The 257,506-nt window shown below is 47.1% G+C and overlaps 3 protein-coding genes and 1 pseudogene across 9 annotated transcripts; all 4 read right to left on the reverse strand.

The window, feature by feature from the left end:
* Positions 1-17,337: 17,337 nt before the first annotated feature.
* On the reverse strand, positions 17,338-157,295 carry Pacsin2 (protein kinase C and casein kinase substrate in neurons 2). Of its 5 annotated transcripts, none has more exons than XM_045152498.1 (12): positions 157,277-157,295; positions 53,278-53,411; positions 41,077-41,233; positions 39,387-39,622; positions 37,799-37,954; positions 32,783-32,958; positions 30,621-30,741; positions 29,326-29,331; positions 26,934-27,055; positions 24,614-24,736; positions 23,863-24,059; positions 17,338-18,994 (listed from the first exon to the last, which is right to left on the reverse strand). In XM_045152498.1, the coding sequence occupies exons 2-12, from the start codon at positions 53,335-53,337 to the stop codon at positions 18,882-18,884; spliced, it is 1,467 nt and encodes a 488-aa protein (XP_045008433.1). In that variant the 5' UTR covers positions 53,338-53,411; positions 157,277-157,295; the 3' UTR covers positions 17,338-18,881. The 5 variants fall into 5 exon arrangements, with proteins under 5 accessions (XP_045008433.1, XP_045008432.1, XP_004650425.1 ...); XM_045152497.1 differs by lacking the exon at positions 157,277-157,295 and adding an exon at positions 100,245-100,263; XM_004650368.2 differs by lacking the exons at positions 29,326-29,331; positions 157,277-157,295.
* On the reverse strand, positions 58,723-59,321 carry LOC101614444 (annotated as a pseudogene).
* Positions 157,296-188,493: 31,198 nt separating the features above from the next.
* On the reverse strand, positions 188,494-217,389 carry Ttll1 (tubulin tyrosine ligase like 1). 3 transcript variants are annotated; one of them, XM_045153055.1, is made up of 11 exons: positions 217,267-217,389; positions 209,931-210,007; positions 208,932-209,048; positions 206,132-206,340; positions 205,331-205,511; positions 204,376-204,510; positions 203,671-203,779; positions 200,515-200,658; positions 196,786-196,872; positions 192,804-192,967; positions 188,494-190,329 (listed from the first exon to the last, which is right to left on the reverse strand). In XM_045153055.1, exons 3-11 carry the CDS (start codon positions 209,042-209,044, stop codon positions 190,197-190,199), a joined length of 1,275 nt encoding a protein of 424 aa, XP_045008990.1. In that variant the 5' UTR covers positions 209,045-209,048; positions 209,931-210,007; positions 217,267-217,389; the 3' UTR covers positions 188,494-190,196. The 3 variants fall into 3 exon arrangements, with proteins under 3 accessions (XP_045008990.1, XP_045008991.1, XP_004650427.2); XM_045153056.1 differs by lacking the exon at positions 217,267-217,389 and adding an exon at positions 216,948-216,966; XM_004650370.2 differs by lacking the exons at positions 209,931-210,007; positions 217,267-217,389 and adding an exon at positions 209,167-209,641.
* A 4,343-nt stretch (positions 217,390-221,732) lies between these two features.
* LOC123461719 (GTP:AMP phosphotransferase AK3, mitochondrial-like) lies at positions 221,733-222,678 on the reverse strand. The gene has a single exon (XM_045153640.1). It carries the CDS (start codon positions 222,676-222,678, stop codon positions 221,995-221,997), a length of 684 nt encoding a protein of 227 aa, XP_045009575.1. The 3' UTR covers positions 221,733-221,994.
* Between the last annotated feature and the right edge of the window lie 34,828 nt (positions 222,679-257,506).

The raw sequence follows: 257,506 nt of genomic DNA on the forward strand, positions 1-257,506 counted from the left end.
GCTGGGGGCGCATGCGCAGGGGCTCGCAGGCGCGCCTGGCTTTCCTCGCCCCGGGCGTCGCCGTGGCGCGTAGATGCCGGGCCTTGCGCGACGCTTCCTCGCATATATATACACATATACACGCGGCCCAGCAGCGTTCCCTCTGCCCGGCTGGTCCCTTCCCCTGCGGTGGGCAGAGCCCTCCAGTCTCCCGGGCACCTCAGCCTTGAGAGGAAGCATCAAAGAAAGGGAGAGAGAGAGAATGGGCCGCCAGGGCCTCCAGCCACTGCAGACGAATTCCAGATGTGTGCGCCCCCTTCTGCATCTGGCTAACGTGGGTCCTGGAGAATCGAACCTGGGTCCTTTGGCTTTGCAGGCAAACGCCTTAGCCGCTAAGCCATCCCTCCAGCCCGCTACTTGTTTTTATTCTAGCCCTCAGCCAAAGCCAAGCCCTGAAATGAAACCTGTGCTAGAAAATCGTGCGTTCCCTCTGTCCCTTGAAGCCCAGGTTACCCTAGAAATCAGCGTTTCGCCCGGCTGCCTTGACCTGGCCATCCTCCTGCCTCGGCTTCCCGACTGCGGGGACGATGGGACTATGCACACCTGCATGCTTATCTTGTAATTATCAGTTGCTTGTCCCATCAGTGGGGCGGGTGCCATCCGTGAGGAAACAGCTTCAAGCTCAGAAGTGAGAAGTCTAGGAAAAAAAAAAAAAAAAGAGGCTTGGGCTCCACCCCGACCTTGGATAACAATAGCTGGAAGGCTGAACTTGGGAGCAGGTGCCTCTTTCACAAGGAGGGCGTGGCGCAGCTGGCAAACGTGGCCTCAGGTAGGGCGCTGTGCTAGAAGGAAAACAGGTTTTGGTGTCAGGTGCCTGGCCTCAGCTGCTGCCTCGGTTCAGCCGGCCGCCTCCCAGCATTGCCCCTTCTTTGGTCGATGGCTTCACTTCTCTGTCAGTTACTCATCTGTATATGGACTTGGGAGACAACTCCAAGAAAGGCCTTCAACCTGGGTGGATAGATACCCTCAGAGGAAGTTGGGACTTTTCAAAGAATATACAAACATACCCCAAGGACTGGATCTTTTCCAAGGCTAGGCAATACCTTCCAGAATAGCATGTTACTTCTGCAAACAGCTCTGACCGTTTGAAAGAGATCCCTTATCTTGAGTCAAAGTTTCCGTCTGTGTGATTTATAGAACGTAGATAGGAAGTATACAAGGAAAATAGCCTTCCAGGTGGGGTGGCAGGTGCCTGTAATTCCAGCACTTAGGAGGTGAAAGCAATAAAACCAGGGGTTCAAGGACATCCCTCGCTACAGAGTGAAGCTGACTGAGACCAGTGTGGATTGCATGAGATGCTCTCAAAATTAGAGAATTGTGGCTGTGTCTCTCAGGTGGCCTGATGTCTTCCTGATGCCCCTTTGTAGTTAAATATCCTTAAAGCTGCAGATAGATTCTTTTCCCTCCATCATAAACTATGGCACCAGAGAACTTTTGCAACCCTCCCATCCCAACACAGAGAAACAGACAGACAAACAGACACACACACGAAGGGTCTGCATCCTCAAAAACACACAGACTTCATTACGATATTTAAATTATAGCTTTGACACCTCCCATTTATGGGCTTTTCAAGTTTCATGGGAAGGAATATCGTAAAAGAGAGATCAGGTTCATCATGATTTGGGAGGGAAAAGGGATAGCTTGCCTCATGAATATGTCCCTACCTCAAATACTCATAAAAGCTTCTTAAAAGTCCCTAGTGCACCACCCCAGCATGATGGCTCACACCTCTAATCCAGCACTTGAGAGGCTGAGGTAGGAGAAGCTCTGTGAGATCAAGGCCAGCCTAGGCTAGAGTGAGACCCTGGCCCCCCAAAAAAATCCCCAATGCAGAACCCATTGTGTTATCTCCTCTCCAATCTCTCTGATGTGTATGTATACTTTGCTTTGCTAAATAAACTTCTACTTAAATTCTGTAGGTCTCTCAGCTGAGTTCTTTCTTCCAAGAAATGAGGAGAAATCTTCACTCAACAGTTTAGCCCAACACAGAACACCTGGCATGTTTACCAGGCGTACCCATATTGCAATAATGGTCTCATTTATTCTTTGGAGTTGAATTCTTACTACGCTATACCAGGTTAAGGCAGAATATTGTCTGGTCCATACTCCACTTACAGGGATGCTCGAGAAGAATTGTAAAAGGGTGACCAAGTGGAGGGGGCACCTACACTCATGAGGGGGATGGCAAGTTCCACCTAAGTACTCTTCATGTCTGCTCTCTCATATGCTTGTTCTGCCTGACAGCGTGTTACTTCCTGGGGTCAGGTAGGTCTGCTTCCCCAACCCCACATCTAGAACGATGCTCACCCACAGTGTGCATGCAGTGAATACATGTGGAACGGGCCCAGCACGTAAAAAGCCATAGAGAACACTACTGCCAACACAATAATGAGAAAATGCTTGTAGTCTCCATTTCTCTTGAGCCCATTAGAGAACAGCCAGGACAAGAACTTTCCATCTCTGACAGAGCACAGGAGGAGGTGGCTGCCACAGGAGTTGGCAAGAGGAGATGAGTTAAAACTTTAATGACTTCTTAAAGGCCAAGCATGGGCTAGCATGCCAGTTTGGTTATTTCCATAAAAGTCCCAAGATAATTCAACATAGTGTAGTGCTTGCCTCAAGGCAGCACAAACAGCTGGATAAGTAAAAATGAACTTCAGGGCTGGAGAGGTGGCTTAGTCATTAAAGCACTTGCCTTTTAAGACTAAGGACCCCGGTTCGATTCCCCAGGGCCCACATAAGCCAGATGCACAAGGTAGTGCATGTGTCTGGAGTTCGTTCACAGTGGCTGGAGGCCCTGGCATGCCCATTCTCTCTCTCTTTCATCCTCTCAAATATATATATATATATATATTGGTTTTCAAGGTAGGGTTTCACTCTAGCTCAGGCTGACCTGGAATTCAATATGGAGTCTCAGGGTGTCCTCAAACTCATGGTAATCCTCCTACTTCTGCTTCCTGAGTGCTGGGACTAAAGGCGTGTGCTACCACACCCTGCTAAATAAGTATTTTTAAAAATTAACTTCAACTCACCATGAGTATGGTATCATGCATCTATACCTCCAACTCCCTGGGAGTCTGAGGCAGGAGGATCAGGAACTGGAGACAAGCATGGATGGCACAAGAAAGCCCTGAGTTCACTGATGAAAGAAACACACACAAAACATACTTCAACCTAAGAGGATCTAGGTATGGAAACTAACTTCTAGGAGAAAATATAGGTTTTCTGTTCTCCATGGGACATTGTTTAAAAATAATAGAAAAAGGGCTGGAGAGATGGCTTAGCAGTTAAGGTGCTTGCCTGCAAAGCCTAACAACCTGGGTTCGATTCCCCAGGACCCATGTAAAGCTAGACACACAAAGAATGTATCTGGGGTTCGTTTGTGGTGGCCGGAGGCCCTGACGTGCTCGCTTGCTCTCGCTCTCTCTCCCTCTCTCTCTGCCTGCAAATAAATTTTTTAAAAAATTAAAGAAAAAGAAAGAGGCAGGTGTTTGGGCACACACCTATAATCCCAGCACTAGGAAGATAAAGGTAGGAGGATGTGCAAAGTGGGACATGCATCTGGAGCTGGTTGGCAGAGGGAAGAAGCCCTGGCACATCCATACTCCCTCTCCCTTTCTTATAAGTAAATAAAAATATTTGAAAACTAAAGAAAGATCAGTGAGTAGGAGCATGGGCCAAGCGGGCATGGGGGTCAGAGACCACCTGACTTTGATTCTCCAGCACTGAGTAACTAGCTGGGCTTCCCCACGCAGTCTGTTACTCCAGTCCTGTGGAGAGCAGAGTTAGGAGAATCACTGGGGCTCACTAACTTCCTCCCACCCCACACCCCAAAATGTACAAAGCAGCAGCCCTGGGTTGAGTGAGAGACTTTATCTCGAAGAAATAGGTAGACACCTGATGTTCTCCTTTGGCCTGTACATGTGTGCACACACACGCCACATCACACACAGTCTGCACACAAGAGTTTCAAGTTCAAGATATTTTGAAGGCTGTAAAACTTTCAGGAGATAGAGCCTGGCTGGACAGAGGGTCCTGAGGCAGGCCTTTGAAGGGTCTACCCGCTCCTGGTTCCAGCCTGCTCTCTGCTCATTGGTCCACCACCAGAAGCAAGGCCGCTGTACACTTGACAAATGAAGACCAAAGTGGCCCAAGGAAAGCCCAGGATGGGGGACACCACGGGAGTTGGGATCTAAAACCGCAGGGTCCTGCCCAGCTTCATCATGGACTATCTGGTGACTAGGGAAAGTCATGTTATGTCTACAAGCCCTGGATCCTCAGCCGGCCTTCACCAGGCTTCATTGAACATTGAAGACCCAGACCCCAGGGGGCAGCTGAGGGAAAGGCCTCCCTCCATGGAGGATTCAGTGGACACTAGAGGCCCAAGACCACAGCGTGCAACCCAGTGAAGGGCCTCCCTCCATGGTGGACTCAGTGGACACTGGTGGCCCCCAACCCCAGGGTGTAGCCCACGACAGGGCCTCTGTGGTGGTTTGATTCAGGTGTCCTTCATACACTTAGGTGTTCCGAATGGTAGATCCACAGCTGGCGGTGATTTGGGGATTGAAGCCTCCTGGAGGCAGTGTATTGTTGGGGGCAGGCTGACGGGTGTTATAGCCAGCTTCCTCTTGCCAGTGTTTGGCACACTCTCCTGCTGCTATTGTTCACCTGATGTTGGCCAGAGGGTGATGTCCACCCTCTGCTTATGCAATCATTTGCCCCAACATTATGGAGCTTCCTCCAAGTCTGTAAGCCAAAATACCCCCCACCCCCATTTTTTACAAGCTGCTCTTGGTTGGGTGTTTTCTGCCAGCAATGCAAACCTGACTGCAACAGCCTCCCTCTATGGAGGATTCAGTGAACACTGGAGCCCCAGGACCCCAGGGTGAGCCCAGGGCAGGGGACCCCTCCATGAAGCATTGTCCTTCGCAGCACCAGGTGTCCTCAGGACTTCCTGCAGCTCCACGTGTGTGGTGGTTTGATTCAAGTGTCCCCCTTAAACTTACGTGTTCTGAATGCTAGGTCCCCAGCTGATGGCAAGTTGGGAACTGAAGCCTCCTGGAGGCAGTGTATTGGTGGGGCAGGCTTATTGGTGTTACAGCCAGCTTCCTCTCGCCCGTGTTTGGCTGAAACTTAGGTCACAGGACTTCTGCAAAAGGCTATAGGAGTGCTGAATGACTGTTGAGTGGCAGCTCTGACCAGTACGGGGCAGCAATTGAAACATTCCTTCCTGGGGACAGGAGAGAGGCTTAGGGGACCCAGGAGGTCAAGGCTGAGGAACAAGTTGCAAGACCAACGGCTTCAGGAGAGACTCTGCAAATTGTGCAGTGTGCTCCAACAGTGCAGCATCCATGCGTCCTCACCTAAGCTGGGCTTTTCGGTGACGTAGTCACCTCTGCTCTGTAAGTAACACCAGCAAACTCATTCGTTCAGCAAACTGGTCTTGGTAAAATTTCACTTTGGTCCTGTCACCTGTGCCCTTATCTGGACTGACTGATGTGTGTTCAAGTCTCCCCAGGGAAAAGTTTCCTGTGACACCACTAGACGTTTTTATAAAAACATTACAGTGCTGGAGGGATGGCTTAGTGGCTAAGGTGTTTGCCTGCAAAGCTAAAGTACCCAGGTTCAATTCCCCAGGACCCACATCAGCCAGCTGCACAAGGGGGCGCACGCGTCTGGAGTTCGTTTGCAGTGGCTGGAGGCCCTGGCGCGCCCATTCATTCATTCTCCCCGCTCCTTCCTCTGTCAAATAAATAAATAAAAATAAAATATTAAAAACCATTAGACGCCCTCATGGGATAAGTCCCCTTAGTCCTAGCTGGCTTCACCGTGTGTGCAAGCTTCCTCCTTCACAGGCCTCTCCCAGATGCTCTAAAGCTGGAGTAATCTGAGTGTGCCTTTGTATTTGTTCACTGCGGAATAACACTCTATTCATGGACAAACATACCATCCAAAACAGTCTCTTTTCTTTATCACCTTTCCATCACAAATAGAGCCCCACAACTCTTATCTACTTACCATTTAATTTTTCCCCCTCCCCTCCAGCCCCTGCCATGCTGTGAATCAAACTCGGGGGCCCTGCATATGCCAGGCAAGTGCTCTGCCACTGAGCTACATCCATCCACACGTTTACAGAATTTCAAAATTTACACTGCTTAACTTCTTCTGTATTCTCTATATACAGGGCTACACATGATAATTAGACTTCCAGATAATGGGGAAGCCACTTATCAACTTATATATAGTCTTTTGCATATTTAAAAAAATATTTTTAGATTGGCATGGTGGCGCATGCCTTTAATCTCAGCACTCGGGAGGCAGAGGTAGGAGGATCGCTGTGAGTTCAAGGGCAGCCTGAGACTAGATAGTGAATTCCAGGTCAGCCTGGGTCAGAGTGAGACCCTACCTCGTAAAAGAAAGAAAAAAGAAAAAAAAAATTATTTATTTATTTGAAAAAGAGAGAGAGAGAGAGAGAGAGAAAGAGGCAGACAGACAGGGAGAGAATGGGCACACCAAGACCTCCAGCCACTGCAAGCCTTGTGCATCTGGTTAACGTGGTTCCTGGGAAGTCGAACCTGGGTCCTCAGGCTTTGCAGGAAAGTGCCTTAACCGCTAAGCTCTCTGTCCAGCCCCTCTTTTTGCACATTTTTAGAAATTTCCTAGGAGGACTTGAACCTACATTTAACATTTTATGTCAGCATTTTAATTTTTTTAATTTTTTTTTTTTTCTTTTTCAAGGTAGGGTCTCACTCTAGCCCAGGCTGACCTGGAATTCACTATGGAGACTCAGGGTGGCCTCGAACTCACGGCGATCCTCCTACCTCTGCCTCCCGAGTGCTGGGATTAAAGGCGTGCGCCACCACGCCCGGCTTATGTCAGCATTTTATTTAGAAGTGTCTTGGATGCTTTCTCTTACTTGTATTTATTATTGCTATCCAGTTTCTTCATGTTATTGTCTGAGCTACTCATGAAAATTCTGAGGCATTAAACTAAGGTAGCCAAACTGTCACCTAAGAATTTTTTCACATGTGGATGTTACAAGTTTTATGTGAACAAGAACTCTAGAATTTTTTAAAATATATTTTTTAATTTTTTTTTATTTATTTGAGAGAAACAGACACAGAGAGAAAGACAGATAGAGGGAGAGAGAGAGAATGGGCACACCAGGGCTTCCAGCCTCTGTGAACGAAGTCCAGACGCGTGCGCCCCCTTGTGCATCTGGCTAACGTGGGACCTGGGGAACCAAGCCTCGAACTGGGTCCTTAGGCTTCACAGGCAAGCGCTTAACTGCTAAGCCATCTCTCCAGCCCAGAACTCTAGAATTTTAAATACATTTAAATACATTTGGTCAATCGGAAGACACATCTGCCAATAATAGGCAAGTCTCATTCCCTGCGAGCTTTCATCCTGCAAACCTTGCAAAGCCTCTGACATCGTGTTCCTTTGGTAAATGGGCACTCACTTATTTTGGGGTCAGCTTGGCACCATGTACACAATATACAAACATGAGGTGCATGCAGACATACCACATACACTTGTACATAAATATATTAAAAAACAGAAAGGATTTATTCCCCGGACGTGTTAGACAGCACCCACTGACTTGACAAAATAAACTCGGGGAGTAAAGATGTCTTGTGGCTCGTGGAATGACGTAAGTAGTCCGCAGGCAGACATGCAAGCACTTCTGAGTGCGGGAAAGTCCACAGAGGCTGCTGCGCGGAACAAGCAGTCTGTAGTCCAGACGGCTGAGCCCGCTCTCCTGTAACTTAGATCACAGCCAGTGAGCAATGCCTCGGAACACAGGGCAGAGACAGGCAGGGGAGGGCACCTTGTTTAGCTGGGCAGGGATGCATGTGGGGGATCATCAGGGCAGAGCCTACTGGACGTGGCTGACACTGAAGCAGACGTTCCGGCGGCCACTTGTCGTCCTGAGGCGGAGCGGCGCCACCCACCACCATCACCGTCTCCTTCTTCAGCCCCACAAGACTCCCTTTGCCGCTGCCAAAAACATTAGCGATTGGCCGAGGGCTCCTTTGCTCAATTCCTACAGGACTCGAAAAGACAAAGTGCATTTTCTTTGCTGTCAGCAGCTCAGGACTGAGTCGGAGCAGAGGAAAAAGTGCGAGATGACACGCTGAGCCCTGTTAGGAAAGGGAACTCGGCGGGGAGACGGCTCACAGGAGAGCGAGCCCTCCATGTAAGCACGGAGACCTGAGTTGGGATCCCCAGTTCCTATGGAAAATGCTGGGTCTAGGCTGGAGAGATGACTCAGCGGTTCAAGACTTGCTTGCAAAGACTGATGGCCCTGGTTTGATTCCCCAGGACACACATAAAGCCAGATGCACAAAGTGGCACATGTGACTGGAGTTTGTTTGCAGTGGCAAGAAGCCCTGGCATGCCCATACTCATTTTTGCTCTCTCTGCCTGCCTCTTTCTCTCTGTCTCAAATAAATAACTAAAAATATTTAAAATAAAATTAAAAAAGGGATAGAGAGATGGCTTTGATGTTTGTCTACAAAGCCAAAGGACCTAGTTTCAATTTCCCAGGACCCACGTAAGACAGACGCAGTGGCACATGTGTCTGGAATTTGTTTGCAGCAGCTAAAGGCCCTGGTATACCCATTTTCTCTCTCTCTTCCTCTCTCCCTCCCTCCCTTCCTCCCTCCCTGCCCCATACACTCAGATAAATAAAAAATAAAATAAAATGTGTTTAAGGGTTGGGAAAATGGCTTCATGGTTAAAGACTTCTTTTTTTTTTCAAAGCCTGGTGGCCTTCAATTCCCCAGTACCCACATAAAGCCAGATGCACAAACTGGGTGCATCCAGAGTTCGTTTACAGTGGCAGGAAGCCCTGGCATGCCAATTCCCTCTCTTTCTCTCCTTGCAAACAAACGTATAAAAATGTGTTTAAGCTGGGCGCAGTGGCATATGCCTTTAATTTCAGCACTTGAGAGGCAGAGGTAGGAGGATTGCTGTGAGCTTGAGGCCAGCCTGGGATACAGAGTGAGTTCCTGGCTAGAGTGAGATCCTATCTCGAAAAAACAAACAAACAAAATGTGTTTGGGCTGGAGGAATAGCTTAGTGGTTAAGGCACCTACGAAGCCAAAGGACCCATGTCATCCAGATGCACAAGGGGGCGCATGCATCTGGAGTTCATTTGCAGTGGCTGGAGGCCCTAGTGCACTCATTCTCTCTCTCTGTGTCAAAAAAATAAATATTTTTAAAAATGTGTTTAAATTTTCCTAAAAGGCATGGTCTAAAGTCTGTGTATAATATAGACAAATAGGAAACCATGCAGTCCCTAAAGCTATAAAATCTAAGGGAGGAAAAAAAAGAGCAAGGGAACACCTTCACTACATTGTGTTTGGCAATGATTTCTTGCATACGGCCAAAAGCATAAGCAACAATAGAAAAGTGGGGGCGTAGGTTCCAGTTGACGGTGGACAGCCTGTCTGGCACACACGGGCCTTGAGTTTGATTCCAAGCATGGAAGGGAGAGGGAATGAGTAATTGGACTTCAAGGAAACTAAAAAGTTTTGGACTTCCCAGTAAGATGGCTGCATAGTAGCCACACCAAAGCAGCCTAGGGAGGGAAATAGGCAGAAAAGCAGCAAAATACACTCTTCTACTGAAAAGCGAAGGTGTATAAGTTATTATCAAACATAACAGAGAAGCAACAGAGACTCAGGTCTCCTAGAAAGGAGACCAGCCGGAATCCTGCTGAGGACCTGCTGCTCCAGCCACGCGCCCCGCTCACCCCGCTGGCACACGGAGCAGACACCATTCACATCAGCCTCCTCACGAAGTCAGGAAACCTGCAGGGGAAGACAGCAGGGACCAGCTGAGCAGCTGCTGAAGGAGAACACAAACTGGACGAGCTGAGCAGCTCCAGGATGACCCCAGGCTTCCCACACAGCCTCCCGCCCCTCAACTGCCAGTGCCTCAAGCCACAGGGGAACTCATTCACCCCCGACCACACGGTATCCAGCACAGATGATCAGAACACTGGATCCGCAGTGCAAGAGAGAGCGATCGAGGTGGGCACTCAGCACTGGTGAGATCAGAAGCCATCCCAGAAGGTAACAGGGCCTATTGACACAAAGCCAGGTACACAGGCCTGCAACGCAAGTGCTCATCTCTTTCCAGTTCAGGGCAGGGTATGGGTGACATATTCCTGGCTGGCTTTAGCATTCTCGAATGATCTGTATTTGGAGGTTGATTATTTTTGCCTTTGATACTGCCTGATTTATAGGGCCTTTGTCTTTTTCTTTTGTCATTATAGGGGGCAAGGTCTGATTCGGACCCAAGCTGACCTAGAACCCATTTTAGACCAGAAACCTCAACTTCCTGGTTGTCAGGATTAAGAGTGTGGGGCAACACACACCCTTAGGGACTTTGGCTTTAATAGATTAGCTGTTTGTTTTAATCCCCACTCTTGCATAAATACTCTGTGCTGGTCTGGATTGAACCAGTTGAATTTTAGAATTTGCCAGTAATTTGCTCTACCTAGCCTACTGGAATACTTGAGTAGCAGGCAGACTCAACACCTAGGGTCACTGCTGCTGTAACTCTGGGAGTATAAGAGCTTAAATTCCTACCCTGAAGATATATAAAGTCAGATTTACATGGCTAAGAACACTGCAGACAATTAGAAAACCCAAGCTTCAAATTAACTCAAGATGCAAAAATTTCTCAGTTATAACACAAGAAACACACAAAATCAAGACAATACAATCTCATCAAAAATTATAAACCCATCAGATGACATGCCTGACCAAGATTTCAGAGAAATCAAAGACGAAAACAATCTCCTAAAGGAGAACACAGGAAACCAACTTAATGAAATAGGGAGGTCAATACAAGACATGAGTAAGGAAATAGAAATAATGAAACAACACCAATAAGAAATACTAGAAATGAAAAACACAGTAATTCAAATAGAAAACTCCATAGAAAAATCTCACCAGTAGAATGGATGAAGGAGAGGACAGAATATGTAAACTAGAAGACCAGGTGGCAGCTCTGATACAGTCCAACAGAGAGAAAGACACTTGCCCAGCTTGGATTTTAGGTACCACAGTTAAACAACACCTGAAAGAAAATGTGAGATGGACCTGGTAATTCATTTTTATCAGGAGGCGAGTCACAATACATGACTGCAACAGTCATCCTTTAAATTTTGGTTATCATAGAATGTCACCTAAAAGAATAAAGTAAAATAAATGTTACCTAAGTTTTCAATCCTGAGGCAGCAGAGCTGGGTCAATGGTGGCCTCCTCCTTGCTCTTTACTATTCTGTCCCCTGTGCCACCAGAGGACATCACTGCCGCCATCTCCAAGATGACTGTGTCCTGAAGGGGGTGGTTAAACTGCTGCTGCAGGCGCAACATGCCAGACAGGTGACTGTGGCTGACAAGCAGTCCAAAAGCAAGCACCCAGAACTGCACTGCAGTGTCCCCAGAGAGCAGGGTGTGCTGTCCTTCTGACCCGACAACCTGGTGAGCGTCACCTACCACTCTGCCATGGAAGCTTTCCACTTCAAGTACAGTGCAGGGAAGTCTTCCTGGGCTGGGGACAAGCACCTCCACTTCTCGAGGTGTTCTGCCAGGAACCTGGCTTCTGGCGTGCTCTGCTTCACCTACTGGCTGGATTTTGCCAGAATGCAACTGGCAGCCAGCAGAGGAAAATTAGGCACAGACCATGTCAGTTCAAAGGCCTGGGAGCCGGATGAAGATCACCGAGTCAGAGGGGACCCGTTGCCTTTACTGGGGCTTTGACACCTCCATTCAGGGCATGGCAATCTACTACATAGCATTCTCTAGAGTATGTAAGAGAACTGAGAGCGTGCTCCCCTGGCCAAAGAATGTACACACTATGACCAGCTGATCACACAAATGGACATGGCCAGTGTCACGGCCTTCCTCGCTGACCTGATGCCATGGATGATGGGGCGGCCTGGGCACAAAGAAGCCACCATCATGGACACAGTCACCTGCTGGGGCAAAAAAACTATATAAGTTTGTTTGTTTTGAGATAGAATCTCATTCTGTAGCTTTAGGCTGGCCTTGAACTCACAGTAATCCTCCCACATCAGTCTCTAGAGTGCTGCGATTAAAGGTGTGCATCACCACGCCTGGCTGAGAAAAAAAATTATAAATGTATATACATATGTGTGTGTATATTTTGAGACAGGGTCTCACTCTGTAGCCCCGACTGGCCTACAATTCATTTTGTAACCCAAGCTGGCCTTGAACCTGTAGTTATCCCCCTGCCTCAGCTTCCCACATGCTGGCATTACAGGTGTGAGCCACTACAGAGTTTGTAGGAAGATTTTCTAAGCTGAGGCTTTCCAAGGGGTGTGCTCCCATGTCCCTTTGTGCTCTATAATGAACCGAAAAGCCAGACTGGGGAGACAGTTCGGCAGTAAAGTGCTTGCCTTGCAAGTATGAGGACCTGAGTTCAACCCTCATCATCTTTGAGCTGGGTGGCAGTCATGCAGATCCCTGGGGGCTCACTGGCTTAGTCTCTTTACCTGCCTGACACATTCCAAGCCAACGAGAGACCAGCTGTGAGACGGCGATGGCACTGGGGAATGAGCATGCCTATAGACAGCTCCGAAGGCTCTAGCAAGGGGACTCGCTGTAATCAAGTCCTACAATTGGCACCCAACTCCACTTGTCCATTATTGGGGGGGCGTATTTATGATATCATGGCAGGTCCTGGAGGTGCAGCAGCTCCATCAGGCAGACCTAGAGTCCAGACCCCCGAAGAATCTGCCTTGTGTTTAAATATTTAATTTTTAAAAACTTTATGGGAGAGGAAGAGATTAGGCACATCAGGGCCTCCAGCCACCGCACTGAACTCCAGATGCGGGCGTCACCTCGAGCGCATGTATGTGACCTTTCGCCCTTGTGTCACCTTGTGTGTCTGGCTTACATGGGGTCTGCAGAGTTGAACCTGGGTTCTTAAGCATTGCAGCCTGTGTTTAAGTACTTGAAACAAAAGAATCATGCCTTCCTTCTGAACTTGAGCACCAACTAGTTCCTCTTTTATACAGCTGGATATGTGCAATTTGTCCTCTGTCAAACACTAAAACAACATAGAAAAGGTTATTTGTAAGTATACCAGTTATTTTTTTTATTATTATTATTATTATTATTATTATTATTATTATTTGGTGTTTCAAGGTAGGGTCTCATGTCTCACTCTAGCACAGGCTGACCTGGAATTGTAGGTGACAGCAGAAACCAGACAACTGTCCCAAGAAGGCAGGGGGAAGGTCCCATGGTGACACAACATCCCTTGCATAATCCAGGTTACTCTTCTCTGACAGCCTCATCAAGATGACACCTAGCTGGATGAGAAAAGTTGTCTGGGCACATAGTGGTGTACATCCAGAATTCTAGCACTCCAGAGGCTCAGGCAGGAGGATAACCGTGAGTTCTAGTCTAGCCTGGGACACACAGCCAGACCCAGTTTAAAAACAAAACAAAACAAATGTGTAAAAGTTACATAGGGGAAAGAGAAGAGGAGGAGGAAGAGAGGAGAGAAAACAATCAAGGGAGAGGAAGGGGAGGGGGAGGAAAAGGAGGATGGGAGGGGGAGGGGGAAGGCCTAGGAAAGTGCTCAGTGAGTAAAGTGGTCACAACTCAAGCCTAGGATTCAAGTTCCATTCCTAGTGGAGTCTGTAATACCAGCACATGGAAGAAGGTGAGATCATAAAATAATTGTTTTTTTTTTAAATTTTTCTTTATTTATTTGAGAGAGAAAGGGTGAATGGGCACATCAAGGCCTCCAGACTGCAAATGAACTCCAGACACATGTGCCCCCTTGTGGATCTGGCTTATGTGGGTCCTGGGGAACTCAACTGTGGTTTTTTAGGCTAAGGCAAATGTCTTAACTGCTAAGCCATTTCCCCAGCTCCATAAAATAATTGTTTAAAAACAAGACCAGCTGAGGTAGGATGATTGCCATGAGTTAGGGGCCATCTTGGGGTACAAGGAGACCCAGATCAGCTTGGACTAAAGTAAAACCCTGTCTTAAAAAAAAAAAAAAAGTGGTGTGTGACTGCAATCCCAGCAACATGGGACGCAGAGGTAGAATTGCCTTGAGGTTGGAGGCCACCCTAAGGCTACATAGTGAATTCCAAGTCAACCTGAGCTACAGTGGGACCCTACATTGAAAAACAAAAACAAAAAGAGAAAGAGAGAAGAGGAATCAGGAGGGAGGCAGGGAGGAAAAGACAGACCACAGACGCATGGGCATATGGGCGGGAGGGCTGGCAGACAAGATTCGTAACTTCCAGAGGGTCACAGGGTCTGTGGTGGACTTCCAGCTTCCCTGGACTGGGAAACTGAAGCTGACACCAAACGACAAGGGAGCCAGTCAGCTCCAGCAGGTCCCTCACCCTGAAGGGCAGTAGACAAAGTCCATGATGGGACCAGGGCTGCCCCAGTAAGCTTCCGGCTGAACCCCGGTGTCCTGTCCACCCCCAAATCACAGGGGCCCCGCTCCCAGGCCCTCGGGGACTGTGGACCACGTGACAGTGTGGCCAGGTGTCAGGGGGCCCGGTGCTCTGGCCGTTAGCTCGTTAGGGCACTGGGCGGAAGCACTTGAAGATGGTGTGGGTCCCCCAAGGTCAAGGAAACCAGTAGCCCCGCAAATTCAGAATTTTCCCCGGAGAAGCGGCTGCGGGACTGGAGCCACTAACCTGTGCAGCGCGTGCGCCCTGCAGGCCCCGCCCACAGCGCGAGCCCCGACCCCGCGCTCAGGCCCTCGAGCGCCCTCTGCCGACAGCCACCCGCCCTCCTTTTTATTTTTATTTGACAGAGATGAGAGAGAAAAAATGGGTGCACCAGGGCCTCTAGCCACTGCATGCGCCACCTTGAGCATCTGGCTTTACATGGGTCCTGGGAAATTGAACCTGGGTCCTTTTTCTTTTTAAATTATTTATTTATTTATTTGAGAGCGACAAGACACAGAAAGAAAGACAGAGGGAGAGAGAGAATGGGCGCGCCAGGGCTTCCAGCCTCTGCAAACGAACTCCAGATGCGTGCACCCCCTTGTGCATCTGGCTAACGTGAGACCTGGGGAACCAAGCCTCGAACCGGGGTCCTTAGGCTTCACAGGCAAGCGCTTAACCGCTATACCATCTCTCCAACCCAACCTGGGTCCTTTGACTTTGCAGGCAAGCACCTTAACCACTAAGCCATTTTTCAGCCCCCCCCCCCTTTTATTGAGGTACTGTCAAGCTCTAGCTCAGGCTGGCCTCGAACTCGCAGGGATCCTCCTACCTCTCCCTCCGGAGGGTTGGGACTAAAGGCGTGCCCCATTACGCTAACGCTTTGGCTGGCTGTTCCTATGGTCACCATCTCACATCTGTGAAGGCAACAGAGGCAACCATTTGCGTCAGCACTAGTTTTCAGCAGGTGAGGGAGCGGCCGGCCGCCCCCACTGACAGGACTCAGCCCTCACGCCCGACTCCTGCAGTCGCCTTCTGTAGTATCAGCTAATGCCAAGACCCCAGTGAAAATCTATAGTGGAAGACATATCTTAGTATCAGGGCTGGGAAAATGGCTGAGTGGTTTGCAAGAGCTTGCTGGCCCAGGTTCAACTCCCCAGCACCTGCTTAAAGCACGATGTGGCGCATGTGTGTGGGGTTCATTTGCAGCTGCAAGAGACCCTGGCACACCAATATTCTATCATTCTCTCCTGTCTCAAATAAATAACACATGTTTTAAAAATATATCAGTTTGTCCCATTGATGGAGAAACAGTGCGTTCCTCAAGGCAAAAAGTTCTGGATCAGAGCTGAGAGAAGTACAAGGCCAGAAGTTTGACTCTCGATCAGGCCTTGGAGCTCCATCCTAACCTTGAATGACATTAGCAGCCAGATGGTTTGAGCTCAGCGGGTGCCTCTTTCATGAGGAGGGTGTGGCGCAGCTGGCAAACGTGGCCTCAGGTAGGGCGCTGTGCTAGAAGGAAAACAGGTTGGGGTCAGCGCAGGGCCTCCGCTGCTGTCTGGCTGAGCGGCTGCCTCCCAGCCCTGCTGCTGCGTCAGTGACTGCGCTTCTCTACAAGTGCGCTTGCGCATCTGCGCTGTCGAGTGCGCCTTTCCAGGGGACACACTAAGGTCTCTTCACCCAGGTCGAGCAGCACTAACAAAGCAGAGTAACGACACACCAAAGAAACAGGTCCTCCCAAGTGTAGCTCTGTGAGCCGAGGAGTTCGATCAATTCTTAAAGGAACGTGGGTGAGAGGAATGGGCGGGCAGCTGTATGTAACACAGGAGAAAAGTCTCCACTCTTAGCAATTAACTGCTTACATATCCTGGGGAGGGTGGGGCCTCGTGCTGGGCCTCTACTGTAGATTTGAGGAAACCTAACACATCCTTGAACCTCGTATGAGAGGGACGACAGAAAGTGTCTCTTCATCTTCCAGATTAGATAATAGCGGGGTCAGGGAGAAAGGGGTCTTTCCAGAGGACACACAGCTCAGTGACACAGGGTGCCACTATTTTCACAGCTCTGGAGGGGGTTAAGTCACTGAGCCTGTTTCCAGGTCTGTTTACTTTTCAGAACATGAGCCCCGGGGTCCTGTAGCTGCAGGGCAGAGGGGCTCAAGGTACCACAGGTGAATGACAGCTGTTCAGAAGCCTGCATCTTTTTTGTCCCTTCCACCTTGTCTCCCAGCCGGCTGAAGCAGATAGAGGAGGAAGCTGGTATCCACCCTGGGCAACAGGCAACCTGTTGATGGACCCACACCCATCTGACAGAGGACAAGGATTCCTCCTCTGCTTCTGCAAGTGACACTGTAGGGGCAGTGCCCACCTTGGCCAGCCAGAGCCTGTGGGAGGGCCCCGAGGGGACATTTTCTGGGCAGATTTACCAGGGCTTGAGAAGTGGGCAGCAGCTTCCCCACCCCCAGACTGGCCAGGACTGCCAAGCCTGGCTCCTCAGTTCATTCCCAGGAAGAGGCAGTGTCCTTGGAGGTTTTTGTAACCTAGGACCATGTAGGATTTACCCTGGCCACACAGGGACACTTGAATACCACCTATTTGCAGATAATACAAGTAAGAAGTCAAGCAGAAAGTCAGATACACGAAATGCTCATGAAAACATGTCTGAGAACTACGGGGAAGAGTGGCTGCTGGTTTCACTATCAGGACCCCAAAAAAGAGAGGGAAGCACCAGCCAGATGCCCACCCTAGGGAGTCCAGAACGCACAGTGGGTGTTGGGGAGAAGAACTCACGTACTCAATGACACAAGCATGAGGGCAGATGCACAGCGAAGGGCTTTTTTATATGCACAAGATCAATGATTTATTGATTTTTGTTCTAAAATACTATACATTTAAAGGAATTCCTAAACTTAAAAGACAACAGTTTTTGGTCAACCTGTGGCATAGGAACAAGGATTTCTGCTGAGAAGTTGTCATGATACATACAGACACAACCATTTCCCAAGCAGGTCACTCACTGCCAACACCGAGGAGACACATGAGTGCCACGGCACCGCCATCTGAGCTCACAACATAAAGGCCCTCCTGGTGCCTGTCCCATGGGACTTCAGAACACTTCCACTGCATCCTGGTGACCACGGGCACTCAGAGGGACTTGTGCCGGCTTGCACTTGCTCATCAGTAACACGAGTGACTGAGAGGCATGTGACCACTGCCAATCCTGGGCACTTTCACGGTGTTATGCCGTGAAACTGGGACTAGGACGAATCAGGAGGTGGAGCCCAGGCAGACCAGTGAGGATGAGTCTTCTCCCAGCCACTGCCACTCTGAGGCCGGAGCTATGCCTGAGCTGGGAAGAAGCCCAGTTAGCACGCAGTGTGCCTCAACACCATAGGCTTCGAGAGGGTTACAAACGAAACCCACTGTCAGAAGTCATTAAAGCTCATGTAGATTCTCTGAATATCAAATAATATATACAGATATACATCAAGACTGACAGTCTAATATAAAGCATCTTAATCTACAGATGCATCTGCTTGAAGTTAGTTCTAACTTTATGACTTTCCAAATCACTAATTAAATCATTAATTTGCGAAAGAGTGCAGTTTTAAAGCAAGAACAGAGTGAAAAAAAATTTTCAAATGTGGCGACATTGGGGTGTACTGTATGAGGTTATCTGTGCAGCTTGCATTCACCATGGAACCCCCACTGCAGCAGCCCCCACCTTTCAGCTGGGTCTCTCACTGGGTCACTGCCCTCTGGACATCTCTGAGCAGAGCTGCAAGCCTGGCATCTGGCCCAGCAGGTGGGGCTGATGAGCAGCACGATGTGTTGATGAAGAAAGCGTGTCCTGGACAAGAGCACAGATCAATCTGGGCCATGATTTACATACAAGTGAATGGAAGAGCATATAAAAAAATATCACTGTACACTGCCTTTAAATTAAAAACCTCAAACTCTTTAGTCAGAAGATGGCATGTAAGCTTGTTCATTGAACTTGCAGGTATGGGACTTAGATGAGAAAATAATCACTGTGACCCACTGTGACTCGGAAGAGACAAGGTCAAGCTAGAGATCCATGATACACAGAGCTAGTGGGGACTGGGAGGGGCCGGCTCTTGCTGGTGGACCACATCTTCCTGAGCCTACACCTGCCCAGATGCACTTGGAAAAGGGCCAAGTCCCCAGCAAAATGACCAGCTCATTTGCTTTCAAAGGACACCAGGAAGCCAAGAGCAATGGAACCATCATCTTTTGCAGGTGGAGTGGAAGCCTAAATGGCTGCTGGGGTGCTAGAGGTGTCTCTGCCTGGGCAGAGGCTAACGGAGCTCCTGAAGTGGCCACTTCCATCTCTCCGCCAGCTCACCCGTGGCCTGTCACTGGATAGCCTCGACGTAGTTGGCTGGGTACAGGCCAACCTGCCCGCTGTCCAAGCGCCCCTTACACCAGCCTTGCTCATCCTCGTCCTCTATCTTGGTCAGCTCATCTCCTGCAAGACAAAGAGAGGACAGCCTTAGTGAGAAGGTGGGCAACAATGACCACAGGGCCAGGGAGGCATCTGCATATCTGAGCCCATGTGCTCTGGAACCATGGTGGAGGGACAAGCATTTCCCTTTGAACTGCATTCAAAGCTGCTTTGTCACAAAGGCCTCCGAGCTCTAAAGCTGACGGCTCTCACACAGTGGCCCTGAAGAAAGCAGCTCTTGAGGTTGCTGGAATGGGTGTCTGCAGAGTGGCCTTGGGTCTTCCTGTTGTCTCCAGCCAGGTCAGAAGACTCCTGTCTCAGGTTGCCTTGCTTAACAACATTCCTGACTTTTTTCATTTTGTGTGGCGGGTCAAGATGTCTGTGGGGCCAATTATGAGGTCTCCAGGGCTCCCAGGACTATTTGGGGCTTCATTTTCCAGAGCCTCCACTGGTGGGAGGTGTGGGCAAAGTGCTTCTGCTTCCTGGGCACTCTTGTCACTGCAAACTAAGATGCTGTTGAGGACTGAGTGAAGTGCAATGAGCCTGGCCGTGGGTGCGATCACCACTCCCTCACTACAGGGCTTCTCCTGCTGCCTTGCCACTGTGTGCCACAGGTCCCTGCCAATCTGACTGAGAAGCATCTGGAGCAAATTCTGGACCATAAGGTGCATGCCAGCTTCTAGAACCACTTCTGGCCCAACCCTCACTGTCAGCTGTGCTCCCAAGGTTGGCCGCAGGCTGGTGTTGGAGCTTCCCCTGCCCCCAGCCACAAGCACACATCCTGTCATCACTGGAAATGATGCTACTGTGGGGTGGAGTGGGAAAGTCCACGGAGTGAGGGCTCCATGACCTCCAGGACCAGAGAGAGAGCCCTACCTGCTGGAAGTGCCTTTTATTCACTCCTATGTGCGTCTGTCCCGTTTGGCTATCCTTGATCTGCACTGGAATGGAGTTCCACCAGCTTTCCAACATGAACTGAAAACCAGCAGCTTTCCAGGCCTCCGCCCCAGGCTGGGACTGCTGAGTCATCCAGCCACGTGGACCGACAGCTATAGTGACTACGCTCAAGGTGGTTGGGCTGAGGTGCGCTAATCTAATTAAACCCACCCTCCTTTTCCTTTTCCTTTCCTTTCCTTTCCTTTTTTTTTGGCGGGGGGCAGGATCTCACTCTAGCCCAGGCTGAACTAGAACTCACTATGTAGCCCAGGATGGCCTCAAACTCACAGTGATCTTCCTACCTCAGCCTCCCCATTGCTAGGATTAAAGGCATATGCCACCACACCTGGCTAAATCCCCCACTTTTTTTTGAGGTAGAGTCTCACTCTGGCCCAGGCTGACCTGGAATTCACTATGAAGTCTCACAGTGGCCTCAAACTCAGGGCAAATCTCCTTCTGCCTCCTGAGTTCTGGGACTGAAGGCATGTGTCACCACACCTGGCTCAATCCCCCCTTTTTTAGAGAGAGTGAGCAAGAAAGAGAAAGAGAAAATTGGGTCTTTAGGCTTCATAGGCAAGTGCATTAACTGCTAAGCCATCTCTCCAGCCCATATACTTCCCCCTTTTATTACCAATTCAGTCTATCAGTTTTGTTCCTCTAGAAAACCCTAATGCTGCCGAGGAGGAAAGACGAGCAGCAGCACTGGCTGGGGAGACAGCTCAGTGGGTGTTCAATCCCCAGCAACTAAAAATAAATATCACTTTAACAAAAACCTGGTGCTGGAGAGATGGCTTAGCAGTTAAGGCAGTTGCCTGCAAAGCCAAAGGACCCATGTTCGATTCCCCAGGAGCTACATAAACCAGATGCACAAGGTGGTGCATGCCTTTAATCCCAACACTCTGGAGGCAAAGGTAGGGACTGCTGCAAGTTCTGCAGCCTGAGACTACAGAGTGAATACCAGGTTAGGCTCTCGGCTAGAGCGAGACCCTATCTCAGAAAAACAAAAACAAAAAAAGAAAAAACAAATCTGGAACGACAGCCTGAGACTATAGAATGAGTTCTAGGTCAACTGGGCTAAAGTGAGACTCTACGTTGGAAAAAAGAAATTTGGAACTGACCCAAGGAGAGATAGCTCACAGGACCCAATTCTCTCTAGGGTATCTGGCAAGGAGTTAAACATTGTAAAACACTGTTAAAAATGTCAATTTCCAAGCTGGGCATGGTGGTGCACACCTTCGAATCCCAGCACTTGGGAGGCAGAGGTAGGAGAATCACTGTGAGTTCAAGGCCAACCTGAGACTACATAGTGAATTCCAGGTCAGCCTGAGCTAGAGTGAGACCTTACCTTGAAAAATAAAAAAAATTTAAAAAAAGGCAATTTCCTAGGCCTTTATTCCAAGTAACCTTTACTTCCACCCCCACCCCCCACCCCACAAATTAACAAAACAGTCAGGAGGAGGCAGTTTGGCTCCCTGAACGACAACTGACAGGCTCTTCCTTTATTATGTCCAGTGCCTTGAGTGGAAAGCTTTCGATTAAGTAGGCCTATTTTTGGTGACAGACTAGATTGTCACCATGGCATCCTAGCTATTAGGAGCACTTCACAAGGGCTGGAGAGATGGCTTAGTGGTTAAGGCCTGTGAAGCTTAAGGACCCATGTTTGACACTCCAGATCACACATTAGCCAGACACACAAAGATGAGGCAATCACAAGGTTGCACATGCCCACTAGGTGGCGCAAGGTGTCTGGAGTTCAATTTCAGTGGCTGAGGCCCTGGCACACCAATTCTCTCTGCCGCTCTAAAAGAAAAGTTTTTAAAACATGAACACTTCATAAACGCCTTGAAGAAGCTACACTCCGCGTAAGGAACCCTGCAGCCACAGCAATGGTGCCACCACAACTTCTGTTTTAGGAAGCCTTCCCTGTTGTGACTGCTTCAGGCAGGAAGCACCAGCTCTGGAAGACTATTTGGGCAGTCATCCCCTCCACATATTCTAGATGTCTCTAAATGACTATTCACGCTGCAGCTACCCAGCCCCCAACCGCCCCAGGGCAGGCAGGGGAGCAGGGTAAAGTAGTAAATGGGCCTCAGGGAAGGCTTGTGGTTGGTGGAACTGCAGCCATACATATGCACAACTGCGATGGGCAGAATTACCGTCCAAGCACAAGCATGCCATACCCTGTTATGGTTTACACAAGTGAGCTATTTGTCACTCTTACATCCCTGCCCAACACACTCCAGTTCTGTGCCATCTATAGGCCCAGTAGAGCATTCTCCTACATGCTCTCTTTCCCTACCACCTGTGGGCTTCCTCACAGATAGAGCAGGCTGCTTCTGGTTGTACAAAGAGCAGACAAGACCCTGGGGTTTCCAGCTCTGGATGAAGAGGAGAGGAGGCAACCATGAGTTCAGGGCACAGAAGGTTAAACTGGATGCTGGCCACTGGCTGCTGGCACTCTAAGCCCAGACATATGCCTCAGGCTCTGAAGGCTGGAAGTCATTAACCTCTGATTCTCAAGGCCTAGCGCTCTAAACCTTTGGTTTGGAAGCCCAGCTTGAGTCTGGAACTCAGGACCCTTACCACTGAGGAGCTGCTGTTCCTTGCTGTCCATGTTTTCTATCCAGACAGACCAAAAGAACACAGACATTGTGAGAGGAACTGGAGGACCAACTCTGGGGACAGGTGTTGGGGGCAGCTGGTTGGCTCTGCTGATAGCCAAGGACAGGGCAGGAACCAGGTCTTCATGCCCTGTCCCCACAAGTGAGGCAAAGGGAGGAAGGGAGACCACCTGCCTCTCCTAGAAAGATGGCACCCAGGGCCACACACTTCAGTCCATGCTATCTTTTGTACTGAAATGAAGTATTAAGTAGGTAAATTATATTTTTCATTATTATATATTCATGGTGCTTTTCATCAGGACATTCCCATGCAAGTGTGGAATGCACTTTGAGTGTATTCCTCCCATGTCCCCTATCCTCCTCTCTTTTCCTGTTAATCCTCTTTGTTCCCTGGATAGTTTGTTTCTACTTTCATGTCACATATACATATGATTTCATGTATCTATATAAAATCTAGGCAGCCTGTGTTCTTGAGCTCCCCTGTTGTCTTTTGGTTTTTGCTCCCCACCCTTTTTATTTTCTTCTTTTGGAGATGGGGTCTCGTGTTATCCTGAATGGTCTTGAATTCCTTATCTTTTTGCATCTGTCTCCAGAGTGCTGGGATTCCAGGTTTGTATTACCATCCTCAGCTACCCTTCTCGAGTTCTGACCCAGCCTCTCTCCTGGTTCTAGGGCAGTTTTCAGAGGAAGCAAGGGAGAAGGTATGTGCCCTTAGTGGCTTCTTAGTCCTTCTATCCTCCCTAGGCCGTAAGATAGAGGTTTCCAATGTGATGGCTGCAGCCCACTTGGTAAACTACGGAAAGCATCAGCAAAGAGAGAGACAGAGCGCAGATCTCCAGACAGGGCACATAGCGTCCAGACTGCTCTGGAAAAGCAGGCTTCAGGAGCTTGTACCACAGGTGTACAGGTAGGTATGGACTCAATGCAGCTACAAAAGGAATGTCTGGTCAGTACTGTCAGAGACAAGCCCATATCTAGCATGTGTTTTCACTTTGGTCTAGCCAAAGTCATGGCCCTCCTGAGTCTCCTCGGATGGCTGGGAGGCTGGGGGAAGATATTCCTCCGCAACCCACAGGGCTTCGTGCTCTCGGATACACTGATGAGCATGGGCATCTTGCTCAGGAGTCCCCATCAATGTGACTAGCCAGTGCCCTACTGAGCCCAGCAGGCCGAGGCCCAGGGCCCTGCCCAGTTCTCAGCGTTCTGGCGCAAGGTGCTGCTATGAGGACCCACATATGAAACTAGGTGAGTTTTAAAGACTACAACAAGGAACACACGTCTTCTCAGCAGGTTCAAAGTCCTCCCTCCCAGGAGGTATCTGGGGAGGTCACCTACCAGCCTTGAAGCTGAGCTCATCATGCTCCTGGCCCTCATAGTCATAGAGGGCCCGGACTCGCACTTCTGTTCCTGAGGTAGTGTCCTCGTCGAAGGGGTTAGAGTCCCCGTTGGCATCCGTGGAGGAGAAGGGGTTGTTAGACTCATCGTCAGACCACTCGGTGGGATAGCTCTGGTTCTTCTCACTGCTGCTCACACTGCAACAGGAGGGTGACATGGGGCTCTTACCATGGCACTGGCATAAGACATGAGGTCCCCACCCCAAGAACAACAGTTCTGGGGCTCTGTGCCATGGGCTCTTTCCCAAAGGACACAGTTCCCTCTAGCATAACAGTTAGGTGGAACCAGGCCCCTGTGAGTTATTGTGCCATCCACACTCATCCTGAGTCCTCAACAGAGGCCTGGGGGCTGGGACCCCCCGCAGCAGTGGCCGTAGGCAGACCTTGACCCAGTTCAGCAGGTCCCCCAGCAAAGACCACCCGTCTTCCTGGGGTGGTGCTGCCAAGGCCTTAAAGGGTTAATGCAGGACAGAAAAAGAGCAACCAAAGAGTGTTAGCGGTGCCCTCCCCAAGAGGAAGAGAGGCTAGAGACCGTCCCTGGAGGCCTGGTGTGCAGAGCGGCAGGTGCCCACCTCCTGCAGGACCCATGCATTGCTGGAGTGCTGAGGGTTGAGACCCCAAGACAGACCCCTGGATAGAGAGAAGATAGAGCGAGCGAGGCAGAAGCCAGAGGGAAGTGTGTGTTCACCAACTTTTTGGGCTTAATGTCCTCCTTCTCGCTGACGGTACTGCCTGTGTCGTCCTCGTCCTCAAAGGGGTTGTAGTTAGACTGTGACTGCGTGGACTGGGCGGGGTTGCTCTGGACACTAAGGTTGCTATGGGGAGAAAGAGAGCTTTCAGGGACTGCAGCCTGAGGCCCACTGAGGACCCTGGTGACTCCCAGCTGCAGAATGACACTGTCAGCCGTCCGGCATCAGGCAGCTCCTTGCTTGATGGGAGGAAGAGTACGTTGGGTGAACAGAGGTGACTTTGGCAGGACATATGGCTATACTCTGAAGCAGCAACACATTCTGAGCATGTACGGGGAACGAGACAGCCGTCTGAATCCTTGTGGCTGCAGGCACCAAGTAGAACAGGCCCCACGTGACAAGGTGTGTAAGCTACTTCTGGGGTTTTTCCATAGCCCTCCTCAACCCTTTCTTGTTCCCATGGATGGCTTAGTCAGTGGGGAAGAGATGGTGGAGCTGCTCAGAGAAGCAACAGCTCTGGGACTACATCAAGAAAGGACGAGGGGGCTGGAGAGATGGCTTAGCAGTTAAGCGCTTGCCTGTGAAGCCTAAGGACCCCAGTTTGAGGCTCGGTTCCCCAGGTCCCACGTTAGCCAGATGCACAAGGGGGCGCACGCGTCTGGAGTTCGTTTGCAGAGGCTGGAAGCCCTGGCACGCCCATTCCCTCTCTCTCCCTCTGTCTTTCTCTCTGTGTCTGTCGCTCTCAAATAAGAAAATAAATAAAGAAAGAAAGAAAGGACGAGGCTTCCAGCTTTCCAGACCCAGGGCATAGTGTCCCCTCCCATTACTAAAGGCTTGGTGGCCAGCTCCCCATCCGTCTGAACTGAAGCTTCCGAGAGTATGACCAAAGCTCACCACACACAACCTATCCCAGGGAGAAGGAGGGTCCTTTAGAACTCCAGCATCGATCCATGCTTGTACCTCTGCCAGCTGCCTCCAGGCCCAGTGGGAAGCAGAGACAGCCTGAGAGCTGTGAGAGGAAGAGGCTGCAGGGCATAAAGCCCCTGCACGAGTCAACAGAAAGACTGACACTGCTATGGACACTGTGCCTCCTTCAGCCACAACAGCCTACATGTCCAGGGCCTCAGGCAACAGCCAACCCAGAGCCAGGGAGGGAAAGGACGGAAACTCCTCAAATATCACTGGGTGACCTGAGAGGCGCTGGCTGTGTACAGGCCGTACATCTGACTCTACCAGGCCCTTGCTTTCCTGGGACCCTTCTTGAGTTGATTTCCCTGAGGAACGTGGTGCTAGTGCAGCTAAACTGGGAAGTCCCCAGAATTCCCTCTGAGGGTCTATTCCCTCATTCCCGCCCCAACCACAAGCACACAGGGGCTGACTTGGTCCAAAGGCCAGGCACTCACTGCTGAGTCTCCTGTCCAGCCAGGCACATGTGACTGGGAAACTTTAGAAGAACGTAGTGCCTGGGCCACAGGCAGGTCATTGGAATCTGGACCAACAGTGACCATTACTAAGTATGGCGCCGGGGTCGGGGTCTCTAGGCAAGTCCTGCAATAAGGCCTCCTGAAGCATGTATTTTCTATAAGGTTCTAATAACCATGGGTGTCATCCTTTTTGGTCAGAAATTCTAGTGAGTTGTATTTTTGGGGGGATCATTTGCTGTGATGGGTATTGAACCCACTTACTAGACATTTGCTCTATCACTGAGCAACACCCCCAGCCTTAAGTCAGAAGCAAAGAGATGAGTTAAAGGGGGTATCTCACAGGGACTGAGGCCTTCATGACCCAACAGTGAGTACCATGAGTACCACTGAGGAGGCCCCCAGGATAATGGGAGTCAGGATGAGGGGGTAAGAGTATAACGTGTTATAATATATATTTTAAAATTTTAAATAATTAAAAAAGAAAAGGGGATATTGGACAGTCCTTCCCTGTCCTGCACAGAGTAGGAAAACGAGTGCCAGTCCCTCAGGTACTGAGCCACTAGGAGCCCGTCCCCCAGCACACACGCACCTGCCGTGACCGCACCCGGCACACCGTGGGGAAGCCCAACACCACACCACCCTCACCACGGCAGAAGCACACCTGTGACAAAGACCCCCCCTTTGGATCTTTCAGGAGCTCAAGCACCAGGAAAAAAGTGATCTTGAAAGAGTGCCTAATTACATGCAGAGCTCTGGGAGCTCCGGAAGGCACGTCCTGAGGAAGCACCCAAATACCTAGGCTGCTGCCATCCCAGGACCATGCAAATGATCCAGTGGTGCTCCAGTGCCATCCCCCACAAGTTGGCCTCTAGTGCATGGCAGCTGTGCCTGGAGCTCACCTGCCAGGCTTGTTCTGCGCAGACTGGTCGCCTGTCTGGTTGATGCCAGTCAGCGTGACCCCATCAGTTGTCTTCTTCTTCTCTCTCCGGCTGAGAGTCCGGTTCAGGTCTGCAGACCACTCCTGCGGTCAGGCCAAGGGAAGAGGAATGAAACTGGAGTGACTTGTTAGAGGCCGTGCTGGTCTCAACACACCCAGCCAGCAGTCATCTCCCCCACGGCAGTTAGTGACACTTAACCCGGTGCCCTCTGTGCTACCTTCTTTTCCAGCAGACCTCAGGCTCCCATGCCCACCTGTGGGCCCAAAGGACTTGAACTCCCTCCTCACTATTTTGTTTTTGTTTTTCAAGGTAGGGTCTCACTCTAGTTCAGGCTGACCTGGAATTCACTACATAGTCTCAGGGTGGCCTTGAACTCACGGCAATCCTCCTACTTTTGCCTCCCCAGTGCTGGGATTAAAGGCATGTGCCACCGCCTGGCTTCCTCCTCACTATTTAAAAAGGAGACTTCCCAGAGGACAGAGGTTAGCACCTTTACAACCACAAGGGCCTCACATGTAGTGCCACCTGCTGTCTGAGATACAGATTTCCTAGGACAGGGGACAATAAAACCAGGTCTGAGACGACAGCTCAGTGGTAGAGGCCTGCCCAGCATACACAAGGCCCTGGTTTTATTCCCTGCAACCACTGCCCGGCCCCAGCCCTGCCACCACCATGGCTTATGGTTGCTATCTTCTACTCCAACCCAGGAGGTGCCTCCCAGTCCTACTCCATCTACAGGTCCTTGAGCTTCCCACATAGAAAGCAGCTGGGGGCTGGGGAGAGGGCTTAGTGGTTAAGGCGCTTGTCTACAAAGTCAAAGGACCCAGGTTCAACTCCCCAGGACCCATGGAAGCCAGATGCACAAGGAGGGGCACACAACTAGAGTTCGTTTGCAGGGGCTGGAGACCCTGGCATCCCATTCTGTCTCTCTCTACCTGCCTATTTCTTTATCTCTCTCTCAAATAAATAAAAATAAAAATAATTAAAAAAAAAAGCAGCTGGCTTTCTGGGGAGCCTTGCTGGGGCACACAACTTAGTCTTTAAGTGATGATGATCCTTGTCATTTATGCTCCAGGCATGTCTAATCTGCAGCCCACAGGCCACATGTGATCAAGTACAGCTATGAATATGGCCCAACACAAAATAATTACTTAAAACACTATTTTGCAACACAAAATAATTACTTAAAACACTATTTTGCAATAATTTTTTGTAACTTAATCGCACAATTTTTGAGTGTGAACCTTGCAGATTACAGCTATGCTGGCATGTCAAAAGGTTGGAAAGGTCTGCTTGAAACTCTGGGTCACGAGGATGGCAGCAGTGTGAGGACCTCAAAAAGCTAGCTAGGAGGGGAAATGAACCCCGGGCTGCAAATAAAACCTGGGGACTGGCTGACTAATGGTATGACAAAAGCACCTGGCAGGTAAGCTCTGACCACTTGTCTCCAAAGGGCTTTGCCTGGCATGTCCACCACCCAAAATTGTTTCCTTTTAGTCAGAGCATTGTGCTAGTGCTAATAAAGCAGTGTAGAGGGTTTACCTCCCACAGCCTTACTACTTCCTCAGCAAAAGGCTTTTATCAACTGTTGAAACACACTGGGAGAAAGATAAGTTACTTTTGGGTTTCCAGAAAAGTCCAAGTGTGTTCATACACTTTTCCTTCCCTCCCATCTTCATTATCAAACAGCTGAAATTAAAACTCAGTGTGGGGCTGAAGAGATGGCTTAGCGGTTAAGACGCTTGCCTGCAAGGCCAAAGGACCCAGGTTCGATTCTCCAGGTCCCATGTAAGCCACATGCACAGGGTGGTGCATGCACTAGGGAGTTCATTTGCAGTGGCTGGAGGCCCTGGCACACCCATTGTCTGTCTGTCTGTCTGTCTCTCTATATATATAACAAATAAAGTAAATAAATTTTTTTAAACCCACAAAAAATAAAAATATTAAAAAAAAACTTAGTGTGGCTTGGCTGACAGCTTTGCTCCACTTAGTTATAAAATATCAGGTTAAAAAAAAGCCTTGGAAAAATTGGGCCCAGCCTTCAATTTGTCAGATGAGGAAACTGAGGCCCAGGGGAAAAAAAAACAAATAGACTTAAGAACTCAGTTGGAACCTCAAGTTCCCCACAGTGACCTCTGAATATAAATGGACCCTGGCTAGGCAGCTTTCAAGGGCTGATGCCATCAACATTCAGAAATCACAGGAGGTGGGGCCAGGTATTAGTCCGTGACTCAAGGCTGCACATGCTAATTTGATAGAGAGCTGGGGGATCACTACAGGTACAGGGCTCAATGGGCTGACTCCACAGCAGGGGCTTGCCAATCCATGGGTTAACCATAAAACAGGAACTTACTTCATCCTTGTGGCATGAAAAATGAAAATAAATAATTTCATTAGAGAAAGTCAAGCATGGTCCCATAACAACAATGAACACGGGGTTGGGGGGGAGCTGGTTCCAGCCTGGGAACCCACAGAGCAGTCACAGACTCTGTCCACTCACAGGCACTTCTGAGGGGACCAGGAGAATATCACACATGGTTCATCAGGCCACTGTAGCCTACACCATCCGCTGCGAGCTGAAGTCCCGCTGTGCCTAGGACTCCACTCAGCATGCTTTGTCCTCACTGCCATCTTTGGGGAGAAAAGGCTGGCTGACTCCTCTAGAGCCGCTTCCCCTCAGAAAGGCCGCAGCCCTCAGTGCTTCCTGGGACCCAGTCTGCTTTGCAGCAGGGGATGCTCAGGACAGGGCCCACCCTGCCACCTGAAGAAACCACGAGAAGCTCCAGAAGACACAGTGTGGGGTGAGGACTCACACAGTGGAGACTGAGAAGGGGTCACCCAATAACAACCTAGACCAGAGTGGGTCCTGTTCCCACAACAGCCTCAAGCTACTGGTCCCACTTTACACCTGGGAAACAAAATCACACAAGGGACAGGTTGCTGATGTCCACAGCTAAGTGGTGAGGCAGATGCAGCCTAGGCTCTGGCTACCACTGAATCCAGTGAAGCCTCCAGGACCACACCTGAGGCACTTGCTGTTCTTGGCTCCTATGTGGGGAACTGATACCACATACTTAGTGCGTTATGAGGAGAGCCCCTCTTCTGGAAGTGACTTCTAGCCACTTCCCTGTTGTCAGGGAGTCAAGAAGGGTCAGATGACTCAGTCCTACCCTCAAGATGCACAGGCTCTTGAATTTTGCAACACAGAGCTATTGGAAGGTTCTGACCCACAAAATGGAAAAAGTGGCAAGCTCATCCTGAGACAAGACTCATCAGATTTCCAGCCTGAGGTATGAGCACGCCCCAAGCAAAAGATGAACGAGCTACCCAATGGCACTGACTCACTTTGCCCCAGGCAACTCCCTCCTGTACATCCTGTATAATGGGGTAAACACAGGTCCTGTGTGCCCAGCAGCTCCAGGGACATCAAGAAGTCCAAGAAATGCCAATAGTTACCAAGTGACAGGTAATAGAATGTCTGGGACTTTAAAAACAAACTCCATTTGTACTGTTGTCATGTATAAAACCTGCCTAATAAGTGACAGATGACAGAGTGAGGAATGACAATTGTGTTCTACAGTCCAACTCTGTGTGCTCAGGGCCCCTCCAAAGATAGCAGAGTCATAGTAGTGTACAGGTCTCTCCTACCTCGAACTGTGGCCAGTTCATGGCCATGCCCGGCCCATGATTGGCTCGGAACCACCTTAGGTCCTCCACCGTATCAGCTGCTTTGATGCTCTGCTCCAGGTCTCGGTAAATGGTTTTGTAGCTAAATCAGAGAAAGATGGCTCTATGAAGGGCAGTGCCAGCCACAACAGGTTTCATGGTCTGACTGCCCAACTAGTCCATTTCCCAGAGAGATCAAGAACACCATGCCCTGGCTGCTCCATGTACAGATGAGGACAATCCCCCCCCCCCGCAATCTGTCTTCCAACAATGAACTTGAGTTTCGTTCTGCATCAGCTCATGTTTGTGTGCTGTGTGGGTCAGGCCAAACTGAAGAAGCCACAGAAGAGTGTTAGAATGCTCTCCACCCCATCCCCTCAGGAAAGCCTGAGGTTTGTCTCCACATATGAAAGGCAGTGTAGACAGATGGGCAGAGCTGCAGGACTCTGGCAGAACACGGCCTGGCTGGACATGACATTTCCATTTCATCTGTATGGCGATCCTTTATCTTCTCTGAACCTCAATTTCCTTCTCTACTGAGGGGCATAATACTCTAAGGATTGAACTGTGACCTTCATAAACAGTATGCTAAAGCTGGGCATGGTAGTGCATGTCTTCAATCCCAGCATTTGAGAGGCATAGGTAGGAGGATCACTATGAGTTCAAGACCACCCTGAAACAACATAGTGAATTCCAGGTCAGACTGGACTACAGCAAAAGCCTACCTCAGAAAGGAGTGCTGGAGAAATGACATAGCAGTTAAGGTGCCTGCCTGCAAAGCCAAAGGACTAAGGTTCGATTCCCTAGGACCCCTGCAAGCCAGATGCACAAGGTGATACATGTGTCTGGAGTTTGTATGCAGCAGCCAGAGGCCTTGGTGTGCTCATTTTTTTCTCTCTATCTCTTAAATAAATAAATAAAAAAGAAAATAATATGCTGAAGTCTTCCAGATGTCACCTTTTTGCGTTAGGGTCTCACTCTAGCCCAGACTGACCTTGAATTCACTATGTAGTCTCAGGGTGGCCTCAAACTCACAGATCCTCTTACCTCTGCCTCCCAAGTGCTGGGATTAATGATGTGTGCCACCACACCCAGCTAAAACAGTCTTTATTATGGTAATCACCTTACAATAGGACAATACAGTCTGGTACTAATCCAACAGAATTGCTGTCCTTATAAAAAGGAGAAATTTGGATCAGACACACATGGAGCACAGAATATGAAGGTAGCCAAGGAAAGACAGCCAGGGACTGGATGGAGGTGGCCACAAGCCAGAGAAGCTAAGGACTATGGCAGACTCCAGGAGCTGGAAGAGGGGAGGAAGGGCCTGCTCTGAAGACTTTAGGGAGGAGCACAGCCTAGTCCACACCTTGACTTCTGACTTCTGTCCTCAAGAATGGTGAAATGACGACCATCTTTTATTTTCTGTCCTGCAAAGTTGTTACCATGTTACAGCAACCCTAGGAAGGAAGTAGGCCATTTACCCCCCGGGTGGCAAGGAAGAGAAGACAAACTGTGCCCATCCTGACCTTTGTTCAAGGCCAGTGACAAACATGACAGAAGTTACTTCAAACACAAAAGAGCAGGACACAGGTGCATGCTGTGCCCTAGCAACTGTACAGCAGCAGGCAGGTCATTGAGCCCCTCCCAGCCTCGGTTTCCATACTACTAAATGGGACAATGTTGCCTCCTTGACAGGATTATTGCAGATGGAAGGCTGGCAGAGCAGTTGGTGGGTGCAATGACTGTCCTGTCTTGTTTTATGAGACAGCGACAAGGGACGCAGCTTCTTACTAACAAGCCTTGACCTGCGCTCTGTGTCTCCGCGGTTCTGCCCCAGATTTCTGACGCTGGCTGTAGCTGATTCTAGCTGTGGTACCAGGACAGCCTTCCCTTCTGCCCAGACCCACTGTACAGAACTAGCAGAAACACTGCTTTGCCTGCCTCACCCAGGCCTTCCATGGCTTCAGGACGCTGCTCTGGGTGCCAGCTCAGCACATGGGCCTCCTGGGCATCAGGAGGAAGTGTGAGGAGACCTCTGGCTGACTCTGCTACCCTGAGACTACTGCACAGCCCCTGAGTTTACTCAACCACAGCTTCCCTCTGACTCCCTCCTAGGTGCCTCTACCTCAGGAGAAACTCACCCAGCCACGTTTGACAGGTCGAGATGCTTCTGAACCTCCAGCAGAACCTCCCGGAAGAAGCGCAGGCGCTTCTCTTCAAACTGCTGGCACTGCTCGAACACCTGCTCCATGTTCTCCATGTACTGCGGAGTGGTCTGGTCGAGCTCCTTCAGAGCCTTCTCATACTTCTCTTTGGTCTACATGGAAATCAGGCCCAAGACAAAGGGTCATTTCCATTCCGCCCTGCTTTACCCCCAGTCCAGGCTCTATCCGGGTCCCTGTGTTTCTCTGTGGGCAGCCCCACTCTTGGCATCTGCTCTGTCTCTCACTGGAGAACAGCCCAAATAGGTAGATGGACGTGAAGGGTAGTCACTGAAGCTCATTGTATGGGGATGCAAGCACATCACATGCCTGTCCCCACTCTGTCTGGGGGAAGGGCTCTTCCAGTCAACCCTTGGCCTACACCTGGCCTTGGCAGCTTTGGCTTGGAGAGTCACCTTGGCCAGATGGACCTGGGCCTCGCTCTTCTGTTTTTCTTTTTTCTTTTTTCTTTTTCTTTTTTTTGGTTTCTCGAGGTAGGTCTCACTCTAGCCCAGGCAGACCTGGAATTCACTATGGAATCTCAGGGTGGCCTTGAACTCACGTGATCCTCCTACCTCTGCCTCCCAAGGGGATTAAAGGCGTGCGCCACCACGCCCAGCTGGCCTGACTTTTCTTAACAGCAAATAAAGACATTTTCTGCTTCATAGTGATTTAGATGTAAATGACAGGCACAAAGCTGCATGAATTAAGCATTGACAAAGCCCTTACCCTATAGCCCACTCTGGCCCTCCCTTCTAGACCTTCCCCAAGAGGAAACTTGAGGAGGAGAGGAACAGTCGAAGCACAGTGGGATCTAGGGAGTGGTCAGTGGGCAAAGCATTTGCCTCGCCTGTGTGAGCACGGAGTAAGCGCCAGCCAGGCAGCGACAAGCTCATAGTCTCAGCACTGGGGAGGCAGAGACAGGCAGATCCTTGGAGTTTGCTAGCCAGTCAGTTTAGTCTCAGCTAGCAAGCTCGGGGGATGAAAGACCCTGTCCCAAAAAGAAGTGGCTGGTTTCCTGAGGAACAACCACCAAGGCCGTCCTTGGCCTCTACATGTATGTGCACTCACATGCCACTCACACACACAAACATGACACAGGCAACCTGTATTTTTGATCGAGGATTAATATCTAGAATACACAAAGAACTCAAAAACCAAACATCAAGAAAACAATTTTAAAAAATGGGCCAGGTGGGTATGGTGGTACACACCTTTAATCCCAGCACTTGGGAGACAGAGATAGGGGGATTAAAGGCATGTACCATCATGCCTGGCAATAAAAATATTAAAATAACAAAAACCTAAACAGAGCTGGGCGTGGTGGTGCACACCTTTAATCCAGCACTCAGGAGGCAGAGGTAAGAGAATAGCTGTGAGTTGGAGGCTACCCTGAGACTACACAGTGAATTCTAGGTCAGCCTGGACTAGAGTGAAACCCTACCTTGAAAAAACAACACAACACAAAACAAAGCAAGCAAAAACAAACAAACAATAAAACTAAACAGAGGGGCTGGAGAGATGGCTAACAGGTAAGGTGCCTCCCTACAAATCATAAGGCCCCAAATTCAACTCCCCAGGACCCACTTAAGCCAGATGGACAAGGTGGCACATGTGTCTAGAGTTTATTTGCAGTAGCTGGAGGCCCTGGCATACCCATTCTTTCTCTTTCTCTCTCTTTAAATAATTAAAGAAAAAAAAATTAACAGAGCCAGGTGTGATGGCACATGTCTGTAATTCCAGCACTGGGGAGACAGAGGTAGGAGGATTGCTATGAGTTCAAGGCCATCCTGAGACTACACAGTGAATTCTTCATCAGCCTGGGCTACAGTAAAACACAATCTCAAAATAATAACAACAAAAGTTCTCAAAAGAAGAAATACAAATGTCCAATCAATATTTTTAAAATGTTCAACATATTTATCCATCAGGGAAATGCAAATTAAAACTATTTTGAGATTCCATCTCACCATTGTCAGAGTGGCTATCAAGAACGTAAATTAGAGCCAGGTGTGGTGGCACACGCCTTTAATCCCAGCACTCAGAAGGCAGAGGTAGGAGGATCACCGTGAGTTCGAGGCCACACTGAGACTCCATAGTGAATTCCAGGTCAGCCTGGGCTAAAGTGAGATCCTACCTCGAAAAACAAACAAACAAAAAAAGAACACAAGTTACATCGGGTGTGTGGTGGTGTACACCCAGCACTTAGGAGGCCAATATAGGAGGTTGCTGTGAGTTCGAGGCCAACCTGAGACTACATAGTGAATTCTAAGTCAGCCAGGGCTACAGTGAAACCCTACCTCACCCCCCCACCCTGCTCAAAAAAAAAAAGCTAAATATAGGGCTGGAGTGATGGTTTAGCAGTTTAGGCACTGGCCTGCAAAGCCTAAGAACTCAGGTTCGATTTCCTACTACCCATGTAAGCCAGATGCACAAGGTGGCGCATGTGTCTGGAGTTTGTTTACAGTGGCTAGAGGCCATGGCACACCCATTCTCTCTCTTTCTCTAGCTACCTGTCTCCCTCTCTCTCAAGCAAGTAAATAAAATATTTTTTAAATGTTAAATAAAGCTAAATACGGCCTGCACATGCCACTCTTGGACATATACCCAAGACTGTCCTGCCAGAGTTCTTGCTCGTCCATGTGTGCAGCAGCTCCATTTACAATAGTCTAGATGCTCATCAGCAGACGAATAATGAAAATGCAGTACATATATACAATGGAATTTTATCCAGCCAATAAAACTGAAATTATGAAAGTTGAAGGAAGATAGATGGAACTGGAAATTATTATATTAAGGTTCAAAAAGATAAACATTGCATACTCTTTACCATATGTAGATCTTGGCTTCTAACTTTTATGTATGTTTATTTATGTGGAAGTGACTGTGTGTAGGTGGCAGGAAATTAGAAAGGGTCCCATGACAGGGAAAAAGAAACTTTCAAGGGATAAGGAGGGTCATAAAACGTATGTGTCACGAAGGTGAAAAGGAGAATACTAGAGGTGGAAGGTGGAGGACAGTGGGGGTGGGGAGTAAGTCAAAACCAAGGGTGCATGAAAATGACACAAAGAAACCTGCTACTGGGCCGGAGGGCGGCTTAACAGTTAAGATGCTATCCTGCAAAGCCAAAGGAGCCAGGTTCAATCCCCAGGATCCACATAAGCCAGACGCATAAGGGGGTGCATGCTTTTGGAGTTCATTTGCAGTGGTGGGAGGCCCTGGCATGACCATTCTCTCTCTCTCTCATTTGCCTCTTTCTCTCTCTCTCAAATAAATAAAATAAATATTTCATAAAAAATAAACCTGCTACTTTCAACAGTAAAATAAAACTGAAAGACAATAAAATATAAACTCTAAAAGCAAGTAAAATAAACTAAAACGGAAAAGTAGCATGGCCTACTAAATGTCCGGGGACAGACGGAAATGAATGACATTTCTAGAAAATGACTAAAGTGAATGCTCACAGTCAGGGATGGAGTCCACACACTTTCAGATTCTCCCCATCATGCTGTGCTATCCTGGTGCTATATTGTGTTTTGATTTAAAATCCAGATTGTGTGCTGACGAGTCTTGTAAAGGTTTCTAGCTAATGGGTTTTGGATTGGTTTGAGGGTTCTAGTTTTGATAAATTCATAGTTGAATGAACCACTAAGTGGCAGGACCTTGAGGAAGTAGGTCACTGGGGACATGCCTTTGAAGGATGCATCTTGTCTCTGGACCCCTCCTTCTGGTCTGTTTCCTGCCTGTCACAGGGTGAGCAGCCTTCTTCTCACATGCTGGATCCGACTCACCACACAAGGCCCTGAAACAACAGAGCCATGTGTCCTAGGACAAACCCTCTGAAACTGTGAGCCAATAAATACATAAATAAATCCTTTCTCCGTTTTTTTTTTTTTTTTTCAGGTGTTTTGCACAGTGAAAAGTGACTTAACACATGTGGCCAGGTGTTTTTGTTTTTTTTTTTTTTTTTGCCAGTGGCAGCTTCCTGGGATGAAGTGAGGGACATCAGGACTAGGCTCCCTATTTGTTACAAGGGTCTACATCAAGAGACCCTGATAAAGTAAGGAAGTTATGATATTTAAACAGGGTCTTCTGAGGAAGGTCCACACCTGCCTCAGGCCACTGTAGCACCAAGTCTTCTCCATCTGCCTTAGGTCTCAGGCCCAGGGACACTTTTCCCGGAGGGAGCCCTCTTCTCCTGAGGGCAGTTCCCACCCACTTCTTGGGGCCCCACTCCTACCCCTGCTGTTGCCCTTTCCTGCCAGGCACCTGTGCTCCCTTGTTCCCTTCTCCAAGCCCAGAGGCTGCGTATTGAGCCCTCTATGAACACAAGAAAGACTGTCTGGAGGGATACCCTCCCTTGCAAGAACAAACTTCCAAGCCACTCCAGTTGTTTGCCACCAGCTTTAGCACTATTCTGTGCCCACAACCCTGGAACTCTGGAGAAGCCCCAGCTCATAGACCCATGATGCATGACAGTGGGCTCAAACACCCAGCACTAGGGCACAGGAGCCTTCTGAACACAGTGGCTCCTTGGAACCTTTGCACATTGAGAGACACAGCTCCTACCTAATCAGGAAGAAACACAAGATGCCCACATGCCACACTGCGTGATGGCTTGTGGAAGAGGGAGAGGAGGCACTGCCCTCTTCTCCGGCACTCTAAGGCTACAAGAGGTTAAAAAACATGAAAGGAAGCCAGGTATGGTGGCACACACCTTTATAATCCCAGCACTTGGAAGGCTGAGGTAGGAAGATTGCTGTGAGTTCTTGAGGCCAGCCTAAGACTAATTCCAGGGCAGCCTGGGCTAGAGCAAGACCCTACCTTGAAGAAAAAAAAAAAAGGCTTCTCTCTCCTTCTGCCTCCCCACACCAACATGGATGTGCTTCATCTTTGTTTTTGTTTTTTTTAAAGACACTTTCCTGGACACTCAATTCCCAAGGATCCTGCATTTACCTTCAGAACATCCTGCTTGCATTTTTCTATCTTGTCTTGCAATTTCTTCAGCTGCTCGGGGTTGAGGGACGGATCTGCTTTGCTGCTGGCTTCCCGGGAGATGGCTGACTTCTCTTCTTTGCACGCTGTGTGGTGGGCTTTCTTCGCTGCTTCCACCTGCAGGCAAAGTCAGTTCTGAGCGCCCGCTGAAGGCCAGGGTCGCCAGAGACCACGCACTGTGGAACTGGGTGCGCTGCCAAGATGGGAGGGAAAGGCAGGCACAAACTATCACCGTAACCAGTCCTAGAAAAAGACCTCACTCTGCAAAGATTTACCAAGTACCTGCTCTGTACCCCACATGGTTCAGGCTCAGGGGACACCACAGAGGACAGAAGAACCCAGGGTTTCACGTGTGTACTCAAGCTGGGTGGACAATTCTAAGAATAATTAAATTAGAAGGTGTTAAGTCCTATGGAGAACAAAGTAGGGGGAGAGTACAGGGACCACCCCTAGGCATACACAACTCTATACAGAGTGTTGGAGAAAACAAGTACCTGGGAGCACAGGGAGCGCCTCCATTCCAACAGCTATTTTACTTACACACGCATATATTCATTCTCACTTATTTTATTTTATTTTATTTTACTTATTTATTAGAGAGAGAGAGAATGGCTGCTCCAGGGCTCTCAGCTGCTGCAAACAAATTCCAGATGCATGAGTCACCATGTGCATTTGGTTTACATGGGTCCTGGGGAATCAAACCTGGGTTCTTAGGCTTTGCAGGCAAGCATATTAACTGCTAAGCCTTCTCTCCAGCCCATCTATCTTTCTTTTACTTCTCCTTCTCTCTTTCTCCCTCTCATCCTCTTCCATGAGATGAGTATGTACTGATATCATAGTAGTGTCATTATAGCTGAGCCAATGCCACAGATCTCATTCTAGAGAAGTTAGTAGTAATGATCTACTGAAAGGGAACATAGTTTCATTATGAAGGGGCTCAAGGGAAAAAAGGAAGAGAATGGAGATGTAGCAAAAGCCATGATGTAGAAAAAAGCAATCAAAAGCTGGAGGACTCTGAGGGAAGCAGTAGAACTCCTGAGAAAAGCTGGGAGGAGGGAGCATGCAGTGAGGAATGGGAGGGAGGCAAACTACAGGCAGGCTGGAATCATGCCAAGGGTTGGGATGGCTGCATGATATCATCCAGTTAGCTAAGGCCTGATAGGCTGCAATGAATTTGGTGTCACTTTAAAAAAAGAAAGAAAGAAAGAGTATCAGCATTATTTGCAAAATTGGGAGAGAAATCCATGTAAGAAAAGGAACAAATTTGAACAAATCCATGACACTAGTCCAAAGGTCTGCGCTTCTGAGCAGGCCACTCCCCAGGCCTGGGTGGGAGCTCGAGTGCTGAGCTTATCTGGGGTCTGTAAAATGGCTTCAAGAATAGGCACACAGCAGAGTCTGAGAGCTAAGTTCAGGTCAGCCATCCCGACTTCAGGCTTGGCTTTTCCTCTGCCAGCTGTGCTCTCCTGTGGCTATGGCAGCAGCGGGAGATCCTGGGAATGTGGGAGGAGAGCCCTGCTAGTGAGGGGAGGAACAGGGAGGGAGGCACCTCTTTAAGCTTCTTAGCCCAGGGCTTCTGGGCTTTCCGGAAGCCATCCTCTGCTTCTTTGGTTTCCTTGAAGCCTCCCATCATCTGCTTGTGAAAGGCTTCCTTCTGCCAGTTCTTGATCTTCTCAAAGTCCTCATTCATCAGGGAGGCCTTCACTTCCAGGTGCAGCTCGCTCACCTGCTCCGCCTCAGACATGAAGGCCAACCAGGCCTTCTCCACGGTCCCATACTGCGGCCCTGGTGTCGGAGAAGAGCTAGGTTACTCAGCCCAGTCAGCAGTGGGGTTTCCTGTCACCCCTCAACTGTTCACACGGAAGCAGCCTAAGACACATGCATCTCATTTTCTTCTTTTTGTGATTTTTTGAGGTGGGGTCTCACTCTAGCCCAGGCTGACTACAAATTAACTGTGTAGTCTCAGGCTGGCCTTGAACTCACGGTGATCCTCCTACCTCTGCCTCCTAAGTGCTGGGATTAAAGGCGTGTGCCACAATGCCCAGCTCCATTAGAGGAGAGGGGACTTGGGGACAGCAGATATGACCACCCCAAATTCCTAATCTTTTGGGATTACAAAATGAGCATGTTCTGTGTCCTACCTTGGTTGTCAGTGCAAGGGTGACAAATGGACCAGAGAAGAGACTCAGCAAGGAGTTGAAAGAGTAACAGCTACTGTCCTCTGAAAGAGCTGGCCTGTCCCTGCAACTCCGCAGTGCAGCCTGCTCCATGGCCTTTGCCCTCACTCTGGGCCCAGTGCACTGAGCCACCCACAGGGCCTGCCCAGAATCCAGGGGAGAGGTCAGGCAGCATATCTACTATGGCTGACCTCTCACCTGGGACCTAGCTCTCCGGGTTGGTACCTCTACGGTCATGGTGAACGATCCAGCCATAAACATCCCAAGAAACCCCATGAAGTTGCTTCTGCCCTGGGAAATCCCGTAAATAATCAAGTCCCCCTAGTCGGGAAGTGAGTCCTACCACACACACTAGCAGCATCTCAATCTCTCTCTTTTTTTTTTTTTTTTTTTTTTTAAGGAAGCAGGGTTTCATTTCAGTCTAAGTTGTCCTGAAACTCACTTTGTAGCCCCAGGCTGACCTTGAACTCATAGCTATCCTCCTACCTCAGCCTCTGGGTGTTGGGACTAAAGACATGTGCCATCATGCCTGGCAAGTGCAGCATATGACACTTACCGTGAAGTCCTCAGAGCCTGTTGGAAGAAGGGGAAGCGAGAACCTCCACCACACAACACCTGTACTCACTTCCTCCAAAAGCCAACCACTTGTCCCCATCCCATCTGATCTGACTCACTACATGGCCAGGCTTGAAGGGAAACAGTGCCTGTCACAAACCAAGGTTCTGAGCAGCAAGGCCAGGGAAATGACAGGAACGTCCTCAAGTTTCAGCCCTCAGCAGCTGTTACTCCACTGCTCTAGATTAAGCTGGCACATGTGTCCTATGGATGGTGAGGAGGCACAGGAGCTGCAATGAAGCAGTCTTTTGACTCCAAGGAAAGATGACAAATGCTCATGTGGCCTGTGTTGATACACAGATAACAGGCACCCTGCTGCTCTCTCCAGTAAGAATGACAGTCCCAACCTGTGTGATGCACTTCTATATCAGCCTTGTGGCCCAGCAGGGTGAACAATTTGTCCAGGGCCTCTGACCTGGCTGACAGCCATGCCCATAGTCATCTTACCCTTGTCCACAAGTTGCCTCCAGCGCCGAGCCCACTCGGTGAGCTGCTGTGCATAAGCCTTCTCGATGCGTGCCCGCTCATGCAAGCAGTTCATAAGGTCACTGCACAGACGGTGGCCATCGTCAATCCGCTTCACAGTTCTCTTATAGTTCCCAACCTAGGAGACAGTGCCAGGTTGTGAGATCAGTACTCAGGGCAGCTTTCCACCTCCCAGACCCTCCCAGGAGTGGCAGCATTCATGCCAACCAGGACCCCCCGTAGTCATCCCAGAGCTCACCCCATCATCTCAGTCCAAAAGACACCCCGTGTGGTTAGACCATAAGTTTCCCTGTTCTTACCACTAACAGGAACAGACAAGTCAGAGAATCGGTGCTTCTCAAGGCACCCCAGGGCAGACAGTAGCAGAAACCCAATGGTGGGTCAGGGAGGGAGGCAGACTAGAGCAGGGCAGGACTAGGGATGCCTGCCAAGGCCTCTCCAGCAGACCAGGAGGACAAGGACAGCTTCCCAGAGAAGGAGCGCTCTCACTACAGCCCTCTGGTGTCATCACGTTAGATTATTGCTACTTCCCAATTAATTCTAGTAAGCATTAGTTTTTTAAAACATTTTATTTATTTGAGAGAGAAAGAGAGAATATGAATGGGTGTGCCTGGGCCTCCAACTACTGAAAACTAACTCCAGACACATGTGCCACTTTATGTATCTGGCCTATGTGGACCCTGGGGAAACCTTGGTCCTTTGGCCCTGCAAGCAAGCTCCTTAATTGCTAAGCCATCTCTCCAGCCCCAGCATTATTTTTTTAATAAGCATTATTTCCCACCATCTGTGTACCAGGCATGGAGGTAGGTGTTTCCTATCTGCAAATATTACCTAATCCCTAAATAGAAATAAATGTCCCCATTCAAGACAGGAGGAATCTGAGGCTCGGGGCAGCTAAGAGTCTGCCAAGACCCCAAAGCTATAGTGGCTGGGCCTGGAGACTAAGGTGATTTTTCAAGCAGCCTCAGGTAGGATAATCTAGCTCTTATCTGCTTTGTCAAGGGCAAGGTGAGTTGTGACTTTCTTTTCTCACTTTCAAAAAGAGGAACTAGGTCATCTAAATTAGAAATAGTAAAAGAATATGTCCCATCCTTTGAGCTGTGGACTTGAAAGGGTACAGGTGCTAATACTGGAGGATCCTCAGGAAACAGGACAGAAAAATGAAAAATTATATTCTCATCCTTTATCTCCCACTGCCTCCAAAACTCCTAGCCACTCTTCTATCCATTTTGCCTTTATTAACTCTGCCTTGCTGGCCTCCCGGCACTTCTCATTCAGTCGGTATGAAACCCCAAAGAAGGGTGGTGTGCACCTCCCCTGCAGAAAGAAGCTGCCTAGAGCACTCCTGCCCACCCTTCCGGAGCTGTGTGATAAGAGCTAGAGAGGACCTGCCATGGCGGGTGTGTGAAACCTTGCAAAGGGCCCAACACATGGTCTTGCATGCAGATGGCAGGGGGAGAGCAGGGGCTGTAGTAGCTTGAGGAAAAACTGCCTCTGAAGGACAGAGCCCTAAGCAGGCTGAGGTGATGACCCCTTCCTGTGGAACCCAGAATCCTGCTGACCCGTGTAGACTCTGGAAGGCAAGTCACCTGCAAAGCCTTTTCCAGAAACCTAGCATGACTTAGGTCAGTTTGCTAAAGGGTGGGAAGCTGTTCTTACACTGTTATTCGTGCCCCTTCAGCCTGGGCATGACCTGGCAGTATCTCCTCAGCAAGGCTAGTGATTCAGCAGTTCACCAAAACATCCAGCTAAAGCTGAGCTCTGACTCAGTACACCTCAGCAATGCTTTTTGAAAAAAAAAAAAAAAAAAGTTACAGCTTACTGGAAGTGACAGCACATGCTTGCTTCCCTTAGAATAAAGCCTCCTAGTCACTTTGGAACTTTATAGGGGGATATACCTGTGTGACTTAACATAGTACTTTTTAAAAAAATTATTTTATTTTTATTTATTAGAGAGAGAGAGAGAGAGAGAGAGAGAGAGAGAGAGAGAGAGAGAGAGAATGGGCATACCAGGGCCTCTAGCCACTGCAAATGAACTCTAGATTCATGTGCTACCATCTGCATGTGGCTTACATAGGACCTGGAGAATTGAACCTGGGTCCTTGGGCTTTGCAGGCATGTGCCTTAACCACTAAGCTATCTCTCCAGCCCCATAGTACTTTTTAACATTTCAAAAGTTTAGCCAAGTATGGTAGCACACACCTTTAATCCCAGCACTCAGGAAGCAGAGGTAGGAGGATCACCATGGAGGCCAGCCTGACACTACATAGTGAATTCCATGTCACCCTGGACTAGAACAAGACCCTACCTCAAAAAGCCAAAAAAAAAAAAAACAAAAAGGTAAAGCTATAGAAATGCACACACATTCATGATCACATCCAAAATTAAAGATTTCGCCAGGTGTGGTGGCACATGCCTTTAATCCCAGCACCCAGGGGGGCAGAGGTAGGAGGATCACCATGAGTTCAAGGCCACCCTGAGACTGTAAGTGAGTTCTAGGTCAGCCTGGGCTAGAGTGAGACCCTACCCTGAAAAACCAAAAAAAAAAAAAAAAAAAAAAAAAAGATTTCTACTCAGAAACAGACATCATGAGCAGCTATAGGCAGACTATAAATACTGTCCCAAATGGCCATTCTAAAATCAACAAGGGACTCAAATTTAGAATCTTCCAGTAATTTCTAGTCACCATCATGAGAAAGACAAGGCTCCATGGGAAAATGGCAAAAGGACATGAAAACACAGTTTCAGAACTCACAGAACTCTATAGCCCAGCAAGGGCATGAGTGAGAAATCCCAGTGTGGGCTCTTCCTGCATGAGCTAGCAGAGACACAGACTAGGTAGGCTTTTTGTTAACCACTAGGTGCTAATTAAGTCATTATGCATAAGCATACATGTGTCCTGGGGCCATCCAGCAATTTTGTTTCAGGCTAATATCCCTTATGCCCCAGACAGGTAGGAGATTACACAAGGAAACATGCAGAACAGCAATGCACTGGTAAGTAGACATGGCAGGCAGAGAAGACACACCACAAACCAGACGACAACGGTAGCAAGTAGAAATCATTTAGGTGCATCACAAAGCAGGGGTAGAAAGACTTCAGAAACAGTAATAAAACTATGATCGGGCGTGGTGGCGCACGCTTTTAATCCCAGCACTCAGGAGGCAGAGGTAGGAGGATCTCTGTGAGTGCAAGGCCATCCTGAGATTACATAGTGAATTCCAGGTCAGCCTGGGCTAGAGGGAGACCCTACCTCAAAAAATAAAAAAAAAAAAAAGCCAGGAGTGGTGGCACACACTTTTAATCCCAGCATTTGGGGGTCAGAGGTAGGAGGACTGCCATAGATTCCAGGCCATCCTGAGACTACAGAGTGAATTTCAGGTCAGCACTGGCTAGAGTAAGACCCTACCTCAAAAACAAAACAAAACAAAACAAAACAACTATGGCCTCTGAAAGGGAGGAAGGGAATAGGTCTGAACAGGAGTCAGGATCTGGAGCAGGGATCTCCATCTCCCAGCCCACCATACCTTCTCCAATAAGTGACTCAGCAAGTCTTCCCCATGGGTGCTTCCAAGACCACATGCACCCTGGCGAGACCACCAAGAGCGAGCACTCACATCGCCTGCATCCCTAGGTGGCTGGAATTGATCCCCTAAGACAGGCTCATTCCAGCTATTCCAGGTAGGGGATACACGTGCCCTGGCAAACAAGCTGCCCATAAGCCATAAGCTTCTCTCAGAGGCATCTCACGGCCCACTTGCTTCTTGGCAACAGGCAGCACACATTCTATAATCACGCCCGCATCACAATATAGCATGTAGATAGTTCCACCCGTGTCACCCCACGCAATGGTATACAATCCCAGCCATCAAGTAACATGCGCGCCCATTTTATAGCAAAGGAAATGGGACTGAATAGGTACGGTCACCCATGCACTTAGAGACCGAGGCCACATGCCATGGTCCCCTAGGCCATTATCGGAGAACAGGGCCAGGCCCCAGTCCTACTGGAAACATTCCATTCCCAGTGATGCCTTTTGCATGTCGTCTTCTCATTGCTGAGACAAAACACCCAACCAAAAGCAACATATGGAAGGAAAGGGTTTATTTGGCTTAGGGTCTTGAGGGGAAGTTTCATCATGGCATGGCAGAGCACAGGCTGGACACCACATCTTACAGAGGTTGGCAGGAAGCAAGAGCGTGGACTAGCTCTGGCAAGGTGGAGCCGGGTTACAACATCCCAAAGCCTGCCCTCAGCAACATACCTCCTCCCCCAAGGCTCTACCTTTCAAAAATGCCAGCAGCTGGGAACTGAATAGGAGGCTTAATCACAAACACATGAGGCAATGGGGGACAGATTACATTTAAACCACCCCAGGAGCCCCAAGCCTGCATGCTGAGACACCTTGCCAACCATAAGCTTGATTTTACACTCAGAGCAATACATATACTTCAGTGTTTAGCCCTGAAGATTCAAAGCCCACACCCCTCCCTCTCCACTCTGGAGAAGGGGGAATGGGGTAAGCTGGCTGGGCCATGATGCTCCAGGCAGTGTCCCTACAGACAAGCCCATGAACTCAAATGTTTGATCCACAGCTGACAAAGGGCACCAACAGGCTCTAGCACCTTCTCTGCTGGTTTGGAAGAATAAATGATAGGCCTTTGAGGGTTGTCCATTACATTCCTGTTCAAGGAGACAAGATGGACTAAATGAACTTCTGACCTTGTATTCAAGCCCCTGGGCTCCACTGGCCCTCCTCTTCAGAGGCCTCTTCCCTCCACATCTCACCAGGGGAATGAAGAGCATATATCTGGCTCTGCTCCAAAATGTGTGACTATGTACAAGTCTCTTCCTTGTGCATTTTAAAAAAATATTTTATTTATTTGACAGAGAGAAGGGGGGAGACAGAGAGAGAGAGACAGAGAATGGACATGGGCACGCCAGGGCCTCTAGCCACTGCAAACGAACTCCAGATGCATGGGACCCCCCTGTGCATCTGGCTTATGTGAGTCCTGGAGAATCGAACCAGGATCCTTTAGCTTTGAGGGAAACGCCTTTACTGCTAAGCCATTTCTCCAGCCCCCTTGTGCATTTTTGTCCCTTCAGTTGTAAGGTGAGTCAAGCTGATCACGCACAAGCCAAATATACCAGAAGCTTACAGTGTAGGTAGGCTTCTTCACCAACTGTATTTTCAGAAGCCCTATGAAGTCATGTGACAAGACCTGGCTTTTCACTGGTCACTGGTCACTTCTTCATCCAGTCTATCCAGGGAGGGAGGAGAGGCTTCAAAGGCCCATCACAGTTCTAGGGTCTCAAACTGAGCTGGATCTGTCACTGCTACCAGCCAGCCAGCTCCAGAGGCATTCCTTCCCTAACTCCTAATGCTCTGGTAACTCCTTCTCCCACTCCCAGATATTTAATAAACATCTGTGGTGTGTCAAGAACTATGCAATATACAATGATGCCATAGCGAAAACACTCACTACTTTAGCCTCATGGAACTTATGGCCACATAAATCTGGACAGGAATACTAACTGCTAACTACTCAGGTAGAACTGCTTGGAGATGTATGAGGTTAAGCATGAAGGAGCTCAGACAAGGCCACTTCCTGAAGGCTTGGGCAGGAGGTCACAACTCACACAGCATGAACTACACGAAGTCTCCCCCACAGCTCATGTAACGCTCATTACCTTTTGCAAGGGCGTCTGCTGCCACATTAAGATATACTAAAGGTTTCAAGATCAAGAGCCATGTCATGATTCTCTAGGCATCCTATAAAGTCCTATCATCCTGGCTGGCAGCTGGGATTCCCGTTCCAAGTGAAGAGGGGTCCTGAAGAGTTGCTGAGAGCTCTTAATCATGGACAGTGAAATAGCTCAGGCTCCTTTACTATATCAGTTTTTTTTATTAGCATTTTCCATGATTATATCAGAGTTCTTAATCCACAAGTCACAGAAGCTCAAAAGAATCACACACCATCAGATGGTAATGCCATGGAGGGCAATGAGTAGCTAAGTCCCTCAGCTTCTGAATTATTGGAAGAGAAACATGAGCACAAGCCAGCAGGAGGGCTTTTCTGATACCTCGCTGCGGCCTATGAAACCTTTGGGGCCATCCAGGATCAGTCTTCGTTTTCACCAAACCCAGTTGTCCTTTTCAGGTTGGGAGGCCTGAAGGACAGAGTTTTCCTCCCAGGACTGTATCTTGCAGTATCCCTCTCTCTAGCACATGTTACATCCTACACACACCTGAAGGGCGAGCCCTGATGACAGTACAGGGCGTCCGGTCTCAAACAACTTCCCACCATCCACTACACCCTTACATTGAATCTTCCTTTGAATTTGGATGAGTCACCTGGTTTCTCCCTAGATCCCATAAATATTTCATCTTTTACACAGAGGGTGACAAGTGATCTCTGAGTTGTGAAATCTGTTACATGTGCTTTTGAAGATACCAAAACATAAGGGAGTAGGTCTGACAGTCTTCAAGTCTATGACTTGCTTTTACTCCCATCCCCATTTCTATAGGAGCTCACTGCTTTTGCCCTAGACTTTCTGCCATTCCAAATGTGTTTTGGCCCAGGAATGGAGGGAGCCTAGGGGCTCTTTGCTGGGGTGCTTTCCTGAGTCACCAACTCAAACAGAACCTCACTGAACTTCCCATCTGCAAAGTGAGATGCTTCTTGTCCTGCAGGGTCCTGGAAGCAGCCAAACTTGTGGCTCATTCCTGGGTCTGCTGCTACTGCTTTACCAACGTGGATGGAGTCGGATCCATGAGCTGCAAGTTTAACTCTGTGCCAACGTGACTGCAGTCCCTGTTCTGGGTGTTCAGTTCCAGCCCCATACATCCATACATGGCCCTGCCCCATCCCCTGTTCCTGAAACTGGTCTTCCTCCAGAGGCAGGGAAGAAAATAAGGCTCCCTACACAGCAAAGGCACCTCTTGATCATCAACTGTTTAAAAGCACAAACTCCAGAGAACAATTTCAAAGGTCAATTGAGTCAATCTTTTTTTCAAAGAGGGAACTTTAAATATTTCAATAATTAGAACAGGTGTGTCAAGGCTTCTTGCTACTGTAAATGAACTCTAAGCACATGCTCCACTTTGTGCATCTGGCTTTATGTGGGTACTGGGGAACTGAACCCAGGCCAGTATAGGCTTTGTAAGCAAGTACCTTTAACCACTGAGCCATATCCCCAGCCCAAGTAAGTCAATCTTTAATTAAGTGTTCAAACTGAAAATCCAGATCCTAATCCCAAAAGCAGAACACATAAAATAACAGAAAGGGGGCGTGTGTCCAGAGGTGTGTGCACGTCACAGAACACATGCAACTTTGGGTGTCTGTTCTGTCTTATTTAAGGAAGAGTCTCCTCAAAGACTCTGTGCCCACAGTAAAATGCAGACAAGCCAGACCTGCCTGGGTTCATCCAGGGTTTTTGAGCACCACAAGACAGCCTGCAGCTGAGTCCAAGTCCAGCTTGGAGGGACTTCTGATGGGATAACATAAGCCTGAATTTCTGAGGTGAGCAGTTTGATCCTACCCTGGTCAGCACACAGCTCTGTCCTTTGGAGACAGATGAGCCATCATGTTGCCACAGCCCACAGGAGGAGGCCAGCTTTCCTAGGAGACACTGGTGACAACTGAAATGCCCAATGGCCTGCAGCCAGGCTCTTGCCACACCAGCCCCAGAGCCAAAGAGAAGATGCAGAAACAGGGTGGGAAGGGCAGGTGCAGCTCGAGGGCCCACAGGCTTGTAGAGTGAGCCAAGCAAAAAAGTCTTGCCTCAAGCAACCAAGCCATTCACACTATATTGGGAAGCACATAGGTGGGAGGGCTATGCCAGGATCTGGCTTGCTGAGGAGCAGGCCTACTTAGCAAAGAGCCTCAAAGTGGCCTAAACTTAACCCCCCTAATTCTACAGGACTTCCAGTCCCACTACATAAGAAGCTATTTGGCTCCACAATGTCAAGTCCTCCATAACACCAAGGCCTAGCCTAATCCTCCCATGGGCCTCCTCTGCTGACTCCAGCAGCCTTTCCTCTCATAATCCCACTGCCACTCAGAGGCTGAACTGGGCTTTATATCCCATGGCTCCACAGCTCTCAAAATGAACATGGGTCACTGTCCTTCCTTCTCTCTGCTTTGCCACAAAAACCTTCACAGGGAATCCTATCTGTCATCCCTCTCTCATCTCCATTTTCTTTCTTTCTTTCTCTCCTTCCTTCCTTCCTTCCTTCCTTCTTTCTTTCTTTCTTTCTTAGTTTTTCAAGGCAGGATCTCACTCTAGCTCAGGCTGACCTGGAATTCACTATATATTCTCAGGGTGGCCTCAAACTCATGGCGATCCTCCTACCTCTGCCTCCTGAGTGCTGGAATTAAAGGCGTGCGCCACCATGCCCAGCAATCTCCTCCATTTTCTAAGTGCTACTCCAGGTCTGGACAACACAGGAAGTTCCCCTTGATATGAGTGAGTCCTGCTTGGGATGCTGTCCTGGTGAACAAGCTCCTGCCCCACGTCAGTCCTCACTGCTCCACCTGGCAAACACCTGAGAGCATTCTCTTTCTGCTTCTCTCTTGGGGATCCCCACTTCTCCCACAATCCCCAGCAAAGCTTAGAGCACTTCAAAGAATGGTCTTTCCCCTCTAAAACCCTGGGCTGCTGGAGGACAGGCTTCCTCTGCAGATGCAAAGCAGAAGGCAGTTTTGGAGCAACCTTCTCTAGTAAGTACCTCATAGGAGGAAGGAATAAACTTAAGCACAAAAGACTTTTCTACATGAGACTTCAAAGCTGCCTCAGGGCCAGCTGCCTTCTGTGGGGAAAAGGAACCTGGAGAGATGCAGCTGGTAGCAGACATCCACAGCACTCACAGCCAAGTATGGCCGGCTCCTTAGTCAATGAATACCATCACAGTAAAGGACTAGGGTACCACTGATGTGCCCAAGCTAAAGAGTCACTTCACAGGCATCACCAATGACAATGGCCCACCTCAGTATTCATTCTTCAGACAAAGGAATATTTCTGTCTACTGACAATATTATTCCCAGCTAAGAATTTAATACGAGCAGGGTTCAAATCCATGCCTGGACTCCTAGAACCACGTGATTTTATGTATGCCAACGTTAACCTATATCTTTTCCTTAACTTTAAAAAAAAGACTTATTTTTATTTATTTATTAGAGACACAAAGCAGGTTAAGGGGAGGAGGGAGAGAAAGAGAGAGAGAGAGAGAATGGGCACGCCAGGGCCTCCAGCCACTGCAAATGAATTCCAGACACGTGCGCACCATGTGCACCTGGCTTACACGGGACCTGGAGAATTGAACCTGGGATCTTAGGCTTCACAGGTGTGTGCCTTAACTGCGAAGCCGTCTCTCCAGCCCTCCTTTTTTTTTTTTTTGGTTTGTTTGAAACTAAATGTGATTCACTTTGTTTTATTAGAGAAAGTACTCAAGCAAGTATTTCCTTAATTTTTTAGCAAGCAGACAAACATTTCTGGAACAGCCTTATATTTAAATGCTAAATTTTTCTAGCAATTTCTGCCTATCAAGTGAGTAATCAAAGCTTCATTGCCAAAAGCACTGCAGAGACAGACTGCAGGTGTGTGTGTGCACTAGATCCTCAGCCAGGCATTCCCTGGCCACTGCTCACACCCTTGAGATGAGACATTACCATCTTAATTTTACAGATTAAGAATTAAACTAAAGCTGGGTGTGGTGACACACGCCTTTAATCACAGCAGAGGGTGGAGGATCACCTAGAGTTCGAGGCCACCCTGACAGTACACAGTGAATTCCAGGTCAGCCTGGGCTAGAGCGAGAGCCTACCTAAAGAAAAAAAAAAAAGAAGAATTTAACTTGGGAACTTGTCCAAAGATAGAGGCATTGAGTGGTGAAGTCACACAGGGAGAGGCTTTGTGAATGTGCTCACCCTGTGCATTAACCATGTTCAAGTAAGAAGCAGATACTGACTCAAAGGGATCTGAAACTCCATAGGGTTCTACCTGAAGTTTGGGGTCAGTGTGAGAAGAGAGATGATCTACAGGTCAGTATCCCAGAAGCACACAAGACAGGGCACAGTCACCACAGACTTCGGCAGCACTCTTGTGGCACTAGTGAGGCCAGTAAGCGAGCCTTCACAGCTGCACCTGCAGGGGGCAGCAGAGGAGAGACCCTGAGCTCCAGTCTCGACCAAATGACTTTTTTCTTTTCTTGGTGGGTCTCACTGTAACCCAGGCTGACCTGGAAGTCACTGTGTAGTCTCAGGGTGGCCTCGAACTCAGGGCGATCCTCCTACCTTTGCCTCCCAAGTGCTAGGATTAAAGACATGTGCCACCACCACGACTGGCTCAAATGACTTCGTACAACTGTAGTTCTAAGGTAACATCCTGCAGGTTTATTCCAACCCTCCCATCACGTAAGAGTGCACTTGCCAGTCCCCTGCTGCTAACTGGCTGACAACATGCCTAATTGTCACTATCTACTACCCTTGTCACCTTAAACGAAGCACTTCCAGGGCAGACATACATCTCATTACTCAGGTTTCAGCCTCAACCTGGACCCCTCCAAGAAAGATGGTGGCTGCTGCCCACCTCTGGGGAGAGGGTACCAGCTCTCTGCACATGCGCTCACTTCTGCACCCACAGAAGCAGTTCCTCAGGCCCAGGGACTTGGTCTCCACATCCCCTGTCACTTCCTTCTAGCAGCTAGCTCAAAGCGGCTGCCCTTTCCCATTTTGTTTTGGGGACACGATCTTGCTGTGCTGTTCAGGCTAGCCTCTAACTTCTGGACTGAAGCAATCGCCTTGCTTCAGCCTCCCCAGGGCTGGGGGCTCCAGGCACACGTGGCTGAGTCTATGTGAGTATGTGAAGGGAGCATCCAGTTAAAAGTCAACCGTGACTGCCTGACTAGGAACACAGGAAAGCAAAGCATTCATACAAGTGTGGCTCTTTGACTTTCTTTTAAAACTTGTGCATTTATGATCACTGGTTCCATCAAACCATAACAGGTGCTTGTTTGCAGATTTTTAAAAAAATTAAAAATTTAAAAGGGCTGGAGAGATGGCTTAGCAGTTAAGGCACTTGCCTACAAAGCCAAAGGACCCAGGTTCAATTCCCCAGGACCCACGTAAGCCACATGCACAAGGTGGCACATGCATCTGGAGTTTGTTTTCAGTAGCTGAGGCCCTGGCACACCCATTGTCTTCCTCCCTCTCCCTCTCCCTCTCTCACTCTCTCAAATAAATCTAAAAAAAAAAAAAAATTGTTAATCACACACGAACTAGCTACCACATGCTAACCCCAGCAAATATCAGGACTTTGTGTTCGCCTTTTCCTCACTGAAGCTCCAGAGTCAGAAAGACACCACACGGCACTGACAGCTACATCCCGTCTTATCTGGCAGCCTCCCTCAGAGGCCACTATTATTTCCCCTTTATAGGTAGTGACACTGAGGCTCAGATAAGTTAAGCAAGTGGTCCAAAATCACACACACAGAGCCTGGCTGGGACCAGAGCTGACACATAGGACAACTGTAAGTGCTGTCCTCACCCAGACCTGTGATGCCCAGAAGCGCATTTGCCTGGCATGAGTGAGGAGGAGGAAGGGACTCATATGCCTTTCCTTTAATCACTGGACAAAGGAAACAGGCTTAGGAAGGATGACTTCCAAAGATTTTTTCAAATGTCATAAAATAATCTAATCAGGAAGGGAGTTCCTCCAGGACACAGACGGCAGGCAGACCCAGCACAAGTAATCACTCTGGCTACTTGCCTGTACCAGGCAGAATGATGTCATATCATGGTCATTCCTGTTTAGATACAAAACTCCCAAGTAAATCTGCTGCTCAGGGTGAGTAAGCCAGGTAATTACTGTGTTGCTTTGAGCCATGGTGGTTAAGAAACATTGGAGGACAGACTGACAACAACTTTGACAGACATCCCTTAGTTCCTAAAGGATCAGAATTGTCAGGAAAGGTAAGCCCCCACCTTCACTAAGAGCTTCAGAGTGCCTGTGCTGGGTAAAAACCAATGCCACACTCTGCTGCCACCAAATCTCACCAAAAACACCTGGCTGGTTTGGGATATGTTCATCTCATCCTCCTATCTCCACCAAAACTACTGGATTCTGTGACCTGGTGACATTCACCAGAAGGGGAGGTATTACCTCCCAGAAGCTGTCGCTGGACACTTCTACTCCCACGGTGTCATCGTAAGTGACAGACATTTCTGCAGAGGGTGAAGGGACAGCAGCAAACAGGCTCAGGGATCCACGTCAGATGCCACAACCAGAAGTCAGACCTATGAGAGAAAAACATAGATGGCTGTTGTTTTCTCATTCTTAGGGCAAAAAGTAAGCTGTCTTGGGCTGGAGAGATAGCTTAGCGGTTAGGGCACTTGCCTGCGAAGCCTAAGCACACAGGGACGCACAAAAGAGGGAGGAGCTGGGGAGACTGCAGCACAGACAAAGCCCAAGGGCATTGCACTGGAGGCCCAGGGCTGATGTGATGCTTGCACAGCACACCACCTCAGAAGCCTCCCATGCAGGCCCTAGGCCCCTCAACGTGGAACTCTCAAGGTCTTTCTCTCAGGCCTTGTCCTGGTGCTCTGCAGTAGGCGCCCTGTCCACTGCCCCTCCCTCAAAAGCGTTCTGCACCAGCCTCAGCACATTAGTCTCCCTCCCCCCACTCACTGGCTGCTCACAGCCCACTCCTGAGTTCTCCTTCCTGGACATCTCCCAGAGCCATCTCAGGAATGCCACTGACTCAGCGTCAGCCATGGACAGGAACACCAGAGCAGCTCCCTGACAGCTGGCCTCTTAGTGAAACAATGACAAACAAGGTCTGCGTGAAGACCAGCAATGAATGTCAAACAAGAGCTACCTGGCACATGTCTGACACTCCAAAAGCTATGCTTCCAGTAAGCTCCCCAAAGGCCATGAAAGATGCTGGAAGCTAGAACTGGGGGTTTTGGGTTGGCCCTTATTGTTGTTCCAGGGATAAGCCCTGTATCTAAGGCCTCCTTTCTCAGTGGCGAGGGTCTGGCCATCTTCAGTTGCCCGTGGAGCTATGTGCTCTACCTGTGTGCACTGCATTTAATCCCAACAGTAACCTTATGAGATAGATTACCACAATTATTATGTGCCTCAGCACTGCAGGGAAACAGGCACAGAAAGGGCAAGAAATTGCCCAAGTGAGGGTGCTGAGATGTGCTTTTAACCACTGACCACAGCCACAGCAGTGCTGAGCTCAAATCTTCTAGAACCTAAAGACTGAAAATTAATGTACTTCAGAAAGCTGTGTCTTCATGAGCTACTGCTCAAGTCCTGCCTTTAGGGCAATCTGTTGACCTCAGCCTTGCAGATGAACTAGGATTTGATAACTCACTGGATTTGATGTGCGCTCACTCTCTCGCGCGCACGCTCTCGCTCTCTCTCTCTCTCTGTCCCTCTCTCTCTCTTGGTTTTTCAAGGTAGGGTCTAGCCCAGGCTGACCTGGAATGCACTAGGTAGTCTCAGGCTGGCCCTAAACAACTCACCTCAATCCTCCTACCTCGGCCTTCTGAGTGTTGGGATTAAAAGTGTGCACCACCACACCTGGCACAGAATGGGCACACCAGGGCCTCCAGCCACTGCAAACGAACTCCAGACACATGTGTTACTTTGTGTGTCTGGCTTTATGTTGGCACTGGGAAATTTAACTTGGGTCATCAGGCTTTACCGGCAAGTTCCTTAACCACTGAGCTTCAGTCCCAGCCCTCTGCTTTGTCTTGATAAAATCTCATGTGAATTACATGTGTGGCTCTGTGCATTATGTTCTGATTTTTTAAAAAAATATTTTTATTGGGGCTGGAGAGATGGTTTAGCAGCTAAGGCCTGTGAAGCCTAAGGACCCAGGTTCAATTCTCCAGGTCCCACATTAGCCAGATGCACATCATGTCACATGCATCTGGAGTTTGTCTGCAGTGGCTAGAGGCCCCTGGTGTGCCCATTCTCTCTCTCTTCCTCTGTATCTAATAAATACATAAATAAAATGATAAAAATATTTTTATTATTTATTTGAGAACGAGAAAGAGGCAGAGAGAGGGAGAGGGAGAATGAGCATACCAGGGCATCCAGCCACTGCAAACAAACTCCAGCTGCATGTGCCAACTTGTGCAGCTGGCTTATGTCGGTCCTGGGGAATCAAACCTGGATCCTTTGGCTTTGATAAGCCATCTCTCCAGCCCTTTTTTGTTGTTGTTATTGTTGTTTGTTTGTTTCCTTGGTTTCTCGAGGTAGGGTCTCACTCTAGCTCAGGCTGACCTGGAATTCACTATGAAGACTCAGGGTGGCCTCGAACTCACGGTGATCCTCCTACCTCTGCCTCCCAAGTACTGGGATTAAAGGCATGCGACACCATGCCTGGCTCTCCAGCCCTTTTTAAAAAAAACTATTTTTATTTAAATGTTCTGGTTTCTTCATACTCATTCACTACACGTATTTCTTAATAACTCTATCAATGTTTCCTACTGTAGTTAGTGCTTTTTATGATATCTGGAAGCCTTTGCCTGTGCTGAGGTCAAAAAGATGTTTATTCACCTTTGCTTCCACTTAAATATGTGGAAGTGTTTGGTGGGGTTTTTCCCCAGTTTCTAGTTTTCCTACCCCAGAAATGGTATCTACAGTGACTATGCTCCCTTGCTCTTCTCAAGTGCCCCTCTGTCTTCTAGTTGCACCTTTGTCAAGAGTTCCTGACATCTAAGAGAGGAAGTCCTCCCTTACTTAACTTACTTCTAACTCAGAAGTCACCATGGTACTGAGAAGAAGTGACAGAGGAGTGCTCAGTACTGAAATACCTCTCCATACTCCCCAAGGCTCAGGGTCCACTGCAGAAAAGGTGGCAGAAAGAATGTGAGAACCAAAGGAAAAGTAGGACTCATTATAATGCAATCTTCCAGACACAAAATGGCCTTGATATTCATAACCTTAGTGCCTGACACTACCTACAGAAGACCTGTATAACCAGAAGAAAAAATGATGACAAAAATAGAAGAGACTAACTGGAAAGAAGGATTCAATAGCAGGTAGAGTTGAGAGGGGAAGAATGGGGTGGTGTGTGGGGGGAGGAATTATCATAGTTTATACTTATGGAAGCTGTCAATAAACCGTGTCCCCCCGCCAAAAAAAAGTTGTGGGCTGGCGTGTTGGTTTAGCAATTAAGGCTCTTGCCTGAGAAACCTAAGAATCCAGCTTCAATTCCCTAGTATTCACGTAAGCCAGATGCACAAGGGGTACATGTGTCTGGAGTTCGTTTGCAGTGGCTGGAGGCCCTGGCATGCCCATTCTCTCTCTCCATTTCTCTGCCTCTTTCTCTCTCTCAAAAATAAATAAATAAAGTAAAAAAGTGATCTTGTTTTGTTTAAAAATAAAAGATTTGCTACAGGATCTTTGGAAATAACACTTTCCAGGTTAAGAATGTTTCCTCCTATTCCCTTCCACTAAGAACCATGATCACAAAATCACAAGTGAATAGTTTCATAAGTCTGGCTTTAATTTTCCTTATGCATTAACTGCAGTTCATTTTCTCTCCCCCCCCACCCCATGTCTCTCCTTCTCCCCTTCTCCCGGCCCTAGCCATAAACATAGGCTGGCCTCAAACTTGAGACTTCCCAGACTCAGATTCCTCAGTTCTGGGATTATAAATCTGTGCTACTATGGCTGGCTATACTTCAGTTCTTTGGCAGATAAAAAGGTCATTTGTGTACTTTGTATATCTTGGTGTGCTGACTTTGGAAAGCTGTATTTTTCAGTTAGTTCAGTTAATTTGTTCCAAATTTATCGGCATAAAATTGTTCATATTATCCTCTTTAAATTTTAAAGATCAAAGAATCCATAACAATGTCCATTCCTGACTCTGGCTTTTCTCACCATCTTCTTTCTTCACCATCTCATTAGAGGTTTGTCCACTGCTGTTCTTTAGAAGGAATCAATCTGTAACATTCATTCATTCATAGTCACTCATTCTAGCTGCCCAGTGAGTACGTATTTTCTGTAAATGAAAGCTCACCTGATTAATTTTCAGGTCCCTCCTTTCCTCATACATGCATACAAACCTATAAATGTCCCTATAAGCACAGTCTCATTCATTTTTCATAATTGTCCCATTAGATACATATTTTTATTTCCTTTCCTCAAAGGATAATATGAAAGTCAAGTTACTTATTTGAAGACACACAGCTAGTAACAGTACGATCAAGACTGACAACCAGGTCCGGGCTGTTTCCAGGACATGAAGTGGTTATGGCACTCATGACCTCACAACACTTGTTGATAATGACACAATATTTTGTCATATATGTTGGGGGAAGGAGGCAGGGAGAGAAGAAGGGAGGGAGAGGGAAAGAGAGGAAGAGAAGACCAGAAAGAGAGGGGGGTAGAGGGAAGAAGGAAATTGAAATGGAAGAGGCACTTGTTGGAAAGAGAAGAGTTCAGTGGAAGGGGATAAAAGGAAGTAGGTGGGAGGGGATTATGATCAAAATACATTATGCGCATGTATGAAAACTGTCAATCAAAGAAGCTTTAAAAAAGGAAAGAAAACCAAGGTCTATCTGGTTCTAAAATCCAAGTTCTTCTTTTTTTTTTCTTCTTTAAAAAAATATTTATTTGAGAGAGAGGGACAGGGAAGCAGATAGAGAATGGGTGAGTGTGCCAGGGCCTCTAGCCACCACAAACTCCTGATGCACATACCACCTTGTGCATCTTGGCTTATGTGGGTACTGGGGAATCAAACCTGGGTCCTTAGGCTTTGCAGGCAAGTACCTTAACCACTGAACCATCTCTCCAGCTCAAGAATAAATTCTTATGAACCAAAATGCCAGTCAAGTGTGGTGGCTCATACTTTTTTTTTAATTTAATTTAATTTTATTTATTTATTTGAGAGCGACAGACACAGAGAGAAAGACAGATAGAGTGAGAGAGAATGGGCGCGCCAGGGCTTCCAGCCTCTGCAAACGAACTCCAGACGCGTGCGCCCCCTTGTGCATCTGGTTAACGTGGGACCTGGGGAACTGAGCCTCGAACCGGGGTCCTTAAGCTTCACAGGCAAGCGCTTAACCGCTAAGCCATCTCTCCAGCCCTGGTGGCTCATACTTTAATCCCAGCACATGGAAGGCTGAGGCGGGAGGATCTCTGAGTGTAAGGCCAACCTGGACTATAAAGTGAGTTCCTTGTCAACCTAGGATAAAGTGAGAACCTGATTCAAACAAAGGAACTGAAAAGCAAATATACTGGCATCATTCCTCAGAAAATAAACAGAACATAGTAAATGGGGCTGGGGAAATGGCTCAGTGGCTAAAGGCACTTGTGCTTACAAGGCCTACTGGCCAAGGTTCGATTTCCCAGTGTCCAGGTAAAGCCAGATGCATGAAGTGGTGCATGCATTTGGAATTTACAGCAGCAAGAGGCCCTGGTGTGCCCATATTCACTCTCTCTGCCCACAAATCAATAAAAACATTTAAACAACACAAGGATATTTACATGTAATAAGTCACAATGTTATGTTAACATTAAATAAATACACTGGTAATGCTAGTGTGAGACCCTACCTCAAAAAAAAAAAAAAAAAAAACCTGGGGTACCCATAACATGCATGTTCCAGTGAAGAGTTTGCCAAGTATCTATCCTGGTCTATTATAGCTACTGAGCAAATGGGTTGGCATGAATGGTTATGTCCTTGATGTGCACATCATTCAGAGGTCGGTATGTCTTCTCATTTACCGGTAACTTCTCCAATTCATCCAAAGTCTCCAGACCATCTATTACCTTTCCAAATACTGTGTATTTCATGTCCAAATGTGGCTGCTTGTCATAGGTGATAAAGAACTGATATCCATTTGTATTTGGGCCATTATTAGCCATAGATACAACACCTGGAACATCTCGCTTCAGATATTCACTGTATTCATCCTCAAACTTCTTGCCCTAGATACTGTTACCTCCTCTTCCAGTGCCTGCTGGATCTCCTGTTTGAACCATGAATCCCTTGATATTTCTATGAAATATACAGCCAGTGTAGTAATTACTGGCACAAAGAGCCAAGAAATTCTCACATGTTTTGGGTGTCCTCTCACAGAAGATTTCTATTTTGATATCTCCCACATCTGTATGCAATGTTACAGACATTTTTATTCTTTACAGTTTCAGGAAGTACTATTTAATTTTTCAAAGGCTTATGGAGCAAAGTTTGAAAACAAGTTTGTGTTCATTACTGCATTTCATGGTGATGTTCCACCAGTTCACATGGTCAGCAGAAGAATGCCGGGAATTAAGACAGCATAAAGGTAGAACGCCGCGAGCATGAAAGAATAAACTCCCCGCCTCGCTACTTACAGGCTCAGGGAGCATGGCCACGGAGATCCAGTGGCAGACTCAGGCGCCAACAGGTTCAAAATTGGCTGCTTCAGAAGTTCTCCTTATTATAGTACATTGCATACTAGCAGTTCACAGAAAAAATGCTATAGAAGTTATCTAGAGAGCAGGAGTCCTTTCCTCCACAAGGTACAACGAAAGATGGAAAGGGGATAGGGAAAGCATCATGCCTACTTTAGGAACTGCACTTGGAACCACTCACCTAAGGCCATGCCCAGCTCCTGGTCATCCTCTTTTACAGGGAAAAGGCCAGCAGGGAAAAATACACCGTCCAGGGAACATCAATTTCCTATACCACCAGCATTGCTCTTCTGTTACAAACATGAACTTCCAAGAGTTTAATCATACATTAAAAATCATAAAATAAGCCTGACGTGGTGGCGCACACCTTTAATCCCAGCACTCGGGAGGCAGAGGTAGGAGGATCGCTGTGAGTTCCAGGCCATGCTGAGACTACATAGTGAATTCCAGGTCAGCCTGGGCTAGAGTGAGACCCTACCCTGAACCCCCCCCCCAAAAAAATCATAAAATATGGGGCTGGAGAGATGGCTGAGTGGCTAAAGGCCCTTGCTTGCAAAGCCTAATGGCCCAGGGTTTGATTCCCCAGTACCCACATGGAGCCAGATGCACAAAGTGGCACATGCATCTGGAGTTCATTTGCAGTGGCAGAAGGCCCTGATGTGCCCATGTATGCACCTCATCTCACACTTGCAAATACATAATAATTATTTTAATTATAAAATAATGTGTCTTATACAGCGGTGAACCAACCCTGCATGCTATGCAACCAACTAGCTAGGCAAATGTGCTCACTGACGCAGCAGTGGCATGACTGTCGTGGAGCTAAGCATCTGATCGGACACGAGGCCTGCTCCACAGACAGGAATTCATACCTGCTACTAAAACCTAATCAAAACCTGTGGCAGCAGAGGTCATAGGCCCTAGAAGGGAAGTTATACTGTTGTTTGGCTAAATGGGCATTATGTGTCCATCAAATCACCCTCTAAATATTTCTATTTATGCCCATAAGTAATTACTCCTCTCACCTTTAGTCAGAGAAGCTTCTTTTTGCAGCTGGGGATGGATGCACAATACTGGGTACATTAACATAGCACTGTGGCCACTGTAAAATGCATGTACTGATGAATAATCCCCATCCCCACATGCAAGCAAACCTGATTAAACTCAGTGAAACAGCCGGGCGTGGTAGCATGCGCCTTTAGTCCCAGCACTCAGGAGGCAGAGGTAGGGGGATCGCCATGAGTTTGAGGCCACCCTGAGACTACAGAATGAATTCCAGGTCAGCCTGGGCTAGAGTGAGACCCTACCTCGAAGAAGGGAAAAAAAAACTCAGCAACAACCACATACACCATCAAAGTAGAAGGACTAATACTGGGAAGAAGGGGTGCAGTGGGAGAGGAAGAGAAGAAAGAGAAGGTAATGGAAGATGATTAGGATCAAAATACTTTCTTTACACGTATAACAATGGACAATGGCTGGGTATGATGGCACACGCCTTTAATCCCAGCACTCAGGAGGCAGAGGTAGGAGGATCACCATGAGTTCGAGACCACCCTAAGACTACATAGTGAATTCCAGGTCAGCCTGGGCCAGAGTGAGACCCTACCTTGAAAAACCAAAAAATAAAAAAATAATAACAATAGTAAAATAAATGCAAGGCATGGTGGTGCACACCTTTAATACCAGCACTGGGGAGGCATAGGTAGGAGGATTGCCATGAGTTTGAGGCCACCCGAGATTATATAGTGCATACCAGGTCAGCCTGAGCTAAAGCAAGACCCTACCTCAGGAAAAAAAAAAAGTTAAAAAGTAATGAGCTGGGTGGGAAGGGCGTGGCTCCGTGGCAAAGTGCTTGCCTAGCATGCACAAGACTCGGGGCTCCATTCCCAGCACTAGAGGGAAAAAAATAGAAAACAATTTTTAGGAAGTCCATTATCAAAATTAATTAAATTTAGTAATACTAATTAAAATTAGTCATATGGCAAAGTGGATAAGATTAATGACAAAGCTGGGCCTGAATGAATAAGCCACAGGAATTTCCTACCACAACCAACCAGAGAGCAAAGACACAGGAAGAGACCAGTTAAGGCAATGGAGGAGCATCCAAGGGTCCTATGGGGGGAAACAGGAGGAGCTCTGCTCTGTGAAATCCACTGTGCTTCTCACGTAACCTCTTAGCTCTGATGCCCCCCTCCACCCCAACAATTATGAAGACAGACCTCAATAGTGGTCTGGGTGAGTGACTAAGTAGATACATGTTGGTGGGAGTGTGGAGTGGCCAGTCACACTGTGTCCATAGTTAGGAAGTAGAGAATAATGCTGGGGCTAAGTTCCCTTTCTCCTTATATTCTTTCTGGAGCCCCAATCCATGGGACAGTGCCACCCGCACCCAGGGTATGTCTTCCCTCCCCAGCTAAACCTCTTTGGAAACATGCTCACAAACATGTCCAGAGGTGTGTCTCCAAGGTGGTTCTAAATCCAGTCAAGTGGGGCCTTTAATCTCAGTACTTGGGAGGCAAAGGGAGAAAGATTGCTATGAGTTCAGGCTACCCTGAGACTACACAGTGAATTCCAGGTCAGCCTGGGCTATAGCAAGAGCTTACCTCAAAAAAATAAAATAAAATAAAGACTATATCCAGTCAAGCTGGCAATGAAGATTATAATCATTACAGGATACAAGCAGCAAACCTTCCACTTGAGAGCAAAAAAGTTCTAGTTGTAAAAAGCCAAGCATGGTAGCTGATGCCTATAATGCCAATACTTGGGAGGCTGAGGCCAAAGGGCCAATGTGAATCTGAGGCTAAACTGGGCTACATTAAAGGGTTCTAGACCTGCCTGAACTGAAGTGTGAGATCCTGTCCCAGAAAGCTAACGAGGGCTGGAGAGATGGCTCAGGGGTGAAGGAGCTTGCCTGAAAAGCCTAGTGATTGGGATGCTATTCCCTAGTACCCATGTAAAGTCAGATGTACAAAATGGTACACATGTCTGGAGTTTTCATTTGCAGTGGCTGGAGGCCCTGGCGCACCCACGTTCACTCTTATTCTCTCTCAGTCACTCACGCTCTCTCTTTGCAAATAATTTAAAAAAAATTAAACTGGGCATGGTGTGACACACCTTTAATCTCAGCACTAGGGAGGCAGAGGTAGGAGGACTGTCATGCGTTCAAAGCCACCCTGAGACTACATAGTGAATTCTAGGTCAGACTGAGCTAGAGAAAGACCCTATAAACATACACAAACACACACATGCACACACACACACAAAATTTTTTAAAAGAAAAAGAAATACACACATGCTTAACATAAGATACACAAATCATTGCCTCTTTTTCGCCCCTACCCTTGTGAAAAATACCCTCTAGTCCAGCACATAGAAAGCCCTCCACAGATGCTTATTGCAAATACATTCTGTTTAAGAGGCATTCTTCAGACACCTGGGAATGATGGTTGGACACAAGGGTCCAGGTCTCCTACTCCAGTGACTTCTGCCACCCCCCCAACAAAATGTCAACACTTGTTTCAGACCCATTCCTCAGCCACTGTGCAGAGCCTCAAAGGTTAACAGAGGAGACTAAGGGTGCCCTTGGTCCCAGCTGGAAGCTGGCAGAATATCCTTCCCTCTTCAGGTCTGATAACAAGTATCAGGTAAACAAAACATGTGTTACTTAAGTGCCTCTAACTCTCCTTTAATTCATTCCAAAAAGAAAAAACAGAAGAGGTCATTCTTAAAGGCCAAGAGGATATTGCATAAAGCAAGACCATTCTAAGTGTAAGTTTCTCGGGACAGTACAGAGAAGGCAGCAGAGGTGCCCTCAGAGCCGTCTGGGCTGTCCTGCAGCCTCACAGTACACACAGGCTTCTTTCCTCCTCGTTACCTGGGAAGGAAAATTCTTCAGTAACTGGAAATCACTGCAACTTCTAAACCACTGTTCAATCAATCAGGCTCAGGCCATTCATTTTACAAGCGTCTACCACTGACAGGCACTCTCCTAAACTGGTGACAGCAACAGCAGTAACCAAGACACAACTATGGTCGCTATTCTCCTCGGGTTGACGTCCCACAATGGTACCCTGATATGCAGCACAATGAAACGGCTGTACTGTGTGGAAAGCCCTGGCCCAGAGAGAAGGAGGTGTTAAGGGGAAGTCTGAGGGAAGGGCTTACTGAGACCAACTATGGCCTCTGAGCACCCAGAGAGATGGGAAATGGGAATGGCTACTTCCCAGCAGAGGTACAAGGGAGAGCAGAGCGTATCAACACTGGGGGCTCCAGTGGAAATGATGGGGCATTATCACAGGTGCACGGTAGCTCCAACTTGAACATTGTGCTCTGGTTTTAAAAAGTGAAACCTCACGTTGGAGAGATGGCTCAGCAGTTAAAGTGCTCACCTGCCAAGTCTAACGACCTGAGTTAGATTCCCCAGTACCCACAGGAAGCCAGATGCACAAAGTGGCACATGCATGTGAAGTTCTGCAGCAGCTGGAGGCTTTGCCATGCCAATTGTCTCTCTCTCTGCTTGCATATACACATGTGTGTGTCTGTAACCTCAACTTATAAGACTATTAAAAACCATGCATGTGTGAGCTTGTATCACTGTTCTTAGACCCATAGTCATCATCACTGCCACCACTGCTTGTCCCCAGGATTTTTACAGTCACTTGTCTCTCAATGGCTCTCCCATTTCAGTCTATTCTCAACACTGTGACCCTCTCAAAATTTATGTTAGCTCAGTAACTCTTCCATGCCCCTCTAGTGGCCTCAGGCAGAATAAAAGCCTGGGTGTCTTGATACTGAGCTTTACACACCACCCAAAAAGCCATCTGGTCCACAAGTTCACGGCCTGCTATCCCTGCTCTTCCCGACACTCTCCAACTCCAGCCAGGCAGCCACTCTGGCATTGCCAACGGCAGCTAATTCACTCGTGCCCTGCCTGAAATGGCCTTCCTCCTGCTGCACAGGCCAGCCACCACCCCGATGAGGTCCTCTTTGACTCCAACAGCCCTGAAAATCCCAGGCTTCTCCCAACTTCCTCTTCTTCTAACAGACAAAGATGACTTTGATGTATTTGTTTTGTCTGTTATATCCTGGCCCCTGCTAGACTGGAAACTCCAGGAGGGCAGGGATGTGTGTCTGTTTTGTTTACTGTTGTGGCTCTAGCATCCAGATTCCCACAGGTAGCATTCACCCTGTGCTTCAGGGATCTTTAGAAACAGCACTTTCCAGATTAAGAAAGGTTAAGCTGAACTAAAAGTCTGAGAAAGCTGATTTATGGAGATGACAGAGCCATAGAAGGAAACCAGTCCAAGCATGTATTTCAAGATGTTTAACCCAAGTAAACTCCAAATGAGTTTGGCCACCCTGGGTGGGGAGGGAGAAGAGGACATGTGGCTCCAGCCCTGGTCTTCTACTGCCAACTGGGACCCTCCAGTATCAGTGTCAGCTTCACTGTCCTGTATGGTCAGTCAGGCCCTGAGAAGAAGGGCCAGGGCCTCCTGTGTCTTTCAGACCTCAAGCCACCTCCCATACTCCGGGTGCTCAGGGACTAAGGCCTGAGCTAATGCACAGCCTTGCAACATTAAAGTAGAAATGTTCATATTAATAACTCAAATATTTAGCAGAACCTATTTTGTTTCCAATGACTTCATCTGTAAAAGTGAACATTCCTCAAAGGAGGAGATAGAGATCAGCAAACAGAGTGACTTATCTCTCTGGAACACTGTGTAGTACACTCAACAATGGTTTCAAACAGTGTGTACGCTGCAAAATGCTGAATTTTAAAGTCCGCCTCTCAAACAGGATGCACTGAGGCCCAGGGCTCAGCCAGTCTGGACCCCTCCAGAGCACCTGCCAGTCTGGGTATACAGGAGGAAGACACTCATTAATCTCTGCTTTGGAGATTAAAAACAGTCAGCAGCTCCCAGCAGACAAGAGCTTGTGGTTGCCCAGGAAACAGTCACCTGAAAACCAAGCTGACTAGAAGCGGATTTCAAACCACTGCTTGGCATTAGCCTACCCACATCAAACTGTCTGCAAGCTGGTAATATGCAGGGATTCTAGGAACTCCGTAAGGACACAAGACTATTTTCCTGGAAACACACTCTTAAAACCAATTTTGAAACAAAGAAAGGGCTGGATAAATGGCTTAGCAGTTAAGACACTTGCCTGCAATGCCTAAGGACTCAGGTTTGATTCCCCAGGACCCATGTAAGCCAGACACACAAGACAACACATAAGCACTAGGTGTCACATGTGTCTGGAGTTTATTTGCAGTGGTTAGAGGCCCTAGTGCACCAATTCTCAGTCTCTCTAATAAGAAATAAGCTGGGTGTGGTGGCTCAAGCCTTTAATCCCAGCACTTGGGAGGCAGAAGTAGGAGGATTGCCATGAGTTCAAGGCCACCCTGAGACTCCATAGTGAATTCCAGGTCAGCCTGGGCTAGAATGAGACCCTACCTCAAAAAATCAAAAAATTAATTAATTAAATAAAATAAAAAATAAATAAAGAGAAGAAAAAAGAATTAGAGGGATGACATTCATCTGTTTAGTTTTATTCAACACAGCAAAGCAGTTCTCTTCTTCTCACAGTAGGGGGAAAAATCACCTAGAAGCCCAGTTTTCTAAACAGACTAATGCAATGAAGGTATTCCACACCATCATACATGGTTAGATATGTCATTTCTAAAGCAAGCAAGTTCCATTCAGCTGTAACAACCAATCATCTTTAGCTTTGCTCTTCAACACACCCATATAACTAGGCTCAAGACAATTTTAAATCCAAATGTTACTCTTGACTAGTGAGGAGCTGTCAAATTGATGAGGGCTCCTCAGGGTCAGGCTCTGTTTCACCAACCTCCAATCTCATGACTCAGCCCTTTCTTCTGCCATTATGTCCTGACTTTACTCCAGTCACAACCAGTAAGTCACCCTGTGGTCTGCTTTTTTCAACTGCATTTTAAGCTTTTCTCCCTATCGTCCATACCACCTTCCTGGGATTTCCAATCATGTTGTGGTCCAAGGTTTCACTTTACCAATTCCTCACCATTTAGGTCATTTCCAGTCAGGAAAGACCAGGGAAGGCCATGAATTGTATATCTTCCCACTTCTGTTCTCTTATTTTTACCAGGCTTTCTGGGTTAAGCAGTCCAAAGGCAGTTGGAAAATTGCTCAGACATGGTTTAAAGGTCAAGTTTTCAATCTAACATCTTGCATTGGCACTTAAAGAGCAGATTATACTCTCATGAGAAAGGAGGGGACTATATCCTAAGATGGTACCCAAAGAAAGCACTTAACAAAAAATGTTCATGTTGGGCTGGAGAGATGGCTTAGTGGTTAAGGCACTTGCCTACAAAGCCTAAGGACCAAGTTCAATTCCCCAGTACCCATGTAATCTAGATGCACATAGTGGCACATGCGTATGAAGTTTGTAATGGCTAGAGGGCTGGCGAGCCCATTTTCTGACCGCCCCCCCCCCCGCCCCGGTCTTGCTCAAAATAAATAACTAGATAAATAAATCAATAATACTCCTGTCTTTGGGAGCCCGGTCTACTGCTCCAGTGACGTGCCATCTGCTCTGCAGTTACTTTCCCATCTGGAACCATGAGAAGACCTGGGAATAGAGTAGGACATACCAATGCGTACAGGAAATCTGAGCATCTAACACGGGCACGTGCCAATAGCCTGAATACCACCTTGCAACCTTATGTTCTCATGTTTCAGCAGAGCCCAACACAAGTCAGAAATCCACTACGACCTCATCCAAGAAGCAGAGGGTACCACCACATTCATACCACACTAAATGAAGGGGAACATTGTTTATTTTTAAATTATTTGTTTATCTGCCAAGTACAGAGACAACGAGAGCATATGAGAGAGAAAGAATGGCTGTGCCAGGGCCTCCTGCCACTGTAAAATAACTTCAGATGCATGCACCACTTTGTGTATTGGGGAATCAAGCCTAGGTAGTCAGGCTTTGTAAACAAATATCTTTATCAATGAGTCTTCTCCCCAGGTCCATGGGGAGCATTAGTGAATAAATGGATTTTCCAAGGAACAGTCTTAATTTAAATTAATTAAAATGTTTCTAAAATGCACCTCAGAGTATGAACACAGGTCACATAGAAATAACAAAGCACATACTGATTAAAAAAAAAAAAAAGTCTTGAATGGCCTTGGTTATCCAAGCTAGTTTTTGGAGATGGAAAAATTAAAAAATTGCAAAATGAAAGTTTATAACCACTTCAGGTTTATCCTTGAAGTATTATCTTTCATTTCTTACTGGTGGTGTTCTTAATCTAAATGGCAGATACTAGTTTGGGTTAGAGATTTTAATTTATTCTAATGCTCATGTATACTTGGTATATATTATACTCTTTGTAAGGCAAATATATTTACATATGCTTCCTGAATTAAAAGAATGAAAATATTAAGCAAATAAAATTAATAATTTTGGAAGCATCCCCTGAGACTGTAACAAAAGCCTACAACATTGAGCTACTATAATAGTTCACCAGGTAGGGAAGGGATGGAGGGGAAGTTGAGGAACGAACCAGGACACCTGGCCATCCTAGGATACCTGTCATCCTTGTGGTTGAGAGAACAGCCACCAGCCAAAAGTGCCAAAGCCGACCACAGCCCCAGGTTCCCCGCCCCGGCCTGGCAGCCTTCTGAGGACCAGCATCCTGCCTGCTCAGCAGCTACCAGATGCACACCAACGTGGGCGAGTCCTCCCTGCATGGACATGCTTTCTGAGCCTTTGTCCTAGCTTCTAAGTGCTTACCCTGTGGAGAGAGACGGAGGATTCAAACCTGGGCTCAGGCCAGGTACGGTGGCACATACCTGACATCCAAGCATCTGTGAGACAGAAGGCTGGCAAGTTCAAAGTCATTCTAACTGGGCTACAATGAGCTCCTGACAGGACTGGGTGCCTTTACGTTCTAGTGGCTCTAGGGGCAGCTACCATCACCCTCACTTACAGAGCAGGAGTGAGACAGTGAGCTCAGCTGACACAGGGAAAAGATGGGCAGGGTGGCAGATACGGAGCCTGAGCCCGCCATGTTCATGCTGTGCTCCAGGGTTGGGCACAGGGCTCGTTGTGCATAGGAAATGACAGGCAAGAGAAGGAAGAAACTATGAGCTCATGCCAGGCCTGATCATACCAGCTACATAACCAAGAGCAGGTGACTTGCCTCTCTAGTCTCAGTTTCCTCCTCCAGAAAACAAGTGACACTGCTTACCTATCCTCCCTTGGGACAGCTGAAAGGATGACACACCTCCAGTGAGACTTCAAGTCACCAGTGCAGCCAGGGCGCAGAGGTAGTGCTTTCCCAGCCAGTGACATCAAGTGGAATCCCAAGCAAGCACAGGAAGCAAGGCAGGTGCACGGACAGGCGGAGGGTGTCCCTGACGGAAGAAACCTGAGGTAGGGAGTGGGCGCAGCGGTAGGCAAACAAAGGCATGGGTGCTAGTGTCATGGGGACTTGCCCTCTGCCGGCCCTGCAACAGGAGCAGCAAGAGGAAAAGAGGAACTGTGTTCTTCTGCCCCAAAATCCCCATGTGGTTTCCACTTGGAAGATTTTCTCATACTCTGTAACCTTCTAGCTGCTGGCAAGCCTGAGAGCTATTTTATTTTATTTTATTTTTTAATTTTTATTTATGAGAGAGAGAATGGGCACACCAGGGCCTCCAGCTGTTGTAAATGAACTCTAGACACATGTGCCACCTTGTGCATCTGGCTTACATGGGTCCTGGGGAATTGAACCTGAGTCCTTTGGCTTCTCAGGCAAACATCTTAACCACTAAGTCATCTCTCCAGCCCCTTGAGAACCATTTTACATACTAGTAGTATTTTTAAAATTCCAAGCCATTACTTTCAGCACTGTACTTCCACAACCTCTCTTCTAAATGAGCCTGGAAAAGCTCACAGAATCTCAGATCAGAAGGGTGTGGGCGGTAGTAATAATTACATTTCAAAGCTAAATGAAAGCAAAAGTTTGTTTCCCTGAGGAATCACAATGTTAGGGAGAATAGAAAAAAAAATGTACCTTCACTTCAGTTTTCAGTCTCCTCAGGCTATCTTGTAAATCCTCAAACCACATCACTTCCTTGCTTATAACCCATGGGATCACTGTTAAACCCCAACGTATTTCCTTTGTTGCAAGTCCCTTCACAATCTGGCCCCAACCTGTCCCATCTTGTCTTCTTCACCAGCTGACCCTGCTTTGCTCTGCACAACGATCTTCCCATTGTTTCTGCAACATACCAAACATGCCCACCCCAAGGACTTTGTACATGTAGTTTCCACTACCTGGAATGCCTTTCCTTTTTTTAATTTTTTATTTATTAATTTTTTTTGTTTTTTTGAGGTAGGGTCTCATTCCAGTTCAGGCTGTTCTGGAATTCACTATGTAGTTTCAGGGTGGCCTTAAACTCATGGCGATCCTCCTACCTCTGCCTCCCAAGTGCTGGGATTAAAGGCATGCGCCACCACGCCCAGCCCTTCTTTTTTAAAATATTTTATTTTTACTTATTTATTTGACAGTGAAAGAGGGAGAGAGAATGGGTGTGCCAGGGCCTCCAGCCACTGCAAACGAACTCCAGGCACATGTGCCCCTTATGCATCTGGCTAACATGGATCCCGGGGAATCAAACCTGGGTCCTTAGGCTTCACACCACTAAGCTCTCTCTCCAGCCTTGGAACGCCTTTCCTTGAGGCGAAATGCATGGTAGGCTACCTCACAGCACTGGGGTCACTTCTTAAAGAAGCCTGCCTGACTATGCCTAGCCATGCTTCTCAGCACCATCACCTCGGCCTGCTGCTTTTCATGCAGACTCTTCAGTCAAAGCCTGCAACAGCGCTTGAGTTTTGTGTCTATGTACAACAATATGCACAGCAATAGCACCCTCTAAATTTTGTTAGAAAACAGGATGCATTACCATTTTGTAGGTAAAGTGGTGACAAAGTGTTAGCTGTAGGAAAAAAATGAGATCTTTGGGGGCTAGAGAGATGGCTCAGCAGTTAAGGCACTTGCTTGAAAAACTTTTTTATTTATTGATTTTACTTATTTGAGACAGTCAGAGAGCAAACAGGCACGCTAGGGCCTTCAGCCGCTGCAAATGAACTCTAGACATATGCGCCACCTTGTGCATCTAGCTTACATGGGTCCTAGGGAATCGAACCTGGGTCCATTGACTTTGCAGGCAAGTGCCTTAACCACTAAACCATCTATCTCTCCGGCCTGCTTGCAAAACTTGACAACCTGGGTTCAATTCCCCAGTGCCCATGCAAAGCCAGACCACAAAGTGATGTATGCATCTGGAGTTCATTTGCAGCAGCTAAAGGCCCTGGAGCCACCCTCATTTTCTCTCTCTGTCTCTCCTTAGAAATAAAGAAATTTAAAAAAATTTTTAAAGGCATGCTGAGACATGCCTTTAATCCCAGCACTTAAGAGGCAGAGGTAGGAGGAACACCGTGAGTTCAAGGCCAGCCCAAAACTACATAGTGAATTCCAGGTCAGCCTGGGCTAGAGACCCTACCTCAAAAAACTAACTAAATAAGTAAGTAAAAATGAGGGCTGGAGAGATGGCTTAGCGGTTAGGTGCTGTCATTATCAATTTCACCCACTAAGGCCATATGCTGACACGTCTTGGGTCACACAAAGGAGAAAAACAGACGTTATTATTGGCCACAAACACTTCTTGAGCTGACAGGGAAAGTGTGTATGTGGACAGGAGGATGGGATTCTTTACAATGGCTACTGGTACAGCCACTGAGCAGAACTTCCCACCACCTGTACAGCAGCCCTGCACCACAGAGGCCACAGTCTTACAGTGCTTTTGTTCTCCAAAAGAGCCCTCTCTGTATAGGAGGAAGCGAGCGTGTGAGGAGAAGTCAAGCACCAGCAACTGTCCTGTTCTCCCGTCAGCACCGGGATGCACGGCAGAACTTGAGAACCACTAGCCACGTCCAGTTCCCCGCAGTAAGACACAAGTATACGATCAGAACCTAGTCTGACGCCGCCTTCAATATCCCCACAGCCCAGTTATCTCTAAAGTGTCTGAGACACAGAGGCTGTGCATAGCTGTACAGTTCCATACACATCTGTGAATTTCTTTAAACCTTGGATAATCTTTTAGGAAAGACATTTCTCAAGGAGCTGGGGAGAGGGCTTGGTGAATAAAATGCTGGCCATGCAAGCCTGAGTACCTGAGTTCAGATCCCCAGAACCCATGTAAAAGCTGGAAGCAGTAGCAGGAGAATTTCCCCACAAGCTTGCAGACCAGCTAGGCTGGCCAACTCGGCGGAGAACAAGCCACGAGAGACTGACCCGACATGAGGTGGAAGGAGAGGACCGACATGCAAAAGCTGTCTCATGCCCTCCACATGTGTGGGCGCCTGTGCTCACACACACAGAGAAGAGAAAGCCGAAGGCAGGAGAGCATCTCTTGGATTGATCCCAAATGTCTGCATCAGAGGACCAGGTAAACGTGGCCAGACCACAGGACCAGCATGGCTGTCTCTATGCCACAGATTCTCCAAACAAAGGACCTCCCCCAAGTAGGAGCCTTGACTGAGTCCAAAAACAATTAAGAGCAAGACAGCTGGGCAGAGTGGCTCACGCTACAATCTCACTACTCGAAAGGCCAAGGCAAGAAGACTACTGTAAATTGGAATCTAGCCTGAACTGTAGAGTAAGTTTCAAGCCAGCCTGGGCTACAGCTGAGGAGACCCTGAGGGAAGGAGGGAGGGGGGAGGAGGGAGAGAGGAAGGGAAGAATCCCAAGAACCAAGAGCCTGTTAGGCCACAATGGCAACATTTACCAAGCAAAGGCAGCACCTGCCTACACTGCAGGTGGCAGTGAAGTGACTCAGGACAGACAGAGCTGCCCACAAATGAGTCCCCACAGCCCACCAGGCAGTACACCGCTGGTCACACAACCCAGCTCTTCCCAACATTTGCTAAGCAGCTAAAAGAACAAACTCTCCACTTGGAGAGAACTGCTATCACACATGGCTGGAGGAGCTTTCCTAGATATTATGAATAGGAGACTGAGCACAAGTTGATGATGAAGTGTGTGAAAGCATGAGCAAGCGGCGTTGAGGAAATATTGTGGGGCCCTAGTAACAGAAACCACGGAAGAAACCCTGGTTGCACCAAATTGTTTAAAAATAAACGGATACTAAAATACCAGCAAAGCTACAGTGACTCACACTGTTCTCTTAAATATGCCGAGGACAGCCAGTTCTTTAATACACTTGTCTTCCAGGCATTTTCCCCTCTGGGCAAACGTGAGACAGAGTAAAAAGGAGCTTTGGGGAGGGGAAAGGGGAGGGGGAAGAAACAGCGGCAGCTTCGACATTTGTGCCTAATTTTACCGCTTGAATAAGATCTTATATGTGAGTGTGGGGAGCACAAATGTACATCCATGCAAAGAGCACACAGGCTTTGAATAAAGCCAAAGGAAATTCTAGAAGCAGAACCAGGGCTGGAAAGATGGCTCAGAAGTTAAGGCACTTGCCTGCAAAGCCTCACAACCTGGATTGCTTCCCCAGTACCCACATAAAACCAGACGCACAAAGTGGTGCACGCATCTGGAGTGCGCTTGCAGTGGCTGGAGGTTCTGGCATTGCCCATTCATATTCCCCCTCCCCTCTCCTTCCTCCCTCTGCTTGCAAATAACTAAAATATTAAAAGCAGAACCAAAGTCCCAGAGCATGCTGATGTGAACTCAAATAGCACACATTCACTAGAGTGGCAGGAGTTTCTCTCGGAACGTGAAGCCTTGAAGGCATTCCCAGTGTCCACTGCCAAGCACGCCATCTCTTGGCTGAGAGCACATCCGCGCCTTGGGCTGTGTGTCCTCTACTACACTGTCGACATGGCAGTCATATACGGGACAGCCTTGAGGGCTTGCCACTCTGGCCAGTGGCCTCGGCTGCCATCAACAACCACATGTTCCTCTACTGCCTTTGCTAGTCAACTCCTACCACCGTACCAAGCCCGCTTTGAATGTTACCTCCTCCTCCACCATCTTGGCAACCCTGCTCTCTTGACTGTGCAGATGCCTCTGCAGTGTGGCCACATTCTTATTTCTTCATTCAACCAGGTGGTCAGTTCCTCAGGGACCACACAGAAATCACCTGGCCACCCAGGTACTTATCTGTGACTCAGAAGCAGCTGATGAGGGAAGAAACAAACCTGGAAACACATTCCTCAGGAAATTCAGAGCATAACAGCTATGAGCCATTATTCCTTATTCATCCAGGACCTGCCTCCTCCCCCTGAGCCTACTCTAACTCACCTAACTCTCCTCTCCTCCCATGGAAACACACACACACACACACACACACACACACACGAGAGAGAGAGAGAGAGAGAGAGAGAGAGAGAGAGAGAGAGAGAGAGAGATTGACTGACTGACTTGTAGGTATTGCCACTCACCCCATGTCCAGAGACCTGCTATGAACGTATTATATATTCTCATTAACACGGGTCAGAACAAGAAACTGAACTGTCAGTGAGCATTACTGCTGATTGGTAAATGGTTGTTGTTTCTCTTTCTCTCTCTCTCCTTCCTTTGGGTCTCAAGAGTTTCAATGAAGTAATTATACTTAGGTAATCTTTAAAAATTGCCATTGTGGGCTGGACAGATGGCTTAGAGGTTAAAGCATTTGCCAGCAAAGCCAAAAGACCCCCAGTTTGATTCCCTAGAACCCATGAAAGCTGGATGATCAAGGAGGAGCACGCATCTGGAGTTTGTTTGCAGTGGCTGGAGGCCCTGGTGTGCCCATTCTCATTCTCTCTCTAATAAATAAATAAAATATACTTTGAAAAAAAAATGCCTTTGTAAGAGCTAATTTTTCAGTCTGTCTGTTTATTTTGTTCTGGGAGTAGGGTCTCACTTACTCTAGCCTAGGCTGACTTGGAATTCACTGCATAATACATAATACACAGTCTCAGGCTGACCTTGAACTTGGGGGCAAATTCTCCTGCCTCTACCTCTTGAATGCTGGGATTAAAGGCATGTGCCACCACGTTGGGCTGTAATATTTCAGTTTTTTAAAGATTAATTATTCATCAAGTCCCATAATCACTGAAATTTCAATTTGCTTTGTCACCAAAATTCCAGGAAAACCACTCAAATATGCACCAGCTCTGAAGAAAGTTGTTTCCTTGGTTACAAAGGTTACTACTTGCCCAAAAGAGACACAGGTGCCTGGCAGGCAGCAATATCAAAGAATGCAAGCCCTGGGGCGCATGCTCCAGACAGACCCATCAGCAGCAGGGCAGGCCCCTGCATCCCTGAAGGCCTCAACAGCACCCCAAGATGCTAGGAACAAACGGCAGCTATCAGGTTTTATTAGGCCAGTAAAATTCCACGCCTTCTATCTCTTGCCAAGTCCTCCAGAATCCACCCATAAAATGGGGGTGACAGTACACAGCTGTGACATCTTACTAAGAATTAGTTCATAATGGAAGCAAGTACTTGCCTCTCATCCTGCAACAGTATGTGCTGGTGCCTTCCCTGGCTCTGACACACATCTGATGAGATAGGGCAGAATGACCTTGGACTTGGTACAAACCACCTTAGGCACTGGGTTTCTTCTTCATAAAGCAAAGGTGAAGCCGGGCATGTTGGCGCACGCCTTTAATCCCAGCACTAGGGAGGCAGAGGTAGGAGGATCACCGAGAGTTCGAGGCCACCCTGAGACTCCATGGCGAATTCCAGGTCAGCCTGAGCCAGAGTGAGACCCTACCTCAAAAAAAAAAAACCAAGAAAAAAAAAAAAAAGCAAAGGTGATCTTTCAGGCTTACTCAGACTCTTAATATTACCTCTCCAGTGCCAGGATTAAAGCGAGCACCACCATGCCCAGCTTCAGACTCTAATATTCTAAGGAGGATGGCTTAGTGGTTGAGGCACTTGCTTGCAAAGTTTGATGGTCCAGGTGCCATTCCCCAGTACCCTCATAAAGCCAGATGCATAAAGCAGCACATGCATCTGGAGTTCATTTGCACTGGCAAGAAGCCCTGGTGCACCCATACTTTCTTTCTCGGTGTCTGCCTCTTCCTATCTCTGTCTCAAGTAAATAAGTAAAAATAAACTTTTAGCTGGGCGTGGTGGTGCACGCCTTTAATCCCAGCACTCGGGAGGCAGAGGTAGGAGAATCGCAGTGAGTTCGAGGCCACCCTGAGGCTCCATAGTGAATTTCATGTCAGCCTGGGCTAGAGTGAGACCCTACCTCGAAAAACCAAAAAATAAATAAATAAACTTTAAAGAACGGAATTTGAACGTATCTATTGTGATGCACTGGTGATCTACCTGCCTACTGCTTGTTTTCCCTTATGCCATGCCATGTGCAGAGTTCATACAGCCACATGACACCGGCTGTTCCGAGTTAAGAGAACCCAGCCTTGCAGGGTTCTACACAGGCAGTAACCCCTGACCCTGTGGGGTTTATGTTCTACTGCTAGTGACAGAGAAAGTAAACCACTCTGTGTATAGTGAGAGGACAGGGAAGGAAGGGATGGTGAAGAGGCAGGGAGGAAATCGTACTTTTAAACAAAGTGGCTAGACAAAGTCTCGTGGGAAAAGGTGACACCTGAGGCAACTTGGGAAGGTGGGAGCCACATGGACGTCTAGAGCAGAGGCAGCTGCAGCGGAAAGATGAGCCCATCTCAGGGCAAGGAGGCCTGCCTGGTGCGCCTGAGAAACAGCAGCACAGCTGCTAAAGCAGCACTCAGATGAAGCGGACATCAGGAGAAACAACGTGTGAGTTTAAAAGAGCAGAGACTGAGGCTGGAGAGATGGTTCGGGGGTTAAAGATGCTGTCTTGCAAAGCCTGACATCCTCGTTCATTCTACAGTACCCATGTAAAGCCAGATAGAGTGACACGTGGGTCTGGAGTTCATCTGCAGTGAGTCCCTGATGCAACCATATTCACTCTCTTTCTGTCTCTGTCAAATAAATAAATAAAATTTAAAAACAAAATAGAAGAATGATTTCATTCTTACAATTTCTGTCCTACCATCAATGTTCACCACTGACCCCTTGAACAGATTTCCTGGCCCATCACTCACAAGCTTATGCTTGATGGCTGTCGTGTGTACAGTGAATGCATGGCGCCTGTCCTCAGCACTGGGTTCAAGATGTCAGTCCACACACCAACACACCCAACGATGCCTACAACTGCACTCCCCCCATCACAATCTCCCCAGACTCCGCTCACCTGTAGCACACTTATCACAGGCTCCGCTATGGATGAAGAACAGGGATGTTTCCCTGAGCCCTTTCCACCCAACCCACACAGTTCCAAGCAACAGGAAGGCCCAGCACCTCTAGTGCCCCACATCTCCGAGAGGACAGGCACACATGTATTGAGCTGGCCTGGCACAAGTGGGCCTGAACTTCTGCATCCAAAAGGCTCCAATCTTCCCAAGATCTTCAGAACGAAACTACACTTACCCAGGAGTTTCCCTACCTGACTAGCTCCCTTCCCCCATCCACACGTGTTCAGACAATACACAAGCTCATGATACTTGCTCATGACACAGGTGACAACCCTAATAATGACATTTAAATTGAGTAGCACTTAAAGTGCCTTTGAAAGAAACCTGGTGGTTATTTGAGGTAATTCCAGGAGTCTTTGGACATCACTTCTGTGTCTGCATTAGAGCACTAGTTTCTAAACTAGTTTCCTGGGCAAGAAGCAGAGGTGTGCTTAGAGGTTGTCAGGCCTGCCGATGAACATGAGATGGCATGGAAGCTTGCAGAGAGGCATGCCAGTTTGTTTTACTCAAAGTTGGTCTGACCAAGTCTTAGCCTGAGGCACAAAACACGCAACAGAGGCACAGCTGTGGAATAGCAGCTGCTGAAAGGCCCGACCTTCGCCTCCCATTCTCTTGCAGGAAAGGACCAGCTCCTCTACGCCCACCAAGCTCACAAGATGTCAGGGAAGCTCCTTCTGCCAGACTGTGCCATGCGCCGAGGCCCACGCTGAATGCAGAATGCACAAACACTAACCTCTTGGCCTGCTTTGCCAGATCCTTCAGGCTCGGCTTGCCATGGTTGGCATGACCCTCTGGACTGCCCCTGATCAGCCTACCTACCTTCTCCACAGCCAGAGCCCCACAGGGAAGCTCTGCCCTGCGTCTACATGGCCCCAAACCAGGTAGTCAGGAAGCAGAACAGAAGACAGAGCACAGGGGAAGCAGTTTGTTAGAAGTCAGTACTTAAACAACTGCAGCTGTATGGACACTTGGTGCAGTACTGTTTGCCCTGATGTCTTTTACATGCTAACAACACAAAGACAACAAGCTCAAGGCCAAGTGTCCGGGTTGGTTTCAGACCTATGACTGCCTCAAGTCACAGAGAAGCAGCTCAAAGGTGAGCGGAAACCTAAAGTCTCAGGCCAGCCGTCAGCTGATCCACAAGTTGTCAAAAGCGAAGGGCTGGAGCTCACAGTATGTAGTCAGACACCCTGCTAAACATATGTGTTTTTCTTATGTAATGGAAGCATATCACATTTTATCTTAGACTGCTCTTACAGCAGTATTTTATAAACCTCTGGCTGGCAAGCACCTTGGGAAATGTACTTAATGGACTTCAGGCAGAAGATTTCCTCAACCCAAATACTGACTCAATGTTCCACAAGTTTAAAATAGCATCATCATTATTATTATTATTATTATTATTATTATTATTATTGAGGCAGGATCTCACTCTAGCCCAAGCTGACCTGGGACTCACTCTGTATCCCAGGTTGGGCTCCAAATCATGGTGATCCTCCTACCTCAGTCTCCTGAGTGCTGGGATTAAAGGTATGTACCACTATGCCCAGCTTTAGAGTCATTTTTTATTATTTATTTTATTAACAACTTCTATGATTATAAACATATCCCATGGTAATGCCCTCCCTTCCCCTTTGAAACTCCATTCTCCATCATATCTCCTCTCCCCCTCAATCAGTCTCTTTTTTTTTTTTTTCAAATTTTTATGTTAACAACTTCCAACATTATAAACAATATCCCATGGTAATATGCTCCCTCCCCACACTTTCCCCTTTGAAACTCCATTCTCCATCACATCCCCTCCCCATCTCAATCAGCCTCTCTTATCTTTATGTCATGATCTTTTCCTCCTACTATGATGGTCCTATGTAGGGAGTGTCAGGCACTGTGAGGTCATAGATATCCAGGCCATTTTGTGTCCTTCCTTTGGTTCTTACATTCTTTCCACCACCTCTTCCACAATGGTAGAGTAACTTTTTTAAAATTAATTAATTTATTTTATTTATTTGAGAGCGAGAGAGAAAGAGAGAGAGAGAGAAATTAGGAAAGCTGGATCCAGTGGTTCACCTCTGGCTTTTACAAGTACCTAAATAAGTGACTTCCATACAAATCACTTCCCCACCAGCTTCAGATTCTTCATTTTCCACTCTGTCCTGCCTGGCTCCCCACGCGAACAAAGGTCACTACCATTGCCTCCCGCAGTCAGTAACTAGGCATTCCCTAGGTCCACTTGAGAGCCTTGGGAACTGCTTTGAGTGGCAGACCTTTAATAAACTGCTCCGGAAACCACTTAGTGCCACAACGATGGCAAGATTTTCTCAGTGAGAGATTTCTGATCATGCAAAGACAACATCATGATGTTACCTAGTACTACCACTACACAGCCAAAGAAAAATATTAAAATTAAACGGAGTACTACGCTACCTTAAAAACAACTTGTTCTAAACTGCTCAGTGATTAGGACAGTCACTTTATTCCAAAAATAGATTCTTCTGTTCCCTGCAAAGGACAGGGATGCACTGGAGATGACGTCGTTCGGTTGTGTGCTGTGTCATCTTCAGTCCTGACTCTCAAGACTGCAGGGCAGGGACTGAGCTGAGGGAAGGCAGAGCGCAGAGCACAGAGCCTGCGGGCAGAACTCACGGACCTCCTCAAAGTCCCTTCTCCTTCTGCCAGTGCTGGAACAGAGCAGGAGAGAAGGCCAGTGCCCAAGGTTAGCAAGCATGCTAGGAAGCCATAGGGCCAGAATGCGCTCCAGGACAAGAACAAGAGCCTTCAGTTCTACAGCGGCCCTCCCCGACCCCCTTCACGCTCCGTCTTGGGGTCACTTTCCTGGAGCTGCAGGCGCTCCCCTGAGCCTCCCCCACTGACCCCGGGCTTTGTTCTGAATCCGGGAAATCACGATTTAGGAGGTTCAAAAACAAATAAAATGCTATGTACATAAATGAAAAAAGTCCTAATCATATCTGTTAAGAGCACAGAGCGGCGATTGCCTAGCAGGTGCAAGGCCCTAGTTCAATCCCCAGTACCACCAAAAAAAAAAAAAATGACCAAGGAAAAAAAGTTACTTAGCAAGAGAGGCTGTGGGAGGGAAGGGAATGTGACTTCAGTTTGCTTAAATGCTTGACAACTACACTACTGCCTAAAGTTCACTGAGAAAGAACTCACACACAACAGTTCATTATAAAATGTGGTGTGTGTGTGTGTTTGTGTGTGTGTGTGTGTGTTCAGAGTTGTGCCACCATGGCCACAGTCAATTTTAGAACATTTTTACCACCCCAAATAAACCCCAGGCCCTTTATCACTCATCCTCACTGGCCCCCAACAGTCACTTTGACTTCAAATCGGTCTGTTTTTGTGGCTGCAGAGATTGCTCAGTAGTTATGGCACTTGTCTGCAAAGCCTAATGACTGGCGTTTGATTTCCCAGTACCCACATAAAGCCAGATGCACAAAGTGACACATGTGTCTGGAGTTCAACTGCTGTGGCTTGAGGTCCTGGTGTACTCATTCTCTCTCTGCCTCTCTCTCAAATAAATAAAAAAAATATAGCTCAGTTTGTTCTTTATGCTTCATATAAATGAAGCCACATGGGACATGGCCTTTGTGACGAAGCATTATGGAAATCTTAGAAGTCCATGCATGTTGTAGCATGTAACAGCACTTCACTCCCTTTTTACTGCTAAGCAAGTCTACTGTGTGGATATGCCACCACTTGTTTATGATTACCAAGTTGCTGGACATATAAGTTGCTTCCATTGGGAGGCTATTATGAAAAATGCTAAAATGAGTGTGTGTATAAGTCTCTGTATAGAATAGATTTAGGTATGTCTTCGTTATTTTTAACATTTTATTTTATTTTTTTATTTGACAGAGAAAAGGGGGGTGAGAGAATGGACACTCCAGGGCTTTCAGCCACTGCAAACAAACTCCAGACGTATGTGCCCCCTTGTGCATCTGGCTAACACGGGTTCTGGGGAATCAAATTTAGGTCCTTTGGCTTTATAGGCAAGTTCCTTAACCACTAAGCTATCCCTCCAGCCCTGTCTTCATTTCTTTTTTTTTTTTTAAATTAATTATTTATTTATTTGAGAGCAACAGACACAGAGAGAAAGACAGATAGAGGGGAGAGAGAGAGAATGGGCGCGCCAGGGCTTCCAGCCTCTGCAAACGAACTCCAGATGCGTGCGCCCCCTTGTGCATCTGGCTAACATGGGAACCTGGGGAACCGAGCCTCAAACCGGGGTCCTTAGACTTCACAGGCAAGCACTTAACCGCTAAGCCATCTCTCCAGCCCTGTCTTCATTTCTTTAGGGTAAAAACCTAGGAAAGGAACTGTTAGGTCATACTGAGAATTTTTTCCCAAAACCAGTGGTTTTCAACATTTTTTCCAAAGCAACTACCCCATGTTACATTACCATTAGCAGTGTATGAAACTTGTATTTTCTCCACACCGTAGCCAACACTTAATACTAGCCTTTTCTTTTCTATCTTGGCAAGTGTGAAGTGATATCTCATTATGGTTTACTTTGCATTACCCTAATGTTCACATTGGCTATCTGCATTTATCTTTGAGGAAATATCTCTGCTCTTTTTTTAAAAAAAATTGGATTACCTATTTTATTTTATTTTTTTTTTTTTTTTGAGGTAGAGTCTCACTCTAGCCCAGGCTGACCTGGAATTCACTCTGTAGTCTCAGGGTAGCCTTGAATTCATGGCGATCCTCCTACCTCTGCCACACTTTCATTGCTATTTTTGAGATAGGGTCTCATGTGGCCCAGGCAGACCTCAAACTTACTCTATAGATAAAGATAACCTTGAATTTCTGACTTTCCTTCCTCCACCTCAAGACTTCTTTATATGCAAACCCTTGGCTCTGGTTATGGAATCAAGGTAGTGCATGCACACACAGGGACACAGCTAAGAGAGCTGCTCTTCCCGGGTACCACACCAGTCCCCAGACTGTCCTGGTGCTCCTCTGTTTGCTCTCATTTTCCTCAGTTTGTCTTTCTGTGGTGCTGGGGGTTTGACCTGGGCCTGGGTGTGCTAAGCAAGCGTCTACCCCTGAGCTGTACTCCCAGCCCTTCTCCTTACGTCCTCATCCTTGGAAGCACAGAACTTCATTCATCTGCTTTCTTTTTGTTATTTATGTTTTGATGTCACATCTAAGAAACCATCACCTAAGCCAGGTGTGGTAGCACACGCCTTTGATCCCAGCACTCGGGAGGCAGAGGCAGGAGGGTCGCTGTGAGTTCCAGGCCACCCTGAGATGACATAGTAAATTCCAGGTCAGCCTGAGCTAGAGTGAAACCCTACCTCGAAAAGAGGAAGGAAAGAAGGAAAGAAGGAAAGAAGGAAGGGAAGGAAGGGAAGGAAGGAAGGGAAGGGAGGAAGGGAGGGAGGGAGGGAAGGAAGGAAGGAAGGAAGGAAGGAAGGAAGGAAGGAAGGAAGGAAGGAAGGAAGGAAGGAAAGAAAGAGGGAAAAAAGAAAAAAGAAAGCATCACCTAATCCAACTGAGAGCACTGTCTCTATTTTCTACCAGACTTCTATAGATTTAGCTCTTATATTTAGGTCTGTGATCCAACTGGGGTTAAGTTTTGTGTCATATGAGGCAGAGATCAAAATTCATCCTTCTGCATATAGACACTGAGTTGCTCCAGGACCACTCATTGAAATATGCCATTAAATTGGCTTAGCATGACTGTCCAAAGTCAGCTGACCATAAATGGAAAGGTTAACTTTGATCTTGACTTGATCCCTTTCAGGAGTTTATGAAATGTTTGAAATTGAGAGGTATGACTCCTCCAACTTTTTTGTTTTTGCACAACTGTTCTGGGGATGGAGAGATGGCTCAGAGGTTTAAGGTGCTCGCAAAGCCTAACAGCCCACATTTGAGTCCCCAGTACCCATGTAAAGCCAGATGCACAAAGTGGCACATGCATCTGCAGTTTATTTACGATGGCAGGTGCCCTGGCATGCCCATACTCTTTCTCTCTCTTGCAAATAAATAAATAATTAATTAAGAGAAGCCATTTGGACTATTCTGGGATACATGATTAACAGAACCAAAGAGGCAGCTGGGACTTTGACAGGCATTACAGTGACTCTCGAGACCAATCCGAGTGCTGCCATCTCAACAAGTCACGTCTTCCAACCCTCGGACATGGGATAGCTTTGCATTTATTATTTCCTCTTTAATTCATTTTGACATTGTTTGTAGTTTTCAGTGTACATACCTTGGACTTTATCCTTTTTTATACTATTATAATGAAATTTTCTTTATTTTTGGAGTAACCTTTGCTAGTTTACAGAAATGTCATTCTTGCATCAGATCAACACCTGTGACCGACTCTGCAGTCTTGGTGAGCTGGCACTAACTAGCTCAATGCAGGTTGAGTATCTCCAATGTGAATATCCAAAGTGCAAAACTTTCTAAGCATGATATTGGGGCTCAAAAGGCTTTGGGTCTCAGGGCAGCTCGTGTTTCATGTTAGAGTTGCTCAATCATTAAAGCCCATGCAGACTCTAAAATCTGAAAGAAAAATTTTCAAGCACGGCTAGCCCCAAAGCATGTTGGATGATGTATGCTCCAACTGCAGACTCAGGACTTCCTAGATGACAGCAAGGCATCTGGGACAGGGGTGTTTGACGCCTTCCCCTCCAATCTGTATGCTTTTTCTTTCTTGTCTAACTACCCTGTCTAGAACCCCAGCTGAAGTGGACATCAGCCAGGCGTGGCTGCACACGCCTCTACTCCCAGCACTTGGGATGCAGAGGTAGGAGGATCACTATGAATTTGAAGCCAGCCTGAGAATACTTAGTGAATTCCAGGTCAGCCTGGGCTAGAATGAGACCCTACCATGGGAAAAAAAAAAAAAAAAAGTGGACATCATCATCTCAACCTTGACCTTCTCTCCCAGCCTTATGACTTCATTAATGGAGTCAAGAAATCCCATCCTGTGCCTTGTTACTGGGGTTTTAACATGAAGAGGTGCTGTGCTATTGTACACAAGGGTTCCTAATGCAGAACAAACAGGACCAAAGTTAGCTTAGACTAAAATGCTCTGTTATGACATACTTGAACCAATCTAAGTGTCTTCAGAGCCCCCACCCCCCAAAAAAATCCATTTTAGGGCTGGAGAGATGGCTTAGCAGTTAAGGTGCTTGCCTGCAAAGTCAAAGGACCTAGGTTCAATTCCCCAGGATCCACATAAGCCAGTGGCACATGCATCTGGAATTCATTTGCAGCGGTTGGATGCCCTGGCATGCCCATTCTCCCTCCCTCTCCCTCTCAAATAAATAAAAACATTAAAAAAGGAAAGAAAATCCATTTTACACACATACCACATTACTAAGCACACATACTGAAATCAATTCATTTTAATCAACTCAAAGAAAACAGTTTATTCGCTGGCTTAGAGAAAAGGATAAACTTGTTGCACTAAAGAAACAAAAAGGGGACTGGAGAGATGGCTTAGTGGTTAAGGCACTTGCCTGCAAAGCCAAAGGACCCAGGTTTGATTCCTCAAGACCCATGTAAGCCAGATGCACAAGGTGGCACATGCATCTGAAGTTCATTTGCAGAGGCTAGAGGCCCTAGTGTGCCCATTCCTATTCTCTCTCTCTTCCCCCTTTTTGCTCTCAAACAAATAAAAATTTGAAAAAAACTAAAGAAAAGATATGAGAGAAATACTTATGTGCTCCAAACGTGCAATTATCTAAATCTCTGTACAAGTACTATGGAAAGCAAAGAAAGGAAAAAAGACACAAGTAGCCTGATGTGGCTGCTCGTGCCGTTAAGCTCAGCATTCGTGAGGGTGGCCACAGTAACTTCAAGGCAGCCTGGACTACAGAATGAGCTCCAGGGCTAGAGTGAGACCCTACCTCAAAACAACAACAAAAAAGACACAATTGAGGAAAATTTTATTATCTAGAATATATTAAGGACTGATTAAGACTAGGGGATCAATTCCACATTGCAAAGGAGGAAAGAAGAAAGACAGCAAAAACAGAAATGCTCATGGAAGCTGCATCTGCTAAGAAAGTATGTTAAGTGGTTCTGGCCACACGAGCAGGAAGTCCATAGAAAGCCCTAACCCTCCCGACCTCAGTGCCCGGCTGCAGAAGAACAGGGTCTTCTCACTCAGTGTGAACTGCACTCCCACTCACCAAAAGGGAATATACAAGGGGAGTATGAAAGGCGGCCATTTTGTGGTTCCATGCCCGAAATTTGGAGTTTGCATGCTACTGCATTATAACCTAGACAAATAAAACAAAATGAATTGTTGGAGGAGGAAACAACTTCCTGACAAAATGGAAATAACCTGTTAAAATATACAAAATGAATATGAAAATGCCAGTTGGAATGGAGCTATAGGAAAATAGGAATATAACATTGCTGAAAGGCTTCATAGAAAATTGTGGAAGTAAGAACAAGACTGGTAACAGTTACCAACCCTCTGACCCCTCAGCCTCACCCTGGGGAATATGCCCCAAGCAAATAAACCCAAAATAGCTTGAACAAAATGTTCATCACAGTACTATCTATAATAGCAACCACTGGAAGCTTGTCAAAAGCTCCAAAGCTAAGAAAACAATGGTGACTCGACAGAGGGACAGACAACATCATGAAGGACAAGCCAGAGAGCTGCTTATATGCGAACTGATTCAAGGCAAGGCAGCACACAGACATTCATTGCATATGAACTTTAAGGGTAAGAGATGTATGTCTTTCATTCTTGTATCTCCAGGGCTTAGACACTCAAATAGTTGCCAAGTGACTGAACATCTGAACTAATAAATAAACAAGTCAACTAGGTCAGTGAGTGACAAAGCTGGAGAAGACTCAGGGGAAGCTGAGGCTCCTTAGTCTAGAAAATGACTTCAGACTACAGCTCAAGATGCATGTGTGTGAATTAGAAAAGAAGAAATCTGGCTGGGCATGGTGGGGGCGTGGGGTCACATGCCTTTAATCTCAGCATTTGGGAGGTGGAGGTAGGAGGATCACTGTGAGTGCAAGGCCACCCTGAGACTAAAATGAATTCCACATCAGCCTGGGCTAGAGTGAGACCCTACCTTGAAAGAAAAGAAAGGAAGGGTAGGGGAAAGGGAAAGGAAAGAAACCTTATTTCCCGTAACAAGGCCAGACTGAGGCTTCAACAGAGTGGGCACACAGAAAGCCCTTATATGTGAGCTCTCAGCACCAGGAAGGACTCCTCAGAAAGTTGGCTCCTTGGGTTCAAGCTAAGCTCTCTCTCCAACCCTTTCCCAGGTTCAGAGACAGGCTGGAAGTCTGCCTGTCAGTACTGGTAGAAAGGAGAAGCAAGGTCGGACTCTGAGAAGGCCTTTGTGAGTACCCTTGTTTTGGAAGGATCAAAGTACCTCACAAAATAGTGGGCACACAGTATTTCACCATTCAGACCTTACAAGCACTTTCTTAAACCTTCCATGTTTGCTTCCAGAGTCTACTACTGACAGCCTCATTCTAGGACTTAAGTGACTTAAGAAAGCAAGTTTTCTTACTTTAAACTAATATAAACATTCAATTTGTTAGGAACAGTTATCAGAAATATATTTTTTTAATGAGCGAGAGAGTGTGTGGAGGGGGAGAACTGGCACGTCCGGGCCTCTAGTCATTGCCATCCAACTACAGACACGTGTGCCACCTAATGCGCATGTGCAACCTTGCACTTGTGTCGCCTCGTGTGTCTGGCCTATGTAGGATCTGGAGAGTCAAACATGGGTCCTTAGGCTTCATAGGCAAGCACCTTAACTGCTACGCCATTTCTCCAACCCCAGAAAAATTTTCAACTATTTTGCCAAGACATTTTTTTTTTTTTCAAGGTAGGGTCTCACCCTAGTCTAGGCTGACCTGGAATTCACTCTGTATTCTCAGGATGGCCTTGAACTCACAGCGATCCTCCTACCTTTGCCTCCCGAGTGCTGGGATTAAAGGCGTGCGCCATTCAACTATTTTGATTTATTTGCAAGGAGAGAGAGGCAAGACGGCCAGCACAACAAGCACGGCGGCACCAGGGCCTCTTAGCACTGAGAGCGAACTCCAGAAAACTGCACCTGCCACTGTGCACCTGGCTTTATATGGGTACTGGGGAGTCACACTGAACCAGCAGCTGTGCAGCCTTTGACCAATGAACAATCTCCAGCCCCAGTCACCAGCAATTTGAAGAGTAATGTCTTTCATCACCGAGACCCTCCTCAGTTCTTGACCTTGTGGCCTTGAACCCTACCCTGCCACATCTTCACCCTCCCAGCCTCAGGGCCCCAAAGAATGAGTACTATTAATTCCTTAATAACCAGCTTCTCCTTCTCACCTGCCTACTGGCAACCTGCCCCTGCCCACCCCAACCCCCCTGCTGGCCTCCTGCCCTGGTTGGAAGCAGCCTTCTGGGCACACAGGAGAACTTGCTCCTCCATGGCCTCCATTCTGCCCGCTTTCAATCAGCAGCTTACCAATCCATGACATCTCTGTAGACCTTCTCACTCACCTCCACCCTCCCTCCTTCCCGCCCCTACCTTCCTTTGCTCTCGTCCTCCTTAACAGAAGACAAATGCCAAACCCTGCCGTCGCCCCACACCCCAGCCTGCACTCTCCATCTCTGGTGTTCCCAGTCCTGCCGCAGGTCATCTCTTACAGCACTCTACCCAAACAAATTCCTCCATTCCCACACATCGAGCCACCTTTATCCTTATGCCCCAATTTGCTCTCTAACCCAAACCCACACCTACTACCGCCTTCTAGAAAACTCCAGTCAGTTCATGCACATCCCTGTAAGCTGTCACCAATCTTCCCCAAGTAAGCTCTCAAGCTTGAGTTTTCTACATCTGGAAGTAGTCCTACCACTCACAGATTGCTCCAGCCAGAAACTCTTCTTCCCGCATCCACCTCAACAATCCCTCCACGTTACAGCAGTTCCTAAGACCTGAAACACTAGCTCCTCATACATCGTGCATCTCCTACTGTGTTCCGTCCCCTCCAGGACAGCTGCCCTTATCAAAGCCACTTTGCCTGCATTCTCCTGGGCTAGATGGCCCCCAGCCACCGGTCTGGTCCTCATTTCCTTCCATTTTCTAGGAAACTACCAAATAATCAGTGTCTTTTGGGAAATTAGGTTATACCCCAACTCCAAAGCTTTCTCAGACTTCTTTCCAAGGCCATCAGGGCCTCCAGGCTCTCCCCACCCTCCAGCCTCACCGCTTAGCACTGGCGCCTGGGCGGACTGCACACGCCTTTAACCACACACCGTCAGCCTGAGGATACGCTCAGTGATGGGCACCTGCCTACCATGTGCAAGCCCTGGGCTCAATTAACAGACTAACAACAGAAAGATAACAGTCAACATCGAAGACATTCCATCCATGTTCCCCTTAGCTTCATTCTTCATGCATGCTACATGAAGAGACGAGGGAAGGGGAGTATGGAATGTGTGGTGAAAAAGGGCTGAGGCACTGGAACCAGCCCCAGGTTTCATCACACAGTGGGAAAGGGGCACTCCCTGCTGCACAAGGTGGGGGTGGGCTAGATAAGGATTTCTTTAGTTCTACTTCTCTGTTGTTTTAAATATGGAGAAGCAGTATAATGCGAGGGCACCAAGAACACGACAAAGTGTCTTAATGAAACACATTTGATTTTGACTTTGACTTCTCCCACTCCACACACGTAAGCATTGTACACTGACTGCCCGGGCAGCCACACTGCACATTCACCCTAGGGCCCGAAGAACAAGTGCTCACTGATGCTCCACTACATGCGCAGAGTGCAAAGCAGCCCGCCGAGGGATGAAGCGGCTGGAATGCGTCTCAGAATCCCTCCACCAAGGCACACCTGCATGCTGGGTGCACGCCTGCTCCCCTCTCGTGCCTGCTGAGGGTCAGGTGTAGACAGTACGCAGGATGCATATTGGCCAGCTCATCTCTGCCATGACTTCCCTCTCTCTTCAGTGTGTCTTTTCATCCTAACCAAGTACTGAACAAGTGACAGCTGACCACAGGTACCAGAGAGGTGTGTTGCAAAGCAGCAGGGACCTGTTCTGTCAGTTGGGGCCCCTGGACTTGTATATGGCTCCAGTCCCCTCTGTGCCAGTCTTTAAGGGGCAGGGTTATGGCCCACTATTAAGTCCCATAAAGTATTTCCTAAACATGCCTTCTCTTAGGGTACCTGCAAGCTAACCTATTTCTTCCTTAAGCTGCAAGTTTCCCCATCAAGAAATGCATTTAAACCCTAAAAAAAAAGTCACAATGGTCAGATGAGAAGGAGTCTTTTGACAAAAGTAGAAGTTTTATATATATCTATAGAATAGGTCAGGAGGCTATCCTCTATTCAGAAGGACAGAAAATGGGGACATTCACCAAAGACAGACATGAGAGGGAAGAGGGAGAAAGACGTTCTGTCCACTGGGAGCAGGGAGCTATGAGAGCAGCCTTCACAGGAGCTGCAGAAGCAAGTTCCCAAGACCAGACCAGACAAAGGGCATTATTAACTACACTCATGGGTCAGGGCAGCCCAGGTCAACCCCTCCACTTTGAGGCAGCTCCTTCTAGAAGCAGGACTTCCGCTCATACTAACAGCCTCTATGGTCCTTTGTCCACAGGGGGAGTGGCCGTTTTCCCTGTGCAGCTAGGTAGCCATTTCAGAGGTTCTTCCCTACGCCAAGGTCTGACAAAGCAGAACCCTCTAGAAGCCACAACTCTTGCCTTCAGGGTTAGAGCAGCTGCATTGGAAATGAGCTGTGGCAGAGAACATTATCACTACACTGACTCAGGTCAGCTGAGCAGATCGACAAGGTGTCTGAAAATTGCTCCTTTGATTCTTCACAAGCCAAGATCGTCCAGTGTGGTTTAATCACCTCAGGCAAAATAGGAAAGAGGCCTGAGGTTGACACTCAGCTTAAAAGTTGGAATCCAGTCTGCAGAGAGGTCTGTGGACTCTTATGGGATCCAGTCTGTAGTGGAGGCCATGTGGACCCCAACAACTTCAACATAGAGAACAACTTCTAACTAGGGAAGAGTTATGCAAAAACACTGTAGTGACACAAGAAAAGGTGGCTCTGGTTGACACTTCGCTGAGAATTCAATGGCTGGAGAAGCAGGGAAAGGCACCCCAGGGAAAAAAAACTGTGTATCAACAAAAACTGAAAAAACACTCTTCAGGGGTAGGCTAGACATGGAGGGCAAGTCCTAGGACACTGGTGTGGCTGGACTGGGGGCAAGGAATTCACAGCAGCAAGGGAAGAGAGTCAGACAACAGACTGACTCACTCCAGCCACCGCAAAAGGGACTTCTAGCCGGGCATGGTGGTGCACGCCTTTAATCCCACCACTCAAGAGGTAGAGGTAGGAGGACCACTGTGGGTTCAAGGCCACCCTGAGACTACATAGTGAATTCCAGGTCAGCCTGGGTTATAGTGAGACCCTACTTGGTGGGGGGGGGGGGGACATCTACCATCAGTAAAACTAACAGTTCTGGGTCAAAGCCCACCACCACAGGGATGCTGGAAGATATCAGGAAACCACTGCTGCCAGGCCAGGCCATGCCCATCCAAAGCTGTAACCAGGAATGAACTGCCCAATACTTTTCAAGCCATACTATGAAATACACCTGTGAAGTTAAGAAGACCATAGAAACAACATGAGGATTTGGTTTTTAAATCGTGTGCAGGCATCTCTGCATTCAACTCCAAGACTGCTTTCTTAAGAAGCCATTCTATTCATCCACAAGTTCCAGCTGGAGCCAAACAGTCTACTCCAGAGAAGAACACATTGTGGACCTGGTATATGATGCTGCAAACTGACTGCCAGCTTGACAGTGATGTTAAACACAAGCCTTCACATAGACTGGAGTGATGGCTTAGTGGTTAAGGAGTTCATCTGCAAAGCCTAAAGACCCAAGTTTGATTCCCCAGTACTCACACAAGCCAGATGTACAAGGTGACACATGCCTCTGTAGTTTGTTTGCAGTGGCTAGAGGCCTTGGTATGTCCATTCTCTATCTGCCTCTTTCTCTCATTCTCTCTCTCCCTTTCTCTCTCCCCTTTCCCTCTCAAGTTATTTTTTTATTTATTTATTTTTGTTGTTGTTGTTGTTTTCCAGCTAGGATCTCACTCTAGCCCAAGCTGACCTGGAATTTACTATGTAGTCTCAGGGTGGCCTTGAACTCATGGGGATCCTCCTACACCTGTCTCCCAAGGGCTGACATTAAATGCACACGCCACCACATTCAGCATCCTACTCAAGTAATTTTTTTTAATTAAAAAAAAACCTTCACACAACCTGAAGAAGTGTCCAGTAATTTGGAAAAACAAACAAGGAACCCATTTGTCAAGCAACAACCCGCAACAAGCCTAATAGGAGTATTAGAATCAACAACAAAATTACCCTTAATGAGGGAATTAGAAGATTGGAAATCCCTGGTACAAAAGTGACAAGTACAAGTTTTAACTTTGAAGCCTCATTCTTCTCACCTGTACAAGAATAAACAAGGCTGACCTACTTCATGGAGAAAATTATGAGGATTTAAATGACACATTAAGTGTGAATGTCTGTATATATATTAGGCACTCAGAAAATGCCAGTCTCAAAACAAAAAAACAACAGGCTAAAGAGATGCCTTAACCATTAGGGTGTTTACCTGTGAAGCCTAAGGACACAGGTTCCATTGCCAGGACCCATGTAAGCCAGATGCACAAGATGGCACATGCATCTGGAGTTTTGTTTGCAATAGCTAGAGGCCCTGATGTGCCCATTCTCTGTCTCCCCCACCCCACCCCGCCTTCTCATAAACAGAATGTTTTTTAAAAAGTATCCAGACCTCTTCTCTAAAAATAAATCCTGATGGGAAAGAAGACTGCATCATGAGAGTTACAGCCTAGGCTGCAGGTTAGTGAAAAGGAAATTTGAATTCTGTATACTGTGATGACCTCTGGCACCCATTTCAAGTTCAGAATACTCTCCTAGATTCTTAAAGTTTCCCCAAACAAAAAAGTATGCTTAATCAACATAAATCAACATAAAGCTTCATGTTGTGATAGCTAACTCTGACTGTCAATGTGACTGGACTGAGAAATGCCTTAAGAGGACTGACGAGGCACACCTTAGTCTGTTTCCAGAAAACATCAGATCATGAGGGCTCAGAACTAATCGATGGATAAATCTTTTCATGGAGTCCAAATGACAGCATTTTGGGGTAGTGGTAAAGGAAAGGGATGAGTCCTAGGTGGAGAAGAATGGTCAGTGGAGGGCATGTCCTTGGGACAGAATCTGACCCTGGCCTCTTCCTGTATTCCCCTTCTCTCTGCTACTTGTCCACCAAGAAGCAAAGAATGGCTGCCACCACACGGTCCCTCTGCCATGATTGGCTCTGCCCAAACATACGGAGCCAAGAACCTGTGGACTGGCTCCTCTGAAACCATCAGCCAAGATACATGATTCCTTCCCATCACACTGTTTCTGTTAGGTATTTAGCCACAGGGACAAGAAAAGTAACCAACACATGTATGTCTTATGATTCCTCTATGACACAAACAGAAAAATTCTGAGAGCTAAAGAAGATGCTGAAGAGAAATGGAGCCCAGCTGACAGCAAGACAAACTTGTGATAAACACATGCACTCGCATTCAGACCAGCCCAGTACAACATGACTATAGTGCCTACGAGAAGAATCTAGGTCTGCGGTAACTCAGTGGTAGAGCCCTTGCCTTGCATGCTTGAGGGCCTGGTTTAATGTCTACAGAAAGGGAAACAATGTACCTCATCTGGTCAACGTTCCAGCATTTGCTCAAATTCCTAGTGATTTCTGAGCCAGCAACGGCTCTGGGATGTTCATCCGTCCACAGCAAAGCCAGCACTACAGAAGCCTCACAGCCTTGTAAGAGAGTCTCTCAGGCACTGGACAACTGGCACTAAAGCAGGCAGAAGCGAGGGATGCACGGGAAGAAAGGAGATCAAGGAACACTTGCTGACTTAAGTAGGAGATGAGATCATCAATTATACTAACAGCGACAGTAAGCCACTTGAAATGTCTACACACAATAGGTACTAAAAACACAGTACGGAGCTAGAGATGTGGCTCAGCAGTTAAGGCACTTGCCTACAAAGCCAAAAGGCCCAGATTCCGGTCCCCAGTACCCACCTAAAGCCAGACATACAAGGTGGCAAATGCATTTGAAGTTCATTTGCAGCAGCTAGAGGCCCTAGCATGCCCATTTTTCTCTCTCGCTCACTCTCTCTTCTTGAAAATAAATTTAAAAAAAATCATTCTGTTTCTGCTTGCAAATAAATAAATAAGAGGCTGCAGAGATGGCTCTGACTCAATTTCCCCAGTATCCATGAAAAGCCACATGCACAAAGTTGTACATGCATCTGGAGTTCTTTTGCAATAGCTACAGGCCCTAGCATATCCATTCTCTCTCTACTTACAAATATATATATATATTTTAATTTAGCTGGGGAGCTGGATGGGGCGCCACACGCCTTTATTCTCAGCACTTGGGAGGCAGAAGTAGGAGGATCACCATGAGTTTGAGGCCATCCTGAGACTGCATAGTGAATTCCAGGTCAGCCTGGGCTAGATGAGACCCTACCTCAAAAAAATTAATTAATTAATTAATTAAATTAAAAATACAGCGGTAAGTCTAAAATGCTAATTGAGAAACAAAGGTAACTAAATGGGGTAGGGGTGGGCTCAGAAGACATTCCTGGAGCTTGCCCCTGGCCGGCCTGCAGCCTCTCTCTCTTTATGCCCAGTGTTGCCATCCAGCTTACAATATGGCAGCAACAGCACCTTCAAGGATCCTAATAACAAATGCATATTAGACTGTCAGGAGGGAGCCGAGCATGGTGGTGCACACCTTTAATCCCAGCACTTGGGAGGTAGAGGTAGGAGGATTGCCATGAGTTCAAGGCCACCCTGAGAACACATAGTGAATTCCAGGTCAGCCTAGGCTACAGTGAAAGCCTACCTTGAAAACCCAATAAATAGATAAATATATTGCTGAAGACTTCACATACTTGGGCTGCAAGGCCACTGAGAAATCCTGCTGGAACTGAGCTGATAACCTCCTCCATGTAGACCAGCTGACAGAAAGCTGGAAGAAGCAATTCTACATGCAGTTCAATGGGAGAAAGAGATACCACCAGTGAAGATACTCAACAGTGGACAATGCAAGCCTTATAATTGGCCAGCCAGGCCAAATGAGCCAATGGGTGCAATAGTGGCACGTCTGTCATGGTGGAAACCAACTACCTTCCAATTGGACTGGAGGCCTGCTCCATGGGGGAAAACACATCCCCGATACTGAAAACTTAAAACAGGGGTAGTCATGAGCCCTAGGGGTGTAACATCTGCTGATGTCTGGATAAGTGTATATACTATGCTTATCAAACTGCCCAGTAAGCACTTCTCTTAATATTTATACCCTTATATTAATACTACTCTCACTTTGGGTAGAGAATCTTCTCTTTTCAGATGGCAGTGACCTTGGGATGACTCAGAAGGTATCATAGTGCTGGAAAGAAGTGGCTGGAGTACTGAGTAACATCTCGATCACACCTTCCAAGGCTCAGGGTCTAATGAGGAAGAGGTGGCGGAAAGAATGTAAGAGCCGAAGGAAAGGTAGGACTCCTTACAATGTGCTCCCTCCAGACATAAAATGGCCTGGATATCCATGACCTCATAGTGGCTGACACTACCTACACAAGACCATCATAAGAGGAGGAAAAGACCATGACATCAAAATAAAAGAGACACTGATTGAGATGGGGAGGGGATATGATGGAGAATGGAATTTCAAAGGGGAAAGTGGGGGGGAGGGTATTACCATGTGATACTTTTTATAATCATGGAAAATGTTAATAAAAATTGAGAAAAAAAGGAAAAAAAAGTAGCAACTATAAAAAAATAGATAAATACATAAAATGTCAGGAGGGAAGACAGCTCTGCTCTGTTGCATAAAACACTACTCTCTTTGTGTTGGTTGGTTTTTGAAGGCAGAGTCTCACTGTAGCCCAGGCATACCTGGAACTCTGTAGCCTAGGCTGGCCTTGAACTCACAGCAATATGAGTGAGTGCTGGGATTACAGGTGTGAGCCACTGCACTCAGCCATTCTTGGGTTTTAAGAATTATAATAGATACAACCTACCTAAATTAAATCAAAATGAGATTAATCACTTAAATAGACCTATAACAAACATGGAGATCCGAACAGTTATCAATAATCTCCCAACTAAAAAAAAAAAGCCCAGGCCTGGACGGATTCACTGCTGAATTTTACCAGACTTTTAAGGAAGAGCTAACACCATTGCTTCTTAAGCTTTTCCAGGAAATAGAAAAAGAAGGAATTCTACCAAACTCATTCTATGAGGCCAGCATCACCCTGATACCAAAACCAGGCAAAGATAGAACAAAAAAAGAAAATTACAGACCAATCTCCCTCATGAACATAGATGCAAAAATTCTCAACAAAATATTGGCAAACAGAATACAAGAATATATCAAAAAGATCATTCACCCTGACCAAGTAGGCTTTATCCCAGAGATGCAGGGATGGTTCAACATACGCAAATCTATAAATGTAATACATTACATAAACGGTTGAAGGACAAAAATCACATGATCATCTCATTAGACGCAGAGAAAGCATTTGACAAAATCCAACATCCCTTCATGATAAAAGTTCTACAGAGACTGGGAATAGAAGGAACATATCTCAATATAATAAAGGCTACTTATGATAAGCCTACAGCCAACATATTACTAAATGGGGAAAAACTGGAAGCTTTTCCACTAAAATCAGGAACAAGACAAGGGTGTCCACTGTCCCCACTTTTATTTAATATAGTTTTGGAAGTCTTAGCCATAGCAATAAGGCAAGAGACACACATAAAAGGGATACAAATTGGAAAGGAAGAAATCACGTTATCATTATTTGCAGATGACATGATTCTATACATAAAGGACCCTAAAGACTCTACTAGCAAGCTGTTAGAGCTGATCAAAACCTACAGCAATGTAGCAGGATACAAAATAAATACACAGAAATCAGTAGCCTTCATATATGCTAACAACAAACACACAGAGGATGAAATCAGAAAATCACTCCCATTCACAATTGCATCAAAAAAAATAAAGTACCTTGGAATAAACCTAACCAAGGAAGTAAAGAATCTCTACAATGAGAACTTTAAAACACTCAAGCAAGAAATTGCAGAAGACACTAGAAAGTGGAGAAACATCCCTTGTTCCTGGATTGGAAGAATCAATATTGTGAAAATGGCAATCTTACCTAAAGCAATCTACACATTTAATGCAATCCCTATCAAAATTCCAAAGGCTTTCTTCATGGAAATAGAAAAAACAATCCAAAAATTCATTTGGAATCACAAAAAACCTCGAATATCTAAAATAATACTGAGCAACAAAAAAGAGGCTGGTGGTATCACCATACCTGATTTTAACCTATACTACAGAGCCATAGTAACAAAAACAGCATGGTACTGGCACAAAAACAGACATGTAGATCAGTGGAACAGAATAGAGGACCCAGATGTAAGCCCAAGTAGCTATAGCCACCTGATATTTGATAAAAATGCCAAAAATACTCATTGGAGAAGAGACAGCCTCTTCAGCAAATGGTGTTTTGAAAGCTGGATATATATCTGCAGAAGGATGAAAATAGATTCTTCTCTCTCGCCATGCACAAGAATTAAGTCCAAATGGATTAAAGACCTTAACATCAGACCGGAAACTCTGAAACTGCTAGAGGAAAAAGGGGAAACCCTTCAACATATTGGTCTTGGCAAAGACTTTCTGAATACAACCCCAATTGCTCAGGCAATAAAACCACAGATTAACCACTGGGACCTAATGAAATTACAAAGAATTACAATAGATACAAATTTCAAGTACAATTAAGATATTTATGGAGATACTACTCTTCCTGAAGTGCACATATCTGAGAAACTGCTCAAGGAATCGACTCCAAATACATTACATTAGGTAGTAAAACCTCCCCAGGGAAACGGAGGCTGGCTTTGACAGAGTAGGAACCATATGAAGGTCTAAGGACAGTCACCCATTGTTCTTAGCCAGACTCTCTTCATGTCTGATTTCAGTGGGTCTTGAACTCAGTTTTTAGCAGAAATCTTTGGGGGGCTCAGAGTACTAGAGATCAAACCCAGGGTGCCACACATGCTACCACCAAGCTTATATCCCAGGCCCAGCAAAGACTATCTTTAAGTATTCTAGAAAGTTGTGAATAAATCCCAATTTTTATGAATTAAATCATTTCTTTTAAATTCTACATTACATTTATTTTTAAATTTTTTTCTCATGTTTGTAAAAACGGTTCGATCCATCTCAAAAGTTACTGACTTGTCAGGGGCTGGGCATGGTGGTACATGTCTTTATCCCAGCACTCTGGAGGCAGAGGCAGGAAGATGGCTGTGAATTCAAGGCCAGCCTGGCCTAGAATGAGACTACCTTGAAAAAAATCAAAAACACAAAAGAATTCTCAGGGGAGATGGCTTAGTGGGTGTACAGTACTTGCTACACAAGTGGGACCGTCTAAGCCTGGATGCATACCCAGGACCCACACAAAGCCATATGCAATGGTGAGCATCTGTAATCCCAGCCCTCCTACAGGGAGATGAGAGGCAGAGACAGGGGAATCCTGACGCTTGCAGGTAACCAGTCTGGTGTTCACCGTGGTAAATAGAGACCCTACCTCAAACAGGGGGCGAACCACACACATGTCATAGCACACCCATATCCACATTCACATACACAAAGATTTAAAAAAAAAATGGGTGTGGTGGCACATGCCTTTAATCTCAGCACTCAGAGGCAGAGGTAGGAGGATCACTGTAAGTTCAAGGCCAGCCTGGGACTACATAGTGAATTCCTGGAGTAAGACCCTACCTCAGGGAGGGCGAGGGGGGAGTATTATTCCCAATACAGGAATTAAAATACTGAAATACTGGGAAGCAGTATATATATATTTTTTTCTTCAGTATTTCATTTCTTTTTTTTAATTTTTATTAGCATTTTCCATGATTATAAAAAAAAATCCCATGTTCATTCCCTCCCCCCACCACACTTTCTCCTTTGAAATTCCATTCTCCATCATATTACCTCCCACAGTATATTTTTTAATCCTAAAAAATTCTCTTGCACAGAAGAACTGAGTACATATCCCTCTCTCTTTTATTAAAAAAAATTATTCATTTATTTGAGAGAGAAAGAGGGAGGGAGAGATGGAGAGAGGGAGAGAGAGAATGGGTGCGCCAGGGCCTCCAACCACTGCAAATGAACTCCAGATGCATGTGCCCCCTTGTGTAGCTGGCTTACGTGGGTCCTGGAGAATCAAACCGGCATCCTTTTTACAGGCAAACACCTTAACTGCTAAGCCATCTCTCCAGCCACATGTTCCTCTTTTACTAGCTGTGAGCTTACAGATAAAATAATTAGGGTCTCTTGGTTGGGACCCAATTTAGAAGACAAGCAGGAAATAAAATAGAGACCTCCTTATTTTTAGTAAATAAAAAGTCTCTGCCAAAGGCAGAAATGCCAGTGTCCTTCACACTGACAAGGTACTGCATTATACATTATGTTCCATATTACTCTACAGTATTCATTATACGTCTATGACAAGTACTGCTTACTGGGAAATGGTTACTGAGTAAAAGCTATTTGAAAATGAAACAAAGTCATCAACAGAAAAGGCCAACTATTCTTGGGGCTGGGAAAGTAGCTTAGTGGTAGGGCACATGAGCCCTGGGTTCAGCTGGGCGGGGGGAGGTACCTTTAGAGGTAGTACTGTTGAGAAAACAGATTACTATCATGGAAAAGGTAATGACCTAAAAAGCAGGAGACTTGGGTTCCAAACTCAGCTAACAAGTTGTATGACCTTGAACAAATCACTACACTTTTCAATCTCAAGTCCTCGGTCACAATGAGGGGGCCTTGGCCACATCCACTTCTATAGCCATTACAACACGAAATACCATATCCCACCAATGAAATTCTACCACCAAAGTAAATGAGCAAGGGTCAAATGAAAAGAAAGGAACAATAACAAAGGTTTATTCTTTCTGGCAATGAATCTCACACCTGCAAGACATGTTTCATGTTGAAGCTATGAACTCTCTTCATTAATTCCACAAGCGTGGCATTGCAGCTCATCTATAACAGTAAGATAGTTTGTTGGGGTCTAAAGAAAGAGCTATTCAAAGCTCTAAGAGCAAAAGCAAACCTGGTAGGTCTAGTGAGGTCTAAAAAGCATGTCTTACTTATACTTTGAAGGTTTCTAGAAACCTCTCCTACATGACACAGAAAGTATTGCAGTCATATACAAACCACAGTGGGTAACGACCTAACAAGAAGCCAGGCTTCAGTATGAGGCACATCCGCAGTGGCACAGCACTTTCTGGAGATCAGCAGGGAATGTCTTCTACCTTGGTAACTTTCCTGGCAATAGGCAATCCAGGAAGTACAGTTCACTTAGTAGTGGGTCTGTCACCTACACATCCAGAGGTTTTAACCTTCTAATTATGATTTCAGAGGGAGGAAGGAATCTTAAGTTTTCAATTCCTGAATATACTTCTAAGTTAGAGTAAATGTATGTAAAGCCATTTAGTTATTAAAACAATTTATATTTTGATATCCAGTAAGAGCAAAGTTTCTAGTGCCGACCCTCAGAGACAAGGGCACAGAGTCTGAAGAGAGAAATAAGAAAGAGCTGACTCAGGGCAAGGAGGGGTTCTCCAGCAAGCAGAATGCAGTCATGGAATCTGCCGCCAACCCCCCCCCCCCCAGACCACACACACACACACACACACACACACACACACACACAGAGCCCAAAGAGCGATTACAGTCAACTGTAAAGGTTCATTCACTGATTTTTCCCCCTCCAGGCTCCATTACATGTCTGTAGATTAATTCGGGCTTTTAGGAAAGGAAACGGCATAATAAGCATGCTGTCTTACAGTGACATAAACAATAATCCTCTATGAACTCTATTAACAGCTAACTCAAGTAACTCATTTAGCTATCTGGCAAAAAAATAAAAAAGGATTCCACTGGAGGTATGCAAGCTATTTTACCACAAGAGGAAGTTACTCTGTTTTGAAAAGAAGCATGCACACGTATGTTAAACGAGTCAAAATTCTAAAGCACAAGCTTTTTACTGTTCAGGTAAAAATCTGTTCACCAGAAAAACCATCACTCCTGACAGCTTCTCAACACATGCTGGGCAAAACATTACACATTGGTTAACATCCAACTGGCTGAACACTCCATCAAAAACTAGGTGGGCTTACTTAATAAGGTGAAACTGCTGTTAAATCAGCGGTTTTAGAATTGCTTTTAGAGAAAAACAATTCTGCGAAAATTGCACTTTCTGAAAGACCAACCTTAAAGAGCACACTCACGTCTCTGTCAAATGCTGCTTCGGCCACGGAACTTTGCGGACCAGCTTTGGTACCTGCCTCTTTCCCACCCTGCTGCTGTGTCTGACCTCCCTCTCCCAGCCGGGCTCTCCCAGCACATTTCATCATTTCCTGTTGGCTGCCGAGATAAGGTCATTCCCTTACACTGCTGCATTCACTGTACAGGCACCAGGTTTGGACGGCTCAGCTTGCTCCTGCCATCACAGAAGAGCCCTCTTTTCAGAAAGTGGCCCCAGAAATCTCAGCATTTCCATGGAAAACCAGGTCTCTCAACAAATTCTCATTGTTCCCCCAATCAATTTGAAAGTAGACCATTTATACTCAGTACATATGCTTAGATTTCTTCTTGCATTTGGAATCTTTGTACTTGAAGAAGAGAAGAAGGGAGACACAGTCTGTGTGTAAGGAGTCGGGTGCAAAGCAGCCCATGGGCTGGAGCTTGCTCGCTGGCTCACCATACACTGCCCTCCACGCGGAACACAACTTCTCTCCACGCTGCACGCACCAGCGCAAAATAGCTCGTTAGTGTAAGGTGATGCAGGAGACAGGATGGAAGACTGACGGAGGTCGGAGACCCTGGAGATGGGTTAGCGGTCAACAGTGTAACTGTCTCCTAAAGCAGGGCATACAAATATGCTAGGGGATCAGAGTAAAAACAACAACCAAAGAAAACATTCATTTCATCCTGACCAAGAACGGAAGAACTGACAACTCAACTTCAGGGGGAGAGAGGTGCTCCCGTTCTAAGACGCCTGTGCAGACAGGAGTGCTCAGCTCAGGAGCTCAACTGGACAGTCTGAACCCAGAACAAGGAAAAGGGGAGGGGCAGGCAGGGGGGATTGCAGAGAGCTTTTGAGTAGTGTTCTTGTTCTTCTTTCTTTCTTTATGAGGGGGGAGGGGCCAATGTGCCACCTTGCGTGTCTGGCATTACACACTTACTGGGGAATCAAATCCAGGCACACAGGCTTCACAAGCAAGTGCCTTTAACCACCTCCCGGCCCCATGTTCTGGTTCTTGAACTCTTCACAATGTGTGTTCATGTGAAAATTCACTGGTAGGCACACTTGTGATCTGGGCACTTTTATGTAAGCATACTCTTTGCCAATAAAGTTTCAACATTATATACAATATCAAAAATTACAAACACAAGAAAAATAGATATTGCAACTAATCTGTAAAGAAAAACAAGAAACCAACATTTCAAAGGTTCAGTTTTCCCAAAGTACCCTCCCCAGAAGATTAGTTCTGACCCCATCCCCATAGCCAACTAAGATGTAACACTGAAGTGGCAATGGCTGGAAAAGGGTCACTTCAGGATGGTTCCTATCTTAAACAAGCCCAAGAGTAAACACCACACATACAGCAAAATCAACTATGTAACTGACAAAAAACTGACTGCAAGGAGAAATTATACTCCATGAATAGACAGCATTTTATTTTATTTTTCTCAATTTTTATTAACATTTTCCATGATTATAAAAAATATCCCATGGTAATACCCTTCCCCCCCCCACTTTCCCCTTTGAAATTCCAGTCTCCATCATATCCCCTTCCCATCTCAATCAGTCTCTCTTTTATTTTGATGTCATGATCTTTTCCTCCTCTTATGATGGTCTTGTGTAGGTAGTGTCAGACACTATGAGGAATAGGCTGCATTTTGCCAGTGGTTTTGATACACATATTCATTCAAAAGTGTCATTGAGCCAGGCATGGTGACACACACCTTTAATCCCAGCACTCAGGCAGAGGTAGGAGGATTGCTGTGACTTCAAGGCCAGCCTAAGACTACATAATAAATTCCAGGTCAGCCTGAGCTACAGTCAGACCCTACTTCAAAAAAAATAAACATGTCATTAAGAACGGGGATCTGGCCGGGCTGGTGGCACATGCCTTTAATCCCAGCACTTGGGAGGCTGGGAGCCAGAGTTAGGGAGATCACTGTGAGTTCAAGGCCACCCTGAGACTACACAGTGAATTCCAGGTCAGCCTGGGCTAGAGTAGGACTCTACCTCAAAAAAAAGGGGGGGGGGGAACCTAGGGGACTAGGGGAATGGATCTGTTGGTAAAGCACTTGGACCTAAATTTTTGGATCCTTACACCCACATTAATGCCTTATTGGCCTGTAATCCCATTACTGGGAAGGTGGAGTCAAGCAGATCCCTAGTGTGAACTGGCTAGGTAGACTACCTAAATCAGTAAGGTCTGGGTTCAAAGAGAGACCCTGTGTCAATAAACAAGATGGAGGGCAACTGAGAAAGAGGTTCACCTGCATACACATATGCCCACACACCTAAGAACAGGCATACAAAAATAACATGCCCAAACACACACATATATGTTTTAAAAGTCTTCTATTTTTTCCTTATAACACAGAATAGGTTAGAAGAATCTCTTCCCAAGATCAAGTGCTTGGAAATGTTGTGGTGGAGGATTGGGAAGATGGCGCAATGGGAACAGCACTTGCTGTGCAAGTCTAAGGGCCTGAGTTCGATTCCCAAAGCTGCATGTAGCCATGTAAACCCACGATTCCCAGCACCAAAGGGGGTGGAGACAGAAAGATTGCTGGGACTCAACTGTCAGCCAATCTAGCCAAAAACTAGTGAGCTCCAGGTTCAGTGAAAAGAGCTTGTCTCGTGGAAATAAGGAAGACAAGTTGTAATAAAGACACCTGACATCCTCCTCTAGCTTCTGCACATGTGAGCAGAGGGTGCACATATCTACATATATGCATAACACACACACACATACTACATACTATATACACATACAAAAGAAAGAAAAATTTCAATTTATTTATTTGAGAGGGGGAGACGGAGAGAGGCAGAGGGAGAGAAAGTGAGTGAGTATGGGTATGTCAAGGGCCTTCTGCAAACAAACTCCAGACATATGTGCCACTTTGGGCATCTGGCTTTATGTGGGTTCTGGGAATTGAACTCAGGCTGTCAGGCTGTCAGGCTTTCAAGCGCCTTTAACCACTGAGCCATCCCCAAAAGGAAGAAATTTAATAGAAAAATATAAGAAAAGCAAAGACCACAACATGAGATTATCACCTACCATGTGATAATTTATACTATTTGGAAAATTGCTGTTCTGTCTCCTCATTGCATGCTACCTGCTAAAGAAGCAGAGACGACACACGCTCCTGTCTTCTACGACAGCTCAGCCAAAGCAACTGGATCATTACAGAGGGGCACATGCTAGGGCACCAGCTCGACCACACCTGGTGAGCATTTATGCCAGCAAGAAAGCAGCAGCAATGGAGTTCTGATGAAGCAAACTGTCTATTTGTCTTCATGAAACTACATGTCAGAAACATACTTGGGACACATGATCATGGGTAGACAATAACTGCAGCCAAACACATTTCTTCCCTTTGTTGAAAGAGCCTCATGTCCTTCCTCCATCCCTCCCCATGGTGCTGGAGATCAAACCCAGGGCCTTGCTCATGCCAGGCCAGCACTTTACCAGAGTGGAAATTCCAATCCTCTGTGTTTTTATATAATCCAATATGGGCTATTAAATAAACATATGTAGAGAGCTGACTTTATTTCTGGTTGACAAAGAAAATAAGCCATGGAGGAAAGCACTGTTAGCTCCTTTTCTAGGTGAAACTGATAATGTACAGAGAGGCTCTGTAACTTGCCCATTGACTGACTGCTAGTTCAGAAGAGGTGGGACTTAATTAGCCCAGAATTGCAGCCACGCTCCAGGATCTCTCTGACTCAGCCTCCAGGAAGGGTCAGAACTAGCACTCAGACACAAGTACTGCTTCGTAAAAACGCAGACAGCAGTAAGAGACCATCCATTGCGCTGGAGGCACCTTCTCTCAACTCATGTCAGCCACATTTCGCCAGTGGGTTCGAGTCAGGAAAAGTGGCCCCTGGCAAGAACAGCCTGGGGACATAGGTCAGTGGTGGCACTCAGGGCCTAGAATGCACAAAGCCTTGACTCAATCCCAAACATCTGGAGGTGGGGGGGGGGGCTGGATAAGGCAGTTCTGCTCTCTGGGCAAGGATAGCCCCCCTCACCCCACCCACAGTAGCCCTAGGACAGACAGCGCTCTAGAACCCACCTGCTAGCACGTCAGACGTGTCATGTGGGCATGTCATGTCACAGGTGCCCCAACTGGTATTTCCAGCTCTCATCTGGATTCTGTCACCACAGATCTGAAACCACTGGGCACTCATTCAACAAACATTACTGCTAGACAGTGCTTGGGGACTTAGCACCGCAGAGCTGAAGTAGCCAAGGTCCCTGCTCTGGATTGGCCTACAGTGTATGGACTGAGCAGAGTGTAAATAAACTATAATTATGGGCTGGAGAGATGGCTTAGCAGTTAAATGCTTGCCTGTGAAGCCTAAGGACCCTGGTTCAAGGCTCAATTCCCCAGGACCCACATTAGCCAGATGCATAAGGGGGTGCACATGTCTGGAGTTCGGTTGCAGTGACTGGAGGCCCTGGCGCACCCATTCTCTCCCTCTCTATCTGCCTCTTTCTCTGTCTGTTGCTCTCAAATAAACAAATAAAAATAAACAAAAAAATTCTAAATAAATTACAAGTCCCAAGTACTGAGGGTCACAGCAAACAAAGGGAAAAGTGACCCAATGTGGGAAGGGTCAGGAAGGCTTCCTAAAGAAGGGGACATGGATTGGTTCCCTAAGAGCCTGCTGCCAGCTCAAACGCAGTGGATTAAGGCAAGAGAAAAAAAATAAAAACAAGAGTCCATCAAGTCAAGCAGACTACCACTGCTGCCCATGCCTTGGTCCTCGCTGCATGCTGGACACTCACACAGCTGCACACTAATTCAAGCCTTAGCCTAACTCTACCACATGGGGACAAGGACTGAAAATGGCTACTTCTTTATACCATGTGTTTGGTTACAACTGTCACATGGTAAAAACAGCTGAGGTTCACCAAGCTGTTTCTGTTGTTGTTGTTTTTGTTGTTGTTTTATGTAGGGTCTCACTCTAGCCCAGGGTGACCTGGAATTCACTATGTAATCTAAGGGGACCTTTAAGTCACAGCCTCCCAACTTCTGGGATCAAAGGTGTGCACCAAGCTGTTTTAAGACTCCTGAAGGCTGGGGATATAGCATGCATGAAGTCCTGGGTTCGACCCCAGCACCACATAAACCAGGACTGGTAGCACACAGGAAAACCCAGGGCCAGAAGTGGAAGCAGGAGGATCAGAAGTTCAAGGTCATTTTTGGCAAGTTCAAGGCCATCCTGAGCTACCTGAAACTGTCTCCAAAAACAAAAAGCCTATATGATTAGTACTACAGTCCCTATTTTACAGGAAGAGCAGCCATTACAGAGAGGTTGAGCAACCTGTGAAAGGTCACTCCACTATAAAGACAACAGGATTCAAACTCAGGCCTACCTGTACTTTCAAAGTCTATCTTCTTTTTATCACACTCATGCCTCCTATGGAACTGTATTTGTGAGAAAACCTTGAATATTTGGTAACAAGTCATTTTATATGGGAAAGAACAAATTTTCCATGTTATAATATCTCAACTAGTCTCTTATTCTAATACTGCCTCAACTTTTTTTTTTTTTTTTTGAAGGTAGGGTCTCACTTAGCCCAGGCTGACCTGGAATTCACTATGTAGTCTCAGGGTGGCCTTGAACCACAGCCAGGTTAAAATTCCACATTTAAAATGTAAATTTCACTGGTCCAGTAGTGGTGCATGCCTTTAATCCTAGCACTAGGAGGCAGAGGTAGGAGGCTCTCTCAGTTCAAGGTCAGCCTGGGCTGAAGTAAGGCCCTACCACCAAAAAACAAATGAAAATAAAAAACATCTAGGCATGGTGGTACATGCCTTTAATCCCAGCACTTGGAAGACAGAGGTAGGAGTATTGCTGTGAGTTCAAGGACAGCCTGGAACTATAGAGTGAGTTCCAGGTCAGCCTAGGCTACAGTGAGACCCTACCTTGAAAAAATAATAAATAAAATGAGGGCTAGAGAAATGGCTTAGAGGTTATGGCACTGCCTGCAAAGCCTAAGGACGCAAGTTTAATTCCCAAGGACCCATGTAAGCCAGATGCACAAGGCGGCACATATCTGGAGTTCATCTATAGAGACTGGAGGCCCTGGCGTGCCCATTCTCTCTCTATTACTCTCTCTCTCTCTCTCTCTCTCTCTTTAATAGATAAATAAAAATAAAATTTAAAAAAATGAACTGAAACATAAACTTCAATAGTATTTAGTATATTCACTGATATATATAACCACCACTATCAATTTTAGGACATTTGCTTTAACTTTTTAAAATTTTTATTTATTTATTTAAGACAGAGAGAAAGAGAGGAAAAATGAGTGCACCAGGGCCTTCAGCCACTGCAAATGAACTCTAGATGCATGCGCCACCTTGTGAATCTGGCTTATGTGGTGGGTACTAGGGAATCAAACCTGGGTCCTTTGGCTTTGCAAGCAACCACTTTGACAGCTAAGCCATCTTTCTAGCCCTACCTATTTTATTAGCACATGCACGTGAAGGGCAGAGGACAAGTTCTTATGTCATCCTCAGGAATGTCACCCGCCTCCTTTGGGACAAGGTCTCTCATTTTAAACTAGCCAGCAAGCTCCAGGGATCTTCCTGTCTCTGCCTCCTCAGCACTAGGATTAAAGGGACCTGCCATTCTGCTTGGCACTTTATGCTGTATACTAAGGATCAAACTCAGGGCCCATTCTTGCAAGGCAAGCACTTTACTAATTGAACTATCTTATCAGCCCAATTTTAGGATATTTTTATCACAAAAATAACCTATCCACTACCCCCAAGCCGCCCATCTCCTACAATGGGATTCGTTAAGTGGTTAGTAGAACACTGCATTTTGCAGTTCTGGGCTTTGGCTCTTCTCCACTGGGCTACAGCTCAAGTTGAGGCAGGAGAGAGCAAGGGAAAGCAGGACCTGGCAGCAGCAGCTGGAGCTGGAAGTGGGGTGGGAGGGGATGGAACATGTGGCAGCCCAGTCTGGACAGGCCCCACAGGTCCCATGTATCTGAGACCTTAAACTCAGCAACCCCAAAATGGAGAGCCCCTCTGATGACAAGGCCTTACACCCTTGGGAACTCCAGTCTCCACATCTCCAGAAGGGAAACAGCAAGACCTTATCAACTGCCGTGAGCATGTCACGGGGGGTGGGGGTGTTAATGGGGTAACCCATATAAATTATTCTAAATCTATTTAAAGATTTACAAATCTATTCAAAGATTTACAAAACTCACAGCTTTGACTCTCCCCAAACCCAGCTACTTATTAGTCCAGCCCTCCTCAAATTCTGTGAAAACTGGTGAGGTGGAGAACTACAAGAAAACCACACAACCACTATTTCATAAATATGCATGCACATGTGTACAGATGACAGTAAAGTCAAAGTGAAACTGTCCAGGGGAACAAGGAGTCAGTGAAAGGGGAGACTGGTGAGAAAGGGGAGGGTATCAGCGTAAAGGGGGAGTACGCTCAAAATATATGAGATACTTGCATGACCATGGCCCTTTGTAACCCACCACGATATCAATTAAAAATCCATTATAGTGAACTAGTAAATGAACCTCCTGCAGAGTGCTCACCTTCCCTATCACACATTTTCATACAAGACATCAAACCCCTCAACACATGTCATAACATGTACAGAAAACTGCTCAGCAATAAAAAGAACGAGCTACCAGTGGATGCGACATGGTGAGTCACAAATTTTTGTTTGTTTGTTTCTTTTGTTTTTTAAGGTAGGGTCTCACTCTAGTCCAGGCTGACCTGGAATTCACTATACAGTCTTGTGGTGGACTCAAACTCACAGCTATCCGCCTACCTCTGCCTTCTGAGTGCTGGGATTTAAAGGCGTGTGCCACCACGCTGATAAAAAGCCATAGGTAAAAGATCATATACTATGTCTGTGTATGTGAAAATGCAAAACTACAGTGGCCAGATATGATATTACATCCCTGTCTGTCAGTACTCAGGAGGCTGAAGCGAGAGGATCCCAACTTGGTGTCCAGCCTGGGCTATATGGCCAGATTTGGCCTCAACAACCACCTCTATAGCGACAGACCAATGTTTGGAAGGCTAGAAGATGGTGCAAGGACTAATGAAAAAGTCACAAGGCATTTGGGACCAGGACAACACTGTTTTGACTGGACACAACTGACAAAGTTATACTCATCTATCAATGTCCGTAAATGAATACACTTGGTTATATGCAAATTAGTACCAGTGAAGAAGGGAGGAAAGGAGGGAAAGAGGAAGTGAAAAGAAGAAAAAAAGGAAAAGACAAAAAGCCCACCATAGAAGTCCAGTTGCTGGGACTGGAGAGATGGCTTAGCAGTTAAGCACTTGCCTATGAGGCCTAGGTTCAAGGCTCGATTCCCCAGGACCCATGTTAGCCAGATGCACAAGGGGGTGCTCACATCTGGAGTTCGTTTGTAGTGGCTAGAGCCCCTGGTGCACCCATTCTCTCTCTCTCTCTCTCTCTCTCTCTCTCTCTCTCTCTCTCTCTCTCTCTGCCTCTTTCTCTCTTTGTCTGTTCACTCTCAAATTTAAAAAAAAAAAAAAAATCCAGTTGCTTCTTGCCAGGCCCCATCTCTGCAGCCTGATGTGGAAGACACTGGCCATGACCTGCATCACAGAGTGCCTGAGTGAAGAACTGAAACTCCATGACATTTTAGCCTGTGTACTTTATTGAGACTCAAATCTTAAGTCCTTTGTCCCTTACCACACAATGACTTCTGATGACCCAAAAGGCCCACTTGCTAGCCAGCTTCACTGGTTCTCGCCATGACCACTGCAACACAGCCCTGCAGTGCCGGTGGAGGGACTTGAAGTGCAGGCTTCAGTGACAGATTTCGATGGTGGCCAGGCAGCCAAGGAAGGCGCTGACTTACTAGTTTGTCTTCAAACAATAAGTAAACATTGAGTTTTGTGAAACCTATTTATTAACAAATGGGGTCAGGTACAAACATCATAATGGAGGCTGGAGCATAGCTGCTAATTTCAAATCCTATCCATTAGCTTTTCATATCCAGAACCAAGATGTACCTAGAGTCACCCTGTCTTATTCCTCCTACAATTTACCGTGAAAAGGAATACACCATGCCAAATTTCTAACTCTACTAAAGAGTGTGCCAGGGCAAAGCTGAGCTAAGTACCAGTTCTATCTTTAGCACAATTTAAAAAAAAAAAAAAAAAAAAGGTAGAACCCCTTACATAAGCTTCTTTGCTTTTCTGGAAGTTGTCCAAAAGTGAAAAAAAGAAAAAAAGAAGAAGCGACCATTCTAATTTTTAAAGCGCAAGCTGCAGAGAAGTCAAACCCTCGCGGCACCAATATGACAGGCTGTGCTACTTTTCTTATGCAGCTCAGAAAACCCTGTGCCATCAGGAGAGCAGCCCGGAGTTGCCATCAGGGCGTCTCTGGCCAACGGGACACGACAGCTTATGTCCTCTTTGAGTGACACACCGACGATGGAAAGCGGCCTCGGAGGGGTGACCTGAAGGTCAGAAGGGAATGAGCATGGCTCCAAGAGTCCAGAACTTTCAGAAGTGAAGGAGGGGCTGTGCTGCATCCATGTTTTATTGGTATAGCTCTTCATGCTCACTCACTTGTATTTTAATTCACCCTTCTACAGTTTGAATGGCCCCACAGGTCCACGTGTTAAAAGCCTGGTCCCCATTGTGGTGCTACTAAGAGTGTGTAGAAACTTTTAGGAGGTGGGAGCTCTTCTAGGCAAGGGGAAATGGCAGCCAAAGAGAACATGAGATGCCAGGCTCGTTTTCTCTCTTGCATCCCAGCCATCAGCTGAGTGTCTTCCACTCCGCCGCACACTCCCACCATGACGCGCCCCACCACAAACCCAAAGCAACAAGGGCAGCCGTGACGGAAACCTCTAACTCTGTAAGCCACAATCAGCCTCCTCCTACGCTGACTGTAGGGAGCACTTATGACAGATCAGGAAAGCTCACTAGCACTCTGACACATTTACTCAGCAGTGACAAGTGGAATTAGTCCTAGTCCTGGCCTTAAGCAGCTTCAAGTCTATTATGGCAGATGGAAGTGACAAGCGCTGCATCAGACCTAAGCCAGGAGCCCATCTAGGGCACATGGTGAGGAAGGAGGTGGCACTACCCAGAGGGAGGACCCAACTGAGTCACCTTTAGTGCCACCCCCTCCTCTGCTGCGGCTTCCTCCTCTTGCAAGGAAGCGTAGGACACTCCCAACTCACTTGGCACATGTCTTTTACTAGAGAAGGAAAAGCAACCAACACAAAGCTACCATCCTTATTTTACACTCTAAGAACATCAAAAAAGAAAGAAAGGGCTGGAGAGATGGCTTTGCAGTTAAGGCACTTGCCTACAAAGCCAAAGGACCCAGGTGAGATTCCCCAGAACCCATATAAGCCAGATGCACAAGGTGGCACATGTGTCTGGAGTTCACTTGCAGTGGCTGAAGGCTCTGATGTGCCCACTCTCCCCCAGCCCAAATAAATCAAAGAAAGAAGTCGAACATGGCGGCTGTTGTAGTCAGGTTCTCATTGCTGGTAGAAACCACTCAATTAATAGCAGGTTGTGGGGAAAAAGGGTTATTTTGGCTTACAGTCTAGAGGGAAACCTCCACAATGGTAGGGGAAAATGATGGTATGAGCAGAGGGTGGACATCATCCCCTGGACAACATAAGGTGGACCAAAGCAATAGGAGAATGTGCCAAACACTGGCATGGGGAAACTGGCTATAACACCCATAAGCCCACCCCCAACAATACACTGACTCCAGCAGGCATTAAAATTCCCAAATCTCCATCAGCTGGGAACCTAGCATTCAGAACACCTAAGCTTATGGGGACAGCTGAATCAAACCACCATAGTGGTGCACACATTTAATCTCAGCATTCAAGAGGCAAAGGTAGGAGGATCACTGTGAGTTGGAGGCCAGCCCGAAACTACATAGTGAAATCCAGATCAGCCTGGGCTAGAGAGAGAACCCACCTCAAAAAAAAAAAAAAAAAAAAAGGTAATTGGACACAGTGGCACACGCCTTTAATCCCAGCACTTGAGAAGCAGGGGTAGGAGATCACCTTGAGTTTGAGGCCACCCTGAGACTACACAATAAATTCCAGGTCATCCTGGTCTAGAGTGAGACCCTACCTCAAAAAAAGGGGGAGACTGAGGAAATGACTTAATAGTTAAGGCATTTTCCTGCAAAGTCTAAGGACCCAGGTTCAATTCCCAGGACCCACATAAGCCAGATGCACAAGGGGCACATGCGTCTGGAGTTCATTTGCAGCGGCTAGAGGCCCTGGCACACCCATTCTCTCTTTCTCTTTACCTGCCCCTCTCTCCCAAATAAATAAATATTTTTAAACAAAAAGAAAGAAAGCGGGGAGGGAGGGAGGCTGGCTGCAAAGATGGCTCAGCAGTTAAAGACTCTTGCTGGCAAAGCCTGATGATCTGGGTTAGATTCTGCAGTACCCACATAAAGCCACACACACAAAGTGGCACGTGCATCTGGAGTTCATCTGCAGCGGTAAGATGCCCTGGTGCAACCATTCCCTCTCTCTAGACAAATGGATGATAAACTTTTTTTAAAAAGGGGGAGAAGGAAAGCCTATTATCATGCATTAATTCATCCCCAAGTTATCTTAATAATAATAAGACATTTTAACACTAAAAACAAAACAACAAAAAAAACAGATACAGGGCTGGAGAAATAGCTCAGCAGTTAAATGCTTGTCTGCAAAGCCTAATGACCCAAGTTCAATTCTCCAGTATCCACATAAAGCCAAATGCACAAACTGGTACATATATCTGGAGTCCATTTGGAACAGCTGGAGACCCTGGCATGCCCATTCTCTCTGTCTCTCTGTCTCTGTCTGTCTGTCTCTCTCTGCAAATAAATAAATACAAATATTAAAAACCAAAAAAAGAATAGGTACAGGTTGGATATTCCTTATATGAAACGGTCAGGACCAGAACAGTCTCAGATCTCAGGCTTTTTGGATTATGAATATCTGCAAATACATAATACGACTTGTTGGGGGAGGGATGGCTTAACAGTTAAGGCATTTGCCTGCAAAGCCAAAGAACCCAGGTTGGATTCCCCAAGACCCATGTTAGCCAGATGCACAAGGGGGCGCACACATCTGGAGTTTGTTTGCAGTGGCTGGAGGCCCTGGCACACCCATTCTCCTCCCCCCCCATTTCTCTGTCAAAGAAAGAAATAAAAATAAAATATTTTTTAAAAAGACTTCCTAGAGATGGGGCCTAAGTCAAATCATAGAATTGATCGACTTCATAAACACTTTAGATAAGAACTTGAAGGTAATTTAATATAATATTTTGATAATTTTGCTCATGTTAATAATGGTGTGAAATTTTCAACTTGTGTGATCAAATCAGTGCTCAAACATTTCAGATTATGATGCATTTCAGGCTTTGGATTTCCAGATAAGGGATAAGCAACCTGAGGTTGAGATAATAATAAATACAGACAATTATGTTAAGCATCTGTTGCTACTAAGGCACATGACAATGACTAGACATCATGAACTGTTGTCTAGAAAACCCTGTGAAGGGCTGGAGAGATGGCTTAGCAGTTACGGCAATTGCCTACAAAACCAAAGGATTCTGGTTCACCTCTCTAGGACCCATGTAAGCCAGATGCACAAGGGGGCACATGCATCTGGAGTTTGCTTGCAGTGGCTGGAGGCCCTGGCATGCCCATTCTCTCCCCCACCCCTCAAATAAATAAATAAAATATATTTTTAAAAAAAAGAAAGAAAACCCTATTAAAACAGCAAATGTGGTTCTGCTTGCTAAGAACATACTTTATAACTTCTTATATACCTCCATTAGGATCTTTACATACAATAACTCTACACTCAAAATAACTTGCAAGGTGGGTCTTCATTTTTCAGGTGAGAAAACTATAGCTCATGGCACCATGGGAGATCATAAAGTTACCTCTGAGAGGCCTTGGGGTGTAGCATCTATTTATGATTATTGCTCTGGATGGCAAAGGAAGAGTTTATCTATGCCAACTTCATTTTTTCTTTCTTTAGAGCCAAATCCCAACAACTATCCTTTGTAAAACCTGGGGTGGGGGGAGCTGGAGAAATGACTTAGCGGTTAAGACACTTGCCTATAAAGCCTAAAGACCCAGGTTTGAGTCCCCAGGACCCACATAAGCGAGATGTACAAGGTGGCGTGTGCAGCTGGAGTTCATTTGTACTGGATGGAGGCCCTAGTGAGCCCATTCTCTATCTGCCTTTCTTCTCTCTCTCTCTCCCTTCCTATCTCAAATAGATAAATTAAATAGTTTAAGAAAAACCTGGTGGGGTATATACAGTAATAATAAATAAATAAATCATTATTCAAGGCATTCCAGAACTCTGCCATACCTTCCTCTTTCTCCTTTATTTTTGGACCAGTGCCAAAGAAAAAGGATGAGGGAAGATGGAAAAGAACAAGTACACTTCATGCCAAGTAACAGGAGACATCTCAGTCAGCAGTCAAGGTTTTCAATAGTGCCCTTCCGCCCGGCATGCAGGAAGGATCATCTGACATCTCCAGGCACTGCTAGGTATTACTAATTCAATTTACAAGGCTAACAGTCACTAACTTCTAAGAGCTTTCATCCTATGTTCAAAATATGAGAATTAGAGGAATCAGAATATCAACTACAAACTTAAGAGTAAATCTTACTTTACAAAGTTTATGTCTTCTACTTTTATCTCTGAACAGTTTAGGGGAGAAAAGTGCTGGAGATCAAACCCTTGTGCATGCTAGGCAAGCACTCTACCACTGAGATATATCCCCAGCCTAAACAGCCTTTTAACCACTTGTATTTCAGTACAGATGGGACACCATGTGAGAACACAGACCAGCTCAACTGGCTGGAAGTAGGGGGTCCTATAGCAGACCCTCTGTTGCAGTCAGGTCTGCATTGCTGGTAGAAATCACCCAACCAAGAGCAGCTTGTGGGGAAAAGAGGTTTATTTTGGCTTACAGGCTCGAGGGGAAGCTCCACGATGGCAGGGGAAAAGGATGGCATGAGATGGCAGGGGAAAAGGATGGCATGAGCAGAGGGTGGACATTACCCCCTGGCCAACATAAGGTGGACAATAGCAATAGGAGAGTGTGCCAAAGACTGGCAAGGGGACACTGGCTATAACACCCATAAGCCTGCCCCCAATAATACACTGCCTCCAGGAGGCATTAATTCCCAAATCTCCCTCAGGTGGGAACCTAGCATTTGGAACACCTAAGTTTATGGTGACACCTGAATCAAACCACCACACCCTCCATGTGCTCTTGTGTGAAAGAGGCAGAAAGCTTCATGAAGGAAAATAAAGAAAAGGGTCTTTGCCAAGAAGCAGACTAGCCAAGCACCAGCCAATGCCAAGACCAGAGTGACTCTGGAGCTCCAGCTTGAAAGGTCAGGGTTGCTGTGATATCCGTACCGCAATAACCCTAACAAACTCACCACAGGGAGAAAAAGCAAGGCACTCAGCCCTGGGGGCAGTCATGAGTGTTTATGACAGATGGTCTCATTTAAGATGTCATGAAGACAAGGGACACATACCTCCCCTGTATGAAACTAAAAGCTAAAAATGGACAGGTTACAAAAACAGCTTAAAATCTATAATCACACTTTTGTGTTTTTGTTTTTGTTTTTTTTTTAAAATAGGGTTGGAGGGATGGCTTAGCGGTTAAGGCATTTGCCTGCAAAGCCAAAGGACCCAGGTTCAAGCCAGGCGTGGTGGCGCATGCACTTGGGAGGCAGAAGTAGGAGGATCACCATGAGTTCAAGGCCACCCCGAGATTACACAGTTAATTCCAGGTCAGCCCGAGCTAGAGTGAGACCCTACCTCGAAAACCCAAAAGGCAACAACAAAGGACCCAGGTTCAAGTCCCCAGGACCCACGTTAGCCAGATGTACAAAGGGGCACATGCGTCTGGAGTTCATCTACAAGTGACTGGAGGACCTGGTTCACCCATTCTCTCTTTCTCTCTCTCCCTCCCTCTCTCCCTTTCTCTGTCAAATAAATAAATAAATAAAAATAAAGTATTAAAAATCACAGGCTAAAGATCTCTTAGCAGTTAAGGCGCTTGCCTGCAGAGCCAAAGGACCCAAGTTCAACTCCCCAGAAGCACAAGGGAGCACATGCACCTAGAGTTTGTTTACAGTGGCTGGAGGCCCTGGCATGCCCATTCTCTCTCTCTCTCAAATAAATAAAAATTTAAAAGGAGATATAAAGGGAATAGAAAGGGACTGGGGACTTAATAGGATGGTACTATATATATGTAAGTAGAAGAACAGATTAAGGGGGGGTGAAAAGGCCTAAGTGAGGTCAGGGAAGAGACTGAGTAAAGGAAAGGTGGAGGGAGGGCTAATCAAAATCTAAGAGGAGGACTGGAGAGATGGTTTAGCGGTTAAGCACTTGCCTGTGAAGCCTGAGGACCCTGGTTCAAGGCTCGATTCCCCAGGACCCACATAAGCCAGATGCACAAGGGGGCGCACGCATCTGGAGTTCATTTGCAGTGACTGGAGGCCCTGGCGTGCCCATTCTCTCTCTCTCTCTTTCTCTATCTACCTTTCTCTCTCTGTCACTCTCAAGTAAATAAATAAAAATAAACAAAATTTTTTAAAAATCTAAGAGGATATAAATAAGTCATATGGAAACCTACTTTTTTGGACAGTGAACACTAAGGAGCCATAATTTGTTATTAGAAAATTTTCAGTGCCAGGGATGGATTTACTTCCAGTGAGTTGTTGGCCAAGGAGGTCCCTGATGCCCCCAAAACATTACAGGCCATTGTCTAGGCCCTTGGTCTCCCACCAGGAATAGATGGTAACACCCTATTGCTGAGGAGTCCACATACTTAGCTGGGCATGGTGGCACACGCCTTTAATCCCAGCACTTGGGAGGCAGAGATAGGAGGATTGTCATGCCACCCTGAGACTACATGGTAATTTCCCGGTCAGCCTGAGCTAGAGTGAGACCCTACCATGCAAAAAAAAAAAAAAAAAAAAAATTCAAAGGATGAGGCTGGAGAGATTTCTCAGTGGTTAAAGGTGCTTTCTTTCTTTCTTTCTTTCTTTTGGGGGGGTGGTTTTTCGAGGTAGGGTCTCACTCTGGTCCAGGCTGACCTGGAATTAACTTTGTAGTCTTAGGGCGGCCTCAAACTCACAGCAATCCTCCTAACCTCTGCCTCCTGAGTGCTGGGATTAAAGGCGTGTGCCACCATGCCCTGCTCAAAGGTGCTTTCTTGCAAAGCTTAATGGCCCACATTCAATTCTTCAGTACCCACATAAAGCCAGATGCACAAAGTGGCACAAGTGTCTGAGTTTATTTGCAGTGGCAGGAGGCTCTGGCAAACCCATTCTCTCTTTTTCTTTCTTCCTCCCTTTCTCATTCTCTCTCTCCCTCCCTCCTCCTTTCTCTTGATCTCTCAAATATATATATATATTTTTAAATCTGAAGTGATGGACCTAGAAATGAAGGCAGGACCTCTGTAATGCTGAAGTCATGCAAAATGATCGGCAACCGCATTTGACTGCTACAGTGAGGAGTGACTTCCAAATCACGAGGCTGCAGGGTGTGCAGGCTCCAGCCTCGTCCATTCAGGCAACACCTTGACCAGCCCGCCCACCCTCAGTGTCCCCGTCCCTCTAGAGCCCTCTTTCCAGCCCACCCTGCAGCAGTTCTCTTCACTCACTCGGCAGTTTCAAAGGGTCTGCAGGTTAGCTCTCGGCTGGAAACAGCAAAGGGAGCTGGCACCCCAGCTACCATACAAGTGTCTAGTCTTCTGACATTGCAACATGACGCTGTCATCTACAAATGTGTAGGGTCACGTTCAGAGGTATTCTGGGACACATGCCCATGGTCACATGTGGTTTTTTTGTTTGTTTGTTTTGTGTGAAGGGATTTGTTTTTTAGTGCTGTGATTACAAGTGTGCACCATCACGCCCAACTAAAAGAAAAGCAGCTCTTATCTCAGGACATAAATGTAATCCTAACTGCACCGGAATCCCTGAAGTCACGCTCAGCACAGAACCAGCAATGGTGGAGACAGAATTCTGTCTTTGGCCTTTCTGACCTCTGGAATCCATGACTGAAACTGCTGAGTTTGCCAGCTGCTTCCGCTTGGCTACGACGCACGCATGCTTCTAAATACCTTTGGATGGGTTTCTTCATAAAACACCTTCCTACATTTGAAACAGGATGAAATTCTAGGAATCAAAGCACACACCTGGATTATGAAGTAATGAACAGCATGTAGAGACTGAATTCATTCTGAGTGGATTTAAGATGACTTTGTGACTGAGGTCAGCAACTGTGACAGAGCAGGTAATGTGTTCCTGGAACTGAGCAAACATCTGGAACAAGAACATTAGCCCAAATAAGAGCTGGTGTAGAATATAGCCATCCAAGGTGCCCACATCAGAACTACTGCGGCTCACAGCAGAAGCAGAAATGCTGGGGGGAAAAGGCAGACCTTCTCAAAAAGGCTAAGCATACTAGATCACACATATAATCCCAGAATTCAGGAGGCTGAAGCAAGGAGACTTGGTGAGAGTTCAAAGCCAGCCTGAGCTACAGAATGAGGGAGGGAGGGAATTTAAACAGGAATATATTTAGAAATGTTGTAATGTTAAAAATATATAAAGACATACGTGTGTGTGTGTGTGTGTGTGTGTATGTGTGTATGCATAATACATACATGAAACTGGTCTATCATTTCCCTAAGACCTTGGATCCAATAAGAAAAACAAACACTTTGTAAATAAAAGAGAGAGGGACAAGGGACCATCTAAGCCTGGATACATACCCAGGACCCACAGAAAGCCATATGCAATGGTGAGCATCTGTAATCCCAGCCCTCCTACAGGGAGATGGGAGACAGAGACAGGGGAATTCTGAAGCTTGCAGGTAACCAGTCTGGTGTTCACAGTGGTAAATAAGAAACCCTACCTCAAACAGGGGTGAACCACACACACATCACAGCACACCTATACCCACATTCACATACACAAAGATTAAAAAAAAAATGGGTGTGGTGGCACATGCCTTTAATCTCAGCACTCAGATAGGCAGAGGTAGGAGGATCACTGTGAGTTCAAGGCCAGCTTGAGAGTACATAGTAAATTCCAGGTCAGCCTGGGCTACAGTGAGATCCCACCTCAAAAAACAAAAACAAAGAAATATCCAGGGGTCATGTGTGTCACATAAAATATATGATTTGTATTCATAATATACAAAGAATTCCTAAAACTTGGGGCTGGAGAGATGGCTCAGTGGTTAAAGATGCTTAATTGCAAAGCCTGCCACCCCAGGTTTGATTCCCCAGTACCCACATAAAGCCAGATATGCAAAGGGGTACATGCATATGGAGTTCATTTGCAGTGGCATCTATTCTCCTCTCTTTCCCTCTCTCTACTTCATTCTCAATAAATAGGTATTTGAGACCAGGTGTGGTGGTGCACGCCTTTAATCCCAACACTAGGAAAGCAGAGGTGGGAGGATTGCCATGAGTTCAAGGCCACCCTGAGACTGCAGAGTGAATTCCAGGTCGGCCTGGGCCAGAGTGAGACCCTACCTTGAAAAACCAAAAATAAATAATTAAATAGGTATTTGAGAAAGGAATTACTAAATTTGAAAAGGAAAACAATCTAGCAGAAGGAGGCACAAAGGAAAAGGAACTCACAGAAGAAATATAATGATAATCAACATGTAAAATGATGTTCACTCACGACTCACATTCACTCACTCGACAATGAACACCTACAACATGCCAACACCTTGTGGGATCTTTATTCTTGAGAGAGTGTAAATTCAGACATGGCTAAACTCAAAGTGGAGTCATCAAGTTTCTGAGTGATGTCTACAGTAGAATCCTCTCCTTAAAACAGGGGTATATTTGGGAGAACTTGGAGATTGGTATTTGTGGCTTCAGTATACAAAGCTGTCAAGGTCGGCTCAACTCTGTGTGTGCGTGTGTGTGTGTGTGTGTGTGTGTGTGCACGCGCGCGCGCGCGTTTCCAGGAATTAGTGTCTCATTCTAGCTCAGGCTGATCTGGAATTCACTATGTAGTCTCAGGCTGGCCTTGAACTCAGGACGATCCTCCTACCTCTGCCTCCCAAGTGCTGGGATTAAAGGCGTGCGCCACCACACCCAGCTTTTCAACATTTTATTATTCACTTATTTGTAAGCAGAAAGCAAGAGAAAGAGAGAATGGATGCGCCAGAGCCTCTAGATGCTGGTAAGTGAATTCCAGATATACGCACCACTGTGTGTATCTGGCTTTACATGGGTATTGAGGAATCCAATCCAGGTCATCAGGCATTACAGGCAAGTGCCTTAACCACTGAGAAATCTCTCCAGTCCCCTCAGTTCAACTTCTTGTTGCATCTGGAGGTTAATCATCTCCATAAATTCACACATCTTTTTATTCTGTTTGGCATGAGCATGTATAACAAAAGTAACAATTTATGGGCTGGAGGGATGGCTTAGCAGTTAAGGTGCTTACCTGCAAAGCCAAAGGACCAAGGTTCAATTCCTCTAGGACCCATGTAAGCCAGATGCACAAGGTGACACACACGTCAGAGTTCATTTGTAGCAGAGGCCCTGGTGCACCCATTCTCTCTATCAACAGTAATAAAATATTTTAAAAAGTAACAACTTGTAATTTTAAGAAAGCTAAAAAAAATGCAAATAGCCTTTGTTTACACACAACAGTGCAGGGGCCACATTAAATTGGTGGCAGGGCCAAGAGTCTACCTTGTCCTGATGAAGCCAAGTAGGGTTTCTGGCTCCCAGATGCTGACATTCCTCAGCAGGGCATTCACCACCCACACAGGGCAGAACTCAGGTTGGCTTCCGTGAGCTGAGGAATGCAGCCAAGCGGCATGCGTAGAGCTCCTGTGGAAGACGCGCTGTGCTCCTCAGCCTACACAAGTACATGCTCCCTGGACCCGGCCTGCCCTTGCCTGCTATCTTTCCCATTCCACAGGCTGCTGTAGCACGCCTTTCCAAATGAGCTGGTCTATGCCCAGTCCCAGTTCCTCCTCCAACAGCATTCCAGCTGGGCTTTGGGAGTCTCCCACTCCATGGAAACAATAGCCTTTCTCTGGCTCTTTTTCAGGTTTCCTGAGTCTAGGAGGCTACCACACCCAATGTCTTCCAAGAAATGGTCTTACACTCAGGTTAGCTTGGTACCACAGAGCCCTGACCAGTTTAGAGAATTCTGGCAGAAAGCAACATGTCCTTCTGAACCAATCCTCTGCTACAGCACAGGGAAGGGTCGTTTACCAAGAAACAACCCAGGCCTCTACAAAGAACTGGCACATAAAAACTTCAAATCACATCATCTGTTCTTACCCCTACCAAAGGCCCAAGGAAAGCTACATCTGATTACATGTCTACTCATAGGGAAATATAAATATTTAACTAAACGTAAAAATTATTCACTTAAACACAGAATCATGGCCCAGGTCAAATGCTTCCTTCACTATGAACTCTCTGACCCCTTCCTACTATGCAGACTCACCCTCTCTGACAGCACCTCCTGCTGCCCTTAACTTGTAGAATAGGGAATGAAATCCAAACTGGCCCTCTAGGCTTGGAGATGCCCCAGAGCAGAATGCCCTTTCTGACCACATGGACAGACCAACCCACCCGGTGTCCCCCAAGCTCTGCTTACAATTTTGCCTGCTAGTGTAAATTTACATATGTAAACATAAGCATACACATATAGATGTACTTACTATAAATCTATACATACACATGCTCAATCATATACATCTATCCAGTTTCATGGAAGAACAAGTTGCTAAATTTTTTAACATAAAAAACAACACAATAGGGCTGGAGAGATGGCTTAGCGGTTAAGCGCTTGCCTGTGAAGCCTAAGGACCCCGGTTCAAGGCTCGGTTCCCCAGGTCCCACGTTAGCCAGATGCACAAGGGGGCGCACGCATCTGGAGTTCATTTGCAGAGGCTGGAAGCCCTGGCACGCCCATTCTCTCTCTCTCCCTCTATCTGTCTTTGTCTCTGTCTCTGTCGCTCTCACATAAATAAATAAATAAAAAAAATTAAAAATTAAAAAAAAACAACACAATAGGACAAAGTGCAGGTGTGCCAGACAAGCATTAGTTACACTGCTCCCCAAGCTTCACTTTCAATTGTCTTTTTGTTTGTTTGTCTGCTTGTTTATTTATTTGACAGAGAAGAGGGAGAGAGAATGGGTGCACCAGGGCCTCCAGCCACTGCAAATGAACTCCGGAGGCCTGCGCCCCCTTGTGCATCTAGCTAACGTGGGTCCTGGGGAATCAAACCTGGGTCCTTTGGCTTTGCAGACAAACGCCTTAACTGCTAAGCCATCCCTCAATTGTCTTTTAACAAAAACCTGATACTTGGGATGGAGAGATATCTTAGTAGTTAAGGAGCTTGCCTGCAAAGCTAAAGGACCCAGGTTCAATTCCCCATGACCCAAGCAAGCCAGATGCACAAGGGGGCACACATGTCTGAAGTTTGTTTGCAGCAGCTGAAGGCCCTTCTCTCCTCTCTCAAATAAATAAATAAAATATTTAAAAAACAAAAATACCTAGCTGGGCATGGTGGTTTATGCCTTTAATCCCAGCACTCAGGAGGCAGAGGTAGGAGGATAGTCATGAGTTCGAGGCCACCCTGAGACTACAGAGTGAATTCCAGGTCAGCCTGCTAGAGTGAGACCCTACCTACCTCAAAAAAACAAAACAAAAACAAACAACAACAACAAGGAAAAAAACCTGATACTGGGGCTGGAGAGATGGCTCAGCAAGAGTACATGCTTGCAAAACCTGAGTGTGTTTTATGCACGAAAGCTGCGGGCAGTGTGATCAGCAGCAAGCTCTAGAGGTGGAAGGCCCATGGAGCTGAGGCTGCCACTCACCGGAAGGTCAACTGGCCTAGTATGCCCACAGCCCTGGATTTGATCCCACCACTACAGATAAAAACAGAAAAATATAATAAAAGATTGCCACATAACAATACATAATTTTTTCCCTTTTAAAAGGTGATCCTGGAGACTAGGGAGATGGCTTAGCAGTTAAAGAACTTGCCTACAAAGTCAAAAGATCCAGGTTTGGTTCCCCGGAAACACGCATGAGCCAGATGCACAAGGAGACACATGCATCTGGAGTCTGCAATGGCTGGAGGCTCAGATGTACCCATTCTCTTTCTCTCCCTCATATATAAACTCGGGTGGCAGAGGTAGGAAGATTGCCATGAGTTCGAGGCCACCCTGAGACTACATAGTGAGTTCCAGGTCAGCCTGGACCACAATGAGACACTACCTCAAAAAACAAACAAAAAAAAAGTCTCCTCTTGTGTGCCTATACACTCCCTTACTCTTTCTCCTCTCCTTCTCTACTGCTCACAATAAGTTAATTAGTTAACTAAAATACCTAAACTAGGGCCTGGAGAGATTGCTTAGTGGTTAAGGCCCTTGCCTATGAAGTGTAAGGACACAGGTTTGATTCCCCAGTACCCACAGGTTGCAGTCAGGTTCACATTGATGGTAAGAATCAACCAACCAAGAGCAGCTTTTGGGAAAAAGAGGTTTATTTTGGCTTACAGGCTCAAGGGGCAGCTCCATGATGGCAGGGAAAACGATGGCATGAGCAGAGGGAGGACATCACCCCCTGCTAACATAAGGTGGACAACAGCAACAGGAGAGCGTACCAAACATTGGCAAAGGGAAGCTGGCTATAATAACCATAAGCCCACCCCCAACAATACACTCCCTCCAGGAGATATTAATTCCCAAATCTCCATCAACTGGGAACCTAGCATTCAGAACATCTATGTTTATGGGGGGACACCTGGATCAAACCACCACACCACATAAGCCAGATGCACAAGGTGATGCATGCATCTCTAGTTCGTTTGCAGTGGCTAGAGGCCCTGGTGCACCCATTCTATCTGCCTTTCTCTCTCTCTCTCTCTTAAATAAAAATAATAAATATTTTTTAAATGCCTACACTAGACTAGGTGGAGTGTACGCCTTTAATCCCAACATCCAAGAGGTAGAGGTAGGAGAATCACTGTGAATTCAAGACCAGCATGGGACTACAGAATGAAGTACAGGTCAGCCTGGGGCAAGAGTAAAACCCTACCTTGAAAAAACTAAAAATAAAAAATAAATATGATGGAGAATGGATTTTCAAAGAGGAAAGTAGGGGGAGGGAGGGTGTTACCATGGGATTTTTTTTTATAACCATGGAAATTGTTAATAAAAAAATTTGAAAAGAAAAAAAGTTTTTAAAAGCCTAAACTATGTATTTTTATGATTCTGTACTTTTGCCTATTACTTTAGTTAACTGCTGGGTTCCAATCTCATCAGACAAATGTTGAAAGACCATGGCATGTGCCATGTCATGTCATGGAGCAGAAAGGAAGAAAAAAACCTAATCTGACAGGCAGGAGGAGCCAAGTACAGCTCTTAGCCAGGCATTAAAATGTTCTTCTATGGCTGGAGAGATGGATTAGTGCTTCCCTGTGAAGCCTAAGGACCCAAGTTCGATTCCCCAGTACCCATGTAAGCCAGATGCATATGGTGGCACATGTCTTTGGAATTTGTTTGTAGTAGCTGGAGGCCCTGGCATGCCCATTCTCTCTCTCTCTCTCGTATAAATAAATAAATAAATAATATTTTTTAAAATGTTTTCCCCTACCCTCAGAGGGCATAGAACTAGTTTGTTTCAAGACCAGATCAAGCAACTAAGAATACAGAATACAGAATTCTCAATTTCTGTCTAAATGACAGTCTTTAGACCTCAGGCTTTTCTGAGGCAACTAAACACATTCCGGTGTGGATGTTAACCTCATGAAAGCACTATTTCCACCTGGCACACCATCTTCCTAAATAGAATCTGGAGTGAGATGGAGAGCAATGCACAGGAAGAAAAGCAAGGCAGCTGGGAACTGAGTTGTGCCTGATCTAAGAAAGGGAAGGGAAGGTGGCTACACCAGGTACAAAACCTGGCCAAGTCCAATGCTCCCCTTAATAGGCCTTTCAGGCATTTGGAATAAGAAGCAAATAAACCACAGAAAATATAGAAACCAAGTTTCTCTCACCTCAGTTGGGCCAGAAGCCTGCAAACCTGTGACTTATGTAACATCACAAGGTTAATGCAAAACTGGGAAGACAGAACCTCCCCATTACAAAGAGATGCAAGTCCCCCTTCCCTTGGCACATCAACAGTATGCCAAGGATCTTCTAAAGGCAAGCAGTTGTGACTATATTCTCCAAAAGCAGCTACTATTTATCCCCCAAAAGTGAAGTACAGCTGGGCGTGGTGGCACACACCTTTAATCCCAGCACTTGGGAGGCAGAGGTAGGAGGATCACCGTGAGTTGGAGGCCACCCTGAGACTCCGTAGTGCATTCCAGGTCAGCCTGGGCTAGAGTGAGACCCCACCTCGAAAAACCAAAAAATAAAAAGAAGTACAGGATGGGAAGTAGAAAATAAAATTGGGGTCTTCACTTTCTTATTCTAAATGAAATTAGGGACTGAAGAGATGGTTTAGCGGTTAAGGTGCTTGCCTGCAAAGCCTAAGGACCCATGTTCAACTCTCCAGATCCCATATTAGCCAGATGCACAAAGGTGAGGCAAGCACAATGTAGCACATGCCCACTAGGTGGAGCAAGTGTTTGGAGTTTGATTTCAGCGGCTGAGGCCCTGGCACGCCAATATTCTCTCCCTCCCTCTCCCCCCCCACCTCTCATCTCTCTTAAAAAAAAAAAAAATCTGAAATCAGCCAGGCATGGTGATGCATGCCTTTAATCCCAGCATTTGGGAGGCAGAGGCAGAGGCAGGAGGATCGTCATGAGTTCAAGACTACACGGTGAATTCCAAGTCAGCTTGGACTAGAGTGAGAGAGTGAGATTCTACCACAAGAAACCAAAAAAAAGAAAGAAAAAGAAAAAAGAAATCAGGAAGCATGCTGAACCACATAATGAGAGAGGGGCCCTCTCCTCTTTGGGTTGTTCGGAACTGGGTGCTCACCCCCAAAAGCTAGGTGGTTCCCCAGGGCACTCCTGATGGGCTTCACGGCCAACCCACTGGGGAAGCAGATGAACAAACTCAGAGGCTCAGCTATGATATGATCCCAAGAGCCCACTTTCTTTACATCTCTCCACACCCAGGCCTAGTTTCAGGCTCAGCAGGGTCATCCTGTACTGACCAGCATCCTGAGAAGGGTCCACTTCCCTGTCAACAACATGTAGCCTGAGCTAGTCTTTACCTCTGTCTCTGCACCACATCACAATCTACAAAACTCAGACTATTGCCACATTAAGTGATTCCACCCCCAGGCTGATATCCACTCTAGAGCTGCTAGCTAACTGGCTTCACCCCCACACTATCACTGCAAAGGACACATGAAGGTAATCTTGCTTGAGCCTTGTTCCTGCTCCGCACACACACATGTCCAAAGTAGACTTTCATGTCAAGACTCACCTTGCCCTGTAGTTTCAATGAAGCAACATCAAGCTGGTCTCCCTTGCCTTGGAATGAGTAGAGTGAGCATTCGATAGGAGAAGCATGAAAAAGAGCACTAGGGTGTACCCTGGAGACTGCTAGAGAGAGAACTGACAACTGGTGAAAGAGAACTTGCCCAACACAAGAGAAAAAGTGACCCAGACTTTGCAAAGCAATGCCACTGTCGCAAGCCACTAACTCGGCTACACACGTACCAGCCTGTCTGGCAGACACCCCAGAGGGTGGGGAAAGATCCACTCGACTGAAACAGCCACAAGTATGAGCCGAAGGCAGCATTAGTCTGGTCAGCTGAAAGCAAGCCCCTAAAATGGCCTTGGCTCTCTTCTCCCCGGCCCCGCCCCGCCCCGCCCTCGTCCTGGCCATTATTGCTGGAACAACTTGATCTTACAACACTTTGCTCCTGGACTGCCTGTTCACACCATGCACTTGCAGGACTTTGCAGGCCACACTGTCCTGAGAGTAGAGGACACATAGAGTGGTCCCTCCTTGCATAATGGTGACCATCTAATGAAAGAATGAACTAAAACCCATGTGGAACAGGAAGACTTCCAGGTACCCAGCAGAAAGCAACAAGGGAAGTTATGACATTAAACTGAGTGGCCCCTGTGCAGGGGCTTTGACACTTGACCCGAAAGATGAGAGAAGTAAGCAGGTGAAAAACATCCCAGGAGCCATGCCTGGTGGCACACGGCTTTAATCCCAGCACTCAAGAGGTCAAGGCAGGAGGATCCCCGTTGAGTTCAAGGACACCCTGAGACTGGTAGGCTTGGGCTAGAGTGAGACCCTACCTCGAAAAAACAAATAGAAATAAATAAATGCTTAATTTCTTCCATGAATCCCACCCCCCCACAACTCCCCTCCGCCCACCCTGATAGTCTGCAGAGGCCTCCATACCCCAGTGCTCAGCAAGAAGATATTTCCTATAAAGGAAGGGATCTGAATCTGCACAAAACACAAACTAACCATGACGCTAGTTCAAATCCCAATGTGTCACTATTTGACAGGTACTTAATTACCTCTCTGAACCCTCACCTGCTTTGAATGAGCTTTAACAATGCCGATTCGCAGAGCTACAGCGAGACTGGATGTGCGCATGTGTAAAGGACCTGTAGGGTGCCCAAACACCACTGTGGTCACACAAGCTTCGGAGCTCCCACAGAAAGAACGCTATCTCAACCCCCTAGACAACACTTCTCAACATAGCAGGCTCGTTCCCTCAGGGATTGCAAAGCCCACCTACGGTGGTGGCATCAGACAGCCCACTTCAAGTTCAGGAACAACCATGACGCCCCATACCCATGCTATCATGTGCAGAAAAGCTTGACTCGCAAGCCTGAGGACCTGAATTTGATCCCAAGAACCCACATAAAATGCCAGGTATGCTGGCACATACATTCCCAGAGCTGGGGAGGCAGGCAGAGGGATCCCTGGGGCTCAATGGCCAGCCAGTCTAGCCTAACTGGTGAGCTCCAGATCAATGAGATAACCTGTCCCAAAGGAACAGGTTCCTAAGGGTAACACCTGAGGTTGTTGTCTGGCGTGTATGCCACACACACACACACAAACACATGCATACACACATACACATGCATATGTAAACAGTCGAAATCAGGATTCAAGCTCTAGAAAGAGACAAAAGAAAATGAAAGCATGTTGTCAGGACACTGTGGGTTTACACTGATACATGACAAGTTGATTCAGAACACTGGCATTTTGTCTTAAGTTGTCGTTTGTCTCCCACCTCTGCCCTCTCTTTCGTAAAAGGCAACCAACTCGCCCAGGAAAGATCCTTCAGTTACATAAAGTTTTTCCTTCATGAAACATCATGGTTCCCATTCATATGTTTTTCTTATTCTTCCAATTTGTACATATAACTTTGAAAGCTCGTGCATTTACAAGTCTGGAAGGTCCCCAATTTTAAATTTTCACTGCTTCTTTTTAAATTAAAGAATTTATTTTATTTATTTGAGAAAGAGAGAGAGAGAATGGGTGTGTCATGGCCTCTTGCTACTGCAAACAAACTCCAAACACATGGGCCACCTTGTGCATCTGGTTTTACATGAATACTGGTCAACCTAACTGGGGCCGTCCTCAGGCCTTGCAGGCAACCACCTTAACCACTGAGCCATCTCTTCAGCTGCCACTGTTTTTAGTTTTTATTTTTTTACTATTTTATTTATTTATTTGAGAGAGAATGGGAGAGAAAGAGGCAGATAAAGAAAACAAGCAAATGGGAAAACCAGGGTCTTAGCCACTGCAAATGAACTCCAGATGCATGCACCACCTTGTGCATGTGGCTTTATGTGGGTAATGGAGAATCAAACTCAGGTCCTTAACCACTGAGTCATCTCTCTGGCCCTATTTTATTTTTTAAACTAAAGCTATATAAAGGTTGTGGATTAAACAAAATAAATTTCTAAATTTAAAAAATAAATGTTGGGTGCTAGATAGATGGCTTAACAGTTAAGGTACTTGCTGTGAAACCTAAGGACCCAGGATCAATTCCCCAGTACCCACATAAGCCAGATGCACAAGGTGGTGTATGCATCTAGAGTTTGTTTGCAGTAGCTAGAGGCCCTGTGTGCCCATTCTCATTCTCTCTCACTAGCTAATATGTAAAATATTAAAAAATGAATAAATACAGCCGGGCATGGTAGTGCATGCCTTTAATCCCAGCACTCGGGAGGCAGAGATAGGAGGATCGCCATGAGTTTGAGGCCACCATGAGAATACAGAGTGAATTCCAGGTCAGCCTGGGCTAGAGTGAGAGCCTACCTTGAAAAACAAACAAAGAAGAATAAGTAGCCATTACCAAAGAACATTTTTAAAAGTCAGGAAACATGACTATGCACCAAGCAGTCCCTGAGTACTTTTTACTCACAGCCACTGCCAAGAGCCTTCACAGAAAGCTCATGAGAACAGGCTACTTCCCAAAAGGACACTGCATCTAAATGGGCAGGCATGGCTAGGAGCAGGAGTAGATCATAGCCAAATAAAGCCTGAACTCATGTTTGAAAAGATAATAGTTCAACCCTTCATTTCCCTTGCTTTCCTCTGGCCTCCCCCACAAAAAATAAGAGAGACAAATGACACTGATCAATCCTGTCTCCTAGTAATTAAGAGGAAAAATACATTATGCAACAAACAGAAACTGGTTCAAAAGATGTTGAGCCTGCTTCAGGGTACCCTGGCCAGCAGCCTACCTGTTCCTTGAACTGCCACAGCAGAGAGCACCATCATCAAGCAGCAGGTATGCAGACATCAGCACCCAGTTCCCAAGCAGCCCTGAACTAAACAGTGTAGTCAGGTTTCTCACTGAAGGTCTTCGCAGACAGACACCAGCCTTGATCCATTTTAATCCACAGCATACCCACCACTACATTCCAAACAAACATTTCAAAAATGGTGGTGGCGCACACAAGCCCTCAATCCCAGCACTTAGGAGACAGAGGCAGGAGGATCATTGTGAATTCTAGGTCAGCCTGGGCTAAAGTGAGACCCTACCTTGAAAAAAAAAAATTATTCCTTGCACTTACCATAAAAATCACAATGGCAGACACATTTTAGAAAAAAAAAAAACTTTTAAATCCATGAATAAAAGATAGTCATAGAGCTGAGCATGGTGGCATACGCCTTTGATCCCATCACATGGGAGGCAGAGATAGGAGGATCCCTGTGAGTTTCAGGCCAGCCTGAGACTACATTGTGAATTCCAGATCAGGCTAGGCTAGAGAGAGACCCTACCTCAAAAACAAAACAGGGCTAGAGAGACGGCTTAGTGGTTAAGTGCCTGTCTGTGAAGCCTAAGGACCCTGGTTCGAGGCTGCATTCCCCAGTACCCGCGTAAGCCAGTAGCACATAAATCTGGTGCTCATTTGCAGTGGTTGAAAGCCCTGGTGTGCCCATTATCTTTCTCTTTCTTTCTCTCTGTCTCTCTCTCTCTCAAATAAATAAATAAAAACAAACAAAAAATTAAAAAAGTTCAAGGCCACCCTGAGACTACACAGTGAATAATAAATTAATTAATTAAAATAAAGTCACCAGGTGGTATATGCCTTTAATCACAGAGGTAGGACTACTGCGAGTTCAAGATCATCCAGGGACTTCAGAGTGAGTTCCAGGTCAGCCTGGGCTAGAGTAAGACCCCACCTTTAAAAACAAACAAATAAACAATAAATAAATAAATAAGAAATTAGCAAATAGACTCTCAGAGGAAAAGACAAATAGGTAGGCAGTCATGCCTTTAGTGAGGAGCACGGAAAAAGGAATGGACTATGTACTCTACAGGCCACAAGACAGATCACTGGGAGAGAGCTGGAAAGGACAATATGAGAAGAAAGGGAAGATAACAAGCATTAGGAAGACATGCATGAGTGTGGCAAGAGCTAAAGGTGCAGGGGTAAGGAGGGGCCATTCCACAAATTCAGGATTTTATTATGACAATAAGGAGCCACTGAAGAATTTTAATCCCAACAGCCCAACCCCAGCTGATGAGAAAATAAAGACATAGAGGACAGCCTGATAAACTAAACTTCCAATTCAGCACAAGAGTTAGTGAAAAATATCAAACCAGGGCTAGAGAGATGGCTCAGTGGTTAAAGGCGCTTGTTTGCAAACCCCAATGGCCTAGGTTTGATTACCCAGCACCCACATAAGGACAGATATACAAACTTTAGTAGCAAAACACACAGCTCAAACAACTGGCATATGATCCCCTCTGTGCCTCGGTTTCCTTGTTTACAGACTGCCACCTCCCCAAAGGCCTGTTGTGAGGACTAACTTGGGCATGATGCATGAAGTGCTCTGCAGAGATGGGCTCCCCCAGCTAGGTGGAGGCACACTCCTAGCAGCAGGGCTCAGGACAGCAGCACGTAAACCCAGACTGCCCTGGCGGGTCCAAAGGCAGACCCAAGGCTGCCTACCTCCTGGGTAGCTGCTCAGAGCAGCTCTGAGATGGATGAAAAATGATCACAGTACCACCCACATGGTCCTTCCAGATGGCCAAGAAGGGCAGGACATGGTGAGGCCAAGTTCCCTAGGCCTAACTCAGATCACACCACTGCCACCCTCGGCAGCCACATCCCCAGCCTGGGTACCACCCCACCTACCCAGACACAGAAGGCTTATTGTCCCCTCACCTCTCTGTCCTGGCAGGCCTCCACAGTCACCTCTAGATGAGACATAGTCCAAAAGCCACCAACCAGGAAGTCCATAAAGCCTTTCTGTGCCCAGGACTCTTGGAGGTCCAGAGCAGAGCAAAGAAAACTCTTTCAGTTCTGTGGCAGGACCCTGCCATCGCAGGCCAAAGAGAGCATCATAAAATAAAGAGAAAACCAGGTTGTATGTAGGTGGCTGGAAAAGGGTTAAGAAATCCATATACCCAGAAGCACGAGTTCCAAACTTTAGATCTCACCAATGGGGAAACTTTTCAACAAATACAGTGCTGAAATAACTGGATGTCTTTAGGCAACAATAATGATGGTGATGATGATGATGACAATGACAATAAACAACTTCATTCCATACCTTACAGCACACACACAAAAAATAAGAGGGCACGAGCCAGGCGTGATAGTGCACGTCTTTAATCCCAGCACTTGGGAGGCACAGGTGGGAGGATCATGGTGAGTTCAAGGGCACCCTGAGCCTACACAGTGAATTCCAGGTTAGCCTGGGCTAGAGTGAGACCCTACCTTGAGAAAAAAAAAAAAAAAAAGAGGGCAAGAGAGATGACATAGCAGTTAAGGTATTTGCCTGCAAAGTCAAAAGACCCAGGTTTGATGCCCCAGGACACACGTAAACCAGAAGCACAAGGTGGCACATGCATCTGGAGTTTGTTGGCAGTGGCTAAAGGCCCTGGCACATCCACTCTCTCTCTCTTTCTCACTGTATCTGCCTCTCTCTCTCCCTCTCCCTCCCCTCCCTCTCCCCTCCTTTCAAACAAATAATTAGGAAAAAAAAAAACTTGAGGGCTGGAGAGATGGCTTAGCAGTTAAGGCACTTGCCTGTGAAGCCTAAGAACATGTTCAAATCTCCAGGTCCCACAGAGCCAAATGCATAATGACGCAGTCACGCAATGTCGCACATGCGCAGAACGGGGTGCATGTGTCCGGAGTTCTCTGGTGTGCCCATTCTCTTCCCCTCTTCCTCTTTCCCTCCCTCCCCTTAAAATAAAGAATTGTTTTTTAATTTACAAAAAAATAATTTGAGGCTGAAGAAGTAAGGTGGTAAAATGCTCACTTCACAAGGATAAGGACATGTGTTTGATCCCCAGAACACACATAAAAATGCTGGGAGTCAGTGTGCACTTGTAATCCTCCCAGCACTGAGGAGGCAGACACAGGAGGATCCCTTGGACACACTAGCCAACCTGTCTAGCCTAACTGATGATCTCTAGGCTAATGAGAGAGATTCTCTTGAGGAAAAAAAAAAAAAAAGTTTAGAGCTAGAGAGCTGGCTTAGCGTTAAGATGCCTGCAAAACCCAAAGATTTGGGATTAATTCCCCAGTAGCCATGGAAAGCCAGATGCACAAAGTAGAACATGCATCTGGAATTCATTCGCAGTGGCAGAAGGCCCTGGTGCACCCATATTCATTCTCTTCATTCTCGTTCTCTGTTGGCAAATAAATAAAAATATTTTAATTAAAAATAAAATATAAAAAAGTATCTCAAGGGCTAGAGAGATGGCTTCATGGTTAAGGCACTTACCTGTGAAGCCTAAGGTCCCAGGTTCAATTCTCCAGTACCCATGTAAGCCAGATGCACAAGGAGGCACATGCATCTGGAGTTCATTAGCAATGGCTGAAGGCCCTGGTGCACCCATTCTCTCTCGGTATCTGTTCTTCCTCTCTCTCTCTCTCATAAATAAATAAATAAATTATTCTGTGAGGCAAGCCCAACAGCCACTGTAATCGAACTCCAGACACGTGCACCACCTCGTGCATTTGGCTTATGTGGGATCTGAGGAGCTGAGGTGGGTCCTCAAGCTTCACCGGCAAGTGCCTTAACCACTAAGCCATCGCACCAGAGCAAATAAAATATGCTTTAAAAAACATCAAGTCCCAGCACTCGGGAGGCAGAGGTAGGAGGATCGCCATGAGTTCAAGGCCACCCTGAGATGACAGAATTAATTCCAGGTCAGCCTGAACCAGAGTGAGACCCTACATTGAAAAACCAAAAAAAAAAAAAAAAAAAAAAAAAATCAAGATGAGCCAGGCATGGTGCCATATACCTTTAATCCCAGCACTTGGGAGGCAAAGGTAGTAGGATCACTATGAGATTGAGGCCATCCCGACACTGAATTCCAGGTCAGCCTCAGCCACAGTAAGACCCTACCGCAAAAAAAAAAAATAAATAAATAAATAAAATAAAATAAACCTCAAGATGGATCACAGATCTAAATGTAAAACCAAAAACTATAAGACATTTACAAGAAAAGTGTTTGTGGCTCTGAATTAAGCAAAGATTTTACCCATAATACTAGCCCAAAATATACAAACCATGAAAGAACAAACTGACTTCATCAAGTTTTTAAAACTTTTGTATCTTGCCAGGCACAGTGACACATGCCCTTAACCCCAGCACTCGGGAGGGAGACGTCCTAGGAGGGTCACCTTGAGTTTGAGGCCAGCCTGAGACTACATAGTGAATTCCAGGTCAGCCTGGGTTAGAGTGAAACAAAAAAACAGAGGGAAGGGAGGGCAAGGAAGGGATGGAGGGAGGGAGGATGAGCTCTAAAAACCACTATGACAGACTGAAATCCTCCGGAAAACCTGCCAGAATGCTGACAATCGCCAATGAACATCATCAAACAAACCCTAGTTCAAATCTGGGTGGGCAGGGCTGGAGAGATGGCTCAGCGGTTAAGGTATCTGCCTGTGAAGCCTAAAGACCCAGGTTTGACTCTCCAGATCCCACGTAAGCCAGATGCACATAGGTGAGGCCAGTGTACTATGTGGCCCAAGAGTCTGGAGTTCAATTGCAGTGGCTGAGCCCTAGCATGCCAATTCTCCCTCTCTCCCTCGGTCTCCCCCTCTCTCTAATAAAATAAATAAATAAAAATAACTGGGTGTGGGAAAGATCAGTCTGGGGGCTCCCCTGCAGTTCCTTGCTTCCACAGGAACTATCTCCTCTTTTATCAGTATTCTCCATGCTGCCCCAGCCCAGCCTCCATCATCTCAGACTGGACCAGATCCCTCCAGCTGTGTCTCGATCTTTTAGACTACAGTTCCCCTCTCCTTGGTCAAACAAAGTGGTCACCAAACCCCTCCTAGCAGGCTGTTCCAGACCCTTAACTGCAAAAGAATGGCTGGCCATTGTAAGGGTTAATTATCACAAAGCAGAACACAGCCTGATTCTCCCTATGCAATGTGGCTGACTAGAAAAACCTAACCACACGGCAGTGAGGCACAGTCCAAAGTAATGTGCCACCAAAGGTGCAGCTCTGCATCTGACACCTCAGAAGCAGGCAGAGCTCTGCAGTGTAAACTCTTAAGTACTGAACTCAGCTGCTGATGCCAGAGGGTAACAGCTTACAAACTTCCAGTCAGAATGACTGTGTTACATCAAGGACTAAGATTACAAATGCTGTTCCGGTCCACCCTCACTGGAGGAGGGGACATTTTTCAAAGCAACTTTTCAGGAAGTTACTTTGCCCAATGGGCACTGCCTTAATCACAACAAGAAACAACCGTGTGGAAAGACCGGGCGGCATATAACCTCCTCAGCCAAGGACCTGATGACACCGCATGCATGCATGCTCCTTATTCACAAGGCACATATTTGGGATTATGCAACTTCGCAAACAGTAATGGATACACTTGTAACATCAGACGTTGAGAATGTCTGCTACATGGAAGCCTTGAATCCTGTTCCCTCGCCCAGCTCCCTCTTTGAGCACAACAAAATTCAATGTGAAAGTCACAGTAATGAATTTCTGACTGCAGAGTGTGGAGATGGTCCATGGCAAAATGAATTCAGTTAGTATTTGCTGCCATTTCTATTTATTTATTTACTTATTTGTGAGAAAGAGGAAGAGAGAGAATGGACATGCCAGGGTCTCCCTCCAGCCACTGCAACTGAACTCCAGACACATGTACTACTTTGTGTATCTGGCTTTACGTGGGTACTGGGGAACAGAACTTGTATCATTAAGCTTTATGGGCAAGTACCTTAACTATTGAGCCATCTCTTCAGCCCTCTGCTTTCTCTTGATAAGATTTCATGTATGTTACATGTGTGACTCTGTGCATTATGTTCTGATTTCTTCATGCTGTCATTCACCATACCCAAATGGTTAGGCTGTGCAAGCAAGCATATTAACTGCTGAGTCATATCTGCCCAAAACACGAAATCTTGATAATTATAGTGAAATAAAAAGCAGCCATGGCCGGGTGTGGTGGCACACACCTTTAATCCCAGCACTCGGGAGGCAGAGGTAGGAGGATTGCTGTGAGTTCGAGGCCACCCTGAGACTCCATAGTGAATTCCAGGTCAGCCTGGGCTAGAGTGAGACCCTACCTCGGAAAACCAAAAAAAAAAAAAAAAGCAGCCATGGTGACACACATATCAATACTTGTGGAGCATATCACCAGGTATTCAAAGCGAACCTGAGCTGCAAAATAAGTTCCAGGCCAGTGGAGACTACATTATAAGAGAGACACTGGCTCAAAAAACCAACCAAAGGGCTGGTGTTGCAGTCCGGTTGGCATTGCTGTTAGAAATCACCCAACCAAGAGCAGCTTCTGAGAAAAAGAGATTTATTTTGGCTTAAAGGTTCAAGGGGAAGCTCCACGATGGCAAGGGAAAACGATGGCATGAGCAGAAGGTGGACATCACCCTGTGGCCAACATAAGATTGACCACAGCAACAGGAGGGTGTGCCAAACACTGGCATGGGGAAACTGGCTATAAAGCCCTTAAGCCGGCCCCCAACAATACAATCCCTCCAGGAGGTATTAATTCCCAAATATCCATCAGCTGGGAACCTAGCATTCAGAACACCCAAGTTTATGGGAGACACCTGAATCAAACCCTCACAGCTGGAGAAGATGGCTTAGCAGCTAAGGTGCTAGCCTGCAAAGCCAAAGGACCCCGGTTGGATTCCCCAGGACCCACATAAGCCAGATACACAGGGAGGTACATGCATCTGGAGTTCGTTTGCAGTGGCTGGATGCCCTGGTATGCCCATTCTCCCCCCCACCCCTCTCTCTCTATGTCTTTCTCTCAAATAAATAAATATATTTAAAAGGGAAAAAACTAAAGGGCATGGAGAGATGGCTTAGCAGTTAAAACATTTGCCAGTAAAGCCAAAGGACTCAGGTTTGATTCTCCAGGACCTAGGTAAGCCAGATGCACAAGGTGGTACAAGCGTCTGGAGTTCATCTGCAGTGGCTGGAGGCCCTGGCATGTCCATTATCACTCTCTGTCCCTCTCTCTCTCTCTCTACCTCTTTCTCTCTCTAATAAATAAATATTTAAAAAAAAAAAAAAGCCAGGCATGGTGGTGCACGCCTTTAATCCCAGCACCTGGGAAGCAGAATTAGAAAGATCACCATGAGTTCAAGGCCTCCCTGAGACTAGATAGTGAATTCCAGGTCAGCCTGAACTAGAGTGAGACCCTACCTTGAAAAGCCAAAATCCCCCCCCCCCAAGAAAAAAGACAGGTGTAGTGACGCATGCCTTTAATCCCAGCACTTAGGCAACAGGGGTAGGCGGGTTCCTGTGAGTATGCTGTGAGTACAAGGCCACCCTGAGACTACATAGTGAATTCCAGGTCAGTCAGGGCTAGAGACCCTAACTTGGGGAGGGGGGGAGACGGGCGTGGTGGTGCACACCTTTAATCCCAGCACTTGGGAGGCAGAGGTAAGAGGGTCGCAGTGAGTTTAAGGCCAGCCTGAGACTACATAATGAATTCCAGGTCAGCCTCAGATAGAGCAAGACCCTGCCTTAAAAAACAAAAAACAAACAAAACAAACAAAAAAAAAAAAACAAGGTTCAGGGAGGTGAAGGTTGGAAGGTAACTGAAAGGTTGGTGTCAAATCAAGTCCCAAGCAGAGGGATGAGGCCTTTACCTCCAAGCCCATTAAAGCTGGTTAGGAAATGTTAATCACGCTGCATCCTGCAACCAAAATGAAGGGTCTCACTCTACTATTTTGCTCTTGAATCTTTCAAGCTTAGAACCATGCTTGGCACAGGGAAGATAATCTAATATTTGCTAAATAAACGCATAAAGACTTATGAAGACATTAGAAATGCACACAAAAATGACAGACTGAGCCAAGCATACCCAGATCTTGGGAGGCAGGTGGAGGCAGGAGAGGATAGGGAGTAAGGCCAGCCTGGGCCGCAGAAAACCCTATCTCCCAAAAAAGCACAGCTGCGTGTATTTCTGGGGAAAAATTCAAAAGAATCCCTTCAAGCCAATCGAGAAACTTACTGCCTTAGGTCCCCGAGACCTCAGGTGATCTCCCAGTTTGAACCTCCCAAACTTGCTTCCAGTACAAAACTTAGCCCAACCACACCAGTGACTGCACCCGCCCAACATGCCCTGACCTGCGAGACAAATGCCAAAGCAGACACTGATGGATAGGGTGAAGAAAAGGCCTCAGGGAAGCCTATGTTGCGCACCCTCCATACAGGCCAATTCTTCAAAGTCTAAGAGGTCCCCAGATCCCTGGAAGAGGTATTTTTTCCATTCAGTGATCTAGGAAAATAAGATTACAAAAGTTTACAGTAAAGTCAGGCTTTAAAATGAATTGATATTTGATTAAGCTTGATTACAGCATCACATATAAAGTAACATATAAATGTTTTATGAGAAAGACAGGAAGTGAGTGTGTATGTACCAGCACATTAGAAAGTCCATTTGGAGGCTGAAGAGATGACTCAGCAGTTAAGGCACTTGCCTACAAAGCCTAACCACCCTGGTCTGGTTCCCCAGGTCCCACATAAAGCCATATGTATAATGTGGCACAAGGTGGTGCCTACATCTGGAGTTCATTTGCAGTGGCTAGGAGCTCTGGTGCACCTGTTCTGTCCCCCACCCCACCCCCAAATAAGATTTTATACACACACACACACATATATACATATATATATGTACATATATGTGTGTATATAGTCCATTTGAGGCTGGAAAGATGGTTCAGTGTATGACGCACTTGCCACACAAGCATAAGGACCGGATGTGGCCCACCTGTACTCCAAGGGCTCGGGAGGTGGAGACAGGGGATCCCTGGACAAGCTGGCTAGCTAGACTATAATCTGTGAGACCTGGATTCAAGTAAGAGACCCTGCCTCAGTAAATAAGGTGGAGAGCAACCCAGAAAGACACCTAACATGAACATAGGGACACTATACATATGTACATATGTGCTTACATACCCACATACACATGCCCACATGCAAACACATGTGCACACCTAAGTTCACCTACACCAGACACAGTGTACATTCCTGTAGAAAAGCTAAAGCAGGAAGATCACCTGAACACAGGAGTTTGAGGTAAGCCAGCACAACTAGTGAGACAGCCTCAAAAAACAAAATGGCTGGAGGGATGGTTTAGCAGTCAAGGCACTTGCCTGCAAAGCCTATGGACCCAGGTTTGATTCTCCAGATCCCATATAAACCAGATGCACATGATGGCACATGCATCTGGAGTTCATCTTCAGTGGCATGAGGCCCTGGTACACCCATTCTCTCTCCTTCTCTCTGTTTTAAATAAATAAATAATAAGACAGCAATTACCTTGTATGACTACGCCTGCTGGGCCCAGCCTGGAGAGAACATCCCCTTTTCAGTCATTCCCTGGCTTCCAGAAGAGCCAAGGCCCCTGCAGGATCAATGCCTGAGAAGCTGGGCCCACGCTCCACGGTGACACCATGCAGCAGGAGGCTGGGAAGTGCAGAGGCACACTAGGTGGCGCCACATGGAGCTCTGAGAACAACCCTGTCCCAACTGCAGGGCACATACTCATTCACCCAGTCCACAGAGCTGAAGCATTTAATGACTCGCCACGAAGGCCTGCTGTCCACACCTGTGGCCACAGACACTGGGGCTGGCTCAGACCCAAGCTCAGAGGAGGTCCTACCTCGGCAGAGAAAGCAGCCCGCCTACAGGGTTGAGCAGCCAGAGTCCTGGGTCAAGATCCCAAAAGTAAGACACCCCTCACCAGCAGGAGTCTGCAGAGCTATTAGGAACTGGCTTAGCAACCTTTAGGTCCTGGCAGAGCTGGCAACTTACCAACTCCACCCAAAGAGGGAATCCCTAGTTTACATCCTCCTCCACCAATCACATGGCTGCCATGAAGCCTTCAGAGGACAAGGATAGGAAGATGTTTCCCCATCTTTTACCTATTACTAAGCGCATGCTATTTAAAACTACTTCTGAATGTCATGAACCTACAAGTTCCCAGCAGGAGAGAGGAACACAGGTCCAAAATAGGAATTCTGGAAATGAACACACTCAATACACTTCAGGGAAGGTAACCTGGCTGGGCTTTAACGGGAGGTGGTAAGACAGCTCTCGGCTCAAGCAACTTCAGAGCCACACTTCTAAGAAAAGGAACAAAGAAACGCAAAAGGAAATAAATGCAGCATCAACATAAAATAACAAAGGACAAGTGGGGAATTTGTTATACACACCATTTCACTCAGTCTTCATACCGAGACATACACTGTGGCACTCTAGCAATCCAATCACATTCATTTTTCCTCTGTGACTTACAGATAGTCAGCAGGCTTCTACAGGGGAAGACACACTGTTCACACTGCTGGTAGAAATCACCCAACCAAGAGCAGCTTGTGGGAAAAAGAGGTTTATTTTGGCTTATAGGCTCAAGGAGAAGCTCCACAATGGCAGGGGAAAACGATGGCATGAGCAGAGGGTGGACATCACCCCCTGGCCAACATCAAGTAAACAATAGCAACAGGAGAGTGTGCCAAAGACTGGCATGGGGAAACTGGCTATAAAACCCATAAGCCCACCCCCAACAATACACTCCCTTCAGGAGGTGTTAATTCCCAAATCTCTTATCAGCTGAGAACCTAGTATTCAGAACACCTAAGTTTATGGGGGACACCAGAATCAAACTACCACATTCTAACTCTGGCCCCCATAAACTGATAACCATACATGATGTAAAATGCAATGCATTCATCTAACTTTAAAAGTCCTCATAGTTTTTATCAATTCTAATAATGTTCATACATCCCCATAGTCCAAGTTAACTGAGACATAATGCCAAAAAATAACCTCAAAAAACCCATAATGGCACAGAATAAACATTCATACTGCAGAAGACGGCACTGGGCATAGTAAAGAAACATTCAACCAATACAAGATTTAAAACAACCAGGGCAAACATCACACTGTAACTCCAAGTCCAACAACTCTAGTCAACGATAAATCTTCAAGTCCGATAATTCTAACCAGCAACAAGTCTCTGGCATTCCAACTCTACCCCTCCAGCTAGGCTACTCACAGTCATGGAAAACTTCATCCGGGGCCCGCAGCTTTCCTTAGCAGCCATCTTGTGGTCCCGGTATTTCCACTGTTTTCCACTGCAATCCACGGTTTATCTTCATGGCCCTATAGGTTTCCAAAAATCCTGCTTCACACTGCCCATGGACATTTCCAAAACACAAGACCGTGTAACAAACTCAATGACCCTCTTTTTCCTGCATTTCTTATACTCCACAATACCAGGTAGGGTGCCAATTTGTTAATCCAGGGGGGAATAAAGTAGACTTGGAAGAAAAGGACACTCCTTGAGCACTCAGGCCCCTTCAAAAGAGTCTACATTCTTCCTGTTGCCCCAGTGCAGTTCAGCTGGCCTAGTCTGAAAAGTTGAAATCTCTCAATTGCAGCTGAACGGGGCAGCAGTTTCGGCTTGAAGATTTCTTTCTGTGCCATATCCCTCTGCTCACACCAGTTCATTTCTACGCAAAGCAACCCTGTACAACTTCTCAGGACACGGGCATAACAGCAAGCTTTTCACCACAACCTGCCTCTAGCCCAGTCCAAGCAAAGCACTTTCTCACCCTCATAAGCCAAACCTCTCAGTCCATAGTTCTTACTGCATTCAGGTTTTTGAACTCTGACCAGAATAGTCCATCAAGCTATACTTACAGCACTGCAAGGCGTCTCTTAGGCCAAGGTTTCAAATCCTCCCACATTCCTCTTGAAAATCAGCTCCAAAAGGCCAAAGCCACACAGTCAGGTATCTAGCAGCAATCCTACTCCTCGGTACCACTTTACTGTTACAGTCAGGTTTGCACTGCTGGTAGAAATCACCCAACCAAGAGCAGCTTTTGGGAAAAAAAGAGGTTTATTTTGGCTTACAAACTCGAAGAGAAGATCCACAATGGCAGGGGCAAACGATGGCATGAGCAGAGGGTGGACATCACCCCCTGGCCAACATAAGGAAGACAACAGCAACAGGAGAATGTGCCAAACACTGGCAAGGGGAAACTGGCTATAACACCCATAAGCCCACCCCCAACAATACAGTCCCTCCAAGAGGCATTAATTCCCAAATCTCCATCAGCTGGGAACCTAGCATTCGGAACACCTAAGTTTATGGGGGACACCTGAATCAAACCACCATACCCAGCAACCAATCCCAGGTCTGAGATACAGAGGAAACTTCATGAAAAGGCATGGGGAGTCCCTGTACTAGCCTGCAATATAGCCTGGGATAACAGCTGCTGTGCATACTGCCTTCTGGTCAGCCCCAAAGCTGCCATGCCATGCCATGCCATGCCACCCAACAAAGCTGAAACAATTGGAGAGAGATTTCTCAAAGAAATAAAATGGGAAGGTTGGGGAAGACATAGGAAAGCTACAAGTGAGTTCCTCTAGGGCTTGGCATTGGCCATCCAACCTGGTTGAGAAATCCTAGGGATGACTTGGGCTCCCACCCAGCCCCTGCCAAAGCCCATGCCACACAGAAGCAAAGCTCAGCCAGTTGCCAAGGCAACAGCAACCTAGACATGTTTAGGCATCTGCAGAAACCAGGGCAAAGTACAATTTCCATACTTGTGATAAAACGTAGGCTGCCAAGCATTACTCCCTAAAATTTGGTCTTATTGACAGAATAAACAGGGGTGGAGAGGGAAGCGGGAAGCGCCCAGTGCCTAGCAGAGCCAACATGGACCAGCCCTGGAGTGCCAGCACTGAGAACCCACTTGTGCTGGGAACAAAACACTCCTTATGCTTCCATGCTAACTGTTTCCTCCTACTTCTGCCTCAGTGTGGAGTCAGGCCTCTCGGGTTGGTTTTACTGTGGGCATCTACCTTTCCTTAGCTGGAAAAAAGAGGAACTAAGCATGTGAGTTTTGTCCATGGGTGAAGACAGATAACTAAAGGGGAAAGAGGCCCTGGGGGACGGGTAGACAGGGAGAGCCACAGCGGTAGTCCAAGGGAGAGAAATAAGAGAAGGGCTGGGGACTGGGGAGATGGCTTGCTTGTAAAGACTGCCAACCCAGGTTCCATTCCCCAGTACCCACATAAAGCCAGATACACAAAGTGGCACATGCATCTGGAGTTCGTCTACAGTGACTAAAGGTCTTAGCTTGCCCTCTCCTCTCCCAAATACAGACACAACAGAGAGCTCAGCACTAAATCAGACTGCCAACAGGCATGGCTCAAGGGAACATTACGGAAGAGGGAGCAGAAAGACTGTAAAAGCCACAGAGTAAGTAGGAGTAACCTGAGACATGGTCCCCCTCACTACCTGACAGGGACTGAGTGAGGCCACTGTGACCCCACAGTGAATACCATATCCCCACTATGGAGGGCCTCCTGGATAACAAGAGCAGGGGTGAAGGAATAAAAGAGTATAACCTCTTATGTATAAAATAAAATTGAAATACATATTTTAAAATAGCAGAGCTAGGCTGGAGAGATGGTTCAGTGATTAAGGCACTTGCCTACAAAGCCTAACAACCCTGGTTCGATTCTCTAGTACTCATGTAAAGCCAGATGCACAAAGTGTGCATGAATCTACAGAGTCCATTACAGCAGCTGGAGACCCTGGCATGCCCATTCTCTCTGTCTCTCTTCCCTATATCTCTCTCCTCACTCTCTCTCAGCTTGCAAATAAATAAAAAATAAAAATATTTTATTAGCTGTTCATGGTGGTATATACATTTAATCCCAGCACTCGGGAGGCAGAGATAGGAGGATCACTTAGTTATAGGCCACCCTAGGTCTACATAGTGAATTCCAGGTCAGCCAGAGCTAGAGTGAGACCCGACCTTGGGGGGAAAAAAATTATTGGATGAGTGTAGTGGCACACACTTTTCATCTCAGCATGCAGGAGACAGAGGTAGGAGGATCACCATGAGTTCGAGGCCACCCTGAGACTACATAGTGAATTCCAGGTCAGGCTGAGCTATACAGCGAGACCCTACCTTGAAAAATTGAAGAAAAAAAATATATATACATATATTCATGTATATATTTTTTTCTATTGTGCTTGAGAAATGGCTTAACGTTAAGGCAATTGCTTACAAAGCCAAAGGATCCAGGTTTGATTCCCCAGGACCCACATAAGCCAGATGTAGAAGGTGGCGCATGCATTTGGAGTTTGCTTGCAGCGGTTAAAGGTCTTAGCACACCCTTTCTCTGTCTATCTGCCTCTCTCGCTCTCTCTCATAAATAAAAAATAAAATAAATTTTATTTATTTGCAATCAGAGAAATACAGAGAGAGAGAGAAACAGAATAGGCACGTTAGGGCCTCTAGTCACTGCAAACGAACTCCAAATGCATAAGCCACTTTGTGCAACTGGCTTATGTGGGTACTAGGGAACTAAATCCGGGTCATTAGGCTTTGCAGACAACCCCTCAAAATATATTTTTAAATTTTTATTTATTTATTTGCAAGCAAAGAGAGGGGAGGGGAGGGGAGGAGAGGGAAGACAGAGGGCTGGAAAAATGGCTTAGCAATTAAGGCATTTGCCTGTGAAGCCTAAGAACTCACATTTGAATCTCCTGGTCCCATGTTGCCAGACAGTGAGCGACGCAAGCATGCAATGTCACACATGTGCACAAGGGGGCACATGCATCTGGAGTTCATTTACAGCAACTAAAGGCCCTGGTGTGCCCATTCTCTCTATCAAAATAAATTAAAAGAGACAGAGAGAGAGAATGGGGGCACCAAGGCCTCCAGCCGCTGCAAATGAACTCCAGATGCATGTGCCATTACACCACTAGCTTTATGTGGGTACTGGGGAATCAAACTGGGTCATTAGCTTTGCAGTCAAGCACCTTAACTGCACAGACATGCCTGTAAACCTCAGCATTGGGAAACTCAGGGTGCAGGACCTAGTGTCTAAGATCAGCCTGGGCTACAGGTGAGACTGTGTTACAAAAACAACACCAGCTGGGTATGATGGCAAAAGCCCTTAATCCCAGCATTAGGGAAGCTGAGGAAGGAGGATTGCTGTGAGTGAGGCCACGTGAATACCAGGTCATCCTGGGCTAGAGCAAGACCCTACATTGAAAAACCAAAAAGACCCACCCACTCCAATTTACCTGCATAAATGATCTTTATTTGATGTCACATTGTAACATAATAAAACCTCTTATAAAGTGCAATGCCAAACACTAAGGGCTTGCAATTCTCCCCCTCTTTTTAACAGCACATGATAGCCTTCAGAAGCAGCTGTGCAAGGTAGGGCAGCAGCACCGAGGCCTCTGGAATTTTGGGCATGCAGCTCCACCCTCTGACCCCACCCCAAGTGACCTAGTCACTGGACTACATAGTCCAGCAATGCCAGCCCAGGTGCCTTTTCTCCCTGCTTCATAAACTTCTGCAAACTTTAAGATTTATCTTAATCAGGTTAGTTGCAAACCAGACTCCTGCCTTGAACAAGACTACATAATTTGTTTCAGTTCTATGTCTCTCAGAAGTGGGAGGGAAGACAACTTGTGAAGGTTATTTTTACAACTGAGGGCAGGTATCTCAGAGTCTACTTCAAGGCAGTCAAGAGTCAACTTCAGCGACTCTCTGAAGGCAGCTGGGAGCTTTGACTAACTCATGGGTAAAGTGGAGGTAACACTATCTGGTTGTAAGAATTCAATGAGGAATATAAAACTTGTATGTTCTCTCAGAAAACTCCAGAACACACTGCACCCCACCTCCAATGGTTCCACCTCCAATCATGCCAATCTTCCCTGTGGCACAGGCTTAGCCTTCTTATCTGATGATACATTTGCTGGTACAGAGGTCACAAGTGCTTAATTAAAACATTGTCACATCCAAGCTAAATGGCGCCCAGGCGAGCCAGCTAGAGCCAATCAGCCAGCTACAAACCCACTAATAATGGGCTTGGACATCTGTACGGAAAGACAGCCTGACCACAGCTCACATTATTGGCACACTCACGTGGAGACAACATAATGTGGTATAATGAAACACAAACGTAGTTTAAAATATAAAAATGCTCAGTAGCTGCAGTTTGGGCATCATTTTGTAATAATAAAATTTCATTTAATTAAACAAGCAACTTCAAAACACTAGCCATATACACAGGAGACTAGCCTGTGGGTGCAGGCAGAGTCCCTGTGATGTTCTCCCTGGGAGCTCTGTGCTTGGGCTCAAGCTGGATCTGGATCAGTGGCCTCCAGAAAGCCTCTGACTTTTCTATCTGCCCCTTTTTCTCTTCTGAACTATGAAAACTGGGAGACCAACAAGATTGTCCTGCAAACAAGATGACAGCTATGGAAAGTTCACGGCAAGCTGGAAATGCCACACAGCCCCACTGTTAATATAAACTTAACTTGTAAAGTCAGGAGGGATGGCTTAGTGGTTAAGGTACTTGTCTGCAAAGCCGAAGGACCCAGGTTCCGCTCTTCAGATCCCACGTAAGACAGACACACTAGGTAATGCAAGCACGCAAAGTCACATGCACACAACAGTGCACGAGTCTGCAGTTCAATTGCAATGGCTGGAGGCCCTAGCACACCAATTTTCCCTCTCTCATAAAGGTGTGTGCCACCATACCCAGCAAAATAAATAAAAAACAAAGTCAATTATGCTTTAAGTACTAATTCCAGAAGGAAAAGGGTAGCGGTGCAGCTATAAAAACCAGGAGCTACTTCCCACATTTTTGCAGCCTTAGCTATCACTGCTACGTACAGTTTTAACACTACCCCCAATCAGGTCGGTGTACACAGACTTATGTCTTTCAAGTCCTTCTTATCATCTGCATGAGCCTTCATCACTGTCACACATACCTTCCCAGCACTTTGTTGTCACAGTGACACCCCTCATCCCAGGGTCAGGCCTTGTATAACTTACATCCCATTAAAAGCAAGCACAGAAGCCAGTCATGTTGGCACACACTTTTATTCCCAGCACTTGGGAGGCAGAGGTAGGACAATCACCGTGAGTTCAAGGCCACCCTGAGACTACATAATGAATTCCAGGTCAGCCTGGGCTAGACTGAAACCCTACATCAGGGGAAGAAAAAAGCAAGCACAGAATCATCTAGAAGCCAGAAGAAAACTCAACATAGCAGGGCTGCCCTCAAACTCAGGCATCCTCAGCCTCAGGCTGATGAAGGGGACAGAAGTAGGTAAAATTTAGAGAGACAGTGCAAAGACAGGACATGGACCCTACCAAGGTCAAGAGATTCCATGCAGGGCCTGAGGATTTATCCACTATAAGTTACTCCTGACAGCGTCCTGTGACCAAAGACCAAGAGACCAAAGAAAGTCCTGACACACTAATTACTCTGGCTGAAGGAAGAGGAATACATTTGGGAAAGAGTTTTATTAAAACTGGATAAAATAATTTTGTTATTTATTTGCAAGCAGAGACAGGGAGGGAATATTTGCACACCAAGGCCTCTTGCTACTGCAAACTCCAGATGCACGTGTCACTTTGTGCATCTGGCTTTATGTGGGTACTGGTGAATAGAACCCAAGTGGTCAGGCTGTGCAAGCATGCCTCCATCCCAGGGGATAAGATAAATTTACTGTGACTACTTTTAGAGGTCTATTTTGCCTAATTCACAAATTCACTTAATTATCACTTTGAGCAATACCACAATTACAAAGAATTATGGGCTGAGCACACATGCTGAGCTCTGAGGAAGGAGATGCATTACTTCACAGTCTCTACCACAATCCAGAAGAAGGAATTCAACATCTGTGTCCCACCCACTTCTCAAATTCCTCTTTGAATCCTACCATCCATCTGATGGTATTAGGAGGTGGGGCCTTGCAGAGCTGATTAGATCACAGGGTGAAGCCCTCATGAATGGATTAGTGCCCTTCTCAAAGAGCTCACTCACCGGCGTTCAGAAGTTGGCAGTCTACAACCCAGATGAGAACCCAACCCTACTGTCACCCTGATCTCAGGCTTCCTGACTCCAGAACTGTGGGGAATAAATTTCTGTTCTTTATAAGCCAACTTTGTTATCACAGCACAAACTAAGACACCCAGTCTCAATGTTGACTCATTTGACCAGGAAGGACACACAGTCACCTGGTGTTGGGCTGTAACTGAAACTCAGCTGGCTGATTCTAAAACCACACTCCTGACCTCTGGTTCCTTACTGCAACAGTAACTTTTTTCTACAAGAAGTGAGAGTGAAGGTTCCATTCTGACCTTGTAGAATTGTGAGAATAACCCAAATCCGAAGAGAAACTGAACCCAGGTAGCTGCCTCCTGACTGAACCAAAAGACTGAGGCCATGCCACCCTGGTAGCCTCTTACAGAGCTCAGCCACAGCTTCCCGGGAACTGTCTATGGCAATCCTCAAGCCTAGGGACACAGGACTTTTGTGGAAAGGAGCAACTTGGAGGCTGGGGAGACAGCTCACTGGGTAAAGTGCTTGCTGTACAAGCATAAGGACCCTAGTTTGGATGCCCCGAACCCATGTGAAAGCGGAGCATGGTCACAAGCGTCTATAATGCCAGCACTGGAGAGGCAGAAGCAGGAGGATCATTGGGGCTCAATGGTTAGGTAGTCAGCTTCCGGTTCAGTGAGACCCTGTCTCAAAGAAAAAGGTGGAGGGAGTGGAGGAAATGGCTCAACTAAAGGCATTTGTTTGCAAAGACTGCCAGCTCACGTGCAAATAAATAAAAATTTCAAAATAATAAGATGGGTAGTGATTGAGAAAGACACCCAACATTAACCTCTGGGAGCCACACACTCCAACAAATACACCCCCCACACATAAATATGTGTACCCACACACATTGAACACACATACACACACTCACAAAGAGAAAGGGCCTGAATCTTCCCTCTCCCATCTACACCCCTGACTTCTCAACTAACCTCACTCCTGTCAAGGTCACTGCTCTGCTTATATTCTGAAAGGGTTCCCCATTTAATCCACCCCCCAGGAGAAAGTCTAGACCTCTGCCCTTGACCTACAAGGAGGTCACAACCTGAAGCTGGCCTTCCAGCCTTCCTCCCCCCACATTCAACAGTACCTCCCAGATACAACACTTTTATCCACATTCTTGACAAATCTGTAGCTCTGCCCCATGTTCTGGCTCATCATTTGCACCTGTAGCTTTGGCAAAAACCCCTCTGTGTAAAGGCAAGTTCTCTGTAGCATTGTGAGGGCAGCCAGACCAGTTCTCTTCTACAGACCCTGTTCTGTCTGGTAGTATCAAGGTGAACAATCATGTCTGAGCCTACCTCCGACACAACGGCCATCACAGAGCTCAAGAGGACTTAATCTTGGGCATCTGGCTTTACATGGGCACTGGGGTCTCGAACCTGGGTCCTTTGGCTTTGTGGGCAACTGCAAAGCTATCCTCTTCAGCTAGAGGCCTTCATCTTGGAAGCCCAGGGCTGCAGGTAGACCCAGGTGCCAGGGTATCTAGCTACCTAGTGGCTAAGATGCCCCTTTGAATGTCTGGAGATGCCCTTTCCTTCCATTGGCTCCTTCTCTGTGATTTAGATACTGATAAGGAGTAGGGGTGGTCAGGAGAGAGCTAGAGAATTTCAAGTTTCTGTTGGAAGTACCAGTTTTTTTTTTGTTTTGTTTTTGTTTTTGTTTTTGTTTTTGTTTTGAGGTAGGGTCTCTCTCTAGCCTAGGCTGACCTGGAATTCACTATGTAGATGGCACATGCATCTGGAGTTCATTTGCAGCGGCTAGAGGCCCTGGCACACCCAATCTCTCTCTCTAATAAATAAATGATTATAAATTTTAAAAAATAAGGGACTGGAGAGATGGCTTAGCGGTTAAAGTGCTTGCCTTTGAAGCTTAAGGACCCAGGTTCAATTCCCCAGGACCCATGTAAGCCAGATGCACAAGGTGGCACATGCAACTGGAGTTTGTTTGCAGTGGGTGCAAGCGATGGCGCACCTATTCTATCTGCCTCTCTATTTCTCTCATAAATTTAAAAAAAAAAAATTTTAAATAAGATAAGGAACCCAGCGTGGTAGTGCCCACCTTTAATGATAGCACTCAGGAGGCAGAAGAGGATTGAGGCCACCCTGAGACTACATAGTGAATTCCAGGTCAGCCCGGGCTAGAGCAAGACTCTACCTCAAAAAAAGAAAAATTAAAACTTAAATAAATAAATAATATAATAAAATGAAACTAGATCAGGTGTGGTGGTATATTTCTAAACTGAAACATGAAGACTGTGGGTTTAAGGCCAGCCTTGAAACATGTCAAAACAAAATAAGGGCTGGAAGAATGGCTTAGCGATTAAGGTGTTTGCCTGAAAAGCCAAAGGACCCAGGTTTGATTCCCCAGGACCCACATTAGCCAGTTTCACAAGGGGGCGCATGCGTCTGGAGTTCATTTGCAGTGGCTGGAGGCCCTGGTGTGCTCATTTTCTCTCCCCCTCTTTCTCTGCTAAATAAAATAAAATATTTAGGGGGAAAAAAAGGGCTGGAGAGATCGTTAAGCACTTGCCTATGAAGACTAAGGACCCCAGGGTTTAAGGCTCGATTCCCCAGGACCCACGTAAGCCAGATGCACAAGGTGGCATATGCATCTGGAGTTCGTCTGCAGTGGCTGGAGGCCCTGGCGTGCCCACTCTCTCTATCTGCCTCTTTCTCTCTCTCTGCCTGTCTGTTGCTCTCAAATAAATACATAAAAATAAACAAAAAAAAATTGTTTTAAACCATAAAATAAGAACTGGCATGGTGGCTCACACCTTTAATCCCAACACTCAAGATACCGAGGAGGGGGGATCACCATGAGTTCTAGGCCAACCTGGGCTAGAATGAGACCCTACCTTGAAAAAACAAAATTTGAAAGAAAAAAAAAAGGCCATAAAGCAAAACTGAACCTGGAGGAGATAAACTACCCCTCACACTTCAGCCAAGCCACAGCTGAACCCACAAGGAATGGGGAAAGTACAGCTTCCATGCTGAACCTGAGAATCAGCGCCAGGGTGAAGGAGACAGACCATGAGGACACTCAACGCCTACCAAAGCAGAGATGCAGAGGCTCCTAAGAGCTCATCACTGAAGTAATTTAAAACTCACCCACCACGGCTCGAGGAATCGGGAGCAAAAAGACTGTAAGAGCCACAGGTTGAGACATCACGCCCAGAGGCATTCCCTCCCCATAAAAATAACTGACTGCTGCTCCCACATCACATTTAATCCCAGCACTCGGGAGGCAGTGGTATGGTAGGAGGATCACTGTGAGTTTGAGACCACCCTGAGACTCCATAGTGAATTCCAGGTCATTGTGAGCGAGAGTGAGACCCTACCTCAAAAAAAAAAAAAAAAAGATTCTAAATAATAATAATAGTAAACATCTTTAAAAAAAAAAAAACTGATACTTCCAGCTGGCCGTAGTGGCACATGACTTTAATCCCAGCACTAGGGAGGCAGAGGCAGGAGGATCACTGAGTTCAAAGCCAGCCTGAGACTACATAGTGAATTCCAGGTCAGCCTAGGCTAGAGAGAGACCCTACCTCAAAACAACAACAACAAAAAAAAAAAAAAAAACTGGTACTTCCAACAGCAACTTGAAATTCTCTAGCTCTCTCCTGACCACCCCTACCCCTTATCAGTATCTAAATCACAGAGAAGGAGCCAATGGAAGGAAAGGGCCAGTGTGTGGGTGCCAATTTCCTGGTCAGAGCAAACACTTGTGAACACTCAGTAGAGCCACAGAGCGGGCATGTGGAAGGTCAGCATACACATGCTCATGGGTAACAGGACACTATGCTGCATAATGGTGGCAGCCTGGTGCTCACGTTCCATTACGGTCTCACTTCCTCCTCAGGCTTCTACTTTGGGTCATTTATATTGCTTGATGCTCAGAATTCACTGCTTGCCATTAACCTCCACCAATTCCCTCTGGGAAATGAGTCCTTCACAGAGGGAGGTTGATGCATGCCACTGGGCTTCTTCTCCACAAACGGTTCCTATGCATGCCTGCCCTGTCCTCTCAGGTACCTGAGGAACCCACCTGAAATAACAGACCCCTTTCCCATACCTCAACAGTAGACTGTGGCTCCTCTCCTGATAGGCATCAAGGTGACATCCCAGAAGGATGGGGACTCCTCCACACACAGGCCACATCTGAGGATGCCAACTCTATGCAGCATTACTAACTCCAGTGCCCAATGATCAAAACATCCAACCAGGGTCTAGAGAGATGTTTTAGCTGCTAAGGCACAATGCCAAATGACCCAAGTTTGATTCCTCAGGACCCACACAGGCCAGATACACAAGATGGCACATGAGTATGGAGTTCATTTACAGTGGCTAGAGGCTCTGGCACACCATTCTTTTTATCTGCCTCTTTTTCCATCTCTCAAATAAATAAAAACAAAATATTTTAAAACATCCAACCAGGGTGAAGTCTACATCAGATACACCACTTAACACCTGTGCACTTTCTATGTCATCTGGCCTTCCACAGACATGCTCATTATATAGCTGAGACGCGCTATGCTACTAAAAAACTGACAAAATCAATCCAGAAAGCATTAGGTCCCTGACCACAAGACTACAAGAAGCCACTGCTAGACAGTCATGGTCAATGGCACAATCCATACAGAACTTTCCAAGCACCCAGAGGCTCTGCGCCAGGGAGGGGCCTCAGGCTGCTGCGAGCTTCTCACCAGTGGGGGGGGGGGGGGACACCACTTGGCACCACTTGGACAGGACAAGTGTTACATTCGGGATTTCCATCTAACATTTGCTTCACAACTTTCTCAAGTGCTAAGCCATTGAGAAGTATCATTTAAAAGCATTCATTAATCGAGAAACATTAAATACCCAAGTCCTACAAATGTGTCCTTATGAAAAATGTAGCAAAAAATAAAAATAAAAATAAGGTTTTCATAGCCAGGCAGAAAAGTGGGATCCAAATTCCAAAGAAAAACTCTAGTCCTTCAGTGGATGAACAAATGGTGTCTTCTGTGAGTGACACATTCGGGGTGTTTATTTACACTGCCAAGCATAACTCATGACAACCACCACAGAAATAAAACTTAACGGAAAAGCCCCATGCTGGCAATGACAACAGGGAGCCCAAGCTCTGGTCCCAGGGTGGACATGCGGCTGCGGATGCTGTCGAAGCAAAGGCCAGGTCTGGCACCACTCTCCTCCTCACAGGAAACACAGCAACAACACCCCATGCCCCTCCAATGGTTTGTCTGTTTATTTTTGTGTTTTGAGGTAGGGTCTCACTCTAGCCCAGGCTGACCTGGAATTCTCTCTGTAGTATCTGGGTGGCTTCAACCTCACAGCGATCCTCCTACCTCTGCTACCCCAGTGCTGGGTAAGGCATGTGCCACCACACCCAGTTCAATTTTTTTTTGTTTTGGTTTGTTTGGTTGGTTTTTTAAGGTAAAGTCTCATTCTAACCCAAGCTGACGTGGAATTCACTGTCGTCTCAGGCTGGCCTCGAACTCTCAGCAATCTTCTGTGCTGGGATTAAAAGTGTGTGCCTCCATGCTGGGACCACTTGAATGTTTTGAGCATAAAATAATGAGAGATAAAAATACCTTGGTAAGTGTGTCCTCTATAAACACAAGTCATCATTATTATTAGCTCAAAGATGACAGAGAAAATAGGATTACAGACAATGGAAGGTGAGAGACAGCTTAGGAAGGCATTGCATGCCATTCTAACACCAACACCATGCTAGAAGACAGGCAGCCTAAGACTGGGATCATACCATTCTTAACCTGGGTCGAGGCCCCCAAGGCGCCCATGTGCATGCTTCCAAGTAGGGGTCACAGGAGCTATCAGAATGTCGAACGATTATGAACATCTAAGTCTCCCACTTTACGATTATAGAACAGCCCCTCAAATCTGCACTTGCTAGTCCAGGAATGGCATAACAGTCCAGGGCTGCCAGTCTCCATTCATCTCCCAGTGTGTCACCCCTTATTCTAGGAAGGAAAAAATAAAGCACATGCTGAGGCAGGAGGCCTGCTGTGAATGAGACCACAGTAGGCTACACAGTGAGTTTCCGGTCAGCCTGGGCTAAAGAATGAAACCCTGTCTCAAAAAAAAAAAAAAAATCAATTCACAGCTGGAGAGATGGCTTTGTGGTTGGGGCACCTGCCAGTGAGGCCTAGGGACCCAGGTTCAATGCCCCAGTACCCACATAAGCCAGATGCACAGGGTGGCATATGCATCTAGACTTCATTTACAGTGGCTGTAGGCCCTGGCATGTCCATACTCCCTCTCTACCTGCCTCTCTAACAATTAAGGTGCTTGTCTGCAGAGCCTAATGGCCTGGGTTCAATTTCCCAGTACCTGTATAAAAACCAGATTCAGCCAGGAGAGATGCCTTAGCGGTTAAGGCGTTTGCCTACAAAACCAAAGGATTGATTCTCCAGGACCCGCAAGCCAGATGCACAAGGCAGTACATGTGTCTGGAGTTCATTTGCAGTGGTTGTATGCCCTGGTGCACCCATTCTCTCTCTCTCTCAAAAAAATAAATAAAATAAAATAAAATAAAATAAAATAAAATAAAATAAAAGCCAGCTGCATTTGCAGCAACTGGAGGCCCTCATCTCTCCATCTCTCTCTGCTTGCCAATAATGAAATACGTATATATAAATCAATTCACATAAATTTCATATAGCAACAGTGTATGTCATACAAATGACCTATAGCAAAGCTCCTTTTCCTATCTGTCCTTTCTAAGGCTTCTTGCTGAGGTTTTAGAGCTTTGAGTTAGCACTAAATTCACGACTATATTTTTATCTATATCTAGTTCAATGCAGAGAGCCAAGAAATGTAAATAATTTTTTTTTTACTTTTATTTATTTATTAATTAGAGACAGAGAAAGGGAGGGAGAGAGAGAGAGAGAGAATGGGCATGTCAGAACTCCAGCCACTGCAAACAAACTCCAGACGTGTGTGCCCCCTTGTGCATCTGGCTAATGTGGGACCTGGAGAATCGAACCAGGGTCCTTAGGCTTTACAAGCATGTGCCTCAACCGCTAAGCCATCTCTCCAGCTCAATAAATATTTTTTATTTTATTTATTTACGTGAGGGGAGGGAGACAATGGGCACACCAGGGTCTCTACCCACTACAAACAAACTCCAGACTCATGCCACCACCATGTGCATCTGGCTTACGTGGGTACTAGGGAATCGAACCTGAGTCCTTAGGCTTCACAGGCATGCGCCTTAACCACTAAGCCATCTCTCCAGCCCAATTTGTTTTTGTTTTTTTTTTTAGGTTTGATAATTTAAAGCTGGGCATGGAAGCTCATACCATTAACTCTGGAGCTGAGGTGGGAGGATCACCTTGAGTTCAAGGACAGCCTGAGCTACAAAGTTCCAGCTTGGGAGTGAGACCGTGTCTCAAGAAAAACATATACATACATGGAAATCCAGTGGTGCAATTGGTTAGCACACGGCACTTATACAGGTTGAAAAGTTAAAAATGATCTAGCGTGTAGATCAGTGGTACAGCACTTGCCCAGCATGTGAGAGGCTCTGTGTTCCATGCAGATTTTTTTTTCTTTTTGATGAAAACACTACACTTGTGCTCTCGTATGACTGCTGTCCCTCAAGTAATTACCTTGAAAGATACAGACGCCAAAAAATTCCATGCAGATTACACAGAGAACTGTGGCAGTGCCCCACTATGTTCCCAGGCTGCCTCAGCCGAGAGATCCCCCTGCCTCAGCCTCCTAAGGATAGGATTCTAAGCAAGTGCCCAGTGGAAGAACTATTCTTTTAAGATGGTGTCTGGTCATCAGACAGAACCACTGGCATACTAAAGGTCTAAAGAACTTTCCAAACAACCATCCCAAGGACCACTGCTAGAGCTGGCAGTAGCAAAGTGCGCATGCGCTTGGACCAGTCTTCAGGCACAAGGACGGACTGCGGTGCAGGATGAAGCAAGGACTCCACCTGTAGAATGCAAAGTGACCTGGGAACAGCCACACCTCAGCTGCCTTCAGGTATGTACCTGCCAGTCCAAACAACTAGAAAAGAACTGAGCAGGCACGACTGCTCACGTGAACAGTTATTACATCCACAATCTAAAGGGTGGCCTCCAGGAAGCCTAATACAATGGGATGGTAGATAAGGCAGGCCAGAGTCAGCTGCAAAGCTCAAGTGGAGGTGGCCAGGGCATTTAGTAAATACTGTGATACAAGGTGCCTAGCAATTATTAATTTTACTGCAACTTTCTGGATATTCTATAACATCCTAGAATGAGCAACTGATAACCCCTTCAGAAGCAGGAGGGCTCAGTCCAGGAAGCACAGACCTCAAGTGAGAGAGAAGCATTAAAAGACTAAGGGCAAATGGTCCTGTGCTCCCACCACAGAAATCCCTGGCCATCAGAAATCTGAGCTGGTACCCAGGACCAGGAGAATGCCAATCTCATCTCCCTTTATCAGCCCACGTAGGAAGCCTAGATCACACACACTTTGAGATTAATTAAATATTCCGTTCAAAAGTAATGAAGTTCCAGTTCCCAAAACGGAACGAGCTAAGAATTCCATTTCCACTCAAACGAGTTGTTGCTATTCTCCAAAAAAGCTGAATAAAGAGGACAGATCTAATCACTCCTGTACTCCTGTGTTATGTTCCTTTCCCAAGTAATAAATATCACTGCTCTAACTGCCAGCTCCTTTAAAGCCTGAGGCTTTTGTCAAAAGAAAAGCACTATAGAAGGTTCTCGCGTAGTGGCCTCGGATCTCAAGTAGCATAACCTCTCCAAGGAGACCACCAAGCTCTACAGTTGAGTGTAAATGCACACAGACCAAAGTTTTCCAGGTAAATCAACAGAAACCCAAGCTGCGCTGGCACCCACTCAATGCTTCTGTGAGGAGAGTGCAGTCAGGCCCCAGCATCCAGTGAGAGTGAGCCATCGTCTTGGTAGCACTCCACACAGCCCACCTGCTTGATCCCTTCGCCCTCCCCCTCAATTTCACGATCCTAGGAGGGTTAAAAACAGAACTTCAGCATACCTGAGGAGGGAGGAAAGGAAGGCATGGGAAGGAAGGAAGGTAGGAGCTCACGTCTACAGCCCAGGTTTAAATGCTCTGAGCCGGTCTCTAGATTTTCATCAGGACAGCCAGGGTGTGTTTGGTAAACAGCCTGATGAGGAGTAGCCGTGGAGTCTGACAGCAACCTACTCCCCTTAGCCACGAAAGCGCAGGACGGCTGGGGAAAAGGAGAAAGAAGGCAAGACCCAGGAACGGTGTGCAGACCTCTCACGCCCAGGCCGCCTTCCCTCGGGCACCCAAACCAGAACTCGCGGCATTCCCGGGGCAAGTCTGCTTGCAGGGCTCCAGGACATAGGGCACGCTGCTCCCCCCGGAGCTACCCCTTCTGAAACGGACGGGAGGAAGCGGCAGAGCCAATGAATCACTGAATTTCGGCAGCTGCCACTGCCCTCCGGGAGGCGGAGAGAGGGAGTTCGCAATCGTCTGATTCAATGAGCCCGGACCACTCGGAAAGTCAAAAGGACAAATGCCCCAGCTTCTCCTGCCTGCCCGCCGCCTCACCCCAATAGGTCCTGTTCACAAAGAGGGGAGACTCTGCTCCCCACCGTCGACCCCCCTGCACACAAGCACACAGGGTGGGAAAGAAAAGAAGGAAGTAAGTAATGGAGGGCTGCCATCAAAGCGCCCCAAGTTCAGTGGCACCCGCAGGGGTCTGCTCCAGGCCACCCCCTTGGGCCAGACCCTGCCCGCTGGCGGGCTCCAGGCCCCTCGGACCGCGTCCGCTGAGGTCACCCCGCCTCGCGCTTCCGCAGCTGCCCACGGCCCCCCGGGGCGGACAGCCCCGGAACCCCCCGCGACCGCCCGGCTCCCGGGCTTCGTCCTCCAGCCCCCCAAGTCCCCAGCGCCCGGCCCTTCCCGCCCCGCCACCCGCCGCGCGCGCAGCCCGCTCCGGGGCACCTGAAGCCCACGCCCGCTCCCACGGAGACCACAAGTTCCGAGCGGCGCGGGCCCGGCGCGGCGGCGGCCTGACAGGGCGCGGGCCCGGCCGCACACCCGCGCCAACCGTCGCGGTGCATGCTCTCACCTCGGCCGCCGCTCTCCTCCCGAGCCGCCGCCGCCGCCGCCGCCGCGCACCCTGCTCCGGCCGGCCGTCAGTCACGGCGTCTCCAGCCCCGGCCTTCGAAACTCCGACCTCCGCTCGCCGACGCGCTGCTCCCAAAGCCCAGCCCAGACCCGCCGCGGCAGCTTCTGCCGCCGGCCGCGACCGCACCGCCCACGCCGCGCCCGCTGTGCTCGCCCCATTGGCTGATGACCCACAAGCCCCGCCCCCGGGGACCCCTTCGGCGCTCCGGATTGGGCCGCGGGAGCAAGGAGGCGGCACGCCCCCTAGCGCGCGCAAGGGGACTACCCGGGGCGAGCATTAGCGGCTTCCTCTGTCAATCAAGTGAGGAGCGCCGCCCGGATCGGCGGAGAGGCCAGCGAGGGTCACTCTCTCTGGGAGCCGCCCCGAGGCCGAGGTCCGCAGAGCTGTCTCCCCCGGCCAGGGTTTGGTGATTTTTGCCAGCTCGCAGAGGTGGAAGATCAGCAGGGACACACCCGTGCCTGCCTGGGAGTTTTAAAAAGGTAGACTTTTCAAAAGTTTTCTCCTCTGGGGGACACAGAGAACATGTTCCACTTGAGTCGATTCAAACAGAGCAGAGTGACACATGTGTCGCCCCCCATACCCCAGAGAACGCTTATGGATGGCAGGGCACCAGGCAACGTACACAAACTTTATTTTATTTTATTTTAGGTTTTGGTTTTTCAAGGTAGGGTCTCGCTGTAGGTCAGGCTGACCTGGAATTCACTCTGTAGTCTCAGGCTGGCCTCGAACTCACGGAGATCCCCCTACCTCTGCCTCCCGAGTGCTGGGATTAAAGGCGTGCGCCATCACACCAGATCGTACACAAACTTTCTAATTCTCACAAGAACCCTGCTTGGTAGGGCATTAGCCATTAGCCAGGGTAATTAATAATGAGTCAAATCGGCCAACACTTCCTGAGCCCTATTATAAGCACTTTCCAAGCACTGTCTCAGGGTCCTGGTCGGTGGGCAGGATGGTCGGAGAGAGTCCCAGGCAGAGTCCAGGAACTGGAGATGGTTCGGAGTCCAGGGCAAATGGCCAAAGGTGGTGGCAGGCGGCTAGAATTCCAGCACTCAGGTCAAGGCAGGCTGCTGTTTAAGGCCAGCCATGGGCTACAGAGTGAGGCTTTAACTGAAAGAAAAGGACAAAAATAAAGTACATGGCAGAACCAGGCCACCAGACAAAGGTTCAGTGTCACCACTGTGAGAATGATAATGAGAACATTATAGCAATATCAAATGATGCTTGTCGAAAAATCAAAAAAAAAGGAAAAAAGGTGGGGTTGATGGTACACTCCTTTAATCCCAGCATTCGGGAGGCAGAGGTAGGAGAATTGTTGTAGGTTCTAGGCCAGCCTGAGACTACACAGTGAATTCCAGGTCAGCATGGGCTAGAGTGAGACCCTACCTCAAAAGCAAACAAAAAACAATATGTTAAAAGAATAAGCATTATAGCTATAAAATTGTTAGAACCTTTCAATTGCTACTGCATATAGATAGAAACTGGAAAAAACACAAAAGAGGGTTTGTTAACTCCTTAGACTGTTCTGTTGCCCTTATAAGAATTTAGAAAGAAGCCGATGTGGTGGCACACACCTTTAATCCCAGCACTCATGAGGCAGAGGTAGGAAGATCACTGTGAGTTCAAGGCCAGCCTGAGGCTGCGTAGTAAATTCCAGGTCAGCTTGGGCTAAAGCAAGACCCTACCTGGAAGGGGGTGGGGGGAGATTGCCTCGCGTGTGTGAGACCCTGGCTTCCCCAACATAGGGGGAGGGGCTGAGGAAGAAACAAAAGGACCAACATGCAATTGCCAAGAAGTCTCTGCCCACTCTCCAGGACTTAGCCAACAGCTCAGAGCCACGAGCTGGGCTTGCTGCCCTGCCAAAGCCATGCTTGCAAGGTGAGCCGTGTCGCATTCCCGTGTGCCAGGTATCCAGTCTCTCCCAAGGTCTCTAACATGGGCCTGTTACGTAGACTTTTGTCTTTCCTGCATCCCCTATCACCGCCTCACGATCATTCCCTTTCCTCTTTCACACTCACACAAATCCTGTTTCACACCATGACTTGGTGAGTCAAGCAAGAGGCTGGAAACCATAGCAACATCAAGCCTGGCACTGACTGCCAATGGATGTGACATCTTCAGCGCCCCCTTGGCCTCCGGGGCCCCAATGCTCACTACTTGGTCATGTGATCCAGTCAACAATCCCTGACACTTCACACTCCCCTCTTATCTCGCTGCCTCCTTAAGACAAACACAGAATTCCTTCCTTTTCCTGGTTTCTAGCAGCTTGCTTGAATTCTTTGGGTCTCAGCACCTTCTGTCCCAGTAGTTTATCCTGATATTCTTCCCAGTAGAGTTCCCCTTTACCAGCCATCAGGGCTCCCCACCAGCTTTTCATGACACTGCGCCTGGACTCCTTTGATCTTTTTTTTTTTTTTGGTTGGTTGGTTGGTTTTGGTTTTTCAAGATAAGGTCTCACTCTAACCCCAGGCTGACTATGGAATTCACTGTATACTCTCAGGGTGGTCTCAAACTCACTGCGATCCTCCTACCTCTGCCTCCAAGTGCTGAACTTAAAGAGTGTGCCACCATACTCAGCCCCTTTAATCATATTCAAATAAGTCTGGAGCCTCAAGCCTGTGGCCCTTTTCAGCCAAGGGGCCCTAGGAAGTCATTGCAGCTCTCTGTACCACCGTGTCCCTGGTCTTTGGCCAAGATTGGTGACAGAGTCCATTTCTCAGGGTTATGGTGAATAGAAGTGGTTCTGGTGAGTAGCTGTGAATCCTCAGTGTCTCAGCAGAATGACCACATGGTCATGCTTTGCCATCTACCCTTTTGCCCCATCCTTCACAAGGTACCCACTGCTACCAAGAGACCAAGGCTAACCAAGTTAATCTTTTTAAAAAATATTTTGGCCGGGCGTGGTGGCGCATGCCTTTAATCCCAGCACTCGGGAGGCAGAGGTAGAAGGATCGCAGTGAGTTCAAGGCCACCCTGAGACTACAGAGTTAATTCCAGGTCAGCCTGGACCAGAGTGAGACCCTACCTGAAAAAAACAAAATATATATATATATTGGTGGCACATGCCTTTAATCCCAGCACTTGGGAGGCAGAAGTAGGAGAATCACTGTGAGTTCAAGGCCACCCTGAGACTTTATACTGAATTCCAGGTCAGTCTGGGTTAGAGCAAGACCTTACATCAAAAAAAAAAAAAAAATTGGGACTGGAGAGATGACTTATCAGTTAAGGTGTTTGCCTGCAAAGCCAAAGGACCCAAGTTTGATTCCCCATGACCCACATAAGCCAGATGCACAAGGTAGTACATGTGTCTAGAGTTCCTTTGCAAGTGGCTGGAGGCCCTAATGTGTCATTTCTCTCTTTCTCTCTCTTTCTCTCTCTTTCTCTCTCTCTCTCTCTCTCTCTCTCGCTCTCTCTCTCTCTCAAATAAATGAATAAAATTGTTAAAATAGTTTTTTAAAAATACTTTCACAGTGACCAACGCATTCTTCAAAACATTTAAAAGTCATACAGCTGTATTACTAGCCAAACAGTCTTCCTAATACAGTGCTGTATGCATGTGTCTCAAGAAAAAAAAAATCTCAATAATTAATTCCAATGTTAGAATGCGCACTGGGGAGGGGGCTCAGGAGGGTGACATGGGAATCTGCTGGTGTTCCTGGATAAATCTGGAACAGAGTCTGCAGTACAAAGGGAGGGGCCACCATAATGAAGGCAGCAATATTTTACTGTCCTAAGACAGGAGTATGACAGAGAGCAAAGGCCTCCAGAGAGGAAGGCATCTACTCTGGGGGAGAGGAGAGGAAGGTTCCTCTTGGCTGGAGCATGGCAGGCATGTGCAGAAGGAAGGCGAGGTGGGTGGGGAAAGCGGCTCAGCAGCGAGGGGCCACTCTGCCTGAAAACGGAGATGCCCAGTGCTTACGGCAGCCAAGGACTCATGAGTCCAAACCTGCGGTGCTCTTAGGATGCGTGAGGGTGCTAACTGTGTTCCAGAATCCCTACACCTTTTAAACTCCTCTTTCTGTCTCCTTTCTTTCTCCCTCTCTCTCTCTCTCTCTCTCTTTCTTTCTTTCTGAGGTAGGGTCTCACTCTAGCCCAGGCTAACTTGGAATTCACTATGTAGTCTCAGGGTGACCTCAAACTCATAGCGATCCTCCTACATCTGCCTCACAAGTGCTGGGATTAAAGGCATGCACCATGACGCCCAGCTTTCTTTCTTTTATTTAATATTCTATTTATTTGTTTGAAAGAAAGACAGACAGAGAGAGAATGGGCACGCCAGGGCCTCCAGCCACTGCAAACAAACTCTAGACACATGTGCCACCTTGTGTATCTGGCTTACTGTAGGTCCTGGAGAATTGAAACTGGGTCCTTAGGCTTCACAGATAAGTACCTTAACTGCTAAGCCATCTCTCCAGCCCTCTCCTTTTTTGAGGTAGGGTTTCACTGTAGCCCAGGCTGACCTGGAACTCACTCTGTAGTCCCAGGCTGACCTTGAACTCACAGGGATCCTCCTACCTCTGCCTCCCTAGTGCCTGGCTCGCTTCAACTTTTTTTAAAAATTGGGATGACATGCCAAGCATTGGTGGTGCATGTGTTTAGTCCCAAGAGGCAGAGGTGGGAAGATTGTGAGTTGTAGGTCAGTCTGGGACTGCAGAGTGAGTTCGAGATCAACCTGGGTTAGAGTGTGACCCTACCTCCAAAAAAGAGGGAGGAGGATGACAAAGATATATGACTAAAAGGAAGAACTGTTAATATTTTTGAGATAACAAAGTGCTAACTATGGAGGCCAGAGGATCACATTCCTGGATATGCTAAGGAACGAAGCACTCCCCTGCCAAGGGTGCATAAAGATCTGGATTCCTTATAAATGTGTCACTGGCTAGGAGGCAGTCACCCGCCCTTCCTTGCTTAGTGTTCTGTTCCTTGGCTTGTGCACGAAGGGGAACGTGCAGCTGTACTGGGGATACAGCACTCCGCTCCCCCCACTCACCTGCTGCCGCCCAGAGGAAGCCCACTTTGTGAACCCGTCTGGTTGAGGTTAGCATGGCCAGGGCTCTGAGTCAAAACCTCCCCATTTGTCACACACTTCTCAACTGGGGGATTCGTTTTGTTTGTTTTATTCTTTTTTTTTTTTTTTCTGAGGTAGTCTCACTCTGTAGTCTCAGGGTGACTTCAAACTCATGGCAATCCTCCTACCTTGGTCTCCTGAGTTCTGGGATTTAAGGTGTATGCTACCACGCCTGGCCTCTTTCTTCTTTTTCTTCTTTTTTTTTGGAGGGGGTGTTGAAGAAAAATTTCACTCTTGCCCAGGCTTACCTAGAACTCACTTTGTAACCCAGGCTTGTCTCAAACTCACGCAATCCTCATACCTTAGCCACCCGAGGGCTGGGATTAAAGATGTACGCTAACATGCCCGGTTCTGTCTTTTCTTTTTTGGGGGGTGGGGGGTTTTGAGGTAGGGTCTCACTCTAGCCCAGGCTGACCTGGAATTCACTATGGAGCCTCAGGGTGGCCTCAAACTCACGGCAATCCTGCTACCTCTGCTTCCCAAGTGCTGGGATTAAAGGTGTGTGCCACCACGCGCAGCTTTGTCTTTTTCTTTAAAACATATATATATAATATTCATTTATTTGAGAGAGAAAGAAAGAGGCAGATAGAGCCGGGCGTGGAGGCGCACACCTTTAATCCCAGCATTCAGGAGGCAGAGGTAGGAGGAATGCCGTGAGTTCGAGGCCACCTTGAGACTATATAGTGAATTCCAGGTCAGCCTGAGCTAGAGTGAGACCCTACCTCAAAAAATCCAAAAAAAAAAAAAAGAGGCAGATAGAGAAAGTAAGTATGGGCACGTCAGGGCCTCTTGCTGCTGCAGACAAACTCCAGGTGCATGTGCCACTTTGTGCATCTGGTTACACGGGTTCTAGGGAATCACACCCAGGACAGCAGGCTGAGTGTGCAAGTGCCTTTAACTGCTGAGCCTTCTCTCCAGCCCCTGTCTTAAACAAATCAATTCTTTTTATATTCTATTTATTTATTTGAGAGAGAGAATGGGCGCACCAGGGCCTCCAGCCACTGCAAACAAACTCCAGATGTATGTGCCCCCTTATGCACCTGGTTTACGTGGGTCCTGGAGACTTGAACTGGGATCCTTTGGCTTTGCAGGCAAATGCCTTAACTGCTAAGCCATCCCTCCAGCCCGTATTTATTTATTTTTGAGGTAGGGTCTCCGTCTAGCGCAGGCTGACCTGAAACTCATTCTGTAGCTCCATGCTGTCATAGAACCCATAGTGATCCTACTACGTGAGACTACTGGGATTAAAAATGTGTACCGTCTCGCCCAGCCTATTTGTTTAGCTTGTGAGAGAGAAGGGAGAGATAGATAGTATGGGTGTGCCAGGACACTGCAAACGAGCTCCAGGTGCATGAGCCACATTGTGTATCTGGTTATATAGGGAATTGAACCCTGGGATGGCCAGCAGCCTTTGCAAGAAAACACCTTTAACTGCTGAGCCATCTCCCAAATCCCCCGGGGATTTTTCTTCTTCCTTCTCCTTCTTCTCCTTCCTCCTCCTCCCTCCCTCTTCCTCCTTCCTCCCTCCTCCTCCCTCCTCCTCCTCCTTCTTCTTCTTGACAAGGTTTTATGTATCCCAGGCTAGCCAAGGATGACCTTGAACTCCTCATCCTTCTGTTTCCACCTCCCAAAAGCTGGGATTGCAGAGATTACAGTTGTATGCCACCATGCACTTCTCCTCAAGTGGGAGAATACTAATACAAATACTAACGGATACTTTGTTTAATTTTTACTGAGTGGAAAACTCATTTGGAGGTTCTTGGATACAGTGTTACCATTTGTACCAAATTGGACCAAGTGCTAACAGTGTTAAAGTGACTATTGAAACTTTCCTTAAAAATCTACTAATCTACGCCCAGACTTTACTTGAAACATGATTCAAAACATAAATTCCCTGTGGAAGTGGCCATGGTGGTTCGCACTTTTAATCCCAGTACTCAGGAGAACCAGGAGTTCAAGGTCTTCCTCAACTATGCAGTGAGTTTGAAACCAACCTTGGATACATGAGAGAGCCTATCTTAAAAAAAAAAAAAAATCAGGGCTGGAGAGATGCCTTAACCATTACAGTGCTTGCCTGTGAAGTCTAAGGATCTAGGTTCAATTCCCCAGTACCCACATAAGCCAGATGCACATGTGGTACAAGGGCCGAGAGCTCATTTGCAGTGGTTGGAGGCCCTGGTGCACCATTCTCTTTTCTTTACTCTTTCTCTCCTCCCTCTCTCTCTCCCTCCCTCTCTCTCTCTCTCTCTCTCCTCTCTCAAATAAATAAATAAATAAAAGATTAAAACTACTCAAAACCAAAATCCCTCTGATCCAACTTTGTCCTCCTCCTCCTGTACCACCATCTCAGAAACTCTCCACTCCAGCTGATCCAGAGCCCACAGGTTGGAAAATGATACCTTGGACTCAGAATAGAATCTCTGTTGGCAGGACAGCTTTCTTCTCCTGGGTAACTCCTTACCAAATGTCCCTGCCAACACTTTGATTTTGAACTTCTCACCTTCATATGTGTAGGAGAGCCCATTTCTATTGTCTTCAACCACCCAGGTTGAGACTGTAGTGCTTTGTTCCAGCAGCCCCAGGTAACTTCCACAGCATAGCAACAGGAGAAAGGTGTGGGTGAGGTTTTGTTTTCTCCTATCTACTTTGCAATCTCCCAGGTATTCTATAATGAGCGTGGAGGAAAATAAATTGACCTGTTTAAAACAGAGAGAGGGAAACCAGGTGTGGTGTCTTTAATCCCAGCACTCAGAGGTAGAAGGATGCTTTGAGTTCGAGGCCACCCTGAGACTACATAGTGAATTTCAGGTCAGCCTGGGCTAGAGTGAGACCCTACCTCAAAAAAACAAAACAAAACCAAAAAAGTGGGGCTAGAGAGATGGTTAAAGCGCTTGCCTGTGAAGCCTAAGGACCCAGCTTCAGTTCTCTAGTACCCACATAAGCCAGATGCACAATGGTGGTGCACACATCTGAAGTTCGTTTGCAGTGGCTAGAGGTCCTGGCGCGTCCATTCTCTCTCTCCCTCTCTCTGTCTCTAATAAATAAAAATAAAATCTTTTAAAAACATTTTTATAAAGTCCTAAAAAAAAGTAAGGACAGAAAGTCAAGGCAGGAAGATGGAAAGAGAAAGGAGAAAGAGAGAAAGTGTGTTGAGTGTTGTACCATAAACAATAAATGTATAACCAAGGGCTTAGCTGACATCCGCCTTCTGGGACAAAAAACAAAGATGAATTTGAAAGCGTGCCATATTTATCCTGTTGTAAGCCAGGAGGCATTGAGCAAATACATTATTTCCCACTTTGGTGTCCTCATCTGATCAGGGGAACGATAATGGTCCAGCCCTGCTTCTCAACACTGCTCCAGAACTCAAGGCTGTACTGTATGGAAAATGCTTAATGCCATGCCCAGCAGACAGAAAGCTCACTCTGCCAATGTTGATTGACAGTCCATGCCAGGGCTCACCCACTCCTCAGAGCCTATACAGGGACAAGGTGAGCAGCTGAGTTTCTCAACATGCCTTCCTGTCTCACGCTCAAAAGGAGTGCTTCCAAGGGGTTCTGCCTCCCAGGAGTGGACAGGGCTGGCCTTCTGGCTCAACCAGTGGCACCTCATCTGTCACTATCATTAGAAACGTAGCCCATGTCTCCTCCTCCAGGCTGCAGCATTCCCACTCCCACAACCCTCGACTCCTCCCAGGCTCTCCCACTCCCTGTCTCATCTCCCTGTGGCAACCGCCACCGAAACCAAGACCCATCAGCACCCACATTCCACCCCGAATAGCTACCTGGAAGCAGGGAGGGAGAGCCTGCTCCACATCAAGGTCAAGAATCTCCCATGTATGCTGTCTGCTTGTCCAGGACAATCATTTCCATTTCCTGGTGGGTCTGGGCAGAAGACAATGGGCCCAAGCCAGGTACTGGTGGTTTTGAATCATAAGACCTGGAGCTGTGCCCCCACCAACATGTAACCAGTGCTCAGAGTCAATGGTGGACTCTCCCCTTTCCTTTTCAGGTACAGGGACGATAGAGAGTGTGGTCAGAAACAGAGCATGAGCCGGGCATGGTGGCACACGCCTTTAATCCCAGCACTGGAGAAGCAGGAGTGGGAGGATCTATGTGAGTCTGAGGCCAGCCTAGGACTACAGTGAGTTCCAGGTCAGCCTGGGCTAGAGTGAGGCCCTGCCTCGAAAAAACAAAAAACTCAACTCACTCTTTCCACCTCTCTCTCAAATAAATAAAATAAACATTTAAGAAAAGAGCAGGAGAGATTGCTTAGTGGTTAAGGTGCTTGCCTGCAAAGACAAAGGACCCAGGTTCAATTCCCCAGAACCCAGGTAAGCCAGATGCACAAGGTGGTGTACACGTCAGGAGTTAGTTTATAATGGCTAAAGGCCCTGGCACACCCATTCTCTCTCTTCCCCCGCCCACTCTCTCTCTGTCACACACATACACATATTTATCTCCTTCTTTACATCTCTCTCAAATAAATAAAATAAAATAAAATTTAAATTTAAAAATCTCGAAAGAAGCCGGGCGTGGTGGCGCACACCTTTAATCCCAGCACTCGGGAGGCAGAGGTAGGAGGATCGCCATGAGTTCAAGGCCACCCGGAGACTACATAGTGAATTCCAGGTCAGCCTGGGCTAGAGTGAGACCCTACCTCGAAAAACCAAAAAAAAAAAAAAAAAAAAAAAATTCTCGAAAGAAAAGCAAAGCATGAGATGAGAACTGGAGAGACTGCTCAGCAGTTAAGGTGCTTATCTGCAAACCCTGGTGGCCCAGGTTCAGTTCCCCAGCACCCATGTAAAGCAAGATGCACAAAGTGGCACGTGTGTCTGGAGTTGATTTGCAGTGGCGAGAGGCACTGTTATGTCCATTCTCTTTCCCCTTCTCCCCTCTCTCTCCCTCTCTTTCTCTCTCTCTCCTTGTAAGTAAATACATACATATTTAAGGAAAGTAGAAGGAGCCGGTGTGGTGGCACATGCCTTTAATCCCAGCCCTTGGGAGGACTGTCACGAGTTTGAGGCCAGTTTGACAGCCTGGGCTAGAGTGAGACTACCTTGAAAAAAACTACAAAAAGGAAGGAAGGAGGGAAGGGAAGGAGGAGGGAGGGCAAGGAGAACATGAGGTTTCACACCAAAAGGCACTGTGGGGGAGGGAGAGAAAGAGGGGCAAGAAGAAGCTGTGCTGAGCATCTGGGAGCCCAGAACAGCAAAGCTGGAAGCTCTCAAAGGTGCCAGGTGATCCCACCTCACCTTTCAGCATGAGGAAGCTGGGCCCTTTCAACATGGGAGTCCAGGAGAGCCGCCACAGGCCTGCCACCCAGGAGACAAACTTGGGTGCCCTGACTGATCTCTCCAGTTTTCCTTCCTAACATCAACTAACAGACGCGCAGTGTCAGATCCCGTGCGAGACCCCAGTGAAAATCATATCCCCACCTCCCGGCAGCTCACCCCGGGTGGAGAAGCAGAGAGAGGCCGGCCGCGAACAAGGTTGGATAGAGAGAACCGAGCTGAGGGCACGGCAGGGCCTGAGAGGAAGGGCTCGGTCAGGGCCTCAGAAGCCAGACCTGGAAGGTGTCTCAGGGGCCACGGGGACAGGGTGGGAGAAGCACAGGCAGGCAGCCTTCCTCTAGTGGAAGACCAAGGTCAAGCTAAGGGATGCCAGAAGGACCTGGATCCGGTGACACCATGGCAAGCTCTCAGGAGCCTTCCTGCAGGCCACTTGGCCTGGGGTGCAGAGCAGCAGCCAGGCGCCCTCCCACTGTCCATCTGCAGGCTCTGGAAACACCCTTCCTGTTGTGACAATGCTATTCTCTGAGCAACTGGTTCCAGGCATGGCTCTGGTTTCAGATTGCAGCATGTGTGCTCATTAAGCTGATTGGAGTATCAGGTGGACATCAGGGAGGACCTGCCTTTGCCAAGCCTGGCCTGGGCTAATCACAGGTCAGGGCATTCCTGTTTGTGCCCAGAAAGGGAAACTCAGAGCCAGGCCCTACGTAGGGCCTGGACTTGAGGCCAGGTTCCCATTCACTACTGCATGTAATGGGAGCGGACGTGGTGGTGCACACCTTTAATCCCAGTACTCGGGAGGCAGAGGCAGGAGGACCGCCATGAGTTCAAGGCCACCCTGAGACTACATAGTGAATTCCAGGGCTACAGGAGCAGATCACAAGGTAGAAGAACACGTGGAACAGTGAGAGATCTAGAGCAGCTGCGGCTCCCTCCCCTCTCCCACTGCCTGTGCCCAGCTCCAGCAAACAGAGCAGCGGTCCCGGGACCCAGCCACGCCAACTTGAGCCAACAGCAGGACCCAAGCAGGAGCAGAATCCGGCAGCAACATCAGTGGCTCTGGCACTGGCAACAGTGGCCCCAGCAACGGTGGATCCAGCAGCGACAGCTTCACAGGCAGCAGCGGTGGATCCAGCAGCAGCAGTTTCAGCAGCAGCAGTAGTGTTTCCAGCAGTGGGGATGCCAATCTGCAGAGCCACAGTTGCCAGCTCAGTTTGCCCCACAGGAAAAGCCAGTGCCCAGCTCCAGAAATCAGAACAGTGGCCCAACAACCCAGCCAGCAACTTGACTGAGACCAAAATCATCCAAAAAGGTAACTGGGATTGCATCAGGGAAGGGTCTCACTTGGTCACAAGCTGACTTGGATCCCTCAACAGACCAGAAATCTTAACCTCTTTCTTGATAGAGGATCTGGTTGTTATAATACCTTCTCTTACACAAATACTCGGTACTGTTTTTCATTGAATGTGTACAGTGTTTAGTTAAATTTTAGAATCTACCTGTATTTTATTCCACTCAGCCTACTTGAATACTCCCATAGCAGGTAAACTCAACCCCTAGGAACACCTTTGTAGATATTCTGAGGGTCTTAAGAGCCACACCTAACACCATAAGCTCCTACCCTGAAGATATATAACATCAGGTCAACTGATACAGCTAAGAATACCCAACTAGCTAGAAAATCCAAGCATTACTTAATCAAAGATGCAAAAATATATACATTATAACACAAGAAACACTAAAAAGCAAGACAATATAAATCCACCTAAAAGTATTAATGCATCAGAAATAACCTCCAGTGAGAACGAGTTAGAAGAAATGCCTGAGAAAGATTTCAAAAGAATGATTGTGGGCTGGAGAGATGGCTTAGTGGTAAAGCGCTTGCCTGTGAAGCCTAAGGACCCCGGTTCGAGGCTCGGTTCCCCGGGTCCCACGTTAGCCAGATGCACAAGGGGGCGCATGAGTCTGGAGTTCGTTTGCAGAGGCTGGAAGCCCTGGCGCGCCCATTCTCTCTCTCTCCCTCTATCTGTCTTTCTCTCTGTGTCTGTCGCTCTCAAATAAATTTTAAAAAAATTAAAAAAAGAATGATTGTAAATATGTTCAAAGAAGTCAAAGAACAAATCAAAGGAGTCAAAGAGGAAATCAAAGAAGAAATTAAAGAGGAAATCAAAGGAATCAAAGAAGACGCAGAACACCAATTTAATGAAATAAAGAAAGAAATACAAGACATAAATAAGGAAATAGAAATAATAAAGAAAAACCAGTCAGAATTACTAGAAATGAAGAACACAGTTAAAGAAATAAAAAACTCTATAGAAAACCTCACCAGTAGAATGGATAAAGGAGAGGACAGAATATCTAAGCTAGAAGACCAGGTGGCAGATCTAATACAGTCCAACAAAGAGAAAGACAAACTAAGAGGGAAGGATTAATGGGAATTTCAAGATATTCAGGACACTATGAAAAGATCAAATATAAGAATTCAGGGCATAGTAGAAGGAGAAGAATTTCACTCCAAAGGCATAGTAGGAGTCTTCAACAAAATCATAGAAGAAAACTTCCCCCAAATTGGGAAAGAGGTACAAGTGCAGATACAGGAAGCCTTTAGAACCCCAGTCAGACAAAACCTGGAAAGAGCCTCTCCTCACCATATTATAATCAAACTACCAAACACACCAAACACACAAACCAAAGAAAAAATATTGAAAGCAGTTAGAGAGAAAAATCAAGTTACCTATAAAGGCAAGCCCATCAGGATTACAGCAAATTATTCAACACAAACTCTAAAAGCCAGAAGGGCTTGGAGTGATGTATTCCAAGTTCTGAAAGATAACAACTGTCAACCAAGGTTACTTTATCCTGCAAAGCTATCCATTCAAATAGATGGAGAAATAAGGACATTCCATGACAAAAGCAGATTAAAGGAGTATTTGAAGACAAAACCAGCTCTACAGAAAATACTTGAAAGAATCCTCCATGCTGAAGAAAAGGAAAAGCACACATATAAGGGACCTAGAAAAAACAAGCAATATTCAAATACTAGTTAACACAAGAGAGCAAAGGTAGAACCAGAACAATAAAAAAAAAAAAAAGGCAAACATAAATACACACCTTTCAATAATATCTTTTAATATCAATGGCCTCAATGCCCCAACGAAAAGACATAGGTTGGAAGACTGGGTTAAAAAGCAGGATCCTGGGCTGGAGAGATGGCTTAGCAGTTAAGCGCTTGCCTGTGAAGCCAAAAGACCCTGGTTCGAGGCTCAATTTTCCAGGACCCACGTTAGCCAGATGCACAAGAGGGCGCATGCATCTGGAGTTCGTTTGCAGTGGCTAGAAGCCCTGGCATGCCCATTCTTTCTCTCTCTCTATCTGCCTCTTTCTCTCTCGGTTACTCTCAAATAAATAAATTAAAATGATCAAAAAAATTTAAAAATAAAAAAGCAGGATCCTAAAATTTGTTATCCCAAGAAACTCACCTTTGTACAAAGGATAGACATTATCTTAGGGTGAAAGGTTGGAAAACGGTGTTTCAAGCAAATGGGCCTAGAAAACAAGCAGGTGTTGCTATCCTAATATCTGACTTCAGTCCAACGTTAGTTGAGAAAATTAAGGACGGTCACTTTATATTGATTACGGGCACACTCCAACAGGAGGACATTACAATCCTCAACATATATGCACCTAACATGGGGGCTCCCAAATTCATCAGACAAACACTATTAGAACTAAGGTCATAGATAACACCAAACACAGTGGTGGTGGGTGACTTTAACACCCCACTCTCATCAATTACAGGTCATCCCAGGAAAAAATAAACAGAGAGGCAACTGGACTAAATGAGGTCATAGAAGGAATGGAACTAACAGATATATGCAGGACATTTCACCCAAATGCTACAGAATATACATTCTTTTCAGCAGCACATGGAACATTCTCTAAAATAGACCATATATTAGGACACAAAGCAAATCTTAACAAATTCAGGATCATTAAAATAATTCCTTGCATTCTATCTGATCACAATGGAATCAAATTATAAATCAATAGCAAGAAAAGCCATAGAGCATACACAAAATCATGGAAACTAAACAATACAGTACTAAATGATGAATGGGTCAATGAAGAAATCAAGAAGGAAATCAAAAATTTATAGAGTCAAATGATAATGAGAACACAACATACCAAAATCTCTGGGACACAATGAAGGCAGTTCTAAGAGGTAAATTTATAGCTTTAAGTGCCTATATTAAGAAATTAGAAAGGTTGCAAGTAAACGACCTAATGCTTCATCTTAAAGCCTTCGAAAAAGAAGAACAAGGCAAACCAAATATCAGTAGATGGGAAGAAATAATAAAGATTAGGGCAGAAATTAATGAAATAGAAACAAAAAAAATCCAAAAAATTAATGAAACAAAGAGTTGGTTCTTTGAAAAGATAAACAAGATTGATAAACCCTTAGCAAATCTGACCAAAAGAAAGAGAGAAAAGACACAAATTAATAAAATTAGAGATGAACAAGGTAACATCACAACAGATTTCAGAGAAATTCTAAAAATCATAGGGACATACTATAAAAGCATATATTCCACAAAATATGAAAATCTGAAAGAAATAGATGATTTCCTTGATTTATATGACCTACCTAAATTAAATCAAGATGAGATTAATCACTTAAATAGACCTATAACAAGCATGGAGATCCAAACAGTTATTAATAATCTCCCAACTAAAAAGACCCAGGCCCAGATGGATTCACTGCTGAATTTTACCAGACCTTCAAGGAAGAGCTAACACCACTGCTTCTTAAGCTTTTCCAGGAAATAAAAAAAAGAAGGAATTCTACTAAATTCCTTCTATGAAGCCAGCATCACCCTGATACCAAAACCAGACAAAGATAGAACAAAAAAAAGAAAATTACAGACCAATCTTCCTCATGAACATAGATGCAAAAATTCTCAAAAAATATTGGCAAACAGAATACAAGAATATATCATAAAGATCATTCATCCTGACCAAGTAGGCTTTATCCCAGAGATGCAGGGATGGTTCAATATACGCAAATGTATAAACGTAATACATTATATAAATGGGTTGAAGGACAAAAATCACATGATTATCTCATTAGACGCAGAGAAAGCATTCGACAAAATCCAACATCCCTTCATGATAAAAGTCCTACAGAGACTGGGAATAGAAGGAACATATCTCAATGTAATAAAAGCTATTTATGACAAACCTACAGCCAACATATTACTAAATGGGGAAAAACTGGAAGCTTTTCCACTAAAATCAGGAACAAGACAAGGGTATCCACTGTCCCCACTTTCATTTAATGCAGTTCTGGAAGTCTTAGCCATAGCAATAAGGCAAGAGACACACATAAAAGGGATACAAATTGGAAAGGAAGAGATCAAGTTATCATTATTTGCAGATGACATGATTCTATACATAAAGGACCCTAAAGACTCTACTAGCAAACTGTTAGAGCTGATCAAAACCTACAGCCATGTAGCAGGATACAAAATAAATACACAGAAATCAGTAGCCTTCATATATGCTAACAATAAACACACAGAGGATGAAATCAGAGAATCACTCCCATTCAAAATTGCATCAAAAAATAAATAAATAAATAAAGTACCTTGGAATAAACCTAACCAAGGAAGTAAAGAATCCCTATAATGAGAACTTTAAAACTCTCAAGCAAGAAATTGCAGAAGACACTAGAAAGTGGAAAAACATCCCTTGTTCCTGGATTGGAAGAATCAATATTGTGAAAATGGCAATCTTACCAAAAGCAATCTACACATTTAATGCAATCCCTATCAAAATTCCTAAGACATTCTTCATGGAAATAGAAAAAACAATCCAAAATTCATTTGGAATCACAAAAAACCTCAAATATCTAAAATAATACTGAGCAACAAAAATAAGGCTGGTGGTATCACCCTACCTGATTTTTACCTATACTACAGAGCCATAGTAACAAAAACAGTGTGGTACTGGCACAAAAACAGACATGTAGATCAATGTAACAGAATAGAGGACCCAGATATAAGTCCAGGTAGCTATAGCCACCTGATATTCAATTAAAATGCCAAAATACTCATTGGAGAAAAGACAGCCTCTTCAGCAAATGGTGTTGGGAAAACTGGATATATATCTGCAGAAGGATGAAAATAGATTCTTCTCTCTCTCCATGCACAAGAATTAAGTCCACATGGATTAAAGACCTTAACATCAGACCAGAAACTTTGAAACTGCTAGAGGAAAAAGTAGGGGAAACCCTTCAACATACTGGTCTTGGCAAAGACTTTCTGAATACAACCCCAATTGCTCAGGCAATAAAACCACAGATTAATCACTGGGACCTCATGAAATTACAAAGATTTTGCACAGTAAAGGACACAGTGAATAAAGCAAAGAGGCAACCTACAGAATGGGAAAAAATCTTCGCCAGCTATATATCTGATAGAGGATTAATATCTAGGATATACAAAGAACTCAAAAAGTTAAATAATAAGGAATCAAATAAGCCAATCAAAAAATGGCCTATGGAGCTAAATAGAGCATTCTCAAAGGAAGAAACACGAATGGCATATAAGCATCTAAAAAAATGTTCTACGTCACTAGTCATCAGGGAAATGCAGATTAAAACTACATTGAGATTCCATCTCACTCCTGTCAGATTGGCTACTATCATGAAAACAAATGATCATAAATGTTGGTGGGGATGTGGAAAAAGAGGAACCCTTCTACGTGGCTGATAGGAATGCAATCTGGTCCAGCCATTGTGGAAATCAGTGTGGAGGTCCCTAAAACAGCTAAAGATTGATCTACCATATGACCCAGCTATAGCACTCCTAGGCATATATCCGAAGGACTCATCTCATTTCCTTAGAAGTATGTGCTCAACCATGTTTATTGCTGCTCAATTTATAATAGCTCGGAAATGGAACCAGCCTAGATGTCCCTCAACTGATGAGTGGATAATGAAGATGTGGCACATTTATACAATGGAGTTCTACTCAGCAGTAAAGAAAAATGAAGTTATGAAATTTGCAGAAAAATGGATGGATCTGGAAAGGATTACACTAAGTGAGGTAACCCAGGCCCAGAAAGCCAAGCGCCACATGTTCTCCCTCATATGTGGATCCTAGCTACAGATGATTGGGCTTCTGCGTGAGAAGGAAAATACTTAGTAGCAGAGGCCAGTAAGTTAAAAAGGAGATATAAAGCGAAGAGAAAGGAAGGGAGGAGGGTACTTAATAGGTTGGTATTGTATATATGTAAGTAGAATGATTGAGATGGGGAGATAATATGATGGAGAATGGAATTTCCTCTTTCAAACTCCATTCTCCATCATGTCCCCTCCCCATCTCAATCAGTCTCTCTTTTATTTTGATGTCATGATCTTTTCATCCTCTTGTAATGGTCTTGAAAAATATTTTAAAAGGGCTGGAGAGATTGCTTAGTGGTTAAGGCATTTGCCTGCGAAGGGGGGAGGGTATTACCATGGGATACTTTTTATAATCATGGAAAAAGTTAATAAAAATTGTGAAAAGATAAAAAATAATAGTGGACAAGTAAGAAAGACGCCTTCCGTCAACCTCTGGACTGCACGTGCACATACACCCAGTGCACACACGTGAGCGTGCACATGCACACATATCACACGTGCACACGCACCCAGTGCACACACGTGAGCATGCACATGCACACATATCACACGTGCACACGCGCCCAGTGCGCACACGTGAGCGTGCACAAGCCCGCACATCACACGTGCACACGCGCCCAGTGTGCACACGTGAGCGTGCACAAGCCCGCACATCACACGTGCACACGCGCCCAGTGCGCACACGTGAGCGTGCACAAGCCCGCACATCACACGTGCACACGCGCCCCGTGCGCACACATGAGCGTGCACAAGCCCGCACATCACACATGCACACACACCCCGTGCACACACGTGAGCATGCACAAGCACATATCACACGTGCACACGCACCTAGTGCACACACGTGAGCATGCACAAGCCCACCCACCACACGTGCGCACGCACCCCGTGCACACATGTGAGCGTGCACAAGCCCGCACATCACACGTGCACACGCACCCCGTGCACACACGTGAGTGTGCACAAGCCCACACATCACACGTGCACACGCACCCAGTGCACACACGTGAGTGTGCACAAGCACATATCACACGTGCACACGCACCCAGTGCACACACATGAGCGTGCACAAGCCCACCCACCACACGTGCACACGCACCCAGTGCACACACGTGAGCGTGCACAAGCCCACACATCACACGTGCACATGCACACAACTGCAGCTATGTGACTCTTGCACCTAAAAAAAAAAGTAGCTGGGGCTGGAGAGATGATTTAGCAGTTAAGGCATTTTTGCCTGTAAAGCCTAAGGACCCAGGTTTGATTTTCCAGATCCCATGTAAGCCAGACGCACAAGGTGATACACACATGTGTAGTTCATTTGCAACAGCAGGAGGTAGATCCTGGTGCACCCATTCTCTCTCTCCCTTCTTCTCCCTGTTTCTAATAAATAAATTTTAAAGATTAAATGTTTTTCAAATTTTTATTAACAACTTCCATGATTATAAAAATATCCCATGGTAATACCCTCCCTCTCCCTCCACTTTCCCCTTTCAAACTCCATTCTCTATCATGTCCCCTCCCCATCTCAACCAGTCTCTCTTTTATTTTGATGTCATGATCTTTTCATCCTCTTATGATGGTCTTGAAAAATATTTTTAAAAGGCTGGAGAGATGGCTTAGTGGTTAAGTCATTTGCCTGCAAAACCTAGGGACCCAGGTTCAATTCCCCAGGACCCACATAAGCCAGGTGTACATGCTGAAACATGCATCTAGAGTTCATTTGCAGTGGCTGGAGGCCCTGGCATGCCTATTTTCTCTCTCAAAAAAATAAAAAAATAACCCTGGGTATGGTGGCACACATCTTTAATCCCAGCCCTCAGGAGGCAGAGGTAGGAGGAAATGCCCATGATGGGGCATGTGCCTGGAGTTCATTTGCAATAGCTGGAGGTCCTGTTGTGCCATTCTCTCCTCCCCTCTCCCTCTCTCTCTCTCTCTCTCTCTATCATAAATTAATTAAAAAATGTTTTTTTAAAAAGTAGCTGGCCTCTTTCCCAATCAGATGACTGTGGCCCTAAAAACACTGGCCACACGCCAGGCCCCAAAAGGTGCTATGGTTGATCCCACAAATTCACATATTGCAAGGCTCAACCCCCAGTGCATGTGCTGGGAGATGGGGTCTTAATGGGAGGTGTTTAGGTCATGAAGCTCCACCCTCATGAATGGATTCATTTCCTGATCATGAGACTAGCTTTGTTACAGTAGCAAATTCAGGGGCTGGGCAGGTGGTTCAGTCAGTAAAGTGCAAGTAAGAGGACTTGAGTTTGACCCTCAAGAACTACATAAGGGCTGGAGAGGTGGCGTAGCAGTTAAGGTGCTTGCCTGCGAAGCCTAAGGACCCAGGCTCAATTCGCCAGGACCCACATAAGCCAGATGCAATGCTGACACATGCATCTAGAGTTCATTTGCAGTGGCTGGAGGACCTAGCATGCCTATTTTTTAATTTCTCTCTCTCTCTCAAAAAAAAAAAAAAAAAAAAAACTGGCGATGGTGGCACACATCTTTAATACCGACACTCGGGAGGCAGAGGTAGGAGGATTGCCTTCGAGGCCACCCTGAGACTACATAATGAGTTCCAGGTCAACCTGGGCTAGAGTGAGACCTTACCTCAAAAGAAAAAAAGAAGGAGGAGGAGGAGATGATGATGATAATGATGATGATGAAGGGTTGGAGAAATGGCTAAATGGTTAAGGCACTTGCCTGCAAAGCCAAATGATCCCAGTTTGATTTCCCAGTACCCATGTAAAGCCAGATGCCCAAGGTGGCACATGCTTCTGGAGTTTGTTTGCAGTGGCTGGAGGCCCTGGCCCACCCATTGTGATTCTCTTTCTCTCTCTCTCTCTCAAGTAAATAACAAACTATTTTTAAAAAGCAGCCGGGTGTGGTGGCACACGCCTTTAATCCCAGCACTCAGGAGGCAGAGGTAGGAGGACTGCTGCAAATTCAGGGCCACCCTGAGACTACAGAGTTAATTCCAGGTCAGCCTGGACCAGAGTGAGACCCTACCTTGAAAAACCAAAAAAACAAAACAAGAACCTATTTTTAAAAAGCATATGAAAAAACCCAGTTTCAGGGCAAACATGCTTAGGATTTTCACCAACCTCCAAAGAAGGAGAAAAAAAGAAAAGAAAGAAAGAAAGAAAAGAAACATTGTGCTTTCACTTTCCGAGCCGGAACACAGAGAGGCAGTAGGCTCAGCCAGCAGTGAGGGTCTGGGAACAACTGCCTTCTTTTTTGAGAGTTTTCTGCTGAGCTTGGTGGTACACACCTGTAATCCCAGCACTCAGGAGGCTGAGGTAGAGGGATCACTGTGAGTTTAAGGCCAGCCTTGGCTACAGAGTAAGCTCCAGGTCAGCCTTGGCAAGATTGAGACTCTACCTCAAAAGGAAAAATGAAAAGAAAATTAAAAGCCAGGTGTGATAGTACAAGCCTGGTACCCTAGGTTGGGGGTGAGAGGCGGCAGGAGGATAAGGCACTCAAGGTCATTCTTCATTACATAACAAATGCAAGGTCAGCCTAAGCTACACGAGAGCTGCCTCAAAAAAAATTAAAGTGAAACCACAACTGTTCAGGTGGAGTAGGGGAAATGGATGACTTATTTAGTGGGAGAAGAGAACGATGGCAGAGAGGTAAGTGGGGAACAGTCACTAACACACCAGCGGCTTCCAAAGCCTGGGATGACCAGGGCCGGGGACAGGGACAGGCGCCGCACCAGGAGATGGCAGGAGCCACAGGAAAGCATGTGTTCATGGGGTCTTGAGGCTGAGCAGGATTCCTGCTGCCATCGGAGGGAAGAGCGTGCCAAAAAGAGGAACAGCACAGGTGGTGGCCCCAAGGCAGGATAGCAGGGGGGATAGTTGAAGATCCTGCAGCTGGGAAAGCCACTCCGGGCCAAGTGACCAGTCAGGGCAGGTGCAGGCCAGGGGCTGACCTGCCGAGATGCCAAAGCACGCTCTCAAGCCTAGACAGCTGTTGGGCAAAAATTTCCACTTGCCCTGTGTTTCCTGTATTTCTCAAAGCCTTTCTGTTTGGACTGGCTTGCCAGCGAGGCCTGAGACACAGCTCCCCGTGGGCCGGATGTGGGTGTCTGGTGTCACCATGGCACACCCCCACTTTTATGACTGTGACTCAGCCTTCACCCAGCCCAGGGCTGTCCCAGCCCAGCACTCACCCTCATTCTGGCATCATCAGCTGGCTGCTCTTCGTGAGCCCACGGCGGTTGGCAGGCTCTAGACACTGCCTGCCCAGAGGCCAGTGGGAAGGGCGAGGGCCGCCCCAGAGAGCAGGTGTGTCATCTCAGTGCTAAGAATAGCAGGAGGCAGCCAGGCCCTGCTGTGCAAATTCACCTGCTGCTCTTTCCTACGTAACTGTGTCCCTGTGCAGAGGTTATGAAGTAACCCTGCTTCAAGGTAATGACGGAATGGTGAGGAAGTCACAAGGAGTCTGTCCTTGTGTCCCTGACCCTCCCCAAGGACAGACTCATAGTCTGGCTGTTTGCTCATGGCTAGTCCTCCAGGCTGGCCAAGTAGTGAATGGTCCCTCCATCCTGGAATGAAAATAAAACAAACAGGGCCGCAGAGGTGGCTTAGCAGTTAAGGCACTTGCCTGAGAAGCCAAAGGACTAAGGTTCAATTCCCCAGGATCCATGTAAGCTAGATGCATAAGGTGGCAGATGTGTCTGGAGTTTGTTTGCAGTGGCTGGAGGCCCTGGTATGCCCATTCTCTCTCCCTCTTTCTTTTTCTCTCTGCCTCTTTTTCTCTCTCAAATAAAAATAGAAGTCAGGTGTGGTGGCACACACCTTTAATCCCAGCACTTAGGAGGCAGAGGTAGGAGGATCGATGTGAATTCAAAGCCACCCTACCCATTATGAGACTACATAACGAATTCTAGGTTAGCCTGGGCTAGAGTGAGACCCTACCTTGAAAAACAAAAACAGAAAATAGATAAATAAAAATAAGACGAGAGATGCTTAGTGGTTAAGGCACTTGCCTACAAAGCCAAAGGACCCAGGTTCAGTTCCCCAGGACCCATGTAACCTAGATGTACAAGGTGGTACATGTATCTGGAGTTGTTTTACAGTGGCTTGAGGCCCTGGCGTGTCTATTCTCTCTCTCTTTCTCTATTTGCCTCTGCCCACCCCCTCTCTTTCTCTCACTCTCTCTCAAATAAAAAAAAATTTAAAACATATAATTAAAATAAAAAATATTAAAAAAAAAAAAACACTCCTGCAATTCTGCTTGCTGGGAAGGCTTCCCCAGCAGTCATTTCTCACAGGTCTCATTTGTCATTGTTTGGGGCTTTATTTGATTTTATTTAGTTATTATTATTATTTATTTATTTATTTTGGTTTTTTGAGGTAGGGTCTCCCTCTAGCCCAGACTGACCTGGAATTCACTCTGTATTCTCAGGATGGCCTCAAACTCACGGTGATCCACCTACCTCTGCCTACCTCTGCCTCATGAGTGCTGAGATTAAAGGTTTATACCATCACACCCGGCTTATTTTATTTATTTACTTATTTTGAGAGAGAAAAATTCATGTGGCCCAGGTTGGCCTTGAGCTTCCTATGCAGCCAAGGTTGACCTTGAACTCCTGATCCTCCTGTTTCTACCTCCCAAGGGCTGGCATTATAGGCAGGTACTATCACACCTGATAATTCTGAAAGTGCTGATTTTATCTTAACTACTGCAAGGTTCAGGAGCCGGTCTGACATTACCTTGAAGCAGGGTTACTTCATAACCTCGGCACACCTCCTGGGAGCGAAAGTCACTTCAGCTCGCAAGGTGCCAACATTCGCCCCCTGCTGGCGGCTGAGGAGGGCTGGCTCCCCGCTCTGAGTTGACCTTTCCTACTCAGAACGAAACGGCCTCTCCCCTCACTCGCTCTGTACCCATCTTTTTCACATCCTCAGCTCCTCAGCCTTTTTTTTTTTTTCAATATTTTTATTTCATTTATTTATTTGACAGGGAGAAATAGGGAGAGAGAGAGAATGGGCATGCCAGGGCCTCCAGCCACTGCAAATGAACTCCAGACACATGTGCCACCTTGTGCATCTGGCTAAGGTGGGTCCTGGGGAATCAAACCTGGAAGAGAGACTAGTTGGAAAGAAGAAGGAATTTAGCAGAGGGTGGTGGGAGAGGATTATAACCATGGTATATTGTCTACACGTATGGAAGTTGACAAGAGAAAGTTTTAAAAAAGCATTCAGGGAGAGATGGCTTAGTGGTTACGGTACTTGCTTGTGAAGCCTATGGATCCTGGTTCAATTACCCAGAACCAGGTTTGGCGTGGTGGTGCACATCTTTAATCCTAGCACTCGGGAAGCAGAGGTGGGAAGATCGCTGTGAGTTCAAGGCTACCTTGACTACTTAGTGAATTCCAGGTCAGCCTAGACTAGAGGGAGACCCTACCTTGAAAAAAAAACAAAACGACAACAACAACAACAAAAAAAATCAATTAACCAGAACACACATGAGCCAGGTACACATGGTGGCACATGTATCTGGAGTTTGTTTGCAGTGGCTAGAGGCCCTGACGCACCCATTTCTCATTCATCATCATCATCTCTCTCTCTCTCTCAAATAAATAAATAAACAAAATCAAAAACCCGGGCTGGAGAGATGGCTTAGCAGTTAAGTGCTTGCCTGTGAAGCCTAAGGACCCCGGTTCGAGGCTCGGTTCCCCAGGTCCCACGTTAGCCAGATGCACAAGGGGGCACACGCATCTGGAGTTCGTTTGCAGAGGCTGGAAGCCCTGGCGCGCCCATTCTCTCTCTCCCTCTATCTGTCTTTCTCTCTGTGTCTGTCACTCTCAAATAAATAAATAAATAATTTAAATTAAAAAAAATCAAAAACCCTAAATAAATTTTATTTACTATTAAAAAAAAAAACATTCAGGGTCTCCCTAGTGTCCAAGGAAGTGGTCCAAACTCTTTAGCCAGATGTCCAAACCCTTCCTAACTTCCTAAGAGGACTCTGAACCAGCTTACTGAAATTGTCCCAAACTATTCCCTAGCATCACGTGCGGTCTCTGCTCATTTTGTTGTGTTGCAGATCTCAAGCTAAAAGGACCAGCTGCATCCGGCTAGCTTCCCCCAGCGGGCCTGGCCAGCACAGATCTGAACTGTCCACACTCTGCTCAGGCCTAGAGGCTACCCTGTCTTCACTGTGGTGTATGCCTTGCCCATGGGCGTCTGGCATCTCCCTGAGAGCAGGCATCAAGGATTTAAAAGCTGCAGCCAAAATGTTAACAAATGTCTGGGCTGTCTTTAATCCCAGAACTCAGGAGGCTGAAGTAGGAGGATTGCTATGAACATGAGGCTGGCCTGAGACTGCATAATGAATTCCAGGTCAGCCTGGGCTAGAGGAAGAACCAACCTCAAAAAACCCAAACAAAAAGTTAGCTAATGTTGCTGGGCATGGTGGCTCATGCCTTTAATCCCAGCCTTTGGGAAGCAGAGGTAGGAGGATTGCTATGAGTTCAAGGCCACCCTGAGAGACTACGGAATGAATTCCAGGTCAGCCTGGGTTAGAGTGAGACCCTACTTTGAAAAACAAAACAAAACAAAAAAGTTAACTAATGTTCAGCATTTTGGAACCAGTATCTTCCCTTCCTTTTAACCACATAAGGTAGGAGACATCACTACCTTCGCCACGCAGAGGAGGAAGCACATGCCAGAAAGGTTTAGTAACCTCCTTACAGCCACACAGACAGCAAACATTACCTGCAGGGTGAGAGCGTAGGTCTTTGGATCCCAAATTCTGTCACTGCGCTTAGTCCCTGAGATTTCCCCCAGAGAATCTTCTGGTTCTCAACCATTACATATGGTGAGCAAGTCATATACTTGTTAATTTGTTTGCTTATTTGAGGCAGGGTCTCACACTAGCCCAGAATGACCTGGAATTTACTCTGTAGTCCCAGACTGGCCTCGAACTCTCAATGATCCTCCCACCTCTGCCTCCTGAGTGCTGGGATTAAAGGCGTTCACCACCACGCCCGGCTCTCAAAAATTCATTCTTTTACAGTTTAGGAGGCTCTGCCTGTGAATGCCTTTGTTTCTCCCAGGCGACAGAAGCACCTGGCATCCCTTGGCTCGTGGCAGCATCATCCTGTCTCTTTGTATGGCCTTCTCTGAGCTGTGTTCTCTCCTCACTAGTTACTCTGCTTAAGGCTCTCTCTAAAACAAACGGCTTCATCTAGCTTTTTTTTTTTTTTTTTTTGGTTTTTCGAGGTAGGGTCTCACTCTAACCCAAGCTAACCTGGAATTCACTATGTAGTCTCAGGGTGGCCTCGAACTCACGGCAATCCTCATACCTCTGCCTTCCGAGTGCTGGGATTAAAGACATGCGCCACCGCACCTGGCTTTCATCTAGCACTTTTTAACTAACTACATCTGTAAAGATTCTTTACACATGCCGAGCTTCTGGATGGACCTGAGGGTGTTTTTGGTGACCCACTATACACACCAAGGAGTCTGAGACCAGTGAGGTACCAGGGACAATGCCCTCCACAAACAGAACCAGGGGCCAAGTCCTGACTGGCACTGGGGGCTCTGTGGCATTGCTTTTCAGGGTGCCAAGTACTACAAGAAAGAAGCTGCTGCCACCCATAGGGCCACTGTCCCGGCCAGACTTCCAGTGTCCTTGTGCAGCAGGACAATGAAGGTCAGAGAGTCCCTGCTAACACCCAGCAACGTGGGGTGCCTGGAGGACTGGATCTCCCAGCCCCAGAGGAGGATAGGAGAAACCTAGGTTAGAGATTGAGGCCCAGAGAGAACCAGGAGATGCCATCGCACAGGTCACCTCACCTGCGTACAGGAATGGGACTCTTGGCACAAATGGAACTCGTGTCTGATCAAGGCTGGTCTATAGCTCCCTGCTGCCCCCAGTCTGGCATGCTACCTAGAGAAAACGGCCCAGGTGGGCTGGCTCTGGGGTCCACTCTCCAAATCTGCAGACCAGTTAGGTCTTGCCCTTGCATATATAAAGGCTCTTATCTTCTTCCTCTCTTGCTTTTTTCTCTCTCTGGAATTCTCCTGGGCTTCCCCTGTGCTGCTGGGATACACATGAGTCTGGCTTCCCCTCATCCAGCCTGGCTGGGTGTGGTGGGGGACGGCATAACACTGTTGGTTTGCGAAACTCTTCTGCTTACCTGTGCCTTAGAGTTTGGGGTAACTGCTCACTTTGGTGGCGATTTTCCTCTGGCCTCTGAATCTCCCACGTGTGTACTTCCTTTCCTCTCTAGATCTACCATGTGGGAGCTCTCACTCCAGGCCTGATACCTGTGTATCTTTAATTTTATTTATTTGCAATCAGAGAGAGAAAGAAAGAATGGCCATGCCAGGGCCTCTAGCCACTGCAAAGGAACTCCAACTGCATGTGCCCCTTGTGCATCGGGTTTATGTGGGTCCTGGGGAACCAAACCTGGGTCCTTTGGCTTCGTAGGCAAATGCCTTAAATGCTAAGCCATTTCAGCCATTTCTCTAGCCCCTGTGTGGTATCTTTTTTTTTTTTTTCCCTGAGGTAGGGTCTCATTCTAGCTCAGGCTGACCTGGAATTCACTATGTAGTCTCAGGGTGGCCTCAAACTCACGGCGATCCTCCTACCTCTGCCTCCCGAGTGCTGGAATTAAAGGCGTGCGTCACCACGCCTGGCTTTTTTTTTTTTTTTTTTTTTTAAGGTAGGGTCTCGTTCTAGCCCAGACTGACCTGGAACTCACTATATAGTCTCAGGGTGGCCTTGAACTCACAGCGATCCTCCTACCTCTGCCTCCTGAGTGCTGGGATTAAAGGCGTCCGCCACCACGCCTGGCCTCTGTGTGGTATTTTTAAACTCAGGAACCATGAATGCAACTCTCTTAGTTACTCATTTCTCCTCTGAATTTCTTGGTCTCTGCTTTGCTATTTTCCCTGTTATTCTTCCTTGAGCCTCGCCATTTTCCCCTTAACTTCTCTCCATGGGAAAGCATGCAGATGCCACGTGCTCTAAGGCTCTCTATCTCCGTAGGTTCTGTCTTCCAGTGCTTGTGGCTCTCCTTCAGTCTTTCCTTGAAAGTCGCAGTTTAACACCCACCCATGTGCTTGCAGCTCTACTCCAGTTATTTCCCCCCGGGGCCCTCAATTTCTCCTGTGAACCTTGTAAACCATGCAGTGTTCTCACATGAAATCGTGTTTCCTACCTCCCACTTACGACTCTGCTCCAGCCTTCCTACACCCCAGTCCTCCTTAAATAAACCTCACAATTTGTGATTTCTTCCTAAATAAACTTAGTAATTCATGATTTATTGTTGAGGCCATCTTTATCAATTCCTTGGACCCCTCTTGAACCCCCAGAATCCTGCATCAAGAAGTTGGTACAGAGCCGGGTGTGGTGGTGCACGCCTTTAATCCCAGCACTCGGGAGGCAGAGGTAGGAGGATTGCCATAAGTTCAAGGCCACCCTGAGACTACATAGTGAATTCCAGGTCAGCCTGGGCTAGAGTGAGACCCTACCTCAAAAAACCAAAAAAAAAAAAAAAAAAAAAAAAAAAAAAGAAGCTGGTACAAGTGCAGGTCTGCCAAGCACGCTGCCTGCTCCTGTGATGCCCACCGGACCCAGCGCTTCCTCACCCTCACTCTGGGAGACGTCAAGAGTTTGCTTTCATCAAGATACGCCTGTAAAAAAAAAAAAAAAAAGATATGCCTGTAAAGAATTCAACTCGGGGGAAGGGATATGATGGAGAATGGAGTTTCAAAGGGGAAAATGGGCGGGGAGGAAGGGTATTACCATGGGATATGTTTTATAATCAGGGAAGTTGTTAATAAAAATTTGAAAAAAAATTGAAAAAGAACTCAACTCAGGCTATAATGACTGGGTGGCTTTTTCTTTTTTCCTGTTGTCGTTGTTTTTCAAGGTAGGGTTTCACTCTAGCCTGGGCTGACCCCGATAGAATTCACTATGTAGTCTCAGAGTGGCCTCGAACTCGTGGCGATTCTCCTACCCGTGCTTCCAGAATATTGAGATTAGAGGTGTATGCCACCACACCCAGCTGGCATTTTTTTTTTTTTTAGTACTGGGGATTGAATCCATGATCTCATACATATTAGACAAGTCCTTCGCCCTGAACTTCATGTCTGGCCCCAGATGGCATTCATATAGCAAAAGAATTCAGCTGGGTATGGGGGTTCACACCTATAATCTCAGCACTTGGGAGGCTGAGACAGGAGGATTGTTGTGAGTTTGAAGCCACTGTGGGCTTCAGAGTAAAACTCTTTCAACACCCCCTGAAAAAGTATGGAAAAGTGGCACACGGCTTTCGTCCCCAGAGGTAGGAGGATCACAGCGCGTTCAAGGCCAGCCTGGAACTACAGTTAGTTCAATGGGGGAGGGAGCACGGCAGACAGGGGGAAGGCGGTGGCTGCCTGTAGGGGGCGCTACAGTCCTGAGGGTTGGTTCTTGCAAGCATCTCCAGCAACGGTATAAAAGGTAGCCTCTCAGCAGGGTGTGGTGGCGCACGCCTTTAATCCCAACACTCGGGAGGCAGAGGTAGGAGCATCGCCATGAGTTTGAGGCCACCCTGAGACTACATAGTGAATTCCAGGTCAGCCTGAGCCAGAGTGAGACCCTACCTCAGGGAAAAAAAAAAAAAAAAAAAGGTAGCCTCTCTTGGGGATGAAAAGGGAGAATGTCCTTTTTTTTTTTAAGATCTTCATTGATTTTATTTTGTTCTCTGGAGCTGGGTAACACTTTATTCCACACAACAGAATGTGTTCCTAGAGAGTGCTGGTGAAGTGAAAGCAGTTCACATACAACGTGGTCAAGGCTGGGATGAACCACAGACGTAAAGGTTTCCTCCACCAGGGCGGTGGCACATGCCTCTAACCCCAGCGCCCAGGAGGCTGAGGCAGAAGAATGGACATGAGTTGGAGGCTGCCTGTGGCTAGAGTGAGTTCCAGATCAGCCTGGGCTACAGTGAGACCCTACCTCAACTTTTTTTTTTTTTTTTTTTTTTTGGTTTCTGGAGGTAGGGTCTCAGCCTAGCCCAGGCTGACCTGGAATTCACTATGGAGTCTCAGAGTGGCCTCGAACTCTTGGCGATCCTCCTACCTCTGCCTTCCGAGTACTGGGATTAAAGGCATGCGCCACCATGCCCAGCTAGAAATTCTCTTTATAGTATCTTCCTACATGAAAACAGTTCCCTACATGAGAAAAGGGAAACAAAATCCATGATGCTCCTATTGCCTAGAGGTACTGGCATGATCTGGGAAACCCCCCACCCCCGCCAAGGTAGGGTCTCACTCTAGCCCAAGCTGACCTGGAACTCACTCTGTAGTCCCAGGCTGGCCTTGAACTCGCAGCAGTCCTCCCACCTCTGCCTCCTGAGTGCTGGGATTAAAGATGTGTGCCACCACGCTCAGCCCCTCGGGCACTCCTGTCAGGTACAGTTCACATGACGTGGACACCTGTGGCGCCTGGCCAAGCAGCCTCAAATGCCAGAACTATGGGCAGGCGGGCCAGGGTCACTGCAGCAGGACACTCTAGCTGCACAGCTGACCCCGCCTCCACTCCTGGACCACAGGAGGCGCCTGGCCGGAGGGCTGGAAAAGGCAGCCGGAGAGAGCTGGCTGGCCAGCTGGGAAGGATGACCTCTGACCTCTGTGGAGGCGGCGGAAGAGTTTGGGACCTGGGGGCGGTGAGCAGAGAGCACTGTGAGTAGAGGTCTCCCTCAGCAAGGACGATGGAGGCTGCGGAGGAGCCACCGGGGGCAGAGCAAAGGGCCCCATGACAGAGCAAACCTGGTGGCCCAGGGGAATCTGGAAAGGGGTGGGCATGGGCACGCTTTCTAGGCAGGCACCTGACAAGGAGAGGCAGTGAGGGGCTATACCAGACTGCAGCTCAAGCGCCTGGCCAATGGTGGGGAGCAGCCCCTGTGGGACGCTGGTGGATCAGTTTATAGTGGGAAAACTCCAACATAGCAAAGCCACGAAAATCACCCTACGGTGCAGCTCAAGCCATGGTGCCCATGCCATCAAGAGGGGGAAGAGGGAGGGACAAGAAAACACCATTGTCACCTCAGACAGTCCCAAAGAGGGTTGGTGCCAGAGACCTGGGCCCGGTGATAAGCAGAGCTGTTTTCCAGCTCAGTTCCTCAGGCTCTGCCCTGACTACTCGCTTCCTCCCTGTGTGTGTTCTGGAGTGTTCAGAGGAAACATCTGCCCCAGAGCATGACATCAACGATGTAACGGCCAATATTTGACACAAGTCCATCTAGCAGGGCCTCATCACACCTAGCAACTGGGCCATTAGCAAACCCTCTTCAACCTGTCCATGAAGGTTGAGGGGTCTCAGTCCTCACTTACAGCCAGCCAGGGACTCCATCCTCCCCAGATCCACTGAGAAGCAAGCTGTCGGAACCAGTGAGGGCCAAGCCAGGGAAGCCGACCAGGAACCACGACACCGCCACACACAGGCACAGGGCCCGAGCCCCACAGCTCCCTGCCCTGGGAGTACGGAAAGCTGGAGTCACATCACGAGGAAGACCAGCGACGCCTGTGGTCGTTATTTATTTATTTATAAAGTTCTTTATTTGAGAGAGAAGCAGACAGAGAATATGAAGATGGGTGCACCAGGGCCTCCAGCCACTGCAAACTCCAGATGCATGTGCCATCTTGTGCATCTGGCTTACATGGATACTGGAAAATCGAACCTCAGTCCTTTGGCTTTGCAGGACAACGCCTTAACTGCTAACCCATCTCTCCAGCCCCAGTCATTATTTCTGAGGCAAATACAACTAGTTCCCATTTTTCAGGGTGAGGCATTTAGGACATAGTTTTGTGACACCGTCCAGGCTAGCCATGAGCCTGTGGTGCTGTCTTGGCCTCCTAAGTGCTTCTATTAACACGTGTGTGCCACCATGCTGGACCCTAGTCCCCATTTTACATCTCAAGGGGAAAAAAATAAGGTTGTGGGGAGTGGGGTCACACGCCTTTAATTCAATCCCAGCATTTGGAGGCAGAAGTAGGACTGCTGTGACAGCCTGAGACTATATAGTGAATTCCATCACCATTAGCCTGGGTGAAATTCTAACTCAAACCCTTCCCCCTTCAAAAAAAAAAAAAGGTCCAAAGAACCCATGGCACAGCATAGATAATAGCTAGTAAATGGCAAAGGTCTGACCCAGAGAATAAACCCTACACTGACTCCCAGCAGCACTGAACCTACCTAGCAAGGAATGTACACAGCGTGGCTCCTAACCAGGCCAGAAGGCAGAATCGCCCACACTGCAGTTTCTTCAGTTGTGCGACACCTCTCGCCTAATACAGCATCACACCTATTTAAAAGGAACTTTCCAAGCCGGGTGTGGTAGCACATGCCTTTAATCCTGGCATTTGGAAGGTAGACCTAGGAGGATCGCCATGAGTTTGAGGCCACATTGAGACTAAATAGTGAATTCCAGGTCAGTTTGGGCTACAGGGAGACCCTGCCTTGAAAAACAAAAACAAAACAAAACAAACAAGGAACTGTCCTTAGTTAGCAGTGAAACATGAAACATTAAACATATGGGCGTATGTGTGCCAAGCACTCAGGTGCCGTGGTGTCTACCCAGTCTAGCACAGCCGGGCACAGCATGCTTTCAAGATAAATTCACGGCCGTAACTAATGCACCAGCCAAGTGTCCAGTGTGACTGTCAGAAAAAGGATTGTGAAAAGAACCCCACTCGCACAGCAGGAGCTACGTCGGCAGAGTCAGGTGGTGTCCCTGTACGCCTCTACGTCCTTGGTGCCCAGGGACGCTCTGTGTCAACACAATCGAGTGGCCTGTCCCTGCTGATGGCTGCCGACAGAGCTGACAAATCCAGATGCTGGCACCACAGAGGCCACCCAGCAGGACTGTCTGTGCTCGTCGGCTGTGCTGTGCAGGCCTCGTCTGGAGACTGAGGTGACAGAGCCAGGTCCCCGGGAGCACTGCAGCAGGGGTCTTGATACATGCCTGTTTTCTCTACAGTCAAGCTAGAACAAAGCCGACATCACTGTCAGGCTACACGCACTGCTTCCCACGGCCGCATCCTCCTGTTTTAACTTGTCTTAACAGATGGGATGATCACTGGAGTGGCTTCGCGCACTGCAGCCGTCCTTGCCTGTGTGATCCGTGAGGCCCTGGCAGGCCTGGTGACACAGACTCCTCCACCTTCCAGAGGGCAGAGGGCCTTCATTCATTTACAGGGCTTGGAAAAGAAGTGCTCTAGAAAAAAGGAATCTCCAAAATAGGTCTTTAGCAGGGCCTGGGGTGAGGAGGGGTTGAGAAGGCCCAGACTGGGGTCTGTTGTCTGCTGCTCACTGGTCACTTCCATGTTGTGAGGACAGATCTTGATGAGTCTCTCGACCGGGACCCCCTGGGCCCAGGGGTTTGGCCAGGGCGACTTCTGAGCTCTCCTCGTTCGGCCCCATCGCCTTGGGCCAGCTCCTCGTCATACCTGGAAGAAAACCATCTCTGGGTTCACAGGGAGCTCAGGGTGACAGGCAGCAGCTGCCGAGCTATGGTACTACAAATGTCACTGGAAAACAGCTAATCCAGCCCCAGGCTCTGGCCACCCCTTGGCTAGATCCCGCCTACTTTCCTGCCCACAGGGGGACTTTGGCAGTCGCAGAACCTGTGAGAACCACCTGGCTAACAACTGTCACTGTGGACAGTCTGCCATGGCCCTGCAGGTGAGATGTTTAATAGGTCCCAGGCAGAATCTGGCAATGACCCTGAAGAAAATATGAATGGGGAACCAGTGAGCCAGCCCAGGGGGTGAGGCAGAAGCCCATGTCTGCAAACCCTGCACACAGTGGTGGGGAGGGACCAACCCCATGCAGACAGGAACCAGCGTCAACGCCTGCAGGAGAGGTCCAAGGCAGGCTGCATGGTCAGGCCTGCCCAGCACTGGAGAACCGACGCGGTGGGCAGGGAACCAGCCCGGACTGCATTCATGTCTGAAGAACCAGACCAGAGCTGTGGCACCCCTGCCAGGCTGTCCCACCCCTCCCACTTATCTGAGGTGCCTGGGAGTGGTGAGACATGCCGTATCTGTGAAGGTCCGGGACCATCTCACCTCAGTTATTTACCATTACCCTCCAACTCAAAACTGGAATGTGGCACAGGTAAGGTTAAAAACAGGCCTTCTGAGCCAGGTGTGGTGGCGCATGCCTTTAATCCCAACACTTGGAAGGCAGAGGTAGTAGGATCGCAGTGAGTTCGAGGCCACCCAGAGATTATATAGTGAATTCCAGGGCTAGAGTGAAACCCTACCTTGATAAATCAATAAAAAAAAAAAAAAGGCCTTCTGAACCAGGCATGGTGGTGGTGCATGCCTTTAATCTCAGTACTTAGGAGGCAAAGGTAGGAGGATCACTGTGAGTTCAAGACCACTCTAAGACTACCTCATGAATTCCAGGTCAGCCTGAGGTAGAGTGTGACCTTACCTCAAAAGACCAAAAAAAAAACCCACCTGGTTATCCTAACCTGGTGCTGGCATGGGCTGTCGGGGCAATGTCACCGCATGGGCACTCCTAACTTCCCAGTGTCACTATGGAGACATGGCCACAGTTCCTCAGATACAACAAAGTTTAACGAAGGATACTCCAGGGACACTGGCTCTTCTGCTAGGGGTGGATTTTGGCCCCTTTCCACAGGACCCATGGCCCTGTCCCCAGGATGGTCTACCCACACTGGATTCCCTACATACTGTTCCATGTCCGCATCAGAAGAGGCTGGAGGGATGCTGCTTGGCAGGCTCTGGGACATCTTAGCACCCCGTTTTTAATTTATTTATTTATTTGAGAGAGAGGTAGAGAGGGAGGATGGATGCATCAGGGCCTCCACTCACTGCCAAGGAATTCCAGATGCATGCGTCCCCTTGTGTATCTGGCTTATGTGGGTCCTGGAATATTGAACCAGGATCTTTTGGCTTTGCAGACAACTGCCTTAACCACTAAACCATCTCTCCAGCCCGCATTTTTTTGTTTGTTTTTGTTTTTTGAGGTAGGGTCTCACCCCGGCCCAGGCTGACTTGGAATTCATTATGGAGTCTCAGGGTGGCCTTGAACTCATGGCAATCCTCCTACCTCTTCCTCCCAAGTGTTGGGATTAAAGGTGTGCACCACCATGCCTGGCCCAATTTTTTTTTTTTAATTAAAGACAGAAAGGGGGTGGGGGAGAAGATGGGTACACCAGGGCCTCTAGCCACTGCAAATGAACTCCAGACGCCACGTACCACCATGTGCATCTGGCTTATGTGGGACCTGGAAAATCGAACCAGGGTCCTTGGGCTTTGCGGGCACATACCTTAACTGCTAAGCCATCTCTCCAGCCCTGGCCAATCCTTTTTACGGCCATCTTCATTCCGTAGTATGAAGAGGCCATGCTTTGGTAAGCCACTGCTTTCCTGACTGGCTGTGGCTCTGTTCCTGGCAGTCGTCACTTTACTGTCCTAAGCCTATTTGTAATCTGGTATGGAAAGCAGCGTTTTTGGAGTACAGGAAACACTCAGAGGTTATGTATGAGAATCACAATGTCCCTTCCCACCATCACACCAACTGCTACTCTGCTCTCTGAGGTGCACAGGCTGAAGCACACACAGCCGTGGTGAGCGCCTCAGGGCTATGCAGCTACACAGGGAGAGCCGGATGTGCCGTGTCAGCAACCCACAGGGGCTACAAGCAGTCAGGCTCCGGCCTGGCACAGTGCCTGGCATGTGGTGAGTGCTTTGTAAATAAATACTTGCCAGGGAGAGAAGACACAGGTTTAGCACCCCAACCACTCTTCTGTCTCCCTGAGAGCTAGCCTTCAACAGCAACATGAACAGAGCACAAAATGCACACAGCAAGCCCACACCTGGGACACCCAGCGTTCGCCTCAGCATGCCTCAGTCTGGGACACAGGACCGCGGCTGTCACGCAAACTTACAAAATTTCATAATTGCCAAGAACTTCCTTTGGGGGGGACTTGTTCCACTTGCAGTCTGGAATCTCGCCGTTAGGGACTGCAATGTTGAGTGTGTCATTAATCAGGTTGTACTTAAGGATCCGATCGTTGGCAGTGCTGGAGGTAAGAGATGGGGAGGCGTTAACCTAGGAGGGAAGAAAGTATACATCCTTCGCTGTGTCTCACGCCTTTGGGACGAAAGCACACACTGTAGAAGACAGTGTGGCTCACACAATCTAGGTATGATAGTTAATCTCTGGTTGTCTACTTGACAGGATTTAGAATCACCGTGGAAACTAATCTCTGGGCATGTCTATGAAAGATTTCTAGATTAGGGTAAATGACGTGGGAGGACCCACCCTAGCCATGAGTGGCACCGTTCAATGAGCTGGGGTTCTGGACTGAATAAAAAGGAGAGCTAGGGCCAGGCATGGTGGCACATGCCTTTGATCCCAGCACTTGGGAGGTGGAGCTAGGGGGATCGCCATGAGTTTGAGGCCACCGTGAGACTACAGAGTGAATTCTAGGTCAGTCTGGGCTAGAGTGAGACCCTACCTTGAAAAACCAAAAAAGGCCAGATGTGGTGGTGCACGCCTTTAATCCCAGCACTTGGGAGGCAGAGGTAGGAGGATTGCCATGAGTTTGAGGCCACCCTGAGACTAGATAGTGAATTCCAGGTCAGCCTGAGCTAGAGCAAGACCCTACCTCGAAAAACCAAACCAAACAAACAAACAAACAAAAAAAGGAGCGCTGGCTGAACACCAGCGTTCACCTCTGCTTCCTCACTGTGGACTGCATGTGATCAGCTGCCTCACACTCCTGCAGCCCCTGCCATGATGGATGGACTGTATGCTGGAAACAAAACTAAACAAAAGCCCTTTCTTAAGTTGCTTTTTTTCGGGGGGGGAGGGGGGTCAAGCATTGGTCACAGCAACAAGAAAGGCAACTAGGCTGGGGAGATGGATCAGCAGTTAAGTAACTTGCCTGCAAGGACCAGGGTCAATTCCCCAGAACCCATGTAAAGCCAGATGCACAAGGTGGGGCATGTGTCTGGAGTTTGTCTGCAGTGGCTAGAGGCTCTGGCATGCCCATTCTCTCTTTATTTGACTCTTCCTTTCTCCCTCTCTCTCTCAAATAAAGAAATAAATAATATTTAAAAAGAGAGCCGGGCATGGTGACACACACCTTTAACTTAACACTTTCTGAGTACCTTGGACAGGAAACCTTTTGCGACCTACTTTTACCAGCTGTTAGGTAAACTATAAATAATAAACACAGGGTTATTATGATCTATAGGTCAGCTTCCACAAATACAAAAACTGGGGCTAGCACACATCACAAACATAATCACAGTGTCTGCTCTACACCATGTATCAGGACTTTTCTAGGATCAGTGACCCAAATAACGTGACCTCACAACAGCGTGGGGTTTTAACACCCTGAGAAAGGAAACAGGATCAAGTATATAAGGAGGTACTTTTCAGCTGAGAGTCCAGCCTTGCCAGGAAAGCATCGTTCTAAGTCAGAGGAGCCTGCCCGCTCCATGCACAGCCTGGCTCTGGCCACTGGCACTGCCAGAAGCCCGTCAGTGACTGGACTGTGTCACTGTGAAGGGGCCCGCAGCCTCCAGTCATGGCCCATCTGCTCTTGTTTTAGGCTGTTTTTATTTATTTGTTTTATTTTTTGAGGTAGAATGGCATTTTAAAGCCCAGACTGGCCTGGAACTCACTATTTAAATTCATAGTCAAGCTGAGTGTGGTGGTGCACACCTTTAACCCCAGCACTGCGGAGGCAGAGGATCACCCTGAGTTTGAGGCCACCCTGAGACTACATAGTGAATTTCAGGTCAGCCTGGGCTAGAGCGAGACCCTACCTCAAAAAAAAAAAAAAACCCACAAAAAAACTAAATAAATTCCTGGTCATTCTCCTGTCTCCACCAAAGGGCATGGCTTACAGGCAGGCGTGGGCTGCCGTGCCCAGCTTAGGCAGCTCTGGCCTGGCTGGCTGCTGCATGCTGTAGGTCAGGGCAGCAAACCCGTGAACGGTTCAGTCTCCTCATAGTGAAGAAGCCTCTCTGGCTGCGAGGAGCGAAACTCATGTAGAGGGCGTCAAAGAACGCCGCCACCCTTAGAACTGCTACCGCAGGGACTGGGGACAGCTCTGGGATTGAAGGCACTTGCTCCACAAGCCTGCCAACGAGAGTTTGGATTCCCAGTACCCACACCAGGGCAGAGGTAAAACTAGCACATGGAGAGAGGGCTGGAGAGATGGCTCAGCAGTTAAAAGGCTTGCTTGCAAAGCCTAACAGCCTGGGTTTGATTCACCAGTACTGACGTAGAGCCATAGGCACAAAGTGGCACATGTGTCTAGAGCTTGTTTGCAATGTTAGGAGGGGCCCTGGTGTGCCCATTCTCTCTCTCAAATACAGTCATAAAAAGAGAGAGAGAGAATGGGCATGCCAGGGCCACCAGCCACTGCAAACGAACTCCAGATACATGTGCCCCCTTGTGCGTCTAGCTAATGTGGGTCCTGGGGAATATAACCTGGGTCCTTTGGCTTTGGGCTTTGCAGGCAAATGCCTTAACCACTGAGCCATCTCTCCAGCCCCCCTCCTTTTTATAAGGAGCACATGGAAGCCAGGCATTGATCCTAGCTTTAAAGTGCTTTAATCCTAGCACCTGGGAGGCTGAGGTAGTAAGATCACCATCAGTTCAAGACTACACTGGAGCTACAAACTGAGTTCCAAGTTTAGCCTGGACTGGAGTGAGACCCTGCCTTGAAAACAAACAATCAAAATAAACCAGCACAAGGGTCTGCAATCCCACACAACTATGACAATGGGAGGTGGAGTCAGGAGAATCCAGAAGCTCACAGGCTAGCTATTCTGGCTTTGGGGCGGGGAAGGAGGAGGAAGGGAAAGAGACTGTCTCAAGACAAGGTAGAAACAGAAGACCAGCACCCTGCCAGGGGTTGTCCTATGACCTCTACATGTGTGCCACGGTACATGTCACCCATACACAATCATCATCATCATCATCCACACTCACACACAAAGTCCACAAATAAAAGGATTTCTAAGCCGGGCGTGGTGGCGCATGCCTTTAATCCCAGCACCACACGGGAGGCAGAGGTAGGTGGATCACCGTGAGTTCAAGGCCACCCTGAGACTCCATAATGAATTCCAGGTCAGTCTGGGCTAGAGTGAGACCCTACCTTGAAAAACCAAAAAAAAAAAAAAAAAAAAAAAAAGGATTTCCAGGGCTAGAGAGATGGCTTAGTGGGTAAGGCACTTGCCTGCAAAGCCAAAGGACCCAGGTTCAATTCCCCAGAACCCACATAAGCCAGACACACAAGACAGTACATGTGTCTAGAGTGGGTCGGCAATGGCTGCAGGCCCTGGAACACCCATTCTCTCTCTAGCTGTCTTTCTTTCTCAAATAAATAAATTTTTTTTTTTCGAGGTAGGGTCTCACTATATCCCAGACTGACCTGGAATTGACTCTGTAGTCTTAGGGCACCCTCAAACTTATGACAATCCTCCTACCTCTGCCTCCCAAGTGCTGGGAGTAAAGGCACATGCCACCACGCCCAGCTTGAAATAAATATTTTTTAAAAGTATTTTAAAAAAAAGATTTCCAGTATGACATTGCCGGTCAAGGGCTTCAGGGCTTGTGAGCACCTTCCTGGATGAGAGCTTAGGCCTGGCAAGGACAGAGCAGGCCTGAGACAGGCTATGGGGCCGAGGGAGCACACATCAGCCTGAAAGCTCCTAGAGACTGGGCCATCCCAGCCACCCGGCCCAACTGAGATGGACTGCAGTCCCTTCCCTGCGACTGGGCTTAGGGAGCTGAGAGGTCTTCCCGTCTGGCCCGAGGACCTCTTGGCAGGAGCCCAATCCAGGCAGAAGCACAGGAGGAGGAGGAGGAGGGGAAGTGGGGGCACCAGGTACAGGCTGGTGACTCACCTCGATGAGCCAGGGCTTCAGCTTATCGTCGATGATGATGTCGTAACCGTAGCACTCAAAGCAGTGCTTGTCATTGTTCATCACGGGCTGGAGAGAGAGGGAGAGCGGGTTATACAGCCGGGGCTGAGGGCCTGGTGGAGAGCAATACCTCAGGGCCAGCAGGCCTCCCACATGCCTGATCTCCAGTAACCCAGGCTTCACCTTCTTCCTCTCTCTCTTCCTGGCCTCAGAAACAGACCTTCCCTCTACCCAAAAGAAAGACTGACTGGTACAGTCAAGATGTCATAGTGTCCCCACACCAACACCTGTCACTGTGACACTGTCCCCAGAGTGTACACAGACCACCTCCAAGCGTAGGAACTTATGGGGGCCTGTGCAGCCTTCTCTCATTCTCTCCTCCACCCCGCCCACTGACACACACACTGCCCACCAGGCTACCTGTCACCCTTCCTGACCCTGTGGAACCATAAGATGACAAACCTCGGTATCCAGTGATAAAAGTAAACCTGCTTACTTAGTTTCTGAACTCCCTTTGTAATTTCATTTCCATTTTACCTAAATGCGCCTTAGGCAAATTGCTCTTCAAATGCTTTATAAAACACACACACACTCAACTGCAGTGTGGTGACACACACCTTTAATCCTAGCACTCAAGAGGCCAAGGTAGGAGGATCACTATGAGTTCAAGGCCAGCTTGAGACTATCTAGTGAATTCCAGGTTAGCCTGGGCTACACTGAGATCCTACCTTGGAAAAAAACAAACAAATAAAAATAGGCTGGAGGGATGGCTCAGCGGTTAAGGTGTTATCCTGCAGAGCCAAAGGACCCAGGTTCAATTCCCCAGGACCCACGTAAGCCAGATGCACAAGCTGACTGTTGCAGTCAAGTTTGCATTGCTGGTAGATATCATCCAACTAAAAGCAGCTTGTGGAAAAAAGAAGTTTATTTTGGCTTACAGGCTCGAGGAGAAGCTCCATGATGGCAGGGGAAAACATCAACCCCTGGCCAACATAAGGTGGACCATAGCAACAGGAGAGTGTGCCAAACACTGGCATGGGGAAACTGGCTATAACACCCATAAGCCCGCCCCCAACAATAAACTGCCCCCAGGAAGTGTCAATTCCCAAATCTCCATCAGCTGGGAACGTAGCATTCAGAACACCTAAATTTATAGGGGACACCTGAATCAGGGACACCTGAATCAAACCATCACAGTGACACATGCAACTGGAGTTCGTTTGCAGTGGCTAGAGGCCCTGGTGCACCCATTCTCTCTCTCTCTCTCTCTCTTTCTGTCTCTAATAAAATTTAAAAAAATAGGGCTGGAGAGATGGATCAGAGGTTACTGCCTGGGTTCAATTCTCCAGTACCCACACAGACCTGGATATACAGGGTAGCACATGCATCTGGAGTTCATTTGCAGGGCGCAGAGGCCCTGGTATGTCTCTTCTCTCTCTCACTCACTCTGTTCACAAATAAATAAATACTTAAAAAAAAAAAAAAGCCAGGCGTGGTGGTACACGTCTTTAATCTAGCACTTGGGAAACAAAGGTAGAAGGTCACCGTGACACTACAGAGTGAATTTCAGGTCAGCCTGGGCTACAGTGAGACCCTACCTCGAAAATACAAAACAAAACAAAGCAAAAACATGTTTTAAAAAACTGCTAGGACCACAGCAGAAAAAAAGGGGTGATCAATAAATTTAAGAAGTTAATCTTCCACTAAATAGTTCTTCCCCATAACTTTATAATGTACTATTAGTTACGACATTTTGGCAGTGCTTTGAATGGGTGTTGAAATCTGTCTTTGCCTGCCTAGTCAAACTCCTGCTAATAGTGATGCTAAATAATTTGGCAAAGAGTTGGTACAGTAGTATTCAGGTGTGTCTACCTTTTCTAATAGCTTATATAGCTTCAGCAATGTGAACTCAATTTTAAAAACTCCAATAGTTCTCTGCTGTCTTTTTTATGTATGGTACTTTAAATGAGATTTGGGTGCATCATAACAATTCTAAATTAAGTATGACATTTTATTTACAATGCTGCAATAGTTTATTGTGGAATATTGTAGTTCAAAACTACAGTGATGTGAGCTAGTTAAAGGCAACAGTTGAGATGATATTAGTGACACTCAGAAGTATGACAAGTGTGTAACAATCAGTTTTTTAGAATACAGGAACTCTCCTTAGTAACCAGGGAAGCAGCCAAGTACTGTTGGCTCAGCTGCTGAAGATGCCAATTGATGAACTAGAGACTAATATATGTCCTAATTCCCTAATAATTGTTTCCTAAGTGTTGTAGCTTATTTTTGAATGACATGACAGCATCTTTCTGGTTGTATATGGCCTGTTTCCATAATGTTTTGAGTAGTGTTTGTTGTGAGCATTGATGCCTGTAACACCAAGCTAAACCCATGTTTGGATATGTTTCCTTTCCTTAAATGACCTTGCCTTGTCCAATAAATAAATGATTGTCTCACCCCGGTTTTGGCAGTGTTTTTTGTTTGTTTTTGCCTTTTAATCTTATTACTTCTGGTTCTGTCTTCCCAAAAATGTGAGTGAATTTTATGAATGTGATTTTTCTAGTGTGATGTTATTTTTTCTAAATTAAATGGATACTTTAATTGTAAAAAATAAGAAAAAAAAACTGCTAGTGTTAGGGAGATGTCTCAGGTTAAGGCATTTGCCCGCAAAGCCTAAGGATCCAGGTTCAATTCCCCCATATCAATGAGAGTCAGATGCAATAAGGTGGCCCACGTCTCTGGAGTTCATTTGCAGTGGCTGGAGGCCCTGGTGCCGCCATTTTCTCTATCTGCCTCTTCCTCCCTTCTTCCTTTTCTCCTTCCCTCCCTTCCTCCCTAACCCCTCAAATAAATAAATAAATAAATAATTTTTAAAATGCTTTTGTAAAGCTGGGCGTGGTGGTGCACACCTTTAATCCCAGCACTTGGGAGGCAGAGGTAGGAGGATCACTGAGTTTGAGGCCACCCTGAGACTACATAGTGAATTCCAGGTCAGCCTGGGCTAGAGCGAGACCCTACCTCAAAAAACCAACACCCCCCCAAATATATTTATTTATTTAAAACAAACTGTTGATTATCTAGATCCCCACCTCCCCTCGCCCTCCTCTGGGGGGCACGCCTGCACTGGACATTCTGTCTCCTCCAAGAGAGGTGAGCAGCCCTCAGCGGGCTCTAGAGCCCCAGCAGTGGGCACACGGGCTGCTTAACAAAACCCTCCACCTGAAGTGGAGTCATCTGCAGAGACGCAGCCTGAAGGGGGACAGCGGGGCTTGCTGCTGTTTCCTCCAGCAACTCCGCGGGCTGACATTTGCTCTGAATGCCTGGTGTCCAGATGCCGGCAGCGCACGCGTCCTGTGCGGGGCAGAGCTGCCAAGCCGCCATCTCCAGCGCTCTCACACACTGGCCCTGCCTCAAGTCCTGGCTCTCAGTCTCTCAGCCCCACAGAGCCATCTCATGGGTCTTGGACTCAGGACCCCCAGGTCATGCCACACACAGGCCCCTCTCACACACTGGTTTCCTTGTCTGCCTCCAGTGCGTATTCCCTATAGGCAGCACACCAGGGAAAACCAGGGTGACTAAGTTAGCTAAGGGAATAAAAACTAAGTAAATTCCTGCAAAGGCCTTCAGATCCTAGAAATCCACCAGCTTCACTTGAGCCAGTGTGCTGCCCTCTCCTGCACTCGTGACCATCCCCCTGCCTGCACTCACCGCCACAGCCTTGAGGGACTGCACGATGATCCAGTGGATCTCGTCAAAGAGCCTGGTGGTCACCTCCCTGCCGCGCGTGCTCTCCAGGTAGAGCCGCAGGTTGCTCACGGTCCACTTGCCCCCGTGGATGTGGTTGTAGTCCTCCTGCGAGGGAAGAGGAGGCCCGGCTGTCTTCACGCATGCGCCCTGACACCAAGACCGACACCACTGCCCGGGCAGGTCTGTGCCCAGTCCTGGATGCGCACTTTCAGGTGTGCAACTCTCTGAGAGCCTTGTAATTTTTATACTCAGTAGCCCACACTGTGAAGGGCCGCCTAAGTCTCCTCGCCAGACCACGGCACTCATTCCTCCAGTGAGTGCAGACACCTACCCTGGCATTGCCCTAGGTCAAAGTGACTGCCTAGTCTGAGGTTTCACCCCTGCCCTGGGAAAGCCAGGGTCCTTCCACTAACAGAGGCTGTGGTGCCCCTCTGTCCAGGACAGCTCTCCAGGGCACCCCAGCTCCACAGTGCCATCTGGGGTCATCTGAGGTCTCTGCCATGGCCCATCCTCAGGGGGTCCTACTGGCTTCCCTCTGTGGCAGGTCCTGATAATGGGTCCCAATAATTAATTCCCTGATCCTGCTCACTGATCTCTGCCCACAGGTGGGCCCAAGGTACACCTGTGCTTATTCTCCAGATGCAAAGTAGCAACCACACAGGCAGTTCTCTAACTCTCTTCCTGTACCACCACTGTCAACCTAATGCCAGCTCCTTTTTTTTTCAACTTTTTTTTTTTCCTGAGGTAGGGTCTCACTGTAGCCCAGGCTGTCCTGGAACTCACTTTGTAGTCCCAGGTTGGTCTCGAACTCATACTGATCCTCCTACCTCTGCCTCCTGAGTACTGTAATTAAATATGTGTGCTACCACACCAGACTCAACATTTTTCCTATTTCCCTACCCTTACAAATAACTTTCCACAAACTACTTGGCTTTTAAGTCACAGGCTAGAAAATACCCAAGGAAATCAGAACACCATCCATATGACCAAGATTTATTATTATTATTATTATTATTTTTGGTTTTTCAAGGTTTTTCTCATAGTGTCCCAGGCTGACTTGAAATTAACTATGTAGTCTCAAGGTGGCCTCCAACTCATGGCAATCCTCCTACCTCTGCCTCCTGAGTGCTGGGATTAAAGACGTACACCACCACACCTGGCTCAGGATTTCATCACTAAAGTAGAAAGTTAAGAAACAAAACTACTGTCTCAAAGCAAACATCATCTTAACATAAAAGTAGAATTAACTATAGTCTTTAAAAATGTCTTCTCAGGGCTGGAGAGGTGTCATAGTGGTTAAGGTACTTGCCTGCAAAGACAAAGGACTCAGATGTACAGGTAGCACAAGCATCTGAAGTTCACTGGCAATGGCTAGAGGCCCTGGCACGCCCAATCTCTCTTTCTCTCAAATAAATAAACAAATAAAATGTATTTTTAAAATGCCTTCTCAGGGCTGGAGAGATGGCTTAACAGTTAAGGTGCTTGCCTGCTAAGCCAAAGGACCCAGGTTTGAGTCCCCAGTACTCATGTAAAGCCAGATGCACAAGGTGGCGCATGTGTCTAGTTTTTTTTGTTTGTTTGTTTCAGTGGCTAGGGTCCCTAGCATGACCATTCTATCTCTCAAATAAATAAATAAAATAAATTTTAAAAATATTTTACTTATTTACTTATTTGAGAGAGAGACATATACATACATACACAGAGGGAGAGAGAATAGGCGCACAAGGGCCTCTACCCACTGTAGACAAACTCCAGATGCATAAGCCACCTTGTGCATCTGGCTTAAATGGACACTGGGGACTCAAACTTGGGTCCTTAGGCTTTACAGGCAAGCACCTTAATGGCTAAGCTACCTCTCCAGCCCAAATTTTTTTTTATTTTTTTTAAGTTAACTGTATCATTTGCTTGTATGTTTATTTTTAATATGTTTTGTTCATTTTTATTTATTTATTTGAGAGTGACAGAGAGAGAGAGAGAGAGAGAGAGAAAGAGAGAGAATGGGTGCACCAGGGCCTCTAGCCACTGCAAACGAACTCCAGACGTGTGTGCCCCCTTGTGCATCTGGCTAACATGGGTCTTGGGGAATGGAGCCTCGAACCAGGGTCCTTAGGCTTCACAGGCAAGCAACTAACTGCTAAGCCATCTCTCCAGTCCAAATTAAATATTTTTAACCCAGGTTCCCAGTTCTGTTCCCCCCCCCCGCCAATTCTTAACTTTGTACTTTTGAAATGAAATCCTGAGCCTTGTGTGGTGGCACATGCCTTTAATCTCAGCACTCAAGAGGCAGAGGTAGGGGGATTGCCCTGTGTTTGAGGCCAATCAGAGACTACATAGTGAATTCTAGGTCAGTCTGGGCTAGAGTGAAACCCTACCTCGAAAAAAAAAAGGGGGGGCTGGAGAGATGGCTTAGCAGTTAACGCATTTGCCTAAGAGGCCTAAGGACCCAGGTTCAATTCCCCAGTACCCATGTAAGCCAGATGCACTTGGGCGCATGCATCTGGAGTTGTTTGCAGTAGCTGAAGGCCCTGGCAGACCATTCTCTCTCTTCAAATAAATAAACTAATTAAATATACTTTAAAAAAAATTTAATGCCTTCTCAGGGCTGAAGAAATAAATGGCTTAGTGGTTAAGGTGCTTGGCCTGCAAAACCTAAGGACCTGAGTTTGATTCCTGAAGACCCACACAAAGCCAGGCACATGTGTCTGGAGTTTGCTTACAATGGCTAGAGGCCTTGGTTTTCCCGTTCTCATTCTCTGTCCCCCTTTGTGAATAAGTAAAATTTTTAAACAGTAAAATAGAGCTGGGAAAGCAGCTCAGTGGTAGAGTGCTTACCCAGCATGCAGGCCCAGCGTAACCCATTACAACAAAGGAGACAGGCTCTATTTGTCAAACACTGACCTGACCTGTCCAAGATCACAGAGCTGCAATGGTGGCCTTGTCCCTCTGTCCATGCCCAACTTCTACGCACACACACGGCCTGTGACTCTCAGCCCCTTTGTGCCCAGGCCACAAACCTTTGAACACCACTCCCGTACCATTTCCATCCTTCCTTGCAAAACTAGAAAAGATAGAAATTGACAAAGCCGTCCATTTCCCTCTACATCAGGAGACACTCACTCCGTGCTTCTGGATGGCCACATTGGTGAGGTGGACGAACATGTTGTCTAGCTCACTGGTGCTCGGGGTGTACTTCACTGTGCAAAACCGGCAAAACCCAAGCTTATACCTAGGAGGGAATTCAACTGAGTCACTGCGGAGACACAGGAGAAAATATGCCACTTTGCTCTCTAAAAAGAGCAGCATTTTTTCTTTAAATACTTTTAGTTGCTTTGGTTTCTCAGACAAGGTCTCACTATGTAACTCAGGCTGGCCTTGGACTCACAATCTCCATCTCTGCCTCCTGAATGTTGGGATTACAAGTGTCCATTACCACAACCAGGTGACTTTAAATGTCCAAAACTGTACTGTTTGTACTGTAAGACTCACGTTAGCTTTGAGGTCAACGGCTCTCATTTTCTCGGGACCTACCCTGAGGCAGGCACCGAACATTCACTGTTCTATCAAATCATTAAGCCTCAGAGGCACTGAGAAGTGAGCCGTGCTAAGGAAAAACACAATCTTCAAAGCTGAGTGTGGTGGCACATGCCTTTAATCCCAGCACTCAGGAGGCAGAGGTAGGAGGTAGGAGGATCGCTGTGAGTTCAAGGCCACTCTGAGACTACACAGTGAATTCCAGGTCAGTCTGGACCTCAAAAAACAAAACAAAAACACCCACCCACACACAAAATCTTCAGAATGGAAGCAAAGCCCCAGGGCTCTCACATGTAGCAGCGAAGCGGGCGATATGTGGACACCAGGACATACAAGCGCAGGTCGAACTTCCGCCCACCAATGAGCAGCGGGTTATTGATGTAGAGGGAGATCACATACGCTTCTTTTGTGGATTGAGTCATAAACCTGCACACATAACAGACAGTCGAATTAGATTTATTTATTTATTTATTTTGGTTTTTCAAAGTAAGGTCTCCTTTCTAGGCCACACTGACCTGGAATTCACTATGTAGTCTCAGGCTGGTCTCAAAGCCACAGTGATCCTCCTACCTCTGCCTCCCTCCTGAATGCTGTGATTAAAGGCGTGGGCCACATGCTCTGGAGCACGGACCTCACTGCCTCAACTTCTGTGCCCGCCTCACACCAGCTTGGAAATAGAGTAACGAAGTCACCTTTCTGTGACCTACACCATGTCCCTCATGGCTCACTGTGGGGAAAGCACGTGATAATCATGATACTGTAGCCACGGAGTCCTGTTAAGGTGCTACAAGACATCAGTGGTTAAGGCACTTGCCTGCAAAGCCTAATGACCTAGGTTCAATTCCCCAGTTCCTATGTAGAGCCAGATGTTAATTTGCAGCAACTGGAGGTCCTGGTGTGCCCATTCTATTTCTGTCTCTCTCTGCTTGCAAATAAATGAATAAAGAAAAATTTTTAAAAGATGCTACAAGCTGGGTGTGGTGGCATGCACCTTTAATCCCAGCAGTCAGGTGGCAAAGGTTGGAGGATTGCCATGAGTTTGAGGCCACCCTGAGACTACATAGTGAATTCCAGGTCAGCCTGGGCTAGAATGAGACCCTACCTCAAAAAAAAAAAAAAAAAAAAAAAGCTACAAGACAAAGCTGTAGAGGCAGCAAGGGATACCACACAGCCAGTAGCCAACTACAGGACAGCAGGATGCTGCCGACCAGAACCTTGCATATGGAGCGGGGTCTGTCGTACTTACGAGGATGTCTTGCTGTCCCGAGACCACTTTTTGACCTGCGAGAGCTTGTTGATGAGGAAGATGCCCCTGCCCTGGGCTTTGCCGCACGGCTTCATGATCCAGGTGCTGGACGGGCTCTTCCTGAACTCCTCCACGAACAGGTTGTAGTCCGCAGGCAGCATGTAGGTGACGGGGACAAAGTCTGAGAGGGGAAGACACGCAGCGCCGGTGAGCAGCTCACCCACCTGGCAGAAAAGCGTCACCACGGCGGGTCAGCACCTGCCCACCCCGCCAGCCCCAGCCACAGAAGGACTGTCGCTATCCGACCTCTACAGAGCTCTGTGTGCTCCAAACTTCACAAACACACTTCACCTCAACCCTGCAGCAAGATTCGAGCTGCCCGGTTACTGTTCCCACTTAGCAGATGGGGACGCCAGAGTCAGAGAGGTCAGTGCTAAGGTTCTGTCCAGGTACGGGAAGTGACTGAACTACCCATCCGTACACCTCTGACCACCAGGTGGGTCAGGAACACACATCCTCTCCAGTGTGGTTCTGGAAGGTGGTGCCCAAGTGGGCACTGGGCACAGCCTAGGCTCACATAAAGCTTGTCCCTAGCATTTACTTGGTGACAGAAACTCAGATTGCAAATCCAGCCCTGCCCTGTCCACTCACCTGGGGATGCCTTAAGTTAAAGCAGGCGCCCACAGAATCTGCCCCAGCCCATGTACATGGCAAAGCCAGCCACGGAGGCCACGGCCTTGACCCCCAGAAGTGAAAAGTTCAGGTGTGCTTTAGGACCTGTGGCCAAGGGGAGGAACCAACCCAGATAGAGGTATTTTCCATTCTCGTCTTTTTCTGCCAGAGGACTCCCCTCCTTCTCCAGCTCCTTCCTGTATCTCCGGATGTTCTTCACCATCAGGTCCTTGCGGGTCAGTTCGTAGTGGTTGGGGAAGTGGTTGACTATTTGGTCGTCGGAGAGCCGGTACCCAGTTTCCACACTGAACACGTTTCGGATGGTTTGCACACTCATCCTGAAACACAAAGAGCGCAGAAGAGATGAGGGCACAGAGCCGTGTGTGAGCGTGCATATCCTCGCACTCCCATAAGCCTGGGGACTTATCCCGACCAGCCACCAGCCGAACCCGGGGCTGCGGCACAGGATGTGTCCAGGACTGCTGTGACCTGGCTGGACGAGGGCAGGTGCGCCTCTGACGCCGTACCTTGACTCTTTCAGTATCTGACCCCAAATACAGTGCAGTGACTATTCGCTGACCAGTGGTCACACTGCTAACAGACCCTTCCAGACCCTGACTTTAGGAGGATCGTTTACATGGCATTGGCTCCTCACTTCAGAAAAGACACCCTAAATGCCAATATCACGGGGTTAGGTGAGGACCACGAGTTAGCCCATCACGTGCTGGAGCACTCAGGAAGGGGATGACAGCAGAGGCAGAATGGAGTCCTTTGCCTAACGCTGGGTATTACGTGTCAGGCAGGTGCTGTACCACCGAGCTACACTCCAGCACAGAAATGGATTCCTCCTACTGCTCGAACAAAGCCTCTGTCCTGCCACACCCAAGTCCTCTTCAGCCAGGGGGGCAGAAAGATGTGTGCAGAAAGGGCCGACAGCTACAAGGGAGGCCTGCTATTCACAAAACCAAGCAGCTTGTCCTGCGACCTCTCTGTGGACCCTATCCTCCTCAATCCTGCCCCATCCTGCAGAGTGAGCCTAAGGAGCTGCCTAGAGTACCCACAGGGATTCTCTAATGCCATTACAGTTAGAATAGGGATCTTTGGCTGTAGGCATGGCTTAGTGATTAAGACACTTGCCTGCAAAGCCAAAGGACCTAGGTTTGATTCCCAAGGACCCACATAAACCAGATGCACAAGGTGGCTCATGCATCTGGAGTTTGTTTGCAGTGGCTAGAGGCCCTGGTGTGCTCATTTTCTCTTTCTCTCTCTCTCCCCCCGCCCCTTTGTCTCTGTCAAATAAATATATATAGATTTTTCGAGGTAGAGTCTCACTCTAGCCCAGACTGACCTGAAATTCACTGTGTATTCTCCGGGTGGGCTCAAAATCACGGCAATCCTCCTACCTCTACCTCCTGAGTGCTGGGATTAAAGGTGTGTGCCACCATGCCTAGCTTACAAATAAACTTTAAAAAAAAAAAAAAAAAGAATAAAGATACTCTAGGCCAGATGTGGTGGTACATGCCTTTAATCCCAGTACTCGGGAGGCAGAAGTAGGAGGATCACCATGAGTTTGAGGGCACCCTGAGAATACATAGTGAATTCCAGGTCAGCCTGAGCTAGAGTGAAACCCTACCTTGAAAAAACAGATAAACAAAAAAAGAATAAAGGGACTCTGTTTCAATGTTCTGTCATGAGAAAGTTCAGCCACACAGAACATGAAACCCTAGGGCCCAGAGGCCTCACCCTGGCTGGGTCCACACGGCACTGCTTATTTGGAAGCAATTCTCAGATAATGCAAAACTTTCTAGCACTTAGGGATTCCCCTTTTTAAAAATATTTTATTTTTACTTATTTATTTGACAGAGAAAGAAGGAGAGGAGGAGAGAGAGAATGGGCATGCCAGGGCCTCCAGCCAAAGCAAACGAACTCCAGATGTGTGTGCCCCCTTGTGCATCTGGCTAATGTGGGTCCTGGGGAATCAAACCAGGGTCTTTGGCTTTGCAGGCAAATGCCTTAACTGCTAAGTCATTCCTCCAGCCCAGGGATTTCCTTTTTTGTATTATACGATAGCTTGTCTTGTGTTATTATAACAACTAAACAAAGAAGCAGTAATTTTTTTTAAGACAGGATTCCATGTAGTCCAGGCTGCTTCATATTTTCTAAGTAGCTAAGGATGACCTTGAACTGTTGTTTTTTTCCCCCCTTTGGTTTTGTTTGTTTTTTTTAAGGCAGGGTCTCTCTCTAGTCCAGGCTGATCTGGAACTCACTCTGTAGTCCCAGGCTGGTCTCAAACTCACAACAATCTTCCTGCCACTGTCTCCTGAGTGCTGGGCATGTGCCAACACACCTGGGGGCCTTGAATTTTTGATCCTCTTGCTTCCACCTCCCAAGTACTGGGATTACAGGTGCACCCCCGCACACCTAGTTTATGTGGTACTAGGAATTGAACCTGGAGCTTCATGCACGCTAGGCAAGCGCTCTGCCAAGTGAGCTGTACCCCAGCCCAGGAGCAGTAAGTGTGTGAGAGGTGTGTGTCTCTGTGTGAGTGCAGGTGTACGTGTGCTTCCAGGTCGCTCTGTCACCTTCTACCTCCTTAGAGGCAAGGCCTCTTGTGCTCTCTGTTGTTCACTACTGCACTCACCCACAAGCTTCTGAGTGCTCGTGAAATTCTATCCCCAGCCTACATGGGCGTCTACCTCAAAAACAAACAAACAAAAAAACCAAAACCAGCCGGGTGTGGTGACGCATGCCTTTAATCCTAGAGGCAGAGGTAGGAAGATTGTTGTGAGTTCAAAGCCACCCTGAGACTACACAGTGAATTCCAGGTCAGAATGGGCTAGAGTGAGACCCTACCCCGAAAAAAACAAAACAACAGCAACAAAAAAATGAACAAACAAAAACTCTATAAAATTCAGCTTTTTATCTTTACCAGTAAAAGTTCCAATCCTCATTTTCCGTCACTTGGACCCACCCTCTCTTCTCAAAGTTATTGATCAACACAGACTTCTCGATGTCAGTGACCCATTTCACCTTTCCTGCCATGGTCCTGAAAGAGAGAGAGGGTCATTATGCTCTGAAAGTTCACTAGCAGCAAATGCCTCCCCAAACCAAGGGGTTCATCCAACACTGCGAGAGGTGAGCTTATGCCCACCCCGAGTAATTACCAGCAGGGCCAGTCCATTCCCTTCTGACTTCCGGTGATGTCTAGAGACATTGTGGCATCTAGTGTGAGAGGCAGGCTGGGGCACTGGTCAACAGCCCACCATACACAGATGGACCCCCACCACCAATCCCTGCCAACATCAGCTGTGAGGGGCTGAGAAACCCTGGTCTAGCAGGGAGTGAAGGTGGTAACTGAGCAGTCACCCACAAACACTCCAGTGCAACTGAGTCAGAAACTACAAAGCAGCATGTGGTGAGGTTGCCAGGGCTGGAGGCAGAACAGGCCCTGCCCACACCATACTGCTCAGGGACAAGTTCTCAGACGGAAGTGATGGGCTGTGTGGCAAGAGGAGGCACAGAGCACGGTTGTCCTGGGTCTGACTCAGTTTGCAGTACTTTTTATTTTATTTTTCCGAAGTAGGGTCTTACTATAGCTCAGGCTGATCTGGAATTCACTATGTAGTCCCAGGCTGTCCTGGAACTCATAGCGGTCCTCCTCCCTCTGCCTCCCAAGTGCTGGGATTAAAGGCGTGCGCCACCACGCCCAGCTGCTTTTGGTTCTTACACAGGCTATTAACCCCCCTACTTGCGCTTCCTCAGAGGCTGCTGCCACTAAAATTAAATGCCTCTAGGCACCCTCAGGTGGTGGACAGTCCCATGGGTGTTTTACTGGACAGGGAGTGGAGCCTCAGCAAGCCAGTGCTCCAAACAGACCAGCTGGTGCTCTTCCTAGCCACCCTCTCTGTCCTGCCTCGGGGATAGTCACCAGTGGGAATGTGTCTGACAGCCACTGGAGTGCCCAGGTTCTCTGTGGCTTCATGGACTCTTGCCTCCGGTTCTTACCTAAAACAAAAGTACACACATGATTAGGCCAAAGGCGGGCATGATCCCCACTGTACGCGGGAGGAAAGTGCGGCACTATATCATATTACTATACATTACATATAACATATGTCTTATAAGCATATTTGAGGGCTGGAGAGATGGCTCAATGGTTAAAGGTACTTGTTTTGCAAAACCTGATACCCAGAGTTTGACTCCCCAGTGCCCACGTAAAGCCAGATGCACAAGGTGGCATATACATCTGGGGTCCATTTACAGTGTCAGGAAGCCCTGGAATCTCTCCCTCTTTCTCTATTTCTCTCTTATAGATTTTTTTTAAAAGACTACATTGGTGCTTCGCTCTGTGGGAGGAAGCTGCAAGTGTAACTTGGCAGCTGCTTAGCACATACACAGCTAGTGGTTTGTTTGGCCTGTTTTATTCTTAGCTCAGATGTCATCCAAACAGTGGCTCAGGAAGAAGGCAGAAAGTAGGACTCACTCCTGAGACAAAATATCCTACCAGATCACTGCTGGGACAAAATACGCTACCAGAAACAGCTTAAGGAGAGAAAGGTTTCTTTTTGGCTCACGTTTTTGTTTGCTGTTGTTTTTGAGGTAGGGTCTTACCCTAGCTCAGGCTGACCTGGAACTCACTCTGTAGCAATCCTACTAACTCTGCCCCTGGAGGCTGGGACCAAAGGCAGAAGTGACCACGGCGGGAGGAGCATGGCAGAAGCTGGACTCTATCAACATAACTGCCGGAAGTGGGGGGGAATGCTGACCATTCAGCTTGCTCTCTCCTTCTATACAGTCCAAGAACCAGCCCATGGGTTGGCTCCCAATAAAGTGCTAATGAGAAAGAGATCCGACAAGAGATACCTTTGGGATGTTAACCTGCTGTCTCCTCTAACTGCTGGATGTCTGAACAAAAAGCACAGCTTAGACATCCAGTTCCTGGTTTCTTGCCCGTGTGGCAAGTGCCATGCACCAGTTACAACGTTCTGAATGTGTCCTCCAAAGGTTGAGGTGGCACTGCAATCCCCAGAAGTCATACTAGTGGCATTTGGAGGGGCCTTTGGGAGGGGGTGAGTAAACATATGTGGTCATGTGGACAAGACCCCCCCCCCAGTGCACTCGTCAGTCTAGGAGACCAGCGTGAGTGGGCTAGTTCTCGCCACATGATGCTGTCTGGTATGGCGTGATGCAGGGCTCACCAGACCTTGGACTTCCCAGTCCCTAGAACTGTAAGTCAAATAACCCTCCTCCTTCCCTCCTTGTCTTCTTTATTTTTTGAGGTAGGGTCTTACTCTAGACCAAGCTGGTCTGGACTTTATACTCTAAGGCTGACCTCAAAATCATGGTGATCCTACCTATGCCTTCTAAGTACGGGGGTTAAAGGCATGTGCCACACAGGCTTTCTTTTTGGATTGGAGATTGACCCAGTACCTCACATGTGCTACATACCTGCTCTCCTACTGAGCCTTGGCCCTGAACTTCTACTCTTTATAACTTATTTGGTTTCAGGCATGTTATAGGAGCACAAAGCAGGGACATAGAGTAAGAAGTACCATTTTCTCCCACTCCGGGGGCTAAGTTTCGACATGCCTCCCAGTCAGATGGTGACCAATGCAGGGCAGGGGAGGGGGCTGCCCCATCCCTATGCCCCAGCACCCAGCCATGGCCAGGCCAAGTGAGAGGCGTAGAAATCGCCTACAGAATAAGCAAATGAACCCGCTGGCTAAAGCACCACTGGACACAAGGCATGGCTGAATCCTTCCCACCCTAAGAAACACCAAGCCCTTTCCTAAGAAAAGTGAATAATAAATACTACCTGTGTTAGACAGAATAAGCGTGAGGTTAGGGTACTATAACAAACTTGATGGTTACATCTCTCCTGGTTCCCGTGAATTGAGGCATTTGCACTGTTTTGAGTCTTGTTTGTTTTCTTTGAGGTAATGTCTCCCTGAGGCTTACCCAAAATTCAGTATGTAGTCTCAGGCTGGCCTTAAACTCACAGGATCCTCCTACTCCTGCTCCCCACCCCCCATGGCTTGTTTCATTTTTTTTGACACATGGTCTCACTGGGCATGGTGACACACACCTTTAATCCCAGCACTGGGGCTGGTGAGGTTTAGCAGTTAAGGCATTTGCCAAAGGACCTCAGTTCAATTCCCCAGGACCCACGTAAGCCAGATGCACAAGGTGGCGCACATGTCTGGAGTTCGTCTGAAGTGGCTGGAGGCCCTGGCACACCCATCTTCTCTCTCTTTCCCCATCTCACTCTCTCAAATAAATAAGTAAATAAATAAAAAATTTAAAAAATTAATCCCAGCACTCAGGAGGCCAAGGTAGAAGAATCACCATGAGGTCAAGGCCACCCTGAACCTACACAGTAAATTCCATGTCAGCCTAGACTAGAGCAAGATCCTACTTAAAAAAGAAAACAGGGCTGGAGAGATGGCTTAGCAGTTAAGGCCTTTGCCTGCAAAGCCAAAGAACCTTGGTTTGATTCCCCAGGACTCACAAAATCAAGATGCACAAGTGGGCGCACGCATCTGGAGATTGTTTGCAGAGGCTGGAGGCCCTGACGTGCCCATTTTCTCTCTCCCTCTCACATAAATAAATAAAAATGTTTTGTTTTAAAATTAAATAAATAACAAAGTTCCATGTAACTAAGGTTGGCCTCAAACTTCCTATGTGGCCAAGCATGACCTTGTGCTCAAGATCCTCCTGCCTCTACTTCCCAGCTGTTGACATGTACCACCGTGCTTGGCTTGATGCATCTGAATTTTAAGCCACTGATTTAGTCACCCCCACCACCCCCCTGCAAGCTTAGCATCACGAGATCCTGACTGGGATGAACATCCAGTGACGTACCTATCTTTAGGCTGAACACACCCATGATTGTACCTGGGGCTGCCACAATGGAGGTGCCCCAACCACAGCCAGCCACCCTGTGACCACACAACTCGTGGGTACTTGAAGAAGACGAATCCACCTCTGGAGCAAAATGGGTAGGGTCTTCATGAGTGGAAGAACAAGGTTTCCCATGGGTCACTCACAGCCTAGCTTGTCATCCATCTACTCAGCAGTGACAGACACTTGGTGCCAGGTCGGTACAGGGACAGACAGCTGATGGAGCAGTCCAGCCTGGGCGGCGGACGCAGCGTGGGAGGCAGGCTGTAAGGCCAGGGCTTCGCCATCCCAATGACCCTGGGTTGGAGCTCTTCTCCAGCTCACCCAAGTCCAGGCAGGTCTCCTCACAGCTACCCTGGTGAGCCTCAGCAGGCCCTGACAGCCACCCTTTGCCCCAAGACAACCCCTCCTATACCCAGCAACAGTGTGGTCTCTGGATACACAAACATACCAAATGAAGTCATCAACCTCCCAAACTTTTAGCTTAAGGTCCAGCACACTCAGAATTAAACTAGCACTCGTCCCCCCAGGCCCTCCTAGGCTGGCTCTGCTGCTGCCTCTCAGGCCATCTCTCACCACCCTCTCCCATCACCCCTCTCTGCAGGTCCACCAAACTATACCATACCCGAGGCTTTGTTCTTCCCATAGATCTGGCCCTTTAGAGTGGCTCTGACTAGTCAATAATCCTAATAATCAACAATCCCCACACTATCATCTCATAGCACTTCTCCTTCCTGATGTCCATGGAGGATGTGTCTCAAGATCCCAATGGATATTCAGAATGATATATTGTTTGCAAATTCAAGAACAGTTTATTTCTGGAACTTTATGTGAAATATTTTCACAGCAAAGCTGGCAATGAGCAAGTAAAACCATGGACATGGGGTTGGTGTACTTTCTCCACGGCACACACATTGCCCACAGTTGCATACAAGGGTCAGTCCAGCACTGCTCAAAGACTGTGGACCAGCTGCACCCTGCCTGTAACTTGTTGGAAATGCAGACACTTAGGGATCGATGTTGGGAAAAGGAGAAGAAAGGAAAAAGGAGGGAGGGAGGGTGGGAGGGAGGAAGGGAGGAGAAATGATAGTTCTTGGGCTTTTACCCATCCAACTATGTACTGATTCAGCTTCTGGGGAGGAGGGTCCAGGTAAGCTGTCAGGTGATTCTATGCATGCTCTAATTAGAAACCAACTTATCTAGTGTATGCATTTGTGACTGTCTGCCACACAGACACACCAGCAAGATGAGAGCAAGAATATTGTTTTGGGTCTGGAGACGGCACAGCAGTTAAGGTGGTGCTTGGGTTTGATTCCCTAGTACCCACATAGAACCAGATGCACAAAGTGGCTCATGCATCTGGAGTTCATTTGCAGTGGCTACAGGCCCTGACATACCATTTTCATTCTCTCTCCTCATGTAAATAAATAGATTTTTTTTAAGAAAATATTAGGACCAAAAAAGAGAGAGAGAGAGAGAGAGAGAGAGAGAAAGAAAGAAAAAGGAAAAGAGAAGAAAAAAAAGAGTAAAGAGAGCACAAAAAAAAAGGAAAAAAGGGGCTGGAGAGATGGCTTAGCAGTTAAGCACTTGCCTGTGAAGCCTAAGGACCCCGGTTCGAGGCTCGGTTCACCAGGTCCCACGTTAGCCAGATGCACAAGGGGGCGCACGCATCTGGAGTTCGTTTGCAGAGGCTGGAAGCCCTGGCGCGCCCATTCTCTCTCTCCCTCTATCTGTCTTTCCCTCTGTGTCGCTCTCAAATAAATAAATAAATAAAAATTTTAAAAAAAAAAGAAAAAGGAAAAAAGGAGAAAGAGAAGCAGTACTTCATGTAACATGGACCTTTACAAAGAAGGTTGGCATATCCTTTCTGCTTCTATGTTAATTTTTGAAGAATTTCTGCTAAACAGAGTGTCAGTCTGCTAATAGGCCCATCACATCTTCAGGACTGCGCCAGCCTCCCTTGTAAACACACAGACAGAAGCCTGAGGCGCCAAGCCTCGGGCCAGCAACAGCATCTAGGATGAAATGTAATGACATTGTTTTGTTTTCTGGGGATTTGTTTTCACAGTCACTGCTTACTTATGGTAATGATATAAAATCTCCTTTTAAAATAAATAAAAAAAAAAAAGAAAATATTAGGGCCAAGCGTGGTGGTGCATGTCTTTAATCCCAGCACTCAGGAGACAGAGGTAGGATTGTTATGAGTTCAAGGCCACCCAGAGACTACATAGTGAATTCCAGGTAAGCCTGGGCAAGAGTGAGACCCTACCTTGAAAAATCAAAACAAAATAAAACAAAAAAAAGAATATTGCTCTGCATTACCTCCTGCTGAGTCCTCTGGCCCAGACCAGTGTCCAAAAATAGCAAGTGCTCATTCAATATTTAATGAAGTTTTTAAAATTGGGCAGCTGGACATGGCGGTGCACGCCTTTAATCCCAGCAGTTGGGAGGCAGAGGTAGGTGGATCACTGTGAGTTTGAGGCCACCCTGAGACTACATAGTGAGTTCCAGGTCAGCCTGGAGTAGAGTGAGACCTTACATCATAAAACAAGCAAACAAGCAAAATCGGACTGGAAGCCGGGCATGGTGTGAATGCCTTTAATCCCAGCACTCAGGAGACAGAGGTAAGAGGACCACCATGAGTTTGAGGCCACCCTGAGAATACAGAGTGAATTCCAGGTCAGATTGGGCTAGAGTGAGACCCTACCTTGAAAAACCAAAAAAAGAAAGAGAAAGGGGGGGGGGGCTAGAGAGATGGCTCAACAGTTAAGGTGCTTGCCAGCAAAGCCTAACAACCTGGGTTCAATTCCCCAGTACCCATGTAATGCCAGATGCACAAAGTGGCACACATATCTGGAGTTTGTATGCAGCAGCTAAGGGCCCTGATGCACCTATTCTCTCCGTCTCTCCTCTGCCTCTCCCTGCTTGCAAATAAATAAAAATATTTAAACAATAAAAAATAATAACTGGCTGGGTGTGGTGGAGCTCACATTTAATCCCAGCACTTGGGAGGCAGATGTAGGAGGATCACGGTGAGCTCAAGTCCATGCTGAGACTACATGGTGAATTCCAGGTCATCCTGGACTAGAGTGAGACCCTACCTTGAAAAACCACAAAAATAAACAAATGAATGAATGGTGGTACACATCTGCAACCATAGCACTTGAGAGGTGGAGCATCAGGAAGTCAAAGTCATACTAAGCTACGTAACCAATTCCAGGCCAGCCTGGGGACGGCATGAGGCCCTGTCTATAATTAGTTAAGTTCCCTCTGTTTAGCCAAGCAATGAATTAGAAGTACATTCTTGGGGGACTCTTAGCTCTATAGGGAAGAACGACTACTTATGAATCATCCATCACTCATAAAGACTTGCAGTGTTGCCGGGTGTGGTGGTGCATGCCTTTAATCCCAGCACTCTGGAGGCAGAGGTAGGAGGATCACCGTGAGTTCGAGGCCACCCTGAGATGACAGAGTTAATTCCAGGTCAGCCTGGACCAGAGTGAGACCCTACCTCGTAAAACAAAAAAAAAAAAAAGACTTGCAGTGTTGAAGGAGCATGCACAACAGTAGAATGAGCCTGAGTGTGTTGAGTTGACTCCAGTATGTAAACATCTGCCTACTGGAGCAAACCTAACAACCTCAGGACAGATACTACCAAAACCCTAAGCGCCTGCTGTAATCCCCTAAACAAAGTCCAGGCCAGCCTTCCGACAAACAGCCTTATGAGAAACATTCATGGCAGTAATTCCACCCGCCTGGGACCTGGCCATCAGAAAACCGGCACCCCTCGGCCTCCCATCCCTGCTATCCCTGGCATTTCACGACAACTCCCAGTGTCAATGAAGGCACAAGTGGGCAGGGATTCCCAGTGTCTGGATTCTTTCCCAACTGGCTTTTCTTTGAAAGGGAAGCAAGGAGTTATTTGTAAGAAAATACACGATGTAACTAATGCTTCACACCTGTGGGGTACGGTCCTTCATACATGGATTGTCCCTCTCCACACCCCCATTGCGTGACAGTGACATGCTCCAAAAGGGACTCTCACCATCTAATTCCTTGAGGGCAATGCAGGGGGGGCTGCCTTTGTCCCGCCCCAGCCAGCCCTGTGACATGCTCATCCCATGTTCCTTGAAGAAGCCTGCTTGGCCAAGTCCAGCAGCACTAGGACACCTGCCCATCGGAAGTCGAGCCTCCCCCCGTACTGCTCCAGGCGACCCCGACCTTCCCCGATCTCCCCCAAGGGAACCGCCCCGCTGGTACAGGCCCACCGCAAGAGACGCCGACAGAACAATAGGAGGCAAACGGATCGAGAGGGCCTGAGGAAGAAAGAGGGAGGGCGGTGAGAAGAATAAGGATGCAATTACAAGGCTCGGACGGCGCGGGGTGAACTCCGGGAGGAAAGGGGGCGCGGAGGCCCGCCGCTGGCTGCCGGAAGAGCGCGGGCCGGTCCCGGGCGCCGCGTCCAAACCGCCCGGGGCGCCGCTTCCGGCCCGGGGAGGCCACACCCGCCCACGCACGCGCACTGGCCCGCGCGCCGGGCCTCACCCGTACGCTCGGAGCGCGGCGGACGCGGGGGAACGGCCACGCCCCGCCACGGGCCCCGCTCGGACGGCGGCGGGAGGGACCCGGCCCGCGGGCCCGCGGACTAGCCCGCCGCGCGCGCACTCAACTTCCGGGGCGTTGCCCGGGCAACCGAGGACGCGCCCGCCCCCGGCCCCGCGACTACTTCCGGAGTCAGGCTCTATCCACGCCCGCCGCTCCCGGGCGTCGGCTGTGGGCGCTGTACGTCCCACGAAAGGCCGGGCCGTCCTTCTTCGCGACTGTTCGGATCCAGAAATGAGAGACGGGGAGAGAGGGACCGAGGGAGGGCGCGGGGCGGAGCCTGGCAGCTGCGAGGCAGGGCGGGGTGATGGTCGGGGCCTGGTCCAGCCCACCTGTTTCCTTCCAGGCTCGCTCAGCTTTCCCACGTGTAAGATCCCCCAGTGCAGGTAGTGCTGCCTGAGCTTGTCGTAGGTTAACCTGGCGTTCCGCGCGTAGTCATCGACCAGGGCCCACTCGGAGGTACCTCAGGGCCTAGAGAGATGGCTCAGCGGTGAAGGCGCTTGCCTGCAAAATCTAATGACCTGGGTTCAGTTCCCCAGCGCCCCCGTAAAGCCAGATGCGCAAAGTGGCACACGCATCTGCAGTTCGTTTGCAAAGGCTGAAAGGCCCTACGGTGCTCAGTCCTTCTCTGCTTGAAAATGAATAAATGAGCCGGCCGTGGTGGCGCACGCCTTTAATCCCAGCACTCGGGAGGCAGAGGTAGGAGGATTGCCATGAGTTCAAGGCCACTCTGAGATGATAGAGTTAATTCCAGGTCAGCCTGGACCAGGGTGAGACCCTACCTCGAAAAAAAAAAACAATAAAAAAAAAAGAAAATGAATAAATGAAGATATTTGTTTAAAAGTCACCTCATTTGTGAAGTGTTCCTCAAAATATGCATTTTTTTTTTTTCTTGAGCCAGGCGTGGTAGCACACGCCTTTAATCCCAGCACTCGGGAAGCGGAGGTAGGAGGGTCGCCTTGAGTTTGAGGGCACCCTGAGACTTCTTAGTGAATTTCAGGTTAGCCTGGGCTAGAGCAAGACCCTACCTTGAAAAACCTATGTATGTATGTATGTGTATATGTATGTATGTGTGTGTGTGTGTGTGTGTGTGTGTGTCTTTGTGTGTGTATAGTTTATTTAAAAGAGAGCAAGAAAAAGAGGCAGAGAATGAGAATGGGCGCACCCGGGCCTCTAGCCACTGCAAACAACTCCAGATGTATGCACCACCATATGCATCTGGTACATGGGCACTGGGGAATCGAATCTGGATCCTTAACGCTTTGCAGGCAAGTGCCTTAGCCACTAAGCCATTCTTTGAGCCCTAACTAAGCATTAAAAAAAAAAATCTCTTCCTTTAGGAAGAAGCACGCTGGCTAGTGAGAAACTTAGATCTGAATCTCAGCTCCCAAACCCATGTGGCTTGAAGCAGTTGCCTTTGCTTCCCCGTCAGTAAATTGAGAGTAACAACCCTTCATTGAGGGTTGTTGGGCACTGGCACGGTGGCTAAGGCAGGAGGTTCACCGAGTCCAGGAGCTCAGGGCTGTAGTGTGCTATACCAATTGGTTATCCGCATATTTGGTATCAATACTAACCTCCCAGGAGAGGGGGACTGTGGTGGTTTGATGCAGGTGTCCCCCATAAACTAAGGTGTTCTGAATGCTAGGTTCCCAGCTGATGGAGATTTGGGAATTAATGCCTCCTGGAGGGAGTGTATTGAGGGCGGGCTTATGGGTGTTAAAGCCAGTTTCCCCTTGCCAGTGTTTGGCACACCCTCTTGTTGCTATGGTCCACCTTATGTTGGCAGGGGGTGATGTCCACCCTCTGCTCATGCCATCGTTTTCCCCTGCCATCGTGGAGCTTCCCCTCAAGCCTGTAAGCCAAATAAGTCTCTTTTTCCCAGAAGCTGCTCTTGGTTGGGTGATTTCTACCAGCAATGCGAACCAGACTGCAATAGGGACCAACCACCAGGTTTGCCTACTGATGGGCAAACTGGGCCAGGTCAGAATGAAGGGTTGTCTGGGAGATTACTGAAGAGTCGTCGGGCTAACAACCCTGTGCCACCAAGCCCAGCTTGGCTTTCCCATATTTATGGATTTGCCTGTTCTAAACATTTCATAGAAAAGGACCCCACAGTTGTCCCCTGTTCTCCACATGCACACAGTGTACGCAGTCATGATGTGTACCTTCACACACAGGAGCAAAAAGGAAGAGGGAGAAGCCCAGCATGGTGGTGCACGCCTTTAATCACAGCACTCAGAAAGCCGAGGTAGGAGTATCGCTGTGAGTTCAAAGCCAGCCTGGGACTACATAGTGAATTCTAGGTCAGCCTGGGCTAGAGCGAAAGCATACCTCAAAAAAACCAAGAAACACAAGGATGGAATAGAAGATTATCCAAGATCTAAATATCAAAACATGAAAACAAAGGAATTGAAGTGCTCAGGAGATGGGCTCAGCAGTAAAAGGCATGATTTGCAAAGCCTGCTGGCTTGGGTTTGATTCCCCAGCACCCATGTAAAGCCAGATACACAAAGTGGCACATGTGTCTGGAGGTTGTTGTGTCAAGAAGCCCTGGTGCACCTATTCTCTCTCTTTCTTGCTGATAAACATGTAAGTAAATAAGTTTTTCTTTTTCTTTCTTTCTTTTTATTTTACTGCTTAATACAATTTATTAGGAGAGAAAGCAGCCTGTGAGAGGGCACACCAGCAGAGAGGAAGGTGGGTGGAGTGGACCTGAGAAAGACTGAAGACCGAGAAGTAAGTAATAACACAGTGCTGACGTCTCCTTATACTGTAACAAAGACTAATGCAGACCTGGTCACTGCTGATTCATGAGTTTTAGGTAGCTCACAATATTTTTAGAAAGTACATAATGACATTCAACTAAGGCACCATCAAACTTTGATAAAGCACAAGATACTGTAATTCTTTTTAAAAGACTTAGTCTGTTTTGAAAGATCAACAATGGATTTTTGAAAATCAAGAAAAGTCCCTCCACTACCCCCAAATACACAAGAACCCACTTGCTGGCATTTGTACTTTAAACGTCTGGAATCAAATGGGGCAAAATTCCAAAGGCAGTAACAGCTTGAATGAGGGCTTGAATCATTTGATTGAGCACCAAGTAAAATGCCTATTGTCCCGCTTCTGCCAAGCCACAATGCATCCATGTGCTCACACTGGCTGTGGCAGTGCACATCTGTCATTTCAGCACTCAGGAGGCTGAGGCAGGCAAATCATGACTTCGAGGGCAGCATGAACTACATACATAGCAAGATTCTTAAGGGCCAGGAATGTAGCTCAGGGTTAGGTGCTCTGAGGTGGCTCCCCAGTAGGTGGGGGTTGCTGCTTAGATGACACCAGAAGTGTTCTTTGCCTTCAAGAGATGGTGGTGCACACCTATAGAACTTAGCACTCCAGGGATTGGATGGGGATGGGATTCAAGGTCTTCAATCCAGAGATTTCCTTCAGGGGAACTCAGTTACTGTCATGTTCCTTTTAAACCTATTTTGTCTTGCTAAAGCTGTTCACTAATACTTAGGCCAAGGGAATATTTCCCAGGTATATCTGATCTATTATTTCCTTAATGACAAACTGCCTCTTTATTTAGTAACATGAGTGTTCTCTTACTTTTTACTACAACTTGGTTATTAAAGCAGAATACATATTTGGATCAAAAACAGAAATTGACAGTTTGAGCCTAACACATGTTTCTTAACCTGAGAACTATCTGAAAGTGCAGCCCAAGACTTATTTGTCAGTAGAAAGTTGATTCAGTGTTGGTGCTGGTAAAGAACTTAGAATATAGACTTCTAGCATAAACTGTATCCCACAGTACACATATTTTGAAAAGGCCATATTAGGATATTTTCTTACGATAATTGATAAATTTTTGGCACGTAAAAAATTCTAATTAAACTGAAGGTATGTCTGAGGATAAGCAGCATCCATGGCTAGCTTATGTGTTTTTAGTGTGAAGGCAACTGTGAGTTTGCATCTTATAGCAGATCTATAAATCCAGTTGCTTTTTTTTTTTTTTCTGGAATACTAGAGTGTCTCCCCAAACAATGGCCCATCTAGCCAGAAAACATCTTTTTGGAGGGACTGTTCTATTCAAAAGCCTCTAATGAGATATTTGGTCCAAGTGATAATTATTTTTTTACTTTTCCAGAAAAATAGGAAAATTTTATGAACTACTGCTCTGAACAAAAAGCTAGATTACTACCAACAGTTCTTTTAAAATTCTGGCTGTGAGGTTTTTTTTTTGTTGTTTTTTTTTTTTTTAAGTTTTCAGCGTCCCTTATGTTTGTGCATTGCCCTCCTACAGACAGCAATGGATACCCACACTGGGTGATCTGGAAGTTCAGTCTCCATATCTGACTCATTTGGCACCTCGTTAGTAACATGGGAATAAAGTCAGTAAGAACTGATCACACTTGTAAAGAAGTCGTACATGCCGTATCTCAGAAAGGAGCCGCTTGGTGCAAGGCCAAGGATCCTGTCCGCTGTCATTAGGGGGTCACTGAAGCTTTCTGGTTCGTTTCTGGGACTTTTGTCTGTAGGAAAGCGTATACATAGGGCCAGATCTTGTTGGTTTCTGTTCCAGAGAATGTTTCCAGTACTCCTTTCTTCTGGTAATATTCTAAGACCGGCTCTGTTTGGGCTTCATAAGCCTTCAGCCTCTTGATCACTGTCTCTGGTCTGTCGTCCTCCCGCTGAGTCAAAGGCTCTCCCGTCAAGTCATCAATGCCCACAGTTTTGGGAGGGTTGAATTCAATGTTGTACACTCGGCCACTGGCTGGATGAATCCAACGTGCAGTGAGGCGTTTCTTAATGACCTCAAAGGGCACATTCAGGTTAATCACTGTGTCTGTCTGATAAGCTCTGTCCAGTGCTTCTGCCTGTGGCAGTGTCCTTGGGAAACCGTCCAACAGCCAGCTACACTGGGTGAGGTTTTTCAGCTCATGAAGGGTCAGCCGAGTCATGACATCATCTGGGATGAGTTTCCCTTGGTCAATGAACGTCTTGGCTAACACACCAATTTCTGTGCCCTGCAGCATGTTCTGGCGGAGCAGGTCCCCGCTGGAGAGGTGCTTCAGCTCGAAGTGCTTGGTAATGCGCGACGACACCGTGCCCTTGCCCGAGCCCGGGGCCCCCATGATCACGGCGCGCAGCAGCCGCGCGGACGCCCCCATGACCGCGGACGGAGACGGTGCGGCGCCGACACCCGGACTTCGGCCTGGCCTGCGCGTTCTCGGGCTCCGCGGCCCCGTGCCGACTGGCTGGCAGCGCTGAGAGCGGGTGGTGGCCCCGGAGCCCCTCTTTTTCTTTCTTTTAAGGAAGAATCTCACTCTAGCTCAGGCTGACCTGGAATTCAATTCACTATGTAGTCTAGTCTCAGACTGGCCTCAAACTCACAATGATTCTCCTACCTCTGCCTCTCAAATGCTGATATTAAAGGTATGCGTCACTGTGCCCAGCAGTAATTTTTTTTTTGAAAGTGGTGCGAGCATCTGGGGTTTGTTCAGCAAGAGACCCTGGTACACCCCCTACACACACACACACACACGCACGCATGCATGCACACACACAAACACACACACGAATAAATAAATTTAAAACAGGGTTGTACAGATAGCAATTAAGGCATATGCCTGCGAAACCTAAGGATCCAGGTTCAGTTCTACAGGTCCCACATAAGCCAGATACACAAGGTGGTGCATGCATCTGGAGTTTGTTTGCAGTGGCTGGAAGCCCTAGCATGCCCATTCTCACTCTATATCTCTCTGTCTCTCCCTGTCTTTTTGTCTCTAATAAATAAAAATAAATCCTTAAAAAAATAAAAAAATAAACTTAAAACAAATAATAAAGGAATTAATGCAAAAAGGGTGCAGACATTCCTGGAAGATCATCCACTTTTAAACCCATTCTTTGTGCTCCCTGAGGATGCTTCCTCATGGGGTTGAGAAGCCCTCCCTGCGGGGCATGGGCAGCTGCTGGCTGGATTCCCATCTTCTTCCTGTGAGTGAGAACAGCAGTGGCACAGTGGCTGCCCAGTGGTCTGTGTAAGTCCCAGTTTGCGCATTGTGAAAGAAAGCAATCAAGGCTGGGGAGATGGCTCAGTGGTTAGGGAGCTTGCCTGCAAAGCCTAACAACCAGCATTTGATGCTCCAGCACCCACATAAAGCCAGATGCACAGAGTGGTACATGCATCTGGAGTTTGTTTGCAGTGGCATGATGCTTTGGCATGCCCATTGTCTCTCTCTGCTTGTAAATAAATAATTGTGAAAAGATACCAGTGGTACTCCTTGAACATGCTAGGCACACAACTCTACCACTGGGCTACCCCTCAGCCCATATATGTTGTTTGTTAAAAGTTCTTTTTGTAGCGGGGCATAGTGACTCACACCTATAATCCCACGGTAGAGGCTGAGGTAGGAGGCTCCTCATGAGTTTTAGGATAGCCTGCTGGGCTGCAGAATTGCAGGTCAGCTGGTGCTAGACTGAAACCCTACCTCAAAGAAAGAAAAAAGTTCACTTGGGCTTAAAAATTTTTTTTTGTTGTTTCTCAAGGTAGAGGTTGCAAGGTTATATATAAAGGTATACTACCTCCGAACTTTAAAAATTATAAAATTTTTCATGTCTTCATATTTGAACCAAAAATGTTAATATATAATATAGATTTCTTGTTTATTTTAAATTCTGTCAGCAGAACTTTTGTTCATAGTTTACTCTCTGTAGTCACTCGGAGAACTTATACATATCTGATTAGCAAAACAGATTAGTAAAAGGGTGCCGAACATATTTGGTTAGCAAAGCAGATCTGGTCAGAGAATGACACAGTAGCTTAAAATCATTCTATTTAACACTTCAGTTTAGTTGTCAGGTGACAGTGTCAGCTGTATCTGGGATGTAGAAAGCATACACATTCTAGCTTTTAAGTATCTGTCAGTTATAAGTATAGGCAGAACATTTTCGTAGCCCTGAAAACAATATTTTATCAATTATTATATCAATAACCTTAAGGCAATTGATTTAATCTAGAAATTGTATGCCAGGAAGAAGACAAGACAGTATAAAAATTTATCATCTGTGTTTGAAAACAACTTTGGCTAGTCTGTATACCAATACAAGTACCAATTACCCCTCCAAACTGCAAGCAGAACAGCAATTTAAGATTTTTTTTTTAGGGTAGGAAACGTGTCTTAAGTATTAATACTTCTATAAGCAATGAACTTAAAATGCCAGAAATAGACAGGCGTGGTGGCGCATGCCTTTAATCCCAGCGCCTGGGAGGCAGAGGTAGGAGGATCACCATGAGTTCGATTCCACCCTGAGATAGTGAATTCCAGGTCAGCCTGGGCCAGAGTGAAACCCTACCTCGAAAAAAAAAAAAAAATGCCAGAAAGGTGACAATTAATTAAGTAAAACCTTGACTGAGACTGATTATACATAGCTTAAGAATAAAATAAAATTTGGCCATTGTTGAGTTACATTAGAGACAATATGACAGACACAAAGTAAATTTTTTTTTTTTTTTTTTTTTTTGTTTTTCAAGGTTGGGTTTCACTCTAGCTCAGGCTGACCTGGGATTCACTACAGAGTCTCAGGATAGTCTTGAACTCATGGTGAACCTCCTACCTCTGCCTCCCAAGTGCTGGAATTAAAGGCATGCGCCACCATGCACAGCACAAGTAATTTCTTAAATAAGTGATTACTAACCATATGTAAAAGCCAAAATCAATTGAAAACATTGGAGTTAAGAGGATAACCAATATTTTGGTTCCTGCTCCTGGGTCAAAAAGCCACAGGAGATGATGGATCACTTGAGCTTCTGATAAGTTACCTGTCTTCTTGATCAGAAGGATGTGGAGATCCAGAAATGAATTCCAAGTCAGTGTATCTGCAATAGGAGAGTCACATTGGAGGAAGATCAGTCCTCCAAGCTTCCCAAAAAGGGAGGGCCACCTGGTCAGCACAGCCTTGACTTATCCTAGCAGATGACAATGCTGAGGTCATAGAACTCCTCACAGGTCCCTGAAGGTCTCTCCTACAGAGCCATTATTGACCTCCAAAATATACAGTTAATTCTGGCAGCCTACATGGTCTTAATCACCCAGTAAGAAAAATATAAATACAATATAAGCAATAATTCAGACTAATGGGCTCCCCTGTCTGATGCTGACTTTCAATATTAGACTCTAACATTAACTCATGTCTTCTGCCTCTGCCTGTCCCTGATTAACTTCATCTACTTTGACCCCAGCTCCTCCCACTTGCCTTAGCTAGAATCAGAATCAGGCCCCGTCCTTCCTTAACCCTTACCCTATCTCATCCAGGGATAAGCACACTGCCACCCCAGTGGACACTCTCAAACTTAAACTCTCGGGCTGGAGAGATGGCTTAGTGGTTAAGTGCTTGCCTGTGAAGCCTAAGGACCCGGTTCAAGGCTCGACTCCCCAGGACCCACGTTAGCCAGATGCACACGTCTGGAGTTCGTTTGCAGTGGCTGGAGGCCCTGGCATGCCCATTCTCTCTCTCTCTCTCTCTCTCTCTGCCTCTTTGTCTGTCGCTCTCAAATAAATAATAAATAAAAATAATAACAACAAAAAAAACCCTTAAACTCTCTTGTGTTCCTACTCTTCCCCTGATCCCAAAATGACTCTCTGCCTCCTCTTGCCCCAAGCCCTCTACCTCTCTCTGAAGGCTCATCCTGCCTTTACACCTGGTGTTTTGACAAGAGTAACAAGCTCCTTTATTCTCCCTTCTGTCTTATCACGGGGTGCGCAGAGCGCATCTCCCTCACCTTCTGTATAACAGGTGTCTGCCAGCAACTGCCCTGAAGCCAGCCCAAGACAGGGATGGTACGAGAGAAGTCTCTTCATTCAGAACCAAGTCATAACAACATGCTGCACTGGCAACTGTCGATCTCACCACTCTGCCACCTCTAGCCATCATGAAACTGCCTCCTCATCACCTGCCCTGAAGGGAGAGCCATCTACTGCATTATCCAGCCTCTCCCATAAGAACTCATCGCCCTTCTCATTGCCCTTCTGATCAGCATGAAAAATTAACCTTTGTTCTTATCATTAACAAAAGGCTGGAATGTTAGGTCAGGACAAAATGGAGTCACAAGGCTGGAGAGATGGCTTAGCAGTTAAGCACTTGTCTGTGAAGCCTATGGACCTTGGTTTGAGGCTCGATTCCCCAGGACCCACATTAGCCAGATGCGCAAGGGGGCGCATGTGTCCGGAGTTCGTTTGCAGTGGCTGGAGGCCCTTGCACGCCCATTCTCTATCTGCATCTTTCCCCCTCCCTCCCTCTCTCTCTCTCTGCCTGTCTATCGCTCTCAAATAAATAATTAAAAATAAACAAAAAAAAAATTTAAATGGAGTCACAGCAAGAGGGTGATAGAGACATAAGGAAATGGGTCATCCACATTCCTCAAGGAACCACCCAGCCATCATCCCTTCCTTGCCTAACAGTGCCCCGTCTAGGTTTCCTGCCCCCTTATCTCTCAGGTCACCTGGTCACTGTTCTGGTCTCACACCCTGGCTATTTCCCTTCCTCACCTTCCCCCAAATGAAGAGCTCTGTATGTCCCACTATCCGTAATCTCAAAGTTGATTGCTCTGCTCTTGAGAGTCAATCCTGGCAGCTCGTGTTTTTCCTGAATAAAAGCTTCCATCCTTGCCTCAGCATGGTCTCCGTGGTCTTTGTTACTCCGGAACCTTACAGAGGTAAAGTCTCATTCTAGCCCAGGCTGACCTGGAACTCACTATGTAGTCTCAGGGTGGCCTTGAACTCACTGTGATCCTTTTACCACTGCCTCTTGAGTGCTGAGATTAAAGGTGTGTGCCACTGCACCCAGCTCATTTTTTTTTTCTAAGAGCCAAACTGTGTTAATTTTTGGCTTAATTTTAGAAACCACTGCCATGGACTCTGTGGACACTTTGGCTGTTCCATAACTGAAAGTCTCCCGTCAGATCTTTGGAATTGAGTTCTTGATTTGTTAGGCTCAACAATTTTCTGCTGTGGTGGTTTGATTCAGGTGTTCCCCATAAACTTAGGTGTTCTGAACGCTAGGTTCCCAGCTGATGGAGATTTGGGAATTAATATCTCCTGGAGGGAATGTATTGATGGGGGCAGGCTTATGAGTGTTAGAGCCAGTGTCTGGCACACTCTCCTGTTGCTATTGTCCTCTTTATGTTGGCAAGGGGTTGATGTCCACCCTCTGCTCATGCCCTCATTCTCCCTGCCATCATGGAGCTTCCCCCTCGAGCCTGTAAGCCAAAATAAACGTCTTTTTTTCTCACAAGCTGCTCTTGGTTGGGTGATTGATTTCTACCAGCAGTGTGAACCTGACTGCAACAGTAAAGTGGTACCAAGGACTGGCATTGCTGCTAGACACCTGACTGTGTGGCATTGGCCGTTTGGAGCTGATTTTCAAGAGGAATGTGGAAGGATTTGAAACCTTGGCCTAAGAGATGCCTTGTGGTGCTGTAAATACAGCTTGATGGACTATTCTTGTCAGAGTTGAAAGATCTGAATTCAGTAAGAACTGTATGGGCTGTGAGAGCTGGCTTATGAGAGTGAGAAAGCGCTTTGCTTAGACTGGGCCAGCAGTTTGTGTGGAAGGCTTGCTCTCATGGCCCTGTCCTGAGAAGTTGTGCAGGGTTGCTTTGCAAAGAAATGAGCTGATGTGAGCAGAGGGATATGGAACAGAAAGAAATCTTTAAGCTGAAACTGCTGCCCCGTTCAGCTGCAATTGAGAGATTTCAACCTTTGAAATTGGGCCAGCTGACTTGCACCAGGGCAACAGGAAGAATGTAGACTCTTTGGAAGAGAGCTGAGTGCTCAAGGAGTGTCCTTTTCTTCCAAATCTACTTTATTCCCCCCTGAATTAACAAATTGGCACCCTACCTGGTATTGTGGAGTATAAGAAATGCAGGAAAGAAAAGGTCATTGAGTTTGCAACAAAGTCTTGTGTTTTAGAAATGGCTATGGGCAGTGTGAAGCAGGTTTGCTGGATGCCTGCATGGAGACCCCCATGGAGCCGTGAGGACGAACCATGGGTTGTAGTGGAGATGCTGGGGCCACAAGATGGCTGCTATGGAAAGCTGCCAGCCCCAGTGAAGTTTTCCAGGACTGTGAGTAGCCTAGCTGGAGGGGCAGAATTGGAACTCCAGAGACTTGTTGCTGGTAAGAATTATTGGACTTGGATATTTGTCACTAGCTAGAGTTGTTGGACTTGAAGCTACAGAGTTTGATGTTTGCCCTGGTTGTTTTAAATCTTGTATTAGTTGAATATTTCTTTGCTATGCCCAGTGCCATCTTTTGCAGTGTGAATCTTTATTCTGTGCCATTATGTTTTTTGTTTTGTTTTGGTATTATGGCTTAGTTAAAAGATCTTGAACTATGGGGATGTATGAACATCACTGGAATTGATTAAAAAATAAAACTATGGGGACTTTTAAAGTTGGATGAATGTATTGCATTTCACATCATGTGTAGTTATCAGTTTATGAGGGTCAGGGGCGGAATGTGGTAGTTTGATTCAGGTGTCCCCCATAAACTTAGGTGTTCTGAATGCTAGGTTCCCAGTGATGGAGATTTGGAAATTAATGCCTCCTGGAGGGAATGTATTGATGGGGACAGAAATATTATAGCCAGTTTCCCCATGCCAGTGTTTGGCACACTCTCCTGTTGCTATTGTCCACCCTATGTTGGCCAGGGGGTGATGTCCACCCTCTGCTCATGCCACCATTTTCCCTGCCATCATGGAGTTTCCCCCTCAAGCCTGTAAGCCAAAATAAACCTCTCTTTTCCCACAAGCTGCTCTTGGTTGGGTGATTTCTACCAGCAATGCAAACCTGACTGCAACATCTGCTGTGAGCTTTAGTGACACGTCCCATGTGAACAGAGATCTCCAAAACCCACTGGACTGAAATGACATCTTCCCATGAAGAAGTTTATAGCAACTGCCAAGCCAATCCTGTTATCCTGGTGAAAACATTTTGGGGGTTTCCTGTTTGCATACTGTATTAAGCTCTTCATTTTACTATAGAAAGCTTTTTAAAAAAATATTTTGACTTTTTATTTACTTATTTTAGAGAGAGAGGGAGGCAGATAAGGAGAAAATGGACACGACAGGGCTGCCAGCCACTGTAGATGAACTCCAGACGTATGTGCCACTTTTTGCATCTGGCTTATGTGGGTCCTAAGGAATCAAACCTGGATCCTTTGGCTTTGCAGGTAAGCCCCTTAACCACTAAGCCATCTCTCCAGCCCATATGATGAGTTTAAAAAATTTTTTAAAAATTATTCGCAAGCAGAGACAGACACAGAGAGAATGGGCACACCAGGGCTTCTAGCTACTACAAATGAAATCAAGATGCATGTGCCCTGTTTGTGCATCAGGCTTTATGTGGGTACTGGGAATTGAACTCAGGTTGTTGGGCTGTACAGGCAAGCATCTTTTCTCTTTTAAACTTTGTTTTTATTTATTTGAGTGAGAGACAGAGAGAGAAAGAGTCAGACAGAGGGAGGGAGAGAGTGGGCATGCCAGGTCCTCCAGGCACTACAAACAAACGCCAGATGCATGAGCTCCCTGGTACATCTGGCTTATGTGGGTCCTGGAGAATCGAACTGGGTTCTTTGGCTTTGCAGGCAAACGCCTTAACCACTAAACCATCTCTCCAGTCCTAGGCAAGCGTCTCAACCACTGAACTATCTCGCCACCACTAGGCAAGCATCTTGACCACTGAACCATCTCGTCAGCCCTATAGTAAGGTTTTTAAAAAAATATTTTTATTTATTTATTTGAGAACGACAGACAGAGAAAGAGGTAGATAGAGAGAAGGAGAGAGAATGGACGCGCCAGGGCCTCCAGCCACTGCAAACGAATTCCAGATGCTTGCACCCCCTTGTGCATCTGGCTAACGTGGGCCCTGGGGAGTTGAGCCTCGAACTGGGGTCATTAGGCTTCACAGGCAAGCGCTTAACTGCTAAGCCATCTCTACAGCCCATAGTAAGGTTTTAAATATGATAAATCTTAAAGAAATTATGCATAAGCCTAGACTTTAATATTTGAGCCAAAATCTGGCTTGCTGGGTGTGGTAGCACACACCTTTAATCCCAGCACTTGGGTGATGGAGCTAGGATGACTGCTGTGAGTTCAAGGCCAGCCTCAGACTACAGAGTGAATTCCAGGTTATCCTGGGCTAAAGTGAAACCCTACCTAGAAAAAGAAAAAGGCTGGCTTATCTCTGTCATCTCATTTCCTTCCCTCCCCTTCTCTTCCCTTCCTCTCCCTCCCACCCCCCCAGGTTAGGGCTTCATGAATTCATTCTGTAGTCCCTGGCTGGTATTGAACACAAAGCAATACTCCTACCTCTGCCTCCCGAGGGCTGAGATTAAAGGCATGCTCAACCATGCCCGGCTTCCCTTCCTTTCTTTTTTTTTTTTAAATTTTTTATTTATTTATTTGAGAGCGACAGACACAGAGAGAAAGACAGGTAGAGGGAGAGAGAGAGAATGGGTGCGCCAGGGCTTCCAGCCTCTGCAAACGAACTCCAGACGCGTGTGCCCCTTGTGCATCTGGCTAACGTGGGACCTGGGGAACTGAGCCTCGAACCAGGGTCCTTAGGCTTCACAGGCAAGCGCTTAACTGCTAAGCCATCTCTCCAGCCCCTTCCTTTCTTCACTATGCTTCAAGGAAGGAAGGGAGTAAGCTAGCTGGGGTGTGGCCCAGGGGTAGAGTACTTGCACAGTAAGTGTGATCTGATTCCCAACACCATCATAGTTGGGGTGCAGTGGCATATACCTGTAATCTTAGGGCTCAGAGGCCAAAACAGGATGATCAGGTGAGCTCAAAACTTTGAGATCAGCCTGGGAAATTCTTTTTCAGAATTATATATGTGATCTCAGAATGTAATTTTTTTTTTGAAAAAATTAATTTTTTGTGGTAGGGTTTCACTCTAGCTCAGGCTGACCTGGAATTCACTATATAGTCACAGGCTGACCTCAAACTCATGGCGATCCTCATACTTCTGTCTCCCGAGTGGGGGATTAAAGATATGCACCACCACACTCAGCTGTAATACATTGATTTTTAAGGGGCTCTAAATTGTTACTCAGAATATTTTTTTAAAGTTATTTTCAAGAACACTACTGTCTTTTGACCTTAAGATATTTAAACTACAGAGCTAGTCTTAATCCAGGACAGAGCCTCTCTAGGTCGGGCTTTCTGCCCAGATGGCCATCTGTTAGAAATTCAGACCATAACTAGAAAGCTGACATTCCCAACCAACAAAAGAGCCAAGGAATTCCTGGAAGATCTGGACAGAAGATGAATGTGGATATTCCAATTAAAAAAAAAAAAGGACAAATACTGCTCACTAAGTAAAAGAAACAACAATAACAAAAGTGCATTTTTGAAACAAACCCCTGGAATTACCCCAAAAAGGTAAGCAGGAAGGCCTTGGGAAGGTGGGAAGGAAGGGTTGCTGAGGCGTCTCCAGAGATAGCTGGGGGCTCTGACACTCAGCCTCAAGCATCCGAAAGGTTAGTAACCAACCAAGAGCAAAAGGACAATACGCAAAAACAACCTTCAAGACAGGCACAAAACTCAGCAAAAGGAAAATTAACCCACAGTGAATTAATTCACACTAGACCAGAGCCGGAAAGCTGCGAGCCAGTCCCAGCCATTGCCTGTTTTTGCACAGCTTGGAAACTATAAGAATGTCTTTCGCATTTGCAAAAGAAGTATCTGAGTTTGAGCCCTGGAAAAAAGCCCGAAGCAGTCTGGGAAAATGACTCGGCTGTTAAAGGCGCTTGCTTGCAGAGCCTGCCTGCCTGCCCAGGTTCAATTCCCTGGTACCTATGTAAAGCCAGATGCACAAAGTGGCTTGTGCACCCGCATTTTGTAGCAGCAAGAAGCCACAGCACACCCATTCATGCTCTCTCACTTTCTCATTTTCTTTTCTCTCTCTCTCTCTCTCCATGCAACTAAATAAATGAATAATTAAAAAAAAAAAAAACACCAGAAGCCATGGTGGTCTTCTGTAATCCAGTACACTGAGCTAACCGTGAACCACAAGGCAGAGGCAGGAGGATTTCTCAGAAGCTCCTGGCAAGCGCAGCAACAAACAGTAGAGTGAGAATTCAGAGTGAAAAATCCTGCTTCAAGTGAGGTGGACAGGTGAGGATGGGCCTGAAAGCTGTCCTCTGGCCTCCATACATGTGCTGTGTCACACACAAGCCTGTACTCTTGTGTGTCTGCCTCCACACAAGAAATATATACATATATGTAATATTGTATATAGATTATATATGTGTATATATATAATATATATCATATATAGTACATATATATAGTATGTATATTATATATTATATATGTGTGTGTATGTATGTGTATATATGTATGTGTGTGTGTGTGTGTGTGTGTGTGTGTGTGTATATATATATATATATATATACACACACACACACACATATATATATATATATACATTTTTTTTTTTTTTGAGGTAGGTAGGGACTCACTCTAGCCCAGGCAGACCTGGAATTCACTATGTAGTCTCAGGTTGACCTCGAACTCACGGTGGTCCTCCTACCTCTGCCTTCGAGTACTTTTTTTAAAAAAATTTTTATTAGCATTTTCCATGATTATAAAAAAATATCCCATGGTAATTCCCTCCCTCGCTTTTTTTTTTTTTTTTAAGGTGAGTAGATAAGAACTTTATTGGAGGTCACAAACCACACCAGGAAGGACCAAGGAGCTGATGGTGGAAAGAACTGGACAGTGCCAGATGAGGCCTGCCTTTTATGTTTAAAAAAATTTTTTTTTATTAGAGTTGGGGGGAATGAGTGAGAGAGAGAGAAAATGGGCACACCAGGGCATCCAGCCACTGCAAACGACCTCTAGACGCGTGTGCCCCCTTGTGTATCTGGCTGACGTGGGTTCTGGGAAATTGAGCCTGGGTCCTTTGGCTTTGCAGGCAAGTGCGTTAACCGCTAAGCCATCCCTCCAGCCCTGTCTTTTAATTTTTTTGTTCTTTATTTATTTATTCATTTGAGAGTGACAACACAGAGAGAAAGGCAGATATATATATATATAGAGAGAGAGAGAGAGAATGGGCACGCCAGGGCCTCCAGCCACTGCAAACGAACTCCAGATGCGTGCGCCCCCTTGTGCATCTGGCTAACGTGGGTCCTGGGGAGTCGAGCCTCGAACCGGGGTCCTTAGGCTTCATAGGCAAGCGCTTAACTGCTAAGCCATCTCTCCAGTCCATGTCTTTTAATTTTTAATTAATTTACTGATTATTTTGAAAGAGAGAAAGAGTGGGCATCCCAGAGTCTCCAGCCACTGCAAACGAACTCCAGATGCATATGCCACCCTGTGCATCTGTAACCTAGGTCCTTTGGCTTTGCAGGCAAGCGCTTTAACCGCTAAGCCATTTCTCCAGCCTCCTCCCCCCATACAGAGAGAATGGGTACCAGGGAGTCCAACTGCTGTAAACGAACTCCAGATGCATATGCCATCTTGTACAGCTGGCTTATGTGGGTCTTGGGGAAACGAACCTGGGTTCTTTGGCTTGGCGGGCTAGCACCTTCACCTCTCTCTCTCCCGCGGGGTGGGGGTGGGCGGTTAGCTTTCAATCTCTTGCCATGTGCTTATAGCGCCACCTCGTGGGACCTGCACCACCTAAGGTCATCTCCGCTGTCGCTGCCTGGAAAGTCCCTCCCGGGCTGTGGTTTGTCCCTTGGGCAAGGTGTGAATTAAACCTTGCCTAGGGGATGAAAGGTGCAGTAGTCACGTGACGGGGACTGGCACTTGAAACTACCAGGGTGGGCGTGGTCGCACCCCTACCCGGGGGACAGTCTGACCCCCCAAACCACACCCAATGCTCCAGGCCTGGGGCACCGAAGGGGATCTGGCCAAGGCCCAGCCAGAGAGGCCAAGAGTGCGGTTGCCCAAGACCAGTTTCTGGCCGAGTCTAGCAGGGTACAGACCCAGGAGGCAAACGTGTGCCAACACGAGGCCCCTGCCTCCTCCCCACCTCCCAGGTCCGCCCCAGCAGCTCAGGGACCCTGCGGGAGGGGAAGGAGCGCTCCCGGGCTGTGAGAAGGAGAGGACCGCGGGCCAGCGCTGCGCCCGTCCGCAAAGAACCTCCAGAGCAGGGAGGCCGGGCGGGCCTCACCTGCGTCCCCTCCAAGGACAGCAGCCCGGGGGCTGTTTGCGGCCAAGGGCCTGGGGGCCTATTCCCTTCTCTCCACACTCCCGTCTTACCTATTTGTGTTCCTCCGGAGACTGCGCCCCTCATGGTGGGCCTCGCCCGCTGACCACCACCAGGCATTCAGTGTGTGAAGGGAGCGGACAGCTACAAAAGGATGGGTTTAAGCCAGGCGTGGTGGCGCGCGCCTTTAATCCCAGCACTCGGAGGCAGAAGGAGGAGGATCGCGTGAGTTCAAGGCCAGCCTGAGACTACATAGTGAATTCCAGGCCAGCCTGGGGTAGGGTGGAACCCTACTTCAAAAAGAAAAAGAAAAAGAAAAAGAAAAAGAAAAAGAAAAAGAAAAAGAAACCAAAGCAGCTAAGAAGATGGGTAAAATTGGGTAAGATAATGCAGGACAGCATCTATTATGATCATTTATTTTTTAAAAATATTTTTACTATTTTATTTATTTGAGAGACAGAGAGAGGTACAGAGAGAGAATGGGCACTCTAGGGCCCCCAGTCACGATACATGCACCACCTTGTGCATCTGGCTTTACATGAGTTCTTGGGAAATCAAACTTGGGTCGTTAGGCTTTATAGGCAATCTCTCCAGCTCTTATCATTATTTATTTATTTATTTGACAAAGAAAGAGGGAGAGAGAGGGAGGGAATTGCCATGGGATTTTTTTTTATAATCATGGAAAATGTTAATAAATTTTTTTTTAAATAAAATAAAAAAGAAAGAGGAAGAGAGAGAGAATAAGTGCGCCAGGGCCTTCAGTCACTGCAAATGAACTCCAGATGCATGTGCCACCTTGTGCATCTGGCTAACATGGGTCCTGGGGAATCGAACCTGGGTCCTTTGGCTTTGTAGGCAAATGCCTTAAATCATTTATTATTAATGCAGAGGAGTCTCAGATGGGGTTGGGGAGATGGCTCAGTGGTTAAAGGTGCTGACTTGCAAAAACTGCAGGCCCTGGTTTAATTCCCCAGAACCCATGCAAAGCCAGGCACAAAAAGTGGCATGTGTCTGGCCCTTGTTTGCAGTGGTGAGAGACCTTGGTGCACCCATACACATCCAGACACATGCACAAATAAATAATTCTTTTATGTGTTATTTATTACTTATTTATTTATTCAAGGTAGGGTCTTACTCTAACCCAGGCTGACCTGGAATTCATTGTGTAGTCCCAGGGTGCCCTCAAACTCACGGCAATCCTCCTACCTCTGTCTCCCGAGTGCTGGGGTTAAAGGTGTGTGCCACCATGCCTAGCTCAAATAAATAATTCTTTTAAAAAATATTTTAGGCTTAGCAATTAAGGTGCTTGCCTGCAAAGCCAAAGGACCTCGGTTTGATTCCCTAGGACCCACGTAAGCCAGACACACAAGGTGGCACATGCATCTAGAGTTCGTTTGCAGTGGCTGGAAGCCCTGGCATGCCCATTCTGTTTCTCTCTCTCTCCCTTTTTCCCTCTCTCAAATAAATAAACTAGCTGCTGCAAACGAACTCCAGATGCACGTGCCATTGTGCAGAATGGAACTTGGGTCGTTAGGCTTTGCAGGCAAGTGCCTTAATCACTGAGCCATCTCTCCAGCCCCTCTAGCTTCTCACTGGACCAGGAGCTCACTGATGTGGCTGGACTAGCTGGTCAGCAGGTCTCAGGGACCCTCCTGTCTCTGCTTCCCAGCATTGGGATTACAGACACATGCTGCCACACCTGGCATTTTATGTGGGTCTTGAGGATCTGAGCTCAGGTTCTGTGCTTGCATGGCAAGCGCTTTACCAACTAAGCCATCTCCTGAGCCCCCAAAATACTTTCTTATTTAGGGGGAACTAGGAATTAAACCCAGAGCCTCAAACATGCTGTGCAAGTGCTCTGCTATGGAGCTACAGCCTCAGCAGTCCTTCATTGCTTGCTTTTTTTTTTGAGGTACAGCCTCACTCTAGCCAGGCTGGTTTAGAATTCACTCTGCAGTGTCAGGCTGGCCTCAAATTCACAGTGATCCTCCTACCTCTGTTTTCTGAATGCTAGGAATATACCACACCTGGCTTCATCACTAATAACTTAATTAATTTGCAAGCAGAGAGAGAATTTCAAGGGAATGGGTGCTTCAGGACCTCTTGCCACTGCAAACAAACTCCAGATTCATGAGCCACTTTGTGCATTTGGCTTTAGCTAGGAAATCGAGCCCATGCTGTCAGGCTTTGCAAGTAAGTGCCTTTGACCACTGAGTCATTTCTCCAACACGATTGCTGTTTATATTTACATTTCTTTCATTGTTAATGGGAACATAGCAACCTAACTTCCTCAGAACAAAAGAATATGCCTGCAGAACTTAAAGAAAAGGAATTATTTCCTATGAAAAGAAAAGTCAGGGCTGGAGAGATGGCTCAATGGTTAATGTGCTTGCCTGCAAAGCCTGAAGACCTGGGTTTGATTCCCAGTGCCCACATAAAGCCAGATGCACAATGTGACACATGTGTCTGGAGTTTATTTTCAGTTACTAAAGATTATGGTGTGCCTGTTCTCTCTCTCTTTATCAGCACCCCCTCTCTCTATATCAATCTGTCTCTAAAAATGAAATAAAAAATAAATCCTTCTTTTAAAAAAAATTAAAGGAGACAGGCATGGTGGCACACGCCTTTAATCCCAGCACTTGAGAGGCAGAGGTAGGGAGCTTGCCATGAGTACCAGGCCAGCCTGAGATTACATAGTGAATTACAGGTCAGCCTGGACTAGAGTGAGACCCTAGTTCAAAAGAAACAAAACCCTGGGGCTGGAGAGATGGCTTAGCAATTAAGCGCTTGCCTATGAAGCCTAAGGACGCCAGTTTGAGGCTCCATCCCCAGGGCCCACGTAAGCCAGATGCACAAGGGGGTGCACGCGCCTGGAGTTCATTTGCAATGGCTGGAGGTCCTGGCATACCTACCTATTCTCCCTCTCTCTCTCTCTACCTCTTTCTCTGTCTATCACTCTCAAATAAATAAATAAAAATAAACAAAAAATGTAAAAAAAAAATTTAAAAAACCCAAAACTAGAGCTGGGCGTGGTGGCGCATGTCTTTAATCCCAGCACTCAGGAGGCAGAGGTAGGAGGATCGCCGTGAGTTGGAGGCCACCCTGAGACTACATAGTGAATTCCAGGTCAGCCTGGGCCAGAGTGAGACCCTACCTCAAAAAAAAAAAAAAAAAAAATAAAATAAAATAAAATAAAATAAAATAAAACCTGAAAAAACAAAATAAATAAATAAAAGGAAAAGCCCATAATTTCTGTCCTCTGGACAATGCACACAGTCCAAGAAAGGAAGGCCCACAGATGAGAAGCTGGTTCATGAATCTCATGTTACATGGAACTTTGCAGCCACCTCTTTGTCTATCTGGCCTCAGTTTCTTTCCCTGTATCATGGGACGAATGCCACCTATTTTATAAGGTGCCTAAGAATGGAAAGGATGAAGCCTGAAACCGACTCTGTTGTGAGCTAGGTCTCCATTCAGGGACCACTATAGGGTGCAGGAGAGCAAACTTGAATCCAGATCCTGCCTTCTCAAAGTATAGAGAGCTGGGGGACCCTGGCCAGAAGAGCCCTTCCCAGCATGCCCTTCGAGAAGGGTGTGGGCAGCCCTGGTCCAAGGCCAGCGTTGAGCTGCGGGAGCTTCTGGGTCTGGTATTGTTTGAAGAGAGCCTGCTATCACTCCAGTAAGCCCAGCTGTCAGAAGGATGTTATTTCTGGGCCGGAGGAGATTCCGCAGGACCGGGGCTCTTTCCTGCCTGCACATTGTGGGCCTGCTGCCTCCTGTCAAACCTGACTTCTCTGATAACCTGAGGCCTTGAGCCTGCTCCTGGCAGGGGACACCAATGGCCACAACTGCAGGAGGCTCGTGGCCCATTGCCCAAGTTCTCCACGGTGCTGCGGAGGCTGCTGCAGTCATGCGACCCTGGATTCCTGGAATTGATGGAGTGGAGGCCTGTTCTCCATCCCCCTGACAGGACCTGCCACATCAGGTTATTTTGGTCAGTCTGCCTCTTGATTTTTGGCTTTATGTGTTTCTATCTTAAATTGCTATTAAATGGCTGTGGCGCTGAGTGGCCTGGCTTGGTTGGTGAGCTCCCTAATGTACTCTGTGCTGAGCTGAGACTGTTTTCGATGACAATATTTTTCTTGTCTCTGGTGAGGCTAGCCTTGTCTGCCCTCCCAGGGACTGACCTCGCCAAACCCTCCTGGCTGCTCTAAATCTGGATCTTGGTTTAAATCCTGGTGGCGCATGCCATTAATCCTAGTACTCGGAGGCAGAGGTAGGAGGATTGCCATGAGTTCAAGGCTACCCTGAGATAGAATAGTGAATTCCAGGTTAGCCTGGGTTAGAGTAAGACTCTACTTCCAAAAACAAAACCAATAACAACAACAAAAAACCGCATTCTTGAGATGGAGAGATGGCTCAGTAGTTAAGGTGCTTGCCTGCAAAGCCTAACAACCTGAGTTTGATTCCCCAGGACACATGTAAAGCCAGATGCACTAAGTGGCGCATGTATCTGGAGTTCACTTGCTTTGGCAGGAAGTCCAGGTGTGCCCATACTCACACCCTCTGTTCTGCCTCCCTCTCAAATAAATAAAATTTTAAAAATTAGAATGCTCATTCTTGGAATCTCAAGTCTGATCCACTGTGTTTTATAGTACTTGTAGTATTGGGTTCAAAATGACTTATTTGTGTGTAAGCTTGGGCATGCCTGGGTCTCTTACCACTGGAAACAAAAGACAAATACATGTTTGCCAGGCGTGGTGGCGCCCGCCTTTAATCCCAGTGCTCAAGAGGCAGAGGTATGAGGATCGCTGTGAGTTCAAGGCCACCCTGAGACTATATAGTGAGTTCCAGGTCAGCCTGGGCTAGAGTGAGACCCTACCTTGAAAAACCTATATATATGTGTTTTAGAGCACGCCTTTAATCCCAGCACTTGGGAGGCAGTGGTAGTAGTATTGCCGTGAGTTCAAGGCCAGCCTGAGACTACATAGTGAATTCCAGGTCAGCCTGTGCTAGAGTGAGACCCTACATCAATAATAATAATAATAATAAATAATTTAAAAAATATGTTTTACTTATGTGTAAGGATAGAGGGGGAGAGAGGGAGAGAATGGGCACATCAGGGCCTCTAGCCACTGCAAATAAACTCCAGACACATGTGAAATCATGTTCATCTGGCTAACATAGGTCCTGGGGAATCAAACTTTTGTCCTTTGGCATTGCAGGCAAGTGCTTTAACCACCAAGCCATCTCTCCATCCCACTTGTGCCACTGTGTATCTGCTGGAGACTGAATATGGGACATCAGGCTTTGCAAGCAAATGTGTTTAACTGCTGAGCCATTTCCTTAGCTCCCAGTGTTTTTTTTTTTTTTTTCCCCTGAGGTAGGGTCTCACTCCAGGCTGGCCTGAAATTCACTATGCAGCCTCGAATTTATGGCACTCCTCCTACCTCTGCCTCCTGAGTGCTGGGATTAAAGGTGTGCCCCATCACACCTTGCTCCCAACATCTTTTTAAATCAGATTTTTTTTTCTTGCGGGGAGGGGTTTCAAGGTAGAGTCTCACTCAAGCCCAGGTTGACTTGGAATTCACTATGTATTCTCAGGGTGGCCTCAAACTCACTGTGATCCACCTACCTCTGCCTCCTGAATGCTGGGATTAAAGGCGTGTGCCACCACGCAGGCTTCCTTTCCCTATCTTTATTCTATTTTCATTTTTATTTTTAAAGAACATCTTTCATATATAACCAAGTCAGCTTTTTTGCTTTCTTTTTTAAAATATTTATTCATTTATTTGACAGAGAGAAAGAGGCAGAGAGAGATTAAGAATGGGTGTGCCAGGGCCTTCAGCCACTGCAAACGAACTCTAGATGGGTGTGTACCTTGTGCATCTGGCTTACGTGGGTCCTGGAGAATCAAACTGTGATCCTTTGGCTTTGCAGGCAAGCGCCTCAACTGCTAAGCCTTCTCTCCAGCCCTTATTTTTATTTTTAATATTTTATTTATTAATCTACAAGGAGAGAGAGAGAAAGAGCAAAAATGTAGATGAGCATGCCAGGGCCTCTTGCCCCAGCAAACAAACTCCAGATGCATGCACCACCTTGTGCATCTGGATTTATGTGGGTACTGGGAAATCAAATCCAGATGTCAAGCTTTCAAGCAAGCACCTTTAACCACCAGGCAATCTCTCTAGTCCATCTCTCTATCATTTTAAAAAACCAGGCATGGCCAAGCATGCCCATAAACCCCAGTTCGGGGGGTATGGCGACGAGAGGATTGCCGCGGCTCGGTGAGCCAGTCTAACTGGAAAGCACTGGTCTCCAGGTTCTGTGAGAGATCATGTCTCAGAAGCACAGGACACGCTCCTCCGTACACACACTTGCACACACCATAAACAATGTGCAGATACCACACACACCAAAATCAAACAAAAAATTTAAAATGGCCACCTTTTCTCTGAAAAGATTAATTTATTCATGTGGTCACTGTCATTTTCCGTGAACACCTACTCTGTGCCAGTGATTGTTTCAGATCCCAGGGAGATAGAAGCAGTGGGTCTGCGTTTTTGCAGAGACCAAACAGCTAAGAAAAACAACTTGAGGGGGGAACTGCCTATATTAGCTCCCAGTTTGGGGGATTTTGGTCGGCAGTCCTCAGCACCACTTCCTGTGGGCCTGTGGCAAGCAGAACATTATGGCTGCAGGAGCCCGTGGACGAGAAGGTTTTCACCTCGTGGTGGACAGAAAGTGGAAAGAGAGAGGGAGGCAGGGCAAGATATGCCCTTCAAAACATGCCCTCTGTAGTAGCCCCTTCCTCAGCCAGATTCTGCCTTCTGCCCTGCCAAGCCAAAAGACCCAGGACCCACCTAAGCCAGCACAAGGTGGTGCATGCGTTGGAGTTTGCAGTGGCTGGAGGCCCTGGTGTGCCCATTCTCTCTTTCCCTGCCTCTTTCTCTCTGTCAAATAAATATGAATACAAAGTTGGCATCCATCAGCCGTTAGGTCAGAGCCTTCATGACCTATTGTCCCGCCCCTCACAAACACACCCAGAGGTGAGCTTTAATAGTCTCCCAGACGCCTCTCAATCCCATAAGCCTTGGAAATGTTCCTCATAGATGAGGAGGGGCATGCCATCAATGTTTCAGTTACCTTTCTGTAACTGTCCCTCAAGGTGAGATTGTCTTTCTCCTTCTCCAGCCATTGTGTTTCTTTGCTTGCCTTCCTTCCTTTGTTCCTTCCTTCCCTCCTTCCTGTCTTTCTTTCTTGTTTGTTTGTTTTTTCGAGGTAGGGTCTCACTCTAGCCCAGGCTGACCTGGAATGCACTATGTAGTCTCAGGATGGCCTCAAACTCATGGTGATCCTCCTACCTTTGTGTCCTGAGTGTTAGAATTAAAGGCATGCACCACCATACTAGGCTTTCTATCTTTTTGGGGTGGGGCAGCATAGACAAGCACTCCACTACTGAACTTTCCTTTTTGCCTTACTATTTATATCTTTTTTTGGGGGGGGGGGTGAGGTAGGGTCTCGCTCTAGCCCAGGTTGACCTGGAATTCACTGTGTAGTCTCACTGTGATTCTCCTACGTCTGCCTCCTGAGTGCTGGGATTAAAGGCATGTGCCACCACATCTGGCTCTTTATTTTTTTTTTAATTGAAACAGAATCTCATCCATAACTCAGGCTATCTTGGAACTCATTATGTAGCCCAAGATGGCCATGAACTTGCAGTGTGATCCTCCTGCCTCAGCCTCCCAGCGCTAGGATTACAGGGATGCCTTGTCAGGCTAATAACTACAATAACCCCAAGTAGAAACCATCTGGAAATGGTCAGATTCTGGACATATTTTAAAAACAGTGCCAAAAGATTTGCCAGAGAATCAGGTATGGGGTGTACAGTTGGTCTCTACATAGCGGTCCAATTTAACTATTTTTCAACTCTATGACAGTGTGGAAGCATGCCCATTCTATTTTCCTCTGTCAGTACAGTATTAAAAAAATTACATGAAGCTAAGTGTGATGGTGCATATATAATCCCTGCACTTGGGCAGCTGAGGCAGGATAGTCTCAGGTTTGAGACCAGCCTGATCTAGGCTGACATAAAAACAAGCATAGCTCTCACTTCAAAGGGAATAAGATAGTTTATTCTAGAACCAAATATGAGTTACTATGGCCTGGAAGCACTGGTTCAAGTTGCTCGAAATACCATGTTCCAACATGGTTTTGTGAAGTTGTTATAGTAACAGAACAAAGAAAATTATAAACAAAGGTATATTAAAAATACATTGACGGGGGGTTGGAGAGATGGTTCAGTGGTTAAAGGTAGTTGATTGCGAAGCTTGTGGGCTGGGTTCAATTCTCCACTACCCACATAAAGCCAGACTCAAAAAGTGGCACATGAGCCGGGCGTGGTGGCGCACGCCTTTAATCCCAGCACTCGGGAGGCAGAGGTAGGAGGATTGCCATGAGTTCAAGGCCACCCTGAGATGACAGAGTGAATTCCAGGTCAGCCTGGACCAGAGTGAGACCCTACCTCGAAAAACAAAAAAAAGAAAAAGAAAAAGTGGCACATGTACGTGGAGCTCATTTGCAACAGCACAGAGATCCTGGCACATACGTGCACACAGATGTACAAATAAAACAATAAAAATGTTTATACAAGGCCAGGTGTGGTGGCACATGCCTTTAATCCCAGCACTCTGGAGGCAGAAGTAGGAGGACCGCCGTGAGTTCAAGACCATCCTGAGAATACAGAGTGAATTCCAGGTCAGCCTGGAGAAACCAAAAAAAAAAAAAAACCAAAACAAAACCCACATTGGCATTTTGAAACACGAGACAAGTGTGTCACGGCTAAGCACGGCAGTCTCTTCTATAAGCCTCAGACGCTATCTGGTGACATTCTTAGCCTTTGGGCTGGTGGCACTGAGGGGCTTGTTTGCACATTCCAACAAGGATTTTACCCGACAGTCACAAGCATGTGAGGTTACACGCAGATGTAGGTAATAAATGACTGTTAGGGAGGTTAAAGATCACCCAGGGTAATTTGTGTCTGGACCTGCATGCAACATTTGACCTCTACATAGTCACAGACATTCTAACCAGTCAGTAAGCCTTGCAAAAGGTTCAGCACAGCTGTGGCTGTTTTTCCTTGGACCCTTGGTTCACAGCTACGTAGCGAGACCCTATCTCAGCAAACAACATGAGCTTTTCAAATCTTTATTACCAAGTAGGCTTCGTATTAGATGGCTTTGTCCAACCATGGGCTAATGAGTGTTCTGATCAGCCTGGAGTGCTGGTACACACTTTTTTTTTCAGCATTTTTTTGTTAACAACTTCCATGATTATAAAAAATTATAAAAAATATTTTTTATGATTATAAAAAATATCCCGTAGTAATGCCTTCCCTTCCACTTTCCCCTTTGAAACTCCATTCTCCATCATATTCCCCTTCCCCTCTCAATCAGTCTCTCTTTTATTTTGATGTCATCATCTTTTCCTCCTTTTATGATGGTCTTGTGTAGGTAGTGTCAGGCACTGTGAGGTCATGGATATCCAGGCCATTTTGTGTCTGGAGGAGCAGGTTGTAAGGAGTCCTACCCTTCTTTTGTCTCTTACATTCTTTCTGCCACCTCTTACGCAATAGATCCTGAGCCTTGGACGGTGTAATACAGATATTGCAGTACTGAGCACTTCTGTCACTTCTTTCCAGCACCATGATGTCTTCTGAGTCATCCCAAGGTCACTGCCATCTGAAAAGAGAAGATTCTCTACCAAAAGTGACAGTAGCATTAATATAAGGGTATAAATATTAAGAGAAGTGCTTACTGGGCAGTTTGATGAGCACAGTATAAACATTTAGCCAGACAGCAGCAGACATTGCACCCTTAGGGTTCATGACTACCCCCATGGAGCGGGCCTCCAGTCCAATTAGAGGGCAGTTGATTTCCACTATGACAGATATGCCACTATTGCACCTGTTGGCTCATTTGGCCTGTCTGGGCAAATATAAGGTTTGCAGTGTTCACTGTTGAGTATCTTCACTGGTGATTTCTCTTTTTCCCATTGAACTGCATGCAGAATGGCTTCTTCCAGCTTTCTGTCACATGGAGGAGGTTATCAGCTCAGTTCCAGCAGGATTTCTCAATGGCCTTGCAGGTGACGCACACCTTTAATCCTAGCACTCACTTGGGAGGCAGAGGTAGGACAATCGCCATGAGCTCGAGGCCATCCTGAGACTACATACATAGTTAATTCCAGGTCAGCCTGGACCAGAGTGAGACCCTACCTCGAAAAACAAAACAAAACAACCAAAAAAATGAAAATGTTCTCATCATGTCTAAGGTGGCAGGCTAAACTCTGATGCATGGTCGCTTAGGTGTTTTCAATTTTCAATGCATTATGTAATTTTTTAAATTTTTATTTATTTATTTGAGAGCAATAGACAGACAGAGAGAGGGTGGGGGGAATGGGTGCATCAGGGCCTCCAGCCACTGCAAACGAATTCCAGATGCATGTACCACCTTGTGCGTCTAGCTTATGTGGGTTCTGGGAAATCGAGCCTCGAACTGGGGTCCTTAGGCTTCACAGGCAAGGGTTTAACCACTAAGCCATCTCTCCAGCCCTCAAAACATTATTTCAAACAATTATTTTTATTTATTTATTTGAAGGGGGAGAGAATGGGCCCACCGGGGCTTCTAACCACTGCAAACGAACTCCAGATGCATGTACCATGTTGTACACCTGGCTTATGTGGGCCCTGGGAATTTGAATCTGGGTCCTTAGGCTTTGCAGGCAAGTGCCTTAACCACTAAGCCATCTCGCCAGCCCTTCAATGCATTCTTTTTTGTTTGTTTGTTTGTTTGCTTTGTTTTCTTGAAGTAGGGTCTCACTCTAGCCCAAGCTGACCTGGAACTCACTATGTAGTCTCAGGGTGACCTAAAACTCATAAGAATCCTTCTACCTCAGCCTCCTGAGTGCTGGGATTAAAGGCGTGCACCACCACGCCTGGCTTAAAATATGGAATTTCTCTCTCTCTCTCTGTCTGTGGAGGTAGGGTCTTACTGTAGCCCAGGCTGATCTAGAACTCACTATGTAGTCTCATGTTGGCCTTGAATTTACAGGTATCCTCCTACCTCAGCCTCCTAAGTGCTAGGATTAAAGGCATGCACCACCACTCCTGGCTTGAGGAATGTGATTTTACTAGGTATATGGTATATGTGCCGCCATGTCCAGCTCTATCAGCTTTTGCTTGTTGTTGTTTTGTTTAGTTTTGAAACAAGGTCTCATGTATCCCATGTATCAGAGGATGACCTTGACCTTCTGATCCTCTCCCCCCCCCCCCCCGCCCCCGGGCCCACCAAGGCCATGGTTCTCACAGAGAGCAGGATCTATAGTCCAGTGGCTCTGGACAGACCCGCAAAGATGAGGAAAGTGTGTCCAGGAGGTGGAAAGGACTCTGCAGGGGACGCTGTCTCTGCTGTCCCCAGGCTGGGTCTCTGAAGAGTGGCCCTCCCTTTCAGAGCGTCAGTTTCTTCGAACAGAGGCCCTGGGCATGGACTCCTTGGGACAGCTTTGGAGTGTGTGAAACTGACTCTGTCCCATGGGGCAGCTTGTGGTAAGAACAGAGGAGTTAACAGAACAGAAAGGGTGGGTTCTGGGGACAAAAGACAGGAGCCACTAGCTTTGAACTCCTGATCCTTCTGCCTCCACTTCCTGAGTGCTGGGATTGTAGATGTGCACCACCACACCCAGCTCCTTTTGTCTTTTCTTTTTTTTTTAATTTTTAATTTTTTGTTTATTTTTATTTATTTATTTGAGAGCAACAAAAAAAGAGGGAGAGAGGGCTGGAGAGATGGCTTAGCGGTTAAGCGTTTGCCTGTGAAGCCTAAGGACCCCGGTTCGAGGCTCAGTTCCCCAGGTCCCACGTTAGCCAGATGCACAAGGGGGCTCACGCGTCTGGAGTTCGTTTGCAGAGACTGGAAGCCCTGGTGCGCCCATTCTCTCTCTCTCCCCCTTTATCTGTCTTTCTCTCTGTGTCTGTCGCTCTCAAATAAATAAATAAAAAATTTAAAAAAAAAGAGGGAGAGAGAGAGAGACAGAGAGAGAGAGAGATAGAATGAGTGCATCAGGGCCTCCAGCCGCTGCAAAGGAACTCCAGATGCATTCACCATCTTGTACATCTGGCTTACATGGGTACTGGGGAGTTGAGCCTCGAACCAGGGTCCTTAGGCTTCACAGGCAAGCGATTAACCGCTAATCCATCTCTCCAGCCCTTTAAATTTTTTTAAAACATATTTCTATTTATTTATTTGGGAGAGCGAAAGAGGTAGAGAAAGAGAGAGGGAGAGAATGGGTGTGCCAGGTCCTCCAGCCACTGCAAATGAACTCCAGATGCATGCGCCACCTTGTTCATCTGGCTTATGTGGGTCCGGGAGAATTGAACCGGCAACCTTTGGCCTTGCAGGCAAACGCCTTAACTGCTAAGCCATCTGCCAGCCCACTTAATTTTTTTTTTTCGAGTGGGGTCTCACTCTAGCTCAGGCTGACCTGGAAATTCACTATGTAGTCTCAGGGTGGCCTTGAACTCACGGCACTCTTCCTACCTCTGCCTCCCGAGTGCTGGGATTAAAGGCCTGCGCCACCACGCCCAACTTCCATTTATTTTTTTAAATATTTACTTATTTGTAAGCAGAGAGATATGGAGAAGAGAGACACAGAGAGAATGGGCATGCCAGGGCCTCCAGCCACTGCAAATGAACTCTAGAAGCATGTACCATTTGGTGCATCTGGCTTACATGGGTACTGAGGAACTCAGACCTGGGCCTTTAGGCTTTGTGGACAAGCACCTTAACCACTAAACCATCTTTCCAGCCCCCTTGTCTTTTCTTTAACATATCTCAGAGTCTCGCTGTGTTGCTGGCCAGGAGTTCCTGGGCTCAAGAGATTCTCCTGCCCCAGCCTCCCAAGTAGCAGGGCGGGGAAGAGTTTGCCACCACCCCTGCCTCCCGGTCATCTGACCAGCACATCATTGCCTTGGAACTTGGCCAGACAAATACTTTCATTCACCCCTCCCCTGGGCCATTGAATGTCCAGTCTGTCCCCCAGCTGGCCTCCTTCCTCTATCAAATCTACTAATGTTTCCTGAACGCCTACTATGTGCCTGGCACTGCACCTTTGGCCTCCAGAGCCCCCGCCCCCATACCCTCCCGATGCATCCTCACATACGTCAGGTCTTTCCGACCCAGGAGACACCTTGTCTCTGCCTCCCTTCTCCGAGCCTCAGTTGGTTCCTGTGTGAAATGCACTGGGAAGGAGGCCTCAGTGCTGTCATGCTGTCCAGTCCCCACCGTGACACGCCCGTGGCTGTTGGCACCTGTCAGGGCTCCACGGTTTCTGGGCTGGAAGATGCTGGAAGTTGAGAGCCCTGAAGAAGGATGCCAGCAACATTGAGGGGGCAGCAGGCATCTCACCTCTGTCCAGAGCACAGAGGGAAGAGCCAGGCCACCCAGGCCACAGGGAGCAGAGCTCAGAGTTTGGGGCCAGGGAGCCAGCTGCTCACACCCCCCTCCTCTGCCATGGGAAGAAGCAGGTCTAAGTAAACAAGTTTTGTTGTTTTCAGGAAGGTGGTTACTTTGTTATTTTAGCTCTTGGTCTTCCCCCCTCCCCCCACCCCCACAACCAGCACACCTCTGCACTCCAGGTCTGGGGACTGGAGACCCTGCCCTTCCCACCACTACACTTACAGGTCTACACTTTTGTTTTGTTTTGTTTTTTGTTTTTGTTTTTTTCAGGTAGGGTCTGTAGCCCAGGCTGACCTGGAGTTTACTCTGTAGTCCCAGGCTGGCCTCAAATTCACAGCAATCCTCCTACCTGTGTTCTGAGTGCTGGGATTAAAGGCATATGCCTCCATCCCAGTGGTTTTTCCTTTTTTAATTTATTTAATGGAGATGAAAGGCCCAAGAACTCAGAAGCTTAGAAATACTATCACGCTCCAAAGGGAGCTTAAGCGGGCCCCCTGCATATCTCAAACTCCAGGCTTTACTCTCTGTTAGAAGCAAGTAAAGAATCCCTCTTCTCATTATATCAGAGCCCACTCCTAATATAAAACTAGGTAAAAAGGGCATGAGATAGCCCTCAAGGATGGGAAATAAGTAATAAAGTAAACCACTTATTTAGTTTCTGTAAATAGCCTGCACCATAAGCCTTAATAGCCCACACTGTAAGCCTTAGTAGCCTTAATAGCCCACACTGTAAGCCTTAGTAACTTGCACCATAAGCTGTAGCAGCCTGCCTCAGACCACCAAGGCCATAGGAGGCTGATACCATACTCTGTTACCCCCACCTAAGGAATTGCACAAGTGCTGACCCCCAAGGTCACAGGAGACTGGTACCACACTCTGCTACTCCCACCTAAGGACCTGCGCAAACGCTGACCACCAAGGTCATAAGAGAGTGATTGGTCCATGAGGGGCTTGAGCAAAGTAAACTAATTGGCTTAGAAACTGTGGGGTGGCACAAACTGACTGGCTAACACCCTGCAGGGGCTCCTGATATTAAATAATGATTGGTCTAATACACAGGCTTTGTTAGAAACCCTATAAAAACTGCCCTGTTCCTGCGTTCAGGGCTCTGCAGTCCTCTACCCTTGTGAGGTGTGTGACTGTGGGCCCCAGCGCGCTTGGAATAAAATCCTCTTGCAGTTTGCATCAAGACCGCTTCTCGTGAGTGATTTGGGGGTGTCGCCTTATCTGGGCAGAGCGTGGGGGACCCCCCTGCGGGGGTTTTTTCCTACATTGGGGGCTCGCCCGGGATGTGAAGGCCCCCCCACACACCCGAGAACCGACTTGGAGGTAAGGGGGCCCCTTCTGGAGTGAGTGTGTGCTGGCCGGTGTTTGTGTTCTGAGTATCTGGTTTCTGGGACGTGCGCTTTCTGCCGGCCGGTGTTTGTGTTCTGAGCCTCTGGTTTCTGGGATGCGCGCTTTTGGCTCAGTCTGATTTGCAGCCGTCCTCTAGGGCCGTAAAGGACCAGAGGACCGTGATCAGCAGACGTGCTAGGAGGATCACAGGCTGCCACCCTGGGGGACGCCCTGGGAGGTGAGGAGACCCAGGGACGCCTGGCAGTCTCTTATACCCAGTCAGAAGACTGGGTGCTGTTATTAGAGCGGAGGCTTCCTCCTCCGTGGCCGTCCGATTCTTTTGCCTGCTTGTGGAAGACGCGGACCGGTCGCTGGTATCTGGATTTGTTGGTCTCAGTTGTATATGTTGTTGTTCTTTGTGTCTTTGTCTATAGTTCTAAGATGGGACAGACGGTGACGACGCCCCTTAGCTTGACTCTTGACCACTGGACTGAAGTTAAAACTAGGGCCCATAATTTGTCAGTTGAGGTTAGAAAGAGACCCTGGCAAACGTTTTGTGCCTCTGAGTGGCCAACTTATGAGGTCGGATGGCCACCAGAAGGAACCTTTAATTCTGAGACTATTCTGGCCGTTAAAGATATTATTTTTCAGAATGGACCAGGCTCCTGTCCCAACCAAGAGGCTTATATCCTCACCTGGAAGGATTTGATGGACAACCCCCCGCCGTGGGTCAGGCCGTGGCTGAATAAACCCAGGAACTCAAGCTCCAGAGTCCTGACTCTTAAAAATGAAAAAAAAAACCCTCTCCTCCCCCTCGCATCTACCCTGAGATCGAGGAACCTCCTCTGGCTTGGCCGGAGACTCAGCCTGCCCCTCCCCCCCCTTATCTAGTCCCGGGAGCTGAGAGAGGGCCTCTCGCCCCTCCCGAAGCTCCACGCTCTGGCGTGACTGCTCCGCCTCTCGCCCCTCCCGAAGTTCCGCCCTCCACCCTTCCCACACCTCCGCCTCTTGCCCCTCCCATGCCTCCGCCTCTCGCCCCTCCCGAAGCTCCACGCTCCGGTGTGACTGCTCCGCCCCTTGCCCCTCCTGAAACTCCGCCCTCCACCCTTCCCAAGCCTCCGCCCCCCTTCCTCCCAGAGCCTCCGCCCCCAAGCTTGTCCGGGCTTAGCCGGAGACTCAGCCTGCCCCTCCCGAGCTCCTAGAAATGGGAGGGCCAACTGCAAGGACGCAGAGCCGGAGAGATGCTACCCCAGAGGGAGCAAATGGAATTGTAACACTGCCGCTACACGAGGCAGATCCTCCCATGCTGGGGGGCCAACTACAACCCCTCCAATATTGGCCTTTTTCCTCTGCAGATCTTTATAACTGGAAAGCTAACCATCCCCCTTTTTTCAGAGGAACCCCAACGCCTCACGAGGCTGATGGAATCTCTTATGTTTTCTCATCAGCCCACCTGGGATGATTGCCAACAGCTGTTGCAGACTCTCTTCACAACCGAGGAACGAGAGAGAATTTTAATAGAGGCCAGAAAAAAAATGTCCCTGGGGCCGATGGGCGACCCACACAGCTGCAACATGAGATAGACATGGGGTTCCCTCTGACTCACCCTGTTTGGGACCACAATACGGCTGAAGGTAGGGAGAACTTAAAAATCTATCGCCAGGCTCTGGTGGCGGGTCTCCGAGGTGCCTCCAGAAGGCCCACCAATTTGGCCAAGGTAAGAGAGGTGATGCAGGGGCCAACGGAGTCTCCCTCAATGTTTCTTGAGAGGCTCATGGAAGCATTTAGGAGGTTCACACCCTTTGACCCCACCTCTGAGATTCAAAAAGGCTCAGTAACATTAGCTTTCATAGGACAGTCAGCTCCTGATATCAGAAGGAAACTTCAGAGATTGGAGGGATTACAGGAAGTTGAGTTATGTGATTTAGTAAAAGAGGCAGAAAAGGTATATTACAAAAGGGAGACAGAAGAGAAAAAGGAGCAAAGGAGAGAAAGAGAGAGAGAAGAACGTAAAGAGAGACATGAGAAAGAGAAAAAAGAAAGGATAGGCGCAATAGACGACAAGAGAAAAATCTGACCAGGATCCTGGCCACAGTGGTAGAGAAAAAGGAAAAAGGAAGAGAAATTTTCACAAGTTTAGAACAGGCCCTAGGCAGATAGGGAACCTGGGCAACAGGACCCAACTTGATAGAGATCAATGTGCCTATTGCAAGGAGAGAGGACACTGGGCAAGAGACTGCCCTAAGAAGAACAGCAAAAGACCTAGGGTCCTAACCCTTGGAGAAGATGAAATCTAGGGAGGACGGGGCTCGGAGCCCCTCCCCGAGCCCAGGGTAACTCTGAAGGTGGAGGGGAAGCCAGTCAGATTTCTCGTGGACACTGGCGCTGAACATTCAGTGCTTTTGGAACCAATGGGAGGGCTAAAAGATAAAAAAATCCTGGGTTCTGGGTGCTACTGGACAACGGCAATATTCATGGACTACCCGAAGAACCGTTGACCTGGGAGTGGGACGGGTAACCCACTCATTCTTAGTCATTCCTGAATGTCCAGCGCCCCTCCTTGGAAGGGACTTATTAACCAAGATGGGTGTTCAAATTTCTTTCAAATCAGAAAAACCAGAAGTGTCTGCTGGAGGTCGACCCATCACCGTGTTGACCCTCCAGCTAGATGATGAGTATCGATTATACTCATCCCCGGTAGAGCCTGCTCCTCACCGACAGGATAACGTTTGCCTCTCCTGCCATCCTCAACCCCGCTACCCTTCTGCCTGAAGAAACTGATGAGACAGTGACTCATGACTGTCATCAACTGCTGATTGAGGAAACTGGGATCCGAAAGAATCTTACAGATGTCCCACTGACCAGAGGAACATTAACCTGGTTCACAGATGGAAACAATTACATTGTAGAAGGTAAGAGGATGGCTGGGGCGACGATAATAGACGGAACACAAACAGTCTGGGCCAGCAGTCTGCCAGAAGGAACTTCAGCACAAAAAGCTGAGCTCATGGCCCTCACACAGGCCTTACGACTAGCTGAAGGAAAGTCTATGAACATCTACACGAACAGCAGGTATGCTTTTGCTACTGCACACATACACGGGGCCATCTACAAACAGAGAGGGCTACTTACCTCAGCAGGGAAAGAAATTAAAAACAAAGAAAAAATTCTAAGTTTGCTAGAAGCCCTACATCTACCCAAAAGACTGGCCATTATGCATTGCCCTGGCCACCAAAAAGCCAAAGATTTTATCTCAAAAGGAAACCAGATGGCTGACCAAGCGGCCAAGTAGGCTGCCCAGGGGGTCAACCTTCTGCCCATAATTGAGAAACCAAAAAACCAAAAAAGTGAGCAACGATATACCCCAAGTGACTGGCAAGAAGTCAGAAAGTTGGGCCAGTTCTCTGAAACTCCAGAGGGGGCCTGTTTTACCCCAGAGGGAAAAGAGATTCTACCTCAAACAAAGGGACTAAAGTACGTTCAACAAATACACTGCCTAACCCATCTGGGAGCCAAACATCTACAAAAACTGCTGCAGACGTCTCCTTACCATATTCTGAGGTTGCCAGAGATAGCTGGCTTAGTAGTCAAACATTGTGTACCTTGCCAGATGGTCAATGCTAATCCCTCAAGAATGCCTCCTGGGAAGAGGCTAAGGGGAGACAGCCCAGGTGCTCACTGGGAAATGGACTTCACCGAGGTAAAACCGGCTAAATATGGTAATAAGTATTTACTAGTTTTTGTAGACACTTTTTCAGGATGGGTAGAGGCTTATCCTACCAAGAAAAAAAACCTCAACCGTGATGGCTAAAAAAATACTGAAAGAAATTTTCCCAAGATTTGGGATACCCAAGGTAATAGGATCAGACAACGGTCCAGCCTTTGTTGCCCAGGTAAGTCAGGGACTGACCAAAGTATTGGGGATTGATTAAAAATTACATTGTACATACAGACCCCAAAGCTCAGGACAGGTAGAAAGGATAACTAGAACCATTAAAGAGACCCTCACCAAATTGACCGCAGAGACTGGCGCTAATGATTGGATAACTCTCCTACCCTTTGTGCTCTTTAGGGTTAGAAACACACCTAGACAATTTGGACTGACCCCCTATGAATTGCTATATGGGGGGCCTCCTCCACTGGTAGAAATAACCTCTATACATAGTATTGATGTGCCGCTTTCCCAGCCTCTGTTCTCTAGGCTCAAGGCACTCGAGTGGGTGAGACAACGAGCATGGAAGCGACTCCGGGAGGCTTACTCAGGAGAAGGAGACTTACAGGTCCCACATCGCTTCCAGGTGGGAGATTTGGTCTTTGTCAGACGTCACCGCACAGAAAACCTTGAGACTCGGTGGAAGGGCCCCTACCTCGTCCTACTGACTACTCCAACGGCCGTAAAAGTTGAAGGAATACCCGCCTGGATCCATGCATCTCATGTCAAGCCTGCTCCGCCACCGGGCCCCGAATGGCAAGCCGAGAGGACAGACAATCCCCTTAAACTCAGGCTTCGCCGTGTGGCTTCTCCTTCTCCAGCTAGGTGATGCCTCCAATCCCCATGCCCCCCAAAAGTTGACTTGACAAGTGCTTTCTCAAATGGGGGATATAATATAGACTACAACTAGGGAAGCGCCCCCCTGGACTTGATGGCCTGTCCTGACCCCAGACATCTGTGCCCTGGTAGCCGGGATAAAATTTTGGGATATCCCAGAGCTCACCCCAGAGAAGGTCTCTAGAGAAGTCCACTCTCATGTGGCAAAGCAGGCACTCACACAAGGGGTCATCTCCCAAGGTCAATATATGGCAGACAACCCGGGGTGCAGCTCTGGGCCAACCCAACGTAAGTTGCAGCATACCCCATTTTATGTCTGCCCCCGAACTTCTAAACGAAGTTATGGAGGGACAAAAGAGTTCTACTGTAAACACTGGGGTTGTGAAACTACAGGCAATACCTACTGGCACCCAGCTTCCTCCTGGGACCTGATTACTGTGCAGGAAGGATTAGATGGGAAACAAGCAGTTCCTCTCAACATCTCTTTCACCCCCCAAGGTCGAGCGTCCCGAGATTGGATAAAAGGAAAAACTTGGGGACTCAGGTTTTATATGACAGGATGGGATACGGGCCTAACCTTTACTATGCAACTTAAGATAGAGCCTCCCACCCCAAGACCAGTAGGACCTAATAAAGTTTTGGTAAAACAGGGACCCCCTAAAATGACATTACCCAAGCTCCCACCCACAGTGGCAACTAAGACCCATCACATAATAACTGCTAGAACCCCTTTGACTAGCCCACTCTCGGAAGCCCCACACGGGACAGGACAGAGGCTCTTTAGCCTAATCCAAGGGGCCTTCCTCGCCATAAATGCCACCAACCCCAACATTACCTCTGCCTGCTGGCTTTGTTTATCCTCAGGACCACCCTACTATGAGGGGATGACGACTATGGGAGAGTTTAATATAACTAAAGAACATAATAGCCGATGTTCATGGGGGACCAAAAACAAGTTGACTCTCCCCGAGGTCTCAGGAAGGGGGGCATGTATAGGGAAGGCCCCCCCATCCCACCAACATCTTTGTAATGTTACTCTGACCTATAGTCAGCCTTCAGACAACCAATATCTCGTGCCAGGGTATAACAGGTGGTGGGCATGTGATACTGGGCTGACTCCCTGTGTTTCTACTTCAGTTTTTAACCCATCCAAAAATTTCTGTATAATGGTCCAGCTTGTCCCCCGGGTTTACTACCATCCTGAGGAAGTAGTCATCGACGAATATGACTACCATCCCACCCGATCCAAAAGGGAGCCTGTAACCCTTACCCTAGCAGTCATACTTGGCTTAGGGATAGCCGCCGGTGTGGGGACAGGGACCACAGCCCTGGTCACGGGACCGCAACAATTAGAAAGAGGGCTTGGTGAACTACATGCTGTCATAAATGAGGATCTCCAAGCTTTGGAGAAATCTGTTAGTAATCTAGAGGAGTCCCTGACCTCCTTATCTGAAGTGGTCTTACAAAACCGGAGGGGATTAAACTTACTATTCCTAAAAGAAGGTGGATTATGTACAGCCTTAAAGGAAGAATATTGCTTTTATGTAGATCACTCAGGAGCTATCAGAGACTCCATGAGCAAGCTCAGAAAAAGACTAGAAAAGCGTCAAAGGGAGAGGGAAACTGACCAAGGATGGTTTGAAGGATGGTTTAACAAGTCCTCCTGGATGACTACTCTGCTTTCCACCCTGATGGGACCCCTAATGGTTTTGCTCCTGATGCTTTCAGTTGGGCCTTACATACTTAATAAGATTTTTACTTTTGTTAGAGAACGAGTGAGTGCGGTCCAGATCATGGTACTTAGACAACAATATAAGGGCCTTCAGAGCAGAGAGGAAGATTATGTCTAGTCTTTCCAAGTTCTAGGATTAGAACTATTGACAAGAGAAGAAGTGGGAAATGAAAGGCCCAAGAACTCAGAAGCTTAGAAATACTATCACGCTCCAAAGGGAGCTTAAGCGGGCCCCCTGCATATCTCAAACTCCAGGCTTTACTCTCTGTTAGAAGCAAGTAAAGAATCCCTCTTCTCATTATATCAGAGCCCACTCCTAATATAAAACTAGGTAAAAAGGGCATGAGATAGCCCTCAAGGATGGGAAATAAGTAATAAAGTAAACCACTTATTTAGTTTCTGTAAATAGCCTGCACCATAAGCCTTAATAGCCCACACTGTAAGCCTTAGTAGCCTTAATAGCCCACACTGTAAGCCTTAGTAACTTGCACCATAAGCTGTAGCAGCCTGCCTCAGACCACCAAGGCCATAGGAGGCTGATACCATACTCTGTTACCCCCACCTAAGGAATTGCACAAGTGCTGACCCCCAAGGTCACAGGAGACTGGTACCACACTCTGCTACTCCCACCTAAGGACCTGCGCAAACGCTGACCACCAAGGTCATAAGAGAGTGATTGGTCCATGAGGGGCTTGAGCAAAGTAAACTAATTGGCTTAGAAACTGTGGGGTGGCACAAACTGACTGGCTAACACCCTGCAGGGGCTCCTGATATTAAATAATGATTGGTCTAATACACAGGCTTTGTTAGAAACCCTATAAAAACTGCCCTGTTCCTGCGTTCAGGGCTCTGCAGTCCTCTACCCTTGTGAGGTGTGTGACTGTGGGCCCCAGCGCGCTTGGAATAAAATCCTCTTGCAGTTTGCATCAAGACCGCTTCTCGTGAGTGATTTGGGGGTGTCGCCTTATCTGGGCAGAGCGTGGGGGACCCCCCTGCGGGGGTTTTTTCCTACAGAGACAGAGAGAGGGGAGAGAGAGAGAATAGGTGCGCCAGGGCCTCTAGCCACTGCAAACGAACTCCAGACGCGTGTGCCTCCATGTGCAGCTGGCTTATGTGGGATCTGGAGAATTGAACTGGGGTCCTTAGGCTTTGCAGGCATGCGCTTTAACTGCTAAGCCATCTTTCCAGTCCCCCCCCCCCGTTTTTCTTTTTCTATTTTTTGTTTTTTCAAGGTAGAGTCTCACTCTAGACCACGCTGACCTGGAATTCACTTTGTAGTCTCAGGGTGGCCTCGAACTCATGGCAATCCTCCTACCTCTGCCTTTTGAGTGCTGGGATGCTCTTTTCATTTTTAAAAATTAGAGCTATAGGGCTGGAGAGATGGTCCAGCAATTAAATTGCTTGCCTGCAAAGCCTAATGACCAGAGTTTGATTCCCTAGTACCCATGTAAAGCCAGATGCATAAAGTGGTACATGCATCTGGAGTTCATTTGCAGTGGCTGGAGGCCCTGACATACCCATTCTCTGCTTCTCTCTGCTTGCAAATAAATAAAAAAAAATTTTAAAATAGCCAGACGTGGTGGTGCATGCCTTTAATCCCAGCACTAGGGAGGCAGAGGTAGGAGGATCGCTGTGAGTTCAAGGCCACCCTGAG

This window comes from Jaculus jaculus, chromosome 6 (assembly GCF_020740685.1).
Source record: "Jaculus jaculus isolate mJacJac1 chromosome 6, mJacJac1.mat.Y.cur, whole genome shotgun sequence".
Classification (NCBI taxonomy): domain Eukaryota; kingdom Metazoa; phylum Chordata; class Mammalia; order Rodentia; family Dipodidae; genus Jaculus; species Jaculus jaculus.

Bases quoted from the DNA above. Each gene is read 5' to 3' on its own strand.
- Pacsin2 (XM_045152498.1), bottom strand. From the start codon at position 53,337: ATGTCTGTCACTTACGATGACACCGTGGGAGTAGAAGTGTCCAGCGAC. The intron at 41,234-53,277 runs GTAATACCTCCC...ACTGTCTCCTAG, and splicing joins CCAGCGACAGCTTCTGGGAG to GTTGGGAACTATAAGAGAAC. The intron at 39,623-41,076 runs GTAAGATGACTA...CTCCGACACCAG, and splicing joins GAGGCAACTTGTGGACAAGG to GGCCGCAGTATGGGACCGTG.
- Ttll1 (XM_004650370.2), bottom strand. From the start codon at position 209,216: ATGTCTCTAGACATCACCGGAAGTCAGAAGGGAATGGACTGGCCCTGC. The intron at 203,780-204,375 runs GTGAGAGCCCTG...ATTCCCTCCTAG, and splicing joins CGCCCGCTTCGCTGCTACAT to GTATAAGCTTGGGTTTTGCC. The intron at 200,659-203,670 runs GTGAGTGTCTCC...CTTCCCTCGCAG, and splicing joins TGGCCATCCAGAAGCACGGA to GAGGACTACAACCACATCCA.
- LOC123461719 (XM_045153640.1), bottom strand. From the start codon at position 222,678: ATGGGGGCGTCCGCGCGGCTGCTGCGCGCCGTGATCATGGGGGCCCCG.